Source organism: Vipera berus (assembly GCF_964194415.1).
Source record: "Vipera berus genome assembly, chromosome: 3".
Taxonomy (NCBI): domain Eukaryota; kingdom Metazoa; phylum Chordata; class Lepidosauria; order Squamata; family Viperidae; genus Vipera; species Vipera berus.
The window spans coordinates 118,557,640-118,801,432 of NC_138204.1; the positions used below are offsets into that span (position 1 = coordinate 118,557,640).

At 41.5% G+C, this 243,793-nt stretch overlaps 3 protein-coding genes across 4 annotated transcripts; 2 read left to right on the forward strand and 1 right to left on the reverse strand.

Moving 5' to 3' along the window:
• Window positions 1–1,530: 1,530 nt before the first annotated feature.
• On the reverse strand, window positions 1,531–78,423 carry CRIP2 (cysteine rich protein 2). Its single transcript, XM_081324640.1, has 8 exons — window positions 78,312–78,423; window positions 42,956–43,050; window positions 39,233–39,290; window positions 38,720–38,857; window positions 22,405–22,473; window positions 15,846–15,940; window positions 13,416–13,473; window positions 1,531–3,384 (listed from the first exon to the last, which is right to left on the reverse strand). Exons 1-8 carry the CDS (start codon window positions 78,352–78,354, stop codon window positions 3,317–3,319), a joined length of 624 nt encoding a protein of 207 aa, XP_081180766.1. The 5' UTR covers window positions 78,355–78,423; the 3' UTR covers window positions 1,531–3,316.
• A 17,755-nt stretch (window positions 78,424–96,178) lies between these two features.
• LOC308665428 (vesicle-trafficking protein SEC22b) lies at window positions 96,179–121,631 on the forward strand. Its single transcript, XM_081323444.1, has 5 exons — window positions 96,179–96,317; window positions 96,880–96,989; window positions 101,454–101,614; window positions 102,886–103,032; window positions 114,548–121,631. The coding sequence occupies exons 1-5, from the start codon at window positions 96,243–96,245 to the stop codon at window positions 114,700–114,702; spliced, it is 648 nt and encodes a 215-aa protein (XP_081179570.1). The 5' UTR covers window positions 96,179–96,242; the 3' UTR covers window positions 114,703–121,631.
• Window positions 121,632–121,820: 189 nt separating this feature from the next.
• Window positions 121,821–243,564, forward strand: ALOX5 (arachidonate 5-lipoxygenase). 2 transcript variants are annotated; one of them, XM_081322962.1, is made up of 14 exons: window positions 121,821–121,932; window positions 135,471–135,669; window positions 156,365–156,446; window positions 159,209–159,331; window positions 164,309–164,415; window positions 179,520–179,692; window positions 194,274–194,420; window positions 194,497–194,700; window positions 195,945–196,031; window positions 205,997–206,175; window positions 211,952–212,073; window positions 223,837–223,937; window positions 237,675–237,845; window positions 242,903–243,564. In XM_081322962.1, exons 1-14 carry the CDS (start codon window positions 121,855–121,857, stop codon window positions 243,080–243,082), a joined length of 1,953 nt encoding a protein of 650 aa, XP_081179088.1. In that variant the 5' UTR covers window positions 121,821–121,854; the 3' UTR covers window positions 243,083–243,564. The 2 variants fall into 2 exon arrangements, with proteins under 2 accessions (XP_081179088.1, XP_081179087.1); XM_081322961.1 differs by having other exon boundaries at window positions 121,853–122,004.
• Window positions 243,565–243,793: the final 229 nt, after the last annotated feature.

Sequence of the window (243,793 nt, forward strand, 5' to 3'; positions counted from 1 at the left end):
AGACAGTCTGTCTTACTGTGGACACATGAACATCAAGGCTTTTGGAGATACTTTTGTATCCCTTTCCAGCTTCATGCAAGTCAACAATTCTTGATCGTAGGTCTTCTGAGAGCTCTTTTCTGCGAGGCATGGTTCACATCAGACAGTGCTTCTTGAGACCAGTAAACCCAAAATAGATGTGTGTTTTTAAAGGGCAGGACAGCTGTCAGCAACCCATCCAATATCATCACACTGATTGGAGTCAAGGTTGGCTCACTCCTGGCTCCAACTAGCTCTTGGAGAAGTCATTAGGCTAGGGGTTCACATAGTTTTTCCACCCTGCACTGTGAATGTTTACATGTTATGTTCAATTAAAACATGACAACAGCTAATGTTTGTGTAGTATTATTTTAAGCAGACTGTGTTTTTCTATTGTTGTGACTTACATGACGTTTAGAGCGCATTTTATGGCCAATTCATGCAAACCTCCACGTAATCCCAAAGGGTTGACATACTTTTTCTTGCAACTGTAGGACAAATATAGTCCTTTATAAGAAACTCAGCCATGGCCTTATAATGAGTGCTGGCATGCAATTTTCGTAAGAGGGCCCATAATTCATGTTCTGGGAGAAGGCATTTCCCATCCTTCTCCAGCCAACATCCATAATAAACAGCATCCAGTTTATAAGCTCTGTGCCTATCCTGTGAAGTATACATTGGAGCCGGCACAGGCAAATGTGAAGGTACAAGCACATCCACATACCAAGGGGACAGTGGACCTGAAACAGCAGACTTTGCGGTGCGGTCGGCCAAGGCATTTCCCTTTCCATGTTTGGTATCATCCTCACCATGGGCCTTCACATACATGACAGCCACCTTGCGCAGGAGCAAAACAGCATCCAGTAGCCTTAAAATGTCCTGTCCATATCTAACGGGTGCCTTGAGTGGTGAGCAAACTATGCTCCTTCCACAAGGTTCCATGTTCATGTATAACACTAAAAGCAAATTTACTGCCTGTAAATATATTAACAACCGCACCGTCTGACAATTCCAAGGCCCTCATCAAGACAGCTTGCTCAAATCTGAAATCGTCTCCAACATCCGGCCTCCTGCACCCCCAGTGCCCACGCCTATCATGGTTGAAGGAGAACAACATTTTGAAACTAAGGACATTTTAGACTCTCAAATGGACCATGGGGTGACACAGTACCTAGTAGCTTGGAAGAATCTCCATTCTGCCCAGAATGAGTTGATGTACAAGAGACTTGTTGGAGCCTCTAAACTTCTACAATGTTTCCACTCTCAATATCCTGATAAACCTAATTGATTCGGTTTTTAATTTTGCCTATTATCCTATCCCCTCCTTTTTGCTGGGTTACATTTTTATCTATTTGTATTTTATCAAAAAAGTGACAGTGTAGTACTCTTCAATCTTATCACTGGCTCCTAAATTATGTAGTATCGAAATGGAACAAAAGATCACTTAGGATGAACTACCCCCCTCTCTCCTACAAAGAACAATTTCAAACGCAGTCCATATAAGTTGTCAAACATCTTTATTATTCGCAAAAGTTATGCAGATAAGCATTCTGAGTTGGAAAAACTAATCTGCAGGTTGGGTAGTGCAGGTTTTACAATGAAAAATTGTTAGTGCTACGTCAGCTCATACCCTTGATTAGTTCTGATTGTGCCTTCTGAACTTAAGCTAATGACCAAGGGTCACTAAAACACTAGAAGGATAAACTATTCTTCAAAGCAAAAAAGAACATTACTATCTGTCTATAAATAAACTTCAAACACATAAATAATTAAAGATCAGAACTGGTTCCTTTGCAAATAGCTCGGGTTCCATCCTAACACACAATGTCTCTTTCTCTACTACTCCCATTTTTGCTGCTTGGTCTTTATACAAGGGCAATTTGGAAATAAACCTCTGTTTAGTTATCAATGACAGACACACAGATACAGAACTTTTATTATACACATTAGTTGCTCAGTGCCAAATCTGGGCTAGGGGGGGTGGGGGATGATCTAAAGCATCCCAATGGAACTGCTTCAAACGTTATTGGGTGTGCCTAGCGGTGTCTGGGCGAGCATTATTGTGAACCAACACCACACCAGAAGTCAGCATGCCCTGATGCTTGTTATGGATGGCTTGTCTGAGTTTTCATAACGTTTCATGGTAGACTTCTGAACTGATGGTTGAACCACACTCCATGAACTTCACTAGCAGTACTCCTTAGGCATCTTCACATTTGGGATTTTCTATGGCACCACTTCCAGTGTGTTGGTTCATAATAATGCCCACACACCGCTAGACGCACCCAAGAACTTTTGAAGCAGTTCCGTTGGGATGCTTTCGATCACACACACACACACACACACACACACACACACACACACAGAGCCCAGATTTGGTGCTGAGAGACTACTGCTAAGGAATTTCAAACCTTGTAAAATGTTATGACAAGTGCCTCAATTTGAATGGCGATTATGTCAAAAAAATAATGTAATGTTGTAGTTTTCTAATGTGTATAATAAAAGTTCTGTATCTGTGAGTGTCTGTCATTGATAACCAAACAGAGGTTTATTTCCAAATTGCCCTTGTAGCAAAGAGGACACATTGGTTGGCAAACAGTAATATTTTCCATGTATACGTATGTGACAGATGCCTACATAAATAATATACTTCCATATCCAAGTTATGGCCACATTCTCTCTGTTATGATATTACTAGGGTCATAATTTGACAGATTTCTCAAAATACAAACTATTTTTAAAAAACAACACTTTAGTTTCAGCTAAATATATGGGACCCTACGTCAGCTGCCAGGAAGAGCTTGCTGATGACATCTGCTTTAACAAGGGACTAGCTCTGAACAGTGATGAAACTTTTTGTAGGAAAGCAGTCCATAGCTGGTAAGACTCTTGGCTCTCAATCTAGGAGTCATCATTCTACATTTAGCAGCCGTGTTCAAAAATATGCCTGATTTTTTTTAACCTCCCTGAAGAATTTATTTATTCTTCCAATTGTTCAGGCATTAATAGTGAATTGTGAGTTGGACCTTTAAAAAATGAATGAATTAACTGCAAAGGCTGGAGGGGAGATGGCAGAATTGTGTTCTGTCATGTAAAATAATGGCAGCAAAGATATATCTTCAGAACAGAATAGTTGAAGTGAAATAAAAGTGAGGGAGCACAGCCATGAAAAATGGAAGCAGGAACAGAATACTATCTCCTGTCTGGGGAGCATACAAAAGAACATACAGCCATCTCATCCTCAAAAGAATGCAGTAAAAATGGGCTAAGCAGGAGGATAGTTGGCTAGAATTAGCTCTCAAGGTTGATCTTTTCCTTCAGCTTCTTTATCATAGATGTAGCTTCCAACTGCACCAGTGTTCACTCCTACAAAAGAAAAAAAAGTCATTAGAGGAGGAATTAAGGGAGAAGAGGAAGTGCAAGCCAGTTTGGGGGGGTCATTTTAATTTATATGACCTTGCAAACCAAGAGTGAATTCATTATTGGGAAATGAATGTTTATATAGTACATAAGCAAAGTATCAGCAAATTCGAAGGGTTTAAAAATGCAACACGTTTCGAAAAAAACCCTATGATGAGAAAAATAAGACAATACAATAAGAATTAAACATACTCAGAGGCCACATAATTTTTGACTGAGAAAGAGCCAATGCGATAAAATGAAGTGTCTGGGGGAAAAAGGCAACCTTGGTTAGTATCTTGATCAAAGAAAAGTATAAGTTGTATTTTTCATGAGTATTTGCAGAGTAGGATCAGATTCATGTCAGCAGGATAGCAACATATACTCTTGTCTCTCTGTTTTGCATGTTATGATGTGGCAGACTTGCCTCAAAAGATTGGAGCTCATGTAAAAACAATGCGACACCGCTTTTGTCACTTTTATGAAAACAGCAAATTCCTATGGCTTGTATTTGCAATAGCAGAATGCTTTCATTTATCATATTTATCGTAATTACCATATCGGGTGCTTTCAAGCTTTAACTGAGAAGTATAACATTTCAATGATACCTTAATCATACTTTAAGGTTTTTTTTGACTGAAATAAAATTGTAATCAAAATTTATTTCATTTATGGTGAAATTATCCAAAATATATGTTACAGAAAGTTTTCATCTGATATCCCCAATATCATATCTTCTTTAAATCTTATGAATGAAGGTGAATATACATGTCCAAGGACAATGTTACAGAATCCAATTTGGGTCAGTCACCAGGACCAGAGGTTTTGTCTTCTGAGCTTTTGGACTCATGCTAGCGTACATCCTCAGGGAACTTCTTTCTGCATTCTGGACTGTTCTGTATATGGTATTTACAGGTAGTCCCCGAGGTACGAATCAAATTCATTAATTAAAGCAAATGGGTTGTTAAATGATCAAAGATCTGACTTAGTATTTCCTCCGATAGCTGCCCTGTTAACTGAACTGGGAGGGTTTCCCGCCAGCCTCCGATCAGCTGTTTCTGGTGGAGGGCTTATGTTCCTCCTCCTCCAGGGCTTCCTTCAATTTCTGGGCAAACTCACTATCGGCTGGCTGAGGGAGAGCTGGCAAAATTGGCCTCGTAGAGCCTTGCGCTGCTAGCTGCCCAGAGGGGATGATCGAGTTAACTATCTCTTCTCTAAAGTTGTTGTACTGGGGCAGGCAAGAGTGTGTTGTCTGCCAGGAAGTTTTTTCCGAAGGTACCGAAGAGTAACGTTAAATCAGTGGAAGCATTGGGCCCATCAGACCTGCTTGAGGGATAGCTTGCAAGCCATCAGTTATTTTTAAAAAAAAACAATTGCTGCTAGCCAGCTCAAATGTCTTCAGCTCAAGCCCACCCCACCCCCCATTGCTTTAATAAAAACCACTAGCTTAAGAGCCAGCCAGGCACCCAGAGGGAGATGGGGGAGGGATTTGCAGAACTCTGGGTTTGCAATAGTAACAGAGGTGCAAAAGACCTTGATGACGTCAGCTAGTCTAACCCACTGCTCTCACAAGAGAGTATTTCTGATAAATGCCTATCCAGTTTTTATTTTATTTATTTTACTTTAATTCCATTTATATCCCGCCCTTCTCCGAAGACTCAGGGCGGCTTACAAGCTTAGCAGTAGCAGTAGCCTTCATTCTATGTATATGCCTGCTTATTAGGGCTTTCACACACACCCCAAGCAGAAATATTACAAAGTCAGCTTAATTGCCCCCAACAATCTGGGTCCTCATTTTACCTACCTCGGATGGAAGGATGGAAGGCTGAGTCAACCTTGAGCCTGGTGGGATGCGAACCTGCACTAATTGCAGGCAGCTGGTGTTACTTAAGGAGGCATTAGCCCACTGCTCCACCAAGGCTCTTAAGTTTCTCCTTAAAAGCCTCGAGGGATGGGGCATCCACAACTTCTGGAGGCAATTTAAATTTAAAACCTACAATTTACAGTAATATATGCTAATTTCCATAATAAAAGTTCAATAGTTTGCAAACACAATAGTTTGCACTTAAAAATCAAAGCAGTTCCCAAACTGCTTGCAAACAGTTCCCAAACAGTTTACAAGCAGTTTGGGAACTGCTCTGTTTTTTAAGTACTGTACTTTGCAAACTATTGTGTTTGCAAACTATAAAGTATCAAAAAAATATTTTAAAATATTTACAGAAGTAATTGTAGCACTCAAGCGCAGGCAGTAGCAGATTGCAGCAAAAGCAAAAACTGGTGCCAGCTCAGCTCTTCTTTGGCCATGTGACCAGGGACAAAAAAAAACCAACCCCAACCTTCCAAGGGACAAAAAACCCCCACAAACTTCCAGCTTCTTGTAGCCCCGAACAGTCCAGGAAAGTCACAGAGATAAAAATGGCCACTGCTGCAGTAGAGACTGAAATCAAGTCACATGGCTACAGAGGCCTCTTCTTGGTCAGTTTTGAATTTCTAATGTAAGTATCCTTTCTGAATTAATTCATTTTTGTGAAAACTTGCTAAATAAATGCTCATACCTGGGGGAATACCTATATTTGGTGATTGTAGCTTTTTAGATGTAGATTGGGGTGTTGATGGCTGGCTATTAAGTCATTAGTATTGTTTCCTTTTGCTGCCATGTACTTGTTAAGCTGGGGGTAAATCAGCACTCCTGTTGATTGAGTAGAAGCCTGTTTCCTAGGCTTCAATCATTACCCTGGCTGTTTTTGTGCCTGCTCGTCCAACAATCTTAGTAGCTGTAAATTGCATGTATGTCCTTGTTTATTGCAATGTCAGGCTATCAATGAGTTTAGGTTTCCTTGTCTGACTGCTCACTTGTGTTCTTGCAGTCTGTGGATAGCCTCCTCCCCATTTCTCCTACATAGTCACAGAGGCAATCCATGCAGGGGATCCGGTAGGTAACGCTGAAAGTATCTCCCACCTCCAAATGATCTTTACAGTGCATAATTTGCCCTCAAATGGTAGCCTTTGTACGGTGTGCGATGCCCACTTGCAGGTCTTGGAAGCTGCGTTCTACAGCTTCAGAAATGTTTTTGATGTATGGCAGGGTATACCACATAGTTGGTCTTGTGCCTTATTTCTTTCTCTCCCCACTGTGTTGCCTGGAGAGGCAGATGTTGTTTAATAATATTAAAGGTATCATTGCAGTTCCAAGTAAAGCTGTGTTCTGCATTTGGCTGATAGTGATTTTTATCAATACCAGTGGTGTTCAAGTAGGGCTCGAAATGTTTGGAACTGTACCCAAGTTGCTTACTACTGTTATTGCTGTCTTTGTTTTCTTTTGTCAGTTTTTCTACTTCAATTTGCAGGTCTTCATATTTTGTGATTTTTCTCAAATTCTTTCTCTTGTCTTTTGCTGTCTCCACTATCCAGACTTTTTGTCATTCTTGTCAATGATTGCTAAGTCTAGTAGGGTGTGGAAGATGCTTGTCTGTTTGAATTCTAAACAATTCTAAAGTTTCCAGAGAACTTTAACTTCATTTTCTATAATTTTGCCTATTTTATGCTCTTACTAGTTCTTGCTTGCAGGCAAGTGCTATTTCTTGCAGATCTTTCAATGCACCATTTTTGCTACTTATTCATGCTGTTGTTTATGCAATCTTCTTGCAGCATCGTACAAGGTGGTCCACTGTTTCTTCAGCTTCTTTGCAGAGATGGTATTTGCTGCCTATTGCTGTCATTTGAGTCCTGGATTTGTGGGGATTTGTTCCTAAGGCTTGATCTTGTGCAGCCAGAATTAGCCTGTCTCTTTCTTCAATTTTCCTGCTCTTACCCATTACCAGTTCTTGTTATCTGCTTTGCCTGCTAGCTTTTTTTTTAATGTATTGGCCATGTAATACTTTGCCTTGCCTCTTTCAATTCTTTACAGGTAGTCCTCAACTTACAGCAGTTCATTTAGTGACTGTTCAAAGTTACACCGGTACTGAAAAAGGTTACATTACCATTTTTCACACTTACAACCTTGTAGCTGTCATGCCCCCGTTGGAGCCTGAATCTGTGTAGGAGATGAGCCGGAGCTGGAGCCGCCAGAGATCGCGTTGTTGGCTTTGAAGGAATATGGGGAGGAGGAGGCTGAGACAGGCCAGGGCCTTTCAGGATTGGGACTGCTTGTAGGCAGGAACAGGGGCAGGATGACCAAGAGAGGCTAAGCAGTGAATGTTCTGTTCCAGCCTACGACTGTCCCCATTTGCTTCAAGGACAACCCCTTTTTTCTTTTTAAATCAATAGGCTGGAAAAACCCAACCCAAATTTATTTACAGTTCCAAATAATAAAGTCCTTCAAGCAAAAAAGCAGCAGAATATTTTCCTTAACAAAAATAAATGATTCAGACATCAAACAAGAGTCAAACAGGAAGATTAGCAAGAACAGACCAGGATTTCCTTTGGAGTTCTACGAATGGTTGCCTTCAGCAACCAGCACTGCCCACACCTTCCCTTTTTATTAGCAGCCCCAAGACGTGGCCTCTCAGTGCCTTTTCCTCCTTTCGGTGAGTTACTTCATAGACTTCCTCTGCTCTGCTCTGCTCAACTGCCTTCTGCTTCTAGCATCTCTAAACAGATTCAGCTGTGACTCCTCTGAGTCTGAACCCTCCTCCTCACACAGCTGAGCCTCATAACGAACACGACTGGATGAGCCAGGCTCTTCCTCCGACTGTCAGTCCTGTAATGCATCAGAGCCTCCCTCCAACACTGAAGGCTCTCCAAACCCCTCCTCCTCCTCCTCTTCAGATCCTTCGAACTCAGCTGCTGGGAGCACAGGCTGACACTGAGTTACAACAATGAACATGAGAGACAGAGCTCGGGCGATGAGCAAGGACCACTCCCTCCTGATCCTCAAGATTGGAGAGTGGAGAGAAGGCAGAAGCAGCGCAGGCTGATCCAACTACTCGGGAGGAGAGCGTCCCATCCCTCTCCACAAGGCACACCTAGGGATGAGAACTAAGGAGACACTGTGGGGAGGTGCATTTGTTGGGAACAAATGCTGAACGAACCCCCAGAAAATAATTATAAAGAATGAACAAGGAACTCAGAAAATAGAAGATAAACTAGAAGAAACTGATCCAAAGACAGAGGATATAAAGGAAGGAAATCACAGACTGGCACAGACAAAGAAAATCAATGAAGACTTAGAAATGGAAAAGTAACATCATCCCTCAAGATTTCAGAATACACCTGAAGATAAGGAAGAAAACCATACAGAAAGAGCCTTCAGGAGAAGCGTTAAAAACTGGGAAACAAGAAAAGAGAAGCTGAGAGAGGAGGAAAATTGGAGTTTTTCAATGAATATGAGTGGGCTGAACTCACCTTCAGAAATATCTTGCCTAAATGGCCCTTCCCACTACAAAGACTACTTATAAAAATAGAGAAAAAATTCTTTGACGATTTAAATACAGAGATTTGGAAACCTATCTGGCAAAGGAAGAAAGCTAGAGGTAGACTAAAGAAAATAGAGGACTTGATTTATTGGATGGGGCCCTACAGGTGTTTCAACACAACTAGAAACAGATAACCTTTAGATATTAAAAGATTTATCATACTTAGAAAGACATGATTTATATTTAGGATATCACACTTTTCTATGAGATGGGAAACATGAAAATAACAGGATGGCTTTTAATAAGAGTAGCTTTTACTCACCCTAATGTAATCATTGTTGAGAAAATTGTAATTTATAAAGACACTTTGAATACTGAAGGGAAAGCAAAATTGAAATAAGAGTTGGAAAAACAGGGTATTGGCTTAATAAGGTAATTTCAACTGCAAATATAATTGAGATATGAGCTGGATAGAAAAGGTGTTATAATCTAGAACTATTGTTAGCAGATATAATGTTATTAAAATATGATGAAGCAGCATATACTTAATGTATGTATTAATAGCAGTAAGAAGTGTATTTGTTTAGTGTTTGAAAAGTGAAGAAACATTACCCGAAGAAGAGGGGATTAAGAAAATACCAGAATGTGACTTCTGGTTTGCATCAGAGTGATGCAGCCGAGGGAAAGTGGTGCTCTGCTCCCAATGGCTGCTTTCTCCCTGCCAGAGAGAAAGGGTCTAAAGTTACCCCAGAAAGGCAATGAAGAAGGAGGGAAACCTCGTTGATCACAGAAAGATGGTGGTCGATCCGTATGATCCAAGGAAAGGCCTCCAAACCGGCAGAGGAAAGACTAGCTGCATTCCTGTGGCCAGCCTGAATCTAATGATAACTGAAGAAAGAAAATACTAACTAGTACTCTGTGAACAGCATGTTTGGAACTGGGTGAGAATATTGATCCTTTCTCTACTATTTTGCAACTGGATTTCGTGGAAAAGACAATTCCCAAAAAGCAAAAAAAACCCAAACGGGAGAAGAAAGGGAAGGGCTTCCCCACCCTTCCAAAGAAGCGGTGTTTCAATTCTTTATGGGGGACAGAAATATGTAACATCGAAGTAGAAGTAATACAAAACTATAGCTTTAATAAACTTGAGAACAGGAAACTGTTAAGATTTTCTCTCTGAAGGAATATCGGGGTGAAATGCAATGAAAGGAACTTTCTATTCTAAAAGTCGGAAAATGGATATCTTATGACATCTAGTGGTAGAATAGAATATAGCACTAAAGCTGTTTACGTTGCGAATGAACCTGGCAGAATGCCCAGACAGATAACTTTTCAGCTCCTTTGATGAAACTTTTAGTTCAACAGAGAGCAGCTGCCAAAGGAGAAAAAACATTCTGAGCTATTCTCTACAGGGTAGGAGCTACAATTGTTTTGAAACTTGCTGACCTTCTTGGATTATAAACATCATTTGAACTCTGACTTTTAATTTCAAGAATTATTTAGAGAGAAAGGAAAATTTAACATGGCTATTCTAGTCTGGGGAAGACTTATGGACTGTTTTTAGGGTGGTTGGACATTTCAGATTATTTGACAGATAATTTTTGGACTCCTGAATAGAAGAACTGTTACAAGATATTGTTCTCAATGGTGGACTATATCTTCCAACTAATGGGATTATCAAGGCTACAATGACTATAATAACCATATGAGATATTGTTGTATTGACTCTAAGACTGGTCTTGATAGACAGGCTAACACTCAAGGAATACAATGGCTCTGACAGAATATTTGGAGGGGGGAAACAAAATGGGTACTCTATACATAGCTAAGAGTGGTAAAAAAAAAACCATTCCCGATAGTTTCTGTCAAAGCTTCCAGCTCAGAATACCAGGGTTCTGCAGAAGTGATGCCCCAACAAGAAAAAGCTAATAATTTCCAGAAGGAAATGCATTTTATGCTCCAATTCTAGAGGCAATTATCTGACATAAAGAAGACTCAAGAAACTATGATGAGATTAAAAGCAATTTAGATAATGTAAATGAGCAAGTCTCTAACTTAAACCTACAACTAGAAAATTTTCAGAAAATGACTACAAAGAATGAACAAGAAATCCAGAAAACAGAAGACAAACCAGAGGAAATTGACAGAGGATATAAAGGAAGGAAACTACAGATTGGCACAGGAAAATAAAAACTTGGAAGACTTAATTATGATATTGAAAATGGAAAAAGCATTTTACTTCCCAGCTGTTAGGAGAAATGTTAGAAATTAGGAAACAAGAAATGAAAAGAGAAGCGGAGGGGGAAGGAAATTGGGAGTTGTTTAATAAATATAAATTGGGTAGCCCCCCCCAAATATCCTACTTAATGGTCTTTCCTATTCCAAACAATATTCATAAAACCAGATTTTTTTGATGACCTAAATACATTAACTTGGAAAGATGTATGGCAAAGGAAGAAAGCTAGAGTTAGACTGAAGAAAATAGAGGATTTGACCTATTGGATGGGGTATTACCCTAGGAAACTTGTGTTCGAATATGGCTAAAAGAATAGACAATCTGTAGACACAGAAAGATTATTAGAATTAGAAGGATACGATTTATAATTAGGATAGCATAATTCTCTACAATATGGAAAATATGAAAACATTAGAATGGCTTGTATAAGGGAAACTTGGTCATTTAAATATAACTAGCTTTGAGAAAATCATAACTGATAAAGATTTTCCATACTGATTTTCCATACTGATGGGAAATTAAAATCGAAATAAGAGCTGGAAAAACAGGACATTGATTTAATAAGGGGATCTTAATTGCAAATATAATTGAGATATGTGTTGGCTAGAAAAGATGTTATAAACAAATACTACTATTATGTATAACACTATATAAGTATGATGAGGATTTTGCATGTATTAATAGTAAGAATCGTATCTGCATAGTGTGAGAAAAATAAAAAGAAATATTACTGGAAGAAGAGAGGATCAAGGAAGCACTGGATTATATTGTATTGGACTATTGAGTAACAAATGGACCCAGATAACACCTTGTTTACTAAACACTGATGATTTGTAAAAACAGAAAATTAATAAAATATTAATAACACCAAAATGTGTAGAAACCAACAGAGCGATATTGAAGAACAAAGAAAAAGAAGACACAGAACAATTTTCATATGCATTGTTAAGTAAAAAATTATCCCAGACAACACGTTGTTTACTAAGCACTTAAAATTTGTAAAAAATCACATTAGGACTGCCTTGCAAGATGGTTTGGGGTCCCACTCTCACCTCATAGTTGATGGAAGAGCGGAAAAAATACATTTTTTTTCAGCCCTTGTTGATGTGTCACCATCACTAACTGGACAAAAGAAGCCCCTCAGAGGCTGTGCAAGAGCAAGGTCTTCCCATGCAACTTTCAGAGTGTCCAGAGATCTGACATATCACCAAAAATGGCATGGTGTGTCACTTGTGACATTCATGACATAAATTAGTTACCACTGCTGATTGAATTGGCCTTTTATTGGGCACCTCTAAAACATCCTCAGTTTTGAATGTTGGCATGCTAGTTTCTAAACTCTGGATATTTCTAGTTTTCTAAATCTTCATTTTCATAAATATTTTTCCAGTGGCGATGTCCCAAACTGGAGGCATGACATATGAATTTGGTAGTTACAGGTGGTCCTTGATATATGATTGGTCACTCAGCAACCATTCAAAGTTATGACAGACCCCTCCAAAAGCTACTTCCAACCTGTTTCAAAGTTATGGCCACTGCACAGCTCCTATGGTCATTTGCCCTTACTACTAACCACAGGGACACTGTAACACCCACCTGCCTATCAGTCCCCCCCCATCTCATTCTGCTGTGCCCCCAAACCCTCCTCCACACCCAATCACCATTTGAAAATCTCTAGAGATTTGGACCTCCGGAGGGAAGGCCACTCCATCTCTTAGCATATGTGGGCTGCATGGTTGCATCCCAGAAGCAGCTGCCATTTTTAGTGTGGCCATAATTTATTTTGTTGCACAAAATGGCAGCTGCTTCCAGGACACAAGCACATGCACCAGGGATGGAGTTGTGTACTCCACTTCCAGTTCTCTAATGCGGTCTCCACAGCGCTCCAGAAAGATCCAGAGCTTTCTGCAGTGCTGCGGAGACCAGATTAGGAAAGCAGGATGAATTAATTCATTCTTGGGCCGCCTGGCTTGTGGCTGCTCAGAAAATGGAGGCCACTCCTAGGATAACAGAATAATAGAGTTGGAAGGGACCTTAGAGGTCTTCTAGACCAACTTCCTGCTCATGCAGGAGATCTTACACCATTTCAGACAAATTGTTATCCAATCTCTTAAAAACCTTCGGTGTTGGAACACCCACAGCCCAGCAACCCATCCAGTAAGTCATCCCACATTTTTAAATGTTCTACTATTTCTTGATGTGACTCCAACTTTTTTGTAATATGGTTCCCAGCATAAACTTCAAAAGCTTATGCCCTCACCCCAACCAAGGTTTTGTTATCTTTGCTGTAAATCTGCTAAGCCTAAATTATTAAGTACAAGACTAGATCTTAATTCCAACAAAAGAAGTAATAATAAATAAGCCAGTTCATTTTCAATATTTAAACTGATCGCTGTCCATCACTTCACCTTTTGGTCCAAACAGGATCCCATAGCATGGTTTGTGGCAATATGGCCGTCCATCATGCTAGAAGGGAAAAAAAAAGAAGATAAATACATTAATGTAAGTAAGACATAAGATCAGCTAACAACTCTATGCATTGTTAATTATTGAACAAAATCAATAGTTTTGTTCCCATCAATGTTTTAAATCACTTAATACCTCAAAGTATATTAAGTATAAATCATCTAGTTTATATAAAGACCTACTCTAGATGAGGTACCCAAAATAAAACAACCTTCTTAGCCTCTGGTATCTATCATTCTAAAATATTGACTGGGTTCTAGCATTCACAGGAATAAAACTACAAGCTTTTGACCTAATTAAAAACCATGTCCATTAATAGCAAGTAGTACACTTTGTGTCTGAATGCAAGAGCTTATTTTGTATTCCATATCTCACTGATAAACAATGCAGAACAGTGATCTAACACCTCTCTGTACCTAGAGGGAACATTTAGTCTTCGTTGCTTATTCTTTTGGCATGCAGTTGTCTTGCAGCAGCAAAAGGATGCTGTTGATTTTTTAACAGAATCACATAGACTTGGAAAAGTCTTCAGAAGTCATCTGATTTAAACCTGGTGCAGGAAATGCTAAACAGGTTTGAAACAGGTTAGGCAGGGATATGGTTGCATTAAAACTTAGTACAGAAAAGTTTTGTGAGAAAAGTGACAAAATGAGAAGAGACAGGAACAGGGACATGGTGCTAGAAACCAAAATCTCTGTATGTATAGGTCTGTATGTATAGGTCTATGCTGGCTTGTGTGTGTGTGTGTGTGTGTGTGTGTGTGTGTGTGTGTAAGGGAGGGAGGGAGGGAGAGAAGGAAGGAGGATTGAGAGAGAGAGAGAGAGAGAGTATATGTAAAAATGTATAAACTGTAAAAAGAATAGCTCCAAACATTTTGGGCATTGGACGCTGACAAAACCCACCTCCCGCCTGTTCTGACCCAGCCTTTGCAAGTAATGAAAAACCACTTACTTGCAAGTAAACAAACCCCTTTTATTAAACCAGGTAGGAACAATCTTTGTTCATGCTGGGTAGACGAAACAAGCACTCCCAAAGGGAAGTCTTTCCCTTCTGAAACAGGGCGAGAACCATCTCTGTTCACATGAGAACTACAGATAACTACTCTTTCAATGCTTAACCAAGCAGAAACAGTCCCTGTTCACACCGGCTGAGGCAAATTCACTGCCTATTAATTCCCAGCAAGGAGACTCAGTTGGGACCTCAAATTCAGAGCAAATAGTCCCAACAAACCTGGGTTTTGGCAAAGGAATCTGACTTGATTGATGTATCCTGGAAAACTAATATTTGTCTGCAACAACAGGCCATTCCCAAACCCCTACTATTTATTTCCCAGCCAGGGAGGGGCTGGGTAACATCTACTTCTTTTCCCTGAGAGCAGGCTTATTGCCTTCCGTTGCTCTCCTCTCCTCTCTATGCATCTGCGACAGGCCCCATCTGTTCCTCGCCCTCATTCAGTTCAGGCCCCGAAGACAGCTGCCTCTCTGTCTGGACACGGACAAATGGACATGGCTCTGCATCTGCCTCTGATTCTGAGCCTTCCAAAAGCTCTGAAGTGGACCCAGGCTCCCCCTCCATCTCCTCCTCCTCCTCATCTGACTCTGCTGCTAGCTTTACTGGCAGCCAACGGACCACAACACCACCAAGCTAATTTCCATAGTGGCAATGCAGCCCTTTGTATAAGAATTTCTGTATCCATAATATAACACATTAGAACCATAAAAAGTGAAGTCTCTTTTGATTACTTGATTCTCAGTGAACATCTGAACATATCCAAGTAGATTACTTGGCTTGCCCCCACTGTCTTCTCAGATTTTTTAACCTGCAAATTAATGTACAACCCTAGAATTCCCTGGTAATCTCCATTCCAAAAAGTAACCAGATACGATTACTGTAAGTTTTTTATGATCAGCCCAGATCAACCAGGTACATCACCTGGTTTCTACTCAAAACAGTAGCATACAGCACAGTTTACAAACAAAAAACATACACCTCCAAAATATCAGTAAGAAAATGTAGAAATCAGACAACATATATACATTATACTGTTGCAGATACACCTGTTTATAAATGAATCAGATGCAGACAATCAGAATATTTGGAAGTTATACTGTCCAAAAGACATTAAGTAGGGACCAAAGGATACAGTAAGTAGGAAATAGTTGACTATGAATTAAAATGTAAAGAATAATTAATTACAATCAACATGTGGTTTATTTTGTGATGTCAAATATTAATGTGAAATCATGCCAAAATCTGTTTTTCTTCCAGAACTTGTTTCATGTCATCTAGGAGCAAAATATGCAAAAGGCCTGCCCATTTAGTTCCAAAAACACCAGAAGATAAAACCTGAATCCAACTTAACAGATTCCTACCTCAGCATGGCCTCCAGGAATAAGAGTCTTCTTGCAACGCTCACAGCGTAGACAGGGACGGTGCCAATCCTTGCCCAATGAAGTCACCTTCTCAGCTACAATACAGAAGAAAATCCATGTAGTTTAACTTTTTTATAGGTGTAAATCAATATGCTCACCTTGGAGTCAAGGCAGTTGTATATTGTTAAAAATAAGAATCGTAATACTTCATCCTTGTCCTCAACATTGATTTCAACACCTTCAGAGATTATTACATTCTGAAGTGAATATAGTTTTAAACTGTATTTAAAACTCAACAATAGGGGATAGACAAACTGGCTGACAAACCATACTTAACGAGTAGTCCACAATGGTACTACATCTAAATGGAGGGAGGTAAGTAGTGTGGTACCACCAGATTCCTTCTTAGGCCCAGTTCTCTTCAATATCTTCATAAATGACTTAGATGAGGGAATTGGAGGGGAACTCATCAAATTTGCAGATGACACCAAACTGACAGGAGTAGCCAACACCCCAGAAGACAAACTCAGGATCCAAAAAGATCTCGATGGACTTGAACAATGGGTCCTATCCAATAACATGAAATTTAATGTGGAGAAAAGCAGTTTTACACTTAGTCAGGAAAAGCCAAAAGTACAAGTACAGATTAGGCAAGACGGGCTCAAAAACAGTAACTGTGAGAGGGACTTTGGAGTCCTAGTGGACGATCACTTGACTATGAGCCAGCAGTGCGGCAACAGCCAAAAAAGCTAATACAATCCTGGGTTGTATAAACAGAGACATTGAATCAAAATCATGTGAAGTATTAGTACCAATTTAGTATTTGCGGAGCTGGCACAAAGAAGAGGGGGTCAACCTATTTTCCAAAGCACCAGAAGGTAAGACAAGAAACAATGGATGGAAACTAATCAAGGAGAGAAGCAACTTGGAATTAAGGAGAAACTTCCTAACATGAGAACAATTAACCAGTGGAACAGCTTGCCTTCAGTTGAAGGTGCTCCATCACTGGAGGCTTTTAAGAAGAGACTGGAGAGACATGTCCGAAATGATACAGGGTCTGCTCTGCTGCTTGAGCGGGGGATTGGACTAGAAGACCTCCAAGGTCCCTTCCAACTCTATTCTGATTGATTGGTTATGTTTGTATCTTCCCACCAGAAGATCTATAGTTAGGAAGCTGCCACCAAGAATATTAAGCTTTGAAAGAGAGCCTAAAACAGCATGAAAAAGTTTGGTATAAAACTGAACTTTGGGTTATGCTTGCTAGTCAAATGTACTGAAAGTTACTGATAACTATTCTATCATTAGCACGGTTGCTATTAGTGGCACTGGTTCCAATTCCCCATCCTGTCCCTGACTTCTCCATCCATCATTCCTTCTCTGTGCTGACATTGGTGATGCCACCTTGTTCTTTGTGTTTTGTCAATGATTGTGTAAGAGATGATGACTACAGAAGAGGAGCACTACAGAAGGAGAGCAGCTGTGAAGTACCACATTAAGGCATCAGTTTCCAGAAATGGCAAAGGGAGAGAGGGGGAGACGATGCAGTACAGTTGAAAACTGATAAGAAACAGAGACAGAGAGAGTTTGGATAGCCACACCCTAGGGCCTAGAATCTCCCAGTGTATATCCATTAGAATGAGAATAGCAAGGATTAAACATAGAACAATAGGGTTGGATGAAACTTTGGAAGTCTTCTAGTCCAACTACTGCTCAAGCAGGAGTCCTTATACTATTCTGGACAAATGGTTGTCAGTCTCTTCTTAAAAACCTCCAGTGACGGAGCACCCACAAAATCTGGAGGTGAGCCATTCCAACTGATTAATTGTTCTGTCAGGAAATTACTTCTTAATTCTAGGTTGAATCTCTCTTTCATAAGCTTCCATCTGTTACTTCTTGTCCTGCTCTCAGATGCTTTGGAGAATAGTTTAATACCCTCTTCGTTGTGGTAGACCTCAAATACTGGTAGTCTGCTATTGTATCACCCCTAATAGTATCACTCTTCATTAGACTAGACATGCCTAGTTCCCTCAATTGTTCCTCATATGGTATAGCCTCCAGATTCCTTCTCATTTTTGTTGCTCTTCTCTGTGCTCGTTAGGGGCCTAGCATTTTTTGTACCATGGTGACCACAAATGGACACAGTATTCCAAGGGTGATCTCACCAGTGCAGAATAAAGTAGCATTCTTACTTTACATAATCTTGAACCTATCCCTCTCCTGATGCAGCCTAGGACTGCATTAGCTGTTTTCGCAACTGCACCACATGCTGGCTCATACTCAAGTGGTGGTCTACTAGGTCTAGGAAACCTAGATCCTTCTCACAGTTGCTATTGTTGAGCCAGGTATCACCTATACTATATCTGTGCATTTGGTTCTTCTTGCCTATGCATAGGACCTCACTTTTCTCACCATTGAATTGCATGTTTTTGATAAGGCTGTCAGGATCTTTTTGAATCTTGAGTCTGTCTTCCAAATATTGGTATTGTCTGCAAATTTTATGAGTTCTCCTTATATCCCCTCATTAAACCATTTAGGAAGATGTTGAACAGGACTGGGCTCAAAACAGAACCTTGAGGTATTACACTGCATGCTTCCCTCCATGTACATGTAATTCAATTGAGGACTACATGCTGAGTGCATTTGGTCAACTAGTTGCAAATCTATCTGGTGATGGTACTGTCTATTCCACATTGTTCTATCTTATGAAGAAGTAGGCTGTGGTCTATTTTGTCAAATGCCTTACTGAAGTCTAAGTCAACTATGTCCACAGCATTTCCCTGATCCACTAGTTTAGTCACTTAATCAAAGAAGAGAATAAAGCTTGTATGGCATAATCTGTTTTTGACAAACCTATGCTGGCTTCTAGTAATTGCCTAGTTCGTTTCTAGATACTAACAAACGTGCTGCTTGATTTATCTTTTCCAGGATTTTCTGCTTATTGATGTCAGGCTGGTTTGTAATTTCCTAGATCCACTTTCCCCCCCCCTTTTTGTAGACTTTTTGTAGCAATCCTCTTTCCCCAGTGCTTCAGATGCTTTGAAAGATTTTATTCAGTAGTTCTGAGATTATGTTGCCAGTTCCTTAAGAATCCTGGTTTAGTCTGGCAAGATGCTGTCTATTGTTCAATAAAAAATTGAAACAATTTGTCTGAATTGTTTCATATCATACCTGGGCTTAGCCTGACTTTAATCCTTGGGTATGTACGTATAACAGTATTATAACAGACAGCATCTTGCCAGACTAAACTCTTACTTCTCTGAGCCTAAAAGACATACACTAGGACAGGGGTTGGCAACCTGAAAAAGGAAAAGAGCCACTGGGAACCGGTTCCATCACACATTAAAAAAAGTGGGAGCCGTGTGTGTGCGTCCATGCACGCACATGCGCAAAAAACGTTTTCCGCATGCGCAAAATGGTTTTTTCTTGCGCATGCGCAGAGGCGCGCGGTTGCCATTTTTTTTATGTGTGATGGAACCGGTTCCCGGTTGCGCGACAGCGACGGCCCGTTTGCAGACCTACCGCCTTCGGCAGCCTGCAAACGTGCCGCGACAGCTTTCCCAAAGAGCGGCACCGCTGCCCGTTCGCACGGAGGTGCGCGCGCACCTCTACCCATTCGGAGAGGTGCGCGCGCACCTCTCCAAACGGGCGGTGCCACTCTCCATTTGGAGAGGTGCGCGCGCACCACTGCCCGTTCGAAGAGGTGCGCGCACACTGGGCGGCTGGGAGCCGCGGGTTGCCGACCCGTGCACTAGGAGATTCCAGGGAGTGGCTATCTGACCACTTTCTTTTTCCTAACCATCTCCAGGCCATATTGCTTGTCTCTCCCCCTCCTATTTTCTGGAATGTGCTTCCTCCTTCCTGGGAAACTGCCATTTCACTGTAGTCCTTCACATCTGCTCCTGCTCTGTGGCCATCATTTCTCACAGATTGGTACCGTATGTTCTCTCAGTGAGATTAGCTAAACTTTTAGCCAATGAACAGTTCATTGGTCAATCTTCTATCATCAAGCTTGCTTGGCTCATTCTCAGAGAAGCTTCACTGAAGCTTCTGGAACTTAACAGGAGAGCTCAGAAGCAAGTAATATGCTTGCTCAGCAATGAAGTGCAGTATGAGAATCAATGCACTGCAGCTGGAATATAAGTGGGTTGTATCTCATAATGCTTAACTCAGAAATAAACCTGCCTTGGGCTAGTATTTTTACTACTTCAATTCTGCAAGTAGATAGCCATCAACTTTGTAGCTTTTTTCCAAAAGATTGCCCAAACAATTTCATATTAGAAAGAAGTGGGAAAAAGGCTGGCAATTAACAGGCCCACCTTATCAGACACAGCAGTCTGATTTCCCTTGTGTTAAGTCGCGGAATCGCAGGAATGACGAGACAGCCAGGGCGTGTGTGTAGCAGACGGTTATAGCCCGGAGCTGTCAAACCTGTTTGAACCAGGCTTTCCCGCCAATTGCGGTTATAGCCTGGAGCTGTCCAGCCCCGTGCCTCCTGCTGTGCTGTCAGCTCGTGTATGCTAGCTGCATACACTACACCTTGGGCACCAACAAGCTTTGGCCATGGAAGCCATGGCTATTGGGAGTGTGGGCAAAGTGAAGGCCCTTGGGAGATGGGTGTGATCAACTGACAGTAGGATGCGGCTTCATTCCCAGTAGGAGCAGAGACACATCTGACCTGAACTCAGGGCACCCAGCAATGCATCTACCCAGGAGCACCCAATACCCAAATACGGAGAACCAAACAGCAGCACCCCAACAAAGACACCCAAAACAATCTGTCAAGAGGGAGTGCAGCTTCGATTTGTCCACCTACATTATTCATTCCCTTCCTGTTTTTCTTTCCTCAACCTTCTTCCTAGTCAATAATAAGTCATGAAGTTATCAATCACAGCACAAACTCTGATTTGTTTACCCCCTTATAGTATCAATAGATATCCCTCTTCAGAGATAAGTAACAAAATTAATAATCCTTGACTGATTACCTCCAAGAATTTCTTGGATCTTCCCCATTAGGCACATCTTCTCAGAGCTGATTTATTTTACTATTATTACTGTTACGTTATTGTATATTGCTGTTTATTAATCAATGGTCTTTTCCTGGGCCACTCTGAATTGCTTCACTGAACTTGTGTCACCCTGGACTCTATATAGTTTCAGCAGCTAAAACTGCCTAAATCCATTTTTTTTTCATTTGTCAGTTTCTTCCCTCTCCAAATCACAAAATCTCCATCTGAATTAAGTCTTCTTTTTCTTCCAGCACATCAGCCCCTTTTCAAGTTCCCTTCCTAATCAGAATGTCACTATGTGGATGTAATTGCCTGTTTCCTTTTCCCATGCCAGTTTCCCACCTTATGCTTATCAACGGACAAGAACACTATGCATATCCAGTATGCATATCCAGGAGTCCATGTGACACAACAGCAGACTGACTGCATTCCACTTCCTGCATTCTGTTACAATCTATTTGCATTGCATGCCTATTATGTGAGTTTCTGTTTGCTATATTGCTTCAAGGAAGCAGTCAGAATTACATTTGACTGATTAGTCCTTCAACAGCCACAATAGCAACCACCTATACATCAATCATTCAAAGATGTTTATCTTCCTTTTCTCATAAACTTCTCATTGAAAAAAAAAAGATTTTAGGATGGGAAAAATGCTGTGCATGTACAGCAAAAGGAACCCCTGAGATATTTTTTTGTTACCAAGAGTAAAACTTTACTGACAGATCCATATTGTCACAGAAGAAGCAAAGCCATTTCTAAGGTTTTGGCATGAAGCACAGCATAGTAAAAACCCCTTTTCCTTCCCCTGGGCCACCCAGTGTCCACTGTCTACCAATCCAGGTTAAACATTTTATTTTGGGAAAACAGTCTGCGCTTTTCTAAAGTCTTCAGCATCTGATCTTGGGGTTATGAGAATTTCTCAGGCTGCAAACAGCTCACCTAAATTCTTTTTCTCCCTCGCAGCTTCCCACACATTCCAGTCATACCCAACCTCACTCCCTTGGCTTCTTGTCAAGTTGTGAGCAGAAAGGAATGCCTTGCGAATCAACCTTGACAGCATGGAATAACCACAGCTATATCTACATGTTGAATACAGAAAGCTCTTCATATGAATAGCTGGGGCTGGAGTTTCAGCAAAGGAAACCACAAATTATATTTTTTAGAACTGTAGGTGTTTGGATAGCACTACAGCCTAACCCATTCTGGTGTCCAGTAAGGGTGTATTCTGGGGCAAACAAGATTTAGAACAGCATGATTTTATATCAGATCTGGGACAGGCTGGGGTGGGATGGCAATTGGAGCAAAGTAAGTATGTGAATGTGGCTGGAATGTTATATTGCTATGATACATCTCAGAGAACAGTAATGATCTCATATGTATGAAAAAAACCAATGCTTTGTATTTTCCACAATGAAATTAGGATAGCTCCTTTTTTAAAAAGCTACCATTTCCAGATGAAGTGTGCTTCTTTCACGGAGCTGCAAGATCCATCGTACTTGTAAGATAAATATAGTTTAGGTCCAATGCAAATGGGAGATCTTCACAAAACTCACCAAAATAGACTTTCTTGGAGCAGTGTGGACAGACATTGGGCTCTCCAGTGAACGTAGTAATGCTGGAGGCTGAAACAGGTAAAAATGCATTTAATTACACACACACAAACTCAAACAAAATTCTGATGACAAGACCTGCATTAGATGGACATTAGTTCTCTCTGCAAATATACTCTGAACCTGATCATTGATGCCCTGAATCCACCCTGCATCTTTTGTGGAAAAGTAAAAAAAGCAGAATTGCCACTGTACTGAGAAGAAACAAAATAGGAATATCACAGCAGAGTTAAGTGGCCAGATTAATTATTTAACATTCTAAGCAAGATTTCAGTCACCTATGCATCATAGATCATAGTCCCATACTATTCAGATCCTAATTAATAAAAGACATTTTAAAATATCTTAATTAAGCAGTCTGGCTTAAAAATATTGTGTTGTACCTTAAAAATCAATTAGTTTGGTACGACGAAAAATGAATTTCTTCACCTTTATAAATTATCCAAATTGAAACTGCATGCACAATTAATTTATTTTGCATATTCCATTCCATATTTTTATTTTTGTATAACATATTCTGGTTTGCTAATCCAGAAATACCTGACTTGCAGGCTGTAGCCCTATCTACTGAAATTCTTTTTTTAAAATAAATGTTTTATTAATTTTCTATTTTCACAAGCAAGTGATCAATAGACAACGTGATGACTGAGTCCATTAGTAATTCGGTGATACATATAAGTTTTTCCAACTAAGTCCAATGTTACACCCACCAATACATCTTCTTTTCTTCTGGTAATAACAAAGCAAATACAATTCTTATTATTGTTAGCAAACATACAAATGCATATCAACATTTGTTAAATTTTTCTAATAATATCAATAATATCAGTTTAAAATATCTTTCCTAGCCAAAGCATATCTTAATAGCATTTGCATTCAATTTCCACTTATTTGATCCATAACCTATTTTTGCTTTTTTTCAATTTTAGTTTCCCATCCATATTCAAAGTATCCCAATCATTTATAATTTCAAAAGAAGTTATATTCGGACAACCAAGAGAGTCCCTTATTCAAAATTCTTAACATATTCTTATTTCCCTTCTCATACCAAGATATAATATTCTAATTACAAATCCTAAATATCTAGTAATAATAATATTTCTATTTCTAACAATTCTTAACCATATTCAAACCTCTAATTAATAATTAATTAATAGCATCCCCTCTAATAGGTCAAAGCATGTTTCCTTCAATCTTACTCTAGCTTTCTTTCTTTGCCAACTAGCTTTCCAGGTCAGTGCAGTTGGATCATCAAATAACTCTTCCTCTATTTTTATATAATTTGAAACATAAGAAACAATTTTGGAAGAGCTAGCCCATTTAAACCACCTCCCTCCTCTGGTTCCCCACAGTTCTATTAACGGCTTTATCTTCCATTCCATCAGCTCTCCTTCCTTGTCATCCAGTATGTTCTGAAACCTTAATTTATAAAATGTCTTTTCTGTTTCTAGTATTATATCTTCTGAGTTTTCATTTATCTGAATCTGGTTGTTTGTTTCCTCTTTTGGACCCTCAATATTTATGTCAGCATTCTCTAGTTTTCCTTCTATTTTCTGGGTTGCTGGCTCCTTCTCTGTAGTTGTATTCTGACTGTAGATTTGAATTAGAAAATTGTTCTTTCATCTCCTTTGTGTTATTAGTAACCTGCTCACAAGCTAAAATAATTGTTTTTTGTATTAATTTCAACATGGAGAGAATTTCTTTCTGTGTTTCATCAGTATTTTCTTGGTGATATGGCAAGTTAAGGCTGCTGGGAACAGATGTTAAAGATGATGTTTTACTATTTACTGCTGAGTATGAAACATCCATTTTATTTTATTTTATTTTTATAAATAGCCTTTATAGATTTATCCAACCGACTGTCCATTCCTGAATCTCCCCTAAGCAGATATAAGTAAAGTTCAAATTTTTTCTCCCCTAAGCGGATATAAGTAAAGTTCAAATTTTTCTGTCCAGTAAAAAATATGACTTTTCTGTCCAGGGAGAAGGAAGAATCATTGAGGGTTGTTTAACAATCAAGATTTGTAATCCAAAATGTTCCCTATATTTCTTCTACAAAAAAATAAATAAATCCACAATGCAGTTCTGAGAGCCAGTATTTATGTTCAGAGTTCAGACAGGCCAAATTTAAAATGTTTATCATCTCTGTCACATAGATAAGCAACCCCCAAGCCTGCCCTTTTTTTCTCTACTGTAATTCTCAGTAACAAAATACTGGTAGTTCCAAGGCCACCCAAAGTTCTGGGCTTCAAGTCAGGTTTTTTTTTTAGGCATAAATAAGTTGTAGTGTCGTGATTCCCCACTAGATGTCATCAGTGCCACTTTTCAGGTTTTACCTCCAAAACTTATATGTTAAACTTTTCAAGTCTTTTTCTTTAAAAAGAAAAAAATAAAAATAAAAAGGTCTTAAAAACACTTTTAGTCCCCAAGTTTTCAAGCTGTAAATATATTTTAATTCCAGATAAATCTTATAGGTTTTGTCTGTATCCCCAAGTATTAATTCGCCACTTTTCTTTTCTGAGGAAGTGGGGTGGAAATTCTCTTTCCCTCTTTCATCGGGGGAAGTGCTTTGGGCAGATTTTCAGGAAGAGAGCTTAAAATCATTTTCTTTTAAAATTCCATTTATATCCCGCCCTTCTCCGAAGACTCAGGGCGGCTTACAAGCTTAGCAGTAGCCTTCATTCTATGTATATGCCTGCTTATTAGGGCTTTCACCCCCCTCCCAAGCGGCATTATTACAAAGTCAGCTTAATTGCCCCCAACAATCTGGGTCCTCATTTTACCTACCTCGGAAGGATGGAAGGCTGAGTCAACCTTGAGCCTGGTGGGATGCGAACCTGCAGTAATTGCAGGCAGCTGGTGTTACTTAAGGAGGCATTAGCCCACTGCTCCACCAAGGCTCATCATGAAGAAAGGATCAGGTCTCACCCAGTTTCATCCACGTTGCCAGTGCTTTTTTTGTTAAAAAAAAAGGTACTGGAACTCACACGTCATACAACCCGCCTTGCCTACCCTACAAGATTTTACCTTTGTAGTTGAAAAAAAAACACTTCAATTTTTAGTGTTATTGAAAAGACTAGGATTTTGTTCAAGGTAAGTAAATACTAGTATTAATGTTACCATATACTGTGTAGCTTTAAATTACAAGAAGGCATTTTATTAATCTTTTGGGACATTACCATTGGCATACCCATTTAGTTTAATGAGTGGAAATGTCATCTTTCTATGTGGAATTAAATTGGCCCAATAAAACAAAATTTGGTTGCTTGTAAAATATTGAATTATTTTTAAGAAGTTGTCAAACAAGGTGGAAAAATTTACGTTTGGAGTTTAATATGGATGTTGACCTGAAACAAATTAAAGTTGAAACTTTGTCAGTGAACATATTACTTTTAATTTACCTTTAAGTTAAACCCAATTTAATAAATAGATCTGATTAAACCTCATACTGTAGGTCTACCTTTACATCCGACCAATGCATGATTAATATATATTATTATTAATAATAATATCTCCAAATCACAAGACATTGGCTTTATTCTTATTCTTCCCCTCTGCAGTTTGAATATAAAGTATAAAAGACTAAAAAGAGATTTTCGTAGACATCCTAGCCTTTGAACTACCCAAGGAACTGAAACAGCAAAGTTTCACTGTCGGGCAAGCTTCCACGCCAGCCGCCTTTCTTTCCTCTTGCTTCTCCTCTTTTTAACCTCACACCTCACCTTCTGTAAGGGAAGGCAATAGGTTCACTCACCCTCTCGTGAAAGATGGCCTCCATGTTTACTCCGGGGAGGGGGCAGGAGGGAAAACCAAGGCCCACTGAATTGGGCCTGCCCAGGCCTGGCCTGGGGACAGGGAGGTGTGTAGGGGTGCTTCTTGTAGCTCAGGAGAAAAAGGGTCCTCACAGAGAAAATGTGGGGAGAACCTTTAAGTCCTGTGGGGCTTGGCCTAGGAGGGGTCTATTCCCTCTCCCTGGAGAGAAGGGCAACGCGATAGGGAGTGGGGCTGAGGGGAGGACCAGCCGAGGTGAGAGGGCAGGAGAGGGGAGTGGGGAGCCAGACAATGCTTGGAAGAGCTCTGAGGGAAGGAACTGGGCCTTCCTTGCAGGGCCGGGGTGTCTGTCAAGCTCGAGGCAGTGGGAGCCTGGCAGTGTCGTGAGAGACCACCACCAATTAGCAACCCCGACTGAGTGGAGTTAAATTGAATTTTATATAAATAGTCAAAGTATCAAAATGAATGTAGATGCAAACACAAAATTAAAAAAAACAATCAAGGAAATTACCCAGGAAATTTCTCCTTAGTTCCAGGTTGCTTCTGTCCTTGGTCAGTTTCCAACCGTTGTTTCTCATCCTTCCATTTGGTGCTTTGGTGAACAACCTGGCCACCTCTGCCTTGTGGCAGCCCCTCAGATACTGGAACACTGCTATCATGTCTCCCCTATTTCTTCTTTTCCTTAGACCAGCCAGACCCAAATGTCAGAGCTGTTCTTTGTATGTTTTAGTCTCCAGGCCCCTGATCAACTTAGTTGCTCTTCTTTGATTTTTTCCAAACACTCAACATCTCTTTGAGTGTTTGGAAAATTGGCTGCAGTATTCTAGGTATGGTCTTACTAGGGCTTTATAAAGTGATAATAGTATTTCTCGTGATCTTGATTCTATGCCTCTGTTTATACAACCCAGAATTTTGTTAGCTTTTTTGGTTGCTGATGCATACTGCTGGCTCATAATGAAGTGATCGCTCACTAGGACTCCAAGGTCCCTCTCACAGTTATTGTTTTTGAGCCAGATCTCACCCAATCTGTATTTGTGCCTTTGATTTTTCCTGCCTAAGTGTAAGACTTTGCTTTTCTCCACATTGAAACTCATTTTGTTGGATAAGGCCCATTGTTCAAGTTGGTCAAGATCTTTTTGGATGCTGAGTTTGTCTTCTGGAGTGTTGGCTACTCCTGCTAGTTTGGTGTCATCTGCAAATTTGATGAGTTCACCTTCCATTCTCTCATCTAAATCATTGATGAAGATATTGAAGAGCACTGGGCCTAAGATGGAACCTTGTGGTACCCTACTGCTTACTTCTTTCCATGTGGATGTAGTGACATTGAGGACTATTTTTGACAAACCCGTACTGGCTACTAGTTATGATTTTGTTTGCTTCTAGTTGTTCGCAGATCAGTTTTTGATAATCTTTTCTAGGTTTTTCACAGATGTTGATATTAAACTGATTGGTCTGTACTTTCCTGGGTCTGTTTTTTTTTCCTTTCTTGAAGATGGGGACATCAGCCCTTTTCCAATTCTTTGGTACTTCCCCGGTGCTCCAGGATTTATGGTGGATGTGATGAAACGGTTCTGAGATAACCTCTGCCAGCTCTTTCAGAACTCTAGGATGTAGCCTGGGTCCCGGTAATTTATAGTCATCAAGGTTGAATAACTGCTCCTGTACCATTTTCTTGCTTATTTTAATTTTTGTTTCTGGTATGTCTTTTGCAGTGATTTTTTTTAATGTGTTGGGCTGTAGTATCTTTTTGTGTGAAGACTGACACAAAGTATGAGTTAAGCATCTCTGCTTTCTCCCTGTTGCCTGTAATTTCTTTGCCATCTTCTCACTTAGCGGGCCTACAGTTTCCTTGATTTTTTTTCTTAATATGATGGAAGAAGCTTTTTTTATTGTCCTTGATTTCTGTTGCTAGCCTTTGTTCATTCTGAGACTTTGCTTTCCTGACTTCATCTTTGCATGCTTTGTCTGTCTGCTGGTAATCAGCTTTAGTTAGGTGCCCCTCTTTCCATTTTTTGAATTTGTCCTTTTTGTCTTTTAGTTTGTTAGTGAGTTCTTTGTGCAGCCATGCTGCTTTCTTCTTGGATTTCTTGTTTTTCTTTCTCAGTGGTATTGTGCTGGTCTGGGCTTTTGTGATCACATTTTTCAGGGTTTCCCACGCTTCCTGGGTTGTTTTCCCCTTTAGGATTTTCATACATGGGATTTTTCCTAGGTTCTCTCTTAGTTTATTAAAGTCGGCTCTTTTGAAGTTTGGGACCTTGGTTGGATTGTTTTCTATTGCTGGTGTTTGCATTATATTAAATTCTAGTATGACGTGGTCACTTTCACCCAGGGTTCTGGTAATTTCGATTCCCTCTATCATGTCTTCTCTGTCTGTAAGAATTAAGTCCAATATAGCTTTACGTCTAGTTCCCTCCTCCACCTTTTGAGTGACGAAGTTGTTGGCTAGGTTGGTTAGGAATCTGTTTGATCTCCCACTCACTGCACAGTTTGTCTCCCAGTTGATATCTGGATAGTTGATGTCTCCCATTACTACTGTGGTATGCTTCATACGTACATTTGTTAACTGGTTGGCAAAGAGTTCATCTATTTCATCTGGTTGGTTGGGCGGTCTGTAATAAACACCTAGGGCAATGTCACTTTTGTTTTCTTTTATATTTACCCATATACTTTCTGGATAGATTTTGTCTTGGGTCATGTGCATTTCTGCAGATATGTAGTGTTCTCTTACATATAGTGCAACTCTCCCTCCTCTTTTTATAGACCTGTTTCTTTTGAACAATTTGTATCCATCCATCTGTCCATTCCATTCATGGGTTTTGTCCCACCAGGTTTCTGTTATGCCAACTATGTCATAACCTCCCTCATGTACTATTGCTTCTAGTTCGCCCTGTTTGTTCCCCAAGCTTTGAGTGTTTGTGTATAGGCATTTAAGATTTTTATGCCTGTCCATGGGGGTATTCCCTGTGTCTCCTGGTTGTTGTTTGAGTTCTTCTTCTTTTTCATCTCTGCTTACCTCATTGTTTGATTTGCTTTCTTTGAATTTGTGATTGGTTTGGGGTTCTAGAGTTTTTAGAGGTTAGTCGCCCACCTCAGTTTTTAGTTTAAAGGCTTCCTGGTGAGTTGGGCCAGTCTTTTTTCCAAGTACATTTTTGCCTGTTTTTGTGAGGTGTAGCCCATCCCTCGCCAATTATCCTTTGTGTAGGAACTGCAGTCCATGATCCAGGCGACACCAACCCTTTAGCCAATGGTTTATTTTTAAGATTCTTTTTTCCCCTCAATGGGGTTGGCCTTTTGTTGGGAGAACTGAAGAGAACACTACTTGTGCTCCTAGCTTCTTGATTTCATTGCCTAGATGTTTGTAGTCCCTCACTATTGTACTCAGGTTGTTTTTTGTGTTGTTCATCCCAATGTGGAGGAGGAGGAAGGGATAGTAGTCTGTGGGCCTAATTATTTTGGTTAGTTTCACAGCCACATCTTTGATTTTTGCTCCAGAGAGACAGCATACCTCCCTGCATTGTATGTCTGGTCTGTAAATGGATGGTTCTGTTCCTTTGAGAATGGAGTCTCCTATTACCAATGCTCTCCTTTCTTTTTGGGGGGCGGGGTTGTAGTCTGGGATGCTTTTCTGTTTATCTCAGGTGTGTTGGTTGATGTGGCTTTTTGGGGGATGTTTGGAGTGAGTTTTTTAGGGTTATTTGAGGTGACCTTTTTAGGGATATTTGAAGTCTTTTTGCTAGGTGTTTGCACGTCTTCTTTGAGGGAGGGTTTTGGATCTGCGTGTTTCTGTCTAAGGGGAGGAATCGATTGGTCAGTTCTAGTGGAGCTGTTTCTGGTTGAGAAGGATTGGGCAAAAGGGATTTGTTGTTGCATAATGTTTTTTTTGTTGGGAGTTGCATTTGTCATTACTGGGTAGAATTTCTGTGATTAAGATGAATATTTTACCAAAGATGCTCTTCCCGTTTCAAACATTACCAATACTTGCAACTGATACTCCATTCAAACAGTGGCAGAGGGATATCTCTAAGTTTATATGGCAGGGGAAAAATAAAGAATTAGACATAAATTATTACAAGATGTTAAGGAAAGAGGGGGTTTGGGTTTACCTGATTTGAAATTGTACTTTAATGCCTGTTGTTTGGCTTGGCTAAAAGAATGCATGAACCTTCAGAATAAGAGGTTATTGGATCTAGAAGGCCATGAATTAAGGTTTGGTTGGCATGGTTACCTGTAATATGACAAAGTTAAAGTAAATGTTGATTTTAATAATCATTTTACTAGGCGTATCTTTTTGAGAGTTTGGAATAAATATAAAACAAGTTTCTCTATGAATGTGCGACTTTGAGTCTCCCCACAAGAAGCCTTTTTTTTAGAAAAAAAGATGGTGATGAGGCCGAATTGGTGGACCTATGGTAAAATAATATCTTTTAATTTGGGTGAGCCTACCCTGAAATCCAAGGAGGAGCTAGAATCAGGAGGTCATGTTTGCCATTGGTTTACATATATGCAATTGAAAGAAAGATTTAAGTTACATAAAAAGAATCATGGGTTTAGTTTTGTTAAAAATGAATTGGAAATCCTACTGTGCGGTAGTGATGAACATATTATTGCTAAAGTTTATAAAATATTATTGAATTTAAATTTGGAATGTCGGCTGGTGACCCCCAGGGGGAGAGCATTCTTGGTGGGTGCACCAATCCTTTGGAACCGCTTACCGGCTGAACTCCGGATGGCCCCTGACCTTCGCTCCTTCCGGCGTGATCTAAAAACTTATCTATTCGAACAAGCCGGCCTGGCCTGATGGGTTTGGGTTTTAACATTATTTTAACTAACCTACTACATTGGGCACAATCATTTAACTTTAAATCTTGTATCCTGTATTCTTATTTTTGTTGCCCTGTACACCGCCCTGAGTCCTTCGGGAGAAGGGCGGTATATAAATCAAATAAATAAATAAATAAATAAATAAATAAATAAATAAATAAATAAATAAATAAATAAATAAATAAATAAATAAAATGAACAAGTAAAACATTGTATGACTCAGTGGGCAAGGAATATTTGGTATAATATAATCATTGAACAATGGGAGAATATGTGGAATAAAGGATTAAAATTTACATTAAATTATAATTTTATTTTTTTTATTTATTTATTTTATTTTTATTTTTATTACATTTATATCCCGCCCTTCTCCGAAGACTCAGGGAGGCTTACAAAGCTTAGCAGTAGCCTTCATTCTATGTATATGCCTGCTTATTAGGGCTTTCACACACACACCCCAAGCGGCATTATTACAAAGTCAGCTTATTGCCCCCAACAATCTGGGTCCTCATTTTACCTACCTCGGAAGGATGGAAGGCTGAGTCAACCTTGAGCCTGGTGGGATGCGAACCTGCACTAATTGCAGGCAGCTGGTGTTACTTAAGGAGGCATCAGCCCACTGCTCCACCAAGGCTCAATATTTTCTTGCTTTATCACATGTCCACTATAAATGATAAAAAGACCCCTCTTTACCTTTCCAACATTCATTTGAAATACCTTTACACATTTTTACAAGATGATGTACCATTTGTACTTAACACCAGACAAGTTATTAAAAATGTGTAAAGGTATTTCAAATGAATGTTGGAAAGGTAAAGAGGGGTCTTTTTATCATTTATAGTGGACAGGTGATAAAGCAAGAAAATATTGGAACAGGATTCATATGTTAATACAGAAAATTCTTAAAGTGAATATAGAAAGAAAACTAGAGACTTTTCTTTTGGGGCTAATGGACAAAGACCTGGGAAAAAAATATGGAACTTTGATGTTATATATGTTGACAGCAGCAAGACTACGTTCAGAAATGGACTCTCACAATGGAAGAATGGTTGCAAAAATTGATGGAGCTAGCAGGGATGGCTAAACTGACTGTACTGATTAAAGAAAAGAATATGAATACCTTTATTGTTACGTGGAAACCGCTTCTAGACTTTGTGCTTGAGGTGGGAAAAAAATGAAATTTTGATTTTGGGTTTTACCAGTTAGATAGACTTGATATTGACTTGGGAGGCCGGTGTGTGGTGTAGTTGGTTCACATAGTGTGGTGGGATGGAGGGTTTGTTGTCACTGTGTGTTGGGGGGAGAGAGCACGGGGGGAGGCTCAGCTAATTTCAATGTACACATGTTGTACTTTGACAACAAAGGTTTATTATTATTATATTATCAAAATGGCTAGTTTATATTATTTTGTAAAAGTAAAAAGTTGAGGTTTGATGTTGATATTCTACTTTCCGACACCAAAGGAAGTCGGAAGTCAATGCCTTTTTTTCCCCTCCCTTACCTCACTTCACTACTGCCTTTTTCTTTCCCTATCTTTTCCGCTATTTACTTTTGTATTTTCATTGTATTGTATATTATAAACTAATAAAAAGTTTTGAAATCCCAAAGTCTCAACATATTTTTTGCAGTATGGTGACCAAAAGTGGTTGCAATATTCCAGGTGTGGTCTTACTAAAGTTTTATAAAGCATAACTTTGCATAATGTTGATTCTATGCCTGTTTATACAACCCTGGATTGTATGAGGTTTTTTGGCTGCTGCTGCAAACGGTTCACAGTCAAGTGATCGTCCACTAGGACTCCAAGGTCCCTCTCACAGTTACTGTGAGGTAATTTTGGAATCAATGGGTGATAAATTTGCACAGATGGAGGAGAAATTGGAGAAATTGGAGGAGAGAATGGAAGAGAGGATGGAACAGAAGTTCAGTGTGATGAAGGTAGACATTTTGTCTTCAGTGCATAAAGTGGCTGAATGTGTGGAAGATCTGGATGAAAAAGTGGAAGATTTGACTCAAAAGAATGCCATATTAGAAGCAAAAGTATTGGAGAATGAAGATTTAAGAGACAAAATGGACAGAGAATTGAGTCTTGCTCAATATTACCAGATGCAGTTTGCTGTTAGAATCAGAGGCTTAAAAGAGAATATTAAGGAAGATTTAAAGCAGCTGATTTCTGAGGCTTTGGAAGTGGTATTGAATCAGCCAGCATCTGAAATAAAGGGAGGCATGGATAAAGTGTTTCGTGTGAATTCATGGATTGCTAGACAGAGAAAGCTGCCTAGAGATGTGGTGGTTTATTTTGCAAAGAGGGAAATTAGAGATGAAGTTATACAAGCTGCCTATGATTCTAAAGTTGTGATTGCTGATCAAGAAGTTTTGGTTCTAAAAGAAATCCCTCCAAAGATTTTAAGGAGGAGGAAGGATTTTACATTTCTTGTGCAAGAGCTCAAGCAACGAGATATAAGGTTCAGATGGGAGATTCCAGTTGGGTTGATGGTGATGCATGAAGGTAAAAGGTACCGTCTGGTTACTGTGATGCAGGCGCGTGATTTTTACAATAACGTTTTAAAAGCAACCTCATTATCACTTCTGGAAGCTGCAAAGGGGTCTGGAGAAGGAGAACATCAAAAGGCTGAAGATGGACAGACAGAGGAGAACGGTGCTGGAGGAGATCAAGCTACAACTTCTTTGGATGATCCTAGAGAGCAGAGGGTGACGCGTGCTGCTTTAAAACGATCAAAAAAAACAAAAGAACAAGATCAGCAGAAGTCTATGGAACTTCCACAACGTACTTACAGCCAAGCAGTGGGAGGAGCACGGCCTAAAGAAGATAGTCCTATCAAAGCAGTGCTCCAAGAGCTTTGGGATGATATGCATGGCAACTAAATTTTTAACTTGGAACGTTAATGGACTAAATTCACCACAGAAGAGGAAGAAAGTTTCTCAATATTTAAAACAATTCAAGATAGATGTTATATGTTTGCAAGAAACGCATATTAGGGTTGTGGATCAAAAGTATTTATCGAACTCAAGGCTGGGTACGCAATTTGTTGCTTCTGCAATGAATAAGAAAAATGGAGTGGTTGTTTATGTTAAAAGTGCTTTAACAGCAGACTTAATTGAAGCAGATAAGCATGGAAGATATGTTATGATAGAGCTGCTGCTAGAAGGTAAAAAGACGCTTTTAGTTGGATTATATGCTCCTAATCAACAACAAGCTGACTTTTTTAGTTTACTTCATACAAAGCTTACCCAGTTGGATTATAAATCTTTTATTTTTATGGGGGATTGGAATGGTGTTTTGGATGTACAGATGGACAAGGCTGGAGCTTTTAAGCGTGTCCCAAGTCATGCTAGACTGCCTAAATCCTTTTTTGAAATGAAGGATGACTTGGAACTGCGAGATATTTGGTGCGAGAGACATTTGCAGGAAAAGGATTATACTTTTTTTTCTGACAGACATCAATCTTTTTCTAGAATTGATTTTATTTTGTTGACTAATGATTTTTTTTAAGGACTAAGAAGGTGAAGATTTGTGCAAGAACTATTTCTGATCACAGCCCAGTTTGGCTAGAGATTGATAAGGAGAATAGAGATAGGCGCTCGTGGCGCGTAAATGAGAATTTGTTTAGAAATCAGAGAAATGTGGAAGAATGCAAACAGCGGATGAAGGATTTTTTTGAAATTAATATGAATAAGGGCACCTCTATGGACATGGTTTGGGATGCTAGTAAGGCCTATATGAGAGGGGTGTTGATATATATGAATAATAAACATAGACGTGCTGTGGAAGCTAGGAGGAAAGAACTGGAGAATGAAATAAAGGAAAAAGAAAAGGCTTTGATTTTGAATTCAGAGGATGTGAAGATTAAGGAGGCTATTAAACTGTTAAGAGGACAATTTGATAAATTAATGGCTGACCAAGTGGCAACCAATTTGCGGTTTGCCAGGCATAATACCTTTTGCAACGCCAACAAACCAGGTAGATGGTTAGCTTATAGATTGAGGAAAAAGCAAAGGGCTTCTAATATAGACAAAATTGAGCATAAAGGAAGGGTTGTGTTTCAACAGGACCTTATTAAGGATGCTTTTGTGGATTTTTATTCTAAATTATATGCTAAGGAGAAGATTAATGAAAAAGACATTGATATATATTTGGAGAATGCTAGCATCCCGGTTCTTACGCAAGTACAAAAAGAGGGGATTAATCAATTAATTACAGAAGAAGAAATTTTTACAGCAATTAAGGAATTGAAGATCGATAAAGCACCAGGTACGGATGGTTTGTCTGCGGCTTATTATAAAAATTTACAATTAGAGATGATGAAACCGTTAAAGGAACTGTTCCAGACAATCCAGAGGGGGGGAAAGGTGCCACCGTCTTGGAGAACAGCTTTTATTTCCTTGATTCCGAAGGAAGACCAAGATGCTACTCAAGTTAAAAATTATAGACCGATATCGCTTTTAAATACAGATTACAAGATATTTGCTAAGGTGTTGGCTAACAGACTGATGAGGGTTCTGCAACAGGTGATTCATGGGGACCAAACGGGGTTTATTAGTGGTAGGCAAATGAAAAATAATGTGAGGCATATAGTTGATGTGTTAGAGTTTTTGGAAAGGAACAACCAGATCCCTGCGGCGTTAATCTTTCTAGATGCTGAAAAAGCTTTTGATCAATTGAATTGGCAATTTTTGATGAGAGTTTTAGACAAAATGGATTTTGGGGGAAAATTTTTACAACCGATTAGGGCATTATATCAAAAACAAGCTGCCCGAATTATAGTTAATAATAGTCTGTCAGAAGCATGTAATATTGAGAAGGGCACAAGGCAAGGGTGTCCGTTATCGCCCTTGTTATTTGTATTAACATTAGAGATATTATTGGTTAAAATACGGAATTCGGAAAAAATTAAGGGTATACAAATTAGAGATCAGGATTATAGATTGAGAGCATTCGCAGATGATCTGGTTGTTACAGTGACCCAGCCAGAGAACTCTGTTGTGGACCTGATGGAGATAATAACACAATACGGGAAGGTTTCTGGATTTAAAGTTAATATACAGAAAACCAAAATTCTGGCTAAAAATATGACAGTTTCGCAAAAGGCTCTCTTAGAAGGATTAACTGGATTTGAGATTGTTAAAAGGGTAAAATATTTGGGGGTGCTTTTGTCACCCTCTAATACAAAGTTATATAAAAATAATTATGAAAAACTGTGGGGGAAAATTCAAAAAGAATTGGAGAGTTGGGAAAAATTGCAATTGTCCTTGTTGGGACGGATCGCAGCAGTGAAAATGAACGTCCTGCCTAAATTTCTATTTTTATTTCAAATGATACCGATTCTTAAGAAAGATTCTAATTTGGAGGAATGGCAGCGAGGTATCAATAAATTTGTTTGGGCAGGGAAAAGGCCACGAGTTAAACTTAAGATTATGCAGGATACTCGTGAGAGAGGTGGTCTTAAAATGCCCAATCTTAAACTATATTATGAAGCTGCTGCATTAGTAGGAATAAGTGATTGGATTAATTTGACACAAGAGAGATTATTAAATCTTGAGGGCCACGATTTGTTGTTTGGCTGGCATGCATATTTGTTGTATGACAAGAAGGTAGACAATGTGTTTAGAGTGCATATTCTAAGACAGGCATTGTTGAGAGTTTGGAAGAAGTATAGACATAAGCTAGATTGTAAAATACCACTGTGGGCAATTCCAAAACACGCAATAGAAAATATACATGCTGGTTTCAAGCATGATGTGACTACGTACAAGGAGATTCTGAGCTTGGAAAGAAATGTCTGGAGTTTGAAATCATATAGCCTCTTGCGAGAAGAGAAGGTTGTTCAAAATTGGTTTCAATATACTCAGCTACGGGCCAGGTGGAAAGAAGACCAGAAAATTGGTTTTACAATGACTGATGAAAATTTGATAAAACAAATTAGAAATCAGGGTCCCGCACATATCAAACGGATATATCTTGCATTGATAGAAATTGACTCAGAAACAGAGCTTGTTAAAGATTGTATGATTAAATGGGCCCAAAATATTCAAGAAGTAGTTACAATGGATACGTGGGAAAGGATTTGGGTGAGGAATGTAAAATTTACACAAGCTCAAAATTTAAGAGAGAATTTTTACAAAATGTTTTATAGATGGCATCTAGATCCTAAAAAGCTTGCAAGTATGTATCCGAATTATCAGCCTAAATGTTGGAGGTGCGGTGACGAAGACGCAACATATTTTCACATATGGTGGACTTGTAAAAAGGTTAAGGCTTTTTGGATAAAAGTCTGGTGGAACATGCAGAAGATTTTTAAACAGAGGATAAAGTTTTGTCCGCAACTTTTTTTGTTGGGAATAATTACAGATGCTACAGTTGTGGACACTAAGTTGATGTTGAATTTAATTACGGCAGCAAGACTCTTAATAGGTCAGTATTGGAAGAAGGAGGAACTGCCGACTATAGGAGAATGGACTTTAAAGGTTTCTGACCTGGCAGAGATGGCAAAGATATCGGCCTATTTGAAAGATCATTCGCAAGAACGTTATATTATGGAGTGGAGAAAATGGATTGAGTATATCCAGAACAAATATGGGACTAAAAAGTTTCATGTAGCATTTGAATAAGTCTTCCCCTCTTTTCTCTTTTTTTTTCTCTTTTTTTATATATTTTATATTAATAGTGTTTGTAGTTATCCTATATGAGCTAGAGAGTGATAGATTTTAGAGTTTACGGTTGTTAGCATATGATTGTTTATGATTCTTTTGTTTTTTGTTTTTTATACCTTGTACTTAGCTCTGGGAAGTCGGGGGGGGGAGGGGGGGAGGGGTAGGGAGGGAGGGATAGGGGAGGGGTAGGGGGGTTTGTTAAAGATAAAATGTATGATAAAACTTTTCAATAAAAAAAAAAAGATGAGTTCCCCATATATTCCCTCATTTAAGTCATTTATGAAGATATTGAAGAGTACTGGGCCTAAGATGGAGCTTTGTGGTACCCCACTGCTTACTTCCTCTTTAATAGCCTCTGACTCACTTTGAATCCAAAATTTTCTAGATTTTTTGCACATCTACAAAACATGATAAAATGGCCTTTTTTGTAATTCACATTGCCAATTTGAACTTTGAAATACCTTTACATTTTCCTGTGTCTATATATCAATGGTACCTAATTTTACAAAAATTAAGGTTATAACATACAATTTCAGTCCTTTCAACCATAATTTCATCTGTATATTATAACCTGAAATTTTAGCTCATTTTATCATATATACATTAATTTGTTCTTCTGTTTCAAATTTCAATAAAAGTTTATACATTTTAGCAATCACATGTTCATAATTTGTATACAATTCTGTTTCAAAATCAATCTAACAATGTTCAATACCAAAAATTATTTATCTACTTTATTTTTTTCCAGTAAGGAAGAAAACCATTGATAATTATGTCCCTCAGTCATCAGTTATTCTCTTGATTCTACAAGATCCTGCTATTTTCTTCAGAATGATAAAAGCAGTATCCCAGTGTTGCATTACAAGTATGGCCTCTTTCAGTGTACACGCAACACTGTAACACAGAAAGAGAGCATGAGCTGGATTGCAATATACTGTTATACTGATTTTGTAGGTTTGAGTCTGAGGCATTTTCAGGCTTTTGCTTCACTATTTACCTTTGCTAGGTCCTTTTGGTGCAACATTCATTTTCTTTTCTTCCATTTTGGATGCGTGCTCAATAGGACCTGGTGCAAATTGTCCTTCAGAAGGAGTTTTATCATAAATATAGGATCCTGCTCCTCCAATATTTACACCTGGAAATTGAACAGGAAAAGAAACCTCATTTCAAAAGCTTCTGATGCCACAAGCTCTCAGCCATATTCACATATTTTGATGAAATCAAGTGAGGTCATGAGCAATGTTGATCACTCTTCTTTCTGTCAATGGTTCATTACATTATTTATTTAATCTCACAGATTAAAGAAATCTCTCTTTCCCTCCCAAAACCTTGCTTTTACATCTCGGGAAATTTTGCTACAACAGATAGGCCTATGGTTTTCCAGCCACACAAACTAGACAGGTTTGAAGGAGAATTAAGTTCAGAACAAGAAGCTGAGAGAGGAAGAAAGAGTGACAGCAATTTATCAATACTGAACTAAATTGCCAATTTACCAGGAAGGGACACATACCTTTTGGTCCAAACAGCATTGCATAACAAGGTTTGTGACAGTAAGGCTTACTGTCGTGCTAAAATAGAAAAATGCCAAGAATTAGGCTACAAAGATATTGGAAGTTATAATTTGCTTCAAGCAGGTGCATCATTTCATTAATCACTAGATCAAAACCTGAGGGTCCTACATATTACACAAGGACCTCCTCCTTTAATAATTATGGGCAGCATTTCAGTTCTTTGCTTTACAAATGTTATCTATGCTTTCATTCAGAGTAGGATGTCTCTAGTAACATTTAAAAATAAAATGGTCATAAGTCATTTTTTTCAGTGCTGTTGTAACTTCAAACAGTCCCTAAACAAATAGTTGTAAGTCAAACATGCCCTGTATGTTACTTAATTTTATTTACTTTGAAATGTTTAATCAAATTATGGTTTAAATGGTGGAGGCACTTAAGAGAAGGGGGTCAATTTAAAATATTTAATATGTCTACATCTGGAATCTACCACTTTAAAAATGTCATTTTTCTAGAAGGACAGAAATAAAACAAATTTCATTTGTTTCTAAAGCACATACTAATTTTTTATTCCATGGAACTTTCTCTTCTTTTTTTTCTTAAGATCAGCCTTATTAGTATTATGAGTACTGTATCCTACTGTGAACAAAGTCTGATTTCTGAGAGGAAATACTGATACCGTGTTTCCCAGAAAACAAGACTGGGTCTTATGTTTTTTGCCTCCAAAAGAGGCACCAGGTCTTATTTTCGGGGTAGGCCTTACCTCACATCCGGCATCGACAGCCCCACCCAGCCAATCCACTTCTTCTGGGGCCAAAGTTCTGCAGCTGCATTTAGGCCTGCACTTTGTAGTCAGACCTTTCCAGAAGGCCTAGGTAGTCGAGTACCGAGCTATGGATTGAATCTATAGCTTGGTGCTCGGCTGCTGAGGTCTTGCAGAACTGAGCTATGGATTGAATCCATAACTCAGTTCTTGGCTGCACAGGCCTTCCGCAAAGCCCTGTGACTGAGAAATGCAGGCCTGGCTGCAGAAGAGGCCTCAGAAGAAGTGGGCCGGCAACGAGAGGCCTGGCTGCAAGATAAGTGGGTGCAGGGTGGGTGGGGCAGCTCCACCCCACCACCCCTGCCCTAGCTTGATTTTTAGGTGTGTGTCTCACCAAAAAAACTAGAGCTTATTTTTGGGATAGCGCTTATATTATTATAATAAGCTAGGGTTTATTGTTGATGTAGGCCTTACTTTGGGGGAAACACGGTAAGATATGGACATTATTCCTTGCAAAAAATGTTCCACTTGTACTGCCAGCAAGCTGTCACAGAAGGTAACAGTAGAACTGCCAAGTGGCTTAGTGCGGTATTTTTCTTTTTTACAGGTTTTCTTCAGATAAGAGAAGCAAGAGGACAGAGTGTGCACTACATTGCTCTGTCACCCATCACTCCCACTTAGAGAAAGGCAAAGAGTGGGGCATGGATTCTTTCTGCCCTTATATTTTGAGAATGCACATCTATCAGGTAGAAAGTGTGCCCATCTACGTTGTAGTCCCTGTAGCTGAGAAAATGTTCCTTTTGCTAAAGCCAGTCCTTCAAAGAATCCAAAGTAGTTTACTCCCAAGTAAGTTTTTATGTGATAACTAAAATGTCCAGCACTCCGGTAGAATTAAATGCATCTGTTTTAATCGTTACTGATTGCTTTCGATGTGATGCATCCATTTCAGAGCAAAAGAAGTCTGGGTGTTTCCAATCCCTCCCTTTTTTTGGCATACAGTCTAGAAGTTTAAAATAATCTGGATTTAATTCAAACCAATGTTCTGAGGATCTGGAAGTCAGTCCTGATCATCTTCTCACCTCTGTGAGTAACAAAAAGCATATAGTTTTTATTTGTAAGCAAGATCAATAAAGAAAAAGTCACATCTTCCTTGTCCAGACTAAATATGATTTTATTATTGTAATTTTCATCTGATCCATTGCTACTGTCAGACATTAATTCAGAAATGGAAAAATGATGGAAATAATAGAAAAGGTTGTGGGACATCTTCATGACAATAAACCGTAATCTCCTTATGATCTGTCTTACAGGTTCCATGGAGTTAGTTGGATAATATGGAAGTTAAAGCCAAAACTTAAGAAACAACATCTCAGACACTACAAGTCTGAACAAATCCCTCAAATCATCTGAAAGAGACTTGTAAAAATGAGTAAACAGAAAGGTCTGTTCTCACCATACAGTTTACAGAATCAAATGGATCAGTTCGGAATTGCTTTACCATCCAAAACTAATTGAGGGGGAAAACTAGGGATTTTTTAAACTGTATGAAACAAGAAATTTAACATTTTATTAAACACAAGTAAGCTTCTCCTAGACCTAGACTAAGTATGTCCCAATTTTTTGCTGCCATTAATTGCTGGAGAATAATCAGGTAGACAATGGTAACAGGATAAAAAACAACAAATCAAAAAGACACAATCTTTAATTTTTACAGCTTGTCTTAAAAAAAAACCCCAATATAAAATTAAAGGTTGCACTGCCATCTACAGACCACATAGTGAAAAATAATAATAGAAAGAGCATATTTTATGATGATGATGATGATGTAAAGCTTAGATCCAAATAACCTTTATGATTTTTATAGGGGATGCTAACAAAATCACTATCAAATCATAAAACATATCTGTGAAATATGAATGTCATGTCTATTTATATATTTTTTTAAAATAGCAAAACAACCACCAATAGAAAAACGTATAGCGGTTATAGTGTATTATTGAAAAAAGAACATACGTACATTAAAGTACATTTACTTCTACATGGAGGGAAGGATGCAGAGGCCTAGTATTCTTCAACATCTTCATAAACAATTTAGATGGGGAGATAGATGATGCCAAGCTGGGGGGAATACCCAACAGTTTAGAAGATAGGCTAAAGATACAGAAGGATCTTGACAGATTTTAACCCTGGGCCTTATCCAACAAAATACAATTCAGTGGTGAGAAAAGTAAGATTTTACACTTAGGCAAGAAAAACCAAATGCACAAGTGTAGAATACGTGGTACCTGGCTCAATAGCAGTAATTGTGAGAGGGATCTACCTCTCCTACAATTACTTCGGTATGAGCCAGCAGTATGTGGCAGCTACATCAACAAAGGGATAGTATAAAGATCATATGATGGACAGTTGCAGGAATTGGGTATGTCTAGTCTAAGGAAGAGAAGAACTAGGGGTGATAGGATAGTAGTCTTCAAATATTTGAGGGGCTATTGCAGAGAGGGAGAGTCAACCTCTTCTCTAAAGCACCTGAGGGCAGAACAAAAAGTAACTGATGGAAGCTTATCAAAGAGAGATCCAACCTAGAATTAAGGAGAAACCTCCTGACAGTGAAACAATTAATCAGTGGAAAACTTGCCTCCAGAAACTGTAGATGCTCCATCACTGGAGTTTTAAAAAAGAGATTGGACAGCCACTTGCCCAAAATGTTATAGGGTCTCCTGCTTGAGCAGGGGGGATGGTTGGACTGGAAGACCTCCAACGTCCCTTCCAACTCTCTTATTCCCCTAATTCTATAAAGTAATTCAAGTAAACTACATTTAATGAAGAGAAAAAAAACTAATAAAATCCAAAAGATTCCATATAATCTCTATTTTGTATCACAATATGGCATTTATGTAACTCAGTCATTGACTTTAAATGATACAGAAGCTTATTGTTTCATCTTCTCATTTTTATCTCTCACCTCTGCATGACCGCCAGGTGTCAAGGTCTTGTTGCAGCGCTCACATTTCAAACAGAATTTGTGCCAATCTTTTCCCAAGGAAGTTACTTTTTCAGCTGTACAAACAAAAAATGGAGAGTCAGAATTCTACAGACCAGATTCTCAACTTTTATATCTTTTAAGACTCACTTCAAAGAACTAAAAATTATTGAGGACCACCTCTCACCAAATGTAAGTGGAGGCAGAATCACACAGATCTATTGTAATCTGTGTTTTATGAACACTTTAGAGAGCCTCTCCCTCAGTAAACATATGCTAACAACTTAAATAATCAATACATTGCTTGCCTTTTCATGACCTCACTATCAGCTGCCTGAGGTAACTTTAATTCAGCCTCACTGTATCACCATCACTTCATTTATTATAAGATTTTCTTGAGATAGTTCTCAAGGTAAAAAGTTCAGATATTAACAATTTAGTCATGTATAGACTGAAGTTGTTTAAATAAAAATATTTCAGTTGTGATGCCACAAATGTGATGTCACAAATACCATTTTCTCTCTTAAGAGTATACAGAGTTTGTGTTTTTAGAAGAGCAGGAGGGGGAGCTGGGATGCCTTAGCTCTCCAAGAGAGAAATGTCCATCAAGGCATAAGAACTGATTCAATTAAGTTCTAAACTACACTAACTATAGAAGATGATCCATTTGAGTGAAAATACTGCTAAACATGTTGGGAATGGCCAATGCACTAGAAGAACTAAGAAAGGTGAATGGAAAGAAACAGGAGGAATGGGATGTTACAATCAAGAAAATTAATGTTTCTAGCTATTTGTGACATCTTTCTCAATCATACAGATGAAAATGAAAGCACAGATAAAATATGGTGAGGATTATAAGAGCTATTTCAGTAAAAACAACATGGCTCACAGTTTCACTTGGATAATATAATCTTTAAAATACACTATACATCTACCTGGCATGTATCAGCTTCTACTTAGGAATGGTGTAAGAACTGGAACTACAAGATGCAAAACTGCCTAGGGAGCTAAACTGATATTCTACTCCATAATCTGCCTGTGGAATATAGAAGGATTATTAATTTTGTTCATGCAAAAGAAAATCCATGATTTTTCCTAGAACAAGTACAGGAGTTTAATCTCCAAAAGCAAACTCAAAAAAGAATGAATGTCCAAATCAGCACTATAGACTCACATATTTTTTAAAAAATCAAGCACCATTTCTCTTTTGGGAGCAGTTTGCATTTAAAAATAAATTCCCACAAACAAAAATAAAGAACTCTCAGCAGAGAAATTCCATTAAAGGCAAATTCCACATAAATGAGTCACCAAGCAGGCATGCTGATACAAAAGAGAATCAAGCCAAGGTTTTATGAAAATGAACCCTGTAAACTAAAATGTGTTGATGGAGAAATTATTTTCAGAATCAGCTGCAAATGGACTCATAGTAAAACAGTTTGGATAGTGAGATTTCCTCCCCCCCCCTCATATTTCCTTAACAATGTACATTTTGGGGGCATAAATATGAATTGTGAACTCTAATTTACTTTGCCAACTGATAGCAAATATGCAGAGGGCAAAGGAGCAGCATCTACTATAATATAACGTCTATGGGACAAAATTTATGTTTGCATTCTAGAGGCTTATTATGTTTTCTTCTTAAAAATAAACTTATGAGTATATAAACAGTATATAAAAATGCAAGATTATTTTAAAAAGTAAGTGTTGCTTTGCTTATGAAGTCTATGAATTATAAGGAAGATAACTCTAAAAAGAAGATATGTATGAAATGGAATGTATGAAAGAACAAATACTGCAAATAAATATTCCCAATATTGCAAAGAAATATTTTCATGATTATAGGGCTTAGCATCACAAACCTACTCATAGAAATATTTTGAAGCTGATGAGGTCTTCTAGTCCAACCTCCTATCCAAGGCAGGAGACCTTATAACACTCAGGAAAAACGGATGTCCAATCTTTTCTTGAAAACGTCCAGCAATGGAATACCCACAACTCTGGGAGGCAAGTAATCCACTGATTGTTTTCACTGTCATGAAATTTCTCCTTAGTTCCATGTTGAATCTTTATGAGTTTCCAGGGAAAATGAGCATAAGGGTGCACCTCAGCTAACCACCCAAGAAAGCAGAACTCTTGGAACAGGCATTGTCTCAAAAGGAAACTTTTATTAGGGGTCACTGACAGTAGGGAAGTCAAGGTGAGATCTGGGGAAAATCCCGCTTAAATGGTATAGTTAAACCAGCAATATTCCTCCTCCCACCAGAGTCATAATGTCCATTTGAAATTCAGCTGATCCACAGGTGGCAACGATGTGTGGGTAACTGGCACAGTTGGCTCGCATCTCAAGGTCTTCTCCAGTTTTGTTTCTTTGTAACCGTCTCCCTGATAAGGGAGACACATTCCTTTCTCAAGTGGATAGAGGTGGATGAAGAAAAGCAGAAAGTGAAAGTAATCCCAAGCAAAAGCAAATCCCCTCCACCCAAATAAATGGCAGGCCCCAAAGCACAAGAATATATACATGAAAGGGAGACAATAAGGATTTGGGGACCTGACATACAACCCCCCTAAAAGAATGGGAAATTCACCTAAAAGACAAAAGGGGGAGGGGAACAACAATATATACACATTAATTAGGCTTATCAGGATATTGAGAATGGAAACGTCTTAGACGTTTAGGGACTCTTAACATTTCTCTTGTACAGCCACTCATTCTGGGCAGAAGGGAGATTCTTCCAAGCTACTAAGTATTGTGTCACCCCATGATGTATCCGAGAGTTCAAAATGTCCTTAATCTAAAGTGTTGTTCACCCTCAACCATGATAGGTGTGGGTGCCTGAGGTGCAGGAGGCCTAAGGTTAGAAGTGACTTCTGGTTTGAGCAAACTGCAGTGGAAAACAGGGTGGATTTTCCGTAGGTTATTTGGCAAGTCTAATTCAACCGTCACAGGATTGATGATGCGTTTGATAGGGAAAGGTCCTACAAATTTAGGGCTTAATTTCTTAGATGGTTGTAAAGACTGCAAATAATTCATGAGAGGTATACTCGGTCTCCAATTTTATATAGTTTTTGCTCCACCCTCCACTTATCAGCCTAAACCTAATAGGCTTCTCTGGCTTCATCCAGAGCTTTCCTGACTACTGGCCAGGTATTTTGTAACTGCAATTAGTGCAGGTTCGCATCCCACCAGGCTCAAGGTTGACTCAGCCTTCCATCCTTCCGAGGTAGGTAAAATGAGGACCCAGATTGTTGGGGGCAATTAAGCTGACTTTGTAATAATGCTGCTTGGGGGGTGTATGAAAACCCTAATAAGCAGGCATATACATAGAATGAAGGCTACTGCTAAGCTTGTAAGCCGCCCTGAGTCTTCGGAGAAGGGCGGGATATAAATGGAATTAAAATAAATAAATAAATAAAATAAATAAACTGTTTAATCCACTCTTGCAAGGAGAGGATTTCGGGCTCCTGGACAGGAAGTTCAGGCATGGCCACAAATGTTTAACCATTAGCTTCTTGAAATGGAGTAAAACCTGTACTGGAGTGCACAGCATTGATATAAGCCACCTCAGCAAATGGTAACAGGTCAGACCAATTGTCTTGCTGATAATTAATGAAACATCTCAGGTATTGTTCTACAACTGAGTTCAGTCTGTCTCCCCATTCATTTGAGGATGATGCGAAGATGATAGCCCTTGACTAGAAGCCATCAAGTCCAGAAAAGTTTCCCAGAACTTAGAAATAAATTGAACCCCTCTGTCTGAAACTATACATTGTGGGGGCCCATGAAAATGATATACGCTTTGCACAAAGAGTTTGGCAAGGGTCTTTGTTGGCATCTTGGGGCATGGAATGAAATGCACTTGTCTAGAGAACAAATCCATTATGACCCAAATTACAGTGTTTCCAGCACTTTCAGGCAGTTCTATGATAAGATCCATAGAAATCTCTCTCCAGGGTGCTGACAGACTTGCTACTGGTTGAAGCAATCCTGGGGATTTTCCTTGTCACCGTTTAGCCGCTGCAAACGTGGGGCAGCTGGCTACATGGCTTTCTATGTCTTTTTTCAAAGCAGGCCACCAAAACTGCCTTTTAATGTGATGTAAGGTTTTTACAAATCCAAAATGTCCAGCAGTTTTTGAGTCATGCCCTGCTTGTGCTTTAAATCTTAAAGCTGCTGGGACATAAAGTTTCTCCCCAATCGGAGATGGGGCCTAGAGAGCTGTTGGAGGTCCAGCCGATCCGAATCCGACCGATTGCGACTAAGAACCTATATTAGGTCTTATCTCGCAGCGATAAGGGCGGCAAGGTCTAATCACTTTGCTACCCTTATCGCGTCCGCAGATAACCGCCCGGACGCCTTGTTTAGGGTGACCCGCTCCCTCCTTAACCAGGAGGTGAGGGAGGAACCTTTGCAGGGTTGTGCCGAGGAGTTTAGTCAACATCTGTCGGACAAAATCGCTCGGATTCGGACCGGTCTGGACTCTGACTGGGCAGAGTCTGACGATCAGGACACGGGCGGTCTTGTCGATATTACCTGGGAGGAGTTTGATTCTGTGACTCCGGAGGAAGTGGACAGGATTATGGGGAGGCTGAGCTCCACCACATGTTTATTGGACCCGTGCCCCTCCTGGCTGGTTTATGCGGCTCGGGAAGGGACACGAGGCTGGTTCCAGGCGGTCATATCTGCTTCTTTGAGTGAGGGCAGTTTCCCCGCCGTCTTGAAGGAGGCGGTGGTGAGACCTCTCCTCAAGAAGCCTGCCTTGGACCCAGCTGTGTTAAATAACTTTCGTCCGGTCTCCAACCTTCGCTTCCTTGCGAAGGTTGTTGAGAGTGTGGTGGCGCATCAGCTCCCTCAGGTCCTGGATGAAGCGGATTATGTAGACCCGTACCAATCGGGTTTCAGTCCCGGGTACAGCACGGAGACGGCATTGGTCGCTCTGGTGAATGATCTCTGGAGGGCCCGGGACAGGGGATATTCCTCTGTCCTAGTCCTATTAGACCTCTCAGCGGCGTTCGATACCATCGACCATGGTATCCTGCTGCGGCGTCTCAGGGGATTGGGAGTGGGAGGCACAGTTTTTCAGTGGTTCTCCTCCTATCTCCTGGGACGTTCGCAGTCGGTGTTGGCAGGGGGGCAGAGGTCGACCCCGAGGCCTCTCGTTTGTGGAGTTCCTCAGGGGTCGGTCCTCTCGCCTCTCCTGTTCAACATCTATATGAAACCGCTGGGTGAGATCATTCGTGGTTTTGGAGTTGGGTATCATCAGTATGCTGATGATACCCAGCTTTTTATTTCGACCCCAAACCACCCCAGTGATGCCCTCGACGTGATGTCCCGTTGCCTGGAAGCGGTTCAGGTCTGGATGGGGAGGAACAGACTTCAACTCAACCCCGACAAGACTGAGTGGCTGTGCATACCGGCATCCTGGGATATTCAGAATATTCCATCTCTTTCTATGGGGGGTGAGTTATTACCCCCCGTAGATAGGGCTCACAACTTGGGAGTTCTCCTAGATTCATGGCTTACTTTGGAAGATCACATGGTGGCCGTGACTAGGGGGGCCTTCGCCCAGGTTCGCCTGGTGCGCCAGTTGCGGCCCTATCTAGACCGGGATGCCCTGTGTACGGTCACTCATGCGCTCGTGACCTCTCGTTTGGACTACTGCAACGCTCTCTACATGGGGCTGCCCTTGAGGACCACTCGGAGGCTCCAACTGGTACAGAATGCAGTCGCAAGAGTTGTGTTGGGAGTCTCCCGATACTCCCACCTCTGCTCCGTGAGCTGCACTGGCTCCCAGTTGTCTTCCGAGTGAGATTCAAGGTACTGGTAATGGTGTTCAAGGCCCTACATGGCATGGGTCCGGAGTACCTTAGGGAGCACCTGCTGCCGGCATCAACTTCTCTCCGCCCTGTGCGTTCCCACAGAGAGGGCCTCCTCAGGGTGCCACCGATCAGAGAATGTCGATTGGTGGCCCCCAGGGGGAGGTCCTTCTCTGTGGGTGCCCTGGAGCTATGGAATCGGTTGCCGGTTGAGCTCCGGATGGCGCCCGACCTCCGCTCCTTCCGACGCGATCTGAAAACGCATTTGTTTGAACAAGCCGGCTTGGCCTGATAGGGAGTAGGTTGGGTTTTTTATTGCTCTTAACATTTGTATTTATCATTTTTACTTGGGCATTATGTTTAATTCCTTTTAAATTTTGTATTTTTTTGTATTTTATACATCTGCCCTGTTCACCGCCCTGAGTCCTTCGGGAGAAGGGTGGTATATAAATAAAATTAAATAAATAAATAAATAAATCCATGCTAGTCCATCTTTTAACACACACAGGTTACTGTGGTTTTGAAATGTAGTCTTAAACTCCTGTAATAGAGCCTTTTCAAGGGGAGCCACAGGTTTTGACTGGGCTCTGGTGGTTACAGGAGCTGCTAATTGACAAAGGTGCAAAAATGGTTTAGTCACTTCTACTTTCTTGCTGTTATATTGTGGTAATGTAGTCTAGACAATGTGTCAGCTAGGAAATTCTTTCCCCCAGGGAGGTAATGAATAATGAAATCAAAATGATGGAAATGTTGAGACCATTTTGCTTATTTAGGGGAGTGTTTCCTGGGGTTTTTCATAACTTCAAGATTCTTATGATCAGTCCATACTTGAAATGGGATTTTACTGCCCTCTAGGAAATGCCTCCATGTTAGGAAAGCCCATCATACAGCTTAGGCCTCCTTCTCCCAAGCTGCCCACCTCTGCTCAGTCTGTAAAAGTTTGCAAATCCTAAGAAACTTTGGAGTTGTTTCCTGGTTTTTGGAGGGGCTGAGTCCAAGACTACTCTCACTTTCTCTGTGTCCATCTCTATTCCCTCATTGGATATACAGTAACCCAAGTAATCAATATGATCTTTGTGGAACTCACACTTTGACAGTTTGGCATACAGCTTAGCAGAGCACAACTTTTTTAGTACCACTCTGACCAGTTTACTATGTTCATCTTTGGTTTCGGTGTAAATAAGGATATCATCCAAGTAAACCAAAACCCCTTTGTACAGGTGATCATGCTGCATGAAAACTGCAGGAGCCCCTTGTAGTCCAAATGGGAGAACTTTAAATTGAAAGGAACCAAGGGGGCAGTTGAAAGCAGTTTTCCATTCATCCCCTTTCTTTATCTGTATCCGGTAATGCGCTTCTCTTAAGTCCAGTTTGGAAAAAATCTTTCCTTTTGTTAAGTGTGCTAACATATCTTTCATCATCAAAGGCAGTGGGTATATGTTTTCCATGCACACAGATGTTAAGACTCCTATAATTCACACACAGATGAAGAGAGCCATCTTTCTTTTCTCTGAACAATACAGGGGCTGCTACCCGGGGTCTAGCCAGCTCTATAAAACTCTGCTCCAAATTCTTTTTGATGAACTTTCCCAGTTCATCTAATTCCATGGGAATTTGGTAGTTTTTCCCCTGGGATGATTTATATAGCACAGTCTGTGGATTGGTGAGGGGGGGAATTTGTCCACCCTCTGTTCACTAAAAGTTCCAGCCAAATCTCAGTATTCCATTGGAAGGGCTTTCAAGTCTGACTCACTGAGGGTGGAAGCAAAATCCCAGTGTAATCCACATCTCCTGCTGTTTCCTTTAGAAATAGGTGCAGCTCCCCCTTGTGGGAATTTTAACTGTCCTCTTGGCTGCTTCCTGGCAATGAGTTTTCAGGAGAAGGCAGGATAAGGCACCTGAAGGTAGGACAAGAAGGATAAAAGGCAAAACAAAATAGGTGAAAATACCACCTATTTCCTTGATAGTCTGTCAACATCGCTGTCTGGAGGAAGGGGATGATTCATTGTCATTTTTCCAGTCTTACTACCCCAGGCTTTTATTTGTGCTTGAATTTCAGCTGTATATTTAATGACTGGAACCTTCTTCTTGACTTTATTGTGCTGATGTCAGCTTAAAATCATAGAATCATAGATTGGGAGGGATCTTGGAAGTCTTCTTGTCCATGCATGTCAAACTGCCAGCCCATGGGCTGGATGCATCACGCCGAAACCTCGCCCACCCCATTGCCGGCAATGGGAAAAAAGCTGCGATACATCGTGTGATGTCACATGACATTGCGAGTTTGACACACCTGTTCCTAGTCCAATCCCCTGGTCAAACAAGAGACCCTATATCATTCTGGCCAAATGGTGGTCCAATCTCTTCTTGAAAACCACCACTAACAGTAGGAGTCCTTATTCCATCCCAGACAAATGAATATCTAATCTTTTCTTGAAAACCTCCAGAGAAGGAGCATTCACAACTCAGGGAGGCACGCTGTTTCACTGATTAATTCCTCTCATTGTCAAGAAATTTCTCCTTAGTTCCAGGTAGGGTCTTTACCCTGTTTCCCTGAAAATAAGACCCAACTGGAAAATAAACCCTAGCACAATCTTTCAGGATGCTCGTAATATAAGCCCCACCCCCAAAATAAGCCCCAGTTAAGATCATCAGCCAAGCGGACACATTTAGTACCGTATTTACCACAAAATAAGACCTAACTGGAAAATATGCCCTAATGCATCTTTTGGAGAAAAAAATAATATTAGACCTGGTCTTATTTTGGGGGAAACGTGGTATTTAATGAGCTTTCTGCCATTCCTTCTTGTCCTACTCTCTGGTGCTTTGGAGAAGCAAACAACCCCTTCTTTTCTGTGATGGCCTCTCAAGTACTGGAAGACTGCTATCATGACACCCCGATCCTTCTCTTCATTATGCCAGACATACCTAATTCCCTTAACTGTTCATCATACAGCTTAATCTCCAGACCTCTTATCATCTTTATTGCTGTTCTCTGCACTCTTTCTAGGGTCTTATCATCTTTTTGGTATCATGGCAATCAGAACTGGATGCAGTATTCCAAGTATGACCTCACTAGTGCAGTATAGAGTGATAGTATCACTACTTATGATCTTGATGGTATCGCTTTGCTGACGTAGCCTAGGACTGCATTGGCTTTTTTTCCCCTTTGGCAACTGCAGCATATTGCTGGCTCATACTTACAGTCATGTGAAAAAGAAAGTACACCCTCTTTAGGTTCTATGGTTTTACGTAGCAGAACATAGTAAAAATCATCTGGCTGTTGGCAGTTATTTGTAAAATTTATAGGCTTCCCATCTTACCTCAAGGTAACTCTTAAAAGTAGGTATATACAATCTCAGATGGACAACATCACATGACGTATTACACCATGTCATCATTTATTTTACAAAAAGAAAGCCAAAATGGAGAAGCCCTTTGTGAAAAATTAAGTACACCCTTACCGCTTCCATAGGTTTGAAGAGGCTAAGACAGTAGCACCCAGGTGCTGCTACCCAGGTGCTCTTGATCAATTGATCATCAGCAGGTGTGACGACCTCTATAAAAGCTGAATTTTTAGAGTTTGCTGGTCTCCAGCACCGAGATGTGTGTTAGCACAATGCAAAAGATATCAACAATGATCTTAAAAAAGCATTTGTTGCTGCCATGAATCTGGGAAGGGTTATAAGGTCATTTCCCAACAATTGAAAGTCCCTCATTCTACAGTGAGGAAGATTATTCACAAGTGGAAAATATTCAAGTCAGCTGCCAATCTTCTCACAAGTGGACGTCCCAGAAAATTCACCCCAAGGTCAGACCATGCAATGCTCAGAGAAATTGCAAAACAAATCCAAGAGTTACATCTCAGACCCTACAGATTTCAGCATGTTAATTTTGAATTTGAATTTTGAATTTTATTGAATTTATATACCGCCCTTTCCCGTAGGACTCAGGGCGGTTTACAGGGTATATAAAACATCAATACAAAAATTAAGAACAATTAAAAAAGATTAAACTAAATCCCTGAAAAAATATAAAACCCCAGTTAAAACCCCAATTAAAACTCAGCCTGGGCCGGAAAGCTCGAAGAGCCAGGTCTTCAGGTCTCGGCGAAATGATCGAAGGTCGGAGGCAGTCCTAAGCTCCACGGGCAGCTGGTTCCAAAGGGCAGGCGCCCCCACAGAGAAGGCCCTCCCCCTGGGTGTTATCCGCTGGCATTCTTTTACCGGCGGCACCCTGAGAAGGCCCTCCCTGTGGGAGCGCACAGGACGAAGGGAGCTTGATGCCAGCAGCAGGTGTTCCCTCAGATATCCTGGACCCAAGCCATTTAGGGCTTTATAGGTCATCACCAGCACCTTGAATCTCACCCGGAGGGCAACCGGACGCCAATGCAGCTCGCGGAGCAGAGGTGTTACATGGCAGTAACGGGAAACCCCCATCTCAACTCGCTCGGCTGCATTTTGCACCAGCTGAAGCCTCCGAGTGGTCCTCAAGGGCAGCCCCATGTAGAGAGCGTTTCAGTAGTCTAAATGGGAGGTCACGAGCGCATGCGTGACTGTGCGTAGGGCATCTCGGTCCAGATAGGGTCGCAACTGGAGTACTAGGCGAACCTGGGCAAAGGCCCCCCCTGGTCACGGCTCCTATATGGTCTTCAAAACTGAGCCGCGAATCCAGGAGGACACCCAAGTTGTGAGCCCTATCAACGGGGGGTAACACCTCACCCCCCATCGTTAACGATGGAATAGTCTGGTTAACCCGAGATGCCGGTATGCACAGCCACTCAGTCTTGGCAGGATTGAGACGAAGCCTGTTTCTCCCCATCCAAACCCGGACTGCCTCCAGGCAGCGGGACATCACGGTGAGGGCATCACTGGGTTGGTTCGGGGTGGAGAAAAAAAGTTGGGTATCATCAGCGTACGGATGAAACCCCACCCCAAAACCACGAATGATCTCGCCCAGCGGCTTCATATAGATGTTGAACAGGAGGGGAGAGAGAACCGACCCGAGGGACTCCACAAATGAGAAGGCCTCAGGGCGGATCTCTGCCCTCCCGTCAACACTGACTGCGAGCGGCCCGGGAGATAGGAGAACCACTGTAAAACGGTGCCTCCCACTCTCAACCCCCTGAGATGCCGCAGTAGGATACCATGGTCGATGGTATCAAAAGCCGCTGAGAGGTCTAATAGGACTAGGACAGAGGAACAACCCCTGTCCCGAGCCCTCCAGAGATCATTCACCAGCGCGACCAATGCCGTCTCCGTGCTGTGCCCGGGCCTGAAACCCGATTGGTACGGGTCCAGATAATCAGTTTCCTCCAGGAACAGGGGAAGCTGATGCGCCACCACACTCTCAACAACCTTCGCCAGAAAGCGAAGGTTGGAGACCGGACGATAGTTGTTTAAAACAGCCGGGTCCAGGGCAGGCTTCTTGAGGACGGGTCTCACCACCGCCTCCTTCAAGGCGGCGGGGAAGATACCCTCCTTCAAGGAAGCAGTTATTACTGCCTGGAACCAGCCTCGTGTCTCCTCCCGGGCCGCAAAAACCAGCCAGGAGGGGCACGGGTCCAATAAACAGGTGGTGCTCAGCCTCCCCATAATCCTGTCCACATCAGGGGAAACAGGATCGAACTCAGTCCAGATAACATGCTCAAGACCGTCCGATTCCTCCACGTCAGACTCTGCCCAGTCCGAGTCCAAACCGGTCCGTATCTGAGCGATTTTGTCCGTCAGATGATGACTAAACTCCTCGGCCCAACCCTGCAAGGGATCCTCCCTCACCTCCTGGTTAAGAAGAAAGCGAGTCACCCTAAACAGGGCGGCTGGGCGATTATCTGCGGACGCGATGAGGGCAGCAAAATAATTAGCCTTCGCTGTCCTCATCGCCGCAAGATAAGACCTTATGAAGGTTCTTAACTGCAATCGGTCAGATTCGGTTCGGCTGGACCTCCAACCGCTCTCCAGACACCGTCTCCGACACTTCATCTCCCGGAGCTCCACAGAAAACCATGGAGCCCAACTGGATCTGTGCTGGGTCAGGGGTCGCAAGGGTACAACACGGTCGAGTGCCTCAGTGGCCGCCCTTTCCCAGGCATCCACCAAGGCATCGGCCGGGCTGTGAATGAGGGCGATGGGTATAGACCCAAGCGCCATCTGGAACTGTTCTGGGTCCATTAGGCGCCTAGGGCGGAACCACCTGGTCGGTTCCGCAGCCCAGTGGCGGGGGGTGGCATAACGGAAGACCAGCCGCAGGAGATAATGATCGGACCATGACAGGGGGAAAATGGCTGGCAAACCCCCTCCCAGATCATCCAACCACTGCCCAGATAAAAACACCAGGTCGAGAGTGTGACCCCCCACATGAATCGGGCCCTGAATTACCTGGGTCAGGTCCATGGCCGTCATGGAAGCCATGAACTCCCGAGCTAACTCTGACAAGTGTTAGACAGTTCAATTAGAAAAAGACTGAACAAGTATGGTTTGTTTGGAAGGGTTGCCAGGAGAAAACCTCTTCTCTCTAAAAAGAACATGGCAGCATGGATGAATAGGTTTGCAAAGTTGCAGCTGAACAAATCACACGACTTCTGGGACACTATTCTTTGGGACAGATGAGACCAAAGTGGAGAAATTTGGCTATAATGCACAGTGCCACATTTGGCAAAAACCAAGCACAGCATATTGACACAAACATCTCATACCAACTGTCAAGCACAGTGGTGGAGGGGTGATGATTTGGGCTTGTTTGCAGCCACAGGACCTGGCCATTCTTGCAGTCGCTGAGTCAACCATGAATTCCCTTGTGTAGCAAAGTATTCTATCTAGAGTCAAATGTGAAGCCCTCTGTCCAACAGGTAAAGCTTGGCCAACACTGGGTGATGCAACAGGACAATGATCCCAAGCACACCATCAAATCTGCAACAGAATGGCTTAAAAAGAAAACGAGGTTTTGGGAAACAGCTGTTGCTTTTCCAATGTGGCATTTGACGTCTATCTCTGCGTTTCCAATTTATGTGATGGACCACATGGGAAGATGCTGACGTACTCATCCAAAACCAAAAATACTGGAGATTCCTTGCTGCCCAATATGCTACATAGCATGGAAGCATCTAATGCTAATGCTAAATTTTACTTTACAACATGTTTCTGTCCTAGTTTTCTTCTGTTTGTGTAAAGCATAGACACGTTTTCTCAAGAAAACGAAGTTTGTCGTCTAGGCTGGTAAATTGAAAAATATCATATAAAAATCCATAGGGAAAACTAGAGTAGATTTAATGGTGTACCCTCAGAAATAAAAGACATGAAGGAAAGCATAAAGCTACTTATTGGACAACCAGGGAAACGCCCTAGGAGTGTGGAATAAAATCCAAACATAAAGCATATTTTAGTATTCAGCCTGCCAGTTCAGGAAGCAGTAATGATGTAATGTCCCACACCCAGGCCTGGTGATAACCATGCCAGCAGCCAGAACAGAAGCACAATGTTCTCTTTAGAGAGGAAACCAATTGAGATAATCCACAAACAAAAAAAAAAGATTTCCTACTAAGTGCTACAGTTTCAAAAATACAGAAAAAAGTTCTACTTTCTGCCCCAAACATTCCTTCTCTGGGTTGGGTGGGTGAACAGCAGAAAAGGCCAAAAGAAAAGAAGATTTGGCATCTTGCTGTAAATGATAAACTAAGGCACACTGACTTGCTTTCCACTGAGGAAAGTAAGAGAAATGCTCAGGAATCACAAGCTTAAAGCTGCTTTTAATTATTCCCGTGTTCCCAGAACATTTGATTCAAGCTAAATTTTGCTTCTTTCTTTTAACGTTTAATACCCAGCTGGAACATAGACATAGCTTGCAGTTTCAAAGAAATCAAGAGGAAGATGGATGAATCAAGACCTGGCTTCGAACGTGGATTTATTTTTTTTTCAAAAGGCTTCACTTTGCCTAGTTATTTCCCCTTCAAAAGGATTTTTTTCCAGAACATTATTTCTAAATTCTGAAATACCCTAACATAATAAAAACTGTGGAAAGGAGTGGGCTTGAGAGCTATGAAAGAATTGCGGGGCTTGACAGAATGCTTATGAATTGTCAATCAAAGGAAGAAATAGTGTTGGTTTGGTTATTTTAGATCCAAGACAGGTCTTGAAACAGATAACCTAGATCCTAAACTTTAAAAAGCTTGTATATACTCCACATAATTGGTGCTTCTATATATTTTTTCTGTGTGAGATTCTTCCAATTAAAATTGCTTCCTATCTTATCAAATAATCTCCATCAAGCTTTTTTCCCCATTATGAAGCAAATATGGAAATACTGAAGATTAGAAATAAAAATATCAAAGATTAGAAACTCAGAGATAACATCTATCCTTTTCTGTCACCAAATAATTCTAAAAATGAGGCTATATTGTTCCAGAACAGATTTGTTTGGATGATTAACTATATGAATGTGTGAACAATTTTTTAAAAAATAACTAGGCATACAATTTAATAAATTATGCAAATGATCTGTTAATGTGTCAAGCCGTTCTTGTGAATATGTTTGAAGAACCTGCACTTGACAGAAAGGACTTGTTCCGTATGCTGTTGAAAACTGGCATACATGTCTACATGCAGAATGCATATAGATTCTAGGTATTGGATAATATATAGAGTCGATCTGATGTGTTGCTCAAATTTAGGGACTACCAGGTGAAGTCAGATCCAACCTATACCATTGAATCTTCATGATGCTATCTATTCAATTATGTCTGATTTTCAGCAATTGTATAGACCAGCAATCTTCACATTGTCCAATCTTCGTTCAGTTGTTTTATGTTCTGGCTGGTACCGACTTTAATGGTGTAGCCACTGTGGGTTTTGTGACCTCATTTCCTTTTACCACTGACATTTTCAAGCAAAACTGCCTTTTCCAGTGAATTTGATTGCATGACATTGCTGAAATAAGTAAGGCAGAATTTTGTGATTTTGCCTTCCAGCAATATGTCTTGTTTTATATGTTCCAGTACCTCGTTTGCTATCCAAGGGAATGCACAGGATCTTTCTCAAACACTGCAGCTTGAACAAGTTGTCAGTGCTGTCACCCCGCTTTGCCCCATCGCTGCTTCGCTGATGCCAAACTGCCATGAACTCTTGGGGGAGAGGGAACTAGCAAGTAGGTTGGTGTTATGACCCGGGGCAGAGCACGTGAGCAACACCGGTGAATGCGAAGAGGCTTGAATCCCTTTTATTGAACCAACCTTCCCCAAAATCCCCACAATTCACTTTAAGCCCAAGAGTAAGGCTCTAACATGCACACACACCTCAAGCACTTCCTTGAGGCTAGCAGTCCAAGAGAGAGAAGCACAGTTCTGAGAGCAAAAACAGTTCAGGAAACATGGTCACATGTGTCTCCATTGCACAGAGAGTTTGCCAAGGCTGCGGCTCAAACCGGACCTGAGTTGAATCACTGTGAACTAGCACATGGCAAGACTAGGCAAGGCAAAGCAAGGCAGCAAGGCATCGGTAACAGCAAGGCTTCTTAAATTATGGCAAGTGTTGCTGGCAAATACAACATTGTTCCCGACAAATGCTCCTCCCCACAGCATCTATTGTCCCCCTCAGAAAGGGCCCACAACTTGGGTGTCCTCCTGGATTCACGGCTTAACCTGGAAGATCATCTAACCGCCGTGACCAGGGGGTCCTTTGCACAGGTTCGCCTGGTGCATCAGTTGCGCCCCTTTTTGGACCAAGATGCCCTATGCACGGTCACCCATGCCCTTGTCACTTCTCGCCTGGATTACTGCAATGCTCTCTACATGGGGCTGCCCTTGAAGTGCACCCGGAGGCTTCAGCTGGTGCAAAATGCGGCCGTGCAGGAGCTTATGGAAGTATCTTGATACTCCCATGTTACACCTCTCCTGCGCGAGCTGCATTGGCTTCCGGTTGCCTTCCGGGTGCAATTCAAGGTGCTGGTAATTACCTTTAAAGCCCTGCATGGCTTAGGCCCGGGGTACTTGCGAGACCACCTGCTGCCAATGTCAACCTCCCATCGCCCAGTTCTCTCCCACAGAGTCGGCCTCCTCAGGGTTCCGTCGGCCAGGCAATGGCAGCTGGCGACCCCCAGGGGGAGAGCCTTCTCTGTGGGCGCGCCAACCTTCTGGAATGAACTGCCTCCGGAGCTGCGGATGGCCCCTGACCTTCAGTCCTTCCGCCATGACCTGAAGACATGGTTGTTCCAACAAGTGGGCCTGGACTGATCATGGTTTTTAATTTGGTTTTTATCATGTTAAATTGTCCTGTATTTTTTATATTCATTGTTTAATTCTTTTTTAATTTTTGTATTTTATGTCTCTTAATTTTTATTGTTGTGAGCCGCCCTGAGTCCTTAGGGAGAAGGGCGGCATATAAATCTAATAAATCCTAAATCCTAAATCCCCTTAAATCCTATTCTCTAGGTGAGCCTTGTGAAGAGGGGCGGGGCACCCTCCTCCTGAGTAGTCGGGTCGCCCAGCGCTGACTCCAGCTCCTCTCCATTCTCTGTGCTTGGGGATCAGGCAGGGGAGACAGTAGCTTGTCTCCTGAGCTCCATCGCTCCTCTGCTCCACTGCCTGCCCTTTCCATCTCCTCCCCCCTTGCTCGGTCATCCTGCGCCCTCTCTTCCTCTCTAGCAACCCTTCCAAGGATTAAGGGACCCCAGACTGACACATCCTGCTCCTCTGGTCATTCCTCCTGGGCCAGAGAAGCTGCGCCATCTTCCTCTGTCAGCCCCCGGCTCCATCTTCTCCTCAGAACTGGGCTCCAATGGAGCTATGACAGGCGGGAAGGCAAGTAACCAAAATCACTTCGAGTGCCTACCAGAGACATCGGTTGACTGACCCCAAGATCTTAACCATGCCAAGCAGCAGAACTGTTACCAAAATAATTTGTCTGAATTCAATTGGACACCAGATTTCGTGTGGGGGTGTGTGGGGGTGTGTACCTGGGAACAGGAAAAGTAAATAGGCAGTTTTTGTGCTCAAACCTCAGCTCTGGCTTTTTCTGATCTTGTAACAACTTGGTTTTAGTCAAAGTATATACCTTTCTCTACAAATGCAGTCAAAGGATCTTTCTTTCTAAATCAAGTTGGGACAAGTTGAACATTAAAGCCAGATTTGCAGTAATGGTCCACCTGGAGAATTGCCTCTACCATGGGGATCATGCAAGAGATGTCAGACCATGAAGGAGAGCAGGAGGAGATGGAGGCCTGGGGGAAGGTGGAGGGACAGAGAGGTGTACCCCAGGCTAGAAGAAGCAGAGATCCCCATAGAAACAAGCGGTTGACTGAAAGCTCAGCGGTCAACCAGAATCGGGAGATTGGACGATTGGGATAAACCTCCCCACAGAGTAACTCCTAGCCGATCCCAAGCTGGCACTCCATTGAGCCAGCTGGACAAACCAGACCCCCACACGGTGATGCTCCAGCAGGCAATCAATTTTCAGAGAGTGTGATGTCTCCCTTAAACGATTCCCCAGATACCTCCTCAGATGTCAGCTTGAGAGGATGATTGATGGCTCTGAACGGCTGGCCAGAAGGGATTTGGCTGAGGCTCCAGATGGGTAAAGCTTGCAGTGGCAGATGGCCAGCGAAGAGGAGGAGGAACTGCCTTCTGCACCTGATCCAAGAACACATATGGCATAGAAAAGGCAGGAGCTCTTGGCTGCACTTGATTGTGACAGTTCTAGGGTTTTGGCCATTGGCCATACCAGAGAGGCCTTGGAGAAACGTATCCATGGACCAATCTACTGGAATCGCAGGGAGCCATGGTGGTGGTGGTGGTGGACATGCTCACCAAGATTGCCCATTTTGTGCCCTGTGTGGAGTTGCCACAGCGCGGGAGATGGCACGTCTGTTTGTGTGTCACATCTTCTGGCTGCACAGCCTTCCTGAGCGTATTGTGTCAGCCTGAGGTACCCAGTTCACAGCCCGCTTTTGGCAGGCACTCATGGGACTTCTATAGGTATAGAGGTATACAGAGGCACAGAATGGGTGAATGCCATGCTGGAGCAGTATTTGTGTTGCTACATGAATTTCCAGCAAGACAACTGGATGGAACTGGTGGTGCTGACAGGGTTTGTGTACAACACTCAGCATGCTTCAACTAGCATGCCTCTATTTTTGGCAACCTACAGGTTTCATCTACATTTGTTCCCTCTGACTGCCGCAGATTTCCTGCAAGAATTCACCACTGTGCACTGTTGCAGGAACAATTGGAGCGGGCCAAGGAGGACTATAAAAAGTTTGCAAATCAGCACTGAGATGTTCCTCTCTTGGCAGTCAATGACTGCATCTGGCATTCCACCTGGCACCCACTCACTATGCAACCATCCCACAAACTGGACCACTGCTTCCTAGGCCCATTCCTGATGGAAACGGTCATAAACTTGGTGGTGTACTGTCTGATGCTGAATGCATGTCCACCCAGTATTCTACAAATCCTTATTCATGCCCTCTGTGCTGGCCAGCCTTCACCAGGTGTTGGATCCCCCACTGGAGCCAGTGTCAGGGTAGGGGGAGCCAGAATATGAGGTGGTGCACATTATAGATTCCTGTGTTCGCTGGGGACATCTGCAATATGTAGTGGACTGGAAGGGCTATGGCCCTGAGGGCATGTCATGCAAAGATGCCGATGCTGTGCATGCCTGTGGCTGGTCCGTTGGTTCCACTATTAATATCTGTGGAAAGCTGACCCAGGGGGGTCTGGGAGGATGTGCTGTGTTGGGGGGGGAGTGTGATGTCTCCTTGAATAATTTCCCAGATACCTCTTCAGATGTCAGCTCAGGGGAGGATCAGCCAATTCCTGGCACATAAAGCAGAGAAGAGGCAGAAGCAGAGAAAGTCAGCCAGACTACTCAAGAGGAGAGGGCCCACCCATTTTGATGGGCTGCACCAGAAGCTGGATATTTATCACAGCAGACAGATGGAAATGTTTCTGGGAATGTGTTTGTTTTGTAGCTGTGTGTTTGATTGTCATGATTCCTGATTCACTCTGGATTGACACTGTTTGGAACTAAACTGTGCTTGGAGACTCTGGACTTTGAGCCCCTTGAACTCTCTTGAGTGTGGATTTAAGTTTTGCCCGGTGGATTTAAGTTTATCTGGTGAAGTTATTTTGCCTGAGCAACTTTCAAGTGCCTTGTGGACTATTGAGCCATTGCTCTGTGGACTAACCTTGGTTTGCTCATGGCTGGATTATATTGGGACAGTTCTGGGTTTTTGGTGAAGGGAATTGCTGGGAAAACCCACTAGATCACAGTTACATGTGTGTGAGAGTGAGTGGGGTAGCACAGAGAGAGACCTTTGACAAGCTGTGAGCTGAAGACCTCCCAGAATGGCCAGACCCATCCCCAGTGCAGCAGACCAGGGTGGCAGCCACCCAGCCAGCCATTGCCCAACTGGCTCAGGCACTGACCCAAGCTGCTCTCCTGGGGAGAGGGGATTACTATCCACCAGTGCTAGGAGTAAAATTCGACAGGGATCCGAAGCAGCTGGGCTTCCTCCTCACCCAAGTGTGGAATTACATGGAAATATATGGGCCAGACCTGCCAAATGTCTTGGCCAAAGTGCAGTGTGTCACCATGGCCTTTGACAGAGAGGCTGCAGAGTGGCTGGTGGCCCTCCATGATGCTGATGCTGTGAAATTGTGCCATTTTGACTGATTTAGGGCTGCCTTGAGGAAGCAGTTTGAGGACCCACTTGCCAAGTGGATGGCCCAGACCAGGATCAGAACCCTCAGCAAATAAAACTGCTGATCACAGCCTACATTTAAGAGTTCCGAAGCTTGGCCAGCAAACTGGCAGATCAAGTGCTTCCAAGAGGGATTGGCCAATGAAGTATTCTACACCTGCCTATCAAGGGGGTGCCCCAAACCCTCAAGGGTTGGTATGTTCTGGCAGGCAAGGTAGACAAGTCTGACACAAGTTGATTTTCCTCCTAATTTTTCTAAGGTCCAACATTTGCAACTGTAAATATTTAGGAAACACGATAGTGCTGACTAATCTGCATTTAGTTCCAAGATTGATGTTCTTGCTTTTCCATACTTGATTCACGCTCATCTTTGCTGTGTGATACAGTATTATTTGAGGCTTTATTTCTGTACAACATTCACTGCTCTGAAATGCTTCATCTGAGAACTACTTGTGCTTTTTCTCTTCTTGTATGAAATGTGTTCAACTGATGTTTCAATGATGGTCAACTGAATTTCTTGTAATAATTTGTCAAGTATCTTCTCAGCAATATCCAGTAGTTCAAACCTATGTTTGAGCTCAGCTGCACACATGGAACAGATCTGGGCACTTTGGAAAAAGTTCAAAGAAGAGCAACCAAAGGCCTGGAGACAAAAACATATGAATAACAATTGCAGGAATTGGGTATGGCCAGTCTAGAGAAAAGAAGAACTAGGAGTGACATGATAGCAATATTTGAGGGGCTGCCACAAAGAAGAGGGGGTCAACTTATTTTCCAAAGCACCAGAAGGCAAGACAAGAAACAATAGATGGAAACTAATCAAGGAGAGAAGCAACCTGGAATTAAGGAGAAACTTCCTAACAGTGAGGACAATTAACCAGTGGAAGAACTTGCCTTCAGAAGTTGTAGAGGTTTTTAAGAAAAGACCGGAAAGCCACCTATCTGAAATGGGTCTCCTGCTTGAGCAGGGGGTCAGACTAGAAGATCTCCAAGATCCTCTCCAGCTCTATTCTGATTGATGGCTGATTGATTGATTGGGTGATATCCAACTTGATGGTTCTTTTTTTGATGTTGCATAATTTGACTCTAAGGGACGCGATGGCTCAGTGGGTTAGGACGCTAAGCTTGTCGATCAGAAGGTCAGCAGTTTGGCGGGTCGAATCCCGAGTGCTGCATAACAGAGTGAGAGCCTGTTACTCGTCCCAGCTTCTGCCAACTTAGCAGTTCGAAAGCACGTAAAAATGCAAGTAGAAAAATAGGGACCACTACGGTGGGAAAGTAACAGCGTTCCGTGCGCCTTTCGCATCTAGTCATGCTGGCCACATGACCATGGAGACATCCTCGGACAAGCGCTGGCTCTTCGGCTTTGAAACAGAGATGAGCACCGGCTCCTAGAGTCGGAAACGACTAGCACGCATGTGGGGGGGAACCTTTACCTTTACCTTTAATTTGACTCTGATCTTGAGTGATGATGGAATCTTAACTTGGTGACTTTTGGGCAGTCATTATCTCTCAGCCCAACTAACTTACAGTACTACTATGGGAATAAAATGAAGGAAGATTCTTAGTTGCCTTGAGCTGCTGAAGGAAAAAGAAAATATAAATCTCTCTAAGAAAGCATCTAAATAGGAAAGCATTAAAGACAAGTACTTTTCAGAAGAATTTAACTAAGCAATACAATTCTTCTGGTTCTGCACATCTCTTATTTTCATTTTATCTTGATGGATATATCTCAGTGACATCACAGACTGAACACCATGGAAACTAACAAAGCATATATACACAGGCTCGTACTTGACATTTTCCACCCTGCTTCTTGCTTGCTGTTATGCAAGTAGCTTGTTGGATACGGGGGCACAAATAATTTTTTAAAAATTCACCCAAGAAACAATACACTCAGTCTTTAATTATCCTGGTAAGTCTCAGGCAAAGCTAGCATTTGGTTATGTAATAAAGAAACACACATAGCAATGATAGAGAAGGCAGCAGTATTCACAATCATAAGGAATGAAGAATTTCAGATGAATTTGTTAAAAACTAGTAGATCCTTAACTATTACTACTACTTACTCTGAAGCAGGCTTTCACTTCAACAAGAATGAAAATGTTTTCCTGTTTCATTAAACTCATGAATAAAAAAAGACTATAACATGTAGGATAGTTGTCAACACTGTTATTACTTAACAAGTGATGAAGTAGCCATTTCATATGTTAAACTTGTGTATTGCTTTAAGAAATTTAGTTTAAGGTTGGGAGGGGGGATGAGTAGGATTGCACCTTTCAAGGCCATCTCTAACTAGAGAAGATAAGACCTTGGCGGGTTTTCTAACGGAAGGGAAACTGATTCTTTAAATTAATTGGAGAATATGATTAATGACAAAATTAGAAAGGTGGAGAATTGTGTTTTACTATATTGTGCAAGGGGTGGAGATTTCAGATTCCAGCTTCTTTCGAGCAAGCATTTGCTGGTGTATTAGGTTAATAAAGGACTTTTAAGGTAAACAATGCCTCAGAGTCACTTGAAAAGCCCATAGTCGGAAACTTGACAATAGTAATAGTTTTATGAAACATGTGATCATAGAAGAAAACTGATTTAAGTTCATAAGCATAAAAAATTAAGCAGATTTCCACAGAAAGGGAGCTCAACAAAATTTCCAATAGTTTGTTCAGGACACCTGGCTTTTTCCTGCTGCAGTAGACAGAATAAAGATTATTGTTTGATATTATAAAAGAGATCTAATATTGCCAGTCTGAAGAATTAAAAAAATGTAGCTAGTTTTAAATTCATACAGTATTGTTGAGCTTGTTGATATTGTAATAGGAATTTTTGCTATTGTTACTGCTAGTACACTTGTTTTGTTTGGACATTCAGTAATTTCCAATTTACAGTAATATAAACTAGACTGGACATAGAGTTCTCACAATTCTATGAAGGATATAAATAGGCTCCATTTCTGCAGCACTTCTCTCTCTCTCTCTCTCTCTCTCTCTCTCTCTCTCTCTCTCTCTCTCTCTGTGTGTGTGTGTGTGTGTGTGTGTGTGTGTACTAAAATGCCTTCCATTGCCAAGAAGAAATTTGGGGTTTTTAAATTACAATGGCTGAAATCTGAATTGGTGTTTCATTGGGAATGTGATAGAGTCTGGTGGTCTGTGAATCTAGGTCAGAGATGGGGAACTATGACCTCTTTATGACTTCTGGACTTCAACTTCCAGAATTCCTGAGCCAGCATGAGAGTTGAAATCCATAAGTCATAAAAGGGCCATAGTACTCCACTCATGATCTAGATGATCCTCAGCCCAGCCCCTTTCTCTCCTTTGCCTGTTCTTGGGGCTGTTGATTGGTGACTGGGGAGGTGGGCATAGACCTGTAAATAAGTAGCCTCAAGAATTTGGCAAGAAGACAACAGAGAGAAATAATATGCAACATGAAAGAAACAGCCCTAGCTCAAGTCCTTAGGAAAGAAAGACCCTCAACTCCATTTGGTTGAAGTGATAGGATCTTTTACTAAGGTTAAGTGGTTGCAGTAAAAGAAAAGCTAGATCTGAAGATTTCTGTGCAAAAGTTTACACTTTATCCTTTTCCATGGCCCTCCCCCTTTGACCAGTCTACCACTGTCTAATGGCATGCCATTCAGATGTTTTTGGGAATGGTTTGGATGTTTGGCACCACTCAATGCAATTTCACATTCCATTCTCAGGCCAGGTGTCCTTAAAGACTGGTGTGATGCAGTCCTGGCACCTCTGGTTTCCGTCAAAGTTGTTACCTCGCCCCTCTTGCCATTTGTGCTTTCATTCCCATTCCCATCTCTACTCTACATTCCATTGCCCCCTCTTCCAGTGGGGCATTTTATGCCAGGATGCCAGGAAAGTGAACGAATGAATGAACCTTGATTATCAAAGTACAACATGTGTACAGTGAGATTGGCTGAGCCAAGTGTAGAAGCTGAAGATGGCAGATCTGACACAGGTCACATTCCACTTTTCTTATCATGACTTCTACTTTGTTCAAAACTGGTGTTTCAAATCTACATTACAATAGTTCAATTCCATGTTGTTTAATATAATTTGCATAAGCTGAAGCCATTTCTTATGATACCACAATTATTAGTTATCACTTGAATGCCAACTGTCTGTAAATTAAGATTTATTAAATGCCCAGAAATGTGAGCAGAGAAGAGCAGGCAGGCATAGAATTGCACTGTACAATATTCTTTCTTGGTAATAAAAAATGATACCTAGGGGAAAGAAGTAACTGCTTCTTCCAGTCATAAGATTATTTTTTGAGAATAACCTCACTTCTAGATCTGCTTTCTGCTTAGTATGGTCACAGGGAGCAGATTCAATCTGTAGGACAGAGTGACTCCAAAGACTGCACATTTCTTTATCTTCCCTCTGCCCAGGTAACTCCATCTCCTGACCACCATTTCTGTTCTGGGCCAGTGACTTTTCTTCCAACAGAAATCCTCCATGGAATCACACTCTTGCCATATAACTGGTGGCAGAAAGCCACAATGAAAATATAAACAGTGAACCATCCAGTAGGCTGTAGACTGACCTTCAATTTGCTTTGGAAGCTCTGTGCAATGCTAAGCTATGGGCCATGGATGCAGGGGTAGGGTGAAGCCCAAACACTTGCATTCTGGTGGCCAGCTTTAGCCCTTCCATGGACAATAATAAGCAGTGGCCTGACCAGCCTCACAAAGTGTCTGTTGAATCAAATGAAACTGGAGCTGCTGCACCTTTTCACTGACACAAAAATTGTGCAGCTTAGTTTTCTACATGTGCATTAAATTCCATGAATTAGTTGCTATGTGGGCTAAATGTTTTTGCTATTCATATTTAGAAGACAAATGGCTTACTTGAAATTTCCTAGTCTAGAACTATTTGTTCTACAGCAATGAAGCTGTATAGCCTAATATACACTAGTATAATTCTTATAGAACCCCATGAAGAAATTAGCCTTACAAGTGATAAATTAAATGGCTAGCCAAAATGCCGGTAGGCACTTAGATAGAAATGTCACCAGACATTTATAAATCAACAAAGATTTGAGAAGTATGGATTTCAATGTTCAAATAGGTAGGTACATTTGCATTATTTTGCCTTACATCACGGGTGTCAAACTCGATCACATCACGTGACATATCGTGAAGTATTACAATGTTTTTTGCCTTTGTGGAGCCGGGATGGGGGTGGCCTGCACGTGACGCATCCAGCCTGTGGGCCGCCAGTTTGATACCCCTGCCTTACATGAATATAGAAAATTACAAATAATTTAACATTTATTGTTTTGGCAAAGATAAAAGTTGATTTCCTTTGTTCAGCACCTCCCCAAGCAAATAAATCCTTTTGGCTAAGATTGAATCTAGATCAGTATACTTGAAGTATTCATTTTATCATAAGTTCTTTAGTAATTTGCCAAGGCGCTGGATTTAATTGGACAGTCTTCAGTTTTCAGTTCTATCTATGACAGTAGAAGAGGCTGCCTGTTGAGAACTATGGTTCAGAAACTGGCAGGTCAACACTAATTCAGGGCCAATCTTGTCCTTTATAAGGAAGAAATAGTTTGCTGAGTCCATGGACACGGCAGAGAGTAACTATAAAAATATCTATCTTTGGTAATAAAAATAAAAAAGAATTATCCAGAATCTAGCAGCTTCTACTTGAGCTATAGAACAGTCTGCCAAATATTTTTTTTTGTTTTGGAGTGATCAAGAACGCGGTTGTTGGAATCAACAGTGCAGATATTTTAGCAAGGCTCAAGGCAAAGGGGACAGGTTCCAACAGAAAAGAAGATCAAATTAATACTAATACCGATTCCTACAGCAATTTTGAGCCACCTGGGAACAGTAATCCAGGCACAACTGGTGCTCAATTAAAGAGATAAAGGAATATATTTCTACCATTGCTAATATCCAAGAAGTCAGTATTAGATCAAATTTTGGAGGCTATTCATCATCGTTTGAGGCTGACCAGTTTTACTGACCTGTTCTAGGTGTTGTTCATTGTCCCACAGAAAATCAAGACCTGAAAGGCTGTTTGAAGCCACTGAACAGGTTCATCAGACATTTATAGTGGAAAAATTGATATCCACAGCAGAAGCTAGTCCTTTACTTACAAACATTCATTTGGTGACTGTTCAAAGTTATGGTGGCCCTGAACAAAGGGACCTATGACCTATGCCCAAAGTTACAGACATTGCACTCATGCAGTTTTGTGATAAAAATTTGGGCATTTAGAAGCCCACTCACACAATCATGGAGACACTGCAACTCCTCCCCATTGCCTATCTCCCCCATCCACTTCTCCCCTTTTGGTGACCCTATACTTTCCCTTTTGGGGCACCAAACAATCCCAGAGCCATAGGGCACCAAAAAGCTATCTCAGACTGGAACTGCCTGGGTATTGCAAGGAAAGGATCCACCAGAATTGAGGCAAACTGGAGTCTGACTTTGCCACACCAGTAACTGCACATCCTTACCTTCTCTTTGCAACTCTCATTCATCTGATGGGCTTTTCCAAGTTAAAAGCAGCAGTGTCCCCACCTCACTGTTAGTATAAGTGTGCAGGCAATGCATGCTTTTTTTAAAAATTCCCCTTAAAGAAATCTGCCACAGAGGACCCAAAGGCAAACTGAATAGGAGTCTGAACTCCATGCTTCCTCCACTTCCATCCCTCACATCTAACCTTCCAATTTGGAAGAAAGATTTTGAAGAATGTTCCTTGCAACCAATAAGCATGCGAATGGATCTTGCTAGCAGAGCAAATGCAGCCTCCCACATGGAATTCTGTTTCCTTGGACTGAGAGATAATGAAGGTGGCAGTGATGCAAAGGGGCATTTTGGCAGGCTGCATCCAGGAGTATTTGCAAAGACGTGTTGCTTTAAGCTTTTATTTGTCCCTGAATCCAAGCCCAGCCCAGCCCAGCCCAGCCCAGCAGCCAGCCCAGGCATTTTACATCAGCAACAGGAGCAAGAAAATGATAAAGTTGAGCTAGGGCAGTAGAGAGCAGGGCAAGAGAGGTCTTGCAAATGAACAAAGTGGCATGGAAACAAGTCTGTTAACAATCGTTACGCTTCCTCTATTGCCATTTTCCTTGAAAACCCTGAGAACTAAATAAAAACTGTAAGAGAGAAGTCAATATGTAATACCTGGGATAGGGTTGGGGTCACTGTGGTGGACAAGCAATCCCAGAGCTTTACAATTCTGAGACTGCTTGCAAGGCAAGCTACACGGTGATCAAAAGGCAGAGATGGGGAGGGGTGATAAGTGGGTAGGGGGAATTGGATCTCCTGTGGTCCTAAGTGCAGGTAGGCTGCCAAGAGCCTGAATTTTGATCACATGACTGAGAGGGCACTACAACAGCTGTGCCAACTTATGGCATAGATAATAAGTCTATTTTTTCAGCACTATCATACTTCTGAACAATCATTGAGCAAATGGTTATAAATCCAGGACCATCTGTAAGGTCTTCTCCTGCACTCAAGTTCAAAAACATCAATACACTTTCTACAGTATGTATCATAGAAAAAGTTATTGCCATGATACAGTTACATGCAAGTGTGGAAAGATCCTATGTAAAGCTGTTTACATATCATACTTTAAATCAGAGGTGTAAAACTGCCAGCCCATGGGCCAGTTGCATCATACGGAGGCGGCGCCCACCCCAGCTTCGGCAATGCAAAACAAGTCATGATATGTCGCAGCACATCACATGATAGAGTGAGTTTGACACCCGTGTCTTAAATGTACTTCATCTGTTTATTTCACAGATCATCCAGCTAACATTGTCACAGCTGCCAATATATGATAATTGATACAGTATTTTTTTTTATTAAAAAGTTTTAACATACAATTTTTCCTTTAAAAATCCCCCCTCCCCCTCCCTTCTCCCTCCCCCCCTACCTCTCCCCTCCCCCCCTCGACTTCCCAGAGCTAAGTACAAGGTATATATAAAAAAAAACAATCATAAACAACCATATACTAACATCCATAAACTCTAAAATCCATCACTCTCTAGCTTATATAGGATAATATATATATATATATATTAAATATATATAGAAAAACAAAAATAGGAAAAAAGAAGAAGAAAAGAAAGAAGACTTATTCAAATGCTACATGAAACTTCTTAACCCTATAAATCCATTTTCTCCATTCCATAATATAACGTTCTTGCGAAAAATCTTAGGCCAAAATCTACACCATCTCTGCCAGGTCAAAAATCTTTGAAGTCACTCTCCTATAATCGGCAGTTCCTCTTTCTTCCATTACTAAGCTATCAAAAGTCTTGCTGCCGTAATTAAATTTCACATAATTAGTATCCACAACCGTAACGTCCGCAATTATCCCCAACAAAGAAAAAAAAAATTGCGAACAAAACTTTATCCTTTGCTTAAAAATCTTCTACATATTCCACCAAATTTTTATCCAAAAAGCCTTGATCTCCACATCTCCAACATTTTGGCTGATAGTCCGGATACATACTTGCAAACTTTTTAGGATCTAAAAGCCATCTATAAAGCATTTTATAAAAGTTCTCTCTTTACGTTCCTAACCCAAATCTTTTCCCACGTGTCCATTGCGATAACTTCCTAGGTGTTCATTGTAGAAGTTCCATAGACTTCTGCTGGTCTTGCTCTTTTATTATTTTCTTTTTGATCGTTTTAAAGCAGCACGCGTCACCCTCCGCTCTCCAGGATCATCCAAAGAAATTGTAGCTTGATCTCCTCCAGCACCATTCTCCTCTATCTGTCCATCCAAAATCTCTTGATGTTCTCCTTCTCCAGATCCCTTTGCAGCTTCCAGAAGTGATAATGAGGTTGCTTTTAAAACGTTATTATAAAAATCTCGCGCCTGCATCACAGTAATCAGACGGTACCTTTTACCTTCATACATCACCATCAACCCAACTGGAATCTCCCATCTGAACCTTATATCTCGTTGCTTGAGCTCTTGCACGAGGAATATGAAATCCTTCCTTCTCCTTAAAATCTTTGGAGGAATTTCTTTTAAAACCAAAATTTCTTGATCAGCAATCACCACTTTAGAATCATAGGCAACTTGTATAACTTCATCTCTAATTTCCCTCTTAGTAAAGTAAACCACCACATCTCTAGGCAGCTTTCTCTGTCTTGCAATCCATGAATTCACACGAAACACTTTATCCATGCCTCCCTTTATTTCAGATGCTGGCTGATTCAATACCACTTCCAGAGCCTCAGAAATCAGCTGCTTTAGATCTTCCTTAATATTCTCTTTTAAACCTCTAATTCTAACAGCAAACTGCATCTGATAATATTGAACAAGACTCAATTCTCTGTCCATTTTGTCTCTTAAATCTTCATTCTCCAGTACTTTTGCTTCTAATATGGCATTCTTTTGAGTCAAATCTTCCACTTTTTCCTCCAATTCTTCCACACATTCAGCCACTTTATACACTGAGGACAAAATGTCTACCTTCATCACCCTGAACTTCTGTTCCATCCTCTCTTCCATTCTCTCCTCCAATTTCTCCAATTTCGCCTCCATCTGTGCAAATTTATCACCCATTGATTCCAGAATTACCTGGGCATGTTTTTCAAGAGCATCTTGTAAATCCTTCGATGTCAATACATCAGGAAGGTGCAACGCCTGCAATGATGATTGTTGTACCGGAGAAGTTCCAGCACTCCGAAGAGTTTTTGAGGGAGGTTTAGCCGCCATCTTTTTTCACTTGTGACGCACTTTCACTTTAAGTTTAAAAAGTCCATCAAGCTAGAGAGTAGAATATAATAATCCTCTTCACCTTTTCCTCTTGTACCGCTCTGCCTGCTCCTTTTATTCCATAGTCCTTCCTTCAGGCAGGGGTGGTCGCAGACGCCTGGCTCTGCTCCATGAAGTCCGGAGCAGAGACGCTGACCAGCTGGGAGCCACCCAGGCTACGGGGGAGTTCAATCCTTCAGCCGCCCAAGCTACAAGCTCAGTCGGCCCCGGAGAACTCAACCCCTACCTGGGGCCTCACCCCCTCCTCTTCTCCCGAGGAGGGGGCTTCAAATTCGCCCGAACAGCTGATCGGCGCTGTTTCGGGCGAAAATCACTCAGCTGAGCCACGGGCAGCCCGGGAAGGCTGTCTCCGGCGCCGCGCAGCCACCGGAAGTCGCCAATAATTGATACAGTATTGATAATGTGATGTCACCAAAGAGTGTGGCCCTAAAATGTTCATTAACCAGGAATGGGGGAGGGGGGGCAGGGAAGAATGTTTGTATAAAATAGGTGTATTACATTTAGCAAAAGTTTAAAACATCTATTTTACAACTTAAATCAACTAATGAAAATCAGGTAAGCACAAATCAGTCATTTGCCAGCTAGATTGGGAATGGATGATTGGGGGACCCAGGCATTCTCTGCTGTTAGCTAGCTATATAGCACAGAGCAGAACGTATGACTGAGACATGCTTAGCTACAAAGATTCAACTTCTCAACTTTCAACCATTTGTATGTGTGAACAAGAAGTAGGTGAAATCACCATCTGTTGAAAAGCTTTTATCAAGCTTTCTCTTGGAAGAACACCAGTTCTCCATACAAGTAGTCAGACATTTTCAGGGAGGGCAATTTAGAAAAAGCCTACACATCTTATCACATTTCAGAGATGCACAAGTCAGTCACACAAACATTTGTTACATATTGACTTCTTATATTTTTTTTTAATTTAGTTCTCAGGGTTTACAATGAAGATGGCAATGGAGGAAGTGTAACAATTGTCAACAGACTTGTTTCCACAGTACTCTGTTCATTTGAAGGAAAAATGTTAATCAAAGTAACCATTTTGAAAGGGTATCTTAAAGAAACATTCAATTGTACTGCTTAGCAGAATCTATATACCAAATAACTTTTTAAAAATGAACTTAATATCAAAACATTTAAAATGTTGCTAGCATGAATAATAAAGGTTCAAAGAATATTCCAAATGTGTTATTAAAATTATTTTGTCTGTCTTGGCCACATTTTATTATCAATATTAGAAAATGGTGCAGCCACAATCAAAGTTCTTAACATTTCAATTTTATCTCAGATCTAATTATCTCATGTTACATTAATTTCTCTCAAAATTTCACATGTATTATGTTTCCTATCAAATCAGAAATTATAATAAAAATAAAAATTATGATTATCTAACTGCTCATTTGAGTAAGAAATCTTGTGAGAAAATGTGGGAATATTAAGCAACAAATAACAGATTGGATCCAAAGAGATACAATGTTAACCTCTTATTATGGCAATCAATGGATAGAGGAATACCGCATACCTTGAAAAAGAAGATTAAAAAGTATTGTTGAAGGAAAAGTCTTCATCAGAGTCCAGTCCAAGCAGGGAATAAACAACATGGCGACTGCTTTAGAAAGAAGGTTGCAGTTTATTGAAGAAGAGAGCCAGACAGAAAGATGGCTCTGGAAGAAAAGAGAAGGAGCACATGTAGAGAGTGGGTTTTTATACCCTCTAGGGCTCTTGAGGTTGTTTCCTGTTCCTGTTTGAGGCTTTGTATTTACGGTACTTTGACCTGAGTCTGAGTGTGTCCCTTTGGCATCTGTGGGTTATTCCTATTATGTCCTGTCTTGGAGTTTGGGTGGGGTATGTAGATTTTAGGTGTCTTTGTCTTCCTAAGCTTCTAGCTGGAGGGCTCCAACCTTCCTGAATGGATTATTAAAACTGCATTTCTACAGAGCTGGTTTCTGCTTGGGGGAGGGAGACTTGGGGCTATTAAGAAAAACTGGGCATGCTTTTCTGCCTCTTTAAGATCCTTTGAGGAAATATAATATTCTGCCCTTTTAATATTTCCTTCTCTGAGGGAGGCTGACTTCCCACAGTATTAGTAAGCAGGAAAGATTAAGTAAAAATAAATACAATTAAAAATAATTTTATTTGAAATATTTTATTTATGTGTGTGTGTGTGTACTTGAGTATGTTGAAATGGGAGGAGGCAAGGACTGAAAAAGAAAGGAATGGTAAATGAAGTAGTTAAGGAGGATCAAGTGACAGTAGGAATGAAGTAGATTATTAATAATTGCTACAACCACTCAGAAGATAGTTTGGAATAACAATCAAATGTTATATGGGTATTTATTAGATACATACTCCTTCAGCTCCCATGATCCTGTTACCTGGCAAAAGGCAGTGACTGGAATAACTAACTGCAAAGTTTCTCTGACTGGAGGAAGTGCATTGATCTCTCAATCTCTCTTTTCCAACACACCAGGGCATGAGCACCCCATGGTTAGTTTTCTTTGCATTCCTCTTGATATGAAAGCTACAAACTGGAACTGAAACTCTGTTTAGGATTTAAAATTGAGACAAGTCTCTCTTGTCTTGAGCAAGATGATAGAAACCCCAAATTGCCTGATTCCAGGTTTTGTTTGCCTTTATGCTGAGTACATATCTCAGAAACTCTTGTTTAATGTAAATAAAGACATTTAAAATAAGATGAAATTATCTATAAAAATCCATTTGATTTGATTTGTTTTCAATGTAATAATCAAAATCCAATAAACCATGGAATGTGAATTGGCCTCATATGTGTAACCACAGTTGATAACCTCAGTGTGTTCTTCTGCTGCATATGGACAAACAGCACAGTCCTTGTATAATGTTGTTATATCTGAACCAGACCAATAACTGCTCAAATATGCCTCCTATAATTCATGCAGAATTTCAGTTTTGATTTTTATATTTTTTGTAGTTTTTCCTCCCTACAGGAATGATTCCAAAAGCACTCACAGAGGAAAATGCTATAAACATACTTATTTTATGCCCGAGTGTTCTAAGAATAGGAAAAAAGTAGAAATATTGCATAATAAACTTCACCACTCCTGTAAATAACTTTAAAGAAAAACAAAACCTATCTTCCTTAATATGGCTATTTGAAACTGGTGGAATAGAAATTGTACACAATTCAGTTACAGGAAGGGTTTGGAAAACTGACTATTGTGTTGTCACATTTACCAAACTCAACCAATTCCAGGAAGGAAAAAGGAATTGTGCACAACAAATGCTCAAAATAGAATTGATGTTTAGCTGAATGTAAGAAAGCAATGTTCTACTAATTCTATTAAAAAATAAATTGGTGAACAGAGATTATTTTCCTGGATTCTCCACAAGCAGCTAATACTAGTCAGAACAAAAGACTAGCAGAATAAAGAAAAGAATCAGGCCAAGTTATTATGCAGCAGCAACAAAACCACATTCTGAACCAATGCATCTGTTGTTGAACAAAACACAGCAATGTTCCTTTGATAGGAGCAGGAAAAAGAATGGCGGTTTAAAATAAATACATGGCTGCTTACTCAATCTCACCCCTAGTTAAAGAAAATCAACCAAGAAGTCATGAAAGCTTAGACTACTGTTTCTCAAACATTCTGCAACTATGAACGCTAAACCAATGTTTGAAATATGAAGAAATCAGAGAATCCATTTAAATACCCAATTCTATGTTTTCATTTTGATGTTTTCATCTTGAAGAGCATGGGGTAGATTTTTCAGTAAATACGATCAGGAATATTGTGTACATTAGCCCATCATTCCATTTTTAAAACTCATTTAAAATTTTTGTACCGCAATAACTATTAACTCAGAATATAAGCTAGTCAAGAATGTTATTCATTAGAAATGTCTAATTACTAAGGGACATGTAGATGCCCAGTCTAATAAAATCTCATTTTTAGATACTCATTCTGCACATCTTCTATTTACCGTATTTTTATTCGCATAAGCAATATCACAGTTCTATTCATATTTGGTAACTATACTTGAGACTACATTATTGTTAGTTTTAGTACTGCATCAGTCACTTAATTATCAGCCATTTATTCCTTTCTGCAAAGCAGGTGATAGGCAGGAAGTGCAGAGAGAGAATTGAAGTGACCCAGCAGGGTAGAAAAAAAAGTTTGAGAATTAATGTAATAATCCTTCATAAATATATTGCTGAAACATATGACCATATATTTGAATGGCTCTGAAAGCCAACAGAACAAAGATTCTCAGGTCCTAAACAACCAATATAAATGAGAATTAAATTCAAATTCAATAAGAGACAGAAATAAAGTTAAGGGCCCACAAAATGCTGGCCACAATTCAACACATAACCAAGATCATTAATCTGTACTACTGTCACAGTTCCTTGTTTTCTGATCTATAAACACTAGAGAATATGATCTTTTACAACATTTCCATACTTTCACGCCATGTACAGAATCTCTTGTTCACTATAAGGTCTCCCAATTTCTCACTGTTCTCCTTACCTGCTTTTGACAATTAAGGCTTTAATAGAGGATATTTATAAACCATTCTGAGAACACTTTTGGTTTTTAAGAATAACATATATTTTGCAATAATAAAAAATATCAATTTGCCTTAAACATGTTTCTTATCTCCTCACAGAGAAGCTGCTTCCAACAAAAAGAATGGGAACAGACCAGTTACAGAAACTTTTTTTAAAGGTGCCACAAAATAACAAACTATTGTTTTACAGAGACATCTCTACCTGCAGAAAATTTGTTTCCTGACTTGTTATTTTTACAAGGCAGCAAACATATCTAACATACCTTCCTCCTATTTTCCCACAACAACCCTGTGAAGTGGGTTGGTCTGAGAGTGACTAGTCTGAGGTTACTCAACCCAATTGATTTTCATGGCCAAGGCAGGATTTGAACTCATGGTCTCTTGCATTCTAACCTAGTGCCTTAACTCCAAACTGGTTTCATGCTTAAGTTGACAATTCCTTCCAATCAATGCCCCCTAAAATAGTTAAAGTCATATATATGAAAACAAAGCTCTGTTCCAGTAGGTAATTGTTGAGCTGGGTATGCTTTATGTTAAACAAGAACAGAGGTTGATCAGATGTGCTACTAACCTAACAGCAGCACCAGTCTAAGTGAGAAAAATAGTAATGTATTTTGAATATGAAACATAACTGATTTAGATAAAGGTTTTCCTTCTGGAAAAGTAGTTATCAGGCATGGAATAAATATGGAAAGGAATGAATTTTTAGAAATTTCCAAGTAGAGTATTTTGATGATATATGATATTTTCCTGTTTGTCCATAACTTCTGGGATTCAGAATTATATTGGTTATGAAAATGGATTCCATTTTCTACCATGGCTGAGGTTGACATGGACAGGCAGCAATAGCCTTGGGTGGGGTTGAGATAGAATAAATGGAAATGGCTGAAGAGGGGAATTTGAAACACTCCTAACTTCTTGGAAGAAGCAGCTAGAGAAACAGAGGAATTGTTTGATTTTTAAGAAAAAATGGAAGTTTTCTAAAACCTGCATCCTTTGCAAATTAAAAACCCTTAACCTTAATCCACAAGGATTTAGGAAAAACATAGTGCACTTCCATAGGGAGAGGCGTTCTTGTTTTAAGGGCATCTCAGTGGTCAACTGGAAAATACCCCAAAGTGAGGAGAGGAGTGATGATAGATAACAAAGGGAATTGAGAGATCACCTACACTGGCTGGCCTTGGGGGTCCCACAACGAGCAAATCGATATTCTTTTCTCCATAGAACCAATAACATTTATTTCAGAGAGGCACTTTTGAGAGGTGAAAGAAACTTGAGCTATGAAACGCTCCCTGGAATGAAGGCTGACACCCTTCTCAACATGGTCTGGGCGCTCCAGAAGGCAGTTTCTCAGCCAGGGTCCGAGAACCGGAATGTCGCATTGCAAAAGACAGCCAAGCATCACTACTAGCTGGGGTAAAAGCACTGAAATTTCTAAACTGCAGGATTTAGGAAACGCTAATACATAAGAGAGAGATAGACGCCCCGAGAAATACGATAATGCAAAGGAGAAAAAGACTCACCGAAGTAGACAGTCTTGTCGCACTTGGGGCACTTGGATGCCATGATGGATAACGAAAATCTAACCACGAGCTTTTCCTCTTGGCTGTCAGCTCCCCACTAACACGCTTCTTCTCCCATCCACCCACGCCGGCTGGAACACGCCTTAGTTGCATCTCCATTGGCTGCGCGCTCCAGCCAAGGGAGGAGAAGGCCAGTGGAGATGGAGTCGCCACTGGGTGGGGCTATTGGTTCCCCCATCGCCTCCCTTGAAAGAGCGAAAACAGAGCAATGGGATACCTTCCTGCTGTATCCTTTCAAGCGTGCAGAAAGACAATTTCCGGCGGCTGGGAAAATGAACTCTGCTTCGCTTCTAGTTCTTAGGATGGTTGTTGTCTGCTTCCTCCGTGATAGTGTAGTGCAGGGGTCTTCAAACTTGGCCCTTGGTCTTCAAACTTGGCCCTTTTATGACTTGTGGACTTTAACTCCCAGAATTCCTCAGCCAGCAAAGCTGGCTGAGGAATTCTGGGAGTTGAAGTCCACAAAGTCATAAAAGGGCCAAGTTTGAAGACCCCTGGTGTAGTGGTAGTGCCACCATCAGAATGAAGGCTGCACACTAAAAAGCAGCTTCCTCTCCTTTTAGTCAGTCCTCCCAAACAGCACGGTGTGGGAAAGTCCTGGGCCTAGAAGGGTTATACCGTAGGCACAGGCATCTAAGCAGGCAGTGGCGGCCGTTGTTATTCATGCTGCAGAGATAAGCAAGGGTCGGTCAGCTGCTAAAATCAAAAGCTGCTGCAGTACCCACACGGGAGAACAAGGTTGGAGGACAAAGTTACAAGACAGTAAGGTGCAGTGAACTGAAGCAGGCTTAAGATGAGTTGGAGGCCAGGTGGCTGCTGTCAAACTCAAGTCATAACCAGCCAAAGTTGCCCATCTTCTATGCCACTCTCAGCCCTTGCTAAAGCTGACTAGTCCAGACTGCAATGGTTTGCAATTATTGATTGTTCTTGTGCTTCTCACCTTTCCCCCAAAATGCACACTTTTGCTGACTGACTCATATACTTGCCTTCCTTTTTGGAATTGTTTCCTCCTCCTTAGTTCCCTTTCCCCCCCTAACTTTCCAAAATGATTGCACAGAGAATAATCTCCTGCCCCAGGTTTCCCGAGTTCCCTCATTTTTTGTTTTGTTCATTATTAAAGTATCTTTGTTTTGAAGCTATGACAAATAAAGCCAAAGGAATGCTTGGGTCAATATTCAAAGACATAATGGATCACTGATAAGACTTCTACAAAATGTTGTTGAATGTGATTTGCACTTCGTTTATTCTGTCTGTATTGTTGGTGTCACTGAGTCATTTGCTAGTCATGTAGATAGAGTGAACTAGCAACAGAGCTCCATGGATTCCAGCACTTGGTATTCAGTATTGCACACCCAGTTGCTCATTTCCCCACTTCTCATTTTCCTATGGCCACCCTCATACAGAAGCATGGAATCCCATCCAAGAAAGTTTAGCTATGCTTTTTCATAGCTTTCCTGCAGTGCTTCGGATGCCTGCTACCCATAAAGAGAAGTCCACACTGCAGACTTAATATTGTGTCAGAGCAGTGGTTGTGTTAATTTGCTGCTGTTGTTTTTATCTCGTCTGCTGATTGCATTTTATATTGTTCTATGTTTTTGCATAATTTTTAATTGTTATTAGCTTCTAGAGTCATGAATTTGAGATTGACAGCCAAATGAATGAATAAATAAATAAATTTGTTCCACAGATCTCAGCTACACCCAGATGCTTGGCATTCATCTTCCCCACAGTTTGCATTCAGTTAACTGCAATTTTGTGAATGGAAATCTGATCATTCTGGTAATGGGTGGGCTGGAGTTCACGCCCCCTCATGAGTGCCTTAGTTTCTGCATAGCTGCACAATAATGAAGTAAGCAGCCAATATGGTGGCAATCAAGATAAATGTGAGCTACTCACCATTCTGAAAGTATGGAAGGAGGATTATTAACATGAATTGGCATGCATGCTCATAGATGCCATTCTGCCATGGTACAACCATCATCTTTTCCCAATCACTGTACCTCTGCAAATCTGTAGGCCAAAGCCATGGCAGAAACGCTAGTGGAAGTTAGGTGCTTTTTCAAAAAGGGAACCGGACTCTTTTTTTCCTTAAGAAAGAAGAAAAAGACATTTTGCTTTTCATCCAAGAATCTTCATCAGCTGGATAGTGAGGGGATGGAAAGATAGGTTCTGACAGGATGGTGGAGGGGGGGGGAATGGAAGGATTGTATTTCTCTGCAGTCATCTGATCGTTAGCATTCTCTCTGAGAGCCATTGAGGCCACTTGGGGGTTTCATCTATGCCCTCAGGCTCACCTGAATCAGAGTGCAAAAGGTTGTGGAATCTTCTTGGAATTGTGGAAAAGACTTTGTTGTAGACAGGACAGAGGTGGTGGTGTATTTCCCACCCTCCTCGGTTGAGTGAGTGTCAATATTCCGACTAACAAACCCAACAAAATGAGCACAACTGAGACAAACCAATCACTAATGCAAAACTTTACTGGGTAAATCATTTCAGCACAGGTGAAGGGAAACCAGCTCTGATAAATTGGTGCCTAAATCAATATTAGCATTATTTGGATGGAGGGAAAGTATAAAGTTCCCTCTCTCCAAATAATGCAGGTCACAGCTTGACAGGCGGACCCCGCCTAAAAACTGGAAGGAACCTGGAAAACAATAAGTACATGTTACTTTCTGAAATATCCCCTATTGTGATGGCCCAGGGGTTTGGGGGTATATACTATGGAACTTATTTATTATTAGGTGGTTTGCCTTAACGTGGTGGGCTTTTGTCCATCTAGCCTATGAAATCGGATAACCTTTCCATTGTACTACCATGTTTCCCCGAAAATAAGACCCGGTCTTTTTTTTTATTTGCCTCCAAAAGAGGCACCAGGTCTTATTTTTGGAGGTGGGTAGGTGTCTTTTCCACTCATCTCCCGCACCGACAGCCCCGCTCAGCCAGCCTACTTCTGTGGAAGAAGGAGCAGCTTCATGCTGCAGCTGAGAATGGAATTCCTGCCTGTATTTTGCAGTCAAAGGCCTTTCCAGAAAGCCACTGCAGCCAAGAACCGAGCTGCAGAGTTCTTGCAGAACCAAGCTATGGATTAATCTAGACTGGTCTTGTGGAACTCGCACTTTGACAACTTGGCATAAACTTGGCATATAGCTTAGCGTCCAAAAGTTTTTTCAGCACCTGTTGCACAGGTTTCACACGTTCATCCATTGTCTCAGAGTAAATGAGGATGTCATCCAAATATACTAGAACCCCCTTGTAGAGGTGCTCATGCAGCACTTCATTAATGAGCTGGATGAATACAGCAGGGGCCACTTGCAGTTCAAAAACATCACTTTAAATTGATAGCATCCCAGCGGGCAATTAAGGCAGTTTTCCGCTCATCACCTTCCTTAATTCTCACTCAGTAATACACCTCCCTCAGGTCTAGCTTCATGAACTCTTTTCCCTTTGCTAAATGTCCCAGCATGTCTTTCCTGAGGGGGAGGGGGTACATGTTCTCCACACACACTTCATTTATTCTGCAAAAATCCACACATAATCTCAGCAACCCATCCTTCTTTTCGTTGAATAGCACTGGGGCTGCCACTCGGGATTTTGCTGCTTGGATAAAACCCCTAGCCAAATTTTTATCAATGTAGTCTTTCAGCTCCACCATTTCCCTTAGGGTCATTGAGTACATTTTTTGCTTGGGGAGTTTCACCCCTGGCAGGATCTCAATGGCACAGTCGGTGGGGCAGTGAGTGGGCAGCACATTGTACTCCTTATCACTGAATACTTCCATAAGATCCTGGTACTTTTGCAGCTTCCCCCCTGCTCTGATACAGCTTTGTTGAGCTTCGGGTATGTGTCTTTACTTCCCTCTGGGGTGTGGACCCATCTCACTTCTGCCCTATTTGGGTGGGTTTTCGCTACTCCATCACAACGCACTGCGTGTCCTTTCCCCAATGAACCCTGTAGTTCCTCTTGGTCAACCATGATAGCCCTAGTATCTTCACCTAAGCCATTTTTGGGGCGATCATGAATCAAATAGCTTCTTGGTGATCTCCTAGCCTCAGGTGCACTGGCTCGGTTAGGTAGGAAGCAGGCAGTCCCCCACTATGGAGCCATAGACCTGCTTGAAGTTCATGGGCTGGTGCAGTTTCCTCACAATTCCAGGTTCTGTACTGTTGGCAGGCTGACTAGGCATCAGGTGCACCCTGAGTCTATTAGGGTTTTTACTATCCACTTCATCTCCAAATGGGGCACTATAATGTCTACTTGACCGTGACTCCCACGGTCAGTCACAGGTCCTCTGCAGTCAGAGTTCCCTCCCTTCACCACTCAAGGGAGAGACCTCAATGACCTGGCATGCCACTCACAGCTTTTCCTTCCCCTTGCTTGGTCACGTTTTGGGTTTTGGGGGAGATGGGATGGCTTGGGCTGCTCTGGGCACTGCAGCCTGGCACGTCATGGCCCAGTTGCCCTCCTGGCCACAATGGAAGCATGGGCTGGATGCATGTCTTGTGATCCCGGTGGGACTTTGTGCCCAGTGTGCATCTCTCTTGGCTTTACTTCAGGTGGGCCTCGAACTTCCCATACCTTTTGTACTTCATCAGGCCCAGTTCCATGTTGGTCACCAACTGGTACTAGTTGTTGAGTCAGTCTGGTACTTTGGGGTACCCAGGCCTGTTGGCAACACTATGTCTTCATGGCTTTCCAAAAGAATGTCAAAGGGGGGGGGCAATCCTATTTATATCCATGGGGATAATGTTCCTTAGGGAGTGAGCCACAACAGAGAAAGCCCTTCTTCTTGGTCCTGCTAGTAGGACCTCCTTAGGAGAGGGGACCTGTAACATTTCCTGCCTTCTCACTTTGGTAGGTCGGGAAAAGACACTCCTTCAAATAATCTGGTCTCAAGCTAAGTAGAGCTTTGAAGGTGACAAATAGCACCTTGAATTATGGCATCTTTTAGCAGCAACAAGGATGAATACTTTATATTCATGTAATCCAGCTACTGTGTTTCATACTCCGGCTATAATATTGTGGAAAATTCCCCACTTAATTTTGGCAAACGCTATCAAGTAATTTCAGCAATAATTAAAGGGAAAATTATTGTACATGAGAAATATATATTCAGGAAAGAACAGTAAAGACAATAAAAACATTGCTGCAACCCAAACGCAAGTTTGATCACATCCTTAGAAAAAATACCCCTTCTTGTGATTAGATGGGACCTTCTCAACTCCACTTTATAAACAACACTCCTAAGTAGTAGAAAATAATTAATTCCCTTCTCTCAGGACTGTTGCCCTCTTACCAAAAGCTGAAAGGCTTTTGGAGTAGAAGAGAAAATAATCCTTCCAAAACAGTACAGCCAGATGGTTTTGCAATCAACAATTCAAATGGATAAGAGTCTGAGAGGAGACACGCATTCTCTGCATGCCATTGCAGTAACACTTGGTTGCTGCTGTCACTTTTCAAAGAAGCATGTACTTCTTTTTGAGTTCAAGTACCATTCTTCAAGGAAGAAAATGCCACGTCTTTTGTATTTAATAAAATTAGAGAGCGAGAAATTGTTGCCAGGGTACGCACATCTGCTAGAAGAACATTACCATCATTGTGGAAATAATCTGTCCAATAGTTTGGAATTTAGGTACAAAGTCGTGAGTTTAGGAAGAGATTAACAGCAACACAGTTCTTTCAGCAGCTGTCAACAGGGTGTGAGGTGGAAATTTTCCCATTGCTTTCGAACAGTATAATGTTCCAGTGCAATGCGATTGTACTATATTGTAATAGATTATTCTTGTTATGGTTGGTCACATATTCAACCAGATGTTCAGACTGGATTTGGCATGTTTATCCACCTATCAAGTCTTTCCCAAGGACCTGGGATACACAGATGTGGAAGTTTGATGGTATTGTTGCAGGATCTAAGCCAGGGCTTTTCAACCTTTTCACAGATTGTACCACTTTTAGGATATGGCAATATCCGAGTACCACCAGTCACCTAGCAAGGTGTCCAAAACTTGATGACCAAAAAAAAGGAAAAAAGTGATAAAGTACAGGTTATCCTTGACTTAAGTTCACTTAGTGACTGTTCAAAGTTACAACGGCATTGAAAAAAATGACTTATGACCATTTCTCACACTTATGACTGTTGCAGCATCCCCAGGGTCATGTGATTTACATTCGGATGCTTGGCAACTGATTCATATTTATGACGGTCACAGTGTCCCAGGGTCATGTGATCATCTTTTGCAAATTTTTGACGAGTGAAGTCAATGGCCGGGGGGAGGCACAGCCAGCTCAGTGTCACTCAGGTCCCCAATAGTGTGGGGGACTGTGGGGGGATCCATGGGTTTCTGGTGGAGAGGGGTGGGACTGGGGTAGGCGCCAGGGCATGGTCCACCGGAGGAGCCTCGCCGTCCCTCTTGGGCCACGCGGGAGACTCCTAGGCAGTTGCGTGGGCTGTCTGGAGTCCTGGCCAGTGGAGGGCAAGCACCCAGCATGGCCCTCGAGCTCCCAGGGCACCAGAACCCTGAAGCCCAACCCACTCTAGCCCCACTTCCCCGAGGGGGCACCTGGCTGTGCTTACCTCCTCATCAAGGCTACTGCTGCTGATGTCCTCACTACTCTCTTTGGACAGGTTGCTCATGATGGGTGCAGGAGGGCAAAGTGCATGAGTCAGAGGGAGGCACACTTCCTCTCCATGTGAGAGACCCAGCTTTGTAACCAAAGCATCCTTAGCGATAGGATGGGAGACCCTCAGGATAGGCCAAGAGTAGGGGGCAAGGGGATGCAGCAGGTATGCTGGTGGCCAAGTGCTAAGGCAGGACTTCCCTCAGACCCTCCCTCCCTCTTGTTCCAATCTCCCTCCTTCCTTCCTTCCTTCTTTCCTTCCTCCCTCCAGCTCTACCCTCCCTCTTTCCCTGCCTCCCTGCTTCTCATTTTGATCTCCTTCCTTCCTTCCCTCCCTCTCATTGTCCCTTCCCTCCCTGCCACTCTCCCTCCCTCCCTCCCTCCCTCCCTCCCTTCCTTCCTTCCTTCCTTCCTTCCTTCCTTCCTTCCTACCTTCCTTCCTTTCTCCCTTTGCTTCCCTTCCCTTCCCTCCCTTTCATTGTCCCTTCCTTCCCTGCCTCCCTTTCTCATTCCCATCTCCTTCCTTCCTCCCTCCCTCCATGCCCAGGAAGGGACAAGGGGATGGGGAGAGGCTGCCAACGCAGCTGGTGGTTGTGCTGCTTGTGGCCACTGTAAATTCCTGGACAAGAACTGCACAGCCTTAAGAGCAGAGTGGCGGGAAGATATTTGCGATGAGGGAGGGAGAAAAACAGGCAAGAAATGCAGCTGGGGAAGGGTTACCCTCTGGGAGGAATGAAGAAAGGCAGCATCTCCACACACCTGTGGACTTTGGGGGAGGGGATGCTGTGAGCAGCGTGAGAGTCCATGTTAATCTGTGCTATACCGCCCAGACACCAGCCTGCCTGGTTTTGGCAGGCAGGGCACGCTCTCCTCACCATGCAGAGAGGCTGGGCCAGGCAAGGCAAAGCTGGCGAGAAGCTGAACCTGCCTGGGTGTGCACAGAGGTTTTATTTATTTTATTTATTTTTTATTTTAATCCCATTTATATCCCGCCCTTCTCCGAAGACTCAGGGCGGCTTACACTCTAAGCACAAATCAATGTGCTTAGCAATAGCCTTCATTCTATGTATATGCCTGCTTATTAGGGCTTTTGCCCCCCCCCCAGCGGCATTATTACAAAGTCAGCTTAATTGCCCCCAACAACCTGGGTCCTCATTTTACCTACCTCGGAAGGATGGAAAACTGAGTCAACCTTGAGCCTGGTGGGATGCGAACCTGCACTAATTGCAGGCAGCTGGTGTTACTTAAGGAGGCATTAGCCCACTGCTCCACCAAGGTGGCGAGCATATGGTACATGGAGTCCCAGGTGAAAGGAAGCACTCAGAATACAGTCAGCCTGCAGGGCAAAACAGTCACCCGGGACACCAGCTGTTCAAATTATTTTAGGATTGTTCTGGGATTGCACTCAAGACACCTATTATCATTGGTACTACTTTTCGTTTCTTTTGGGACAGTCATTTCTATTCTATCTGTCGGTCTTATCACTTTGTTATCTTCTCCAATTCTTTTATCTTTTATTCTGCTGTCTCCAGGTATTGCCATGACCACTACCCAGACATTTTTCATCTTTCTTATAAACAATTCTTAAGTCTGGGGTATTATGTGGCAGGTTAGTAGATATATGACTTTGTTAATTTGGATAATTGTTGGTTAGCCTTCTAGAGAAAATAGTGATATTTCATATGCAGAAAATCCTGGGAGCAATTGATTTTTCTGGACCCATTTTAATCAAGTTTCACGAAGCAAAAACATCTTTGGTTGCCGTAGTAGTGATCTTTGTTAAGACCTAGAGGAAAGGATTATGCCCCTTCAGGTCCTATCAACATTTGGTCCTCTCTGTGGTATTTGATACCAACAGTGATTGCATCCTTCTGGAGCACTAGCACATGGTGGGGATTGGGCACATTCTTTTGCAGTTACTTTGTTCTCCACTTCAGATTCAGTTAATGTGCATGGGAGAAGAGCAGTCAAGTTAATTATTCCAATGTGGTATTTTGGTTCTCTTTCTTAAGCTAACTTCTGTGTCAATATCGGTTTTGGGTGATTAAGTTTCGAAAGACCCTTTGCTGTTTCCTCCATCTTTTGCTTCACAGTTTGCCTAGAGACTCAGATGGAGGGGAGGGCTGACTGGAATGCATACTTCTAATAATGGACTGTCAGTCCATGGGAACCAAGGTCACCTGAATACTGATTTCTGGGAGCTGAGGAAACTTTCTCAAAACAAATGTACGACGCCTATTGGACAATGTGACTAGTTGGACAAAGGGGGGGGAGATTAGTTGTTTTTAGTTTTTATTTTTTTGTTTTTAGTATATATTTTATTGGTATTTTTTAACATAACATAAAATCATCCAATAATTTGTAAACAGTATGTTGTCTGGGTAACATTTATAAGACAATCTTTGATTTCTATAATCTATATTCCATATGTTAATTTCATTTGATTTCCCCTTTCCCCAAAGTATCTTTCTTTGCAAAACATTAGATTAAGACAATTCTCATTATTTTTCATTAACAACAATTAAGTATATAGTTTTTCCAATAATCCTATTTGTCATTTTAGTTGCCTTATCATAAATCCTGTTACTGTGCTTATTTCAGCTTATTTCTCCCCCCAAATTCTAAATATTCTTACTAGTGACAATTTTTCCGACAATTAACTACATTTACATTTGTGGATTTAATTCTATTTTTCCCATATAAGCCCTCTCATACTTTTATATTTCTTAATCAATAAGTAAAAAAGTAGAAAGAGAAAAGAGGAGAGAGACAAAAAAGGGGAAAAAAAGAAGAAAAAAGAAAAAAGCACTGAGATACAAAAAATAACATATATGTATCCCTCCTAATTTAATATATATTTATTCCCTCAATTTCTTATTCTTTTTGACCATAGCTGAGAATGTATTTAAACCTGTAAGCATTCCATTCATTAGATCTAATCATCTAATCCTTTAACTCTCATTCAAAATACATTTTTTATGCTTTTCTTATCGTCACATTTAAATAACTAAAACGTTTGCTTTATTTAAATCATTTCAACTTTTTTTTTACAGAAAGGAATGCAGCCAGCTAGTGCTGGGATGGAACTAGCAAAGGGGACTCTGGCTGGATCCCAGGTCAACTTAAGTGCCCAAGCGGTGACAGTCCATTCGAAAGCAAGAGCGGAGACAACAATGCTGCCAGGGACGTAAGGAGGGACCGGGGTGAGGAGAGCCTCCAGCTGCTGAGAGTGGAGCCATGGCAAAGCGTGATGCCAAAGCCAGCTGAAGTCAAATTCCTATTGCTCTGCCAAGGCTTGTCCAAGACCGGAGATGGAAGGAGAGGAGATTTTTGAATCGCAAAGGGCTTGTGGAATGAAGATATATGGCAGCCATCAGCAGCCCGTCTATTGAGCAACTGAGAGAGAGATTTTCTGGCTTAGACATGCAGGGAAGAGAGCCGGCTGAGAGATGGGAGCGGATCCCTCAAGCAAGTTCTGGCCAGCAGGTGGTGGCTGCATCAATCCCGCCACCTCAGCTCCAGCTGGGACCCATAACAGTGGCAACTGGGGGGTTGCCTGGTCCCTTGCCAGTTATCGCCCCTCAACCTAGGACCAGACCGTGGCTCGGAGCTGCTGATTCTCTCCCAGCTGCTGCTCCACTGCCTGGGATGGCTGGCCCACCACCGCTGCAACAGCAAGTCCCTGGCACCCAGCCCTGGCCTATGTGATGGGGTGGCTGCTGGGGTATTGGGCCAGGGTATTGGGCCACCCCAAAGGCTCAGCAGCTTCCACTGATCAAAGCCACCTTCGACGGAAACCCAGAGAAGCTGGCATTCTTCCTGAACCAAGTGTGGTTGCACCTGGACTGGCACGGGGTGATGTATGTTGACAACGAGGCTTGTGTGGACACAATAATGGCAAACCTTGAGAGAGAAGCCGCGGAGTGGGTGGTATCCCTCCACAATGAGGGAGCTCCCAAGCTGGGAGATCTGGATGTTTTCTTGGGAAGAGCTGAGAGCCCAATTTGGCCATACCAAATTGAGGTAAATACAGAAAATTAAGACACAATTTTTGAAAAAATGAGAAACTGAAAAAGGCATGGTGTTGCTAATCATGGCACTGTCAGAATCCCCTTCAAAGCTTCTTTTCGGGGCTCTGCTATTCTAGTGGGAGGGGGGAGTCTCTGCGTTGCTGGGAGGGGGGCTTGTGAATGTAGTTCCTCTACTTTGTTATTTCTAAAGTTTGATGTACCTCTTTGGGTGTAAAAAAAGGGGAAAGGAATGTTCCAGGGGCCATCTGCGTTATCTCCACTCGGTGAAGTGCCTGGAAAACATCCAGCTCTGGTTCCCTTAACAACTTTGCACCTGTGGATTGTCTGGACGCGAACTGGACAATTGGACTTTGGGGTGGGATTTTATGAATGAAAGGTTTAATGTAGCAATTTGCATGGGAAATCTTTAGATCTTCCTTTGCTGTCCTGCTATCACTAACTCTCAATAAAAGCATCCTGTACGAAACAATGTCAGCTTCAAGAGTTCTACTTTTTTGGGAGAATTAGCTGAGGCAGGTCCTTATAGGCAGTTTATGGACAAACTTCATTCACAGTTAATGGTGCTTCTTTGTTTCTTTTTTTTAATGACTTACTTTTTTCTATTCCCATTTATGCCAGTACTTTCCTCAGAAATACACCAAAACTGCCTCTACTGAAAACATTAACATGGTGAAGAAGATCCAGATCCACCTTATTTTTTTTATAAATGTTTTATGATCTATAGTCCAGGAAAAAAAACATAGTATTGGCTTGTATCTTCTAAACGCTCTTTAAATACTACGAATGAACATACCACATTATTGCGGTTTTAGTCCTGGTCGCTCTCCATCTAGCTGTGTTGGCATTTTCAAACCACCATATTTCTTCCAATATGTCCAACAAGATATACAAAGATGACATTGCATGTTAGGAGGATCCAAATAATACCATTGGTAAGACTATGTAACCAGGATCAGCAGAAACAGAAAATGAGAAATGCTATATTATTTGCATGTTGCGAAAGAAATCAGCTTCCCAATAAAAGCAAACAAAAGTTATACAAAGAAATCCACTTTTGTAGTGCAAAAGAACGACTATTTTTTAATTTTCTTCTATACTGTGTTTTAGTGCTTGTGAGCCGCCTAGAGTTGCTGTGAGTGAGTAGGCAGCTATATAAATTTTATAAATAAATAAATAGCCAAAAAACCCCAAGGAAATAAAAATGTATCTTTCCCTGTCCTCACAATCAGACGGGGTATTCAGAATAGAATTAGGAAGACCCAGACTGAGATTGGAATATAGGAAGGGAGAAGTAAAGGCCAAAACCGATGAGAAAGTGGAAATAACTATGATAATTGTAGCAGCAGGTGAGAGATAACTGGGAGTAGAAACATAATGCCTTTCCCAGTGTTAGTTAGGCAGACCAATATAATATTCCTGGCAGATTTATTGTAGCAAAGGTCTTGAGGTAAAGAACAAGATGCATGGGATGCTCCTCATTTGAACAATTAATTTGATTGATATTTGTGTTTTCCTGTTTTTCCTCTAAAAAGGTTTAAGGAGAAACATAGTGGTACATCATTTTTCTTTCTTCCCCAATTCTGTGTTCCCATAACCTGTGAAGTAGGTTAGTTAAAATTATTAATTCGCCATCATTTCTATACAACCCTCAGACATTTAGTGGCAATACAAAGTTCCTAGCTTTTAAAATCTATGCTGGTTTCTACAGTTATTTCTACAATTTAAATCACAATGTGACTATACCAGATGTTCTGCCTTGGAAAGAGAGTTTGCTTACTTGTAACTATGATTCTTCAAATGCTCTTCTGTGTATTCACACATGAGGTCTACACCTTCATGGAGCACTGTTCCAGAACTTTCTAAAGATAAAATGATTGCAGGATAGTCTTAGCAAGAAAATATCACCCAAGTTTCATCACCTGTAAGGACCTGCCACAATTAAGTCGCCCAAGAAAGCAGGACTCTTGAAAGGGACATCATTTCAAAAGGAACTTTTATTGGAAGGTGTTGACAGCAGTAGTAGAAGGCAGGATCTGAGGGTTTCCTGTGCGAATCTATAAGTCAAAAGAGTCAATGGAAACCCCACCCCAACTGTCTATCTGGACAGATCAAATAGGCCAATCTGCAGGTGTGAAAATGTTGTGGGAACAGAGCGATAAGGCGCCACTTCAAAGGCTGTTAGGTCTTTGCGCCTTCTTCCACACCCAGAGATAAGGTAGATGGCCAGAGGCACATTTCATTCTCACCTCGAGGAAGAAACATCAAAGAGAATAGAGCAAGGAAACAAGAAAATAAAATACACTGTAACAACCCCAAGCTCCCCTCCCAAAAGAATGGCAGAACCCAAAAGAGAACAGGAATCCCCATGCCCTAAGAGAGACAGGGTTCTGACATCACCTATAAATTGCTAAACATCCCCTCAAACTCTGAATCATTAATAACAATGCTACACACCAGATTGATCGTTGCCTGGGTCAATGAGGACTGTGCTAGGTGTTGGAGTTCACGGACGTCTGGTGACAAATGGGCTATAGGGATTAGAACTGTTGATTGAACAACCAGGGCCAATTGTTGGAGAACTACTGCAACATGAAGTTTACCCGTCAAAGTATACAAAGATTGAAGTCCAACAAGAAGAGAATATCTGAAACAATGCATCAGTTCTGGAAAGAAAACCATCCAGAATCCGAACAACAGAGGATTGGAAGAACTGCAAAAGTCTGCCAAGGGCAAAGAAATTAAAGCCTTGCCAGAAGTAATTCAGATAGTAGAGACAAACCAGGGGGAGTTGACAGTACAGAAAGCTAGCAGAGCTAATGAATTGTTTTCATTCCAAAACTAAATTGCTCTGGGACTTTAGAATTCAAATAGACAGGCACCTACCACATAACACCCCAGACTTACCGTCAATAAGAAAGACAAAAAAATCTGTATAGTGGACATGGCAGAACCTGGAGATAGCAGAATAGAAGAAAAGGAACTGGAGAAGTTAACAAAATACAAAGATCTGCAAACAGAAATAGAATGACTGTGGCAAAAGAAAACAAAGGTAGTACAAAGTAATAAGTGCCTTGGGTGCAATCCAAAAACATTTGGAGCACCAGTGGAACACCAATTAACCAGTGGAACAGCTTGCTTCAGAAATCATGGGTGCTCGACTTCCGGTTGGGATTTCCCGGCAATGCAGACACTTGAGGACGGGGCTCCATGTCTCTTGTTTGGTTTCCCGCTGCTGGGGGACCCTGGAAAGGGTCGAAAGCCGCCCCATAAAGGCGGCAAGCAAGGATGGGACGCTCATTGATTGCGGGGATGTGTGGCAGCCCCCCATTTGATCTGAGGAAGCCCTCCAAACTGGCGGGGGAAAGACTGGCTGCATTCGTGTAGCCAGCCCTAAGCTGTGGACTATGGAAGTCAACAAGCACTACCAAGCATTTTTACAGCAACGTGGATGAAATGGGTGAGACCTGATCCTTTCTTTATGATCTTGAGACCTCTTCCTGAAAAGCTGCCCAAAGCACTTCCCCCGATGAAAGAGGGAAAAGGAATTTTTGCCCCATTCCCTCAGAAAAGTGGCAAATTAATACTTGGGGATACTGGTGAACCTAGAAGACTCAACTGGAACTAAAATATACTTACAGTTTGAAAATTTTTGCATTAAAAGTGTTTTTAAGAACTTTTAATTTTTTCTTTCTTCTAAAGAAAAAGACTTGAAAAGTTTAATAATGTTTTGGATTTAAAAAAATAGAAAGTGGTGTTGCTGACATCTAGTGGTGAATTACAGCACCACAATTTATGCCTAAAAGAAATCTGGCTTGAAGCCCAGAATTAGATAATTAGATTAGGTTTTGACTGGCCTGGGAATTATTTTCTAATTGAAAATTACAGTTGGGAAAAAAAGGAACAGGCTTGGGGGCTGCTTACCTATGTGGCAGAGATGATAAACATTTTAAACTTGGCCTGTCTGAATTTTGAACATAAATACTGACTTCTAGAACTGTATTGTGGATTTATTTTTATTTTTTTTCTAGAAGAAATATATGGAACACTTTGGATTATAAATTTTGGCTGTTAAACAACCCTCAACAATTCTTTTTTCTCCCTGGACAGAAAGGATATGTTTCTTATTGGACAGAAAAATTTGAACTTTACTTATACCTGCTTAGGGAAGATTCAGGAATGGACAGTTGGTTGGATAAATCTATAAAGGCTACTTATAAAGCTAAAATAAAATACAACAAAATAAAATAGATATTTCAGACTCAGCGTTAAATAGTAAAACATCATCTTTAACATCTGTTCCCAGCAACCTTAACTTGTCATATCACCAAGGAAATACTGATGAAACACAGAAAAAAAATACTCTCCATGCTGAAATTAATACAAAAAAACAATTATTCTAGCTTGTGAACAGGTTACTAATAACACAAAGGAGATAAAAGAACAACTTTCTAACTCAAATCTACAAACTCAGAAGACAACTACAGTAAAGGAATCAGTAACCCAGAAAACAGAAGAAAAACTAGAGAATGCTGACGCAAATATTGATGATTGAAAGGAGGAAATATATTGTCAGACTCAGATAAATGAAAACTTAGAAGATATAACAATAATATTGGAAATGGAAAAGGGACCCAAACACTTTTTGCCTGGATGGAGAACTGACAGATTGGAAGTTTCGTCTGCTTGCAAAAAGGAAACAGTGTGGCAGGCAGAGGGAGGAAGCAAGGGAGGCTCGCACCTCCTAGTCATAGCGCAAGCCACGAGAAATATGGTGGAGGAGGAGGTTGCGGTCGCCACCAGGCAGGTGATCTGTGCGTCGAATCAGGAGCGGCCGGGACCAAAGCAAGCCCTCAACCGGTGGCTGTTGCACAGTGGTAGAGGAGCCTTTTGCCATCACTCCCCCCTTTCTCCAAAACAGCGGGGAGGGGACCAGGTAAGGCGACCGAGCCTCCCAGCCCATCCTCCATAGCATGGCAGTCTGGTTCGGGAGGGAAGTGAAAGGGAAGAGATGGGTGGGCAGCTGGGTCATTGAGTAGGGGGAGGTCACCAAGTGGGGATTGCCTGGCTGAGGGGGCCCTGAGGTAAGTGGGTGCAGCACACATGGGGCAGCTCCACCCCCCCACCTGCCTCGCCTCACCTCATGGTGGCGGCACTGGTGCAACACACACTCTCCTGCACCATTGCAGCAGCAAGCGACCAGACATTGGGACGGAGTGGGCGGACTCTTAACTTGGGCTTATTTTGGGGGTAGGGTTTATATTAGGCGCCTGCCAAAAAAACAGGCTAGGGCTTATTTTCTGGGTGGGTCTTAATTTTCATGGAAACACGGTAGTGTTGCTTTTTATATCATCCAAAAGGCATTACACAGTTTTACCTTTTTTCTCTTATTTTTTTGTAGGGAGAGAATAATGAGGAAACTATTATTTAAGTTTTGCTTTCTTTGACAAGGAACAATATCCCTCTTTAAGCAGAATACAGTATTACAGAGTTACAAAATAACAGAGTTGGAAGGCACCATGGGAGTCTTCTAGTCCAACACCCTGCTCAAGTATTTTGGACAAATGGTTGTCCAATCTCTTCTTAAAAACTTCCAGTGATGGAGCACCCACAACTTCTGTAGGCAAGCTGTTCCACGGATTGTTCTCACTGATAGGAATTTTTTTCTTAATTCTAGGATGGATCTCTCTTTGTTAAGCTTTCATCCATTACTTCTTGTTTTGTCCTCAAGTGCTTTGGAAAATAGATTGACTCCCTTCTCTCCGTGACAGCCCCTCAAATATTGGAAGACTGCTACCTTATCACCCCTATTCCTTCTCTTTTTTAGTTTAGATAAGGTCAGTTACTGCAAGTGTTCCATTGTAAAGTTTGGTGTCCAGTCCCTTAATCATCTTTGTTGCTTTTCTCTGCACTCTTTCTAGTGTCTCAATTTCGGTGACCAAAACTGGATGCAGTATTACAAGTGTGGTATTACCAATGCAGTATAACACTTCACTTAACCTTGATACTATCCCTCTGTTGACGTAGCCTAGGACTGCATTGGCTTTTTTATCTTTTCAACTGGTCTCCATTCATGTCAATAGCAGCTTCTCCTGATTCAGGTAGTCCTTGACTTATGACCACAATTGAGCCCAAAATTTTTGTTGCTAAGTGAAACATTAAGTGATTTTTTGCGACCTTTCTTATGAATTTGGTTTTCCCATTGACTTTGCTTGTCAGAAGGGACACTGCAACTGTCATAAATATGAATCCATTGTCAAGCATCCGAATTTTGATCACACGACCATGGGGATGCCGCGACAGTCGTAAGTGTGAAAACCGGTCGTAAGTTATATTTTTCAGTGTCACTGTAACTGAACGGTCACTGTTGTAAGTCGAGGACTACCTATAGCAAACCGTAACCGTTTTTTTTTTAAAAAAATTCTACCCTAGGAGTAGGGCAGGGAGTTAAAATTCCTTCTCCCAGCTGTTACTCAGAAAACAGAAAGCTTACATGTAAAATATTATTTTGCAATTGTCATCTCTACCATGCTCTTAAGTCTGAGAATTATACTTCTTTTGTTAAACTAGCGCTTACAGCACTTAAAAGATACAACAGATGAAAAGGAGCTCGGAGGAAGATGAGACAGGCGAGGCGTGAGGACAAACCCCTTTGGTACTGGGCTAGAGAGGGACGCAGCTAGAGCCAGAGCCATCGGTCTCGAAGTCAGTTCGTTGGCGCATCGATAGCATATTGCAGGGATCTTCAAACTTGGCCCTTTTCTGACTTGTGGACTTCAACTCCCAGAATTCCTCAGCCAGTGTGCCTGGCTGTGGAATTCTGGGAGTTGAAGTCCACAAGTCATAAAAGGGCCAAGTTTGAAGACCCCCTGGCATATTGCCCTCCAAATCGGGATGTCCTTAAAACTCCCGCACTTCTCTGTAACTGTGTTGGGAAACTGCCACCGCTAAAGCGGGTGACACTTAGACCTTCATGCTTTACGATCCACGCCGGGGCTGTTGATGACCACCCCCCACCACCACTCGTGAGAGGAACAAAAAAGTGTCCGTCACTTTTTACCGGAACCCAAAGTCTGGGAACCTCCGCTCTTGACCGGCGATATGATTGCACAGGAAATAGGCAAGAGAGTTCTTATAGGGACCCGGAACTTGGCTTTGCAGCTTCCGGCCAGCTCAGTATAGTCTTGAGCGAGCAGGAAACCGAGTCTGTAGGTATTGATCGTCCAAGAAGATGGTGCTTCTAACGATGATTGCGCGGGTGGCCGATGGGCTTCCTTTAGCGGCTTCTATGCAGGAAGATGAACAGGTGAGTGTGAGATACTGTGGGTTTCCCCCCCCTTCCTTTCTACTCAGGATTTAATTTCTGATTAAATAATATATACAATGCAGCTTAAGCGTTTAAAGTGTACTCACTAAATGCTAGCATTGAAATCGAAAGACATTTAGGAATAAAATCAGTGGGGTTACTTAGGGTTAATTTTTCTTTATTTGCTACGAAATGCTTGCTGTCCAGGCTAGAAATAACGCTGTGAATTTTGCTATATATTACAACATTAGATAATGAGTCTAAATTGAGCTCTTTCTCCCCCACTCCCACTTAGAGGAAGATGGATCATACAGTTAGGAATCCCCCCACCCCTTTATTTAACCTGTTAAATGAATGCTATTGGCGAACAGGAATCTGCAGATAGATACCTAGTTGATTTAATAAAGTGGACTATGGTCCACAAATTTTTGTTTTAAGATGCCATAAGATCTAAGTTTTGGTCTGGTTGTTTTCTAATTATTCACCATAATTTGACTAAATTTGTTGAAGTATGTTGGAGATTTGTTTGTTCTTTGGGGGGGCTGTTGTTATTTTTTCATAGTCAGGTCGAGATTTGCAGCAGTATCAGAGCCAGGCGAAGCAATTGTTTCGGAAGCTCAATGAACAGTCTCCTACCAGATGCACATTAGAAGCTGGACCAATGACTTTTCAGTAAGTATGAATAGCAAATGTTGGTGAGTTTCTCAAACTTTAAGAGAAGCAACATTATGTATCTTTTTTAAAGCATAGTCTTGGAAGATTTTGGTCTGCTAAAGTCAGTTCTCAATTTATCAACTTAGTCCTTTGCAAAATTTACTCTGCTCACATTAAGGAGAAAGGTGAGCAAGGGACATGCACTTGTACATAAAACTATTTTATACTGATATGAGAGATCTGAAGAGAACTTCCAATAATTTTCATTTGCTGTTGAAAATTATACAATCTAAAAGCATAATTGTATCAAGCTAATAGTGGAACATAATGCTTGACAATATCCTCAGTTATTACAAATAAATATTGATTCAAGTAACTATGTAAGAGTTATTGGGCACTCTTCCCTCCAACTGATATTCAGAAAGGCCTAAATGTAATTGTAATCTGTAAGTAAGCCTTGTAAGCCTCAGAGGGTCTTGGATTCTTGAAGGAGCATTCAGGGACATGAGTCAGTTCCTCAGTCTGGAAGAACTCAGCAGGTTCATAGAATCATGGATTTCTAGGCCCGGAATGGATCATAAGAATCATCTAGTTCAGTCCTCTGCAATGTATAGAAAAAACTTATTAAACCATATGTCCACAATTTTTCTTAAAAATCTGTCTTAAAACCTTTTCCTTAAAAAGTGATGTAATACCCACAGCTTTATAGTAGAATATTCCATTTTTGTACAGATCTTACCATCAGGAAATATTTCCTTGGGCTTAGATGAATTATTTTTCTTCTCTTCAATTCTGTCTGATTCTCGCTGGTGACTGCCTGAACAAGTCCCTGCAGTTTCTTTTCAAGGGTTTCAGAATTGGTTTGCTGGGAGAAAGTGATTAGACCAAGGTCACCCAGCTGGCTTTGTGCTAAAGCAGGACTAGAGCTCATAGAGTCCCAGTTTCTAGCCTTAACTCTACACCAATTTAGCTCTCCTAAATAAAATTCAGGCAACTATAATTTGTATTCTTTATTTTTGGTTTGTTTTTAGGAAAATACGTCTTGCCCATTTTTCCTGTAGTTTTCCTTTATGCACCTGATCATGGTGATCATGTCTCCCCTAAGTCTTCTTTTCTGAACATCCTAAGTTCCATCAGCCTATTGCATAGGTTCCTCCCCTGAATCCATTTTAACGTGTCAATCTCCTTTTAGAGGTGTGATGCCCAGAATCATATATACTACTTCAGAAAAATCCACTAGAGTGGAGTAGAGGAAAAAGGTATTTCTTTGAGACCGTGTTGCTTCTGAAGTGGCCAGGAATTGCACTAGCCCAGGGGTAGGCAACCTCGGCTCTTTTATGACTCATGGACTTCAACTCCCAGAATTCCTGAGTCAGCTATGCTGACTCAGGAATTCTGGGAGTTGAAGTCCATGAGTCATAAAAGAGCCGAGGTTGCCTACTCCTGCACTAGCCCTTCCACCTGCTATATTTACACTGCTGAGTCATGTTCAGCTTGTCAATGAATTCAACCAAGTCTTTTTCAGAAGTAGTATTTTCAAGACGCGAATTACCCATTTTATATTTGTCTCCTACATTTTTTTCTCCCCAATGTAATATATTTCTGTTTGCAATTTGTGTTACTGAAATAACATTTTCCTTTGGATATAAAAAATAGTGGCAAAGTAGGAATTGAGTTCTTTTGTTTTTGGCATGGTAATTTACTAACATTTCTCCATCTGAAATAGGCAGTGAGTCCAGCAACCCATTTTTCATCTTCTTGCTATTTACATATTTAAAGAAAATCTTTTTGCTGGTTTTGGTTCTCTTGCTAGCTTTAGCTTCTTTTTTGCTTTTGCCTTTCTATGGTCCATTTCTTTGGCTATAAACCTATAATCTTTTGCTGCTTATATCACCGTACTGTAACCTTTAAAGTGAACTTTGTGCTGCGTCTTATCAAATTTGAGATAAGTTGTTCTCCACTTCTTTCTCTGCATTTTGAAAATCATAGCCAGTTTAGAAATATATTACAAAATATTTTACATTTTTTTCCTAAGAGAATGATACAGAAGAACATTAAGAGAAAAGTTAAAGATGTAATAATAATTTATTAAACATCATGCTACCTGACTCTCAACAACTCTGGATCGCTGACAACAAATAAATTATAATAATATTTAATATTTTTAATATTAAATTTGTTTTCCCCCCCATCTTGCTGCAAGTTCATGCAGGGCAGTTTACAACATGAAAAAAATTCATATATATATATATATATATATATATATATATATATATATATATATATATATATATATATTCATATTCGGTTTATATACCGCCCTATTCCCAAAGGACTCAGGGCGGTTTACAAGGCAAAATTTAAAAACAATCCAATATAAAATTAAAATAAAATTAAGTCTAGCCGCAAAAATTAAATCACAATTTAATAACATTAAACCCCTCAGTCCAGACCAGATAGCTCAAAGAGCCAGGTTTTTAGGTCCCGGCGAAATGAACGAAGGTCGGGGGCAGTCCGGAGTTCCGTTGGCAGTTGATTCCATAGGGCAGGCGTGCCCACAGAGAACGCCCTCCCCCTGTGGATCGCCCGTCGGCAATCCTTGACCGGCGGTACCCTGAGGAGGCCCTCCCTGTGGGAGCGCACAGGACGATGGGAAATTGACGCTGGCAGCAGGTGTTCCCTTAGATAATCCGGGCCCATGCCATTTAGGGCTTTATAGGTCATCACCAGCACCTTGAATCTCACCCGGAGGGCAACCGGAAGCCAATGCAGCTCGCGGAGAAGAGGTGTTACATGGGAGTATCGGGAGACTCCCATCACAACTCACGCGGCTGCATTCTGCACCAGCTGAAGCCTCCGAGTGGTCCTCAGGGGCAGCCCCATGTAGAGAGCGTTGCAGTAGTCTAACTGGGAGGTCACGAGCGCATGGGTGACTGTGCGTAGCGCATCTCGGTCCAGATAGGGCCGTAACTGGCGCACCAGGCGAACCTGGGCAAAAGCCCCCCAGGTATGTGTGTGTGTGTGTGTGTGTGTGTGTGTGTGTGTGTGTGTGTATATACACAAATATATATGTATATGTATATGTATATGTATATGTATGTATATGTATATATATACATACACATATATATACATACATGTATATGTATGTGTGTGTGTGTATATACATACACACACACACACACACACACACACACATATATATATATATATATATATATATATATATATATATATATATATATATATATATATATATATATATATATATATATATATATATATATATATATATATATATATATATATATATATATATATATATAAAGGTAAAGGTAAAGGTTCCCCCGCACATGCGTGCTAGTCGTTTCCGACTCTAGGGGCCGGTGCTCATCTCCGTTTCAAAGCCGAAGAGCCAGCGCTTGTCCGAGGACATCTCCGTGGTCATGTGGCCGGCATGACTAGACGCCAAAGGCGCACGGAACGCTGTTACCTTCCCACCGTGGTGGTCCCTATTTTTCTACTTGCATTTTTACGTGCTTTCGAACTGCTAGGTGGGCAGAAGCTGGGACGAGTAACAGGCGCTCACTCTGTTACGCGGCACTCGGGATTCGACCCGCCAAACTGCCGACCTTCTGATCGACAAGCTCAGCGTCCTAACCCACTGAGCCACCGCGTCCCTATATATATATATATATATATATAAAACTGCAATAAAATCACAATGAAAATACAGATTGTAACTAAAACTAAAGAATGGGGAGGAAAGGAACAGATGGGGGAGAAGTGGGAGCCACTATTAGTTGATCAACCACCTCCAGTGTGGTACTCCCCCAAGCCAACTGGTAGAGGCAGGTCTTCAAGCTCTTGGAGAAGGTCAGGAGGGTGGAAGCCAATCTTATCTCAGGGGGCAGAATGTTCCAAAAGGCCAGGACCATAGCAGAGAAGTCTCTTTTCCTGGACCCTGCCAGGCGGAATTCCTTGACTGACGGCATGGGTGGGGCAGGCCTGTTCCATAGGGGTGACATGGTTCTCAAAAAACCTGGTCCCATGCTATCCAGGGCTTTATAGGTAATAACCAACACTTTGAATGGCATCCAGAAGCAAACCAGCAACTAGTGCAGCTCTTGGAAGAGCGGTGTAATATGGGCCACTCTAGGAGCCTCAAAGACTCTGCGCTGATGCACTCTGCACTAGATGAAGCTTCCAAATGCTCTTCAAGGGTAGCCCATTGAATAAAAACAATAAAACATAAAAGTTAAAGATAAAAGATGACACGCATGGGTGTGAGCTTTTCTCACCATTGTCCTTGTCTAAAATGCAGTAGAACTCTGAAGTAAGTATAATTTAAGGCCAAATATAATTTGTGTCTTGTAATATAGATTGGAATGCTGTTTGCATTATGGCCACTGAAATCAATAGTCCAAGGTAGGGGTTCATTTTTCTTCCAGGCTAACAATTGGCTTATATCTCCATTTATAGTTACATTATTGAAAAAGGAGTTTGTTATCTGATACTATGTGAAGCTGCTTTCCCCAAAAAAATGGCTTTTGCATACCTGGAAGATTTGCACTCAGAATTTGATGAACAACATGGAAAAAAGGTGCCAACGGTGTCCAGACCCTATTCTTTCATTGAGTTTGGTGAGATTTATTTCTTCAGATTAATGATTTAAGGATAGTAGTCCAGTGCCAACTCTTTGGTAATCTCAATGCCCCTTCCTAGTTGGCTCATTCCACTTCTTTCTTTTAATAGGTTACTAATACATTCAGAATTGCGTATCTAAATTATTCTCTGATTTCTGCTTCAACTGATGGGATAAAAAGATTGTGTGGCATATACATGAATTGATTCAAAGAGATAGAATAATATACCACAGTAAACAGTGATTTCTGCATTTAAAGTGTTTGACATTTTATATTGTTCTGTCAACCCAGAAGGTAGACCAGATTAAGAAACCAATGCTATATTAGTTAGGACTTCTTTTATAATAATAGCTATATTAATGTAATCTTGCAAGTCTAAAAGCGCTTTACTCCTTCCTCCCTTTTATTAGATTAGTGTGAGCTAGGGAGGGACTGAGACATTTACTCAAACTAGTTTCTTGGAAGAAACAGATTATCTGATTGTTGCCTTGATAGCAGTTCTTCCTCCTATCCTTCAGGACCATTTCCTATGTCATCTATATGTTTTGCCTTATTAGACTACATTTCATTGCAGCATTGGTAGTCCTCACTTAACAGTAATGGAAACTGCAGCAACTCTATTGTTAAATAATGTGGTTATAATGAGCAACGTCACGTGTTGTCACATGACTTATGACAGCAATTGTGATGGTTCTGGTTGCCATTTTTATGTGAATTCTGCATAACTGTTAAGCATGATGTCACAGGATCACAATTTGCATCCTACTGATGGCTTCCCCGTTGACTTTGCTTGTTGGACACTGGCAGCAAAGGATACAAATGGTGATCACGTAACTGCAGAATGCTGCAACTATCATAATTGTCAGCTAGTTGCTGAATACTGAATCATGATCATGTGACCACAAGGCTGTCACAACAAGACTGGTCATAGGTCTTCTCATTCAGTGCTGTCATAACTTCAGCTACTAAACAAGGACTACCTGTACTTGAGAAGTTTTATTTTACTAATTTAAACTGAATATAGGATAACCAGGTTATATTGTGGTTAATGACTATATTTGCTAACAATATAGTTACTGAACCCTGCTGGGAAAATTAACAGACAAGATGTTCATTGTATTTTTTTTCCCTAGAGCAGTTCTTTCTCCTGCACCCACCCTTTTTTCCATTCCTTGTAATAAGTTCTCTCTATGGCATGATTTGAGAATACAAATTATTAAGAATTTGGAAAGAGAATACTCTTATATGAACAATTTTTTTTATTCCAGACACCTATATCCAGAAAACCAAGAAGTTGTATATAGATAGCCGTGCAAGAAGAAATCTTGGGTCTATTAATACAGAGTTACAAGATGTACAAAGAATCATGGTAGCCAACATTGAAGAAGTCTTACAACGAGGCGAAACTCTTTCAGGTACAGGGATCCATAAACCAGATGTTTTCAGTTTTTTTTCAGGCCATAGATCCTGTTCTATGAACTTTCTTTTTTTTATGCTCTATCTTGCTATTATAGATCCCACCACTCTATCCCATCTTATTATTGTGGAATCCTAGGGTTTCACAGACACAGTTTGCAAAACCATAGCATAAACTATTGCCCATTTCGGGAGAAGTTTAAATATATGGTTGCAGAATAAAACTGGCAAACTGCTTTGCATAAAATAATACTTCCTGAACATAATGAAGGACCATCCTAATCCTCAAAAGGCAACAAAAGATGCATACTGAGAAAAAACAAATATGGCATGTGCAGCTACTCTGCTGTTTTGGACAGCATATGAAGGCCTTTTAGTTTTTCTTTGTATTTTAATAGCATGTACTTAATTCCTCTGGTAATTAACTTGAAACATAGCATGCAAATATATACTCTATTTTGTAAAAACCAACAAACCAATAGACTAGGAAAATTACAATTTTGTGAGAAGTTCTAAATCGTTTGTGATCTTAAGTTGCAGTGACACTATTTCATGCTGAGGAATCAGTGCAATGTATAATAAGCATGCATCAATAGCACTGCTTATTGAACAGTATTTTTTAATCCATCGATTGGAGTTGTTCATTCCAGCTTGGTAATAGTTTGAGAAATGGTGTAACTTGTCAGTTATTTTTCTTGAGAGAAATAAAAAGTAGGCAAAGGCAGGCAGGAACCAGTAGGTGATTGGAAATAGTCAACAACATGGCAAAGCCCATTATCAGACTATAGGGAACTGGAAAAGATGCTGCTGCCTAATTCTCAGTGCCCCATCTGTCAAGATTTTCCAGCCCCCCCCCCCCGTGGCTTTCATTCTTTTGTTTGTTTGTTTTATTGTATTTGTATACCGCCCTTCTCCCGAAGGACTCAGGGCGGTGAACAGGGCATACATAAAAAATACGAAATACAAAAATTAAAAAAAGAATTAAATAATAGCCCAGTTAAAACAGTCAGTAACAATTTGTTGTTGTTAGTTGCGAAGTCGTGTCCAACCCATCGCGACCCTATGGACAACGTTCCTCCAGGCCTTCCTGTCCTCTACCATCTTCTGGAGTCCATATAAGCTCACGCCTCCTGCTTCAGTAACTCCATCCAGCCACCTCATTCTCTGTCGTCCCCTTCTTCTATTGCCCTCAATCTCCCAGCATTAGGCTCTTCTCCAGTGAGTCCTTCCTTCTCATTAGGTGGCCAAAGTATTTGAGTTTTAGCTTCAGGATCTGGCCTTCTAAAGAGCAGTCAGGGTTGATCTCCTCTAGGACTGACCGGTTTGATCGCCTTGCAGTCCAAGGAACTCGCAGGAGTCTTCTCCAGCACCATAGTTCATAGTTCGGTAACAATATACAATATAAAAATCCCCATTACAAATCCCCAGTAAAACCCCAACATATCCCCATCAGGCCAGGCCAGCTTGTACAAATAGATGGGTCTTCAGACCGCGTCGGAAGGAGCGAAGGTCAGGTGCCGTCCGGAGCTCGGCCGGCAGCTGATTCCATAAAGCCGGAGCGCCCACAGAGAAGGCCCTCCCCCTGGGGGCCACCAGCCGACATTCTCTGACCGGAGGCACCCTGAGGAGGCCCTCTCTGTGGGAACGCACAGGGCGGAGGGGAGTTTTCCTTGGCATTGTTCTTTTGTCTGTGGTGGGGTAGTTTATTTCTGTTGCACTACTTTTTAGTTAGCCTTATTGCACCCTTTCTTTTTGTTAGAGGAGACAATAAGAAGAACATATATTTCCCAATAGAAATATCCTCATCTCACCTGTCCATGCCCTTCTTCTACTTGTTCACTCTCTTTCTGTTTTAGTCAGTGATTAAGCAAGCAAGCAATTATCTTGCCTAGCTGAAAGGTGATGCTAGCTGAAGAATGCAGCCAGACAGAGCAGCAGGTGTCTGTTATTGCTGTGTTCTGTCATTTTATTTGACCCATGGACAAATAATTGGCATAGGGGAAAACAGTTTCTGCTTACATAACAGAGAGCAAATAATTTCTGTTTTTTTTCCTAACCATTATTTCTGAGTCTGAGGAAAACCTTCATGAGGAAAGGTCCACCAGAGTTAGCTTAGTTAACAATCTTTCCCAAACTGGAAGTAATTCTGAAAGTGTAGATTCCTACCATCATGTAAAACAGACAGTGCCACCAACGGATGGATTTGCAGTTGGCTGACCAATCGCATTCGGAGCGTAGTCCTTAATGGAACTACATCTATCGTGTTTCCCCCAAAATAAGACCTACACTAATTTTGGGGGTTGGGCCTAATATAAGCCCTGCCCTAAGCCCTAGTTAGGACCCTGCCCACTCCATCCCACTTCACTGCTGCAATGGGGCAGGAGAGTGTGTCGTGCCACTGCTGCCACAACGAGGCAAGGCAAGTGGGGGAGGAGATGGAGCTGCCCCACATGCCCCGCACCCGCTTACCTCAGAGCCACCCCAGCCAGGCCATTCCTTGCTCGGCGACCTTCCCTTTCAATTCCCTCCCGAGCCGGACTGCCATGCTATGGAGGATGGGCGGGGTAGGCCTGGTCCCCCTCCGCCATTTCGGAGCCAGGGGGAAGTGACGAAGAAAGGCTCCCCTGCCACTGTGCGCCGCTGGAGGTGCTTGCTTCGTGCTTTGCCCCACAGATCACCTGCCCAGTGGCAGGTGCCACCTCCTCCGCCAAATTTCCCATTGCTTGTGCCATGAGAGGCACAAGCCTCTCCTGCTGCCTCCCTCCGCCATCCTTCCGTCAGCGCCACTGGAGAGAAGGGAGAATGGTGAGGGGAGCAGCTCTGTGCAGCAATGCAGAGCGGAGAAGAGGACTTGCTCGCCACTCTGCATTGCCCTGCATCTCACTTCTCCGTTCTGGAAATGGCAGCCCCGTTTTCTGCCGCTTCTCCTCCCAGTGCTGCTGTAGAGTTTGGCGCACCACGACCCAGCTCCTCTCTCTTCCTGTAGGCATTTCTTCACTAACCTGCTTTCCAGCTCTGTTCCCACAGGGAAACAAAGTTTGTGAGACTAAAGAAAGTTCAGTCAGACTTCCAACTTCTTGTGGGGAAAAAAAATCTCGAAAGTTGAAAGGTCTGACTGAATTTTTTTTAGTCCCACAAACTTCGTTTCTCTGCAGCAGCAGAGAAATGCTACAGAGCTGGAAAGCAGGTTAGTGAAGAAATGCTTTCGGGAAGAGAGAGGAGCTGGGCGGTGGTGTGCCAAATGTTACAGCAGTACCAGGAGAAGTGGCAGTAAATGGGGCTGCCATTTCCAGAACAGAGAAGGGAGACGCAGGGCACCAAGCAAGTGCTCTGCATTGCTGCACAGAGCCACTCCCCTCCCCGTACTCTGTTCTCTCCAGTGGCAGTGACGGAGGGCTAGCAGAGGGAGGCGGCAGGGGAGGCTTGCATCTCCCAGTCACTGCGTAAGCCACAAGAGAGTTGGTGGAGAAGGAGGAGGCGGCTGCCGCTGGGTAGGTGATCTGTGGGATGAATTGCAAAGAAAGTCCCTCCAGTGGCACACAGCAGCAGTGGAGCCTTCCGCCATCACTCCCCCCTGGCTCTGAAATGGCAGAGGGGGATTGGGCCTAACCCACCCATCCACCATAGCATGGCAGTCCAGCTCAGGAGGGGAATGAAAGGGAAGGTTGCTGAGCAAGGAATGGCCTGGCTGGGGGATCCTTGAAGTAAGTGGGTACAGGGTGCATGGGGCAGCTCCATCCCTCCCCCACCTGCCTTGCTTCATTGTGGTGACAGTGGTGCAATGTGTTGCGTGAGCGACCGCAGAAATGGGCCGGCAGCCACGTGGACTCCTGCTGGATGAGTGTCATGGTTCCGATAAATGAGACAGTTCAAATCAAATGCAAACATTGTTTATCTCAAAAGTCTTAATAATGAAACGAGACATCGGCACTCATGGAGGGATGCCAGAATCTGAAATCTCCTCCCCCCCCAAACCCATCATAACACACACACACAATTCCTGCCCTTATCTACATGTCATAAATCACATTATCCAATTAGTTTTACATATGAGGTTTCACTTCCCATTCTGTATGTGGGCTTTTCTCATCTTCTCACAACATCCGGGTAGATTTCCTTCCCCCCAAATGAAGCAATTAAAGTAACAGGCTGTCTCTTATATTGTCCATGCAAAAACATGTCAATGTTTGCAGCATTGACAATGGGGCTGCTGGTGTCACCGCTGCGAGGTGAGGCAGGTGTCATGAGAAATATAAGTCATCCCCTCAAAATAAGACCTAATGCCTCTTTTGGAGGCAAAAATAATATAAGACTGGGTCTTATTTTCAGGGAAACACGGTGCATGGAGGGAAGCATGCAGTGGGGTACTTCAAGGTTCTATCTTGGGCCCACTGCTTTTCACCATTTCAATATTTATCTACATGAGGGAACAGAAGGACAACATCAAAATGGGGGGAATTGCCAACAGCTTTGGAGACAGACTTATGGCTCAAAAAGATCAGACGTGAGCATTGTGGCCCCTAGGTCCCTAGCCAACAAAATGCAGTTCAGTGGAGAGTAAAGCATGATCCTGCACTTAGGCAGGGAAAAGCAAATGCACAGCTATAGAATAGGTGGTACCTGGTTCAACAATGGTAACTGCAAGAGGGATCGTGGTCTCCTAGTGAACATAAATATGAACCAGCAGTGTGCTGCAGCTGCCAAGAAAGCAATCCTGGGCTGCATTAAAAGAGGGCTAGTATTAATATCATGAGACTGTCAACAAAAGTGTGTATAGTCAAGGCTATGGTCTTCCCAGTTGCAATGTATGGCAGTGAAAGTTGGACCATAAGGAAGGCTGAGCGCCAAAGAATTGAGGCCTTTGAACTGTGGTGCTGGAGAAGACTCCTGCGAGTCCCTTGGACTGCAAGGCGATCAAACCGGTCAGTCCTAGAGGAGATCAACCCTGGCTGCTCTTTAGAAGGCCAGATCCTGAAGCTAAAACTCAAATACTTTGGCCACCTAATGAGAAGGAAGGACTCACTGGAGGAGAGCCTAATGCTGGGAAAGATCGAGGGCAAGAGAAGAAGGCGACGACAGAGAATGAGGTGGCTGGATGGAGTCACTGAAGCAGGAGGCGTGAGCTTAAAGGGACTCCAGAAGATGGTAGAGGACAGGAAGGCCTGGAGGAACGTTGTCCATAGGGTCGCGATGGGTCGGACACGACTTCGCAGCTAACAACAAATTAATATCATGAGAAAGGATTGTACTGCTCTATACTGAACTAGTGAGGCCACACTTGAAATACTGCATCCAATTCTGGTCACCGTGATACAAAAAAGATGCCAAAGCCCTAGAAAGAGTGTAGAGAAGAGCAACAAAGATGATAAGGGACTCAAAGGCTAAACCTTGCTAGGAACAGTTAAGGGAATTTGGTATGCCTAGCTTAATGAAGAGTAAGATTAGGGGTAACATGATAGTTGTCTTCTAGTACTTGATGGGCAGTCACAGAGATGAGGGGGTTGACATTCTCCAAAGCACCTGAGGGTAGGACAGGAAGTAATAGATGGAAGCTTGTTAAAGGGAGATCCAATCTGGAACTAAGGAGAAATTTCCTGACATTAAGAAAAATTAAGCAATGGAACAGCTTATCTATTTTTTTAATTTTTTATTAATTTTTTTATGCAGCCCATCAATGTCTCCCCCCTTGGGCAAGGGGGTAGACTAGAAGGCCACCAAGGTCCCTTCCAGCCCTGAGATTCTATACTATTTCTACTCTTTGTCACTCTGAATAAATGTAATTAATTTTGATCATTTCTGCCTGATGTTACTTGCATCAGTCAACTGGTGTTGTATTCTCTCCAGTGTCAATTTTAAATGTTAAAATATTTAGAACAAAAGTCTTCTTACTGTACATAGGCTGACAAAGCACAGGAAGGCAGAACATGTGCCTCAATAATAGGTTAATGAAGCCAATGGTATCCTACTGTATTATACTGAGAACTAGGTAGACGAAAGGGTTAAGACACAAGGATAGAATCTGGGAGACCGAGTTCTAATTCTACCTTAGGCACAAAGAAGTCACTGAAATCTTGCCAAGAAAATTGCAAGGACCTGTTTAGGCAGTCACCATGATTCAACTCTGATTTGAAGGAATTCCTCCCCTGCCCCATCTACTCACTCTTTACCTGATTGAGTGGAACAACACTTTTCATCTCTGTACCTAAAGATCTTGATTCCTCCACTTTTTAAAGGCAACTATTACGTGCTCATGCAATTTAACTTTGCCAACATCACAATATTTGCATAATTTAGAGAAGCAGTATTACATAATTCAGAGTTGCTACTGCCTGCCTCTCAGAGTGATTTCCCATTTGCTTTTTCTGTAATACTAATTTTCCTAATGGAGATTATCACTCAGGAGAAGAAGTGATGCAGTTAGGTAGCAATGTTATTAAGCAGCTAATATTCTCTTTGTAATTGAGAATAAACAGCATGGAGGTGCTGGTAATTTTTCCCTCTATGAAAATGTTTCTGCTTAAAAACATGGGCTTTCTCCATAGAAATTACATAGAATAAGAATTAATTGTTATAAACACTTTTGAATACAAAAACTAACATTTCATGTAAATAAAAAATATTTCATACCATACATAGTCTTTCTAAGTAGAAACTACAGTGGATATAAAAAAGTCAAACTGAAACCTCTTGGAGAAAAAGAACAATAAAAAAGCTTACAATAACATGGTTGCATAATAGTGTACACCATTCTTTATAAGTGGGGATGTGGCTGCGTTCAGAATTAACCAATAAGATTCAGACTGCGTTAAATAGTACACACCTGCCATCAGAGTGATTGATCAAGCACATATAAAGTTCAGCTGTTGTAGCAGGATTTTTCTGACATTTACTCAGCAGCCTCTTATAGCAAAAGCTATGATCTGCATATGACGCGGTGGCTTAGTGGGTTAGGACGCTGAGCTTGTCGATCAGAAGGTCGGCAGTTTGGTGGGTCGAATCCCGAGTGCCGCATAGCAGAGTGAGTGCCTGTTACTCGTCCCAGCTTCTGCCCACCTAGCAGTTTGAAAGCACGTAAAAATGCAAGTAGAAAAATAGGGACCACTATGGTGGGAAGGTAACAGTGTTCTGTGCGCCTTTGGCGTCTAGTCATGCCGGCCACATGACCATGGAGACGTCCTCGGACAAACGCTGGCTCTTCGGCTTTGAAACGGAGATGAGCACCCCTAGAGTCAGAAATGACTAGCACGCATGTGCGGGGGAACCTTTACCTTTTTATGATCTGCAAAGAGCTTAAAAGACATCAAAGGGATCTTGTTATTGGAAGCTATCAGGAGAAGGGTACAAAAAATTTCCAAGGTATTGGATATACCATGGAACACAGTGAAGACAATCATCAACAAGTGGAGAAAATATGGCACAAAAATGACATTATGAAGAAATGGGAGGCTGTCGGGGCAGGCAGTAACATTAAAGGAGTTGCAGGAATTTCTGGCAAGTTCTGGTTGTGTACTATGTGTGACAACAGTCTCCCATATTCTTCATATGTTTTGGCTGTGGGATATGGTGACAAGACAGAAGCCTTTTCTTACAAAGAAAAACATCCAAGCCAGTTTGCAAAAACCTACATAAAGTATGACAAAAGCATGTGGGAAAATGTACTTTGGTCCGATGAGCCCACGGTTGTACTTTCTGGCCATAATTCCAAATGGTATGGTGCAAAAATAACACTGTACATCACTAAAAGTACATCATAACCAGAGTGAAGCATGGTGGTGGCCGCATTATGCTTTGGGGCTGCTTTTCTTCGGCTAGAATTGGGGCTTTAGTGTGGAGTGAATTATGAACAGTTCCAAAGATCAGTCAATTTTGGCACAAAATTTTTAGGCCTCTGCTAAAATGCTGAACATGAAGAGGAACATCACTTTTCAACAGGATGCCCCAAAGCATAAAGGTAAAGGTTCCCCTGCACATGTGTGCTAGTCGTTTCCAACTCTAGGGGCCGGTGCTCATCTCTGTTTCAAAGTTGAAGAGCCAGCGCTTGTCCGATGACGTCTTCATGGTCATGTGGCCGGCATGACTAGACGCCAAAGGCGCACGGAACACTATTACCTTCCCACCGTAGTGGTCCCTATTTTTCTACTTGCATTTTTACGTGCTTTCGAACTGCTAGGTGGGCAGAAGCTGGGACGAGTAACAGGTACTCACTCTGTTACGGTGCACTCGGGATTCGACCCGCCAAACTGCCGACCTTCCGATCGACAAGCTCAGCGTCCTAACCCAATGTCTTCACCAGAAGATCAAAGTTTTGGACTGGCCTATCCAGAGTCCAAACCTGAATCCAATGGAAAATCTGTGGGTGTCATGGCTGATTCTCTATGCATACCTGCTCGCAACCAGACAACAGAAACCAGGGAGTGATTGGAATGTATGGGTGGCTTGGGAAGGAATTGAGAAATGCAGATGCACTGTCTGGAGCCTGAGAGAATTCCAACACTGTTGCTATTCTCTCCAGCACTGACAGTTGAAGGTTTTTCCACTTTTCCAAGTCCAATTTTATTTGTTTTAGCAGTCTTACGTAGTTATCTTCTTTTACTGTTGCACATTTTGCTGTTACGTAAATTCCCAAGTAGTTAACTTTTTTAATTATTGAAGATTTGGTTTTGGTTTTTGTTAGTTGATTTTTTTTTTGTTTTTCTGTTAAATTCTTTGTTAGCACTTTGGTCTTTTCTCTGTTTATTGTCAGCCCTGCCACTTCTCCAAATTTTTCTATTTTCTCCAAGAGTTTAGTGCTTGTTTCTGATGGATCTTCCAATATAAAAACCAAGTCATCTGCAAATGCTTGTAATTTGTATTTTTCATCTTTTATCTCCAGTCCTTTAATTTCTGTATCTTGTCTGATGTTTCTATTCAGTGCTTCCAGTGTTAGTATAAATAATAATGGAGATAGTGGGCATCTCTTTTTAATATTGACATTTTCTGTATGATCCCCGTTTACAATTATTTTGGCAGTTTGTTTACAATAAATTGTTTTGATTACATTTATAAAGTTTTTTCCAAAGTCCATTTCTGCAAACTGCTGAAACATAAATTGCCAGTTTACGTTGTCAAACGCTTTCTGTGCATCAAGAAATATTAAAGCCATCTGTTTCCCTGAATGAATTTCATAATACTCTTAACACATCGAAAATCATTCTTAAATTATTTTTTATCTGTCTTTTAGGTAAGAAACCATTTTGATCTGTGTGTATAAATTCAATCAAAAATTTCTTTAGTCTTTCTGCCATTATTGAAGCAAAGATTTTGTAATCTACATTTAATAATGATATTGGTCTATAATTTTTTATTTGCATTAAATCAGAGTCTTCTTTAGGTATTAAAGTAATATTGGCTTCAGTCCATGTATTTGGTATTTTAGCCTCCAGGAGAATTTCGTTACACAGTTCTTTCAAAAGCGGGCTTAACACATCTTGTAATGATGTATAAAACTCTGCAGGTAATCCATCTGGACCAAGAGTCTTATCCTTTTTTTGCCTTTTTATAACCTTTATAATCTCCACCACTGATATTTTTCCATTTAATATGTTTCAGATGTTCTGCGGAATTTTTGGTAAATCTGCTTTTTTTAAGTACTGCTGTATTTTTTCTTTTGCAATTTCCTCTGCCTTATAATACATTTCATAGTAATCTTTAATAATTTTTTTGATTGTATCATTTTGAAACTGTAATTCACCTTTGGGATCTTGCAGCTTGTTTCTCAATTTTTTTTCACTTTGTTTTTTCAGTCTATATGCTAACCATCTCGCCGGCTTGTTGGCGTTTTGAAAGAAATTCTGTTTAGCCCTTTTAATCTGTTGAGTCATTATTTCCATCTCGGCTAAATTTAATTTGTGTTTTATTATCTCCATTTGTTTCTTAAGTATTTTCTTTTGTGGATCTATTTGTAATTCTGATTCTAGCTTTCTGAGTTCTTCCTTCAAGTTTAACTGTAGTTGTTTCTTTTCTTTATTCTTTTTAGCGATGTAAGTTATAGCCAACCCTCTGAAATATGCTTTAGCTGTATATCTCACACATTTTGAAGTGATGTTTCTTCTTGTTTATTTTGAAGAAAAAAATCCATTTCCTTTGTCGCTAGTTGTAGGAATTCTTTTTCTTTCAATATAGATTTATTCAAGGACCATCTCCAAGTCCCTCTCCAAGTCATCTTTATTGGGTGAATGGTCTGCCCAAACATTAAGTTTCTACCTCAACTTCTTGTATCATCGTTTTAAGTTCCAAAGATGTCCATATCATATCAATTCTAGACCATGATTTATGTCTAAACTGGCTTTGCTTTTCTGTCTATGTGGAATTATCAGTAAAGTAAAGGAAAAACAATGTCCCGGAAGTTTTTTTTGCTGCACTTACCAATGGAGCAGTTGACAGTGGGGTTAGCTGAAGAGATGCCCTTGCAATCTTGCAGGCTTGGAATGCTTTTGCAGGGAAGAGAGGGCAAAGTTTCCCAAAGCAAGATATTTCATATTGATAGGCTCCTATCATGAATGCAGTCATAAAATCAAAAGGTGTTTTAACAAAGTATTAGTTTAAGGGAGTGCACACTTAGGCAACCATGTTATGGCACATTTTGTTGTTATTTTTCCCTTACAACATTTCAGTTTGCATTTCAATTGAATTATACAGCTTATATATTATATTAAAGGAGGAAAATATTCTTAAGTGATCTTAGTCTGTTTTTTTTTACATCTCAAACACATGGCATTTTAACAGATTTATATCCACTATATGGAATGAGAATTGATAAACACACTTTGAAATAGAAAAATTAATAGTTCATGCAGATAAAAACTACTTTATACCATAATCCAAAGAGTTTATGGAAGTTAATTTATCTGAATTATAATTATTCTTAATGATAGCAGCTTCTGAATTAAATATTTTGCTGGATAATGTTTCAGTTTCTTGGTCAATTTATCAAGTTACAGCAAAAGACATTGTATTTCTAAAAGACATTTTTGACTACACACACACACACACACACACACACACACACACACACACACACACACACACCAAAAAACATCATGTAAAGATTGGGGGTAGTTGATGGGGAGAAGAAGGAATAAGAAACTTCCTTTTTGCAAACGCAGTGCCTCATCCCACTGTTTATAAAAGTTCACTAGCCTTTCAGAGTTTTTTCAAAAGGTTTTGTAACTGCTAGGGGAAATGAAAGAATTTGACTTCCATGAATTCCCTTTTGTAGCTTATAATAATTATTTTAAGTCATTGTCCGTTAATCTAAAAAGTGTTGATTATGAAAGACAAAATTTCCTACCTGCTTGAGGAAAACCTATAACATGTAGCAAACTTTTCAGTGAAAAAGATTGAATCATATATGTCAGACTAAAGTCAGTCTTAAACACTTAGAGGTTGGAGCTAGATCTACTATCTTATAAATAATAATGTTGACATTTCATGAATATAATATTTTTGTTTGCATGCTATCTTTTCTTCAAACAGTATTGGATTCCAAAGCAAACAATCTGTCCAGTTTGTCCAAGAAATACCGCCAGGATGCAAAATATCTGAACATGCGTTCCACCTATGCCAAGCTTGCTGCTGTTGCCGTCTTTTTTATTATGCTGATTGTCTATGTGCGGTTCTGGTGGCTATAAGAGATTAATAGGCCCCCCGAGGGATATTTAATAATAGAAAGCATATCACTATTAAGTAGCTAATATCACAGGATGTATATTAGAATCTCCCTAGAGATTTCCTTATAATGAGAATTCCTGCTATTTCCAAATGTCAGAACTTGCTGGGACTAAGGATTTTCTTTTGTAGCAGTTATATGCTTGGAAGACAAAGCATTTTTCCAGTTAACAGATAGGAGTAGCCTAATTTGATCCACCTACTATTATTGAACACTATTGTTAATAGATATACTGAAATAAGTGCAGCCCTGGTAGGGGATTCTAAAGGACATTCTAGAGTGTATGATTCCTGTTTCAAGGGTGGCACATGTGTGCATATGTGTGTAAATAACGCATACTGATTTTTTTAGTTTGTCCAATGCTAATTTTATATTGTCAAATGTCTTGACTCATTACTCTGTTAATTTAGTTACTGCATAAAAATATTGCTTCACCTGGCTTCTATGACTGGTAAGTGAAACGGGGAAATAATCTGAGTTCACTTCACTGTAAATATTTGAATATCATGCTAAACTATAGCTGTGTGTGTTCTGACTAAGCTACAGCAGTCACTGTTAGACATATTTCTATATAACTACAGAAATACTCCAGCTCTTATTTCTGATTATGGATTGTCATACCATCTAAACCAAATTAGATTTAATTTTATTATGAAGCATCTAGTTTCAAAAGTAGAAACTTTTGGAGAATTCCTCATGACTAAGTAAGGGAAGGGGAAGAATGGAAGGTCCTCAGCACCAAGGTTCACCAAAATTTGTTTACTCTGTGGCTTAATTCAGATGTGATCTTTCTCATCTTAAATTGGGTTGCCAAGTACCCTCACAAATATTGTTTCAATCTGTAAGATCATTGACTACCTGAATATCCCTCCTTGCAAACCTACAGTAGAAGGCTTCTTCCTGAGAGCTTGAATATATGGTATATTTTGAAAAAATAACCCTCTATTTCATAGAAGTTTGTTTTCAACTTCTGTATCACAAAAGATAAATTGACATGCATCAGATTCTGTAATGATATGGTTCTCCACGAGGTATGCACATGTATTTTGGGAATTGCCTAGTTAAAAGCAAATTCAGTTCCATAAATCCAGTAATGTCATAGAAATTCTGCGGAATAAACAAAATTAATTCTCCAATCTGACAAGGCCAAAGAATTTTAAGCTCCAAAGTTAAGTGTCTCTTGCCATTCACATGTCAGCATTGAAATAAATGTACAGGTAGTCCACAACTTACAACCATTTGTTTAGTGACTGTTCAGAGTTACAACAGCAATGGAAAAAGTGACGTATAACTGGTTTTCACACTTGCGACCATTGTAGCATCTTCATGGTCATGTGATAAAAATTCGGGTGCTTGGCAACTGGCATGCACTTATTACAGTTGCAGTGTCTGGGGATCATGTGATCATTTGTAACCTTCCCAGCTAGTTTCTGACAAGCAAAGTCAATGGGGGAAGCCAGATTCACATAACAATCAAATGATTCACCTTAAGTGGTTCACTTAACCAGTTGTGCAAAAAAAGTTGTAAAATGTGGCACAACTCACTTAGCTGTTTTGCTTGGCAATGGAAATTTTAGGCTCAATTGTGGTCATAAGTTGAGGACTATCTTTATGCTGTAAATCTTATATTTGGTTCCCTGGTCTGTCTTCTGTCTTTGTATATATTTTGAAGAGACCAGTTTGAGTTTTTAAATGATAGGAACCTGTTTCCCAATCCTTGTTCTTGTTGCAAGAACTCTACTATCTATTATTATTTCCTATAAAAGGTTCCTTTTTCTTTTGCTTTATGCAGATTTCCACTGGAAATTGAGATAATAATGAGGATAATACTTCAAGAAAATATTGCACAGGGCAAGTAGGGCTGTTGAAACTGCCATTGTTAGGCAGTGTGGTTATGTATGTATCTGTGGGGCTTTTTTTTACTAATGGCCACATTGTTTAATGACAGAGTTTCTGGTCTTAATTAGCATAATTAAGTAAGGACTACCTTTATGAGGATTCCTGCAAAGGGCATAAGGTTAGACTAGAACCTCCAATGTCCCTTTGAATCCTATAATTCAGTGATGGTGATGATGTATTACATTTAGAAACTGCCAATTCCAGAATTCTAGAGATAGAAATCAGTAGAGGTCTGGGATTGAAATATATTAAAAATCTGAACTTTTTCCTCAGGATTTCCAGTGATCTGTCACCTGGTACATCACGATATAATAAACTTGCCAAAACAAGTAACTTAGATCTGATTAGGAGTGCTCTAGCCGCTCTGTCTACAAATAAATTTGTCCAGAATTTTCTTCCTGCTGTGTTTCAAGGCATATTTATAGTAATACAATATAGCTATTACTAATCCACATTATTTTATTAATTGTATCTAAACTAACTGCTATATAAAGGTAGCTGTTTCCATTTGTTAAGGTTATACCTTGATGAAAAAAGTACATTGTGCTGGCCAATATCATTTCACCCCAACTCAAAGCATCATTTTGACACCAGCACAAAATGAAAAAAATAACTCCAGACCTCTTCATGTTACTCAATGTTTGTTAAAAGTAGAAAAGCAGATGTTCTTCTTGAAAACAGTATGTTTTTATATATTGTGTGTATCTCTCCACTGCCTTATGTACAAATTGATGCTGGATTTTTGTATAAGACATACTAATCTGAAATAACTCACACACGTTTTGATATCTGTCACTAAAAAAGGATATGTACATATGTGGTAGTGATAGATTTGTTGTGGTCATATAGATCTTCTCTATTGAGCTGTTTCTTCTTCTTCCAAAACAAGAGTTTTATAGGTGTAGGTAGAGGTCTTTCCTATGTTGTATCAAACATCCTGTTCAGAAATATCTCTAGTTTTCTTCTAAATACAAGTAAAGGTTGTGTTGGGAGCACCCGGAGAAGAGAGAAATACACGGCTTTGATCTGCTCTTCCAACACCATTCATTCTTTTTCTCTGGATTTTGCTTTATTGGAAACTGGAGTAGCCAAAATATTCTGGGTTCTGCTTATCTTACATTGGCTAATCTGAAATGATTTATCAGAAATATCCAGAATGAAACAAAATATATTTTCCATTTCATACACAGCTGAATTAAAGCTCCTGGCAGATCCAGGCAGAATGGTAAAAGTAATTATCTGAAGCTGTAATTCAGGAATTTGAAGGACTACAAATTTCTTAGCTTATTCTAACTTTTAGCACTAACTTGTTTTAATTTTCTGATGGTTGGCTTTTCCATGGTTTGAACCACAGAACCAGATTTGGATATAAATTAAGATACACCTTACAGCAGGGATGAGCAATTAATTTTTCCAAGGGGCGGGAGGAGGAATTGGGGCTGTTGTGGAGGACTAAACCAATAGCTCCTGGCTTTGTTCTACCCACTCATGCACAAGCCCCTGCTTTGACCAAGGCAGTGATGGATGGCAAAGCCCAGGTCCTTTCACAAGATGACCACTGCTGCCTCCTCAGCCTGCTCTAGGTGAGATGTTAGCATTGCGCAAGCGTAAAAAAACAGTTCTCACCCTTCTACTGCTACCAGCCTACTGAAGGAATGCACAGTGGCTGCAGAGATGAACTCAGCTTCTACCCGTGGCAGGCTTGTTTATATTTAATATCTAATTTCTAATTAACCTCATGTGGGCTGGACAATGACAGCCAAAAGGCCAAATGTGGACTGGGGGTCATTAAATGTCTTTCTTGGTCTCATGGCCTGAAGGGCCTTTTCAACATTTCTAATTTATTTTTTCATTTGTTAAAAGTTTTAAGGTGATTCTATATATGAAATTATTTACAGGCAAAGACCAATATTTAAAACCACACATCAAATATAAAACAAAATAAAAAGAACATATACTGGGAAACCTATATTTATATGAGAACCTTCTATATCAGAGATCCCCAACCTTTTGGGCACCAGGGACCGGTTCTGTGGAGAAAGGTTTTTCCACGGACCGGAGAATGCGTGGTTTTGTGTACTGCCTGCATCCCACAGATGGGACTTTGCTTATTGGTGCTTGTTTGTGCGGACCGGTTGCTGGCATGCTGCAGCCCAATACCAGTCCACGGACCGGGGGTTGGGGACCTGTGCTCTATATTGTTCACATGTTCCTCATTAATTAAGATCTGCTTTGTTTCTACATGCATTCACACCTGTTCAGAGAAGGCTTTGAACAAAAGGGTTGTATATTTTTCAGCAAGTTCAATTTTTTTTACAGCCTTATTTTCTCTTAGCAATTGTCAGAGTCTCTACAGCAGCTATATCCAACCTGCAGCTCATGGGCCTCATGACTCCCTAGATTGCTGGTGATGAGACCTCACAAGTTCATAAGCTTTTAACATTATTATATGATTTATATACATTAACTATTATGTATGTTATATGCAGCCCCAAACAGTTTCTCTTTACTCATTGTGGCCCTGGCAAGCCCAAAGGTTGGATGTCCATACTCTACACCACAGATGTCTAACTCGCCACGTCACGTGACGTGTTGTGACGTATCGCAACTTTTTTTTTGCGTTGTCAGAGCTGGGCTGGACGTGGCCTCCGTATGATGCAACCAGCCTGCGGGCTGGCCGTTTGACACCCCTACTCTACATCTTTCCACAGTTAAGGGTTTTGCCATGTCTCGACTTTCTAAAAGGATTACAAAAAAAATTTATATGTTACTACCAGGATGGATCAGGCAGAATTTGACTGTACTTTTATGTTGGTATCTAATTTGTTTCTGAAACTCGTTTTATTACTTTAAGAATTTGTTTACTGATAATACTGGGAAACTTAATTTAGATTCTATCTGTATTTACAATTGTGTAAGGTTAGTTGGGCTGAAAGTGCCTGGTCCAAAGTTAATGTAATAAGATTCATTGTACTAGCCCAGCAGCTTAAATAGTACATTGTGCTTGCCCTCTACTTGTTTTGTTAGCCATTTTGTAGTCAATGATATATGTACTAGAGATGACCAGTTTTTGAAGCTAATGGGAAATAAACTTACATAATCCTACACAGATCAACTTATATCTGAGTGCATATGCTTAGGTTGCACCATAAAATGAATTAATATTTTGTTAGATTTAAATATTTAATTCAATTCAGGCACTTCCTGATTAAATTCCAAACTGGGCATCTTATAATGTAATAAACTCTTAAAAATGAATGGGATGCAAACATTGTATACATAAAATGGACAAAAACATCTAACAGGGTTTTCAAAGGGATTTTTTTAAAAAAAAAGGTTTCAAAGGGATTTCAAAGAAAGGTAATAGCTAAACTAATATTTATGTAGGGAGCTTTATGAATATAGTAATTATTGGAAATTTGTCTGATATATTTCCAGTAATTTAAATTAACTTGTCTGTTAATTTGTAGTCTTGTTCAAGTAAAATAGCATTTGGTAATTAAGTATCAGAAGGTTTTAAGACTACATTCCTGGACTAGAACGGAGAAATCATCTAAAAATGTAATCCAGTTATTTACTTTGGATTGGAAGAAGCCACTGGAGCAGATATTCATTACTGTAGTCGGCAGGAAAATGAGTTTTTTTTTATTAGAGTCTGCTATATATCAGGATGTAACACTAAGTCTGTAATTTAAGTATATTTTGTACAGTATATTTGAGATGGAAGACCATTGTTTTTTGCATTTTTTGTCATATTTATTTTTCAGCTAAAAATTTAGAATACTGGAAAACACTTATGACTTAATTTTCAAAACATTGCTTTATACAATGAATATAATATCATAACTATATATAAGCTCATGCATTCAGGCTGTTGCCTTGCTATAAAATACAAACAGGCAGTAGAGTACTCATTATCAGACATTAAAGACATCAATTTATTATATTTTTCATTTATTTATGAACACAGATACTTAGCAGTATAAGCCACAATAATGAGTGTACTTCTATGACATTGTGACCTATTTCAGTTGAATAACCAGCCATCTTTTCCAATATTAATCAATTTGATTTTTGAGGAGAAACAATAGGACATTCCATTTGAAAAAAAGGACTGTTCTTGTAGTGGAGGAATCTGTGATATATTAACTCATGTTCTGTCATATTGCCACTACTACAAACATGCCCAGTTGCATTTAGTAATACCTCATCTACAACACTCAAATTTCCACTTGGATTCATTTTATTTACAGTTGTTATTAATTGTGATTAGTGTGATTTATTTCTCTTAATGTGGCTGTTTTATTGTAAATATTTCACACCTTGACCATGCTACTTTTACAATAGTTTTGCTGTGATATTTGCAATCTCACACTTTGTTTTCTTTCTGCTTATAAGCTGGTCTATATTTTGTCTTTATTCAATTTGAACTTTTAAGAGATGCTGTAGTCTCATTTACCATGGAAGAGCCACTGTCTACAGTTAAAAGCTATTTAAATACGATTTGATATGCAAGTACTGATTTAACTTCTTTCTATTGTTTTCCTGCAAAGTTATTTAAGGATTGGTTTAAAGTAACTTGGTCTAATAGTAAACAAAATCAGTTTTCAGGATCTAAAGCTGTAATAAAGATTAAAATAAAAAGCAGCAACTGAAATTTTTAGCCAAAACTTGATTATAGATCAAAGGAAATATTAGCATCTTTGGTTATTTTTACAACTGAAAAACTTGTAAAATACAAGGTCTGCAGTCTCCCAAAGGCACATATTGTTTAGATCAAACAGAAAAAGTTGAAAAAGGGGACATCAAGGATACAAAACAAAGATTTAATAAAGATTACACCTGATTAAGCCCCCCTTACTACTTAAGCATGATTTGGACAGGCAAAAAACATTTAGACAACAATGATAACTGTATTTTGCTGCCAATTCCATCTGTTCCATGGTATATGTTTTCTACTATGCTGTCAAAATAAATATGATTTAGAAGTACCATACTCAGACTTGGATATTTCATTTCAGAATTAAGAATGTACACGCCACACTTGCTTCTTTACGCCTTATCAATCATTACTTCCCCTTCCCTTCTGGGCGGGAAAGGGAGATGGCCGGTTGTGACTGCCAATTTGTTCCGTCCCGCTCCGCCCAATTGCCAGCGTCCTTCCATAAATTGAGAATTTATTAGGAAAGTGGAGCACTACTACTGGGCTCTAGTCATGCCATCCTATTTAGTGACAGTGGCGACGGGAAATCAGTGGTTCGCAGGCACCGACGACTACATCTACCTTACCTTGGTGGGCTTAGACGGCACGAGCGAGAGACATCTGCTTGACAAGGCGTTCTATAATGACTTCGAGCGCGGTGCTGTGAGTGAGGTGGTGGGCGGGCTGTGGAATATCACTCGAGATCTGTACAATCGCTTCTCTCTAAGCCCGAGTTGTTTGAGATTTAAGTTTTACAGCGGCAAAAAGCCATTTCTTTTCTTGTCCCTCAGTAGTTCCTCATCGATATTGGCTTCCCATTTGCACTCTTACATCCTCTCTTCTAAGCTCCCGAGGGATGTTTGCATTCTATAATAATAATAATAATAATAATAATAATAATAATAATAATAATAATAATAATAATAATAATAATAATAATAATAATAATAATAATAATAATAATAATAATAATAATAATAATAATAATATAAGTTGGAAGGGACCTTGGAGGTCATCTAGTCCAACCCCCTGCTCAGGCAGGAAACCCTATACCATTTCAGGCAAATGGCTGTCCAGTCTCTTCTTAAAAACCTCCAGTGTTGGAGCATTCACCACCTCTGGAGGCAGGTTGTTCCACTGGTTAATTGTTCTGTCAGGAAGTTTCTCCTTAGTTCTAGGTTGCTTCTCTCCTTGACTAGTTTCCATCCGTTGCTTCTTGTCCTGCTTTCAGGTGCTTTGGAGAATAGCTTGACTCCCTCTTCTTTGTGGTAGCCCCTGAGATATTGGAACACTGCTATCATGTCACCCCTCACCCTTCTCTTCATTAAACTACACATACCCAATTCCAGCAACCGTTCCCTATATGTTTTAGCCTCCAGCCCCCTAATCATCTTGGTTGCTCTTCTCTGTACCCTTTCTAGAGCAGTACGTCTTTGCCTCCTGAATAGCAAGCAACAATTCTGAATATTCATTTGCCTTCTCATGGCAAGCGGAAAGTCTAGTGTACCTCCTGTATTAGGACTTCGAAATGCAGCTGCCTAGTGATGTTCTGTTGCACGATCAATATGAGAGCTATTTTGCAGGAAAGGATCCTTCCTGCCTCCGTTTGTTTGCTTGCTTTGTTTTTCTGGACCACATAGGGCAAAAATGGCCATACAGTACCGTACTATCTTAGAAGCGGGGGAAATTCGGTGTTCATACTTTTTTTTCAGTGTAGTTTATCAGAAACCTCTGATTTGCTGTATCAGGATTGTGAAGATGGGCAAAATGGTATTTGCAAGAAGCACTTGGTAACTTTTTCTGTACCGTCACACAAGAAATTGGGGAGGGGAGGCAGTTAATCAAAGGTTCCTCTAAGAATGTCTAGGCTTTTGTTTCTTATCTAATTAGGCTCGAAGAAGATGAAAATTCAAAAGGGAAATTTTTTAGAAACAGTTCTGTTCAAAATTTTGAACAATAAATAAAACAGTGATGGATACTCTTTGTTGCTATCCTTTGCTTAGTCTTGCCCCATGTACCCAACTGTTGGGTTGGGAGGTGGGGAAGCAATTAAGAGAAGGAAATTGTTTTTGCAAGGAGCAATTAGTCATACTTTTCTGTGCCTTCTATGGTTGTTACAGTGGCAGAGAGGTTTAGACCTAATTTCTATTGTCTCCTTAGCCTCAACTGTGACTGACATTCTAGAAAGAAATGAACAAGAGATTATTATAGGGGGATACAATTACTGTTTCTAAATGCTTACTCTTGGTTATCCTTTGGACAGTTTACTAGACAGGAATCTACTCTGCAGATTCATAACTGAATGTTTATAAGGTAAAGGTAAAGGTAAAGGTTAAGGTTCCCCCGCACATGCGTGCTAGTTGTTTCCGACTCTAGGGGCCGGTGCTCATCTCCGTTTCAAAGTCGAAGAGCCAGCGCTTGTCCGAGGACGTCTCTGTGGTCATGTGGCCGGCATGACTAGATGCCAAAGGCGCACGGAACGCTGTTACCTTCCCACCGTAGTGGTCCCTATTTTTCTACTTGCATTTTTGCATGCTTTCGAACTGCTAGGTTGGCAGAAGCTGGGACAAGTAACAGGCGCTCACTCTGCTACACGGCACTCGGGATTTGACCCGCCAAACTGCCAATCTTCTGATCAACAAGGCTCAGCCTCCTAACCCACTGAGCCACCGCGTCCCTGAATGTTTATAACTCACTATCAACTCTGTGCTTTTTCCTCCAACAAGAGAAATATGTATGCATGTTTCTAAATATAGTGCCTGTACAGGTAGTCCTTGACTTACGACCACAATTGAATCCAAAATTTCTGTTGCTAAGCGAGATAGTTTCTTGCCACAGTTGTTAAGTGAATCGCTGCAGTTATTAAGCTAGCACCATGGTTGTTAAGTGAAAATGGCTTCTGTCATAAATATGAATCAAAAATGAAGGCAAATATGAATCAGTTGCCAAGCATCTGAATTTTGATCATGTGACCATGGGAATATGGCAATGGTCATAAGTGTGAAAAGCTGTCGTAAGTCACTTTTTAGTGTCATTGTAACTTTGAACAATCACTAAATGAACTGTTGTAAGTTGAGGACTACATGTATATGTAATTAGATATTGCTAATATAACATTCTACTAGATAATATAAAGGAAATCTTTATGTAGTTATATAAACATTTATCATAAAAAGTAACTTATAAACATTATTGATTATAGTTAGGAGCTAAATGTACAATATATCTCTGGTATAATTACTTGGGAAATATTTATTTTGATACTTAGTTTTGCATTAATTCTTGGTAACATTGCCAACTTCTTAAATACAGTGCAACATGATTTTGTGACCATCTTGCTGGATGGCTTCAGTTTAATTTATTAATTTAATTTATTAATATTTCTATACCGCCCTTCTCCCGAAGGACTCAGGGCGGTGTACAGGGCAAGAATAAAACACAAAGCTACAAAAATTAAAAAGTAATTAAATACATGCCCATAAAAAACAATAAATACATTAATAAAACCCCAATAAAATGATAGTAAAAACCCCACCAATCCCCCCTCAGGCCAGGCCGGCTTGTTCGAACAGGTATGTTTTCAGATCGCGGCGAAAGGAGCGAAGATCGGGCGCCGTCCGGAGCTCAACCGGTAACTGGTTCCATAGCTCCGGGGCGCCCACAGAGAAAGACCTCCCCCTGGGGGCCACCAATCTACATTCTCTGACCGGTGGCACCCTGAGGAGGCCCTCTCTGTGGGAACGCACAGGGCGGAGGGAAGTTGACGCCGGCAGCAGGTGTTCCCTGAGGTACTCCGGACCCCTGCCATGTAGGGCTTTAAACACCATGACTAGTACCTTGAATCTCACCCGGAAGACAACTGGCAACCAATGCAGCTCACGGAGCAGAGGTGTGACATGGGAGTATCGGGAAACTCCCAACACAACTCTCGCGGCTGCATTCTGTGCCAGTTGGAGCCTCCGGGTGGTCCTCAAGGGCAGCCCCATGTAGAGAGCGTTGCAGTAGTCTAGTCGAGAGGTCACGAGCGCGTGAGTGACTGTGCATAGATCATTCCGGCTTAGATAGGGCTGCAACTGGCGCACCAGGCAAACCTGGGCGAAAGCCCCCCTAGTCACAGCTCCTATGTGGTCTTCCAGGGTGAGCCGTGAATCTAGGAGGACTCCCAAGTTGCGAGCCCTATCTACGGGGGGTAATAATTCGCCCCCCATAGTAAGAGGTGGAATGTCCGAATAAACTCGGGATGAAGGTATGCAAAGCCACTCGGTCTTGTCGGGGTTGAGTTGAAGTCTGTTCCTCCCCATCCAGACCCGAACCGCCTCCAGGCAACGGGACATCACGGTGAGGGCATCACTGGGGTGGTTTGGGGTCGAAAAGAAAAGCTGGGTATCATCAGCATACTGATGATACCCAACTCCAAAACCACGAATGATCTCACCCAGCGGTTTCATATAGATGTTGAACAGGAGAGGCGAGAGGACCGACCCCTGAGGAACTCCACAAATGAGAGACCTCGCGGTCGACCTCTGCCCTCCTGCCAACACCGACTGCGAGCGTCCCTGGAGATAGGAGGAGAACCACTGTAAAACCGTGCCTCCCACTCCCAATCCCCCAAGACGCCGCAGCAAGATACCATGGTCGATGGTATCGAAAGCCGCTGAGAGGTCTAATAGGACCAGAACAGAGGAATGCCCCCTGTCCCGGGCCCTCCAGAGATCATTCACCAGCGCGACCAATGCCATCTCCGTGCTGTACCCGGGCCTGAAACCCGATTGGTACGGGTCTAGATAATCCGCTTCATCCAGGACCAGAGGGAGCTGATGTGCCACCACACTCTCAACAACCTTCGCAAGAAAGCGAAGGTTGGAGACAGGACGAAAGTTGTTCAATACAGCTGGGTCCAAGGCAGGCTTCTTGAGGAGAGGCCTCACCACCGCCTCTTTCAAGACGGCGGGGAAGCTACCCTCACTCAAAGAAGCTGATATAACTGCCTGGAACCAGCTGCGTGTCCTCTCCCGGGCTGCATAGACCAGCCAGGAAGGGCACGGGTCCAACAAACATGTGGTGGTGCTCAGCCTCCCCATGATCCTGTCCAAAACACTGCTGCCCAAAACACTGCTGAAAGCACTGGAAGGGTTGTACTGTTTAGTTTATTTTTTTCTGTTTGGTATTTCCAGGACATGTATTAATTACTCATGTTCCCTTTTGGTAGCTCCTTGATTGCTGTAACAATTCACTTTCCATTTTGGGATGAAAAAGACAAAAATCTGGTTTTTTCTCATGAAAATCCTGACCCCATCATGTATATTTGTGGCTCTGTCTGCCTTGCATTCTCTCCCTACCTGGACAGTTTAAATTGTGTTCCTCACAGGTGATAGTGAAGCCATTAGTCTGTCACACGTGCAAATTAAGCCTCTTATTAGTCACACCTGCCTTGTTTTTCATTATATTTGTGAAATTTATTTAAATTTTAATGGTCCTTTTCATATTTACTATTAAATATCCAAATATTATGCAAACGTGTCTTTTAACAGCTGCATGAATGAGATAGGAGGGGGTGGTTCATCTATCACTGTGAAATTAACTGTGTTAATGAACATTCTGTTCTGATCATATGTGATATAGGCAATAGTCTACAGTTTTTAAGATAAAGACCCGTCATATCATATTTTTCTTACAAAACGATTCTATTGGCAATTCTTTTACAGCTAATGTGATATACATAAATTCAATATGTGTGCTTCTTTAGTCAAAGTCTTGTTTCTGTTCCTGTTACAAAAATATTTTCTGTTGTGAAATATTCCACTTCCCCATCTCAGTTAAGTCAGATATTTTCCTTTACCAGTGAACAATAAAAAATAACAATCAGCATGATAACATCATAAACAAGGTGAGCAAATTGCCAGGTACATATAGGGCATCAGCTAGATCAATGATGGCACACCTTTTAGAGACCGAGTATTTATTTATTTATTTATTTATTTATTTATTTATTTATTTATTTATTTATTTATTTATTTTGTATACCGCCCTTCTCCCGAAGGACTCAGGGCGGTGAACAGGGCAATACATAAAAACAAGATACAAAAATTAAAAATTATTAAAAAGTAATTAAACAGTGCCCGTAATAAATTAATACAGATTAAAAGTTAAAATCCATTTATAAAATCCAACCCCGTCCCATCAGGCCAGGCCAGCTTGTTCAAAGAGATGGGTTTTAAGATCGCGCCGGAAGGAGCGGAGATCGGGCGCCATCCGGAGCTTGACCGGAAGATGGTTCCAAAGATCCGGTGCACCCACAGAGAACGCCCTCCCCCTGGGGGCCACCAGTCGGCATTCTTTGACCGGTGGCACCCTGAGGAGGCCCTCTCTGTGGGAGCATACTGGGCGGAGGGAAGTTGACGCCGGCCGCAGGTGCTCCCCAAGGTATTCCGGACCCATGCCATGTAGGGCTTTGTAGGTCATTACTAACACCTTGAACCTCACCCAGAAGACAACTGGAAGCCAATGCAGCTCGCGGAGCAAAGGTGTGACATGGGAGTGTCGGGAAACTCCCAACAGAACTCTCGCGGCTGCATTCTGTACCAGTTGGAGTACCCAAACTGCAACCCAAAACCCATTGATGTATCCTCAGGTGCTAGGTGGGAATGGCCCATTGGGTGGGCATGGCTGTGGTGGTCACGGCAGACTGGGTGGGTATGGCCATGTCAATTTTGCTTGTGGGGAGGGATGCCTGTGGGGGCCAGGCAGGGTTGGGGGAGATCCAGGGGGTCTCTGGCGGGTGGGACGGTGGGCAGGAGGCTCATCCTGTGGGATGAGGCAAGGTGAGGCAGGAGGGCAGGGCAGGGGTGCCATTGCAGCAGGGCAAGGCAAGGTGAGACAGGGGCCGGAGTGATTGCTGCCTGGCACCATTGGCTCCCTGCACACAGCGAGCGCATGGGGGCTAACTGTCCATCAGCAGCCACAGCCTGCCGGCCCCTCGGTTTTGGCACAACGTGGCTGTTTGCCGCCTCGTGTGTTGCACCCAATGCGGCTGCCATGAGATTGTGGCCTTTTCCAAGCCTCTGGAGATCTCATCCATGGCCACAGAGCAATTTTGCGGTGCCTCAGTGGCCTGATCCAAGCTCCAGAAGCTTGGAAAAGGCCTCTGTTGCTTGGATCGGCCATGGGGTGTGTGTTTGTGTGCGTGTGAAATCACTGTGCAGCCTTAGATCCGGGTGGCAGAGGCCTTTTCCAAGCCTCTGGAGCCCAGATCGGGCCACTGACATGCTGCAAAATCGCCCCAAGGACATGGATGCGAACTCCAGAGGCTTGGAAAAGGCCTCTGCCACCCGGATCGGCCGTGGGAGGCGGCGCAAAAACGCTCTGCAGGCTTATCTGGACTCGCACTGGCAGTTGCCTCCACCATCCTGCCCAGATCTGCTCAGATCTTGCAGCTGCTCCCTGATTCCCAGTGCAGAGAGAATGAGAGCAAGAGCGCAGGCGCACATAGAGAGGCGGAGGGGAGCAGCCTGGCCCTGTCTCCCTCTGAGGCGATGGCGCAAATGCCCACAGGGACGGCTCCACGTGCCGCCTGTGGCACAGGTGCCATAGGTTCGCCACCACGGAGCTAGAATTGAAAACTGACTAAGAATTTATACATCAGTTACGCAGAGAGATAACTTTATTGTAGTCATTAACCAGCACAAGAGAATTGGTACTCAAACATAAAAAATTAAATTGATAGTGTCCGGTTAGTTATGAAAAGTACATGTAGACAAAAACATTTGACTAAAAGACAGTATTAAATCAGAATATGCTGAAAGGCTTGTTCAAGCCACACATATTCAACAAGGAGAAAAGAGGTTAAAATTAGCAATGTGGATAGTATAAACTTTGAAATAGTAATATATACATCAGTTACAATGGAATCACACAGAACATTCCTGCCTGTAGATTCTCATCACTACTTGAACAGAATATTAAATCCATTGTGTGTCCTGTGGCATTCATAAAGCCAGAAACAAGTTAGGATTGGTCTAGTGCAGCATTGCCCAAACTGGGAAACTTCAGAGGTAAAGTTTCAACTTCAATGGCTATGCCAGGCTTCAAGATGGCGGCAAAAGAGCAAGCATGGTTACATTGCGGGGAGTACAGTTGATATTAAACTAAGACAAAATAGTAGGAGGAATGGTGGAGAGGGAAAGATAAATCATAGAAAAAGAAAAAAAGATTGGAGAAGAGAAAAGGAGAGGGAAGATTGGAGAAATTAGGAGGAAAATACCACCAAGGGCAGCGGCCTGCAGCAAACCTTTCCTGCTGAGAGAGGCTCAGCTGCACCTGAGAGGCCTAGCCAAGAGACCAGAGGCCTATTGAAGTGAGCGAGGTAAGCGGAGAGGCAAACTGACTATGGGCAGCAGAACAAACCGGCAGAGAACTAAGAGGTGAGCTGGTGAGAGATTGGGGCCAGCTGCGGAACCGAGAGGAGAATCAGCTGTGGGGCAGAATGGTGAGCAGACCGAGGGCAGCACAATAACCATCAGAGAACAAAGAGGCGAGCCAGTGAGACCGTGGAGCAGGGAGGAGAGCCGACTGCAGAGAGGAGAAGTGAGCTTACTGTGCACCATCTTGGCAGTCCTGTTTGTTGGAGGAAGCAGAACACTGGCACGACAAACCAGCAAACAGGAGAAGTGTGGCTGCGGAACAGAGAAGTGGCAGCACAGCAGGGAAGAGAGCCAGCAGCAAGAGGCAGCACAGTGAATTACAGCACAGAGGGTAGTGTGGAAAGTATCGGTGGAGCAACGGGGAATCAGAGGATGTCTGCGGTGGAGCATTGCAGCACAGCAGACCAGCGATTGCGAATGGCAACAGAACAGCACGGCAGACCAAAGTTGGGGGGGGGGCAGCACTGAGAAAAACAGGGAGAGCTGAATAGCCGGTGGTGGCAGACGAAAACAAGTAGGAAGAGAGGCTAAAAAAATAATAATTACAGAACACAAGGCAAAAAATAAAAGCAGAGTAGACAATAGCAAGTACAGAGCCTTGGTGGAGCAGTGGGCTAATGCCTCCTTAAGTAACACCAGCTGCCTGCAATTAGTGCAGGTTCGCATCCCACCAGGCTCAAGGTTGACTCAGCCTTCCATCCTTCTGAGGTAGGTAAAATGAGGACCCAGATTGTTGGGGGCAATAAGCTGACTTTGTAATAATGCCGCTTGGGGGTGTGTGTGAAAGCCCTAATAAGCAGGTATATACATAGAATGAAGGCTACTGCTAAGCTTGTAAGCCGCCCTGAGTCTTCGGAGAAGGGCGGGATATAAATGGAATTAAAATAAAAATAAATAAAAATATAAAGGTAGAGAAGAAAGCTCTAAATAAAGCTCACAAGAAGGCAGGGAGGAAAGGGATAATTATAGAACGTTCCAGGACAGGATAAGAAAGAACCTTGCATTTAAGCCCCACTCAACATTTGACATTTTAAATGAACTGCTAGAACTTTAAAATTTGAAACTAGACATTTCCCCCCCAATTTTTAAATGATCTGTTAGAATATCAAATTTCTAAACTGGACATTTTTCCCTTTTAAAAATCTGTGGAAAAACCTTCTACACTCCCATTTTCCATTTTTTTCTCATTTTCACTGTTTTTAATCCACTCATGGAAAAAGAAACTGATGCTATTGCAATCCACAAAACATGTTCGATGTGTACGCTTATGCCCAAAGATGATCCAAACTATAAATGTACCCAATGTAAACTAATTGTGTTATTAGAAGAAAAAGTAAAAAGTCTAGAGCAGACATGTCAAATCCGCGACATCACGTGACGTTGCGCAATATATCCGGACAGTTTTGCCATTGCCGGCAATGGGGTGGGCGCGGCTTCTGCATGACGTGTCTGACCTGTGGGCCGGCAGTTTGACACCCCTGGTCTAGAGGAAACTCTAACCACTTTGAAACTCAACCTACAAAATGAGAAACTCCAAACCTTGCAAGAAGAATGTGCCCAAATTGAATATAATAATGCTCAAACAACTTCTAAAATAACTGACCCCTTAGAAGAAGAAGAGAGATGAAACATGTCACTCATAGAAAAAAACACAAACCTAGAACAAAACCCCTGTCCAACCCAACCCCCTCTTATACAGCCCCACTGGTGCTGATTTCATAGACCAGTGATGCCGAACCTTTTAGAGACCGAGTGCCCAAACTGCAACCCAAAACCCACTTATGAATCGGGTGCGGGGTGGGTGTGGCCCATTGGGTGTGCGTGGCCTATTGGGTGGCTGTGGCTGTGGTGGTAACGGCAGACTGGTTGGGACTAAAAAGTTCAATCAATCAATTCCCACTTTGCAAGATCTTTTTTTCCCCCACGCCACCACGGTCATAGACTGTCCCTGGAAGAAAACATGCAGGCACCTAGAAAAGAAGCATCATCAAATGTCCCTTAAAAAGTAGCAACATCAAGTGCTTTTGTGATAGATAGAAAAATACCCCAAAACTCCCTAGGAAAAAAGGCGATAAGAGATTCAATTCTCAAGGGAACAGAATCAGCCATCTGTAGACCAGACAGTCAATCTAGAGAGGTATGTTGTCTCCCTGGAGTAAAAATCAAAGATATGGCTGAGAACCTAACAAAAATAATAAAACCCACAGATTACTAACCTTTTCTACTACTACATGTGGGGACAGATGACACAAAAATGAAACTAAAAATAATATCGAGTGATTACAAACAGCTCAGCAAGAAGGTCAAGGAGTTAGGTGCACAAGTAGTTTTTTCATCTGTACTGCCAATGAAAGTACAACATCCAGTAAGAAAACAAGGGATTCTAGAAGTGAACCTTTTGCTAAATGGTTGGTGTCACCAAAAAAACCTGGATTCCTGGACCATGGTCTGTACTACCTCCATGATAGACTTTTGGCAAGGGACGGGCTGCACTTCACAAAAACTGGAAAGAGTATTTTCAGAAAACGCCTGGCTCATTTTACCAGAAAGACTTTAAATTAAAACTGAGGGGGGGAGGGTGAGCAATGTTTAGGATCTCCAAGACCTAATTATAAGCCAACCCCCTAGAAAACATATGAAATAAGGAGGAAAGGGAAAGAAGGCAAACTCAAACACCAAAGAGGAGTATAGGAATTATACTCAGCAGGGGTGGCGAACCTATGGCACGCGTGCCACAGGTGGCACGTGGAGCCATCCCTGTGGGCATGCACGCCATCACCCAAGAGGGAGGCGGGGCCAGGCTGCCCCGCCCCCTCTCCACGTGCTCCCGCACTCTTGCTCTCTTTCTCTCTGCACTGAGAGTCAGGGAGCAGCTGCAAGAGCTGGGTGGATCTGGGCTGGATGGTGGAGGCAGCTGCAGCATGAGTCCAGGTATGCCTCTGGAGTGATTTGCGCCCCTCCCGACGGCCGATCAGGGTGGCTGAGGCCTTTTCAAAGCCTCTGGAGCTTACACCCATGGCTGCGGGGCAATTGTGCGGTGTGCCAGCAGCCCGATCCAGGCTGCAGAGGCCTGCAAAAGACCTCTGCACAACAATTTTGCGCCCTCCCCACTGCCGATCCAGGCTGCTGAGGCACCACAAAATGGCCTCACAGATTTTTTTTTGCTAACCAATTAACAAATATATGTAGGAAACACAGTACAATAGTAATGGGAGACTTCAATTATCTTGACATCAACTAGAAGATTAATTCTGCACCAGGTGAAAAATCGAATAGATTCCTGACCAACCTAGCTGACAACTTTGTTGACCAAAAGGTAGAGGAGGGAACTAGAGGAACAGCCATATTGGAGAGCAGAGAAGAAGTGATAGAGTGAGTTGGAACTGCAGGAACCTTGGGTGAGAGTGATGATATCATACTAGAATTCAATACAATGCAAATACAAGCACTAGAACCAGGGCTTTTTTTCTCATAGAACACCCAGAACGGAGTTCCAGCACCTTTTTTGGATGGAACCTTGTAGGGTAGGCAAGGCGGGTTGTATGGTGTGTGTGAGTTCTGGCACCTTTTTTTTTTTTTACAAAAAAAGCACTGACTAGAACATAATGATACAGAGCCTTAGAGTTTAAAAGAGTTCATTTTAACAAACTCCAAAAGAGCTTGGGAAAGATTCCTTGGATCACAATCCTAAAGGGGAAAACAACTCAAGCAGCTTGGGAAATTCTGAAAAATACGATCATAAAAGCCCAACCCAGCACAATACCACTGAAAAAGAAAAACAAGAAATCTAAGAAAAAACCCGCATGGTTGCACAAATATCTCTCTAATAAATTGACAGACAAAAAGGACAAGTACAAAAAATGGAAAGAGGGACACATAACTAAGGCAGAATATCAGCAGATAGCCAGAATCGCAAAGAAGAAGTTAGGAAAGCAAGGTTCAGAATAAACAAAGACTTACAACAAAAGTAAAAGATAATAAAAAAAGTTTATTTCAACATATTAATAACAAAAAAAATCAAGGAAACAGTTGGTCCACTAAAGAGGAAAGATGGCAAGGAAGTAACAGGTAGCAGAGAGTAAGCAGAGTTGCTTAACTCATTCTTTGTATCGGTCTTCACATAAAAAGAAATTAGAGGCCAATTTACCAAAAACATAACTGAAAAATACAGACTACAAATAAAAGTTAAAATAAGAAATGGTAGGAGAACACTTGTCTGATCTTGATGAACATAAATCACTGGGACCTGATGGATTACATCCCAGAGTTCTGAAGGAGCTGGCCGATGTCATCTCAGAATCACTGTACCATATCTTTCAAAAATCTTGGAGCACCGGGGAACTACCAAAGGATTGGAAAAGAGCTGACATGGTTCCCATCTTCAAAAAAGGGGGGAAAAACAGACCCAGGAAACTACAGATCAATCAGCTTAACACTAATACCTGGGAAGATACTGGAAAAGATAATCAAAAAACAGATTTGCGAACATCTAGAAACAAATAAAGTTATAACTAGAAGCCAGCATGGGTTTGTTAAAAATAGATCATGACAAACCAATCTTATTTCATTTTTTGACCAAGGAACTAAATTAGTAGACCAGAGAAATACTGTGGACATAGTATACTTAGACTTCAGCAAGGCATTCGACAAAGACAAGTAGACCAAAACATACTTCTTGGAATGCTAGAAAAAAGTGGGATAGTCAGCATCACCACCAGATGGATTTGTAACTGGCTGACAAACCATATTCAATGAGTAACCTCAATGGTACTATGTCTACATGGAGGGAAGTAAGCAATGGGGTACCACAAGGTTCTATCCTAGGCCCGGTACTCTTTATCTTCATAAATGACTTAGATGAGGGAATAGAAGGGGAACATCAAATTTTGCAGATGATATTAAGCTGGCAGGAATAGCCAAAACCCGAGATCAGGCACGTCAAACTGCTGGCCCATGGGCCAGATGCATCATAGCAAAACCGCACCCACCCCATTGCCTGCAATGGCAAAAAAGTCACAATACGTCGCAACATGTCACGTGACATTGTGAGTTTGACACCCCTGCCCTAGATGATAGGCTCAAGATCCAGAAAGATCTTGAGAGACTTGAACACTGGCCCTATCTAACAAAATGAAATTTAATGTAGAGAAAAGTAAAGTCTTATACTTAGGCAGGAAAAACCAAAAGTACACATATAGATTGAATGAAACCAGGTTAATAGCAGTAACTGTGAGAGGGAACTTGGAGTCTTAGTATACAATCAATTAAATATGAGCCAATAGTGTGTAGCAGCAGACTGGACTGCCATCTGTCAGAAATGGTGTAGGCTCTCCTGCTTGGGTGGGTGGGGGGTTGGACTAGATGACCTACAAGGTCCCTTCCAACTCTGTTATTCTATTCTGTTCTGCTACCTTGGGAGATTCTGACAGTTGTAGTCTTACACATCTGAATTTTGCCCTAGTTGAGAAATACAGTTCTGCTGTCATGATGGAGGACATGAACTGTTCTAGACATGTTTCAACAACTGGTTGCTTTGGACATGTTTCACAATACAGCAAGGGCAGTGGTGACAAAGCTGCTAAAAGCACATTGTAAAAGTCTTCTTTACAAATGAAATAAACACTCCTGAAAATGTGAAATTAAATTATTTGCAAGTGGCTGCATTTAGGTTGTCTAGCAGATCACAGCTTTTTTTCCCCTTCTTCCCAGACTGATACTTATGATGTTACAGTGGCAGAGGACTTGGGGGAGATCCAACTGATAAAAATTGAAAAGCGGAAGTACTGGTTTCCTGATGACTGGTACCTTAAATATATCACTGTGAAAACACCAGTTGGTGATTACCTGGAGTTTCCATGTTACAGGTGGATAACAGATGAAAAAGAGGTGGTTTTACGAGATGGTCGAGGTAAGTGCATTTTCGAGACATTTAGATATTTGAACAATGCTGTAATATCTCCCCTTCTTTGTTTCTTCTGTAAGACCTCTATAGTCTTCTAATTGTTCCTCTTCAGACTTGGTTTCTTCTCTGCTCATCATCTTCGTAGCCATCCTCCTAACTTTTAACTTAATTCTTAATTTAGTCCTTTGTCCAGAATGGTATAGGGTCTTCTGCTTGAGCAGAGTTTGGACTAGAAGACCCCCAAGGTCTGTCCCTTCCACCTCTATTATTCTATAATTTTGTGATTCACTTCAGCTTAACATCTTGAACTATGGTACTCAGAACAGGACACAGTACTTCAAATGGGGTCTGGCCAGGGCAGAGTGGAGCAGAGCAGAACTTTATGCTTCTGTTAATGTTGGAATAATAAATAATATTCACAATGTTTCAGTGAAGCCTGTCACATGATACTTGTTTTCTCAAGTTAGGACCTCTAGTTGTTGCTGCATTTTTTCCCCTTATACTTTGTGCACCAACTTAGAAACAAGTGAGGTTTGAGTGGTACCACTTGGCCTCTGTCTTTGAAATTCTGTAGCCTGGTTTCCTACTTCTCTAATTGCATTCTGCTGATGAGTCCTTAATTGCATATACAATTCTGGGATTTTGCCATCTTCCTCTTTTTGAACTTCCCATTTGAAACTGATGATGCACCTGCCAAACATTTTTTTCTAGTTGTGGCTCATTTCCAGGAGACTTCATGAAGGTAGCAAAGGCCATTGTCATTGAATCTTGAAGCTTGAAGACTTCAGCGCAAAAAAGTGCTTTTCAGACCAGTGTGATGATTAATAAAAATAATATTCTGTAGCTGCTATGAACTAAATTCCATGATTGACATAGCTGAATGATACAGAGTGCTTAAAGGATTTGAAAGTGACAGAAGTAGTAAAAAGGAGGAAGAACTGCATTGTGTAGCAGGCAGTTTCTTCACTCTAGGATCTGGCTGAAAGAAATGTGTTTCGAGGGATTTGTCCTCTGTGCTTTCCTGAATTGCCAAAATCCAAGTAGGCACAGAACTGAAATTCTTCAGCAGGTAGTTCTTTCAACCAGCCCCCCAGAGATGAGTGGGAGTCCTCTTGATGGGTAGCGGCAGCTTGCAATCTTCCCTGCTGGCTTCCCCACTGCATTTCTGGGAAAGTCAGCAGAGAAGGCTACAAATAGCGATCATATAATCATGGGCACATGGCAATCAGTTTGTTTATTTGTCATATGGCATAACAGAACACAGTATTAATGCATCTGAAAAGAGCTGTCTTTATTTTCATACTGCTGCTTCTTGTTGGGTCCTTGTGAAGTCCAGCAGCTGGAATGGGTAGACCAGGGGTCAGAAACCTGAAACAGTGAAAGAGCCACTCGGAACCGGTTCCCTCACAAAAGGAAAAACTGGGAGCCGCAAAAAATGTGTCTGCATGCGCAGAACAGGGTTTGACTGAAGAGTGGAGCCGAGATATGCACCTACCCTGCATATTTGAATTGATTGGTTGAACTTTTTTAGTCCCAGTTTTTTTTTCTGGACTGCACATGGCAGAGGACTGGGAGCCGCTGGAGACGGCTGAAAGAGCCGCATGTGGCTCCGGAGCCGCGGGTTGCAGACCTGTGGGGTAGACTATCTAGCTACGACAAGGTCACATTGCCTGGGGTGCACCACAAGGAGACTAGTCTACATTGCACTTGTGGCATCCCATTGTAAGTGTGAATATGTTGTCAGTTACCCAGATCACAATCATGTGACTGCAGGGATGGTGGTGGTGCAATGTTTTGCAAAGGTTGGAAGTGTTTTACAGGCTGTGTTGTTAAGCAAATGGTTATAACTCAAGGACTACCTGTAGACATCTATATCTATGCACAGAAATCCAACTAAATAAACTTAGCAATGCTACAAAGAACATTTACATGTAATTAAGAATATTTGCCCCAAATGATGGCCATTTAAAATATCCAAAGTTTTACTTAGAAAAGTTATACTTTTAGCAGACAGGGGAAAAAATTCCAGTTTTGGGGCATTTAAACTTCCATCTAAACCAGGGCTTTTCAACCTTTTCACCCATTGTATCACTTTTAGGATATGGCAACATCCGAGTACTACCAGTACCACTTTGGTCATCAAAAACTTGATGAACAAAAAAAAAAAAGGAAAAAAGTGATGAAGTACAGGTAGTCCTTGACTTACAACAGTTCGCTTAGTGACTGTTCGAAGTTACAATGGCACTGAAAAAAGAGCCCCCCAAACCACAGCTGAGCAAGACACCTGCCTGACCGCCCGGCGGCGCTCTTCCTCCTGTCCGAGGTTTTCATTGTTGTGAGCATTTCTGTTGAGGATTGGGAGTGGGGGTGGGGTGGGGAGGGGGTGTTTGGTTTTTATTCCCCCCCCCCTTCTGCTGGGTGCTTGCAGCAGGTTTTTGTCACTTCACATCACCCTGGGACACTGTGACCGTCTTAAATATGAATCAGTTGCCAAGCATCTGAATGTAAATCAAAAGACCCTGGAGATGCTGCAACATTCCAGCTGATTGGCGCTTCCTCTGGGCTCAGAAGCACCAGGATCAGCCCCAAGCTCCAGCTGGAGCCTGGCACTGATCCTGGCACTTCTGCTGAGCCCTGACAGCCCTGCAGCTCCAGCCGTCTCTTGCTCAGGCTTGTGTGGTGCTGCCACTGGTTCAGCTCATTCCCCTCCCCTGCTACCACTTTTCTAGGATGGTCGCATACCACCTGCCAGGTGCTAATGTACCATAGGTGGTACCCGTACCACTGGTTGAAAAGCCCTGATCTAAACTATTCATAGCTTCTCATTTAAAAAAAAACCCTGAAAACCATTGGGAGTTGAATTTCAACTGCAAAAAAACCACATTTAAATGAAAATTTCTAATAGTTTGGAAAAATTCTGATTCAATATACAGGTGAAACTTGAAAAATTGGAATATCGTGCAAAAGTTCATTTATTTCAGTAATGCAACTTAAAAGGGGAAACTAATATATGAGTTAGACTCATCACATGCAAAGCAAGATAGTTCAAGCCATGATTTGTCATAATTGTGATGATTATGGCGTACAGCTCATGAAAACCCCAAATCCACAATCTCAGAAAATTAGAATATTACATGCAATCAATAAAACAAGGAGTGTACATAGAACAATATCGGACCTCTGAAAAGTATAAGCATGCATATGTACTCAGTACTTGGTTTGGGCCCCTTTTGCAGCAATTACTGCCTCAATGCGGCGTGACATGGAAGCTATCAGCCTGTGGCACTGCTGAAATGTTATGGAAGACCAGGATGCTTCAATAGCAGCCTTCAGCTCTTCTGCATTGTTTGGTCTCATGTCTCTCATCTTTCTCTTGGCAATGCCCCATAGATTCTCTATGAGGTTCAGGTCAGGCGAGTTTGCTGGCCAATCAAGCACAGTAATGCCAATGTCATTGAACCAGGTTTTGGTGCTTTTGGCAGTGTGGGCAGATGCCAAGTCCTGCTGGAAAATGAAGTCAGCATCCCCATAAAGCTCGTCTGCGGAAGGAAGCATGAAGTGCTCCAAAATTTCCTGGTAAACGGCTGCGTTGACCCTGGACTTAATGAAGCACAGTGGACCAACACCAGCAGATGACATGGCTCCCCAAATCAACACAGACTGTGGAAACTTCACACTGGACTTCAAGCATCTTGCAGTGTGTGCCTCTCCATTCTTCCTCCAGACTCTGGGTCCTTGGTTTCCAAATGAGATGCAAAAGTTGCTCTCATTAGAAAAGAGGACTTTGGACCACTGAGCAACAGACCAGGTCTGTTTTTCTTTAGCCCAGGTAAGACGCTTCTGATGTTGTTTGTTGTTCAGGAGCGGCTTGACAAAAGGAATACGACATTTGAAGCCCATGTCCAGGATCAGTCTGTGTGTGGTGGCTCTTGATACACTGACTCCAGCCTCAGTCCACTCCTTGTGAAAGTCCCCAACACTTTTGAATGGCCTTTTTCTGACAATCCTCTCCAGACTGCGGTCATCCCTGCTGCTTGTGCACCTTTTTCTTCTACACTTTTCCCTTCCACATAACTTTCTATTAATGTGCTTTGATACAGCACTTTGGGAACATCCAACTTCTTTTGCAATTACCTTTTGAGGCTTTCCCTCCTTATGGAGGGTGTCAATGATGGTTTTCTGCACAACTGTCAGGTCAGCAGTCTTCCCCATGATTGTGATTCCTACTGAACCAGACTGAGAGACCATTTAAAGGCTCAGGAACCCTTTGCAGGTGTTATGGCTTAATTAGCTGATTAGAGTTGGACACTTTGAGCCTAGAATATTCCACCTTTTCACAATATTCTCATTTTCTGAGATTGTGGATTTGGGGTTTTCGTGAGCTGTACGCCATAATCATCACAATTATGGCTTGAACTATCTTGCTTTGCATGTAATGAGTCTATCTCATTTATTAGTTTCCCCTTTTAAGTTGCATTAGTGAAATAAATGAGCTTTTGCACGATATTCTACTTTTTTGAGTTTCACCTGTATAGCCACAGAAGATGGATTCAGTGGGATTGGGGAATCTGTTACATTCGCAAGGAGAATGCCCTGAAATGCTTAGCCGTATAGTAGTTTTCTCATCCTTGAAAAAGTCCCATACTATGCTATAGCAAAACACCAGCTTATCTCCCTGTCCATCTCTGTGGCTGCTTTTTAGAATAGAATAGAGCTGGAAGGGACCTTGCAGGTCTTCTAGTCCAGTCTCCGCTCAAACAGGAGACCCTATCATTTCAGACAAGTGGCTGTCCAGTCTCTTCTTAAAAATCTCCCCAATTTCTGAAGGAAAGCAGTTCCACTGATTAATTGGTATAATTGTTAGGAAGTTTCGCCTTAATTCCAAATTACTTTTATGTCACTGCAGTGATTTTCACCTAGTCCTCCTCCTCTGTCCCTCTTCCCCCTTTGCTTCTAGCACTGATCAACTGCTGCAAAATTTGCTCCTAATGCACTGCAGCTGCTTCCCAGCCTTTTCCCAATAATATGTGAAGACTTATTAGTTGCAGATTGTAGCAATGAACAAGTCAGTGTCATCCACCATCTGACATAAAATGTTGCAATGAAATTCTTCATTCAGCTCAGGATTGCATTATATTCCAAGAGAGCAGATAGCAACTCTTTTTCTGAGCATTCTAACTTTCCCTCCTATACTTAATTTGCAAACGCTGCAGCTTTTCATCTGTCTCTTCTCCTTTTCTAAAGCTCATTTTCCTGTTTCAAACCCTGCCTTTCAATATGTTCCCCATTCTGCTATCATATCTGTTTGCATAATATTACCCTCTTAACAAGAATGTTTAACTTCTGTTTCCCTCCTATCTTCCTGCATAATAGATAGAAAAGGGGGGGGGATACCTGACAATGAAGAAAAACTGCATGTGTAGGAAGTGCACATGGAATAGGCTTTTAATGACAGCACACCACATCATAATTATATAAATACAAATTTATATGTAAAGAAAACTACATTAAGAAACAATTTTAAAAATGGAGAAATGTTGGGATTTGATGGCATGTCTGCAGAAATGTTAAAACCAATATACAAAATTGGCACAGACGTTTGAACAAAATTCCAAAATTAAAACTAATACTTTTATTCCCCAGTCTAAAACAGAAGAAAATTGCAGTGAATATTTTATGATAAATTTGGTGAATCATGTTTTTAAAAGGTTTCTTAAAACTAGTTTAAAGCAGGAGGTAGCAGCAGTATAAATCTGTTTTGAATGTTATCCAGTTTGAATTCAGGAATGAATTAGGATATCAAGGATGGAATTTTTAAAATGTAGAACAATAACAATTTTGCTAGATATATAGAAAATTATTAGACTAAATAATATATATGTATGTATGCATTTTTATCACATTTTGGAATCTCCCTCACAGAGGAATTTTATAATATTTTGGAGTCAGATAATTTATAAATTCCATAAATCAATATCTTGTCATCCAAATTATTTTTCTAGTGTAAAACAGATTAAAAATGTTTTTATTAAAACAATGTTTTAAGTTTGGAAGAATAGAAACATAGTTTGATAAAGGATACTTCCCTTTTAACTCCTCTAATATATATCAGTCCGGAAGATTATTATGGTTTGGTGAAAATGAAATCTTTGAAATTACACACTAAGTGCAGTTGGTCAGCCAATTGTGAATCCATCTAGTGGTGGTAGTGTCTATCCCACATTGTTCTGTTATACCAAGAAGCAGTGCTTTTTTTGTAAAAGAAAAAGGTGCCGGAACTCACACATGTCATACAACCCACCTTGCCTACGCTACAAGGTTCCATCCAAAAAAGGTGCCGGAACTCCGTTCTGAGCGTTCTATGAGAAAAAAAGCCCTGCCAAGAAGTATGCTGTGATGTATTTTATCAAATGCCTTACTAAAGTCTAAGTATTCTACATGCACAGCATGCCCTTGATCCACTAATTTCGTCATCCTATTAAAAAAGGCAATAAGGTATGTATGGTAAGACCTGCTTTTAACAAACCCATGCGGGCTTCTAGTAATCACCTTGTTCATTTCTAGGTTCACAAATTCGCTGCTTGATTATCTTTCCCAGGATTTTCCCAGATATTGAGGTCAAGCTGATTAATTTGTAGTTTCCTGGATCCTCTTTTCCCCACTTTCTGAAAATCAGAATCTTATTACCCGTAGTTGTTTTCCAGTCTGCTGGTAGTTCCCCGGTGCTCTGGAAGCTCTGCAAGGTTTTATTCAGTGGTTCTGAGATCACCTCTGCCAGGTCCTTCAGAACCCTGGAATGTAAACCATCTGGTCCCGGCAATTTTAACTTATCCAATGTGGATAGGTGTTCTCTTACCTACCAATTCCTTGCCTACTTTGACTTGCATATCTGCTCTATCTCCCTTGGTGTTGCTTTTGATAGATTAGGATCTCGCCCCTTTTTGCTTAAAAACAGATGCAAAGAAAGAATTAAGCAGTTCTGCTTTTTCCTTGCTGCCTGTCATCTTCTGCCATTAGTGGACCTTGGCTTTTTTCTTCTTCATTATATATTGAAATAAACTTTTTTTGTTGTTATTTTTGGCATTTGGTGCAAGTCTTTGTTCATTCTGAGCCTGAGCCTTCCTGACTCTATCCTTGCAGATTTGGGTTATATGCTGGTATTCTGTTCTAGTTATGTGCCCCTCTTTCCATTTTTTATACTTGTACTTTTCGTCCCTCAGTCTGTCAGACAGCTTTTTGCACAATCATGCTGGTTTCTGGAAGGTTTTTTTTCCCCTTTCTCTGTGATACAGCTCTTGTCTGCACATTTATTATTTTGTTTTTCAGGGTTTGCCATGCATCCTGAACTATTTTTTTCCCTCTAGGATTTCTATCCATGGAATCTTTCCTATTATCTCTCTCTCTCTTTTTTTTGCAGTTCTATTTTTATTTTATTCAAAAAAAGTTTTTTTTAAAAAAAACCACAACCCCCCCACAAAACAGACATTAAAAGTGCATTAAAAAAACCTAACCCATATTCACATATTATCCCCCCTTGTTGAATACTGATTAATATATTACAACAATATTAGTTTCCCACCCCTTGAAAAAAGGCCCCCCAAATTTTTAAATTACTAAATCTATTTGGAAATTATTAACCTGTTATTTATTTACTACATTAATGACAAAATAATTAACAAAAAGAACAGTAATACTAGAAAAAGACAAGATTAACATTTTAAAACTCTCTGTAAACAAACTATAATTGTAATCAACTTGTAGAAAATTTACTACAGCATCTTAATCCATGCCAAATTGTCCCAGGAGTTAAAAGTGATTCGTCCTGGATCAAATATCCATGTTTGTTTCTTAATACCATCTCTTATCCATTTTTGTCAGGTTAAATATAATAAATCCAATTTCTGAAGTTGGCCGATCTTCTTCAAAAAAAGTCCACTTGAAATTGTTTTCCAATTGAATGTGATGAATCCATTCCCCAATCTCCTTCAACTCTCTTAGGGAAAACCAGTGTATTATTTTGCCACTCCACTCAGTCAAGTTTCTGCTATTGTAAAAGAATACAGTCTTGAACTTCAGGGAGGCATTGCAATCAACTCAGTTCTAACTCTGTAAAGTCCATATTTCTTTCCAGTGAATCTGCTGCTTTCAGATCACATTTCTTTTGTGAATCTAATTTATCTAGTGTGACATGCGTCTGAATATTTTCTGCAGACATTATCACAGGGGTGTCAAACTCCCGGCCCATGGGCCGGACGCATCATCATAAAAACCGCGCCCACGCCATTGCTGGCAATGGAGAAAAAGCTCCAATATGTTGCGTGATATCATGTGACATCGCAAGTTTGACATGTCTGCATTATCTTTTCATCAAACTTTTAAAAAAAGCTTTCATGTCACCAAATGCTCATATATATATATATATATATATGTTTTCTGAGGTTTTCGCGGGTGTTCGTATGTGGATCTTTGGTTATTCGGGTTTTTCCCCGCGTAGAACTAAAGGTGTAGGGGCAACGTTTCGATGGAATCCTATCCGTCATCATCAGGCTGGTGGCTTCTGCTTCCTTCTTCTGGGAGAAGCATGTGGCTGTTTGTTCCTCTTTTTTAAACTGCCAGATGGGGTGTGTTCTGTGGGTGGAGGTGTGCTCTGATAACAGAATAATCAGAGAAGCCATTGAGATAGAAAAACGCCCCCACAGCATAAGCAAACGAGATGATACCTCTCGCCTACCAACCATTTGGAAACCCGCCTTGATTGACAGACGAGTCCCAACCACCAAGAATGATAGACCCAAACTCATGATAACACCACATGACATCACCACCACACAACCATTCAAAAAGCAAATCCGAACCCACAATGATAACGAGGCACAACCACAAAACAGAAACCTAACTACAGCTGCAACATCAGCCACTTTAAACCCCTCCAAACCACACAATAAGCAAACTGACACCCACTATAAAAACATGGCACCACCACAAACACGAAGCCGAACAAAAGCAGCACAACTCACCAGCTCAGGTCTAAGGCCGGCAGCTGAGACCAGCCCATCCACTCAAAACACACCCCCACCCAATCAGAACACCCCCACCATTCAAAACACACTCCAACCCAATCAGAACACACTTACTCCCCCACCCAATCAGAGCACACCTCCACCCACAGAACACACCCCCTCTGGCAGTTTAAAAAAGAGGAACAAACAGCCACATGCTTCTCCCAGAAGAAGGAAGCAGAAGCCACCAGCCTGATGATGACGGATGGGATTCCGTCGAAACGTCGCCCCTACACCTTTAGTTCTACGCGGGGGAAAAACCCGAATAACCAAAGATCGATCTATCTATCTATCTATCTATCTATCTATCTATCTATCTATCTATATATATATATATATATCTATATATATCTATATATATATATATATAAATTGGTTTTTAACAATAACACTCTCCAATGCCTGGTGTACAGCGTGTTATCTTGATTTATATATTTGAGAAAGAAAAAAGAGACAATAATAATTGATTAACAGTCTATAATAATTAAATTTACTAATTCCATAATTAGTATGTTAATTAATAATATATTTCTTTGATCTTCCTTTCTCCCATTTGTATTCTCCTTTTTCAACCTTAAACAAATATAATTCTTAATATTTGTAATATATAAATGATTAAATATAGATATTTTTTCATATTTATACAAATAGTAATAACATCTATGTATAACATTTTTTATCAGCTTATATTACCATCATCTCATTAATTCACCATGCATCCTATTTCCGTGACTTTTGTTTAAGCTTAGTTTCCCCTTTTATTCAATCTATTCTTATCAGTCATGATTTCCTCAATATTAATCATCTAGATATTCAAATTTTTCCATTTAGGTACACCATCCCAATATTTTCATATTTCCTGTATTATAAAAATACTGTGCTTCTTGTCTATCATATAACATCTGAGTATAACATCCTTTCTGATCAGCTTATATTTCATTTATATTTATAAAAGTTAGATCATCCCAATATTTTTACATTTCATATTGTATAACTTACTTAAGTATAACTTACTTAAATCTCTTATCCCTCTTATTACAGGGCCTCTTTACGTTCAAAGTTTTCTATTTTTTTAACCATATTCAAACAAGTGTTTACTCATGTAATACTCCATCTGAATGGATGAGTCAAATCTCTTAAATCTTTCTCTAGTCTTCTTCTTTTGCCGAATAGCTTTCCAAGTCAATATATTCCGCTTACCCAGCAGTTCCTGTGTTTTTGCAAGTATTGTTGGGAATACAAAAGATGGAATAGTTAGGATATATACTTTCTGTCTCCCAAACTCTAATAATTCTTATGGGAATTCTATAGTCCTCTCCATTTTTATTGTTATATCAAAGTCTTGTAGATTTTTTTCTTGTTTGTGTTGGATTATGATTCTTTTCATTTGTAGGTTTGTCGATATGATCATGTTCTTCTAATTTGTATTCTGTTATCTGATTTGTTTGTTCATTCGCTGTCATTTTCTGGGTGTTTTTTGATTGTAGATTTAGATTGAGATGTGCTTATTTATGTTGTCAAAGTTGTTCTGGATTTCCTCACAGTTTAAATCTATTGTCATTTGTATCTGTCGTAACATTGCGTACATTTCCTCTTGGAAAGTATTTATCTTGCCTTGAAATATTACTTCTGAACATCTTTGATGTTCCAGGCTATATCCTTCAGGAGTGAATATTGAATGTGGTGTCCTGTCATTTTTTGATAAGTGAACAATAGCCATGTTGTCTCCCCCCTTCAAATAGTTTTTCATCAGTATTTTAGTTCAGGGGTTAATTATCAATCAAAGTTGCAATTAAGTATGTTAAGCCATCTTGAGTCCTCCTGTAGATTCTCCTCTAAAAGATGAGCCAAGAGCCAAATTTTTTTTTCTCTAAACAATTCTTAATTTTAGTCAATAGTCCAGATATTTTTCTTTCAGAAACTTTGTTCCCAGCTGTCTTCAAGGTCATTTAAAATTTAAGGGAATAGATTATTCTTTGTTTCTGGGCATCCTGCCAGTTTCTGTGTCATTATTGTTAGTGTTCTGTGCTCTTCACTAGGTGACAGTAGTTGTTCATTTTACAGTTTTTTCAGACAAAAAATTATTATTGTTATATATATTTTTTATAATTTCATTAAAACCCTTTTAGGTGTAATCTTAGCAGTTTTTTCAGTTTCTAGATTTGTCCAGCCTGTAGTATTTTAAATTTAATTTCAGTCTATTTCTTCCCCCTTAGTATTAATTCACCACTTCCCTCTATGCGGGAGTAGTATATAATCCCCTCCTTTCACTTTTGGAGGTTTTCTGCTTTGGGGGTCTTTCCCAAGGATTCAATTAGTAGATAGAAGAGAGAAGATAGATACTTTCACCAGTTCCAAGCACGCTGTTCACCAATGTTCTTGTTCATGCTTTTGGACTTTGACTGCAGGTATCTTGGGCTGGACGCTGATACAATGCCAGCCTTTCTCCTGTCAGGTTGGAGGGCTTCCCTGGGATTGAATAAAATGACTGCCATCATTTCGTGATCAATGGAGCGCCCCTCCTTGATGGCCACCTCTTCAGGGTGACTTCAGACCCATTTAGGGTCCCCCTGGCAGGATGAAACTGGCCATGGGGAGCAGAGCTTCGCTATCCTGTGGCTGTGTGCTACAGGGCAAAAACGGAAGTCCCCAAATGATCTTTTTTTCAGATGTCAGCCACATTTACTTGTCTGTAATCTGATACATTGTTGCTCTATGTAACTTAATAACAATGGATAACAAAGGAAACAAAGAACATTGAAATAATATTCCTCAAAGGGGAGAAATAGAAAAAGAAATAGGGAAGATATTTTCTGGATATTTTGATCCAAAGTTAAAAAAGTATTAAAAAATTAAGCTCCAAATGTTTTGCAAATTGGTAAAATACAAAAACTCTATACTTAAGAGTCCAATGTCAGTGTCATGTTGAATAATTTATAATTTGTCCCCTTCTTGAATTTAAGAAATATATTAGCCCTGCTCTTTTTAAATAATGGGAGACATTTACAAGCTCCTTAGATTCTGACATAAAATTGGATTGGTATTGAAGAGTTAAGTTCATTTATGGTAGCCTGGCACTTCCTGTCTGTCTTTTTATTTACCTGAGGTCATGATCCTCTTGTTTTGTCATTTGTTCTACCTGGATCTATTTAAAAACAAATTCTCTGGTAAAAGACCGAAGCAAGGAAAACTACTACTATATAATAATAATAATAATATAAAGTTGGAAGGGACCTTGGAGGTCATCTAGTCCAACCCCCTGCTCAGGCAGGAAACCCTATACCATTTCAGGCAAATGGCTGTCCAGTCTCTTCTTAAAAACCTCCAGCGTTGGAGCATTCACCACCTCTGGAGGCAGGTTGTTCCACTGGTTAATTGTTCTAACTGTCAGGAAGTTTCTCCTTAGTTCTAGGTTGCTTCTCTCCTTGACTAGTTTCCATCTGTTGCTTCTTGTCCTGCTTTCAGGTGCTTTGGAGAATAGCTTGACTCCCTCTTCTTTGTGGTAGCCCCTGAGATATTGGAACACTGCTATCATGTCACCCCTCACCCTTCTCTTCATTAAACTACACATACCTAATTCCAGCAACCGTTCCCTATATATTTTAGCCTCCAGCCCCCTAATCATCTTGGTTGCTCTTCTCTGTACCCTTTCTAGAGTCTCGACATCTTTTTTACATCGTGGTGACCAAAACTGGATGCAGTATTCCAGGTGTGGCCTTACCAAAGCATTGTAAAGTGGTATTAGTACTTCACTTGATCTTGATTCTATCCCTCTGTTAATGCAGCCTAGCACTGTGTTGGCTTTTTTGGCAGCTGCAGCACACTGCTGGCTCATATTGAAGTGATTGTCTACTAAGACTCCGAGATCCCTCTCACAGTTACTACTATTGAGCAAGGTACCACCTATACTATACCTATTTTTCCTGCCTAAATGTAGAACCTTACTTTTTTCACCACTGAATTTCATTTTGTTAGATAGTGCCCAGTGTTCGAGTCTGTCCAGATCCTTCTGTATCTTAAGCCTATCTTCTGGAGTATTGGCTATTCCTGCCAGCTTGGTGTCGTCTGCAAATTTGATGAGTTCCCCATCTATCCCCTCATCCAAATCATTAATGAAGATATTGAAGAGCACTGGGCCCAGAACAGAGCCCTGGGGCACCCCACTACACACTTCCTTCCATGTAGATGTGGTTCCATTGAGGACCACACGCTGAGTATGGCCTGTCAGCCAGCTACGAATCCATCTGGTGGTAATGCTATCTAACCCACATTTTTCTATCTTATCAAGTAGTAGGTTGTGATCTACTTTATCAAATGCCTTACTGAAGTCCAAGTAAATTATATCTACAGCGTTCCACTGGTCCACTAATTTTGTCACTTGGTCAAAGAATGTAATAAGATTTGTCTGGCATGATCTGTTTTTGACAAACCCATGTTGACTTTTAGTGATGACTTTGTTTGCATCAAGGTGTTCGCTGATTTGTTGTTTATCTTTTCCAGAATCTTCCCAGGTATTGAGGTCAGGCTGATAGGTCTGTAGTTTCCTGGATCTATTTTTTCCCTTTTTTGAAGATGGGAACTACATCAGCTCTCTTCCAGTCCTCTGGTAGTTCCCCAGTGCTCCAGGATCTTTGAAAAATATAGTTCAGTGGTTCTGAGATCACGTCTGCCAGTTCCTTGAGAACCTTGGGGTGTAATCCATCTGGTCCTGGTGATTTGAACTCGTCTAGGCTGGACAGGTGCTCACTTACCATTTTCTTGCCTATCTTAACTTGCGTTTCTATTCTGTTTTTTATGGCACTGGTTTGGGTAGGTTGGGCTGTTTTTTCCCTTTGTGTAAAGACAGATGCAAAAAACGAATTAAATAGTTCTGCTTTCTCCCTATTGCTTGTCACCTTCTTGCCACTTTCCCCCACTAATGGACCAATCATTTCCTTAACTTTTTTCTTGTTTTTTATATATTGAAAGAAGCTTTTTTGTTATTTTTGACTTTGGTCGCAAGCCTTAGTTCATTTTGAACCTTAGCTTTCCTCACTTCATCTTTGCAGGCACGGGCTATTTGCTGATATTCTGACTTAGTTATGTGCCCCTCTTTCCAATTCTTATACTTGTCCTTTTTATCTTTCAATTTATCAGAGAGTTCTTTATGCAGCCATGCTGGTTTCTTTTGAGAGCTGTTATTTTTCTTCTTTGTTGGTATTGTACTAGACTGGGCCTTTATTATCTCACTTTTCAAAATTTCCCAAGCTTCTTGAGTTGTTTTCCCCTTTAGGATTCTCATCCATGGAATTCTTCCCATGGTCTCTCTAAGTTTATTGAAATTAGCTCTTTTAAAGTCCAAGACTCTAGTTTGGCTGTGTTCTATTGCTTGTGCCTCCAGAATGTTGAATTCCAATATTGCATGATCACTTCCCCCCAAGGTTCCTGTGGCTTCGACACCTTCTATCATTTCATCTCTGTTAGTGAGAATTAAATCCAATATGGCTAATCCCCTAGTTCCCTTCTCTACTTTTTAGGAGAGAAAGTTGTCTGCTAGGTTTGACAGGAATCTGTTTGAACTTCCACTTGGTGCAGAGTTTGTCTCCCAGTTGATATCAGGGTAATTAAAGTCCCCCATTACTATTGTGATGTGCTTCTTACATACCTTAGTTAGCTGACTAGCAAAAAGTTCATCTATTTCCTCTGCTTGGTTGGGCGGCCTATAGTATACACCTATGGCAATGTCATTTTTTCCCCCTTTTATATTGACCCAAATGCTTTCAGGTTTACAGTTTTCGTCATTGTTGTGCTCTATTTCTGTACAGATAAAGTTATTTCTTATATAGAGAGCAACTCCTCCTCCTCTTTTGTTTAGTCTGTTTCTTTTAAATAGTTTAAATCCCTCTAGCTGTGTGTTCCATTTGTAGGTTTCGTCCCACCATGTTTCCGTAATGGCAACAATATCATATCTGCCCTCATTTACCTGAATTTCTAGTTCAAAGTATATTCCAATCCCTATTATCATTCTGCAACTTTCTTGAAGCAATGGGCTCACCTTCCTTAATTCTTTTTCTTCTTCTTGACATAGCCTGAAAAGCTCTTTTAGTTGCTTTTATCTTCTCTTTTAAGTTACTTTTGTACTTCAACTTTCCTGACTTGGTTTTTGGTAGATATTAGACACTAACTGATCTGCCTCGGTGATTAATCTCTTCCTTTAAATCCTTCAACAGAGTCTAGGGGGAAGGAAAGGGAAGTCAGACTTACATCATTGTTGTTGTTGTTAGTTGCGAAGTCGTGTCCGACCCATCGCGACCCTATGGACAATGTTCCTCCAGGCCTTCCTGTCCTCTACCATCTTCTGGAGTCCATTTAAGCTCACGCCTACTGCTTCAGTGACTCCATCCAGCCACCTCATTCTCTGTCGTCCCCTTCTTCTATTGCCCTCAATCTTTCCCAGCATTAGGCTCTTCTCCAGTGAGTCCTTCCTTCTCATTAGGTGGCCAAAGTATTTGAGTTTTAGCTTCAGGATCTGGCCTTCTAAAGAGCAGTCAGGGTTGATCTCCTCTAGGACTGACCGGTTTGATCGCCTTGCAGTCCAAGGGACTCGCAGGAGTCTTCTCCAGCACCATAATTCAAAGGCATCAATTCTTTGGCGCTCAGCCTTTCGTATGGTCCAGCTTTCACTGCCATACATTGCAACTGGGAAGACCATAGCCTTGACTATACGCACTTTTGTTGACAGGGTGATGTCTCTGCTTTTTAGTGTGCTGTCTAGATTTGCCATGGCTTTCCTCCCCAGGAGCAAGCGTCTTTTAATTTCTTGGCTACAGTCCCCATCTGCAGTGATCTTGGAGCCCAGGAAAATAAAATCTGTCACTACCTCCATTTCTTCCCCATCTATATGCCAGGAATTGAGAGGGCCGGATGCCATGATCTTGGTTTTCTTAATGTTATATTTCAACCCAAGTTTTGCACTCTCCTTCTTCACTCGCAACAAGAGGCTCTTTAGTTCCTCTTCACTTTCTGCCATTAGAGTGGTATCATCTGCATATCTTAGGTTGTTGATGTTTCTTCCGGCAATCTTAATTCCAACTTTTGATTCATCTAGCCCTGCCTTTCTCATGATGTGCTCTGCATATAAGTTAAATAGGCAAGGCGACAGTATACAGCCTTGCCGGACTCCTTTCCCAATTTTGAACCAATCAGTGGTTCCGTGTCCAGTTCTCACTGTTGCTTCTTGACCCACATATAGGTTTCTCAAGAGACAAATAAGATGGTCTGGTATACCCATCTCTTTAAGGACTTGCCACAGTTTGTTATGATCCACACAATCAAAGGCTTTAGCATAGTCAATGAAGCAGAAGTAGATGTTTTTCTGGAACTCTCTAGCTTTCTCCATGATCCAGCGTATGTTAGCAATTTGATCTCTAGTTCCTCTGCCTCTTCGAAATCCTGCCTGTACTTCTGGTAGTTCTCGATCCACATACTGCTGGAGTCTAGCTTGTAGAATTTTAAGCATAACTTTACTAGCATGAGAAATGAGTGCAATGGTGCGATAGTTTGAACATTCTTTGGCACTGCCTTTCTTTGGAATTGGAATGTAAACTGATCTTTTCCAGTCCTGTGGCCACTGTTGAGTTTTCCAAATTTGCTGGCAAATTGAGTGTAGCACTTTTACTGCATCGTCTTTTAAGATTTTGAATAGCTCAGCTGGAATACTGTCACCTCCACTAGCTTTGTTGTTGCTCAGCTTTTCTAAGGCCCACTTCACTTCACATTCTAGGATGTCTGGCTCGAGGTCAGTGACCACCTCATTGTGATTATCAGGGATGTTAAGCTCATTCTTGTATAGTTCTTCTGTGTAATTTTGCCACCTCTTCTTAATCTCTTCTGCCTCTGTTAGGTCCCTGCCATTTTGGTCCTTTATCATGCCCATTTTTGCATGAAACGTTCCTTTCATCTCTCCAATTTTCTTGAAAAGATCTCTGGTCCTCCCTATTCTATTGTTTTCTTCTATTTCTTTGCATTGTTCATTTAAGAAGGCATTCTTATCTCTTCTAGCTATTCTTTGGAATTCTGCATTTAATTGGGCATATCTTTCTTTTTCTCCCTTGCCTTTCGCTTCCCTCCTTTCCTCAGCTATTTGCAAAGCTTCCTCAGACAGCCATTTTGCTTTCTTGCATTTCTTTTTCTTTGGGATGGTTTTGGTTGCTACCTGTTGTACAATGTTGCGAACCTCTGTCCATAGTTCTTCAGGCACTCTGTCTATCAGATCTAATTCTTTAAATCTATTTGTCACCTCTACTGTATATTCAACAGGGATATGATTTAATTCATACCTGACTGGCCTAGCGCTTTTCCCTACTTTCTTTAATTTAAGCCTAAACTTTGCAACAAGAAGCTCATGGTCTGAGCCACAGTCAGCTCCTGGTCTTGTTTTTACTGACTGTATAGAGCTTCTCCATCTTTGGCTGCAGAGCATATAGTCAATCTGATTTCTGTGTTGACCGTCTGGTGATGTCCATGTGTAAAGCCGTCTCTTGGGTTGTTGGAAAAGAGTGTTTGCTATGACCATCGTATTCTCTTGACAAAATTCTATCAGCCTGTGCCCTGCTTCATTTTGTACTCCAAGGCCAAACTTGCCTGTTATTCCAGTTATCTTTTGGCTTCCTACTTTAGCATTCCAATCTCCCATGATGATAAGGACATCATTTTTGGGTGTTAGTTCTATAAGGTGCTGTAGGGCTTCATAGAACTGGTCAATTTCATCCTCTTCAGCACTGGTGGTTGGGGCATAGACTTGGACTACTGTGATATTGAATGGTTTGCCTTGGATTCAAACTGAGATCATTCTGTCATTTTGAGGGTTGTATCCCAGTATTGCTTTTCCTACTTTTTTATTGACTATGAAGGCTACTCCATTTCTTCTGAGGGATTCTTGCCCGCAGTAGTATACCTGATGGTTATCTGAATTAAATTCACCCATTCCTGTCCATTTTAGTTCGCTGATACCTAAGATGTCGATGTCTAGTCTTGTCATCTCTTGTTTGACCACGTCCAGCTTGCCTTGATTCATGGATCTTACATTCCAGGTTCCTATGGAGAAAGAATCTTTACAGCATCGGACTTTCCTTTCACCACCAGACATATCCACAGCTGAGCGTCCTTTCGGCTTTGGCCCAGTCGCTTCATTCTTTCTGGCGCTACTAGTACTAGCCCTCTGCTCTTCCCCAGTAGCATATTGGACGCCTTCCGACCTGAGGGGCTCATCTTCCAGCGTCATATCGTTTTGCCTTTTGGTACTGTCCATAGGGTTTTCATGGCAAAGATACTGGAGTGGTTTGCCATTTCCTTCTCCAGTGGATCACGTTTTGTCAGAACTCTCTGCTATGACCTTTCTGTCTTGGGTGGCCCTGCACAGCATAGCTCATAGCTTCATTGAATTACGCAAGCCCCTTCGCCACGACAAGGCAGTAATCCATGAAGGGGCAATCATTATCATAGTACATCATTAGTACTATGCAAGTTCCACCTTTTTTTCTAAATGTGCCACAAATTGTGTTCCTGCTCCAAAGGGTTAGAGAGGTTGCAGGATGATGTAATAATATCAGTTTCAATTTTCTGACCAAAGCAATGAGTTGCTGTGGACACCATTAGTATCCATTTTTCCTCATTAGAATTCATTTTTCCTCATTAGAGTAGTAGATAGATAAAAAAACCAACTGATTATATTTATGTACAACATACAGTAAAATATATAGCAAATGTTTGTTGCATAACATGGAAGAAAAAATTTGAAGATGACCATTAGTAATGTGTTGTTGTTCTGGAAGGAATCACATAATAGGTTTTGCAACTAATTTTCTGATATTCTTTGTCACTCAAAAGCATTGAGGAATGTAAAGGAAAGTGTACATTATTTAAATGTTGAATGTACAGTAACATTAGATATACCGTATCTCTGTACTACCATAAACTGTGAAATATCTCTTGTTATACTGATAACTCTCTCTTGGTTCAGTTGTGTGATTTTGTTAGTTCTAAGAATGGCTTTTGAGGTTCTGAGCTTGTTATTATGATTGTAGTAATTCCTGGTTTTAATGCTACCAACAGTAGTTTATCACAATAGGATTCAGGCAACATCATCCAGGTTTTGTGCCTCCAATCCTTATATTCTACAGAAAACATTGGGGAAATTAGAATGCTTCCTCTAAATTTTATAAAGTAAACACTAGACCAGGGGTCAGCAACCTGAAACAGTGAAAGAGCCACTCGGAACCGGTTCCCTCAAAAAAGGAAAAACTGGGAGCCGCAAAAAATATGTGCACATGCGCATGCATGCACGCATGCGCAGAACAGGGTTTGACTGAAGAGTGGAGCCAAGGCGAGATATGCACCTACCCTGCATATTTGAATTGATTGGTTGAACTTTTTTAGTCCCACTTTTTTTTTTGGACTGCACATGGCAGAGGACTGGGAGCCGCAGGAGACGGCTGAAAGAGCCGCATGTGGCTCTGGAGCCACGGGTTGCAGACCTGTGCACTAGACTGTGGTTTTCTTTACAGGATTTTTAAAATCAAAATCTTAAAAAGTTTACATGACATGGGAATTTATGGTAAACATAAAAAATGGGATCATTTCCAAACTATGAAGAGAAGCCCAAGAAGAGGTGGAAACTAGGCCTATTCCTCTTACAATTATGTCACCACCTGTGACAAAATATAAAAAAGTGTACTACTCTCACTTCCTATTTTAAAAATGAACACCTTGAAAATGATGATTAGGAAGGAAATATTTGGCCATATAAAAAGTTAATGTTATTCTAGATTGCATGGGAACAAAATATTGAAAAACATTGAGAGTCTGGTGGACACTTAGCAATGTCTGAAATGGTATAGGGTTTCCTGCCTGAGCAGGGGGTTGGACTAGATGACCTCCAAGGTCCCTTCCAACTTCTTCTTCTTCTTCTTCTTCTTCTTCTTCTTCTTCTTCTTCTTCTTCTTCTTCTTCTTCTTCTTCTTCTTCTTCTTCTTCTTCTTCTTCTTCTTCTTCTTCTTCTTCTTCTTCTTCTTCTTCTTCTTCTTCTTCTTCTTCTTCTTCTTCTTCTTCTTCTTCTTCTTCTTCTTCTTCTTCTTCTTCTTCTTCTTCTTCTTCTTCTTCTTCTTCTTCTTCTTCTTCTTCTTCTTCTTCTTCTTCTTCTTCTTCTGCCCAGGAGCATTACTTTAGATATGTCAAACTCAGATATTGGAAAGATCTGATGAGATGCATTGGTTGAAGTTTTAATTTATATAAAAAAAGATCCTGCAATGACTCTGATCAGTAAAGCATTACCTTCAGAAATTAGAATGCTTGAAAATTAGAATCGATAATGTTCTCTGCCTTGAGTTATTACTAAAAATAATAAAGGCAGGATAGAAATAAATAAATAACTAAATAACTAAATAATACTTGGTCTGCTCAATAGAGCAGACCAAGGGGAGCTGAGATTAATTGAAAGTGGCTCCTGTATCAATTTGACAGGGAGGAAAACTAATAATTTCCTGAAAGAATATAAACTGCTGGCATTCTTTTTATTGTAATGGTTTTAAAATACATTAAACAAAAATAAAGCATTTGTATATCTCACATCTTTAAATTATCATTGCATATCATTACTTCTGCAGCCAAGCTTTTGGAAAATGAGAAGACTCAAATCCTTAAGCATCACAGACGTAAGGAATTGGAAGAACGCCAGAAATTGTATAGGTGAGTTTTCATAAAATAGAGATCAGCAACTTTTTTCAAGGATTGAATGCAATTTACTGTCTGGCTTGAGTGTCCAGGCATTTCCTCCACCATTAAATAAAAATCTTAAAATCTTACAAGAATCATCCGGTCTTGTGAAATTTCAACTTCCCCTCTCCAAATGCCCTGCTTTGTTATAATTTTTAATAGTACATTGAAGAAAGAAATCTCATTAGATATAATTTCAGATTTTTTTTTTACAGTAAGTATACTTTGAATCATATGTCTACTTTGTTGGGTGGGATTAATATTACTATTTAGCTCTGAGTAATTTATTCTGCATACTTATACTGAATTTTATTTATAAGAACACATTGAGTTATATTCAGTATTGATCCGGTGGGCACATCGGAATTTTGAGTAAGAATCAAATATGTAGCCATGATCAGTATCTTTGAGGAAATAACTCAGCCCAATTTTTATAACACGTTTATATAGCTTCCTATCAATGAGAATTCTGAGCAGTGAACCAGCAGTTAAAAGATACAACATATAGTAATACACAACCCATTAAAAGAACAAAGTTGAGGTCACTGTAATACTGCTTTACAAGCAGGTCCCACACATATGTAGGCTCCATTAACATCTGCCCCCAATGCTTAGGAAAAGCCAGGCCTTTGTGTCCTTCTGGGATCAAAGTCATCTGAATTTTGGGGGAGGGGTATTGGTGAAGAGGAGGTTGTTCCATTAGGCAGGTTCCATGACAGAAAAAGTACACTTCCTAAGACCCATCAAGTGAAGCTGCTTTATCAAGGAGATCTGTAACATGCTCATTCTGTTTGATCAGTGAAACGGGCAGAAGCCACTGGGAATAAGAGGTGCCTTGACGTCGCTAGATGATCGGGTGAATTCTATGACCTTGACCCCTTTGCATGCTGCTTCCTTGGGTTTGGAGGCTGTCTTAAAACAGATTGCGACAGTAGCACCATCACTATTAATGCTTTCTGTTTTATGCTTGTAAGATTGCTGTTAACATATTCCAATGTTAGTTCATCATCTGGATGTGCATCAAGTGCCGTGAAAAGCGTTTCATAACCTTCTGATAAACCAATAAGTAATAGTGCTGCGACATGAAAATCTTTTATTTCTTCTCGTACACATCTCAGGTATTCAACCATTTCCATGGTGTGTCTTATGTAATACTGCACATCCTGGCCTTTCATCTGCTTGGTTTGGTATAACTTTCTAAACAAATACAGTTTATTGCTGAGATTAGCTCTTTTATGCACCTTTTGTAATCTTTCCCACATTTTTTTAGCAGTTTCACATTTATCTATATGTATGATTTGATCATCTTCTATGCTAAGAGATTGTGCTTTGAGCTTTCTGATCTTTCTCTATCCACTCATCTGAAGGATGTTCTGGCCTAGCTTCATTTATATATTTCCACATACTTTTCACTTATTAGCTGCATTTTTGTCTTGAATTTTCAAGACTGGTAGTTTTCAGGTCCACCATGCAGGTGTCTTGTCATTTTGTTGAAGGGAGTGGGGAGGAAGGCTTCTGGCATTCCTTGCATGCTTTCACTTTAGCTGTAACTGCTTTGGAATTAGGGAGGGGAACTGTCTTCAGAAAAGAAACAGACTCCACAGCTGGTTCCAGTCTGGTTCCAAGGTCCTCGTGCCCTGAGAGTGACCTGTTATCTACCCAGCACCTCAGTGTTCTCATAACATCTCTACGGCATCATATTGGCTGCTGTTGGGCTGGTCGGGGGGCGGGGGTTGGGATTGGGGGAAAACGAAAGAATTGCTTCAGAGTCCACCTGACTTTTCTGCACCAATTATCTCTCAGTAAAAGTTCTTTTGATCAATCCTAATAGTCAAGACTTTTGCTTTCCTGATGGACCAGCTGGGGCAGATCCTTACAGTAGTTCTAGTTTGTCAGATTCACAAGTGAAATCTTTGTTTCAGCTTTGTTACTGGCCATTTTCTTTTATTTATTTATTTTGTTACAGTCTTCCTTTCTGTTGCTGTATCTTGCACTTATTTTCTGTAGCTGGCTATGGCTGGTTTGTTCTGTTCTGTGCTGAACTTCATATTTCTCCTCTAATCTGGGCTTATACTGGGTTTATACTGGGTTATCTCTGGTTTACCTCTGGTTTCCCTCTGGGCTGTTTATGCTGCTGCTACACGCTTAGATGCAGTCTCTGGTTTATCTCTGGTTTTTATAGTGGGCCCATAACCTGTTAGAAATTTTGTTTTATTATATAGAAATGGTAGCAGAGGATTATTATATAGCCATACAGATTCGTAGCAGAGGATCTTTACATAGTCATACTTACCAAATAAAGTGTACAATGTACAGTCTCTGTGGGCTTTGCCTCTTAACGGTTTTAAATGTAACAGGAAACTTTCAGAACATAAAAGACCATAGAATATATATCCTAGAGATTATACCTACTAAACTTAACAAACATTGCTGTTCACTGTCTGAATACTTCTGTAGTTGTTGCAATACAAAATACATTCCAAAATGTATTCCAACAAATCCAATACATTCTTCTATAGTTATCTATCTATATCCATCTCCGTTGCCAGTCATTTCCAAATTTTTCTTCCTCAGAGTTCTCCTGGTTGGGTTTTAAAACAATTTATATAAAGAAAGAACTGATAATCATTTCTGTTTGCTTGATCTGAAATATATTAATATTTTTAGCTATTTTATTCTTTTAGTCTTGAAAATTACTCAGAGAGTTCTATTCAATAATTCTTATTTTTACTTAGATGGGGAGAATGGCATCCAGGTTTTCCTTTGAACATAGATGCCAAATCTCATAAGGAATTGCCTCGCAACATCCAATTTGACAGTGAAAAGGGAATCGACTTTATCTTGAATTACACCAAAGCGTGAGTATAGTAATGACTCTCATATTAGGTTGAGACCATAGTTTGGTATTGAATCATAAATCGTAGGGCTGGAAGGGACCTCACAGATCTTTTAGTCCAACCCTCTGCTCAAGGCAGGGTTCTTTATACCATCCTGGACAAATGGTTTTCCAATCTTTTCTTGAAAACTTTCAGCTATGGAACACCCACAACTCTGGGAGACAAGCTATTCCATTGATTAATTGTTCTCACTGTCAGGAAACTCCTCCTTATTTCCAGGTTGGATCTCCTTTTGATGAGATTCCACCCTTAGCTTCTTGTTGTGCCCTCAGATGCTATGGAGAGTAAATCCATCTCCTCTTCCCTTTAACAGTCCTTCAGGTATTGGAAAACTGCTATTAGGTTTCCACTAAGCCCTCTCTTTACTTTCTTTTGTTTCAGTTTCTGAGAGAGCCCAGCTCTGTAGGATCAGTTCCTTACAAAGTGGCAAACTCCTCTGATTTTGCAACAGGTTCTATTCTCTGATCCTATAAACTTTTTTTTAAAGAAGGCTCTATTTTTTTTAAGGAGGCTCCATTTTCTAAAGAGGCTCCAATTGTTTGTGCAGTTTTGGAATCTCCTTAAAAATATAGAGGCTCCTTAAAAACAACTCTACAGTATTGTGAGAATGTTGCAAAATCGGAGGAGTTTGCCATGAGGCTGGCTCTATAAGGTAGGGCTTTTCAACCAGTGGTATGCGTACCACAAGTGGTACTTTGGCACTTGGCAGATGGTACGCGACCGTCCTAGAGAAGTGGTAGTGGAGGGGGAGAGGAATCAGCTGAAGTGGTGGCAGCACTGCACAAGCCTGAGGGAGAAAGAGCTGGAGCTGCAGGGCTGTCGGGGTTCAGCAGAAGTGCCAGGATCAGCATCGGGCTCCATGTGAATGGCGCTTCCGGGAGCTGGAGGCAGTAGTGGGATTCAGCCGGTTCACACCGGTTCAGGAGAACCGGTAGCTAAATTTACCTAAATTTGGAGAACTGGCTGGCTTCTGGAAGTCCAGTCTAGGCCTCAGAGGCCTCCCAGGCCTAGAACGGCCCACCGGAAGTGCATGGATACCACTTCCGGAAGTCTGTTCTAGGCATTGGAGGCCTGGAGGAGGCCTCCCAGGCCTAGAATGGCCCACCGGAAGTGCGTTGATGCCACTTCCAGAAGTCTGTTCTAGGCATTGGAGGCCTGCCTAGAATGGCCCACCAGAAGTGCATGATGCCACTTATGGAAGTATGTTCTAGACATTGGAGGCCCAGGCCTTCATCACATAATAGAACCGGTTGTTCAGGTATTTGAATCCCACCACTGGCTGGAGGTGCGCTGAAGAGAAAAGGAAGAGGGGGGGGAGAGAGGAGAGGATATAAAAGGAGGTTTTGGTGGGAAAGGGCCAGCTAGGGGCTGCCCCGCCCCACCCCCTGGCCGCGCGAAGAGGCGGCGAGCACCCGGCATCCCTGCTGACCATACCTGCTGACCACTGAGAAAGGAAAAAGGTAGGATAAGTGCTTCCCTTTCCTCCAGGACACCAGTGTTCGTGCGCTCGCTGCCTTCTCCATGCATGGGCATGATGCGATCAGCGGCACGTTGAGGAAAAAAACCACGTACTCCAAAAAAACAGCTTTCATTAGTTTGCAGCCTACCATTGCAGAAGGTCTCTGTTGAGGGTGCGGGGCTGCAAGGGGTGACACACAAACATGTGTGCAGGTCTGGGAGAGGTGAGCTCAACCATGCAGAGGCAATGACAGGGGAGGGGAAGCCTCTGCCCACCGCTGCCTGCTTGTTGCCACCTCTGCACAGAGCCTCTAGCAGTTTTTTTTTAAAAAGCAGGGGAGGGAGGAAGGAAGAAAGGAGTCAGGGAAGGAGGGAGAGAGGGAGGAAACCTGGTTGGAAATGCCCCAGTTTGAAGGAAGGCTGTCAGGGCTGGGCAAAGCCCAGGATCGCCACAAGCAGCTACAGCTGATTGGCACTTCTGCAGGACTATGGGAGCTGAGCAAAGCCCAGAATCGCCATGAGCAGCTACAGCTGATCGGTGCTTCTTCAGGGCTATGGGGGCTTATGCAGGGTTGCATGGGTGAGACAGAAGCCTCAGGATCGGTGCTTCCAGTGCACACGGAAGAGAAAAGGAGCGGGGGGGGGGAGAGAGAGGAGTGAGAGGAGAGGCTATAAAAGGAGAAGGTTTTGCTAGGAGAGGGAGAGAAAAAAGGCCATGGGGGAAAGAGAAGGGGACTGCAAAAGAGAGACAGAGAAGCGCAGCCTTGAGATGAATCAGCTGGAGGTGTATGCAAGAGAAAAGGGGCGGGGAGAAAGGAGAGGCTATAAAAGAAGGGAAGAGGAGAGAGGATATAAAAGAAGGAAACAGAAAAGGATATAAAAAGGGAAGAGAAGAGAGGATATAAAAGAGGGGAGACAAAAGTTAAAAGAAGGGGGACTTACTATCAATAATTAGAAATCACCAAATAGCAAGTATTGGTTGTAGAGGCACTCCACAATTTAGAAAATAATTTATTTAGTTCAGAGATGTGGCTTATAGTGCTGCTTAGAACCCATAATTTCCTGTTAGCTCAGGCTTAGTTTAATTTCTTCACCTCTGCAACCAAACAGTTCAGATGTCTGGGAAGAGTTGTCTCCCCTTTCACTCTACTGTATACTTCTTAAGAGAAATATGAAACATCAGAAACAAAATGAGAAAAAAGAGAGGGTGAGAAAGCATTACTTATATAATTTAAGCATGACTCAGCAGTGTGGTGCAGCTGCCAAAAAGTCTATGCAGTCCTAGGCTGCATCAACAGACAACATCAAGATCATGAGAAGTGATAGTACCACTCTATACTACACTAGTAAGGCTACACTAGGAATATTGCAACCAGTTCCAGTCACCACAATACAAAAAAGATGATTAGGCCCTGGAAAGAACGCAGAGAAGAGCAACAAAGATAATAAGGTATCATACAATTGAGGGAAGGACAAGAAGCAATAGGTGGAAACTCATCAGAGGGAGATCCAACCTAGAACTAAGAAGGAATTTTCTGACAATGAGAACAATGAATCAGTGAAATAGCTTGCCTCCTTGAATTGTGGGTGCTCCGTTGCTGGAGGTTTTCAAGAAAAGATTGGACAACTGTTGTCCAGGATGGTATAAGGATTCCTTCTGTGGGCAGGGGTTTGGACCAGAAGACCTCTACGTTTGCTTCCAGTCCTATGATTCTATGATACTTCAGCTTCTGACCTTATTTATTCTTTGCTTCAGCTCTACCAAACATGTTGCTCCTGAGACAGTACCAAAATGTAATGCAATTCTTGTTGGGGGAATTTTTTTTTACTTAATTTAAAACATTTATATAGCTGCCCATCTTATAACCAGTTCTAGATGGCTCCTATCCTTGATTTAAATCCAAGGCTGCTTGTTTGGTTTTGTTCCAGAAGAGGAAAGGAGTCCCTGCTGATTTTACTCGGCTAGTCATAACCTACTATAGGAGGCAGCACTCCTCTCCATTTCAAGGGCCATTGAGGTAGTGCTGTCCAAAAATATTTCTGTGATCATGTGGTCAGCATGGCATCACAGAGTGCTGTTTCCTCCCTATCAAAGTGATACCTATTTATCTACTCAAATTTGCATGTTTTCGAACTGCTAGGTGAGCCGGATGTAGGTGAAGATAGGAGCTTACCCCTCACACAACACTCTGTTCTTGAACCCAGGCTGTTGGCTTTCCAGCCAACAAGCCCAGTTTCCTAACCGCTGAGTCATCGCTCTGCTCTGAAGTAAATTCATGATTCCTATTGATTGGAAATCACAAATGGCTCTTAACATCAGCATGAAAATTTTAGGTTAAACAAATTTAAAAAGAGTCAAAGTTGCCTGGCTTATTTAGATTTTGAAGCTTTTAAAAGGTAAAGGTTCCCCCGCACATGCGTGCTAGTCGTTTCTGACTCTAGGGGCCGGTGCTCATCTCCGTTTCATAGCCGAAGAGCCAGCGCTTGTCCGAGGACGTCTCCGTGGTCATGTGGCCGGCATGACTAGACACCAAAGGTGCACGGAACGCTGTTACCTTCCCACCGTGGTGGTCCCTATTTTTCTACTTGCATTTTTATGTGCTTTCGAACTGCTAGGTGGGCAGAAGCTGGGACGAGTAACAGGCGCTCACTCTGTTACGCGGCACTCGGGATTCGACCCGCCAAACTGCCGACCTTCTGATCGACAAGCTCAGCGTCCTAACCCACTGAGCCACCGCGTCCCTTTTACATTCTAATAAATGACTAGGAGAAAATTAGATGAAATTTGCTAGCAAAAATCACACCTGTGAGGATAACTCAACAACATTTCAGATAAGATGAGGCACTCATGGAAGACGATCCTTACAAATTGGAGAGAATTCATTCATCCTTCCTCTTTTTTGCTGGTAATATTTGTGAAAACTATAGAAGATGTAATATAAAATGTCTTTGCTTGTAAAAAGTTTCCTGTACCTTTTGGAAAACAGGCTTTCTTTCCAAAATGGGCAGGAGGATAACAACACATCTTGCTTTATATCTCTACTACTAAAATAGTTAGTAAACTAAGTATCAGAAGATTATATTATATTTGGGAGTGGGCCTAGGACTTGAAACAGTTATAAAGCACTGAATTCAAGAAAAAGATAGGAATTATCTTTAGAATTATATACGTAGCATTCCTTCAGTTATCAACCATGACTAGCAGCAGGACAGACCCATATGCAAGGATTTTTATACACCTGAGTGTGGTATAATAAACAGCTCTACTGTATATGATTCAAAATAGGACAGGTGTTCAATCTCCATGTATTAAAAAACCAAATACTTTACCAAAGGTGCATTCTGATGTGACTAAATTCTCATTTCCAAGAATTACAAGCTGGAGCAAAATGATATATAAAAAATTAAAAATTGTGTGAGACATGGAAGAAAGTCATGTTATAACTATAACCATTAAGTATGCTGTTTTTTGGGTTTTAGAATGGAAAATCTCTGTGTCAATCGTTTCATGCATATGTTCCAATCCTCCTGGAGTGACTTCGCCGATTTTGAGAAGATCTTTGTCAAAATAAGTAATACAATCTCTGGTGAGTTTTGATAATTGTTGATAACTTGCATGAAAAATGAGTTATACATATTTCAGATTTTAAGACACTGGTATAATAAAATCAGCCCCAAATCTGATGCCTACAGATCTGATGAACACATTTGTCAATTTTTGTCAGTTTAATACTTCAAATCACAGAGAAGCACAATTAAAAAACAGCTGTAATTTATAGAATTTATGTTTTATTTCTAAATCTGATTATTTCCAAACCTCTTATGTCTGAGGGCAGTTATAGAGCCTCATGTGAATGTTATGGATGCATTTCATATAGTCCATGGATATGGGAATTCACAAAATGGTTTCATGTGGCTATGCCTATTGGCAAAGTAATCATAACATATAAAAGAGCAGACAAATGCCTATAATGATATGCACATTACAAATAACTTTAATATAAAACAGAATAAAAATACAGGATCCTCCAGCCTACCAAACTGAAATATATAAATTATTCACCAAGCCCATATTGAAACAGTTCTAGTATGAGCAAGCCACATATCTTGCTACAGCCTGTACAATATTTGTTTGTTTGTTTATTATTTAAAGTCTTGGATGAATTTTAGAATTATTTCATTCTCATCACGTATCAAAATCAGGAATATCTATAACATAGCTACATAAACAAAGTTTATTGTTATGCCAGGCATTGGTAATAATCATATTTATGTTTTCCATGATTTCAGTTCATTTATTATTTTTGACATATCAAACCAAGCCACCAGTTTCTAACTTGGTCATTGATCTTACACTTTGAGTATGAATGGATTTTCCACTTGGTGGTGGTTCTGGTGTGTATTATTTTACACAATACTTAAATTTATCTACTAAAGTAAAAAAAGTTCAATTTCATTTTTGTAATTCATTTTCACACAATGAAATGAACAAAACGCATTTCTGCAAAATATAACAGTTGACACATATTGATATATCATAAACTTAAGGAATTGATGTATATTTATTTATTTTATCATAGAGAATAAATTACAAAACAATAAAAACAAGCAAAATGAAACAAAACAAAAGAATGCATTCAACCCTAACAACAACAAAAAAGAAAAAAATAATGTAGTGGTCAATTCGATTTAACATTTAACATGTAGGATCCATCCTGGTTGGGTGCTGAAAGAAAAGAGAAAGCAGTAAATTATTTAAGCTAAACATTACACTAATCTTCAAATCCTTCTGTTAACCACCTGTTATTATATTTAGCGCATAGAAAATCTATAAATGGTTTCTAGTCTCTTATAAAGCTGTCTAGTCCGTTATCTCTAATCAAAGCAGTTAATTTCGCCATCTCTACTAGTTCAGTCAATTTCAAAATCTATTCTTCAACAGTCAGGATCTCTTTTTCTTTCCAGTGTTTAGCAAGTACAGTCCTCACAGCCATCACCATCTGAAGGAATAGCATCCCAAATTGTTTTTCAATTGGTATGATGATACCTAAAAGAAAAGCTTCAGGTTTCATTAATATTTGTATCTTAAATATTTTTGTATTGTCATTGTTATGTTTATCCAGTATGTTTTCCAAGTATTTGCAAGACACCACATATGATAATATGAACCTGGATTTTGATTACATTTTCAGCACTTATTAGAAATCCCTTTATATATTTTCATTAGTCTATCTGTGGTCAGGTATCAACAGTGCATCATTTTGTAAGAGTTTTCTTTCAAACTATAATTTAATGTGAATTTTAATCTCTGACCATACATTCTCCCATTTATCTAGCATTCTATTATACCCCACCCCAAATTGCCCATTTTAACATACATTCTTTAATGTATTCATCCTCTAGATTCATCTTGAGTAGCATTTTACATCCTTTAGAACAGAGGTCCCCAACCTTTTGGGCACCAGGTACTGGTTCCATGGAGAGAAGTTTTTCCGCAGACTGGAGGGGGTGTACTGCCTGCATCCCGCAGATGGGGCTTTGCTTGTTTGTGTGGCCCGGTTGCTGCCATACCTCGGCCCGGTACTGGTCAACGGACCGGGGGTTGGGGACTCCTGCTTTAGAAATCAAGATGTCATCTCCAGAACATAAGTTAATGTCCAATTCAGATTTTGTTCCTGTGAAAACAAAACTTTTTTTTAAATCAAATTTAAATCTTTCAAAAATTTTATAATAATTAAACCAATCACAATCAAATTCTTCACTTACTAGTTGTTCTCTTGTCCGTAAAAATGTTGTGGATTAGAGGAAAACATGATAAGAGGAAACCTAGAAGATTAGTTACTAGAAGCAACCAGAAAGAACTAAACGTTATAATTGAAGAAGACCCACTAATTAGAATGGAGAAAATTATTTAAACTCTTGAGAATTCAAGAATATTTGATATTAATGGTAACAAAGTACTCAGAGTTGTCATTTAAGATTGTTGGTTATAATGAAAATGAATTTAAAAAGTAGAGAAGAGGATACAATTAAGAAGCAGACTGTTCTGGATATGGTTTTTAAATTGTCAGGATAAAAGAATGATATTGACAAAGGATTTGTCAATTTTATAAAGGATTTGCAAATAAAACTGGTTGATGTTTTAATAGCTAAAAGGGACAAACAAATGATAAGCCAAAAGTGACTTGGATGTGTGCATTTCAACTCAGAAGGGAGATTTGGACAACTTTCTTATTTTGGATTTACAAAACAGATGTGTTATACCTATGAAGGAGTTCCTGAGAAAAGCTAGAGAATAGAATAGAATAGGATAGGATAGGATAGGATAGGATAGGATAGGATAGGATAGGATAGAATAGAATAGAATAGAATAGAATAGAATAGAATAGAATAGAATAGAATAGAGCTTATAAAACCCTAGTAAGAGCACACCTGAAATACTGCAGCCAATTTTGGTCACCATACTACAAAAAAGATGTTGAGACTTTGGAAAAAGTTGAGAGAAGAGCAACTAAGATGATTAAAGCCTGGAGACTAAAACATATGAAGAATGATTGCAGGACTTGGGTTTGGCTAGGGGTAGGCAACCTTGGCTCTTTTATGACTCATGGACTTCAAGTCCCAGAATTCCTGAGCCAGCATAGCTGGAAACTAATTAAAGAGAAACAATCTGGAATTAAGGAGAAACTTCCTAACAGTGAGGACAATTAACTAATGGAACAGCTTGCCTTCAGAAATCATGGGCGCTCCATCACTAGAGGTTTTTAAGAAGAGACTAGACAGTCACTTGTCTGAAATGGTATAGGTTCTCCTGTTTGAGCTGGGGGCTGGACTAGAAGACGTCCAAGGTCCCTTCCAGCTCTATTCTATTCAGTGCTTTAGACTTTAAAATATCCGATTTCAACAAACTTAGAGAGAGCTTGTGAAATCTTCATGGATGAAAATCTTAAAGGGGAAAACAACCTAAGATGCTGGAGAAATAATATAATAATCAGTGCTTTTTTGTAAAAGAAAAAGGTGCCGGAATTCACACATGTCATACAACCCACCTTGCCTACCCTACAAGGTTCCATCCAAAAAAGGTGCCGGAACTCCGTTCTGAGCGTTCTATGAGAAAAAAAGCCCTGATAATAATAAAATTGACCCTAATATTGCAGCCCTTTGCTTGGCTGCGGCTGCTTCAGCTCTCAAAAGTATTGGAGTGATTGAGGGGAATGAACGATCCAGACTGAAGTACTTTTCAAAAATAGTGACAAGTAAGCAGAGTTGGATTGCTAAACTTTCATACGAACGTCAGTCCATATTGGAGATGAAGTTATTTAGCGAGAGAGGAACTGTGGAGGAAACTGTTCTGGAGAGTCTGCATAGCCTCAGATTACTACGGGGGAAAGAATCAATAACAGAGTTGCCAGCGGTTGACATGGAGGGTGACAGATCGGCTGAAATGTCTGGAGGAGGAAGAAAGGGAATTGCTGGAGGTGGAAACAGCATCGTGCTCAGTGTTTTCAACAGGCAGCAGAGGCAGAGTGGGGTGGCAGCCATTGCAGCTGGGAAGTTTCCCTCCATTGCTGACCATCTTCAGAAGAAGAAGAGGAGGTGTGACCGAAAGAGGAAATGTGGCAAACACTGAGACCTAACATCTAGGTCTAGTCCTTACAGAGTGCCACTTCCATCTATTTTGTTTGCAAATGCTCACTCCTTAGAGCCAAACATGGATTAATTGAGGCTAGATTTAACAACAAACCAGGAGGTGAGAAACTGCTGTGTCATCATTGCAACAGAAACTTGGTTAAAGCCCTCTGTCCCAGATAGTGCTGTTAGCTTGATGGGATTTTCAACATTTTGGCTGGACTGGAGTTTTGCTCTTAGTGGCAAATCCCGGGGAGGGGGTGTCTGTTTTTATATAAATGACAAATGGTGTATTAATGCCAAGGTGATTTCAAGTCTGTGCTCCCTTGATGTGGAGCTTCTGACCATCAAATGCAGACCCTCCTATCTGCCTAGAGAATTTTCTGTTATCAATATCACAGCTGTGTATATCCCCCCCCCTTGCAAACAGAGAAGAGGCCCTGAATGTTCTCTATCATACCATCAGTTACCTACAAATTACTTACCGTACTCAGAGGGTGCATTTATTGTAGCACGGACTTTAATCAAGTCCATTTGAAAACTACTCTGCCACATTTCCATCAATATGTGGACTTTGTAACCAGAGGGGTCAATACACTGGAACTTGCTTATTCCAACATGAAGAATGCATTCAAAGCTATCCCCTGCCTTCACCTGGGCCTCTCTGACTATCTGTCAGTGCTGCTTATTCCAGCTTATAAACCTTTATTAGTCAGAGTGAAACCTACAGTAAAACAGGTGAGGGTTTGGACAGAGGGAGCTATAGAAGCATTACAAGACTGCTTTGAGAGCACAGATTGGGGCATGTTTAAAGAAGCAGCTATTGATAACAAACATATAAATGTTGAGGAGTATGCCTCCACGGTGTCTGCATATATCCAAAAGTGCATACAGGATGTCTGTGTCTTTAAAAGCATTGTTGTGAGGCGAATGAAAAACTGTGGCTGACTTATGAGGTCCGCAAGATGCTGAAAGCACGGAATGTGGCTTTTAAATCTGGCAACATGATGCCGTTTAGAACAGCCGAGCTAATTTGAAAAGTGCCATAAAAGATGTAAAGCAAGCCCATTGCCAGAAAATTCAGAACTTTTTTCAGGATCCAACAGACAACAAGCAAATGTGGCAAGGAATCCAGGCCATTACAGATTATAAGGTGGCTCCATCGAGATGCAAGGGCGACACAGACTTCCTAAACGAGCTGAATACATTTTTTTGGAAGATTTGAGGCATCAAATAGCACTCCTGCTAGGAAAGCTGTGCCCCATCCTGATGACCAAGGGCTTAGCTTTGATGTCACCTCTGTCCAGAAAACACCGCGGAAAGTTAATATTCGGAAAGCAGCGGGCCCAGATAATATCTCTGGATGTGTCCTTAGGGAATGCACAGATGAACTGGCTTGTGTTCTCACAGATATTTTCAATCTCTCATTGCAGCAGGCAGTGATCCCATTGTGTTTTAAGACGGCCACCATTTTGCCAGTGCCAAAAAAGTCCATAATTACAGGCCTCAATGATTACTGTCTAGTTGCACTGACATTCATCATTATGAAATGCTTTGAGAAGCTGATAAAGGGCATTATTGTATTCTAGCCTCCCACCAGCATTTGATCTGCTTCAGATTGCTTACCAATTAAATTGCTCTACGGAGGATACTATTTCTTCTGTTCTCCATCTGAGCATGAAGCACTTAGAGGAAAGAAATACTCATGTGCATTTGTTGTTTGTTGACTTCAGTTTGGCATTTAACACAATCATTCCCCAGCATCCAGTAGACAAGCTGGGTCTTTTAGGCTTAAACACTCCTTTGTGCAACTGGAATCTTGATTTTCTTACTAATAGGCCCCAATATGTGCGAGCTGGAACAAATATTTCTAACACCATTTTCTTGAGCACAGGTTCTCCTCAGGGATGCATCCTAAGTCCGCTGCTGTTCACTCTGTTGACCCATGACTGTAGTGCTAGGTTTGCCACCAAGCATATTGTGAAGTTTGCAGATGAAACAACAGTAGTGGGCCTTATTCATGACAACAATGAGGGTGCTTACCTCAAGGAGTTTGAGGGTTTGATGAACTGGTGTAAGGAAAACAGCCTAATTTTAAATACTGGAAAAACCAAACAGATCATTTTCAATTTCAGAGAAGGCAGCCACAGCCACACTTCTCTGTGCATTAATGATTCACCTGTGGAGATGATTACCAGCATCAAATTCCTGGGTGTGCAGTTAACAAGTAGGCTGGCTTGGTCACTCAACAGTGAGACACTGATGAAGCAGGCACAGCAGTGCCTGCATTTTCTATGTCACATGAGAAAAGGACATCTTCCTTCCCCTATCCTTACCACTTTCTACAGTGGGAAGATTGAGAGCGTCCTGTTATACAGCATCACAGTCTGGTTTAGAAGCATCCCTGCTTCAGATAGGAAGGTGGTGCAGAGAGTGGTGAGGATTGCTGAAAAGATCATTGGCAGTTCCCTCCCTTCCATCCAGGACATAGCACATAAGCTTGAGCAGGGTCCACAAGATTGTTTGGGACACTACACATCCTCTTCACGACCTATTTGCCTTGTTACCTTCTGGGAGGAGGCTTTGTGGTATCCGAAGCAGAACATCAAGATTCAGTCACAGCTTTGTTCCATACAGTATTAACCTTGTAAACTCTAAAGCTTCTTCCTTCCATTATGCATTCAAGATGGACAGTGAATATTATTTATATGTTACTTATATGTAAGGGTGTAGGGCTATACATATGTTGTATATAGTATGTTTTAAATGTGTGTTATGTATGTGTACACTTTGAGAGGAAGCAACTAAATTTCATTTTTAATGTGTGCCATTGTGCCCACAGGAAAAAATGACAATAAAGGTTATTTTATCTAATCTAATCTAATCTAATCTAAAACCCCAAAAATATGATTATAAAAGCCCAGTCCCTCATAATACCATTGAAAAAGAAAAAGAAGAAATCCAAGAAAAAAAACAGCATGGTCGCACAAAGAATTCTCTGATAAACTGAAAGATAAAAAGGATAGTATAAAAAGTGGAAAGAAGGACACATAACCAAGGCAGAATACCAGCATTTAGCTCATTTCTGCAAAGATGAAGCCAGGAAACCTAAGGCTCAGAATGAACTAAGACTAGCAACAAGTGTCAAAAATAATAATAAAGTTTCTTTCAACATATAAAAAACAAAAAAAGTCAAGGAAACAATTGGTTCACTAAGGGGAGAAGATGGCAAGGAAGTGATGGGCAGCAGAAAGAAATTCTAATTCTTTCTTTGCTCCTCTCTTCATGCTAAAGTAAAAATAGCCCAAACTACTAGAAACAGAACTATAAAAGACAGACTAAGAATGCAAATTAAAATAGGCCAGAAAATGGTAAGAAACGCCTATTCACTCTAAACAAGTTCAAGTCACCAGGTCCAGATGGATTACATCCCAGAGTTCTTAAGGAGCTGGCAGACATGATCTCGGAATCATTGAATCATATCTCTCAAAGATCCTGGGGAAACTACCAGTGGAGTGGAAAAGAATTGATGTTGTTCCAATCTTCAAAAAAGGGGGAAAAAGCACACCCAGGAAACTACAGGAGAATCAACTTGACATCAATACCTGGCAAGATCCAGGAAAAGATAATCGAGCAACAGATCTGTGAACATCTAGAAGCAAGCAAAGTTATAACCAGAAGCTGTGGTTTGTGAAAAACAGATCATGCCAAACAAATCTTATTTCATTCTTTCACAATGTGACTAAATTAGTGGACCAGAGAAATGCAGTGGACATAATATACTTGAATTTCAGGAAGACATTTGACAAAGGAGACCACAACCTACTTCTTGGTAAAGCTGGAAAAATGTGGGATCGACAGCATCATCACAAGATGCATTTGTAACTGACTTGCAAAGAAGTATTCAGTGTGTAATCCTTAATGGAACTGCAATTACATGGAGAAAGTAAGTAGTGGCGTACCCCAATGTTCTGTTTTTAGGCCCGGTACTCTTCAATACCTTCATAAATGATTTAGATGAGGGAATAGAAGAGGAACATTTGCAGATGACACCAAGCTGGCAGGAATACCCAACACCCCAGAAGATAGCCTTAAGATCCAGATATACTTGACAGACTTGAACACTGGGCCCTTTCTAACAAAATGAAATTCAATGTAGACAAAAGCAAGATTTTACACTTAGGCAAGAAAACAAAATGTACAGGTATCGATTAGGTGAAACATAGCTCAATAGTAGTAACTGCAACATGGATCTTGGAGTCCTAGCAGACAATCACTTAAATATGAGCCAGCAGTGTGCCACAGCCACCAAAAAGCCAATGCATTAGCAGAGAGATAGAATCAAGATCATGTGAAGTGTTAGTACTGCTTTATAAGGCTTTGGTAAGACCACTATTGTGTAGTGGGTCCGACGCAAGAGAGACGCCAGCCGGTGTGTGAGTTCAGCTCTTTATTGGAAGGGGAAGTGAACTGAGGAATGAGGGCTACCTGGCCTCCTTATATACCTGGCCAGGTAAGCTAACAGCCAATGGGGTTGGCCCTAGGTTTCCCGCCGAAACTGTCCAGGCCAACGCCCCCTGATGGCTGTTGCTATGCAGATGCCTGCATACATAACACCCCTCCCCCCTTAGAGAAGACCCACATAACAACAACAACATGCAACTACTATAACTATGAGTATATATATAAAAAAAACAGTGGTGTCCTTGTGTGAGGGTCACTTGCACACATAGTCCGACAGGTAGGCTGGTGTCCTGTGTGGACGGGTGGATCGTCTGGGTGTGCTTGGCCCCTGGGCTTGGACCGTGAGTTCCTGAGGCCTTTGTGCAGGGCTGCAAGGAGCCGGCATCAGGAAGTCCTCCTCCTCTGGTCCCTGCCCTGTGACGTCCTCAGCTGGGTTGACCCCTCCTGGAGTGTGGTCCTCCTGTTGATCGTGTGCGTTGAGTTCAGGGATGTGTGTGACGCGCTCAGGGGCGTGTGTGACGTGCTCAGGGACTCTTCCTCTGAGCTGATCGATGTGTCGCCTTATGCGTCTGTCCCCCTCCACCCCTACAATGTACGAAAGGGGTCCTGTTTTCCCGACCACTGTCCCCGGAACCCAAGGATGTCCAGCCCCATAGTTCCTTGCCCAGACCAGGTCCCCCAGGTTGAAGACCCTGTGTGTGGGTGATGATGGCAATGGTGATGGTAGTGATGCTGGTGGTGATGGTGATGATGGTGATGATGGTGATGTTGCCCTACCGGTTTCGGCTGCTACCCGGTCTGGGTGTAGGCGGTCCAGCTTGGTGATGAGGCGCCGTCCCCATCGCAGTTCTGCTGGGCTCTTGCCGGTAGCCACGCATGGTGTTGTGTGTTGGGCTAGTAAAAATTTGGCCAGTCTGTGGTGCCAGTCCCCGCTGATGATGCGCCGGAGTGCGTCTTTGGTCGTCCTTACCATCCGTTTGGCCTGCCCGTTGGTAGATGGATGGAAAGGTGCAGAGGTGGCGTGCCTAATCCAGTTCGCCTTCAAGAACGCCTGGAAATCAGCAGCAGTAAACTGAGGCCCATTATCAGACACAATTACGTCGGGGAGGCCGTGTGTGGCAAAGAGAGCTCTGAGCACCTGGATTGTCCTCCCCGAGGTCATGTTGGGGACAGGGACTACCTCTAACCACTTGGAGTGACTGTCCACCACTACTAAAAATAGTTGACCCTGGAATGGCCCCGCATAGTCAATGTGAATGCGGGACCATGGCGTGTGTGTGGCCTCCCACCGGTGTACTGGTGCATGTGGCACTTCTGGCCTGGATCTCTGGCACGTATAACAGGCCTTGACCCAATCCTCAACCTCCTTGTCCAACCCGGGCCACCAGAGGTAGCTCCTAGCCAGTGCCTTCATCCTGACCACCCCCGGGTGCCCTTCGTGTAAGGAGTCCAATACCCTGGCGCATAGTGCGGGTGGAATGATGACCCTGCTACCCCAAAGGAGGCACCCTTTGTGTGTGGAGATTTCATCGCATCTAATGAAATAGGCCTGAAACTCTGGTCCCGGGGATTTGTCCTGCCACCCTGTGCAAACCCATGAGTGCACCCTGCCCATGATGTTGTCTGTGGCTGTGTGGCTGGCAATGTCCTTGGCAAGAACTGGGCACTCGGGTAGTTCCTGCAGGGCTAGGATCTGTGTGGCTGGTGCTGGGTCTGGGTCGTGTGTGTCTAGGGGGAGCCTACTTAGACCGTCTGCGTGGCCCATCTCCTTCCCTGGCTTGTGTACCAGCTTGCAATTGTATGCTGCAAGGAAGATGGACCACCGGAGCATCCTGGGGGACAGAATCTGGGGGGTTTGCCTGTCTGTGGTGAACAGGCCCAGGAGTGGTTTGTGGTCCGTGAAGACAGTGAACTCCCTGCCATATAAGTAATCGTGGAATTTCTTGATTCCTGCCACGATTGCCAGGGCTTCTTTGTCTATTTGGGCGTAGTTTCTTTCTGCTCCAGACAGTGTCCTAGAATAGTATGCTATGGGGACTTGTGCCCCGTTGGGCTCAAGGTGGCTTAGGACAGCGCCCACACCATAAGGGGATGCATCGCAGGCGATACAAATGGGCTTGGACTCGATGAAATGGGTTACTGTGGACTTGTCCGACAGCAATGCCTTCAGGGCCTTGAAGCTCTGATCATGGGTGGCCGTCCAGGCCCATGTTGCCTGTTTGTCTAGCAGCCTGTGGAGCGGTTCAGCGATGGCTGCCTTGTGTGGGAGGAATGTATGGTAGAAATTCAGCAGACCCAGGAATGCCTGAAGCTCTGCTTTGTTCTTGGGTGTGGGTGCTAGTTTGATGGCCCTCACCTTGGATTCTGTGGGGTGGATGCCCCTGGCGTCTACTCTGAACCCCAAAAATTCTGTGGAAGGAACGCCTATGCTGCATTTTTCCTTTTTGAGTTTGAGGCCAGCTGTGCGCAGCCTTGACAGCACTTCCCTAAGCCTCCCTGCCAGTTCCTCTGCTGATGCTCCTGCGATCAGGATGTCATCAAAATAGGGGCAGACTCCTGGAATGCCCTTGAGTGTCTTTTCCATAACCTCCTGGAAAATGCCAGGAGCAACGCTGACTCCAAACTGCAGCCTGTTCACCCGGAACGCCCCTCTATGGGTTACTATGGTTTGGATGTCAGCTGTTTCCCTAGTGACCGTGAGTTGCTGGTACGCCTGTGCAAGATCGAGCCTTGCAAAAATGGCGCCGCCTTGGAGGGAAGCGAGAACGTGGCTGATCGCAGGAACCGGGTAAGCGTGCGGGTTTAGGGCGCGGTTCACCGAGCACTTATAGTCGGCGCAGATCCTTATTTCCCCGTTGGATTTGAGGGGGGTCACGATGGGGGTTTCCCACTCCCCTCCATCTACAGGCTCTAAGATTCCCTGGGCCACCAACTTGTCTAGTTCGCGCTCGATTTTGTGTTTGAGCGCAAACGGGACTCGCCGCGGCCGGACCCTAATGGGGGAGACGTTCGAGTTAAGCTTGAACGATATGGGGGCCCCGGTGTACTTGCCTAATGACCCGTCGAAGACGTCGGCGAACTCACGGCAAACGGCCTCAACGGAGTCCCCCTGGATCCGATGGATCCCGGATACTGAGATTCCCAGGGCCTCAAACCAGTCTAGCCCGACCAGGCTGGCTCTGCGGCCCTCTACCACTACAACGTCCAGGTGCCCTTCGCGATCCTTAAACCCCACTGAAATGGTGGCCTCCCCCTTCACCTTGACCGGCGAATTCTGAAAATCGGTCAGGGTTAATTTAGTAGGCCGTAATTTAATCCGTTGCTTGCTCCGGCTAATTATGTGGTTATAATTATGTGGAAATAATCGAGACCGCTGATCCGGAGTCAAGCTCCATGCTGCAAGGGACACCTTGCAAACGGATTGTTAATCTAATTTTGGGTTTGAGCAGCCGGCGGCTACCCGTGTGGCTAATGGCCAGCCGGCTCTCGACATAGCCAATTTTTGTTTAGGTGGGGGCCCCAGTACCTTCGAACGGCAGTTCCTCTGGCTGCAGCTCGTGGATCTCCTCTCGGGGGCGGCGGCTACGGCAGACGGCGGCTATGTGGCCTGTTTTCTTGCAGGCCCGGCACGTGGCGGACCGGAACTTGCAGAGGCTGCGCATGTGGTTCCCACCACACCCTGCGTACCTCTGGGGAACGGCAGTGTTGCTGGGAGGCCTGGGCCTGTCTGGACATCTGGCTCGCTGGTCGGGGGTCGACTTCCGCTGGAGGAGGTCAATGCTCAGGTCATCCTCCTCTGTGGCCCCTTGCCGGTGGACGCTGGTTGCCTGGTTGCCGGGCCGGGTTCCCTGGCAGGCTTGGACGGCCCCGCAGGCCGCTTCGTGGGCTAGGATGGCGTCCTCGGCTTCCTGGAGAGAGACCTCCTCTCTTTCGAACAGGCGCTCCTGCAACCGCCTGTCGCGTAGGCCGCAAATCAGCTGGTCCCGTAGTCGCTCCTCCAAATTTGTGAACCTGCAAGTGACGGCAGCTTCCCGTAGGGCGGCGAGGAAGTCGGCACCGGTCTCGTCGGGGCGCTGGTCCCTTTTCTCGAATTGTGACCGTGCGGCCACCTTGGAGCGCCGGGGCCTGAAATGTGCGTTGAGCCTGGCCACGAGGTCTCGGTACACGACGGTGTTGATGGCCTCCTGGGGGAACAGGTTCGCGGCGACTTCCAGCAGCGCTGGTCCCCCAAGGCAGAGCAGGGCGGCCGCCTTTGCACCATCCTCCGATATCTGATTGAACCGCATGTACAGTTCAATGTGAGCCAGGTAACGGGTCCAGGTTTCGGGGCGGCGGGTCTCGAATTCACGGGGTTGTCCGGCTCTAGCCATGGCGGCAGTTGGTCGTGGATGTGGCACTTGGCGTTGCCGGTTCGGCTGGCGGTCGTGGGGGGAAGAAGGAAAAATGCCTTTCCCTTCAGCTCGCGGAGCGTTTCCCCAGTGACTTCAGCTCTTGGTCGGCAGCAATCCCACCTTCGTCGCCACTATTGTGTAGTGGGTCCGACGCAAGAGAGACGCCAGCCGGTGTGTGAGTTCAGCTCTTTATTGGAAGGGGAAGTGAACTGAGGAATGAGGGCTACCTGGCCTCCTTATATACCTGGCCAGGTAAGCTAACAGCCAATGGGGTTGGCCCTAGGTTTCCCGCCGAAACTGTCCAGGCCAACGCCCCCTGATGGCTGTTGCTATGCAGATACCTGCATACATAACACCCACACTTGGAATACTTTATCCAATTTCGATCACCACAATATAAAAAAGATGTTGAGACTCTAGAAAGAGTGCAAAAATGAACATGAAAGATTATTAGGGGGCTGGAGGCTAGAACATATGAAAAATAGTTGTAAGAATTGGGTATGTCTAGTCTAGTGAAAAGAAAAACTAGGGTGGTGACATGATAGCAGTGTTCCAATATTTGAGGGGCTGCCACAAACAAGAGGAGATCAATTTATTTCCCAAACCACCAGAGGGCAAGAAGTAGTGGATAGAAACTAATCAAGGAGAGAAGCAACCTAGAACAAAAAACAGATTTCCTGACAGTGAGAACAACTTGCCTTCAGAAGTTGTAGGTGCTCCATCACTGGAGGCTTTTAAGAAGAGACTGGACAGCCATTTGTGGACCAGAACCGGGCTGCAGCATGCAAAAAACAGGTCTGCGCAAACAAGCAAAACCCCATCTGTGGGATGCAGGCAGCACACAAAACTACACCCCTTCTGGTCCGTGGAAAAACCTGTCTCTAATGAAACTGGTCCCTGGTGCCCAAAAGATTGGGGACCACTGGACTAGAAGATCTCCAGTGTCCCTTCCAACTCTGATGAGTTCTATGATCTCATGATGCTATTGCAGTGATGGGAAGGGCTTCATGTTATGTAATAGTTGCTGATGATGATTTAGAATAATCATCCCATGTCCTTTCTTCTCTCTTCTTTTTCCTGTTTCTTCCACCTCTCTTTCTCTCCTTAATTTGATATGGGCAGCCCTTGTTTAATGACCAGTCACTTAGCAAATGTTTGAAATTATGATGGATCTCCCCAGAAATACTTACAGCCTGTTTTTGAAGTTCTGATGGCTGCATACACACCCTGTTGTCAAGTAATCATATTTTGGGCACTTGGTAATTGGCTTGCATTTACTGCTGTTTGCAGAATCCTGTGGTCATGTGACTACAAATTTTGTCTAGTTTGCTGGTTTCAGCAAAAAGTGCCTATGACAAAAATGGACTTATTTAACCACCATTGTGCTTCCTTAATGGCCATCACAGAAAATGTCATAAAATCAGGTGTGGTCACATGATGAAAACTACAGCATTATATTACTTTTTGACATAATTGCCATTCAAATTGAGGCATTTGTCATAATGTCTTACAAGGTTTGAAATTCCTTAGTAGCAGTTGTGCAGCACCAGATCTGGGCTATGTGGTGGGTGATCAAAAATATCCCAACAAAACTGCTTCAAAAGTTCCTGGGTGCATCTTAGCAGTGTCCGGGTAAGCATTATCATGAACCAACACCAAACCAGAAGTGGTGCCATGGAAAATCCCGCCAAATGTGAAGATGCCAAAGTAATACTGCTAGTGAAGTCTATGGAGCGTGGTTCAACCATCAGTTCAGAAGTCTACTGTGAAACATTATGAAAACTCAGCCGAGCCATCCATAACAAGCATTGGGGTATGCTGACTTCCAGTGTGGTGTTGGTTCACAATAATGCTCGCCTGAACACTGCTAGACACACCCAAGAACTTTTGAAGCAGTTCCGTTGGGATGTTTTTGATCAACCCCCCCCCCCCCGATTTTGTGCCAAGTGGTTACTAAGGAATTTCAAACCTTGTAAGACATAATGACAAGTGCCTCAATTTGAATGGCGATTATTTCAAAAAGTAATATAATGTTGTAGTTTTCTAATGTGTATAATAAACGTTCTGTATCTGCGAGTGTCTGTAATTGATAACCAGCGGTTTATTTCCAAATTGCCCTGGTATATAGTTATTTTAATAATATTTTCAGTCTCCTTCTGTGTTATCTTGAATTCCTAAACCAATCTGGTTTTTTTTTCTCTCCTTAGCATATGTAATGCAGCACTGGCAAGAAGATTTTATGTTTGGATACCAGTTTCTGAATGGCTGCAATCCTGTATTAATTAAAAAATGCATAGAACTACCAAAGAAGTTCCCAGTGACCACAGAAATGGTAGAATACAGTCTGGAGAGAAATCTAACTCTGGAGCAGGAAATAAAGGTACCTACTTAAGATAGACAGTTATTTCAGCATTTAAGTATGAAGTGTTTTACAAATGTTGTAGAAGCTGATTAAATTGTCTAGGAGAAAACTATTTTCCATTCTAATACAGGAATACAATTAGCAAACTCAAATTGTATGATAGCTAGCTCTCAAATCAAAATAAGAATGTCTAATTTTAAGGATATAATATCATCCATGCTTTCCTGGGTGTAAATCTTAGCTGCAAAAGAACTCAAGCAGTAGCTCAATAGGTGTCGGGGCATGGGAGGCCTGGCTGCAGGGGTCCTAAGGTAAGAGGGTACGGGGCATGTGGGGCAGCTTCATCCACCCACTCCTGCCCTAGCTTGATTTTTATGCTTGCACTTCGCCCCAAAATTAGGGCTTATTTTCGGGGTAGGGCTTATATTAGGCGTATGCGTAAAAATCAAGATTATTCTATTCTGTTCTGTTCTGTTCTGTTCTGTTCTGTTCTATTCTATTTTATTCTATTCTATTCTATTCTATTCTATTCTCCAAACACAGTTTGTTCCATTGTTGAAAAAATATTATTAATTGGAAACTTTTCCTGATGTCAATCAATGTTTGATTACTTATAATTTAAACCTGTTGTTCCACCTGGGAGGGGGAGGATGGTCCTTTACTGCCAGGCCTGCTAGTCTGCTGGGAGGGGGGAGGGGGATCTGGGTTTCCTCCACTTTGGTCGTTACCCCTTTGATGCCTCGGTATGAACAGAAGAAAGAATGTGCCATGGGTCAACTGCCTTATCTCCACTTCGATGGGAAGTCGTTGAGAGAGAAAAACGAAACCCCAGGAACGGCACCTGGGAACTGTGCTTATCACTGTGGTTTCCATAACAACTTCGCACTTGGGGATTGGATGAAATCAAACTGGATATTTGGCCGTTTGGGAAGGGGATGGTTTAATGTAATGTTTCCCACAGGAAAACTTTAGATCTTGCTTTGCTCTCTTACTATCACTATCTCTCAAAGTTCCTTTTGGGACAATGCCTGTTTCGAGAGTTCTACTTTTTTGAGAGGATTAGCTGAAGCAGGACTTTACAAGAGGGGCTTCATTGGAGTAGCGTAGTAGGGTAGATAATAGGGGCTTTGCTCTTGGTTATTGTTTTCTTCTAAAAGTGACGTCTTTCCATTGGTCTTCCTCTTTAGGTACATATATAGGGTAATTTTTTTTACAGAATAGTAAATATCATTATTACTAAAGAAAAAATACCAAGAGCCATGGTGGTGCAGTGGTTAGAATGCAATTTTGCAGGCTAATTCTGCCAATTGCCAGCTGTTCAATTCTTACTAGCTCAAAGTTGATTCAGCCTTACATCCTTCTGAGGTTGGTAAAATGAGGACCCAGATTGTTGGGGACAATATGCTGACTCTGTAAATTGCTTAGAGAGGGCTGTAAAGCACTGTGAAGTGGTACATAATTCTAAGTGCTATTGCTATTATTGTGGTTGGTTGCAGTCAGCCAATGTTGTTGTTATTGTTGATATTTGAAGGAAACAGAATATTATGTAAATGGCCATGTAGCCACTTTTGCTATTTTATCAGAATGTACCTCAGAACTCCAAACCTTTTCTTAGGATGTGAAAATAATAAGACAGTACGTTTGATCAGCACATTTGTTTTTTTCCTCATGTTAGTTAGCCCAACAGTACACTCAGGATATTAATATTTCACTGGCAATACGATTTGTAGAGATGTAATAGGCATAATTTTAACAGAAGCATCTCTGAAGCAATTGGAGAATTTACATATATGTTTAGTACACTGCTATAGGTCTTGGAAGGCACTAAAACAGATAGGAAGAGGAGGGGCTTGGTTAGAGATGGAGAAAAATGAGGAACTCTGAGAGTAGCAAGTCTGAAAGAGTTTCATAATAAAAAAAATAAGTTACAATTTACACTGAAGTCTTTGTCAGGAACCATCTACAAAAGAATACCATTGGTGATAAGATGGGTTCCTGGCACATTCTTGTTGCTGTCCAGCCTCTGAACATTGATACAAAAAGTTGTATATAGAATATAAGCTATGGGTGGACACTTTGCACTCTGTTATCATGATGCACAAGGAAGATGGAATTCAAAGGGCAATACTGCTATGCTGCTTGTGAATTCCAATGTAAGAGATTATATGGAATGGAATGGAATGGAATGGAATGGAATGGAATAGAATAGAATAGAATAGAATAGAATAGAATAGAATAGAATAGAATAGAATAGAATAGAATAGAATAGAATAGAATAGAATAGAAGAATAGAATAGAATAGAATAGAATAGAATAGAATAGAATAGAATAGTGGCAGGGACCTTGGAGGTTTTCTAGTCCAGCCCACCGCTCAAGCAGGAGAACCTATACCATTTTAGACAAGCGACTGTCCAGTCTCTTCTTTAAAATCTCCAGTGATGGAGCGCCCATGATTTCTGAAGGCAAGACAATTTTTGGATGCCTGAGATAAAGGATCACTATAAAATATTGCTTTGCGGACTGGACCTGTATTCTGGAACCTATTGGATTATAAAGGCTACATATAAAGACCAGAAAACTAGAGGAAACTTTGTTCTACTCTTACCGAGACTGGTGATATTAGAGGATCTCCAGGAATGATGCCTCAAGAAAAAACAAACACCTTTCAGAAGGAAATATACTCTACGCTACAACTAACTCACCAAACAATTGTTGCATGCAAAGAGGACATAAAAGGAAACCATAATGAGACTAAAAATAATTTAGATAATATAAATGAGCAAATCTCCAAACTAAATCTAAAACTAAAAAGTTCCCAGACAATGACTATAAAGTATGAACAAATCAGAAGATGAAGCAGAGGAAATAGACCTAGAGATGGAAGAGATAAAAGAAGGGAAATATAAACTACCATATACAAATAAAATACTGCAAGGCTTACCTATAACGATAAAAATGCAAAAGACCCTTTACCCCTTAAATCTGCAAAATACACCTGATGACAAGGAAGATTTAAAAAAATGGAACGTAGAGCTGTCAGGGGAAATGTTACAACTTGGGAGACAAAAAATGAAAAGAGAAATTGAGGGAGAAGGAAAGTGGGAGTTGCTTAAGGAACATAAATGGGAGGAATTCCCTCCAAAAAATATCCTACCTAAATAATTTTCCTCATGCCAAGCAACTTTCATAAAAATAGAAAGAAAATTACTGGGCAATTTAATTGCCTTGGCTTGGAAAGCTACTTGGCAAAGAACGAAAATTAGAGTTAGATTTTAAAAATAGAAGATTTGACCTATTAGAGGGAGCATTATATCTTTAAATACTTGTTTGAATATGATTAAAAGAACAGATGACCCTGAGATATAAATAGACTTTTATAATGAAAGATATGATCTAGAATTAAAATAGCATTTTTTTCTTCTTTTGATATGAGAAATACGAACATAAGAGGAGGATTGATATGAATAAATTTTTTAGCTATATATGTAATTAATATTGAGAAAATCATAACTGACAAAGATACTTCAAATATTGATGGGAAGCCAAACTTTAACCAGAGCACAAAAAATAGGGTATTGATTTATGAATTGATATTATTATTTGTATAATATTAATAAAATATGATGAAGATGTTTATATCTAACTTTGTATTCATCAATAATACCAAGAATTGTAACTGTGTAATGAGTGGAAAATGGAAAAGATATGAGGAAGAAAGGAGGATCAGGGAAAAAATAGATTTATTTTTAAGAAATTAATGTTAAATATGTGAACCCAGACAACATGTTGTTTACTAAGCACTAAAGATTGTAATTAAAAATTAATAAAACATTAAAAAAGAATCTGTTTGATCTCCCAGTTGCTGCAGAGTTTGTCTCCCAGTTGATATCTGGATAGTTGAAGTCTCCCATTACTATTGTGGGTATGCTTCCTACATACGTTTGTTAACTAGTTGGTAAAGAGTTCGTCTATTTCTTTTGGTTGGTTGGTTGGCCTGTAATACACACCTATGGCAATGTCACTTCCCCCCCCTTTTATATTTACCCATATACATTCTGGAGGATTTTATCTTTGATCATGTGCATTTCTGGAACCGCTTGCCGGTTGAGCTCCGGACGGCCCCCGACCTCCGCTCCTTCCGGCGTGACTTAAAAACATATCTATTCGAGCAGTTCTGACCTGGTCTGATGGGTTAGGGTTGGGGTTTTAATATGTTTTAATACTGTTTTAAACTGGGCTAAATATTTAATCGTTTTTTAACTTTTGTATTCTGCTTTTTTATATTTATTGCCCTGTACACCGCCCTGAGTCCTTCGGGAAAAGGGCGGTATAAAAATATAATTAAATAAATAAAATAAATAAATTTCTGTGCAACTCCCCCTCCTCTTTTTGTAGATCTATTTCTTTTGAACAATTTGTATCCATCCATCAGTTCATTCCAGTCATGGGTTTCGTCCCACCAGATTTCTGTAATGCCAACTATATCATACCCACCCTTGTGTACTATTGCTTCTAGTTCACCCTGTTTGTTCTCCAAGCTTTGAGCATTTGTATATAAGCATTTAAGAACTTTATGTCTGTCCGTGGGTATGTTTCCTGGATCTCCTGATTGTTGTTTGAGTTTTTCTTTTTTTCCTCATCACTCCCTACCTCATTGTTTGATTTGTTTTCTTAAGATTTATGACTGGTTTTGTGTTCTAAAGATTCTAAATATTGGTCACCCTTCCCCCTCAATTTTAGTTTAAAATCCTTCTAATGAGTTGGGCCAGTCTTTTTCCAAGTACATTTTTCCCTGTTTTCATGAGGTGCAGCCCATCCCTTGCCAAGAGTCCTTTGCATAGGAAATGGAGTCCATGGTCCAGGAAACCAAAATTTTCTTCATGACACCAACCCTTTAGCCAGTGGTTTATTTCTAGAATTTCCCCCCCTCAATGGGGGTTGGTCTTTCGTTAGGAATACTGGTGAGAACACTACTTGTGCTCCTTAAATTTATTGCCTAGTTGCTTATAATCTCTCAATATTGTACTTAGGTTCTTTGTTGTGTCATTTGTCCCAATCTGAAGGAGGAGGAAAAGGTAGTAATCTGTGGGCTTAATTATTTTGGTTAGGTTCTTGACCACATCTTTAATTTTTGTGCCGGGGAGACAACATACCTCCCTGGATTACATGTCTGGTCTGCAGGTGACTGATTTTGTTCCTTTGAGGATATAATCTCCTATTACCAACACTTGCCTTCCTTTTTTGTGGGGTGCAGTTTGTTGTGCTTTTTTTCTGTTTATCTCAGGTGTGTTTGTTGATGTGACTCTTTTAAGGATGTTTGGTGTTGTTTCTTTGCTAGGTGTCTGCATGTTTTCTTTGAGTGGGAGGTTGTGGGTCTGCGTATTTCCATCTAAGGGGAAAAATGATTTCTCAGTTTTAATGGGGCTGCTTCTGGTTGGGTTAGAATTGGGCATTAGAAGTTAGTTGTATGCTACTTCTTTCTTTGATTATTGTGTTTCCTTCTATGTGTGATATACCTCCATTTGTCTTCCTCCAAGGGTTAATCAGTAGGGTCAAATTCTCTGGGAGTTATTTGTTCATTATTTGGTTCAGTTTGGGTATAACTTTCTTTTGTAGGTTGGAGTTTGGCTAGAGTTCCTCTAAGTGCCTTACTTTTTCCTCTACTAGTTCACATAGTTTACATCTAATGCATGTATAATTTTAGTGTTCTTTGGGCATAAGCACATACATGGAACATTTATTGCATACCACAATAGTATCAGTCGCCTGTTCCATGAATTTGTTGTTTGAAAATCCTTCTTTTTGGTTGGTGGATATGCTTTGCTGTTAGCCTTGTTTCTACTTTCTCTGTTCTAGGTAATTATGCCTTTTTGAAGCTTAACAGCATGCACATGCAAAGACCCCCAATGTTTCATATGATGATAAGTTGGTACTGGAATAAACTATGCATGGTAGAGATAAGAGAATATTGAATTGATACAGAATAACAGTGTTGGAAGGGACTTGGAGATCTTCTAGTTCAGTCCCCTGCTCAACCAGGAGACCCTATATCATTCCAGACAAATGGCTGTCCAATCTCTTCTTAAAAACCACCAGTGATGGAGCACCCACAATTTCTGGAGGCAAGCCATTCCACTGATTATTTTTCTCACTGACAGATAATTTATCCCTAATTTTATGTTGGATCTCTCTTTGTTAAGCTTCCATACATTACTGTTGTCTTGCCCTTAGATGCTTTGGAGAATAGGTTGATCTCCTCTCTGTGGCAGCCCTCAATTATTAGAAGTTTATTATTATGTTACCCTTAGTCTTTCTCTTCATTAGACTGGACATTCCCAAATCCTGCTATCATTCATTGTATGGTTTAGCCTCCAGTCCCTTAATCGTCTTTGTAACTCTTCTCTGCACTCTTTCTAGAGTCACATCTTTTCTGTATCGTGGTGACCAAAACTGGATGCAGTATTCCAGGTGTAGTCTTATTAGTGCAGTATAAAGCACTATTAACACTTCATCTGATCTGGATGCTATCTCCCTAGTGATGCAGCATAGGACTGCATTGGCTTTTTTGGCTGCTGCAGCACACTGCTGTCTTACACTTAAGTGATTGTCCACTACAACTCCTAGATCCCTCTCACAGTTACTGCTATTGAGCCAGGTACCATGTCAGAAACCCCTTCAAGCCTTCTTTTCAGAGCTTTGCCATTCTAGTGGGAGGCAGAAGGTTTTTTTCTCTGCTGCAAGGGGAGCTTGTGGCTTGTACTTCCTCTGCTTTGTTCCTCTGTGTTTCTTTGGATGTGAAGTGGAGAGAATGGAATGTGCCAGGAGCCATCTGCCTTATCTCCAATCCGTTGCGAGATCCAGTGGAGCACCTGGGACCCTCTCTTAACAGCTCTGGTTCCCATAGCAACTTCGCACTGGTTGATTGGCTGGATGTGAACTGGACAGTTGGGCTCTGGGTTGGGGTTTTGTGGAATGAATGTTTTAATGTAGCAATTTGCGCGGGAAACTTTTAGATCTTACTTTGTTTCTTGCTATCACTATCTCTCAATAAAAGTTCCTTTAGAAACAATGTCTTTTTCAAGAGTTCTGCTTTCTTGAGAGGAGAAGTTGAGGCAGGACCTTACATTAAGGAATATATGCAAAAAGGTCAACCTGGAGAGGCAACTGCCCTATCGTAGGGACTGTGCACATCATGTCCCTCCATGGCAGCAAACAAGATTAGAGCGAATGTTGGGGATAGCCCACTGCAAAAACCCACCCAGAAGAAAGCTCCTCTGGATGGATGGAAGAGATGGCAAATGCAGAAGGCTCCATGAAGCCAAGATGGTCAGTCAGAGTAGAGAAGAGTGTGAAGAAAAAGCTCAGTGAGTGACATTCACCCGAGGCAGCCGGAAGAAGGGCTGGAAGTGGGAGACGGAGCTGCTCTCAGATCATGGGGACGAATCCAAAGGACAGCAGGAGTCGACTGACCAAATCCTGAAACAAGCTGTACAATACATGGTGGAAGCGTTCCAAGACCTTATTCTCAAAACAGGTTCACTTATTCTCAAAACAGTTTCACCTCATCCGATGCCAGAAGATCCCAACCACCAAAACCTTAGCTAAAATGTTTCTTCAACATATCTACTGACTACATAGTTCCCTCAATGCATAATTTCAGACAGGGTGTCCAATTTATTTCTAAGTTCTGGAAAGCCTTTTTGGACCTTTTGGGCACAGAACAAGGCTTGAGTTCTAGTCATCATCCTCAAATGAATGGGGGGACAGAACAAATGAACTCAGTTCTAGAACAATACCTAACTATCAACAGGACAATTGGACTGACCTCCTGCCCTTTGCTGAAGTGGCATATAACAATGCTATCCACTCTAGTACCGGATACACTCCCTTTCAAATGGCTACAGGGCAGGTGTTTAACCCAATGCCAGAACTGCCTACCATTGAACCCACCATCCCTTCCTTTAAGGAATGGATAAATCAGTTACAAAACACCTGACCAATAGTAAGGAAAGCTCTGGATGAAGCCAGGGATGCCTACAAAGCTCAAGCAGATAAGGAAAGAATAGAACCCAAACCTTTCTGCCTTGGGGACAGGGTTTATCTATCCATTAGGTTTCTTCAGTCACTTCAACTTTGGAAGAAGCTAGGCCCCAAGTTTGTAGGACCCTTCCCCATCAAATGTATTGTAAACCCAGTTACTGTGCAATTAGAACACCCAAAACTCTTAAGCAAATCCACCCGTGTTCCATTATGGTTTACTAATACCAGAAATAACCTCGTCTTTAAGGCCAAAGGTGCCTCTTGCACCATAACCTATTATGATAGAGGGGGAGCAGCACTTTGAAATTAAGGAAATCCTAGACTCCCATAGGCATCATGGGACTGTCCAATATTTGGTGGCTTGGAAAGACCTTCCAGCCTCCCAAAATGAGTGGGTACAAAAAAAGCATGTTAGAGCCCTTAGATTACTTAAACGTTTTCATGCTTGTTGCCCAAATAAATCTAATTAACCTATTGTTCTCTTTTTCTCCCTATTTTATTTTCTGTTTCTGCAGGCAGATTTCTCCTTTTATTAAGGGGGAACAGCATGTCAGAAAACCCTTCAACCCTTCTTTTCAGGGCTCTGCCATTCTAGTGGGAGGGGGGAGGTTTTTCCTCTGCTGGGATGGGGGCTTGTGGTTTGTACTTCCTCTGCTTTGTTCCTCCTCAACTTTGATGTATCTCTTTGGGTATGAAGTGAAGAGAATGGAATGTGCCAGGGGCCATCTCCAGTCCATTGTGAGATCCAGTGAAGTGCCTGGGAACCGTCCCTTATCAGCTCCGGTTCCAAATAGCAACTTCGCACTGGTGGATTGGCTGGACACAAACTGGACAACAGTTCTGATTTTTGGGAGGAGTAGTTGAGGCAGGACCTTACATACCATCTATTCTATAGCTGTGAATTAGGAGTTTCTTGCATAAATGTAAAACCTTTCTTTTCTCATCACTGAATTACATTATGTTAGATAAGGCCCAGTGTGCAAGCCTGTCAAGATCCAGAAGGATCTTGAGCCTATCTTCTAAAGTGTTGGTAATTTCCCCCAGCTTGGTGTTGTCTGCAAATTTGATGAGTTCCCTTTCTATCCTCTTGTCTAAATCATTTATAAAGATGGTGAAGAGCATGGGTCAAGACAGAATCCTGGGATCTCCCATTGCATGCTTCCTTCCATGCAGATGTAGTTCCATTGAAGACTACATGTTGAGTGTGGTTGGTCAACCAGTTATGGATCCATCTGGTGATGCTGCTGTCTATTCCACATGTTTATATCTTACCAAGAAGTAGGCTGTGGTCTAATTTGTCAAATGCCTTACTGAAATCCAAATATACTATGTGCACTGCATTTTGCCGGTCCACTAATTTAGTCATGTTGTGAAAGAATGAAATAAGATTTGTTTGGCATGATCTGTTTTTGACAAACCCATGCTTCTGGTTATAACTTTGTGCTCACACATCTGTTGTTTGATTATCTTTTCCAAGATTTTTCCAAGTATTAATGTTACCCTGATTGGACTGTAGTTTTACGATTCTGTCCCCTCCCCCTTTTTTTGAAGATTGGAACAACATCAGCTCTTTCCCATTCCTCTGGTAGTTCCCTGGTGCCCCAGGATGTTTGAGAGATATGGTTCAATGGTTCCATGACCATGTCTGCCAACTTCTATAGAACCCTGGGTTTTAATCCATCAGGACCTGGTGGCTTCCAGTAATATGGCCGGCAACTGACATGCCTAGAGAATCTCCTCTCTCTGGACCATCATTTTTCCAACTTAACAACAGAAGGAACAGGCTTTCCTCTCGTTCATCTGACTCTCCTGTGTTGGGGAGAGTCCTAAAATAATCCCATAAGATCATCTGTACAGCAAAGGTCTGCAAGTAGCTTCAGCTGGTGCGCTAATGCCTGTAGGGTGGGGCTGCAATGACATCATTGTTGAACAAAATAGCCATTTTGGAAGTTGTGCCTTTCATTTCTTAACCAATTTATGAGACTATTATCTTTAACAGTTAAAAGTGTGTCTCTATGGTCACAGTCTGTTACTCTTTTTTGAAGCTGTCTGCCATTTTTGAGACTTCTTTGTTGTTAAAAGACAAGGAAGAGGGTTGCTGGAGGCAAGCTAAAAATAAGGCTGGTATTTTTTTCCCTTTTGAGATTTGATGGAGAAATATAAGGATAAAAGTTATGGTTTTATTTTACTATTTTTAAAATAATCTGTAGCCTTGAATTGCTTTGCTGTGGGTGGTTGACATTTTCCAATTTTCATGAACTCTGATTGGCCAGAAAAAGGAATAAATAAATATACATTTTTGACCACTAGATGGAGCTACAAAGTTGCTGAAACCTAAGCTCGAATCTGTCATCAGGGAAATCTTTGAAAGCTCCCTACAGAGAATCACCCCTCTTATAAATCAGCTAGGTACTAAAGATACAAATGATATAGATGATTTTTTAAAAAAGCAAATGACACAATTAGGTGTAGAAAATTATCAACCCACTAAGATAACTCTACAAATACGAATATTGGATGGATAATGCAAATATCTGCAAATTTGGAATATAAGCTTGACACCAGCTTTTATTATGATTATGATTTGAATATAACCCTCTCAGCCCAGTTGAAACAAGAGTAACAAGAAAATTCATAATTTTTAAGAGGTGAAGTTTTTGATTTTTTTCTTCATCGATATTAACAAGGTTGAGAATCCTTTGAGAAAAAAAGACTTGATAAACATCTCAGAGATTTTATTCCACAAGGAAGATCTCCAAGCTAATCTACAACTTTTAACAGAACAACTTTTGGATTCTTGTTTCATGGATATTAACAAGGTTGAGAATTTCTTGAAGAAAAGAGACATGATAGACATTCCTGAGGAGAATTTTTTTTATTATTCTATGAAGACTCGCTGGAGGGGATGACTTAAATTTAATGAGTTAATCAGTTAGGATGGATTTTTATAAGCTTGATATATGTAGCGAAAGAAAACTTCAGGGTAGTTTTGTATTTAAAAAATGAGTTTGTAAATATATGTTTTCTGTCCTTCTATGTAACGTTGAATAATTCCCAAAGTTTAAAATATTATTGATCAAATTTGAAAATAAGAGAAGAAAAAGATTTTATTCCATGAAGATAAATTTGAAGGAGGGATTTAAATCCAATGAGCTAATTGGAGTTAATTGGATTTTTATTGGTGTGATATATGTAATTGAATGAAAGCTTTAATGTAGTTCGGGGTTTAAAATGAAGTCCCCCCCTCGCCTTTATATATAATGCTTGAGTAATTTTTAAAGTTTGTAAAATATCATTAAAAGTGAACTTTAACGTATTTATGTTAAGAAGAAGTTTAAAAAGTAATGAAAAACTTACTGTTTTAAAATTTACAAAAAGTGTTTTCTCCCTTTAGGATTAAAAAATATGAAATAATATAGGGAAATCTTTTAATATAAATTATGATAGTTTAGAACAGGGGTCAGCAACCTGAAACAGTGAAAGAGCCACTCGGAACCGGTTCCCTCACAAAAGGAAAAACTGGGAGCCGCAAAAAATGTGTGTGCATGTACGTACATGCGCAGAACAGGGTTTGACTGAAGAGTGGAGCCAAGGCGAGATATGCACCTACCCTGCATATTTGAATTGGTTGAACTTTTTTAGTCCCACTTTTTTTTTTTTGGACTGCACATGGCAGAGGACTGGGAGCCGCAGGAGACGGCTGAAAGAGCCGCATGCGGCTCCGGAGCCGCGGGTTGCAGACCTGTGGTTTAGAATAACTAAACAGAATCATATCCTATTCCAACTCATTGAGTAGTTTGTCAGTCAGTTACAAATGCATCTAGCGGTGATTCTGTCTAGCCCACATTTTTCTGGCTTACCAAGAAGTAGATTGCGGTCTACTTTTGTCTCCCAGTTTAATTTTGTTTCTATTTGGAAATTGCTTCTGGATTTTGTGCTTGCGATGGAAAAAAATATAAAACTTTGATTTTGTTTTTGCTGATTAGATAGGTTTGTTGCTATAGAAATGGCTAGTATATACTGTTGTGTAAAAGTAAAAAGTTGAGGTTGTACTGTTGTTGTCTTCTATGCTAAAGAGAATTGGAAGTCAATGCCTTTTTCTTTCTTTTTCCTCTTTACTCCATATTTTCTCTTTTCCCCCTCCCCCTCAGTTTTCTATTTTTTTATTTCTCTTTGTATTTTATACTTTGATAAATGAATGAAAATATATTTTTAATTGAAAAGTTTTAAAATACATTTTAAAAACATAAACTCCCTCCCCCCCACTTACCCTCCCCCCCTCCCCCCCCCGACTTCCCAGAGCTGAATACAGGGTATTAACTTTTACAAACCTAAGCTAAAATAAGCTAACTGACTAAAAAAACCACTTAAAATTCTATCGCACTTTAATTCCCCTTAAACATAACTAGATAACTAAATACTAATAACTAAATAATAATACATCTTATAATACTAATATTTATTCATATGCTAAATGAAACTTTTTAGTCCCATATTTATTAATGAAAATATATTATGAAGGGCCTGGTGATTTGAATTCATCTAGAGTGAATAGATATTGTCTTATCATTTTTTGCCTATTTTGACTTATATTCCCTTTCTGTATACAAGTCACTTTACTATTTTGACTTGTATTCCCTTTCTGTATACAAGTCAAGTACTGCTTTTGATGGATTTGACTATTTTTTCCATTTTGTGTAAAGACATACGCAAAGAATGAATTAAGCAGTTCCATTTTCTCTCTGCTGCCCATCACCTCCTTGTCATCTTCTGTAAACTAATGGAATGCTACTACAACAGTAGACCTAAGAAGAGGGGATGTATGCAATGTATGAGGGAACTATGAATGGATAGAAGACCTGCATCCACACTAACTCTGAAAACAGCTAGTTACTCAATGCTTCAACATAATGAAGAGGAAGCAGCTCTCACAACCTGAGATAAAACAACTGCACATCCAAGACTCAAGAAGACACAGAAGAACAAGTGGATGTGCAGCAAACACTTGAAGCTAGAATGTCAATGCTAAGAAAGTCTGTGAATGCTTGGTGCTACACATAGTCAACAGGACACTAAGAACCTTCTTCAAGAAATACAATGGGACTGTGGAAGAGAAGACTGGCAGTTAACGCAAGCTAGCTCACACAGGGCCACCAAATGGAGCATGTATCAAGGTAATGCATGCAGATTTGAAGCCCCTCAGCCAGATAATCTCAAGGTCTGGATATGAATACAAGTTCCAAATTGAACAACCATCAGCTATCTCCTCTACATAGATGGCATTAAGCTATGTGCTAAGAATGAATGAGACATCAACTCTTTGATCCACCTGGCATATCTACTGTAAGGACATTGGGATGTTGTTCAGACTGAAGATGTGTGGCCAGATGATAGTTAAGAGAGGGAAGATAATTAAGACTGATGGGGTGGTGACCTAGCAGACATACAGAGCAAGTACATACAAGTACCTTGGCATCCTACAATTACATGAGAGTCATAATGAGAAGACAAGGAGGACAGCAACATCCAAGTGCCACCAAAGCATAAGACAGGTCCTGAAGAGCCAATTCAATAGGAAGAACAAGATCCACACATTCAACACATCTGCTCTGCCAGTCATCAGATGCCATGTTGGTATAGGGAATTGGCCAAAGGAGGTTATGGAAGCTACTGATGTAAAGACCCCAAAGCTCTTGACAATGTAGAGAAGTTTCCTCTCCCAAGCCCAGCACCCAGAGATTACACACGGCAGAAAGAAGGAAGGCTAAGTCTGGTGAGTGTCAAAGCCATTGCCCTGCATGAAACTCAGAGCATCCAGGAGTACATCAATAAGATGGCATTCAAGGATGAACTGCTCAGTGAAGAAACAAACATAGTGGAAGATCAAACAAACGAAGTTCCATATCAAGGCAAAACCCTGCATGTATGTACCGTCAACAGATAGCAGAGATGGCAAAAATCCTAACCATGGTTGGAAAGGATTTAATTGAAAGATAGCACCAAGGCACTGATCCTAAAAACAAAAGTCTACTTTTCTAGACAGGATCCAAAGTACAGATTATGCAGAGAGGCCTCAGAGACAATCCAACACATAGTGGTAATGTGTAAGATGCAGGCAGGAACTGCATACACTGAACTGCAGAACCAAGCATTGTGTATGGGAACATCTGCACACAGTGTATGGGCTAGACCCTCCTAAGTCCAGATGGAAGATTCCAGAGAGGGTTGTGGGGAATAAGATCTTCCAGATCCAGATAGACAGGTCGGTATTGGCCAATCAACAAGACATCATGGTAGTAGACAAGGACCACAAGAAGTGGTGGTGATAGATATAAGCAGAGGAACTGGAGATGATGTGGAAAGTAAAGGCCTAAGTGATTCCAGTGATGGGAGGAGGACTCAGAGGTAAGAAACTGGCAGAAGTAGTTAAATTGTTCAGCCTATTATAAATTTTCTTATTTATGTTTTTATGATATAAATATTCCAAAGATAAAATACTTAATGCTTCCAGGATTATTTTTACATCTCAAGCTGCATAACTTTTTTTTTTTTTGGACAGCAAGGAAATATTTTCATTGCGGACTACGAACTTCTAGATGGTGTTGAAGTCAATAAGACAGATCCCTGCACAGTACAGTATTTGGCTGCTCCTATCTGTTTATTGTATAAGAATTTAGAGAATAAAATTCTCCCTATTGCAATTCAGGTAATTTTGGTTTTACCCAATTAAAATAACATTTGCTTGTTATTGAAGATATTAAACATTCTATTAAACCTTTCAGATAAATCAAGATCCTGACCAAAACAATCCAATTTTCCTTCCATCTGATGCTAAGTATGATTGGTTATTAGCCAAAACATGGGTACGTTCTTCTGATTTCCATATTCATCAGACTGTGACTCATCTGCTTCGGACTCACTTAATTTCAGAAGTTTTTGCAGTGGCTATGTTCCGACAATTGCCTGAAGTACATCCTCTCTTTAAGGTGGGTTATTAAATACTAGAATAAGATATATTATTTTATAATCTATATTATAACAAAGCCAATTTGACATGATTAAGGCAGCAGACTAAAAACAGAGAGAGAGAAGGTGTATGTACTGCTGTTCTTCTTAACTCTGTATCTGAGCACTTCGAGGATTAGAGTGGCTGTGGCATAGGCCAGTTCATTGGTTTGAGTTACGATTGTACTGATAGTCTCAACTAGTCAGTTATTGACTGTTCAAGATTATGATGGACCTACCTGGGGTAATTATGACCTGGTTTTGAAAGTCCAATGGCATTTGGCAATGCAGCTGTATTTACAGCTGTTTGGAGCGGTCCATAGTCACGTGACCATGTGTTATGTTTTTTTTGAAAACTGGCAGGTACTTCCCCTTTTTTGGAAAAGCCAGCCCATAGCAAAACATGGGTTCACTTAACAATCACAGTATTCACTTAACAAGGGTGCCACAAAAAAATCATAAATTCAGGTCAGTCATATATACATTCAGTTACACCCCACTTAACAACCACAGACTCAAGATTGATTCAAAGGTATATGTGTGTTGTGTGTGCGCGCTTTGTGCCTATGGTGCATGGTGACTACCTGGACAAATCCCTGTATTTTCTTGGGAGGCAGGGGGCTATGCTTATACACACACATATACACACACACTGTATATGAGAAACTGAGCATAGCAAGGAGAGTTGATTCTGTAAGACCCAATAAACAATTACCAATCCTCATTCAAAAATCAAGTATGATGTGATTGTTATTGCTGGAATGTTCTGTGATGTTTATAACTGGAAGGCTACATTGTACATTGTAATTTATGCCAAGGGTTCATTTTGTTTTATTCAAGTTGGTGTTGTTTTCTGGCACAGACTTCATGCCTAAAATGGGATTAGAACTCACATATAGGCTCTCTAATTTTAACTTACTTTCTATTTATCTTTTAAAAATAGCTTTGTTATACAAGTAGTCCTTGACTTATGACCAGTTGTTTAGTGACTGTTCAAAGTTATGGTACTCTTTCTGAGTATATCTCATATGTATCAATTGTCTATTATTTTTGTTATCAATTTGTTTGATTTAATGAGGGCAATATTTATTCTTAGTGACTTGATTTGTTTTAACCTAATGCACGGGTCGGCAACCCGCGGCTCTGGAGCCGCATGCGGCTCTTTGAGCCGTCTCCTGCAGCTCCCAGTCGCCCGGTGCAATCTATTTTTTCTTCTCATTCTTAGCTCCTGGTACCTCATGGACGGTTTACAATAGCTATAAACACCAAAGCTCGAGAGCAACTTATCTGTGAATATGGACTTTTTGACAAGGTAAGATTAGCCAATTTGTCTAGAGGTTAAAGCATCATGCTATGAATCAGAAGATCCATGAGTTTTAGTTCCGCCTTAGCCAGAAAGCTAGCTGAATGACCTTGGGCCAATCATTTTCTCTCAGCCCTAAGAAGCAAGCAATTGCAAATCACCTCCAAATAACCTTGCCATAAAAAAATGAACCTCTCCAAGCAGTTTTCAGGAATCAAGATTGACTTGAAAATGTGCGTGCATACACACACACACACACACACCCATACACATAAGAACACTCACAAGATGATGCCACTTCCATTGTTCTGGAGGATAACAGGAAATCTGTAAGGTCCTGCCTCAGCTATCTTCTCAGGAAAGCATGACTCTTGAAACAAGAAGTTATTTCAAAAGTATCTTTTACTGAGAGAAAGTGATTGCAGAGAAGCCCAGTGAAATCTGAAGTTCCTGTGAAAATTGTTAAGCTAATTCCCCATTGTCCAACCCAATGCCACAGTCCATCAGGAGCAAACCCACTAGCATGAAGGCATTGTGAGAACTCTGAGATGAGAAGGTGATAACAAGTCATTCCCTGCCCCTGTGACCTTGATAACAGGTGGGAGCTGACTGGAAAGGTGTCCATACAGATAGTCTTGATGGCCCATTTCCCCCTCCCTAGTTCCCATACAGATACATGAAAGCAAAAGCATTAATCCCCAAGAAACATTCCCCCTCCCTTCGGAATGGCAGCATTCCAACAGGGACCTGACAAAATCTTAACTCTTATCCAAACTATAAGGAAAAATCTTACATGTAGTTCTTCCCACCCATCCATTTTACCTGAATACATTTTTTAGGTCCAGAGAGGTGAGATAGCATTACAAAGATACTGAACTCCCCCCTCCCTCCCTGGGTTGAAAATTATTTTAAAGATTGTTTAATCTGACTTATTTAGAGCAGAACCCACTAGAGCAACTCTGACAGATAATTGCCTAGATGTTTGAAGACCTCCAGCAAATTAAAACTCATTATTTTATGGGTGATCCATTCTACTGGTTGATTGTTCCTCCTGACATGTAGCTTGAACCTACTTCCTTGCAGTTTTAGTCCACTGATTTTAGTTCTGCCCTGTGAGGTGCAGCCCATCCTTTGCCAGAAGCCTTTGATATAGGTAATGTAGATTGTAGTCTTGGAATCTGAAGTTCTTTTAACAGCGCCATCCCTCAAGCCAGTGGTTTACTACTAAAAGTTTCTGTTCCCTCATTGGATGTTGATTTTCCATTGGAAATACAAATGGAATACCATTTGTGCTCCTAATACCTTGGCTTTAAACATCAGCTAGAGTTTGTATCTCCTCTCCATTCTATCTATCTATCTATCTATCCATAAATTCTTCCATATTAATGTCTGCCACATCTTTTACTTTTTCTTTATAATCTTCCGAAAATACATTTAGAAGTACAGAAATTATTACTATCAATTTATTTATTGGTTTATCTCCCAATTCCTCAAAAATCCTTTGAAATTTCTCAAGTGACATACCTTTGTCCTTTTGTAAATTTCACCATTCTTATTCCTGCCTGGAGCATTAGTCCTTCTAATGTCACATTTTTATATTCTCATACTTAAGTTTATTCGTTGTTTTATTTTGAACTTTCAGTCAATTATCTCATTCATAATAGATTAAACAATTTTATTATTATTTTGTTTACTCAATTTTTCAGAAGAATTTTCTAAATTCATCTGGTCCCAATAGGCTTAAAACTTTCTTAAATTAAATTCTAATTTAGCTTTTTCCATTTCTGTTACATTCTTTAAATTATTTAAACTGTTAGCTTTTCTTCTATTTTGCGATGAAGTCTTACTCACCAAATAGTTTTCAAACTTGTTGTTTCGAGGACTTCTTTTAGCTGTAAAATAATTATAAATTCAAAAGCGATTACAAAGTAAGATAGACAAACCCAGTGTCCTTAAAGGCTCCACCCTGATTAAAAGTTTGATGGCTTCCCTCATCTCCTGAGACTCAGACCCATGAGGTGTTTAGTATCCTGCTGTCTCTTCAGACGGAGCAGCCATCTGGAGCATGTGGGTAATCTTTCATCCTCGCCTTGTCCAGAGGGGTTCCATTGGACAGAACATGCTGCTAGTTATTGCCACAGTATCATCTACACTGTTTCAGAGATGTCTAGTTCATCATTTTCCTCCTTAGAAATCCCCCATAATGTCTTGAACTCCCCATATTTTCATTGAACTCTGGACAGCAAAAATCAATCAAAGTCACCTGCCAACATTCCAGTTGAAAGAGCATGTCAGCTCTTCAAAATAGATCAGGCTGGGAAACCAATTCCATGTAGGTCAATACTACTTTTATTGTAAAGCTTTAGCAACAAAATCTTGCAAGGCTGAATATATGTCCCCTACAACTTTATCTTTGTGTGAACTATGAAAGGGTTTGTCTGAGGTGATTAATTAACATTACATACAAGTTCCTTTTATTCCATTGTTGCCTTTGTAGCAGATCTTCCTTCTGTCTCTCAAGGCCATTTTCTTTTCCCTCTACATTGCAAGGGCAATTATATTTTAAGCATATAACTGTAGGGCAGCTGTAATAGAATTTTCTGATCCAGGGAAGGAAAACATTTTCAAAATGTTTTGTTTGAAATGGTATAGGACAGACATGTCAAACACAAGGCCCGGGGGCCAGATCCGGCCCGCGAAGTGGTTTCATGTGGCCCGCGAAGCCATCCTGGAAACAGTGAGGGAATGGCCCCCCACTGCCTTGGCCCTGGCCCAGAGACCCTCCTTCTGCCAGAGACCCCCAGATCTGTCCCACTCCTGCCCAGGCCCCCATAGGCACCCTTGATGCCAATGATGTAGAGCTGGCCATGCCCACCCAGTAGGCCATACGCACTCCAGCTGCGCCCACCCAGTAGGCCGCGCCCACCCTGGCCATACCCACCCGGCCCCCCGAGGGCAACCCCAATGCTGATGCGGCCCTCAATGAAATTGAGTTTGACACCCCTGGTATAGGAGGTTCTTCTACTTGAGCAGGGGGCTGGACTAGAAGACCTCCAAGGTCCCTTCCAGCTCTATTCTCTATTATATTCTAAAATATTACAGAACAAGAACAGTTGATATCAATTTTTTTTGTATCGAAATAAGCAATTAACATCTTTTTCGATTAAATCAAGACTTAAAAAGAAGATTAACGATAATGGGAAACAAACCTTAACATATTGATTAATAAATGAAGGCACATCTAGTTTTCAAGATTTTGTAATCCTTTCTCATTTCAACAAACCTACCTCTCTTAATCTCTGAGAATCTTGGTTTTATCACTGTGAGCTTCTTTAAGGGGGCTGACAACAGTTCATACAATAAAAATAGGATGGGCTGGTTTGTTTGTTTCATTCTACAACAACTGGCTTGTCACTTTGTCATGTATAGGTCATCAATGCTTCTAGCTTTATGGTACCCAGGCAAAACCATTGCATCTGCTCCTGCGTAGACCACTAAATTATATTAAATGCTCCTCCTTCCCTCAATTCCCATTTTCTGATTGTTTTAAACGCCACATTATGAAATTTGAAAAAGCCTCAGGGGGACACTTTAATCCCCCCTGAATTTCAACATAACATCCTGACTGATGGGCACCAATTTTGGCTTCCAAAATATTAATAGAACTGGGGAGCAGCTCCTTATTTCCTACAGGAGAGAGAAAAACCCACCCATTATATAACTAAATGTTTTTTTTTCCATAGTGTAAATAGTGTGTAAGGTTTCTTTGGAAAATGTGGGGAAGTTGAGTGGCTAAAGCTTTTTTTTTTTTAATTAAAAAGTTTTACCATACATTTTATCTTTAGCAAACCAAAAAAAGAAAAAAAAACCCTCCCAACCCCTTCCCCCCCCACCCTCTTCCCCCTCCCCAACCCTCCCCAACCCCTCCCTCCCTTTTCCCTCTCCCCCCCCCCCCCGGCTTCCCAGAGCAAAATACAGGGTATAAAAATACAATCATAATCTAACTTATGCAAACAATCCTAAACTATTTAAACTACCGAACTTTAACTCATATAAGAAAACTCCAAACATATATATATATATCATATCAATAATTATACAAATACAAAATAATACTTTCCAATCTAGTACCAAAACACAGGGTATAAAAATACAAACAAACAATCATGATCTAACTTACGCAAACAATCCTAAGCTATTCAAACTATCAAGCTTTAACTCATATAGGTAAATTCCAAACATACATATATATATATCATATCAATGATTATTCAGATACAAAATAATACCTTAAATTCATATTATCCTAATATACCGTATATACTTGAGTATAAGCCGAATTTTTCAGCCCACTTTTTGGGCTGAAAAATCCACTTCGGCTTATACTCCAGTGAACAAAAAAAAAGAACTTACCGAGGACTTGCGCGCGGCCGAGCTACTTTGCCTGACGCTGCTGGGGTCGCCCGGGCGCCTCTGCTCGCCCTCAGCAGCACCTGGCCCGGAATCACATGCGAAACAAGCCCGGCAGAGGAGCCGGAGCGGCGAGCAGAGGCGCCCGGCCCAGATCCTGCAAGGCCCGGCCGAGACGCGCCCCCAGCAGCGGAGCCGCTCCGGCTCCTCTGCCGGGCTTGTTTTGCATGTGAGCTACTTTGCCTGACGCTGAGAAGACCCGCTTGGGCACTCGGGTTGGTGTCAGTCTCCGCAGGCCCTTCTCGTTTCCAGGAACGTCAAGCGCGCTTGGCTCCCCACCCCCACGGCAGGGCAGGGCAGGGCAGAGACTTGCTCGCCCTTCTGACGGCCCTGAAGAGAAACGAAGGGCTTGCAAACTCCCCGCGAGAAGCTGGGCGAAGTGCGCGGCTGGGCGAGTGTGTGCCTGTGCGCGTATTTACGAAAGAAACGCTCCGAGAGTTCTTCTTTCTCCGCCCCCTTGGGGGGAACTCTAGCGACTGCTGTAGCCGCGCTTCTCTTCTCGGCTCCGAAAATAGGGATTTCTACTCTCTCTCTCTCTCTCTCTCTCCCCTCCCCACCCCGCATTCTCCTGCCTCTTCGATTGCGACAATAAAAGGGCGAAGGGTGCGCTGGTTTCTTCCTCCTTCCTCCCCCCCTCCCCTCCCCTCCCCGATTGTCAGGTGTGGCTTCGACTTTAGTTTTTGCCTACGGTGCTAGGGAGTTGCCAGTGGTGGGATCGTTTTCGGAGTTGCGTGCTTGGCCCAGAGGTGCAAACAAAATGTTTGGAAAAAGGGGGGTGAGGTGGGGTGGGGTGGAGGAAGCAGTTTGCGAAGCAGCCGAAATGGGGGTATATAGAGGATGGGAGGTTCCCACCGAGAGAGCCAGCAGAGTTGTTGTCGAAGTGCGTCACACGCCTTTCCAACCACCAGAGAAGGGAGGAATAAGAAAGAAACACACACACACACACACACCAGGAAATCGAGAGTGCAGCCTTAAGTTAAAGGTGGCGGACGGGCCCGAGAAAAAAGGCTGCAAAACTCCAATCTTTTAAAGCGTGCCGTGTTGTTGTGTTTTTTTTTCCTCCCCCCGAAAATGAACGGCAGCTTTCCGTACTAGTGTATTTGTACTGCCGCGAGTGACAACTGACAAAGCTTGCCGGTGTGATCTTGATTTGGGAACTGATGAAGTCTGTTAACTAATTGATTGGCACTCCGGTCGCTCATCGCCGTGAAACTAGACCTTGTTTTTGGGGTTTGTTTTGTACTTTGGGCTGATCAAATGGAATAAATGGAATAAATAAAAACACTGGCATGTCAAGACACCAGCACAAAGACCAAGGTACAAGCAGCTCTCCTTCAGTCATTATTGAAACATTTGATCAGCCCAACTTCTTCTTCTTATTATTATTATTAAATCTGTTTTTTAACCAAGCGTGACTTCACTGAGCTGAATAGTGCAGGGTTGCCTGCGTGTTTGCTTGTTCCGGGTAGAAAAAATGCTGTCGACCCCGGCATCCTTTGCGGGGAGGGGTGAGGTGGGGTGGGGTGGGGTGGAGGAAGCAGTTTGCGAAGCAGCCGAAATGGGGGTATATAGAGGATGGGAGGTTCCCACCGAGAGAGCCAGCAGAGTTGTTGTCGAAGCGCGTCACACGCCTTTCCAACCACCAGAGAAGGGAGGAATAAGAAAGAAACACACACACACACACACACACACACACCAGGAAATTGAGGAAGCTTGCGTAAGATCTGAAGGAGACACGATCGTGGGAAAGGCACCGAGCGTGCCGTGGAAAAAAAAGAAAGGGTGGACTTGGGCTCGGCTGGTTTCGCAACGGGAAATGGGAAATCCCCGCAAAAGATGCCGGGGTCGACAGCGTTTTTTCTTCAGCGTTTGCTTGTTCCGGGTAGAAAAAACGCTGTCGACCCCGGCATCTTTTGCGGGGATTTCCCATTTCCCGTTGCGAAACCAGCCGAGCCCAAGTCCACCCTTTCTTTTTTTTCCACGGCACGCTCAGTGCCTTTCCCACGATCGTGTCTCCTTCAGATCTTACGCAAGCTTCCTCGATTTCCTGGTGTGTGTGTGTGTGTGTGTGTGTGTGTGTTTCTTTCTTATTCCTCCCTTCTCTGGTGGTTGGAAAGGCGTGTGACGCGCTTCGACAACAACTCTGCTGGCTCTCTCGGTGGGAACCTCCCATCCTCTATATACCCCCATTTCGGCTGCTTCGCAAACTGCTTCCTCCACCCCACCCCACCCCACCTCACCCCCCTTTTTCCAAACATTTTGTTTGCACCTCTGGGCCAAGCACGCAACTCCGAAAACGATCCCACCACTGGCAACTCCCTAGCACCGTAGGCAAAAACTAAAGTCGAAGCCACACCTGACAATCGGGGAGGGGAGGGGAGGGGGGAGGAAGGAGGAAGAAACCAGCGCACCCTTCGCCCTTTTATTGTCGCAATCGAAGAGGCAGGAGAATGCGGGGTGGGGAGGGGAGAGAGAGAGAGAGAGAGAGAGTAGAAATCCCTATTTTCGGAGCCGAGAAGAGAAGCGCGGCTACAGCAGTCGCTAGAGTTCCCCCCAAGGGGGCGGAGAAAGAACAACTCTCGGAGCGTTTCTTTCGTAAATACGCGCGCAGGCACACACTCGCCCAGCTTCTCGCGGGGAGTTTGCAAGCCCTTCGTTTCTCTTCAGGGCCGTCAGAAGGGCGAGCAAGTCTCTGCCCTGCCCTGCCCTGCCGTGGGGGTGGGGAGCCAAGCGCGCTTGACGTTCCTGGAAACGAGAAGGGCCTGCGGAGACTGACACCAACCCGAGTGCCCAAGCGGGTCTTCTCAGCGTCAGGCAAAGTAGCTCACATGCAAAACAAGCCCGGCAGAGGAGCCGGAGCGGCTCCGTTGCTGGGGGTGCGTCTCGGCCGGGGCCTTGCAGGATCCGGGCGGGCGTCTTTGCTCGCCGCTCCGGCTCCTCTGCCGGGCTTGTTTCGCATGTGATTCCGGGCCAGGTGCTGCTGAGGGCGAGCAGAGGCGCCCGGGCCGGATCCTGCAAGGCCCCGGCCGAGACGCGACCCCAGCAGCGTCAGGCAAAGTAGCTCACATGCAAAACAAGCCCGGCAGAGGAGCCGGAGCAGCTCCGCTGCTGGGGGCGCGTCTCGGCCGGGCCTTGCAGGATCTGGGCCGGGCGCCTCTGCTCGCCGGTCCGGCTCCTCTGCCAGGCTTGTTTCGCGTGCGAGCTACTTTGCCGGCCGCTTGCTGAGGGAAGATCTCTGGAGAGGAGCATAAGGTGAGCTGCTGCATTTCCCAGCCTCGGCTTATACTCGAGTCACTAACATTTTCCATTTTTGGGGGGTAAAATTAGGGGTCTCGGCTTATATTCGAGTCGGCTTATACTCAAGTATATACGGTATTATACAAATTAAAATACCATAGATTACTTCCAAACTTAAAAAAGAAAAAATTTATATATATAATCACATCATTCTTATATTCTTATATTCTATTACCTACTCCAATATTGCCCATAAAAGTATTACAAATTAATTTCAATCACACGTAAAACAATTTATAACAACCTTTCCTTCTCCTAATATATTATACAACTTAAAATACCATACACTACCTTCCAGGCTTACCACTTTCCATCCAAATAACAAAGCATAACCTACAGAATATCAATAAACACTACTACAAATCTTCCCAATTAAATTTCCATAATCATCTTCAAACTAAAGCAACACAAAATATTATATAATTATTTTATAAGGGTGAAAAATGAATCCCCACATACTTAATCCTTCTGCATCCTTATTACATTATTATCTCTTGCAATTATGCAACTAAATCCTCAGGTTTGCTTCATTCTTCCAGAAGCAGCACACCTCTTCCAATTTCTGGCCTTCTCCCGTGGTGATGAAATTTGACCCACTCCTGTAGCTTTCATATCTGTCTGCATTAACCCTTCAACATCTTGTGGATTCTCTCTGGAACGTTGAGGCTCTCTGTCACCTTTTTTCTTTGTAGACTCCAAAGACGATATGGGGACTGCTTTTAAAACATTACTGTAAAAATCACGTGCCTCAACCACCGTGGTAAGACAATACCTTGCACCTTCATAAGTCACCACCATACCCTCTGGTATTTGCCATCTAAACTTAATATCACGTCGTCTCAATTCTTGTGTCAAAAAAGCAAATTCCTTCCTTTTTCTTAAAATTCTTGCAGGAATCTCTTTTAAAATCAAAACTTTTTGCTCATCCATTACAAAATCAATATTATAGGAGGCCTGGATAACTTCATTTCTAATCTTTCTCTTTGTGAAATAAACCACCACATCTCTGGGTAATTTCCTTTGTCTTGCAATCCACGAATTAACACGGAAGACTTTATCTATATCTTCCATTATTTCATCTGCTGGTCGCTCCAACACCCCTTCCAAAACCTCAGAAACCATTTTCTCCAAATTTTCCTTAGGGTTTTCTTTAAGGCCCCTGATTCTCAAAGCAAGCTCCATCTGAAAATACTGTGTCGAAATCAAATCATAGTCCATTTTCTCTATTACATTTTCAGTTTCCGTCAATTTGGCTTCCAATCTAATATCATTTTGAGCAAGATCTTCCACTCTGTCCTCCAAAATCACAATACCTTTAGCCATGCCCTCTATTGCAGATGTGATGTCTGCTCTCATTTCTTTTAATTTCTCTGTAAACTTCTCCTCCAACTTTTTCTCCATTATCTCAACAAATTGCTGCATTTGCTTTTCCATAGTCTCGTGCAACAAACTCTGCAAATCTTTTGCTGTAAAAGCTAATACAGATTCAGATGCAGAGGACAATGAAGTTTTCAGCAAAGACTGCTGCCTCAGGGCAGGAACTTTAGAAGATATAGCCGCCATTTTCACCCTCTATTGTTAACTACGCACTTTCACATGCAGATTCAGCAAAGTCCATTGAGTTAAAGATCAAAGCATCATCTTCACCAAAATCTCCTGCATCGCTCTGCCTGCGTCCTCGTTCTCAAAAGCTCTTCCTTGCTAGCAGGGATGGTTGTGAGCGCCCTGTTCTGCTCCAAAAAAAACCCGGAGCAGAAGCGCCACGCAGTCCGGAGCATGCCCAGGCTTCGGGGGGGCTCAATCCTTCCGCCGCCAAAACTATAAGTTCTGGCAGCCCCGGAGAGCTCTACCCCTACCTGGACGCTCACCCCCTCCTCTTCTCCCGAGGTGGGGGCTTCCGAGCCACCGAACAGCTGATCAGCGCTGTTTTCGGCGGCTCTACGGAGCTGCGATGCTGACAGCCAAGAAATGGCTGCCTCCAGCGTCGCCTTGCCATCCGGAAGCCGAGTGGCTAAAACTTTAATATGAAAAACAAGCCTATATGGAAACTGGAGCAGCACACATACAGAAGTCCTTAACTATATCACGACTGCATGTGGCCAAGCTGCATCATTGCATCCTTCTGTATGACCTAGTAATCTTAATGTGAGGTCTTTCTCAACTGTGTTTTTCTTAATGACCTATATTATTTGTTTTGGTTGCTAAAGGCAAATGCCACTGGAGGAGGTGGGCATGTGCAAATGGTCCAGCGATCAATGAAACAGCTTACCTACAGCTCGCTCTGCTTTCCTGAAGAAATCAAATCAAGATATATGGAAAGCAGTGAGGATATTCCATACTACTACTATCGGGATGATGGAGTTAAAGTATGGAATGCAATCCAAAGGTAAAAAGTTGAAATAATATCTGGTTAGGAATTTAATTTTATTACATTTTAGATAGTAATATAAATAACGTAGCATAGTTGGAAAAGATGAGTTTATACAGTATGGCTCATTTTTTGTTTGGCCAATACCTATGTATTCTACTTGTTTTCTACTTTAGATAACTTCAAATTACTGCAGGGATGGATGCTATATTTCTGCAAGCTGTAGTAACCATACAGCCATCTAAGTATATTTCACAAATAGTCAAATGCTCACCATTCTGCATGGGATCACTCCAGACAGACCTGGTATGCAATCTGAGGATCCTCCTGCACTTGTGTCTTTACAAAAGGGGCAAATGGCAACTGTGGCTAAGAGGGCTTTTGTACAATTTTGAAGTGTGCATCAGTTGGACTTATTCCTGGACCGGGATGCCCTGCACATGACCTCATAATCTCCAGACAGTTGCAGTGCACTTTACATGATGCTGCTCTTGAAGAATATTCAGAAGCTTTAACTGGTGCACAATGTAGCAATACAGTTAATGGCACCAGTTATTCAGGGCATGTAATTTTACTGCCCTGCAAGCTCCATTGGCTTTCACTGTATTTCCAAGTGTAATTCATGGTGGTGGTTGTTACCTTTAAAGATCTTCATGGCTTGTGACTAGCTTAGTTATGGGACCATGTTCCCCAATTATCTTTACCTCTCATACACAGGCAGGAGGATCATGCTATGGGTAATGTCAGCTAAAAAGAGTTGACTGGTGGGACCTAGAAGGGGAGTTCTTTGGACCATTGTCTATCTGAGATTAGATCGACCAGGTTCTTACTGGTCTTTCATAAGACCTTAAAAACTAAAGATCATGGAGCTTTTGAAAATGGGCCCAGGAGGAGGGAAACCCTGACCCAGCCAGCCATTGAATTGGACAATGGAATGACAAACGGCGTTTGAAAAGCTTCAGACACTTTCCTGCGGAGCCTGTGCTAAAACACTCTAACTCTGAGGAACTGTTTGTAATTCAAGCACCGGTGTTGCGGTGGGGGCGGTGCTACTTCAAAAGAACAGAGAGGGACATCTGCAGCCATGCACTTACATTTCCCAAAAGCTAAACAAAACCGAGAGGCGATAGGCAGTATGGGGGGAAAAAGCCTTTGCCGTGCAGTGGGCACTACTGACATGGAGACAATTCCTAGAGAGAGATAAAATCCCATTCGAAGTTTTGACTGATCACAAAAATCTAGAAGAGCTGAAGACTGCACAAAAACTTTCCCCTAAGCAGGTTCAGTGGGCTCAATACTTCAATAGGTTTGACTTTGTTTTAAAATACACCCGGGGGTGGGGTGAAACTTCCTAGCTGATGCACTGTCGTGCCTACTGCAATACAAAAGTACTTGGGAAGAAGTGATAAACCCTATTTAGTTTAGTTTAGTTTATTAGACTTATATACCGCCCTTCTCCCATAGGACTCAGGGCAGTTCACAAGGTTTTTTAAAAGAAACAATACCACAATTACAAAATTTAAAACAATTAAAATGATTATATTAAACCTTGAATATAAAAATCCTAATTAAAAACCAATTAAAACCCCAATTAATACCCTCAGTCCAGGCCAGAAAGCTCAAAGAGCCAGGTCTTCAGGTCCCGGCGGAATGAACGGAGGTCAGGGGCAGTCCTAAGCTCTACAGGCAGCTGGTTCCAAAGGGCCGGCGCACCCACAGAGAAGGCCCTCCCCCTGGATATTGTCCGCCGGCAATCTTTTACCGGCGGTACCCTGAGAAGACCCTCCCTGTGGGAGCGCACAGGACGAAGGGAACTTGATGCCGGCAGCAGGTGCTCCCTCAAATATCCCGGACCCAAGCCATTTAGGGCTTTATAGGTCATCACCAGCACCTTGAATCTCCATGAAGCAGTTGGTTGCTCAAGTGACCATCAGGCAACAGGAAAGAAGGAAGACCCCCATCGCTGATGATGCTTTCATGCAACAGATGAAGCAGGAACTGCAAACTGATGCATTGTTTGGAGCCCACTGAGGAGAGGTAACATTGAGGGAGGAGTTGGCCTGGAAGGGGTGCAAACTGTATGTCCCTGACAGCCTACAACTCCAGGTTCTATAGAGGAGCCAAGCAAACCAGCCACTTTGGATTCTTAATGACTTTGCACTTGACTAAATGACAATTATGATGGCCAGAGATGAAGAAGGACATAGAAAGCTATGTGAAAAGTTATGCTGTGTGTACAGCCATGAAGTGCCAACCAGAGAAGAGTCTGGGATTGCTGCAGCAAGTGGCTGATCTGACCCGGCCTGGGAAAGAAATAGCCATAGACTTTATAATTGAGCTTCCAGAGAGTGGGGGAAATAAGGGATATGGACAGTAGTGAACCTGTTCTCAAAGCAGGCCCACTTCATAGCATGCTCTAGCCTCCCATCTAACCAGAGAATGGCAAGGATGTTTATTTATTTATATTTATTTTTATTACATTTATATCCCGCCCTTCTCCGAAGACTCAGGGCGGCTTACGAGCTTAGCAGTAGCCTTCATTCTATGTATACAGTATGCCTGCTTGTTAGGGCTTTCACACACACCCCAAGCGGCATTATTACAAAGTCAGCTTATTGCCCCCAACAATCTGGGTCCTCATTTTACCTACCTCAGAAGGATGGAAGGCTGAGTCAACCTTGAGCCTGGTGGGATGCGAACCTGCACTAATTGCAGGCAGCTGGTGTTACTTAAGGAGGCATTAGCCCACTGCTCCACCAAGGCTCTTCACATATTCACCAGTTGCACAGAGTACCCAAATGCATAATCTCTGACTGAGGGGTCCAATTTACTGCCAAATTTTGGCATGAATTTGTAAAGCTAGTAGGATTCTCCCAAGGCCTTAGTTCAGTTTTCCATCTGAGTACAAATGGAGCAGAAGAATGAGCCAATGCAATGGTGGAACAGTACCTGCATTGTTAATGTTAACTATCAGCAGTCCAATTGGGCACAGCTTCTGCCATTCGCTGAAGTGGCATACAACAGTGCGGTACATAGTAGCATGGGGCTTACACCCAGTGCTTTTTTTGTAAAAGACAAAGGTGCCGGAACTCACACATGTCATACAACCCGCCTTGCCTACCCTACAAGGTTCCATCCAAAAAAGGTGCCGGAACTCCGTTCTGAGCGTTCTATGAGAAAAAAAGCCCTGCTTACACCTTTAAAGATAGCTACGGGAATGGAGTTCGTACTGATGCCCAAGAGTTCGTACTGATGCCCACATCAGTAATGTTGAACGAGTGGGTAGATTCCATTAGAAGCACCTTTGGTAACATGAAGAAAGTGCTAGCCAAAGCAACAGAGAGTCAAAAGAAACAAGCAGATAAGAAGCAAGCTCCCCAGGGGACGTTCCATGTAAGAGATAAAGTGTATCTACCTGCCAAATATTTAAAATTGAGGATTCCCTGCAAGAAATTAGGTCCTAAGTATCTAATTTCCTCTTGTGAAAATTATTAACCTGGTTACAGTGGAGTTGAAACTGCCCAGAATATTGGGGAAAGTGCATCCAGTATTTTTTTATATATAAAGGTTTTATTATTTTTTTACAATAACAACCTTAGTGCCTGGTGTACAGCATGTTGTCTTGGTTCATAATTTTTTTAGAAAAGAATATACAATTAATAATAGTTAATAAACAATAATAATACATTTTTATATTTCCCAAATTAATATATCAATGGATAATATATTTCCTTGATCTTCTCTTCACCCAGGGGTATTCTCCTTCTACAACATTAAACAAATATAATTTCTAATATTTGAAATTTTCCAAACTTAAATGATTAAATAAAAACATTCTCTTCTATATTTATACCAATAATAGTAGTATCCATGTGTAGCATTTTTTTTCTTATCAGCTTATGTATTTTGTAAGAGTCATTGATTCACCATCTTATCTTATTTTCACAAATCTTGTTTAAGCTCAGTTTCTCCATAATATTCAAACAATTCTTGCCAATCATATTTTTCCCAGTATTTAACATCTAAATATCCAAATTTTCCATTTAAATATATCATCCCAGTATTTTCATATTTCTTATATTATAAGGATACTATACTACTTATCTATCATAACATCTATCCATAACATATTTCTAGTTAATTTATATTTCACTTCTATTTGTAAAAATTAGTTAAATCACTATATATCCTTTTTTCAGAGTTCTTATTAAGCCTAATTTTCCCTCAATATTTCAATCATTCCTTAATCCTAAATCTTTTCAAACTTAATTTGTCTTTAAAATCCAAACTTTTCCTTTACTTACAACAGACATGTCAAACACAAGGCCCAGGGGCCGGATCCAGCCCGCGAAGTGGTTTCATGTGGCCTGCGAAGCCATCCTGGAAACAGTGAGGAAATGGCCCCCACTGCCTTGGCCCTGGCCCAGAGACCCTCCTTCTGCCAGAGACCCTCAGATCTGTCCCACTCCTGCCCAGGCCCCCATAGGCACCCTTGATGCGAACGATGTAGAGCTGGCCACGCCCACCCAGTAGGCCATACGCACTCTAGCCACGCCCACCCAGTAGGCCATACGCACTCTAGCCACGCCCACCCAGTAGGCCATGCCCACCCTGGCCATACCCACCCGGCCCCCTGAGGGCAACTGCAATGCTGATGTGGCCCTCAATGAAATTGAGTTTGACACCACTGACTTACAACATCCTAATATTTTTACATTTTGTATCTTGTCAAAAAACACTATATTACTTATATCACTTATCCCATTGATTCTAATGTCCCTTTATGGCCAAAGTTATTTGTTTATTTAGCCATATTCAAATAAGTGTTTACTCATATAATATTCCATCTGGTAGGACGAATCCAATCTCTTCAGATGGTTTCTAATCTTCTTCCTTTGCCAAATTGTTTTTCAAATTAATATTTTCAACTTGTCCAGTTCTTGTATTTTTGCAGTTATTGTTATGAGTAGAGGATACATAGTAGATAGGATGTGTATGCTTTTTGTCTCCCAAACAATGATTCTTCTAGCAGTGTCCATTATTGAGCCAGATTTCATCTATTCTATACCTGTGCATTTGTTTTTTCTTGCCTACGTGTAGGGCCTTACTTTTCTCACCACTGGATTGCATTTTGTTGGATAGGATCCAGTGTTCAAATCTATCAAGATCTGAATCTTGAGTTTATCTTTCAAAGTTTTAGCAATTCTAGGGTACTGATGGAGCTGACAGATGTGATCTCAGAACCACTGAACAAAATCTTTCAGAGCTCCTAGAATACAGGAGAACTGCCAGAGGACTGGAAAAGAGCTGATGTGATTCTAGTCTTTAAGATGCGGGGAAAGGTGGATCCAAGAAACTATAGACCAGTGAGTTTGATATCATCACCTGGGAAATCCTGGGAAACATAAGCAGCAGCTTTGTGAGCACCTAGAAATGAACAAGGCAATCACTAGAAGCCAGTATGGGTTTGTTTGTTAAAACAGATACATTCTCTCTGAGACAGGTAAATCCAAAATGGCAGGATAGCCTCTGTACATGTTTTTATTTCATGGTGAACCCAGGCGGATGAGAACATACATGCATACAATTGTATGCATGCAAATAATCTTTTCTCCATTTTGCTTCTGAGAAGTTAGTGTTTTTTGTAAAATTGAGACTATTATGCTAGAAATATTTTTCACAAAAATGTCCGTGTACATGTTTTCACACATAGATGAAAGTTATTAATTGGAGAAGGTTGAAAATTAAAGTGACCGTATACACTTTCATTAACTTTCTTTTATATTTTCTGAAGTTTTGCAACAGATATTGTTAACATATATTATGAAAGTGAAGAAGCAGTGTGCGAAGACTTGGAACTCCAGGCTTTTGTGAAGGACATCTTTGTCTATGGGATGAGGGGCAACAAGGATTCAGGTGATGTACAACTTCTGTTGCAGTCCATTTCTCTGTTTTGTGTTCCAATGCACTTAAGCTGATGTAATTGAACTTTCCTCCTTTGGACCAATTCTATAGCTTATTTCTTTAATACATTTCAAACAAACAAATCTCTTCCTTTTCTGACAAAAATGGAAACCTGAGGGGAAAAAATGAAAAATAAGTATTTTTTTAAAAAAAAAATATTAAGAATATTCCATTGGTAACAGTGGAATAGGAACAATGTATATCAAAATGATAAACGACAAAGTTTCTTGGATCTCAGTTGGAATCCAAGCATGGAACAAGTATATTAGAAATGGTTGGGGAGTGTACTTATCCTGTTATCTGGGAACAGTTTGATCCTGTTTGACTTGATACAGTGCACAGAGTCCTTGACGCTGTCAGTGCAACTACCTGTCATTTAGATCCATTGGTAACAGTGGAATAGGAACAATGTATATCAAAATGATAAACGACAAAGTTTCTTGGATCTCAGTTGGAATCCAAGCATGGAACAAGTATATTAGAAATGGTTGGGGAGTGTACTTATCCTGTTATCTGGGAACAGTTTGATCCTGTTTGACTTGATACAGTGCACAGAGTCCTTGACGCTGTCAGTGCAACTACCTGTCATTTAGATCCATGTCCCTCCTGGCTGGTGAAGGCCTCCACAACAGTGACCTCCAGGTAGGTTCAGGCAGTGATAATCACATCACTGCAGGATTGGATGTTCCCAGGACCTTTTAGGGAGGCTTTGATCTGCCCCCTCTTCAAGCAGACATCATTAGATTCCACCTGCTTGGACAGCTTTTGTACAGATTATCACCTTCCCTTGGCAGCTTCAGAGGATTCCTGGATGAAACAGATTATCTGGACCCTTTCCGGTTTGGTTTCAGGCCTGATTATGGGACAGAAACAGCATTGGTCTACCTGTCAATGATTTTGGTGAGAACAGGGTAGGGATAGTGCATCCATCCTTGCTCTCTTTGACCTATCAGAAGCCTTTGATATCATCAGCTATGGTATTCTTTTGGGCCAGCTGCAGGATCTGGTGGTGGGTGGCACAGTTTTGTGCTGGTTTGGCTCTCCTGGTTCTGATTGGGATTAATAGGGATCAAAAGTTCCAAATCATAGCCTCTTGTGGTGTGCCACAGGGTTCAGTACTCTCTCCACTCCATTTTAATATCTACAATCTACATGAAGCTGCCAGGTGAGATCATCCACTAGCATGGGATGAGACATCATCAGTATGCTTTATATTTCTATCCCAGGTGACCTAAATGTTGCTGTTATTGCTTTCTTGTGGTGGCTGGAGGTTTGGGGATTTGGATGGGGGAATTGCAAGTGCATTGGTTGCCAGTTTGCTTCTGAATCCAATTCAAAGAAATTAATTATCACCTTTAAAGTCTTTATGACATGGATCCAGTCTACCTGGGGAACTAATGGGATTGGCTCACCCCAGTTGTTTTGGCAAAAGGGGCATGCTGTGAACCCTGTAGATCAAAGAATTCTGGTGGGCAAGGCCCAGAAGAAAGGCTTTTTCTGCTGTGACTCCCATCTCTTTGAGGTGAGATCTACCCTTGTGGTCTTCCAAAACAGCCTCAAAATCCGGCCTGCCAAATGGCCTGGAGCCCTAATGGGGGCATTCCATGTTGGAGGTAGTTGGTGGACCAGAAAGATCTCACCCCCACCCCATTGTATTCTGATTTTTCAGGTATTTAATCTGTATAAAAGTTCATATTTAATGTTTCAGGTGTTTTAATATTTTGATTTTGTAAGTTTCCTAGAGTCACCTAACCATGAGATGGATGGCATATAAACTTAATAAATAAATTATAATAAAAGGTTGATGTAAAAAATGTTATCTACTATATTGGAAGGAGACCAGTAGATTCTTTTCTGACTAACAAAAGCTCATGCCTTTTAATAAGATCTGTTATTCAGAAAATATACTACCAGACTCCTCCTTGATCAGGAGACCTTATAGCACAGGTGGCAAACTCGATCACATCACATGACGTATCGTGACATATCACAATGTTTTTTGCCTTTGCGGAGATGGGTTGGGTGTGGCCTGCATGTGACACCTCTGATCTGCGGGCCACTAGTTTGACACCCCTGCCTTATAACATTCTGACTGCCCAATCTCTTCTTGAAAAGCTTTAGTGATGGTGCACCCACAACTACTGAAGGTAACCCATGTCACAGATTAATTATTCTCACTGCCATGAAATTTCTTCTTAGTTCTAGGTTGGATCTCTGTTTAACAAGCTTCCACCCATTACTTCTTGTCCTGGCCTCAGATGCTTTGGGAAATAAGTTTTCCCTCAAGTACTGGAAGACAGCTATCACCCTTCATCCTTCTCTTTGATAGGCTAGACATGCATAGTTCTCTTAACCATTCCTCACATAGTTTGATCTAGAGACCTCTTATCATCCCTGTTGCTCTTCTCTGCACTCTTTTGAGGGTATCAACTTTTTTTTTATATTGTGATGACCAGAACTGGTTGTGGGATCTCACTAGTGTAGTATAAAGTGGTACTATCACTTCACATAATCTTGCAGCCTTGGAATGCATTGGTTTTTTGGCAGCTGCAGCACATTCTGACTTATACTTAAGTGGTGGTCCACTAGGACACCTAGATCCCTCTCACAGTTGCTACTATTGAGCCAGATACCACCTATTCTATATCTGTGCATTTGGTTTTTCTTGCCTATGTTTAGGACCTTACTTTTCTTTTCACTGAAATGATTTTGTTGCATAGGGTCCAGTATTCAGATCTGTTAAGATGCTTCTGAATCCTGAGTCTATCTCTATTAGCTATTCCCCCCAGCTTAGTGTCATCTGCAAATTTGATGAGCTCCCCTTCTACTCCCTCATCTTGACAATTGATATGTTGAAGAGTACTGGGCTTAAGACAGAACCTAGAGATATCCCACTGCATTCCCTCCATGTAAATGAAGCTCATTGAGGATTACCTGCTGAGTGCAGTTGGGCAACCAGTTGTAAATCTTTTTTTAAATATGTTTTATTGGTTTTTAACATAATCACCTTAATATTTAGTAAACAGTGCATTGTCTGGGTTTATATTTAAAAAAAACCAATAACAAATAATTTCTATTCTATAGTCCATATAATGGCTTTTCTTGATTTTATCTTCTTCCAATAACATTCTCTTTTGCCAACTTTAGATTAATGCAGTTCTTATTATTTGAATAAATGACAATTAAATGTAGACTTTTTCTCATGTTTCTGTGAATAATAACCACCTCAATATAAAGCTTCTTTTCTAATTGATCATGATTGCCTCATCACAGATCCTGTTTACAAAATTCTTATTTATATTTGTTTTCCCTACAATATTCAAAACATTCTTACTGATTAAGATTTTCTCAAAATTAGTTACACTGAAGTATTTAAATCTTTTTTCTCATACAAGCCATCCCAACACTTTTACATTTCTCATATCTTAAAAAAAAGAAAAGAAAAAAAGAGAAAATATTTCTTTTATATAAACCATCCCAACATTTTTATATTTCTCATATCAAAAAATAGAACACAAAGGAAAAAAGAAAGAAAAAATACTATGTTACTTGAGAGGTTCATCCCTCTTAAACTAATCTTAATTTATATCCAAAATCTTTCTGTTTATTTAACCACATTCAAACAAATGTTTAATTTTTAAATATTCCCTCTGGTAAATCCTACGTTCTAATTTTTTTTATTCTCACTTTAGCCTTTTTTTTGCCAAATATCTTTCCTGATCAATATGCTTCGCTGAATCAAAGAGTCTTCCCATAAACTTGTAAATGTTATTGCGGGTACAAAAGGCAAAACAGGTAAGATGTTTTTATAGGAAGGTTTTGACCCTTCATATTCACTGAAAATCTTTTCCTTTCTTTCTTTCTTGATTTCATTTACCATTTTTTATCTTTCAAATTCTCATAGTTCCCCTGGCAGAATCCATTTTGTCAAATCTTTTTTCTTGTCCTCAAACTTATTTTGTGATTTTAGACTATAGGTTATCTTTTCCATGTGTAATATTTCCTATAAGTTTTTTTTCCATCTGGGTTAAGTCATATTTCCTTCTATAGTTAAGTTCCATCTTGCAATCTCTCTCCTCTGTCTCTTATTCAGTTATCTGTTTTTTCTGCTCAGTCTCTATTTTTATTTTCTGAGAGTTTTTGTGTTGTAAAGTTAAACTGGAGATGTGTTCATTTATATTTTCAAAGTTATTTTTAGTTTCCCCATAGTTTGAAATCATTGTTGTGTGAATTAGTTGCAACATAACATAAATCTCCTTCTGGAAAGTATTTGTTTTTTCTTGGTATATTCTTTCTGCAGATCTCTGATTTTCCATGATAGCCAAAAATCAAGGTTTTCCTTTCTCTGCAGACAGCTTTTGAGTCACAGTTGAGTTGGTATTTGTAATCCAGAAAGGTCAATTTTTTTCTAAAGTTTATAATTCTCACTTTGTAGATACCCAAAATGTTTTCTTTCTTTTTTGTCACAGCTGTTCTCTGTTATTAAGACATTGAAATTCACCAAAAACAAGTTATCTTTTCCTGGACTTTGCCAGTTCCTGTAATAGAGCAAATACTGCTGTATATTTTCATCCACCACTAGATGTCAGCAGCAGTTCATTTTTCAGTAATAGACAATTGTTTCCCTCTATTGTCATGGTTTAAAAGGAAAATTTTAACAGGTTCCACTGATTTTAAACTTATTTAAATTAAGTCTTATATTCATTTCATTTCAGTATATTTCTGTTCCCCCTAAAAGGTTTAATTCGCCCCTTCTGTCTTTAGGAGGGTGGGGCAAAGATCCCCCTCCTTCTCACTTTTGGAGGCTTTTTGCTTCTTGGGGATTTTTTTTCCAGGAAATCAATTATCAAGTAGGAGAGAGACAGTCAATGTTCTTACCCAGATCCAAGCACATTGTTTACAGTCAGCTTAAAATAGTGCTTTTGGGCTTCAGTTGCTTGTAGCTTGGGCTAGACCAGGGGTCAGCAACCTTAAACACTCAAAGAACACTTGGACCCATTTCCCAGAGGAAAAAAAAAACCTGGGAGCTGCAAAACTTGCACGTGTGCATGCGTGCACGCAAGGGGGGAGCTTGATTGAAGAGCTTAATTAAAAAGAAATAGAGGCTGCTGTGCATGAGTTCTCTCTCTCTCTCTCTTTCTCCCTCCCTCTCCCTCCCTCTCTTTCTCTCCTTCCCTCTCTCCCTCTCTCCAATCTTCTGCTCACCCAGCAAGCTGGCTTCACGCTGTTTTCGGACAAGCTGACACACATTCTTATTGGGCTGTGTATTGTGATTTTCTGAGTTTGTTTCTGTCCAGATATCTTATATACCAATTTCCTCTATCATATTGAAAAATTTTTTAGGTAATCTTCTTCTTCCTTGTTTCCCTGATTTGCTGCTTTTATAGTCTAATGCCCTGTCTACTATTGCATTGAAATCTCCAATTAAGCATATATTTTGATATTCCATTACTACAATTTTTCTGTGAAGGTTTTGATAACATTCTTCTTCTTTATTATTTGGTGCATATATTGCTATCAAAAGTACCTGGTTTTTATTTAAAAATATTTCTACCATTAATATTCTTCCTTCTTCATCTGCATAAATCATTTTGGAATCTATTGTCTCTTTGACATATGTAACTACTCTTTTTTTGTTGAGCTGATGTATAATAAAGTTTTCCAAGTTTTGGATTTTCGAAAAATTTATGTTGTTTTTTTTATCTGTGTTTCTTGCAAACATGGTGACTTGAATGAAAGAAGCCAGAGCTCTAGTTTCCTAGTCTGATTTCACTTGTCTGGAGACCCAAAGAGGTCAGAAAGTCACCCTGGAGAGGAGGAAGGGAAACCTTGGGAATTTGGAGCCAATGGCGGTTGGCCTAAACCAGACATGTCAAACACAAGGCCCGGGGGCTGGATCTGGCCCGCGAAGTGGTTTCATGTGGCCCGCGAAGCCATCCTGGAAACAGTGAGGGAACGGCCCCCACTGCCTTGGCCCTGGCCCAGAGACCCTCCTTCTGCCAGAGACCCTCAGATCTGTCCTACTCCTGCCCAGGCCCCCATAGGCACCCTTGATGCGAACGATGTAGAGCTTGCCACGCCCACCCAGTAGGCCATACGCACTCTAGCTACGCCCACCCAGTAGGCCACGCCCACCCTGGCCATACCCACCCGGCCCCCTGAGGGCAACTGCAATGCTGATGTGGCCCTCAATGAAATTGAGTTTGACACCCCTGGCCTAAATGGACCAAGGAAACTCTTTAAACAGGCGGGAGAAAGGCTGCCAGCAAGTATGCAGACAGCCCAAGCCACAGACAGCCGGGAAAGAAGCAAAGAGCCACAGCAGCACCGCCGAACAGCTGACTGTCAACAACGTGTTTGATCTGCGTGAGAGTCTTTATTTCTCTTCCCTATGGACTTTTAAACTATAATTCCCTGAATTGAATAACTTTTAAAAGTGAAAAACCCCAGGAAGACTTGGGAAGAAGAGAGTTAAAAGCAGCGAGAAATCTGGAATGGGGGAACAAATTAAGGAATATAAAAATATGCAGAAAAGATTTGAGACTGATTGAAAATAAAAAAAAATGATAATCTGTTGTTGGCTTTTTTTTAATTTGGCAAGATTTTTTTTTACTTTGTTGTGAAAGAGCATTTTAAATAAAAGTTTTACTACTGGATAGAGACACTATAACTAATGAAAGAAGATACTGCAATAATACAGAAAAATTCAGAAGAGTGATAACCTTGAAACAACACCTGTGCTAAACAAAGAACATCCTGTATTTCTACAAAAGAAAAAAACAAAGATTTTTTTTAACTACATCTTTCAACTTTAGACATAACTATTATAGAAACTATTTAGAGGAGGGTTTTTTTCTCTTTTCTTTTTTTCTCTAATATTTTTGATCTGACAGAAATATTTGGATTAGACTTATGCAGTTGGTGTTTTTTTATTTTGCTGGATTACATCTTAAAGCAGTTGGCTTTTTAAAAAAAATTGGATTAGCCTAAAGCAGTTGGCTCCCTTCTAAAACTGGATTATAGCCTAAAGCAGTTGGCTTCTTTTTAAATTTGGATTATAGCCTAAAGCAGTTGACTCCCTTTTAAACTTGGAATATAGCCTAATTTTTATTTATTTATTTATTTATTTTATTTTTATTTTAATTCCATTTATATCCTGCCCTTCTCCGAAGACTCAGGGCGGCTTACAAGCTTAGCAGTAGCCTTCATTCTATGTATATGCCTGCTTATTAGGGCTTTCACACACACCCCAAGCGGCATTATTACAAAGTCAACTTAATTGCCCCCAACAATCTGGGTCCTCGTTTTACCTACCTCGGAAGGATGGAAGGCTGAGTCAACCTTGAGCCTGGTGGGATGCGAACCTGCACTAATTGCAGGCAGCTGGTGTTACTTAAGGAGGCATTAGCCCACTGCTCCACCAAGGCTAAATGCCGTTGGCTCCCTTTTAAACTTGGATTTTAGCCTAAAATAGTTGGCTCCTTTTTAAAGTTGGATTATAGCCTAAAGCAGCTGGCCTTTTTTTTTCTTTCTCTTCTCCCTGTGGATTTACAAAATTTGCCTGATTGAACAATGAGTGCACCAAATCTCACTAAAATAAAAAAAACCCTGCTTCTGCACCCTCTTCTGGAACATCCAGTCCAGCAAGTCAGGGAATCTATTGAAGCAATGTTACAATAAGAGAAGGCAAACAACCTCCAAAAAGAGAAGCATGCGACCTTACAATTAATGCAAGAAATGATGCAGAAGAATCATCAAGAAACGAAAAGCAATCTTGTTAAGCTGAATGAACAAATGCTTGACATAAAGATACAATTTGAGGTTCACCAACAAATGATCCTTAAAAATGAACAAAGAATTTAGAACAGGGGTCTTCAAACTTGGCCCTTTTATGACTTGTGGACTTCAACTCCCAGAATTCCTCAGCCAGGCATGCTGGCTGAGGAATTCTGGGAGTTGAAGTCCACAAGTCATAAAAGGGCCAAGTTTGAAGACCCCTGATTTAGAAGGTGGAAGATCAATCAGAAGATGCTGGGGGGGGGGGAAATTGAAGCACTAATGACAGAGAATGAAAGATTAGAAGAAGAAAATCAAAACCTAGAAGGAGCGGTCGCTGCTTTGGAAATGGAGAAGGCGGTACACTATTTGAGATTCCAGAACATACCCGAAGATAAAGAGGAAAATATAGCAGAAGTGATTATTAATCTATCGGCAAAAACCCTAGAAATGGAAAGACCGGAGGTGCAGCAAGAAGTGGATGAAATATTTAGAATGAATTCAAGTTACGCAAGGAAACACAAATTGCCCAGAAAAGTCCATGTAAGATTTAGGAAGAAAACAATGAGGGATGAGATATTAAGAAGAGTTAGAGATGATACATTATAATATAAAGATAAAGAAATAGTGCTGAAACAGATTCCCAAGAGAATAAGGGATACTCGAAGACAATATTTATTTATTTATTTATTTTTATTTTTATTCCATTTGTATCCCGCCCTTCTCCGAAGACTCAGGGCAGCTTACAAGCTTAGCAGTATCATTTCTTGACTACAAAGCAAAAGGAGTAAATTTTAGATGGCTGATGCCAGAAGGGATTTTAATCAATTAGAATAACACAAGATATCGTTTGGACTCAGTGTGGAAGGCAGAGGATTTTGATGAAAGATATAGAGCATTTCTGGGAGAAAGAACACAATATCAACAAGACGATGGAAAAAGCCAGAAACAGACAGAACAAACAATAGAGGAAACTATTACACAGGTGGAAGAGGAAAAAGGGAAGATGAATCAAGAAGATGAGGGAATAGTAAAAGAGCAGAGGATTACGAGATCAACAAGACTTAAATATAAGTAAACCAAAATGGAGAAGGAAAATGGATTTTTTTCAGTGAATATAAATGGATTGAATTCCCCATCAAAAAGTAAAGGAATTTTCAAACAACTAAGGGGAAGATTTTCACCAAGCTGGATTTGAGGGAAGCATACTACCAAGTTCGAATTAAGGAAGGGGATGAATGGGAGACTACATTCAACTGCCCTTTGGGGTGCTACCAATTTCTGGTAATGCCGTTTGGGCTGCAAGGAACACCCGTTGTGTTCATGCAACTGATAAACAAAGTCCTACACAAACACCTGTATAAAAGGGTGCTGGTGTACTTGGATGATATTTTAATCTATACTGAGGCCATGGAAGAACACGTAAAACTAGTGAGAGTTGTGCTAGAGAAGCTGCTAAAAGCTTGGTTGTACGTGAAGCTATCCAAATGTGACTTCTACAAGACCAGTCTAGACTACTTAGGTTACCACATCTCCAGGGAAGGGGTAGAAATGGACCCAGGAAAGGTGAAAGCAATCTTAGAATGAGAAGCCCCACAGATCAGAAGGCAACTGCAGAATTTTCTGAGGTTTGCGAACTTCTTTAGGCAATTCATTCCCACATTCATACAGATAGCTCTATCCATTAAGAACTTGCTAAAAACAGGGAAGGGGACAAAGCCCAGACCTAGTCAACCCTTGAACTGGACTGTCAAGTGCCAAGTGGCTTTCGAAAAGCGAAAGACATTCTGCCACTGAGCTGATCTTAAGACACCTGAACCCAGAGGAGCCATTTGTGACCCAGGCTGATGCTAGCGACATGGCAGTGGGGGCGGTTTTAATGCAGAGAAATGGAAGGGCAGAGTTGCAATCTTGCACCTATATGTGTCAGAAATCATCTGACACCGAGAGGCGGTGAACTATCTGGGAGAAGGAGGCATATGTTGTCCACTGGGCCCTCCTCACCTGGAGACAGTTTTCAGAGGGCAGTAAAATCCCATTCGAAGTTTGGACTGATCACAAGAACATGGAAGCACTGCAGGTCCCAAGGAAACTGTCCCCTAAGCAGATCCAGTGGGTTCAATACTTCAACCGGTTCAGCTTCACCTTACGTTATTTACCGGGGGGAAAGAACTTCCTCACCAATGCCTTCTCATGCCTACCCCAAATAAGAGCACTAGGGAAGATACAGTTAACATCTAAGCAACTTGCACCGCCGGCACCACCCTCGATCAGAAGGAGGCTCACTGATCCAGCAACTAAGAGAAGCCCTTGGAGGGGATGATTTGGTTCCAAAAGCATAAGAGAGAGTTGATGCTGATGCAAGGCTTAGCATGGAAGGGAAGTAAAGTTTATGTCCCAGCCAGCCAGAGAACCATGGTCCTACAAAGAAATCACAACGTGAAGCAGTGAGGCACTTTGGATTTGTAAAGAACCTGCACCTTATAAAAAGGCACTTTTGGTGGTCAAGGATGAAGAAGGACATAGAGTTGCCCTGTATGCACATTCTATGAAGCACTTGCCAGGGAAAACCCCTGAATTGCTGCAGCCAGTAGCCAACCCAACCCTGCCATGGGAGGAGATAACTGTGGACTTAATAGTTTAGCTGCCAGACAGTGGCGGGAACACTACAATATGGACTGTTGTTGACTTGTTCTCCAAGCAGGCACATTTCATACTGTGTCCAAACCTCCCCTCAGCCTGGCTCCTAGCGAAAATGTTCATGCAGCACATTTACAGACTGTATGGAGTCCCAAAGAAAATTATCTTGGACCGGGGTGTGTGTGTGTGCAGTTTGCTGCAAAGTTCTGGTGGTAGTTCATGAGCTGATAGGCTTGTCCCAGGGGCTTAGCTCCGCTTTTCATCCCAGTACTAGTAGAGTGGCAGAACAAGCCAATTCAATGGTGGAGCAATACCTAAGGTAGATAGGTAAACTATCAGCAGACTAACTGGGCTCAGCTACTGCCTTTCGCTGAGGTTGCTTACTATAATTTGGTGCATAGCAGCACAGGACTTACCCCCTTTAATGTGGCCATGGGGTTGAGTTTGTAGCCATGCTGGAGCTTCCCCCTGGGATTCTGTCCTTTGCAACATGTAGATTTTGTTCTAAATGGGGCTATTCTTAAAGACTATCCAGAAACTTCAGCTGGTGCAAAATGCAATACTATGAGCTGTTCTGTCTGATAGAGCACTTGTTACAACTCTACTGGGTAAGATGCATTGATTACCAGTTTGTTTCTAGGTCTAGTTCACCAAGTGCTGGTGTTGACCTTTAAAACCCTACATGGCATAGGATTGGATTATTGATGGATTTCCTTTCCCCAGTTTCATCCATCCATCACACCAGATCTAATAGAATGGAAATGTTGTCTAGGAAGCTACATTTAATAGGCACTAGGCAGCAGGCCTTTTCTGGCGTCCCTGTGGTATGGAATCTCCTCCACCCTGAGGCGAGGATGGCTTCATTGCTTTTAAGTTTCTAAGTTATGCCAGCAGGCCTGGGGACCCAAGAGATGGGTGAACTAGCAAAGTGGCTCCATTATAGTAATATTCCTTCATGTATTATTCTTGCTTTAGTTGTTTTTGTAGTTCTTTAATGACTTTAATATTTGTTGATGATAATTGTTTTAGATACTTATTGTTTTAGTTCTGTTGTATGCTGCCTAGAATCAATTGCTTCTGAAATGGTCAGCTATACAAATTAGAGGAATCAATATTGGAATTTCCCCCCCCAATATATTGGTTTGTTTTCACAACCCCCTATAAAATAATTATATTGGCTTGCTCCTAGAACAAGAAGAATACAGAAAATTCATTTCTAGCAACTTGGGAAGGATTCTATTGTCTTCCTTCAAGTTTTAAAAGTATTTATTTTCTCTGTCTCTTTTTTCTGCTTTTCAGGATTTCCTAAGAGAATCAAAACACGGGAAAAGCTTTCTGAGTATCTTACCATAGTGATATTTACAAGTTCAGCACAACATGCAGCTGTAAATTTTGGTCAAGTAAGTTTATTTAGATGTAATCATATGGATTATAAACTTTTAAAATGGACAAAAATATAGGAGCTGGTGCTCATCTCCGTTTCAAAGCCGAAGAGCCAGCGCTTGTCCAAGGACGTCTCCGTGGTCATGTGGCCGGCATGACTAGATGCCAAAGGCGCACGGAACGCTGTTACCTTCCCACCGTAGTGATCCCCATTTTTCTACTTTCTACTTTACGTGCTTTCGAACTGCTAGGTTGGCAGAAGCTGGGACGAGTAACAGGCGCTCACTCTGTTACGTGGCACTCGGGATTTGACCCTTCTGCAGAAAACACAAGAAAGATAGAATAAAAGGGGTGGATTTCAAATGGCACATTACAATTAATAAATTTATTGGTCACATTGGTGGCAGAAGAAAAGCAAGAAATAGTGAAAGGAGAAGAAATAAAATTATCTTTTGATCAGAAACTGGCAACTTGCAACAAAGACTGTACCACAGAGCATACAGTCTAATTTGACCCTAAAACTGGACACAGCTAAAAAAATCAGAGTTGTTACTGTGTATATTCACAAGTATTAAGAGGCAAAGGGCTGATTAAATCTATGAAACCTATTAACAGAATAACAGAAGGGACCTTAGAGGTCTTCTAATCCAGCCCCCAAGTCAAGTAAGGGACCCTATACCATTTCAGACAAGTGGCTCTCTAGTCTCTTCTTAAAAGCCTCCATTGATTGAGCACCCACAATTTCTGAAGGCAAGCCATTCCACAGGTTAATTGTTCTCATTGTTAGGAAATTTTTGTCCTTAGTTCTAGGTTGCTTCTCTTCTTTGATTAGTTTCCATCTATTGCCTCTTGTCTTGCCTTTTGGTGCTTTGAAAAATATGTTGACCCCCTTTAGTTGTGGCACCCCCTCGAATATTGGAACACTGCTATGATGTCACCCTGGTCCTTCTTTTCACTAGAGTAGACATACCCAATTCCTGCAACCATTCCAGCCCTTTAATCATCGTTGTTGCTCTTTTTTGAATTCTTTCCAGAGTCTCAACATCTTTTTTATGTTGTGGTGATCAAAACTGGATGCAGCATGCCAAGTGTGGTCTTACCAAGGCCTTATAAAGTGGTACTAATACTTCATGTGATCTTGATTCCATCCCTCTGTTAATGCAGCCTAGGACTGCATTGGCTTTTTTGACTGCTGAAACACACTGTTGGCTCATATTTAAGTGATTGTCCAGTAGGACTTAAAGATCCCTCTCATAGTTATTGCTATTGAGCCAGGTTTCAGCTAATATGTACCTGTACATTTGTTTTTTCCTGCCTAAGTGTAACACCTTACTTTTCTTTACACTGAATTTCATTTTGTTAGATAGGATCCAGTGTTCAGGTTTGTCGAGATCCATCTGGATTTTGAGCCTAAAGATCTGAGTGCTGTACAAACCATATTCAATGAGTAGTGCTCAATGGTACTACATCCATATGGAGAGATGTAAGCAGTGGGGTACCACAAGGTTCCGTCTTAGGCCCAGTACTCTTCAATATCCTCATAAATAACTTAGATGAGGGAATAGAAGGGGAACTCATCAAGTTTGCAAATGACACTAAATGGTAGGAATAGCCAACATCCCAGAAGACAAGCTCATGATCTTACCTTAACAAACTTGAAGATCTTAACAAACTTGAATAATAGGCCCATTCTAAAAAAAAATAAATTTTAATGTGGAGAAAAGCAGTTTTACATTTAGGCAGGAAAAATTGAAGGTATAAGTACAGATTAGGCGAGACCTATCTCAAAACCAGTAACTGTGAGAGGGACCTTGAAGTCCTAGTGGATGATCACTTGACTATGAGCCAGCAGTGTGCAGCAGCAGCCAAAAGAGCTAATACAATCCTTGGCTGTATAAACCGAGGCACAGAATCAAGATCACGTGAAGTATTAGTACCGCTTTATAAAGTCCTAGTAAGACCACACCTGGAATACTGCAATCAATTTGGGTCACCATACTACAAAAAATATGTTGAGACCTTGGAAAAAGTTGAGAGAAGAGCAATTAAGATGATCAAAGGCTGGGAAACTAAAACATATGAAGAACTGCTGCAGGACTTGGGTTTGGGTAGTCTAAAGAAAAGAAGAAATAGGGGTGACATGATAGCTGTATTCCAATATTTGAGAGGCTGCCACAAAGAATAGGGGGTCAAATTATTCTCCAAAGCATCAGAGGATAGGACAAGAAATAATGGTTGGAAACTAATCAAAGAAAGAAGCAACCTGAAATTTAGGAAAAACTTTCTAACAGTGAGGACAATTAACCAGTGAAACAGCTTGCCTTCAGAAATCATGGGTGCTCCATCACTGGAGGTTTTAAAGAAGAGACCTATACAGTCACTTATCTGAAATGGTATAGGTCAGGGCTTTTCAACCTTTTCACAGATTGTACCACTTTTAGGACATGACAATATTCAAGTACCACCAGTGCTGAGCAAGGTGTCAAAACTTGATGACTAAAAAAAAGGGCGATGGTTTTGGGATTTACTGGTTAGATTCATTTGTTGTTATAGAAATGGCTAGTTTATAACATTGTGGAAAAATAAAAAGCTGAGGTTCAATGTTAACAATTCCTTCCTACTGTAACAGTGGAACTTAGAACTCAATGCCTTTTCTTTTCTTTTTCCTTTCTCCCCCTCACTTTTCCCTTTTTCTCTCACCCTTCGCTCGCAACCCCTCACCCTTTGGTAGCAAAACTCTCTAGCTTGCTCTCATTCACTCACACATTGCTTGCACAAGCTTCTCTCTTGCTCTCATTCACTCACACGTTGCTTGCAAAAGCTTCTCTTGCTCCATTCACTCACATGTTGCTCGCACAAGCTTCTCTCTTGCTCTCATTCACTCGCACGTTGCTTGCAAAAGCTTCTCTTGCTCCATTCACTCACATGTTGCTCGCACAAGCTTCTCTCTTGCTCTCATCCACTCACACGTTGCTCGCAAAAGCCCCTCACTCACTCTTTCACTCACCCTTTGCTCGCAAAGGGCGCTCTCTCTTTCCTGACAGCTTCACTAACAAAAGCCTATTCTCTTCTCTTCTCTCTCTTTCTCCGTGTTTTTTTTCTCCTCTCCCACCAAAACCTGCTCCTTTTATAGCTTCTCCTCTCTCTGCCTCCTCTTCCTCCTTTTCTCTTCCGGGTGCACCAGAAGCCCCAATCAGCAGGCAGCCACGCATGCAGATCCTGGGGCTTCTGCCGAGCCCTGCAGCTACAGCTGATCTCCTCCAGGCCTGCGCAGTGCTGCTTTAGCTGGTTCTCTCCCCCACTACATTTGGATAGGGGTTGCGTACCACTTGTGGTATGCGTACCACTGGTTGAAAAGCCCTGGTATAGGTTCTCCTGCTTGAACAGGGGCTGGATTAGAAGACCTCCATGGTCTATTCTATTCTATTCTATTCTATTCTATTCTATTCTATTCTATTCTATTCTATTCTATTCTATTCTATTCTACTGTTCAACAGAGACACACAGTTCTTTCCTACTCTATATTTGAACTTTATATTTTTCCAGTTGAAATGTAGAACTTCTCCCTGTTAAATTCCATTCTGTGATTTCAGTCCCATGTACAAGCCTTTTTTATTTAAATTTTAGCTATTCCATCCAGCTTTTGTCATCTGTTGACTTGGTAAGTATCCCCTCAATTCCCTCAGCTATAGCAAGGATAAAAATGCTTCCTGGGATCACTTATTTCCCTTTTTAAAAGATTGGAACATTAGTTTTTCTCCAATCATCTGTATTTTCCCCATACTCCCCTGTACTCCACATTACAAAAAAGTTGTTGAGACTTTGGAAAAAGTGCAAAGAAGAGTAACGAAGATGATTAAAGGCCTGGAGACTAAAACATATGAAGAATAGTTGCAGGATTTGGCTTTGGCTAGTCTAGAGCAAAAGAAGGACTAGGGGAGACATGATAGTAGTATTCCACTATTTGAGAGGCTGCCACAAAGAAGAGGGGGTCAATTTGTTTTCTAAAATACCAGAGGGCAGGACAAGACACAATGGATGGAAATCAAGGAGCAACCTGGAATTTAGAAGAAATTTCCTAGCAGTGAGGACAATTAAACAGTGGAACAGCTTGCCTTCAGAAGTTACGGAGTTTTTAAGAAGAGACTGGAGAGTCATTTGTTTGAGCAGGGGGCTGGACTAGAAAACCTCCAAATTCCCTTCCAGCTCTATTCTCATTGATCTGCTCTCCAGTCTTGCCATGGTACCTCCCCCACTTTCCTTCTCCACTTGTTCATAATTGGAGACAGGCATGATTTGCACAACCCCCATGGTAGATTATTTCTCCAGGTCGATTGGTAATGAAATTCTGCCTTAAGTCAGTCCAGCCTAATCTTGGGCTTTTAAGTAAAAATGATCCTTATCACCATCGGGTTGAGAAAGACATGATTCACTAGGAGCCAAATGAAATGCAGTAGTGCAAAGCCAGAATTGAAATTCATGCACCAATTCCCCAAATAAAACTTTTCCTGGCTTAGGCAATTTCCATTGTTGACCCCATCGTCCAATCAATCTCCAAGAAGATGTTTTTGAAGCAGCCACTCAGATCATAGGCTGGCTCGCAGCTGCATTCTTCTCATAGCGAGGCAACCTTGAAATGCCATCTCGGAGAGGCACCTTCACTTTTGTAACTTTCACTTTCTCCCCCCCCCCAAGCATTCACCCTCACCCTCCTCCTCCAAGGGTTCATGGCACACAGCTACGAACATTAGACATGAGACGGCAGTTCTGACATTTACATTCAGTGGTTCTGAAATTACATTTGCCAGCTCCTTCAAAACCTTTGGATGAAAAACTATCTTCAAGTGATTTGTACTCATCCAGGGTGAATAGGTATTCCCTTATTAATGCCTTGCCTATTTTGTCTTGTATACCTGTTCTGTCTCTTTCAGTGCTGCTTTTGGTAGATAGCATTGCTTCTTTCTTTTGCATAAAAACAGATGCAAAGTAGGAATTTAGTTCTGCTTTCTTCCTGCTACCTGTCACTGTCATCTGCTTCCATTAGTTGGACCTGTCGTTTCCTTGACTTTCCTTACATTGTTCCTTACATAGTGAAAGGAATTAGTTTTAACTCATTCTGGGCCTTAACTTTTCTGACTCTCTCCTTGAGCTTTGGGCTGTATACTGGTATTCTTAATTATGTGTCCCTCTTTCCATTTTTTATATTTGATGTTTTTGTCCCTCAACGTCTCAAAGAGCTCTTTATGCAACCATGCTGGTCCCATCTGGAGTCTCTTCTTTTTCTTTCTCTGTGGCATTGTTTTTTCTTGGGCCTTCATTATCTCATTTTTCAGGGTTTCTCAGGCATCTTGAACTGTTTTTCCTTTTCGGATATCCATTTATGGAATCCTCCCTCTTAGCTTGTTGAAGTTAACTCTCTTAAAGTCTAGTTTGACTTGATTCAGTTACTTGTGGTTGCATTTTGGTGCATTCAGGTATGTCATGGTTGCTCTTCCCCAAGTTTCCCATAACTTGTGAATCCCTCAACCATTTCCTGTCTGAGACGGTATAGGTTCTCCTGCTTCAGCAGGGGGCTGGACTAGAAGACCTCCAAGGTTTCATTCCATTCCATTCCATTCTATTCTACTCCTGACCCCCTAGTTCCCTCCTCTACTTTTTGCATGACAAAATTGTCAGGTAAGCACATCAGGAACCTATTTGATCTCCTACTTGCTGCAGAGTTTGTTTCCCAGGTGATGTCAGGATAGTTAAAGTCCTACAGTGTTGGGTCTCTTGCATACCTTAGCTAATTGATTAGCAAAGAGTTGATCTATTTTCTCTGCTTGGTTAGGTGGCCTATAGTACACACCTGTAGCAAAGTCATTGCTTTTTCCTCTTAATATTTACCAAAATACTTTCAAGAAGGCTTTTATCCCTTGTATTCTGTATTTCTCTGGATGTGTACTGTAGTACTTCTTTATATACAACACAACCCCACCTTCTCTTTTATTGGGTGGCTTCCTTTTCAACAATTTGTATCCTATTCTAGCTGTGTGTTCAAGGCATGGGTTCTATCACACTAAGTTTCAGTAACAGAATTTCAAGTTCTTCCTGTTTGTTCCACATATTATGAGCATTGGTACAACCACATTTGAGCCCAAAATTTATATTGCTAAGCGAGACATTTGTAAAGTGAGTTTTTCCTCATTTTACAACCTTTCTTTTCACAGTTGTTAGGTGAATCACTGCAGTTTTAAGCTAATAACACAATTATTAAGTGAACCTGGCTTCCTCATTGACTTTGCTTGTCAGATGGCTACAAAGGTGATCACATAATGCTGGGATACTACACCTGTCATAAATATGAGTCAGTTGCTGAGCATCTTAATTTTGATTGTGGGACCATGGGGATGCTGCAATGGTTGTAAGTTGTGAAAAATGGTTATTAAGTCACTTTTTTCAGCACTGTTATAAACTAAACTAACTGTTATAAGTCAATGTATATACAGACAATATATACAGACATTTGAGACCTTTACCTGTATAGTTGTCTTAGTTTTGCTGCTTATCTCCTAATTTGTACTTCTTGCACACCTCAGCTAACTGTTTAGCTGAGGTGTGCTACTCTAATCTGAGGCCCTAATTTATCTCCTGATTTGTACTTCATGTTCCCCTTCTCATTATCTGATTTGTGTTTAGTCCTATCAGTTGGTCATCCTTCCCCACCAGTTTTAGCTTAAAACACTTCAGATGAGCTGAGTCAGGTATTTTTCAAATGTATTCTTGCCAGTCTTCATGAGGTGCAACCCACAGATTCCTATTGCTATTGTCTCTTCCTCTTCTTCCTCTTCTTTCTTTTATTACTTGCATCTCCCCCAAATTCTCTACTTTCCTCCCCAACATGTCTAACAGCTTTCCTTGCTTCTTGCAAATTTGTTTCCAAAGTGATTAATGGGTACATTGCCTCCACTCACCCAATCCAAGATAACTCAGGGAACTGTAGCCCACCCATCATTCCTTTTAAAGATCAATTGCTCCAACTATTTCACCCACAGTTCACTTTTCATCCCTCTTATTAGGAGGCTTTGTTCTACCTATGTACTGGTACTATAAATAGAAATGGTAGAATTCTAAAGGGACCTCTTTCTCCTGCAGATCCCCAATGGCTTTAAAACGTAACGGGTGCTAGTCATTATGTCCTGCACCATGTTTTGGAGCCGGTCATTTGGATTGGGGGAATTAGGGTTTTGTTGGTAAGTGTACCATTTGGTGCAGACTTCAGGGTATGTTAATGTTCTGTACCAGCCTGCTACCGGCCTTGCAGAAAAGGCAACCCCTTTATAAACGGCAAGAGGCTGGAAAGATGTCTGCCAAATTTATTACGAAAACAAACAAGACACGTACCAAGATACAGGAGCTTTGAAACACTATCTGAGCGGTTGCTTTCAGCAAACCAGCCCTCCCCAAACATTCCCTTTATAAAGAGTTCAGGGCGTGGCCTCTCTTTGCCTCCTTCTGAGAAGCCCCACAGCCTTCCTCTGTTTGCTCCTACTTGACTGCCTCCTGCGTCAGGCGTCCTTGAACAGGGCCAGCTGTGGGTCATCTTCATCCACACTGTCAGGCTCACACAGCTGGGTCTCCATGGTGACCAAGTGGGAGGGGCCTGCCTGAGGGCTATCATCAGCAAGATCTTCAACACCCCCCTCCTCCTCTGAGTCGTCGTCCGACCCAACTGCCGAACCCACAGGCTGACCCTGAATCACAACACTATCCCGCACCGCAGGGCCCTTTCCCCGGGGCTGCCGATCTGGATGTGGTCGGGATGGGAATTGTTCATGAAAAGCAGTCACCAACGCAGGGGCATGAACGGCGGTCGCGTCTTCCCAGGTGAAGTCCTCTGGTCCGTAACCTTTCCATTCAATCAGGTACTGGAAACGACCTTTCAGCCAACGGGAATCCCTGATGCTGGCGACCTTGTACTCGGGGGTGCTGCCTCCATCACGAGGTCCTGATGGGGGAGGTTCTGCTCGGCGGAGTGGACAAGCCGGTTGCTCGGGGACCAACAGAGACCGATGAAAGACTGGGTGCACGCGCAGGGAACGTGGCAGAGTTAAGCGATAGGCGACCGGATTGATGACAGCCTCGACTGGGAACGGTCCTAAATATTGGTGATCTAACTTTCTCACCGGCCGTGTTGACGGTAGGTTCCTGGTGGACAACCAGACCCAATCCCCCACCGATAGTGGAGGCGTATCCCGTCGTGACCGATCAGCAAACCTTTTGTAATCGGCCTTGGCCTTCTCTAACTGACATCGCACCAATCGATGGATCGCCTGTAACTCTGCCATGAAGTCGTTCGCTGCCGGCTCCGGTGAATCCACGGGAGAAAGGGGGAAAAACCGGGGGTGATAACCCATATTGGCCAAGAACAGTGTCATCTGTGTGGAGGTGTGCTGCAAATTGTTAAATGCAAACTCAGCTATGGCCAGATAGTCCACCCAATTGTTTTGCTGCAGATTGACGTAGCAGCGCAGATATTGTTCCAGGATACCGATGACCTTCTCGGTTCCCCCGTCAGTTTGAGGATGATGCGCGGACGAGAGGCAAATCTTGATATCCAACGCATGCATCAACTCCTGCCAGAAGCGGGTTGTAAACTGGGCCCCCCTATCAGAGACGACTCTATCAGGGAGGCCGTGCAGCCGAAACACCTGCTGAATGAACATACGACTAGTGGCGCGGGCTGACGGTAAGCCGCGACAGGGGATGAAGTGCGCCATCTTGGTCAGCATGTCCACCACCACATACACTGTCATAAAACCAGAGGATGGGGGTAAATCCGTCAGAAAGTCCATGGACACAGCCCCCCAGGGTCTTTTGGGTGTTGGCAAAGGCTGCAGTAATCCAGGCGGGGCCCCTGTCGCTGACTTGGCCTGCCTGCATGGGATGCAGGAAGTGACATAGGACTGGACGTCGTGTCGGACTCGGGGCCACCAGAAGGTACGGGAGACCAGGTTCAGGGTCTTGAACAGGCCAAAATGCCTCGCTGCCGGGTTATCGTGACACTGGCTGAGGATGAGTCCCCTGAGTGGCCCTCCCGGAACGTAGAGCCGGTCATGATAATACAAGAGTCCATCCGTGACCGTCCAAGGAGAATCTGGCCCCACCTCCTCCTTCCGCTGAGCCACCCACACCTGCTGCTGTGCCTCCCGGATCCAAACCCGTATATCAACCGGCTCCCGCACCGCAGCAAAAGACTCGACGGGGATCACTGTCCTGGGCAGAAGCTTGTCTTCCACTCGGGAATATTCGGGCTTCCTGGACAGAGCATCCGCTCTTTGATTGTGCCCGCTAGGTATGTACCGAACCTGGAAGTCAAACCTCGCAAAGAAAAGAGACCACCGGATCTGGCGTTGGTTCAAATTCCGAGCGGTCTGCAGGCTTTCCAAATTCTTATGGTCCGTCCGGACCTCGATTTGATGCCGCGCTCCCTCCAGATGATGCCTCCAGGCCTCGAATGCCGCTTTGATGGCCAGCAGCTCCTTCTCCCAGATTGTATAATTGCGCTCCGAAGGGTTCAGTTTTCACGAATGGTACGCGCAAGGGAAGAGGGTACCGCTGGGCGTCGTTGCCTGGAGTAACACCGCCCCAATGGCAATGTCGGAGGCGTCCGCCTCCACAACAAACGGCCGTTGCAGGTCAGGATGCTTCAAGATGGGCTCCTTCATGAAGGCTTCCTTCAACGTCTGGAAAGCCTGTTGTTCTGGAGCGTTCCACTGGAACCGAGTCTTCTTCTGCAGGAGCCGGGTGAGGGGGGCTGTCAAGGCAGCAAACCCAGGGATGAAAGTTCGGTAATAGTTGGCAAATCCAAGAAGTCGCTGAACATCCTTCACGCGACGCGGGGGTTGCCAACTCTGCAAAGACTCAACCTTACTCGGCTCCATGGCGATGCCCTCAGGAGAAATGCGGTGACCCAGGAAATCGATGGTCACCCGGTAGAACTGGCACTTCTCCAACTTGGCAAACAGCCGATGTTCTCGGAGTCGCTGCAGGACCTGATGGAGATGCTGATGGTGCACCTCACGCGACGGGGAGTAGATCAGGATGTCGTCCAAGTAGATCACGACGAACTGATCCAACAAATCCCGGAAAATGTCATTCATGAAATGCTGAAACACGGCAGGGGCGTTGGTCAGGCCAAACGGCATCACCGTGTACTCAAAATGTCCATAGCGAGTACCAAACGCCGTCTTCCACTCATCACCCGGCCGAACCCTGACGAGGTTGTAAGCTCCACGCAGGTCCAGTTTCGTGAAAATCTTAGCCTCCCGGAGTCGGTCCAAGAGTTCGGGGATGAGGGGCAGCGGGTAACGATTGCGCACCGTGATGGCGTTAAGTTTCCTATAATCGCAGCAAAGCCGCAATTCGCCCGACTTCTTCTTGACGAAGAGCACGGGTGCAGACACTGGCGAGGACGAGGGCCAGATGAAACCACGAGCCAAATTCTTCTCCAGAAAGTCCTGCAATGCAGCCAACTCGGGGTCCGACATGGAGTACAAACGCCCCACTGGGAGAGGTGCATCAGGGACTAAATTAATGGGGCAGTCATAGGGCTTGTGCGGGGGTAATTGATCCGCCTCTGTCTCGCTGAACACATCAGCAAAGTCGGACAGTTCGGGAGGCAAGGAAACCCCTGGGGAACCCTCCACCTGGCCGGCACAGATATGGCGGGAGTGGTCCACGCACTGCAAGCTTGGGAAGGTGACCAAGTTCTGTGACCAATAGATCTGTGGGTCATGCGCCCGGAGCCACGCCAGTCCCAAGACCACGGGGAAGTGCAGGTCTGAGGTGATATAGAACTGGATGGCCTCCACATGGGAACTGATGGCCATACATAATGGTTGCGTGGCGGCCGTAATAGGCCCAGACAGGAGCACTCGACCATCGATAGTCTCCACTAACATGGGCGGATCCACCGGGCACTGGGGAACAGCCCATTTGGCCACAAATGCTGAGTCCATAAAATTTGTGGTGGCCCCAGAGTCAATTAAGGCATGGACTGGAATCCCCTCTGGCTTGCCAGGAAGGATCAGACGTGCCTCCAATATCAGATGCCGTGGAGGTCCACAGGCAGCATCGGAAAGACGTCGCTCAGTGTTGTTGTGGGACGCCCGATCTATCACACCGTCTAGATCGGGCTCGGGGCGTTTCCCGACAGAAAAATAGGGGACTTTCTCGGGGCAGGCTCGATCACTGATGCCCGCTGTCGCTTCTTTGGGCAAAAAGCAGCCGAATGCCCAGGGTCCCCACAGTAAAAACACAACCCCCCCGATCATCGTCTGTTCATTTCAGTCACCGATAGACGAGACCTGGCGGCACCCAGCTCCATTGGCTCCTCCCTTTGAACTGGGGGCTCACGCACAACAGGGGCGGCAGGGGTCTGTGGGGTGGCACGGCGACTCCTTCGCTGCTGCAACCGAGCATCGATCCGCAGGCAGAGATGGATCAGCCCATTCAGGTCTGAGGGAATATCCACACGGGCCAGCTCATCCAACATCTCCGGCAATCCATCCTGGAAGGCATCCACGAGCGCAGCCTCATTCCAGGCGGAATCCTGGCTAAGCAGCCGGAAATCGCTGATATAGCCCTGTAGGGGGCGTTGACCCTGCCTCAGAGCTTTCAGGCGTCGAGTAGCAGTCTGCGTCTTAATAGGGTCCTCATACATCAGACGCATATGATCACAAAACCCCACAAAGTTGTCCAACAATGGGCTAGGTTGAGCCAGCAGAGGCGTGCCCCAACGAGCTGCATCACCCGAAAGAAGGCTTAACACAAACCCCACCTTATCCCGGTCAGTGGGGAAATCAGCTGCTCTCACGCTGATAAAGAGCTGGCATTGTCCCAGGAAAGCAGGAAACAGTTCTGGAGTGCCTGTAAATTTATCCGGCATTGCAATTTGGCATTTTCTCCTGGGTGGGGGTGATGGTGGGGGTGCAGCATGAACCTGAGCTTGCAGTTGAGCCACCTGAGCTGCCAGCAAAGTGAGTTGCTGGGTGAGCTGGGCATTCTCAGCACGTAGCTGCTCTATAATATTAGTAAGGGGTGGGAGGCTGAAAGCAAACTGTTCTGTACCAGCCTGCTACCGGCCTTGCAGAAAAGGCAACCCCTTTATAAACGGCAAGAGGCTGGAAAGACGTCTGCCAAATTTATTACGAAAACAAACAAGACACGTACCAAGATACAGGAGCTTTGAAACACTATCTGAGCGGTTGCTTTCAGCAAACCAGCCCTCCCCAAACATTCCCTTTATAAAGAGTTCAGGGCGTGGCCTCTCTTTGCCTCCTTCCGAGAAGCCCCACAGCCTTCCTCTGTTTGCTCCTACTTGACTGCCTCCTGCGTCGGGCGTCCTTGAACAGGGCCAGCTGTGGGTCATCTTCATCCACACTGTCAGGCTCACACAGCTGGGTCTCCATGGTGACCAAGTGGGAGGGGCCTGCCTGAGGGCTATCATCAGCAAGATCTTCAACACCCCCTCTTCCTCTGAGTCGTCGTCCGACCCAACTGCCGAACCCACAGGCTGACCCTGAATCACAACAGTTAATATGATCCGCTCAATCTCTTGGTCTGTTCTGAACCAGCCCTCTTCTCGCAACCCCTAATTAAGAGAAGAGTCTGGAAAGCGTCCAAGGCTAAAAGGCTTCTGCCAAGATTTAATTACGCAGTTAACAAAAACACAAGAGCTTGTCTTCTCAAGCGGAAAAGTTGCTTTCAGCAACCAGCCCCTCCCCAAACACTTCTTTTATAGAGAGCTCAGGGCGTGGTCTCCCTGTGCCTCCTCCCGAGGAGTCCCATAGTCTTTCTTTGTTTGTCCCTGCTCGTCTGCCTCCTGCGTCGGGCGTCCTTGAACAGGGCCAGCTGTGGGTCATCATCCTCCGCACTCTCGGGCTCACACAGCTGAGAAGAGGTCCCCGGCTGAGGACTCTGCAAAGCCTCCAAATCATCATCAGCCGGTTCGTTTCCCTCCTCCCCCACATCTGAGTCCTCCGATACATCGGACCCGGCTGTCGGACCCACAGGCTGGCCCTGAGTCACAACATGGTCAGACAAATTGTACTGGAAGCTGAGTTGATGTAGCCTACATGTCCTTTGAGTGGGGTGGGGCTTAAGACCCCCAGATGTGCAACTATCTGTTTCAGCTCTCTCCCCTTAAAAGGGGTATGAGTGACTATTTCCCATGGCTAGTTTTGGACACTTCTGTGCCATGTTTGTTCTCTGATTTCCTCTACTGCAGAGAGGAACAAGCCACCTCTTTCTGAGCTACTTTTCTCCACAGCACTTCCCTGAAAATGCCAAGTGGAAGTTAATAAGCTCAGCTTTGTGGTTTTAATCAGATTAGAACCCTGCTGCCTGAAACTAACCACGTTTTAATCAGGTTCACACTGAAGCCACTTGTTGTACTCAATGCTGCCATTTTCATCAGGATAGCAATTGTGAATAGTCACTAAACAAGGACTTCCTGTATAAAGTTTTCTACTTTTCTAATAGTGTAAGATACAATTCATGAGAAGATAGATGCAGGAATGCCTCACAATTATTTCTGTGTAAACAGGAGTATATTCCATTCACATAAACATTCTTGACTATCTTTAAGGTCACTTAATTCAATAGACAGATTACATGCCTTTTTGCAATATTTTTGTTCTATTATTTCTTCATTTAATTTCTTAATGATGCCTAATATGTTATCTCACTAGCTGTTGTCTTTGATTTTTCAGTATGATTGGTGTTCCTGGATTCCAAATGCTCCTCCAACTATGCGCTGCCCACCACCTACAGAAAAGGGGGAAACCACCATTGAATATATCATCAAGAGTTTACCTGACAGGGGACGGTCTTGTTGGCATCTTGGTGCTGTTTGGGCTTTGAGTCAATTTCAGGAAAATGAAGTGAGAATTGTCTCAGTATCTAAATGCTTTTTTTATTTATAACATAAAAGTAAAATCCAGACTCCACATTCTTCCTGGAAATCTGTTAAGTATGTTTATGTGTTTTAGTAGACTAGAGGAAAGTATTGTGTACATGGACCTCAAGGAAAGCCTTTAATAAAGTGCTAAAAATATTCATAAAAGTAAAATAAGGGCTAGATGATACTACTGTTATAGGGACTTAACAGTTGGCTGAATGTACACACCTAAATAATTATATAAATAACTCTACTTCATCTTGGAAGGAAGTTTCAAGTGAAGTTCCACAGGACTTCACTTGGGAGCTTCCTTCCAAGAAACTTCACAACTTCACAGGCTACTGCTCAACATTTTTATCAATTATTTGAATGAAGCAGTACAGGGGCATTTATAAAATCTTCAGGTAGCACAAAATGGGAGTAACTAATACTTTAGTTGGGAAGGAAGTTCAAAAAGATCTAGACCAACTTGAACTGTAAGTTGAAATGAATAGGACGGAATTTAATACGTCATATAAAGTTCTGCATCTGAAATAGAAAAACCTAACGGCCAAATATAGGATGGGGGAAGGACCCAAAACAATAGGTTAAAATTATAATGACTCGGCGTAAAATTATAAGGAAGGAGTTCAAGCTACACTTCAGTTGGAACATGCTTGTCAGCTGGTAAAATGGGCTGTCAAAAAGTGTCTAAGACAATTCATCGGGGCCAAATGATCATGCCCATTTCACCCCAGCTTTTCCAGCTCTGCTGACCCACTGTGGGCCTTTGTCCATAGCTGACCTTCCACTGGTGAAATACTGCTGCCATTATTATCACGCTGCTTCTCCAACACTGCCTAGTCACGGTCGATGCACTGTAACACAAAGCTGCACAGCCAATTCCCCCCATGGGACAATTAAATGCACCTCTGATGCTTCTGGCACACTTCTGGTGCATGCCCTCTGACGAGAGGGGGAGGGGGCGTTGGGACCAACAGTGCTGGAAAGCAGCGGCAGTGTGGCTTTGGCAACAGCCAGCAACATTTGGCCATTCAGGGGGAAGGTGCAGGTGTGGTTAAAAAAAGAAAAAATAACGACTGATCTTTCTTCTCTTCTGTCTTTATTGAGAAGAAAATTAATAAAAATGGGTTACTTATACAGTTGATTGAAGAATTGCTAAGCCTTCTTTACAAGTACATTTCAACAAGAACCAAACTAAGAGCTAAGATGAAATTGACCATGTTGTGTAAAACTAAGAGTTCTGTCTTTGTGTTTGTATGTGTATTAAAGTCTTTGTGTGTCCTTGAGGTGAAAGAATAGTGAAAATACTTCATGGAAATTGATGAAACTTTTATGAAGCTGTCAAATGTCTTTTATCACCAGAGACAAGATTTTAAATTTTGTTGGGAAAATGTTAAAATAAGCTTAAAAAAATACATTCACCGTGCTTTGCCTGGTCAGCAAAACAGAGCAAAGACAGCCATGTTCCTTTTTCTCTCCCTGTGCCTTTAATAACAGCCCAAGATCCATCAGGAGGGCATGTTCTAAACTCATTTAAAAGATTTTTTTTATTTTGGATTTTATGTATTGTGGGTAGAATTTGTCTGTCTGTAAATCATGAGGTATTCCTATCTGCAGATGCCTACTTATTTCCCAATGATATATTTAAGCCTTGGATTTTCCAAATTCTGCCTGCATGTTATCCACCCCACCCCACTCCACGTCTCTGTCTCTGCCACAGATTTCTATTGACCTAATCTGCCTCTCTAAGTCATTCCGTTTTTTCTTCTTCCTTTAGTATACCTGTCAGACCCCCAAACCCCTCACCTATTCTCTTTTGCCTTCTATTGTTTTGGGGCCTGCCATTCTGTTGGGGGAGGGGGTGCATGGAGGAATATGTTGGTAACTTTCGCTTTCCTCTTTCTTTGTCTGGCCTCCTCCCTCTGAGTATGGAATGCCGTCTCCTTATCTAGGAGACAGTTGCAAGGAAATGAAAGCTGGAGAAGACCTTGAGATTTCCAACTACCGTACCAGTCAGCCGGCCATCAAGCCCTGTGGATTGGCTGGAGTTCAAACGGACATTATGACTTTGGTGGGAGGGGGCATATTGCTTGCTTTAATTATATCATTCAGGTGGGCTTTTCTTCCGATCTTGCCTTACATTCCCTGCTATCACTAGTCCCTAATGAAAGTTCCTTTTGAGACAATGCCTGTTTGAAGAGTTCTGCTTTCTTGGGTGATTAGTTGAAGTGGGTCCTGACAATATCTCCATACCTTCTGTAAAAGGTGTTGATCCTAATCAATTGTATCCTAAGCAGTTGGGAGCAGGGCCAAGGCATTTCTTTCAATGTGTATTGTGCACTTGCTTATTTTCACTTGTTGATTATAGATCAGGATTCAAAGGCTTAGGGAAGTGTGGGAAAGGGCTGCAGATGTGCCCCCACCCCTTCTTTCCAAGCATCCCTGTATCTTGAATTCTGGAATGTGAAGCCTGGACCTCACTGTTGCCCAGTTGGGATCATATTCTCCTGATATTCTGGGAGTTTTTTAGGCAATTTCTTAAATCTTTTGTAGCCTTTATTAAGGTCCAGCTGCCTCTCTTGATATTTTTCTTGTGGTATCTGCCCTGCAAATTCTAAAGATTTCCATTCCCCCCCTTTCCCTCAAGAAATAGGGGAAGCGTTCTGCTTTGAGAAATTTTCTGAATAACGTGCTCAAAATATGTTTTTCTGACTATAGTTTGTTTGGCAATGTTGCAAAGAAACAGCTAGGGATTAATTCTTGGTTGATTTAGGTTGTTGAAAAAACTGCAAATCCAAATATTGAGTAATATTTTTGCTTAATGCAACTTAGGATCTAATAAAGCATGTGCATTTGGAACTCCCTGCTACTATAAAAGGTGACAAGTTATTGCTAAATATGAGTATTAAATTTGTTGGTCTTTCCTTGGAACCAAGGGAAAGAAGGCAGTTTTTCCCCCAGTTTGGTCTAGTGGTTAAGACACTAAATTAGAAAATAAAGGAAATTAGCAAATCCTGCCTTAGCTATGAAAGCCAACTAATGTCCTGGTTATCCTCTCTCAGTCTTAGGAAGGAGGCACTAACTAGCCACTTCTGAAAGTATTTGTATTATATTATTAATTTGTATTAATAATTTTTCCTGCCAAACCCGGAACAGTTGCTTCCTACTCCAAGTGACTGTAATAAATGAACCAAATTTTAAGTTCCTTTTTAGAACAAAAGTTCAGAGCTTTCCCCACAGCAGCTGCAGTTAGGAAAGAGCAGTTGTTTCTCTAAAAAAAGACTTAAGCTCTCTGTGTGTTTGGGGGGGGGAGACTTACCTTTTGGACTTGTTGATTAGGATTTACACCTTTCACAGAAGGCATGGAGATATACTAAAAGGAAGAAAAAAATAGGGAATGACTTAGAGATACAGATTAACTCAACAGAAAACTGTAAAGCAATCAAGTAAGAGATGAGGAGAGACAGAGAGGTGGAGTTGGAGGGGTGGAAGTGGGCTGTTCCTAAAGGGACAGGGAAAGAAAAGGGAATATGACTCTCTTTGCCCTGTTTTGCTGGCAAGGCACACCAGGGTGAAGACATGTTTTATGACTTATTTTAACATTTTCCTAACAGAATTTAAAATCTTGTCTCTGGTGATAAAAGACATTTGACAGCAGCATAAAAGTTTCATCGGTTTGTTTCTATGTATGTATTTGTAAGACAAGTTTCCTTCCATATAAATTTAGTTACATAGTAAATTAGAGCAGAAATTGAGAGGGGGAAAAATAGTATAGCAGAACAAAATCAAAATAATGCAATACTTCCAGTATTCCGTTGGTTCTGACAGGTGGTAATGACAGTGATGGTTAAACATTTGAGACCATTTTATTATTACAGTCAATCACAGTAGGCCAGGCATGTCAAACTGCCAGCCTGCGGGCTGGATGCATCATGACGAAACCGCACCCACCCATTGCCGGCAATGGGGGGAAAATCGCGATATGTCGTGCGACGTCATGTGATGTCGCGAGTTTGACATGCCTGCAGTAGGCATTGCTTCTTTGGTTTTTACAGTATGGTTACATTGTTGCCAATATTAGAAATAAAAAAACACCGGCGCCTCATCAAATTAATATGCATGCACTGAATTGATTCAGAAGTATTGTATTTGTTTTGTTAAATTTGGGGGGATTACCCAACTAGCAGATAAACTCTTACATCCAAAGATGTACCATACTTTCTCGATAGAGAGCCCTACTCTTGAGAACAGTCTTTCCCCTGTGGTCTGGCAGATCTCTTTCTAGCCATCTAAAAAGCTTCAAGACCTGGCCTCTTTTGTTCATAAGCATTGTAGTAGTGAGGTTGGATACCTGTAAAGTTGCATAAGATGGGTATCTATATAAATAGAAAGGAGTGAGTGAAACAATGAAATAGAAACAAGAAAATTTCAACAAGACCATTCAGAGAATTAATTTGATTTGGAGATTGGATCAAATTATCTTTGAATTGAATCTCTGAATTAAAATTTGGCACAACACTATAGAACATATAAAAGGTTAAATGTACTAAAGCAGGGGTGTCAAACTCGCAAAGTCACATGACGTGTTGCGACATATTGCAACTTTGTTACCATTGCCGGCAGTGGGGTGGGCGCGGTTTTGCTAGGATGCATCTGGCCCACGGACTGGCAGTTTGAACTCCCTGTACTTAAATAATGACAGCAAGAGCAACCAGCTTGAGTACTGATAACAATGACATTGAACTAGTACAGGGGTAGGCAACCTCGGCTCTTTTTTGACTCATGGACTTCAACTCCCAGAATTCCTCAGTCAGCATAGGAATTTTGGGAGTTGAAGTCCATGAGTCATAAAAGAGCTGAGGTTGCCTACCCCTGAACTAGTAGATAGCTTTTGTGTTTTGAATTCAGTCACCTACATCAAAGGATTCAGCAACTACTATCTGTTGATATATTCTTTGGTATATTCTGATCATAACCTTTGTAAAACCTTGTCAACTTTTTCCAACATATTGCATTTTTTTGGTCTTCTCCATGCAGGTGTTTCTGGGAATGTATCCAGATGAACACTTCATAGAGAAGCCAGTGAAAGAGGCCATGAAGAAATTCCGCAAGAGTCTTGATGGAATTGCAAGTTTCATTGCTGAACGTAACAGGAACAAAAAACTTCCCTATTATTATCTTTCCCCAGATCGAATTCCTAATAGTGTGGCTGTCTAATTTTTTAAAAAATTAACTCAGTGTACCTAGCCAAATGGAAAATTATGTAAAGCATAAAAGGATTGTAGCCATTTGTATGCTTGAGCAAGAGATTGGACTAGAAGACCCTATTATTATTATTATTCTATGTTCCATAATAGAGGATTTTTACTTGTTTGTTTAAGAATGTACTTAAAAAATTAAAAACTTGCTGCTATGCTATTATATTTTAAGTAAGATAAAATACCATAACGGCTAGGTATTGCTGAATAGAAAAAAAATTGAACACTGTACAGTGCAAATATATGTTAATGTGACCTTCAAATGTTTCTAAACTACCCAGCAAGTCTAACCAGCATAATGAGTGGGAAAAATATCAGGAGCATATTTCAAGGGCACAGTTCCCACACTCTCACCAAGAATAATTTCCATTTTGTTTATTGCAGATTTGAAAACCAGTAATAATATGCATTAACATCAATAAAATGTATAAGCTTCTGTCATCAATAATGTGAAAAAGATGCTAAAACAATGGGATTCTATAAAGCAGGGCTTTTCAACTGGTGGTACGCGTACCACTAGTGGTACGCGAGCACCTGGCTGGTGGTACGCGGTGTTGCCTTCCTCCTCCCCGCCTCCCCCCACCTCCTCCCCCCGTGCTCCAAGTGCCCTACACTGGCTTCCGAGCGCCCCACACTGGCTTCCAAGCATCCCGCAAGCGAGTAGAAGGCA

What these genes read in the sequence shown, in the direction of transcription:
- CRIP2 (XM_081324640.1), bottom strand. Translation starts at nt 78,354, where the DNA reads ATGGCATCCAAGTGCCCCAAGTGCGACAAGACTGTCTACTTCG. An exon ending in CGACAAGACTGTCTACTTCG is followed by an intron (nt 43,051 to 78,311) that starts GTGAGTCTTTTT and finishes TTGTTTGTACAG; the next exon opens with CTGAAAAAGTAACTTCCTTG. An exon ending in TTCCTGGAGGCCATGCTGAG is followed by an intron (nt 13,474 to 15,845) that starts GTAGGAATCTGT and finishes TTTCCCTTCTAG; the next exon opens with CATGATGGACGGCCATATTG.
- LOC308665428 (XM_081323444.1), top strand. Translation starts at nt 96,243, where the DNA reads ATGGTGCTTCTAACGATGATTGCGCGGGTGGCCGATGGGCTTCCTTTA. An exon ending in CTATGCAGGAAGATGAACAG is followed by an intron (nt 96,318 to 96,879) that starts GTGAGTGTGAGA and finishes ATTTTTTCATAG; the next exon opens with TCAGGTCGAGATTTGCAGCA. An exon ending in ACGAGGCGAAACTCTTTCAG is followed by an intron (nt 103,033 to 114,547) that starts GTACAGGGATCC and finishes TTCTTCAAACAG; the next exon opens with TATTGGATTCCAAAGCAAAC.
- ALOX5 (XM_081322961.1), top strand. Translation starts at nt 121,855, where the DNA reads ATGCCATCCTATTTAGTGACAGTGGCGACGGGAAATCAGTGGTTCGCA. An exon ending in CTCTGGAGCAGGAAATAAAG is followed by an intron (nt 179,693 to 194,273) that starts GTACCTACTTAA and finishes TTTTTTGGACAG; the next exon opens with CAAGGAAATATTTTCATTGC. An exon ending in GAGGGGCAACAAGGATTCAG is followed by an intron (nt 212,074 to 223,836) that starts GTGATGTACAAC and finishes TCTGCTTTTCAG; the next exon opens with GATTTCCTAAGAGAATCAAA.